Consider the following 270,768-nt stretch of genomic DNA (forward strand, 5'->3'; position numbering starts at 1 on the left):
GACAGCCTGAAGAAGATCCCTTGCAGCAGCAGCTAGTTTGTAAGAGTCAACTCAGGATATAAAAAAATACTCTGGGCCTGAAATCCCCCACTCTGGCTATGATTCTTCATTTCTAGACATCCTTGGTAAAGTCTAGAGTGCGGAAGAGATGAAGCCAAAGTCTCCGATCAGGAGAACTTAGTGTCTGGGTGAGAGCAAGTCATTGGACAGGAGCCGATGGGATTCACAGTAGTAGCAGGGATCACAGGCCTGGCCCTGGTGCTGGGTGGGGCTTTGGGATGGCAGAGAGTGAGGAAGGGGCATGAAGCAGGCCCTTTCCCGCAAGTCGGACGTAATCTCTGACCTCCAGCAGCACTGTATCTGTACTTATTCTCTCTCTCCTACCACGTGTGAGGACCAAAGGTGGTCTGGTTCTGCCTCCTCAACAGTGCCTGGTGGATGTCTTTTGCTGAAGCCGTTATTCAGTAATTAGAGGACTCTGAAGTCAGGCTGGGTACACTGAGATTCTGGGTTTTCCACTGACATTTGTATTTTGCAGATGTTTATCCCATTCCAACAGTGAACAAACTGAGGTACAGTGATTTATTCAACTGTTCATTCACTCACTCAATAAACATGTATCGTGAGCTAAGACGTCGTCCTGAATTCTGGGGACAGGGACAAAAATCATAAAGCTTGCACTCTAGTGTGGGCAGATGAATTAAAACAAATGAATATAAAATACATAGATAGTTATCAATGCAATGGAGAAAAATAAAGCTGGGAAGGGGCTTTTAGAAAGGAAGGGTCAGAAGCAGCCTCCTACACAGCTGATACGTGAACAGAGTTCATATGGAGATAGGGAGTGAGGATTGTGGAATGTGAAATGTGGCCAATGGCCACTGCAGGAAGGGAAAGGACCCAGGAGTCTGGTGACCCGGGAGCAGTAAGGAAGCCACCAACGTCTGTGACTTGTCCAGGTTTCATCGACACAAAGCTTGAGTCACAGTCTAGTGTCAGAACTCCACACCTAAAAACCTTATTTCATGGGCATTGTAAATCTTATGACTCTTAGGTTTTTTCCCTCCTATATATCCTCACTTAAACATATTAACTTATAAGCCAACTCTAAGTCCTCAACATGCCTATTTTTAAAAAACTATTTCAACCATTAAAAAATATATATTTATTTTTGGATGTGCTGGATCTTCTTCTGGCTTTGTGTGGGCTTTCCCTAGTTCCGGAAAACTGGGGCTACTCTTCATTGCAGTGTGCGCGCTTCTCATTGCAGTGGCTTCTCCTGTTGAGGAGCACAGGCTTTACACACACAGGGTTCAGTACTTTGGCACACAGGCTTAGTATTTGCGGCTCACGGGCTCTAGAGTACAGCAGCTGTGGCACACAGGCTTAGTTGTTCCATGGCACGTGGAATCCTCCCAGACCAGGGACCGAATTGGTGTCCCCTGCACTGGCAAGTGGATTCTTATCCACTGCGCCACCAGGGAAGTCCCTATGTCAACCATTTTTAAGTGTACAATTTAGTAGCATTAAATACATGCAGTGTTGTGCAACTATCTCTACTATTCATTTCCAGCACTTTCTCATCATCCCAAACAGAAGATCTGTATCCATTAAACAGTAATTCCCCTTTCCCCCATCCCATGGTTGATGTCTACACATTAGATATGTGGGCCAAGTACAAAAATACTGGTATATGTCTATAAATCTGCTACTGTAGGTACTTTGGATTGGTGGAAATACACTATGTGTCTGGTTTATTTCACTTAGCATTTTTCAAGCCATCCATATTGTAGCATGTATCAGAATTCCATTCCTAGGGTTTTCCCTGGTGGTCCAGTGGTTAGGTGCTTTCACTGCTGGGGCCCAGGTTCAATTCCTAGGTGGGGAACTAAGATCCAGCAAGTCACAAGGTATGGCATGAAAAAAAAAATTATTCCTTATTATAGTTGAATAATAGTCCATTACATGTGTATACCACATTTTATTTACCCACTCATCTGTTGTCATTTGTCATTTCTATCTTCATGCTATTGTGAAAATGATGTTATAAACACTGTTGTACAAGTATGTTTGAGGGCTTATTTTGAATATTTCTCTAGAAGTGGAATTGCTGGATCATATGGTAAGTCCATGTCTAGCTTTCTGAGGAACTGACAAAATTTTCCCACAATGGTTGCACCATTTTACATTTCCAGCAGCAATGGACAAGTGTTCCAATTTTCGCACACCCTTACCAACACTTGTTAGTGTGTGTCTTAATAGCCATCGTAAAGTGTGAAGAGACACCTCACTGTGGTTCAGGTTTTACTTTTCTCACTGGCTACTAGAAACAGCCGGATTTGTTACTCACCTTCAATAGGTGCATATATTTTTAGTTTTGGTCCTAGTGGCTTTTTGTTTTCTGACTCACTTCTAAATATATACCAGAGATTTTTAACCAGGGGTGATTTTCATTCTCAGTCCTCCCAGCTTTTGGCAACTGGAGACATTCTAGGTTATCACGACTGAAGGAGGGGTTGCTGCTGGCCCTTAGTGCATAGAGCTGAGGGGTGCTAACAAACATCTGACGAGGTATTGGAGAGCCACTTGCAACAACTTGGCCCCAACTGTCAACAGTGCCAAGGTAAGAAGCCCTGGATTATAATTATCCTGTCATAGTTTAGGTACCCTTGTGAAGTGCCTTAAATCCTTCTGGGAATAAAGCAGCATACACAATGAAGTACTGCTTCTGAATTAAATGATATTAACATTGTAATGATGCAGAAGGCATAAATTTCTTTTTATAATTACCTCTGTATATATATTCAAATTATATATTTAGATATATTTATTGAACCAGTTACTAATCAAATAACCTAAAACACAATGTGAGATAAAAATACTGCCATTACAATCTTCAAAAAATAACAATGTTTCTGAAGGAAATAACAAATCCTGGTATTTTAGGCCTTTCATTATTGAAAAATATATACCAGGCTCTCTGTTTGGCACTAGTTACACATGGGTGGAGCAGGTGGATATGGTCCCTATACCCAGAGAACACATGCCTCACTCATGAATACCTGATGTTAGCCTATACCTTTTCAGACAGACCTTTGATGCCTACTCCCTTTTCAGTTGAATAGTTTAAGGAAACAGAAATTCTTATAAAATGGAAAACTTTAATTGTTTAAAGCAAAGGCACAAGTAAACATTTCAGGTTATCATACAATGTTACAATAAGAAATTCCAAAGGTAAAATGAAATACATTATAATTTTGCATCTCTATAGTATATTTAACGTATTATTCTATCTTCTCTTCTTTGGAATGAAAAGAAGGTATAGGCGGATCAATGGATATAATGTAAAAACTTGGATTATAAATAGCATTCACCCCATTTTTAATCAGAAAATTTAATTTCAGAATGAATTAAATTAAAAATTAACTAAAAAACATTGTTTCATTAATGACAGAGCAGCAATAACTTTCAGGCTAAAGTTCATTGTTTTAACAAAGTAAATCACTGATTTAATGAAATGTTAGCTTTTGATGCCTGGAACTTATACAAAAATCAAGCTGGCCATGAAAGGGCTTTATTAAAACACAATTCATACACTCATTTTACTTTAAATCTGAACATTATAATGCATTATGTAAAGAAAAAGAAGCATGAGGAACCATGTCATTTCTAATGATGTCAGAAATAAAATACTTAAAAAGGTCTAGACCTTGTTTTCAATCAAAGGCACTATCTGGAGAGTAACAAGCTGCATTCAGAGCCAAGAAAAAGTTTTTTTTTTCCTTCCCCAAATAGCCAGCCACTTTAGGGACTTGATGTCTCAGTTAGTCATCAAACATTGAATGCTTAATACCTATCAACAAAAAGGGTAGAAATCACGTAGTTATATCTTTGACATACATTTCCAGGAAGAAAATTTTTTCCGCTAATTTTTTAATAGGCTATTGAAATATTTTCTTGGTCTGTAAGGTCTCTGTTTAATCACCTCAATGTAATTTCCACTTTATTCAAGTGACTTGTAACCTCTTCTCAGCATTTCAACCCAGGATGACAATGACACCAGAAATAAACTATTCCAAGGGAGCAAGTTATCCTATTACATCCTAAAGGCCAGGAAGATTTTAAACCCTTCTAAGAAGTATCTGAATCAAAGATCTTGAAAGAAAAGATTGTTGTTTCTAGTTTTTCATTATTCAAATTACAACAGTCCCAACAGATTAAGGTTTACTTAACAACTAATTCCTAACCAGAAACAGTACTTGGGAAATTCTCTAAGGATATCTTTCAAAGTTTAGAATTGAAACATGATTCTAAAAGGATGTTCATACTTTTAAAGTCAAATTATAACAATGACTCAATGAAGCATACCCTAAAGGTCAATGATGCATGCTTTAGAGAATGGTGTCAAGATTCTGGAATTCTTTCCCTTTTTCCTCCATTTCCAAAGGCACAGATATCCTTCCGAATTTTCTATGGCTTCAAATACTTCATAATCTAAAATAGCTGGCACCGTCTCCATTTTGAATAGTTTTAAGTATAGGATCCACCAGGAAATTTTAGGTCCAAACCATTAGCTCAATAGCAAAAGCAAATCTTCTACTTGAGACAAACTGAAGACGTAAACCTACATGTTAGAGTATCTAAATTAAAATCAGCAAACTTTCTCTAAAGTGACAGCCAGTAGATATTTTAAGCTAAAGCGTCTGCCTGCAATGTGGGAGACTTGGATTTGATCCCTGGGTTGGGAAGATCCCCTGGAGAAGGAAATGGCAACCCACTCCAGCACTCTTGCCTGGAAAATCCCATGGAGGGAGGAGCCTGGTAGGCTACAGTCCATTGGTTCACAGAGTCGAACAGGAGCGACTCACTTTCACTTTCACTCTGCTACTGTAGCACAAAAGCAGTAACAGACAATATGCAAATGAAGAAGCATGGGTATGCTCTAATAAAACTTTATTGACACTGAAATTTGAAGGTCATATGATTGTCATGTGATTTTTTTTTCCCCTCAACTCTTTAAAAATATAAAAATCACCCTTAGCTTGTGGGTCATGTAAAAACAGGCTGTTGGCTGGAACTAGCTTATGGGCTGGACCAATCAGATTTCTTGATGTGGGGGTCAAAGCTATCTTGTTGCCATAAATCATCTCACTTCACTTGGGCATCAACAGCCTCATGAATGACAGCAATGAACCCAAAAAGTGAATCTCAAAGGCACCAGTCAGACAATTCTAGTAGCACCTACATTCATAAGCTTTATGTAGCTTATGAATGTTGATACTCACATATCTATACATACATATATATATCTGTAATATATCCAGGAAACAGTTTAAATCAAATTTATTTAAATCACATTAACTGCCAGAAAAGCAGGGAATTGATAAATTCATTTAGCTGAGCCTTTTCAAATGCTTTGGTGTCAGAACAATCTGGATTAAAACTTTAGCTCTGATATTTACTAACTTGTGGCCACAGTTAAATTACTTAACCACTAGAATTTAGCCTGGAGCTATGGACACAGGAGGCATGTTTTCAATCTTGTCTCTCAAGAGCTTGCTTACAAAGGGCTTGCTGGGAAAGCCTTGCTTACAATGTACCATAAGGCTTACCTCCTTGTTAGAAAACTAGTTTTGTCTCTTCTATTCCATTTTATCATGTAATTTTTTTTCTGCATGCAACATATTATACAAAATTTACCTCTGTATTTACTGAATTCTGCCCTCCTCTTATTCTTGAGGATTATTTTCTTTTCATAAGCTGCTGAGGAAAATTAGAGTAGAAAGCATCCAGCCACCACATTTCTGGAGTCTTTCCATAGTGGAAATGTAGTTTGGGTGTTTCCTCTAATTTATCAATGACAGACATCAGTTTTCTAGGGAAAAAAAAATCTAGATGATAAAGAACTGGTAGGAACGGATTCTTATGGCTTGCTTCACCTATAGATCAGTAACTAGAGAATCTGAAGATAACATTCATAGATTATTCGCAGATATAATTGTTGTGCATCGTGGACCTCAGTCCATTGCTTAAATTATATTAAGTAGAATATTAACACTAAGTGATGCCTGCTATAACCTCTCTAATCAAGAAAAATTTAGTAGTTACATACACATGAAGTAAAAGATTTCACCAATAGTGTCTTTGAATAAGCATCAGTTATGAATCTGCTAGTGTTGAATGCTAAGCAAAATACTAAAGCTATTGCAATATTAGTGTTTGGTTTATTTTCAATTTTCTTTAACCTATTATTTACATAGGTCCAGTTATAATGCTGAAGGCAGTCATTTTTCAACAAGTACATTCTCCATATAAAATGTTCAATGTTGGGTGGTACAGATTTATAAATATGTACAAAAACCCAATGTATTTGTAGCTAACTAGTACTCTGGTAGGCAACACATGGAAGCATCATATGCACATAAAAATTTGAAATTAAAACAAAACTTAAAATTCTTAAGATAAGCATTAACTTGTGTTTATAAAATTATGTGAAAAAAGGCTTTGTGTTTGGGAATTTTCAATGGCCCACTAATAAAGCAGTAATTTTAGTTAAAAAAAAAAAAAGTTTCCAAACACAAAATACCAAGATAACTCAGATGTATGTCTTGGTTAAAAGTGTGTAGACAGCTGCTCTGAAAACAAACTGATAAATATAAATATACAATTTGTTCACTGAGCATAAAATATTGCACGAGAACAGCTTTGTCTGAAGAAAATTCAATTTTCCATAGTTCTGAACTTCAAAATGGTTCCCCACATATAGATATAATTGCATTTTCTAAACAAGAAATGTTAATATTTAGTAATACTGTTAGAACCTCGTTTTTCCCATTAACCATATTCTATTCTACTTTATGGCAATGGTAAGTCAGTGGTGAAGATTTGGCAAAGATAAAAAGGCAGATAAGACTGTAAAATATATATTTATATATATATATATACACACATATACATATGAAACAGATATGTTCCAAAAACCCTTTGTCATGATAACTGATCCCTTAAAGAAAAATGCACAGTCTAGGTCACAGTGATGGTCAGACAGCGGTTGAGTACGACGCTCTTCTTAGGGGCTGCTCCTTTTGAGCCACTCGACTGCCCTCTCTGGTCTCCAGAGTGCTGTCTTCTGCCTCGCTTTCACTACCATCTGCCAGAGTGGGGTCCAAAGACATTGGACCAGATTTTCTGTGCAAAGGGAAACCAATGCCACTTTCCTGTAAGGAATTATCTATAAACTCTTCATCAGAGGAATGGAATGATTCATCATCTCCTATTAAATGGTTGACGATGTGGATTCCATCAAAAGGGGGTTGGCTGGAGAAGCCTCTCTGGCCTTTTAGGCACCTGAGCTGTCAAAACAAAATCCAAGTTAATATACTCAACTTGGGGAAATACACACACTCCAAGAAAGGAAACATTTCATATTTAACAAGAAGATACCTTGATCTTTTTTCAATTTATGGATATAAATAGTAACTACCAATTTTTTAGTGACTCTTAAATATCATGCAATGGGCACATAATTTATTTTTAGTTAAATCATTACAACAATCCTATGTGGTTGATTTTACTGTCTTCATTTTAGAGATTAGGAAATGAGAGACTCGGGTAGTAAGGCGTGCTGAGGACATACAACAGTCAAGTTTAGATTCAAACTGAACCTCTGCTATATTAGAAATAACATAAAACCCCTGTACCCATCATTAATTTCAACATCTAACACATCATGGACAGTCTTGTTACAATATACCTCTCATATTCCTGATTATTTTGAGGTAAATCTCATCCTATCAGTTCACCTGTAAATATTTCAGAGTATGTCTGTAGAAGAAATGAACTTAATAAAGACAATACTCTGAACTATCACACACCCTGTCTTAGAGCACGTCTCCATAATTTTGTGAATAATGATGATAATGGTTTACAAATCAAAAACATTTGCTGAGTCTCCATCCTGTTAAAACAGCCTAAAGACCACCATACCACTATCACTCAGTAAGAGCAGAGATGCTTTCTTCCCACCATGATATGTTCTTCTGTGTAGAGGGAACGTATAATATTTCTGTCTTCTCTCCCCTATTCTTCCCAGGGAGAGAGTGACTTCTCTCACTAAGGGGTAGTGGAGAGGAATGGCACATACTACTCAGCTCTTTTTCTTCTCTTTCCATCTTTGGGAACCAGGTTCTGCTTCTCCATCCCTGGAGTCTTAGAGGGCCATACCCTTGTGTGGGAAGGGCTATGGAGATCAAATGCTATCTATTACTGGGTGTGCAAGTCAGACAAACTCTAAAGTTCAATACTGAAAAACCCACTGTTGTCACACATCAAAAACCACATTCTCCCAAACCAGTTTTACCAGTACTGAGTGATTTTCTTTTCATCATCTGTCCCTTCTTTGCCTCAGTTCCTTCAAATTCCTACCCCCCCTACCAACAGATACTATCATGTCCACTACCATACAATTAAGACATCAGCCTCTTTTCAAGAATTTGTTTCAAAAATATAAAATTTAATCTTGATATTATCACTTGTTTAATTTCTCTCATTCATCATGAATTTTCTCCTACAAGTTTTTTTTAAAAATCTAAAACAATAAAAACAAATAACTACCCAAATCTACTTTGACTATCAAGAATTTGCTAAAAATACACTTCATATCTCTTGTCCTTATCAGTATTATCAACCTGCAATTTTTGTTCTTTAGGGACAAATTCCTGGTCACTAACTACCTTTCCAATCTTGAGATAAAGGCAATGTGAAATATTCAGGAAATATTACATACACTTTCAAAACTAACGGTTCTGAGAGTAAAGACATTACAGCTTTGCCATAACACCTCCTAGCTTTCCTGATAGACATCCGGGAAGAAGTGAAGAAACCCTAGTAAATCTCTGTTGGTATGTGACAATGGGAAACAAGAAGGATGCTGGGGCTCAACAAAGCGATGTCTGCCTCAGGGAAAGCGTCAGACATTAAGAAATTCTTGTGCCCTAGGCTAAGAGAACATCACTGTGAGTTACTATGTAACTGAAGTAAAACCTTCCTCTTTGGCATAGCACAAAGGAGATAAACTTCAAGTTGAATCTCCAGGGAAAGGGCATAGAGCACCACAGAGACCTCCCCGTGGTTGTGATACCCACTGCATTACTACAACTGCCATGCTCTGATGCAACATCCTATCACCGAATTGCAACACATGATTTATAGCTCCAAATATAAAATTAAGTCAGTTAATCTCTTCCTTTCTCTTGTCCCCAGACCCTTTTGAAGAAATAATACAGAGTGCATGTCCTCCTTCTTCCTGGCTATAAAGGAGGATTGTGGCAGAGGAACTACAACTTCCCGATTGTTGGAAAGCTGTAGCTTTTCTTTAACAAAATTTACTGCAATTAAAACACCACAGCCTCATATCAAATGTAATCACTGACCTCAAATATTATAGGAAATAAAACTATAGATAGAAGGGTCATTTCTTCAACATCAGAGGTGCAATTTAAAAAATGCTTCCTTATTTGATAATTGCTAATACAGAATAGCAAAGGCACATAAAAAGTTTTTGGTGGAGAGAAGAAAAATCTGAAGGGAAGGGACTATTTGATAAAACTGAAGCTATCTAGTTATCCCCTGGACCTAGGAGTGTGCATATTGGTTCTGAGAGGGTAGAGGCCTATGCAGGCCCTGAAAATAAACATCTGGTCAAGGAATTCCAGGGTACTGAGTACCCAGAGTGTGGGCTCAAATGGGTTAGTCTTCAAGGTGGCTCAGATGGTAAAGTATCTGCCTGCAATGCAGGAGACCTGGGTTTGCTCCCTGGGTCAGGAAGATCCTCTGAAGAAGGCAATGGCAACCTACTCCAGTATGCTTGCCTGGAGAATCCATGGACAGAGGAGCCTGACGGGCTATATAGTGGGTCCCCGAGAGCTGGACATGACTGAGCAACTAACATTTTCACTTTCAGGGAGGGATGTCCTCTGGGACTCCACATCCTCTGAAAAGGAGTCTTCCTGGGAGAAGTCCAGAGCTGTGCCTTTTAAAGTGCCATTTTTGCTGTCTGTGTCTAAGAGTTGTACTGCTCAGGCTTTTTACTAGACTTCTAGGAACTAATTATATTTAAAAAAACAACAAAAATGCAGACAAGTAACCTTCTCAACCCAACCCCACTACAAAAACTTTCAAGGATAACACTGGTCGCAAATTTAGATTAGCATATCTCAAAATATGGCTCACTGATCATCAGCATCAGAATAACCGGGGATGCCTACGAAAAATGTAAACTTGCTCCCCAGATTTAATGAACCCAAATCCAGAGCGTGAAAACCCAGAATTTATATATTTTAAAAGTACTTCAGGAGATGTTGATATGCTCAGTTAAAGGATCACTGAGGTAGATCCTCTGTTCAAACCAAATGAGGCTGACTCAGAAAGGAGTTGATTTACCCAAAATGGAACTATCATTTATTCAGGACAAAAGTGCTGCTGAACTATGAACATCTTTCTGCCTGTGTGTGTGTCTGGTATATACAAATGGACACCATCTTTCAGTAGTACAACCAAGCTGTTTTGGGCCGATTCTACCTTCTGGTGGTTGAAACAAGTAGTCTGTTGAAATATCTTTTCCTGAAACCTTTTCCTGGTATAAGTGTAGAATCTAGAAATGTATATGCTCAAAAAAGCTGAATAATTTTGATGTACTTTCAAGGGTAAGGACCACCCTTTACACAATATTTCACTTTTTTTCTTTTGTTTGGTTTTGTTTGACATTTTTTGGGGGGTCAATCACAGGATAAAGAACCTGATAGAAGCTATTGACTCTTGTCTTGAAAAGTACACATATATTCTTGAGTGTACCTTTTTGAGGCCCACCGTCTTCTAATTTTATAAAAACTATAGGAATATCTTCACACTAAAAGCAAAGACAAAAATTTTAAATTGTGAAGTGCCAATAATGCACTCATATCATGGAAAAGAGAAAGTATTATTTTTCTAGGTGAAGTTAGACATAGGTTCTAAAGGCAACGAATGTGCCTCAAAGTACTTCTGAGATTTCACAAGGAAAGAAAGGCACCAGGACTCTCTGGAATTGTATGTTAAGGGATCCTTTCTGGGAAATCTTTGAATTCCTCAGAGAAGGATCTCAGCAGGATCATGATACAATGATGGTTTTAGTCAATGCATCCTACCCAGGCATTCAGACCTTCCTGTCAGGTTTTAAAGTTCTGTAGTCTTAAGTCTGAGCAGAGAGTCAAATATTATCAGACATTTAAGGAAAGCATTTAAAAGAACCATAAAAAAGGCAACAAGAAGTTAACAGACTATTTGGGGAGAAAAAACTTAAAAAAAAAAAAAAAAAAGCATTACTCATTGCTTCTGAAGACACTGCATCCATGTAAAAAGAAAAAGTGATATTCTAAAAAGGGGTCTTAGACTTAAATTTCTCTGACCTGAAAGATATGAGCTTTGATATTGAAAAAGCCTATCAAGTGCCCAAGGCAATGGTTTAAAAGTAAACCTATATCATGGTATATATCACAGTGAAATTTCAGGACACTGGGAACAAAGAAAAGACAAAGTATCCAGCCCAAACCAACAAATTTTACACAGAAGATTAAGAATCAGAACAGTATTAGACAATAGATTAGTGCTTTCAAAATTCTGAAAAAAATTTCTAACTGATATTTTAAAAATTTATAATTATCTTAAAAAAATTTATACTCATACAAACTATCAAGTAAATGTGAGGCTAAAGTATGAGTTAAAAGCATCAAGGACTTAAAATCTGGGGTCAATCATGATAAATCAGATAAATCTTTTCTATAGTTTATCTCCATCTTTTTTTCCCCCCAGAAAGGTAAGTGATATGTCCACCAAAATGAAGTATACCAAGAAAGACATGCTTTTATTTTTGATCCAGGAAAAAGGAAGTCTAATGCATAAGTGAGGCAAAAGGAATCCCTAGGATAACAAAGAAAGTTCCCATGATGACAGCTATGCAGGAGGCCTCCACCTGTACATGGTGACAGCTCTTTGAAGTAGACAAGCAGGCCAGAGGAAAGATTTTTTCAAGAAGGTGAAATCAGGGACTTTCTGGGTGGTCTAGTGGCTAAGACTCCACGCTCCCAATTCAGGGAGCCTGGGTTCGATCCCTGGTCAGGGAACTAGCTCCCCTTTGCCACAACTAAAGATCCCATGCTGCAACTAAAGATCCCGCCCCCACAACAAAGATCCCATGTGCCACAACTAAGACCCAGTGCAGCCAAATAAATAAGTAAATAAATAAAAGGAATAAGCTGTCAAACCATGCAAAGACAAAGATGAATTTTTAAAACAAAGGTAAAATTAATAGTACACCTAAACTGAAAGAAGAGAACTAAAACATAACAGGAGATTTGCACTGTATTAGAGTAGAGTTTGCACTGTATGAGAGTCCCCTGGATAGCAAGGAGATCAAACTAATCAATCCTAAAGGAAATCAACCCTGAATATTCACTGGAAGGAATGATGCTAAAGCTGAAGCTCCAATACTCTGGCCACCTGATGCGAAGAACCAACTCACTGGAAAAGACCTCGATGCTGGGAAAGATTGAAGGCAAAAGGAGAAGAGGGCAGGAGAGGATGAGATAGATAGCATCACTGACTCAATGGACATGAACTTGAGCAAACTCTGGGAGATAGCGGAGGACAGGGAAGTCTGGCGTGCTGCAGTTCATGGGGTAGCAAAGAGTCAGACATGACTTAGCGACTGAACAACAAGAGGAGAGTTAAACATAAGAGAATACATCAATAAAATGAAAAACACTAAGACAATCATTTGAATAAATGTATGCAGGTGAAATAATCACAAGACACTGTTCCGTACAACTGAAAGGCAGTAAAAAGGAATGAAGTACTGATACATGAATGAACCTCAAAAACATTAAGCTGAGTCGAGGCTAAATACAAAGGACAACATATTACGGGATTCTGTTTATACAGAGTCCAGAATAGGCAAGTCCACAGAGACAAAGTAGACTAGTGGCTGCCTATGACCAGGGAAGAGCGGAGGGGAAAGACAACGGTTGAAAGTGGACATGAGGCTTCTTTCTGGGGTGACAGAAATATCCTAAAATTAGACTGTGGTTACTGTCACACAACTCTGTAAATACACTAAAAGCTATTGAATTTTACACTTAAAATGGAAGAACTTTATGATATGTAAGTTTTGCCTCAATAAATCTGCTTAAAATATTAACAACTAGAGCCAGAAAAATAAACAAATCCTACCCAAAGCATTACCAAACTTCCCTGATAAGACTATCTTGGAAACTTGTTAAAAATAAGATTTTTAAGGCCTTTGGTTTCCACTCCGGAGGAGAGGCCTCCAAGGAAACTCAGGAGCTTTAAAACACACACACATGCACACGCACACGCGCACGCGCACACGCACGCACACACACACACACACACACACACACACACACACACACACCACCTTTTGAAAGAGTGGATCCTTTCCAAATCTTTAAGTAGGATCCTGGTTTCTTTCCAAATGATTGAATCTGTACCAATAATTCTTTCTGGTTAAACAGTATCTCATGGTATCACACATTTGAAAGCCTCCATTAAAAAGATGAAGCATGTACTAAAAGTATGCAGGCCAAAGAGAGGTCTTAAGAACTGCTAAGCAGTTTAATATTAGGTTGTTAGGGGTGCTGGGGTTGCAAGAAGATACATGGAAGTATCTTAAGTGCCTACTGCTAAGTCAAACCAGTCAATCTGAAAAAGCTAAACACTATATAATTCCAAATATAACATTTTGGAAAAGGCAAAATTGTAGTGACAGTAAGTAGACCAGTGGTTGTCAGAGGTTAAAAGGGAGAGAGAGAAGAATGAATAGGTGGGGCACAGGAGACTGAGGCAGTGAATTATTCCGTATGACATAGTAACGGCAGTTACAAGTCATCGTAACTAGTACATTTGTAAAAACCCACAGGGTGCACAACACAAAGAGTGCACCCTAATGTAAAGACAGACTTTAGTTAATGTGCCAACATTAGCTTCTGTATGACACTGACACAAGACGTTCACGGGGGGAACTGTGGGAAGGTGCTGAGGGGGTTTACCTCTTCACTTTCTGCTCAATTTTTCTGTAAACCTACGAGTGCTTCCCAAAATAAAGTCTATCAATTAAAAATAACTGAGATGGTCTGTGATATTTGTCTATGTCTATGACCATATTTGTCTATAATGTCAGAATTGCTTGAGCAAATTTTGAGAGTATGTCTGTTTCAAGACAATGTTTAGGCTCATGTTCTTTATAACTGCTGGGTCATTGTATTATTAAGTTGGGTCACTGTATTATTAAGCTCTAATAAACTGCCAAATCATTTCCCAAAGTATTATAACATAACCTCTTTAAATTTTCCAAGAATACTTTTGCCTTGCCTTCTGCCAGATTGATTGTCAAAGCAAATTAATGGTCCTTTAACTGATCATCCTGATTAAATTCACCTAGCCTCTTATTAGAAAATACAACACTGAATTTTCAGTTGTTCAATCACATTAGCAGAGATATGTGATTCTTGTAATTACATGGTAATATGGTAATTCTTGTAAACTGATGGCATAAGTGTAAATCAGTAAAATGATTGAAAATGGTTTGGTAGTATTTTCTAAAGTTGAACACCTACACACCTTACACCTAAAATAACCATAGATTACAGTTTTCTTGGCACAAACTATTTTCATTCTCAAAGTGCCCTGGTTTGAACCATAGATAGTAAGTCACTCAGCAATTCCATTCCTAAGTATATAAACAATAGAAATAAGTATAATATACTGAAAAAGCATTTATAATGGGATTTCATAGCAATTTTATTCATAATAACCCTAAATAGAAGTAACAACAGAATGAGTAAATAAGTTATGGTATATTCATATAATTGATACAATACAGTAATGAAAATGAACTTTTACTGCTACATGGAACAACATGGATAAATCTCACAGTATGAGCAAAAGAAGTGAAGCACAAAATAATTCATTCTGTATGATTCCATTAGTATAAGGTTAAAAACTAGGCAGTAAGTGGAAGAGTGACAAAGAAACCTTTGAAATGATGGCAAGGTTCTAGTTCTTGACTTTGATGGAAGATTAAATACGCATTTTTTTTTGCAATAATTCATCAAGCTGGACCACTTAGGATTCATGAATTTTTCTGTATATAACTGATACTTTAAGAATAAAATGTCTATTATTAAATAAAAATCCAAGAAATAATATCTATGGAAGGTTGCTAGAAAGACATGCAATTGCCATTCATTCTTCTTCTTTTTTTTTTTTTCCTTTCTTCTGCTAGTATTTGTAAACTCTACCTTTGGCTCTAACCAGACAATCACTAGTTATATATCTGGACTCCACTATTTTAGTCCATTATAACAGTGCTCTTACTTAGCCTAACACTTTCCTATTCAGTGTATTTTCCAGTACCATATGTGAATCCATAAAAGAAATCAAAGTTAAGGAGCAGGAAAAGGAATAACTGATTTGGTTTTGTCTTACCAGACAACATGAATCTTTAACATATTATGGTCCATGCTTTACATTGGCCACTTATGCAGACCACTTTGATACTGTAGGCATTTCTGCATGCTAATAATAACTCTGATCCTATTAGATTAGAACTAATTATTTTAACTATTAGATTGACCCATATGATACCACCATATTTGTAAGTGAAAGTTTAAGTATTAGCAATTTCCTTTGGTTTAACTGGGCTTCCCTGATAGCTCAGTTGAAGAAACTGCCTGCAATGAAGGAGACCCCAGTTCAATTCCTAGGTCAGGAAGATCCTCTGGAGAAGGGATAGGCTACCCACTCCAGTGTTCTTGGGCTTCCCTTGTAGCTCAGCTGGTAAAGAATCTGCCTGCAATGCAGGAGACATGGATTTGATCCCTGGGTTGGAAAGATCCCCTGGAGAGGGGAAAGGCTACCCACTCCAGTATTCAGTCCATGGGTCACAAAGAATCAGACATGACTGTGTTGATTTACATATTTATAAATAATTATATTTAATTAACCTAATTTTTGGTTATTTCTGTATTATATACATTCATGCAAACTGCCTCAAAATCTTTAGGGAACAAGGAGGAGTACAAATCTAAAAACAAACATTTCCTATCATGCATATTAAGTTTTTTAGTTTCAATTATTTGTTTAGTTGTATCCCAAGACTAGGTGATCAATAAAACCTCTCAAATATGCTTCCAAATTTATCTGTAACTTGACCATTTTGATAATAAAGTAGTTACATTCACCAGAACAAAATTTCCAAATAATCCAACAATAATAAAGACAAAAAAAAAAAAAACTGCTTCCTTTATTTTAAAAAATATTTTCTTTTGTTTTCCAGTATTTTGCTATTAAGTTTAAAATATTAGCATTTTATAAACCATTTTTATAACTTTTATAGCATTTTAAATAAATCAACAGGCATAAATACTTTAATACTGTAGTGATTCACACATACGTATATGCATATTTGAGCTTTTATTATTATTGGCCATGCTGCACGACATGAGGGATCTTAGCTTCCTGACCAGGGATCGAACATGTGTCCCTTGCAGAGGAAGGATAGAGTCTCTACCACTGGACAGCCAGGGAAGTCCCTGAGTTTTCATTTATAGATTTTTTTTCCAAATTATATGATTTAACACTGGAATTAAATATTTAAAATCAGTCTGGGAAAATATGGAATGATTGGTTGCTGTACATACACTTTACCTCTTCTGTCAGCCCCTAATGATGAGGATTATTTCTTAATCATTTGCGTATCCTAGAACTGAGCTTTCTGGCTTGACCAGAGTAGGCACATAAGAATGTTGATGAACTACACTAAAACAGCAGGATTCTTGAAAAAATCCTCGGGCATTGATTATCCATCCAGTCCCTTTAAATGCTGAAAGAGAAAACTAGTAAGCATATAGATGGAGCTACTAATATACAAGACCCAAATAATGAACTATTTCTTACCTGATGTGGACTGCTTCATCATGTTATGCATTAAGAGACAGAGTAAAAAAAGTAAAAACATACAGAATTTATTTAAATAATACTTAAGACATTCTGATATACACATTACAACTTTAAAAAGTTAACAAAATCTTAAACTCTCACTATCAACAAAGAGATTGGATTTAAGGATTTCTCTGCACATATTAAGCAATGCTTACCAAAGAAGGCATTTAGTAATTAGAAAAGGAAAGTGATAAGTGAAGACATACAACTTATAAAGAATAAAACAAAACGCAGTATAGTTAATAAGAAAACAGGAAACTGTCATGTTCAGTCTGATGAACATAGGTTTTGACAGGAAACAGCAGTGTTTCTAACTGCAAGACAGTAAAAATTCAGACACTAAAAAAAGAGTATTAAAAACTATTACAATTATTTCACATAAAAATCACATTAAAATTTTAAAGCAGGGAGAATCTGCAGGGGTGAATATTCTGAAGCCTCAAAGGACTTCATAATCATGAAGGATATAGAAGTATTTTTTGTAATTTTTCCTTGGTCTACTTCATTTACTAAATAACTAAAGGTTAAGACAGAAGTTTCTTTCATGAAACAGAAAAATGTGATATGTTTTACAGATATACAGCTTTTAATATAACTTAATAAGTAACATGGAAATTTGTTCTAAGAAAACTTGTTCATCTGGGCTGCTGACCATGTAGACAGAGGACACAACATGTTCTCTATGTATTTGCTTTCTTTCTGCACATTACAGAACAGTGGTACCTTGAAAAAGTTAGGGTTAACTTTACAGTTGATTTTAAAGTGACACAACAGGTTAATCTGCCATTTTCAACAGGTAGAGGTAACAGAATTAATAATGAACACTTATATTGATATGATGCTTTAAAGTTAAAGTTCTACAAACATTATTTCAAGTTAAAATTTTTTCCCCATGTGTCTGCTTGGAGGTTGAATTGTACAGGCAACTACTACTTTCTGAGATTCAAAAGAATAAGAAGGACTGCACTGAGTATTTTGAAAGACAATCAATCCACAACAAAGTGGAAAAAAGTCATCCACACACCAAAAAAACCCCTAACCAAATGAACTTTGATCACTACTAGACAGGGTTTAAACCATTGAAGTGAGTCATGTGATACCAAGTGAACTGCAAAACAGTTGCAGTAAGTTTCCAAGACTGAGTCATATCAGATTATAAAAGCTCCTATTTGTATATTTGGGTCTCTATAATCAATCTTTGTAAAACACAGGGCTATAGCTTTTAAAGCTAAATGTAACAATTCTATAAGTGACCTATAATATAAAAAAATAACTATACATTATCTTATATGAGCAGATGTAAAGTCCAATAACATAGATTTGTATTTCTAATTTATAAAGGCTTTACTCTTTTCCCCCAAAGTTTAATCAGTGATTTTGTTGGATTCCTTACAAAATAATTTTAATAGTTTTCAAAATTTTAAATACATGTAAATGAAAAATGATATATTTATTTATATTTATTCTCAATTATCAGCTTTAAAAACTGAACTCACACATGACAAAGATTAAAACTGGTGACAAGCACACAAACGAAAAGATTTCCAGTGAATCAGAACCGGAAACCAATAACAGTGATCAATCAGAGGTCATGACCTGCTGATCACTGCATTATATACATAGACAACAGCCAAAATTCAGACTTACAGTAATTAAAATTCAGATTAAGCTGAGAAAATTCAAGAATTTTATTGACATAATATAAAATAGACAATGCTGACAATGTTTTTGGCATTAATCTATATAAATCTCTTTAAAGCCAGATGAAACTCTTAAAATTAAAAAAATATATAGAGTCTATGTTAAATGTATAAAACGCAACAGTTAAAACTCATACTGTTAGAAGCAAAGAAAAAATATGTATACACATTAATAAGTGAAAAAGAAGGAAAGCAAAGTTTGGAACTTAAGAAACCTATACTGTGCATTTGTTACGAGAGAAGGACAGAGGGGGAAGAAATAAAAGACATTTACAAAGAACTGTTAGTTTTTCTCTAGTGCATACTTAGATTAATCCAGTACACTGAGGCAAACAAAATGAAACTGCCATTGCTCTCTTCCTGGCAGCTGACACATCTTGATAAAATTGAAACCATTAACATTATTTAGAAGGTATTCTAATGTCAATGGTGATGAGGTTAGGAATATATGAGGTTCTATGTAAATTTATGACCAATTACAGGAAATAAATCACTTCACACTTGTTTCACTCTGAACTTTTAAAGCTACATCAAAGTACCACATACATTTCATATGATTTAACCTTTAGCTGGAGCACTGAAAAAAATATTGAAACCTTTAGCAAAACATCCTCATAAAAACAAGGTATTTTTTTCTATCTGGATTGAATTTCTAGGAGGAATTTTTCTTCTCTAAAGCTGAATCATAGGTTTTATCAGCCCATCTAATCAACCAAATTTTAAATCATTTATTTGATAAAGGATTTGTGTCTAGACAATATAAAGAATTCTTACAACTAAATTATAAAAAGATAACCCAATTTGAAATGGGCAAAAGGTCTGAGTAGGTATGTCTCTAAAGATACAAATAGCTAATAAGTATAGGGAAAGATGGTCCATTGTCATTAACTATAGACAGAATACAAATCAAAAAAACAAAATGAGATAACATTTACACTTACTAGGATAGCTCTCGATCCCCCCTCACCCAAAAATAGAGAATGACAAGTACTGCCAAGAATGTGAAGAAACCAGAACCCTCATAAGTAGCTGGTGGGAATATACAACGGTACACCTTCTTTGGAAAACAGTATGGCAGTTCCTCAAATGGTTAAAAGTAGAGTTATCATATAACTCAGCAATATCATTAATAAGTACACATTCAAGACAAATGAAAATGTTCACAGAGAAACCTGTATATAGATGTTTGCAGCAGCATTATTTAAAGTAGCCCCAAAGTGAAAACATCCCAAATGTCTATCATCTGATGCACAGATATATAAATTATGGTATATCCATATGAAGGAATATTATTAGGCATTATGAATGAAGAAGTACTGATACATGCTACTACAAGGATGAACTCTGACAAGATTACACTAAGTACAAGAAACCAATCACAGATGACCACATATTGTATAATTCCATTTAAATGAAATATCCATGGAGAAATCAACAGAGACAGAAAGTATCAACAGATTAGTGTTTGCCTAGAACTATCGGGAACCTTGAGGGGAAATGAGGAGTGACTGCTAATGGGAATGTGACTAACTTTTGAATGATAAAAATGTTCTACAATTTATTGTGATGATGGTTGCACAACTCAGTGAATACACTAAAAACCACTGAATTGCACACTTTAGGTGGGTGAAGTGTATAAGACATGAATTAAAGCTCAATAAAGCTGTTTTATATATACATATACACACACACAAAATATTTCTATTTACATATACATCAGATAGCCATTCTGTGGATATATTTTCAACAGAGATATTGCCAGACTGAAAAGAAATAATCTTCTATTTAGGAAATGAAGAAAACTTAATTGATTAAAAAAAAGTTCACCAACAACGTTAACCTTCAACATTTAGCTTTTTCCTCAACATAAAAAGAAACGATGGCTACCTTCTACAGCTTCATTTTAAACAGGCAGAAAATATTCACAATAAAATGTTTATTTCTATAGACTGAAGTTAAAGGAGATGAATTCATTTATAGTATTCACTTTTTTCAGAAACTAAAACTTCTGATGGAAAAATAATTTTAAAAATATACAATATACACACATAGCCACAAACCCATGCTATTTTATCACTGAACACAAAATAAGCTTTCAAACAGACAAGGTTAGTATCCCCTCTTCCTCATTTGGAGGTACTCACAGGCTGCTTAGTTAAGATTGGGTACTTGCAAACCACATGACCTCATGAATGCTATCTTATCATATCACAGGTTCCTCACACTGACCACAACAACTTAAATCAGACAGTCAGGAAAGTAGCACTGAGTCTTTGACACGTATTATTGGTATGACATTTTCAGCTGTCCAGCTTGTGGGGAGTGAAAATCTGATTATCTCATGTCCAACTGCATCTGCGAGAGATGGCCCATGAAAAGCACATGACTTACTGCACTAAAACTTCCAACCACAATGTAAAAGTTTTAGTTTTTGTAAATCTGAGAGAGCTAGCTATTCCCCTTGTATCAATTTTCCTTTAATTGACAGTAAATTTGCAGAGCACATTTTCTAAGGTTCCTAGTTTGAAACACTATCAATACTATACTATTGTTTCTTTAAAACTGAATTACAAGATGCAAAAAAATACCCCAAAGTTTTAAAATAACTTATTATATTTCCAAATCTTAGTGTAGTTGAAGAAACTGGATTAATATTTAAGAATAGATAGCATTAACAAACAAGTATGAAGTATTGGGTAGCTTGGTAAAAAATAGCACAAGAATATCTAAATTAGACTGAAAATAATCCAAATTGGCTCCGAAATGCATCATTTAAACCAAGGCCTTAATAGGAATATAACTTAGAACATAATTAAGGAAGAAGATTTTATTTAATGCACTTCCTCTTGTTCAAGAAAGCTTTACCCTTAGCCATCAGCTAAATCTCTGTAAGTGCTTTTCTTTACCACCACACACTAAAAACAGACTAACCAGAAGGCACTCTGGTTTTAGAGGTGCCCCTCTTTACTGATTTCTAGTTATTTCTTCTTGAGCTCTTTACACACCTCTGAACCTTTGCATATGATGGTTTCTCTGCCTGAAATAGCTTTCTACTCTCCTTTTCCTGGCTAACTTCTATTCGTCCTTCAATAAAGAGCTTAGGCACCCCCACGCCCAGAAATCTTTTCATATTTCTAGGCTGTGGCACCATATGGTTCTACCACAGCATTGCCCATACTGACTGGCTCTCCCTACCAGTCTGAATTCCTTCACAATTGGGACTATGACTTTTATATACCTAGCATAGGACTGGGATGGAAAGGACTTTATAATGAACATTTAAATAACTGTTTTAGGATGCAGAAATTGAGGCAAGGCCTGAAGTATGCCTGAGAGTTAAAAGATGTCCAAATATTCATTGACTGAATGAATGCATGAATAGGCATCCTAAGGCCACACAGTTAATCAGTGGCAGAACTAGCCCTACAATCCAGGATGACCATTTCTCAACCACCTGCAGTAAGATGGACAGCAAAGACAAAAAATTCAGAAACAAGACTAAACTTATTAAATGAAAACACCCAAAGAACAACAAACAAAATCCAGAATGCTATTAAGAACCTGGTAAGTTGCATGGATATCTATTTTCCCCCTCTTCTTTATTTTATTAATGTGTTTAGCAGTAGTGGCACGACAGTGAAGGAGAAAGTCAGAGTTAGATGAAGAGTCGGGATAATCAGCCTTCAAATAAATGAAATAAATTTTAAAAATGAACACTAAAGTCTTGAAACCTGAGCACACAAATAAATTCCCTGGATTTTAAAATCATAGCTCATTTTGGTTGCCCCATGTAAGGTTGAATGAAAATCTTCAAGCACATCTTATCAGTGTCATTCCAAATGTCAACAAACAATACTGTAATCATGCTAAAACCTTATTGGTATCATACATATGACTGAAATGTCTTTAGGCATTTATATCTTATTTTCCTCATGTCTTAGATCTAAGAGTATACTATTAAATGGCCTCTTCATGAAAGGCTAAAAGGAAGCCTCTTTCACCCTTACTGAAACAATCCATTTCAGTTCAGTTGCTCAGTCGTTGTCTGAATCTTTGTGACCCTATGGACTGCAGCACATCAGGCCTCCCTGTCCATTCACCAACTCCCAGAGTTTACTCAAACTCATGTCCATTGAGTCAGTGATGCCATCCAACCATCTCATCCTTTGTCGATCCCTTCTCCTCCCACCTTCAATCTCAGCATCAGGGTCTTTTCAAATGAGTCAGCTCTTCGCATCAGGTGGCCGGAGTATTGGAGTTTCAGCTTCAACATCAGTCCTTCCAATGAATATTCAGGACTGATTTCCTTTAGGATTGACTAATTTGATCTCCTTGCAGTCCAAGGGACTCTCAAGAGTCTTCTCCAACACCATGGTTCAAAAGCATTAATTCTTCAGCGCTCAACTTTCCTTATAGTCCAACTCTCACATCCATACATGACTACTGGAAAAACCATAGCCTTGACTAGATGGACCTCTGTTGGCAAAGTAACATCTCTGCTTTTTAATATGCTGTCTACAGAGGAGCCTGGTAGGCTGCAGTCCATGGGGTCGCTAGGATTCAGACACGACTGAGCGACTTCACTTTCAATTTTCACTTTCATGCATTGGAGAAGGAAACGGCAACCCACTCCAGTGGTCTTGCCTGGAGAATACCAGGGACGGAGGAGCCTAGTGGGCTGCCATCTCTGGGGTTGCACAGAGTTGGACACGACTGAAGTGACTTAGCAGCAGCAACAGGTTGGTCATAACTTTTCTCCCAAGGAGTACTAACAAGTAACTATACAAACTGTCACTCTAGGCTTTATAGTTAGTTCCATTTCCTTTAAAAATGCTTAGTATTATCTGCCTTTATTTCTTATAACCCAAGTGGCATTTGACCACTCGGGTATATGCAGTTTCTTTGAAGTGGTTTCTTGTAAGGTATGTTTCCAATCTAACAGCCGCAGAGTAATTGCTGGGACCATTTATTTAGCAACTTAAAGATCAGTACAGTTGTCCCTCAGTATCCAAGGGAGACTGGATCAGGACCCTGTGGATACCAAAATCCACAGATGATCAAGTCCTCATATAAGATGGAGTAGTATTTGCATATAACCTGTACACATCCTTCTGTATAATTTAAGCAATAATTCCCTGGTGGCTCAGTGGTAAAGAATCCACCTGCTAATGCAGGAGATGCAGGTTCGATCCCTGGATTTGCAAGATCTCCTGGAGAAAGAAATGGCAACCCGCTCCAATATTCTTGCCTAGAAAAGTATACTTCCTACAATGTCTTGCACAATATCAGAAAAAATTCCATCTGATACAGCTTAATATTCAAGCCTGACTTTACACTTATAACTGGTTCTGTTCCTTGGCCAATGTCATATTATTTCTTGAGGACATTTACTTGGTCCTTTAATTCAGAGTACCAGATCCGAATTCCTAGTTCCAGACTGATTCTTTTTATAATTTAAATTTATTTAATTGGAGGCTAATTACTTTATTGTATTGGTTTTGCCATTCATTAACATGAATCCACCGTGGGTGTACCCGTGTTCCCCATCCTGAACCCCCCTCCCACATCCCTCCCCGTACTATCCCTCTGGGTCCTCCCAGTGCACCAGCCCCAAGCATCCTGTATCCTGCATCGAACCTGGACTGGCGATGCATTTCTTATATGATATTATACATGTTTCAATGCCATTCTCCAATGTTCATCGCAGACTGATTCTTTATTCTGTAAACTGTCAGTTCATCCAGATTTTGTCCTAGAAATTTTGTAAAGAAACCCTTCTAGAGGCATGTCCTACTTTAGTCAATACTTCTAAAAGGCTTCTTTCCTTGGTATCTCATCTTTTCTGGATTCTAGTTCCTTCTCGCCTTGTTTTATAGTTTTTCAGAAACTGATATTGGAGTATAGTTGATTTACAATGTTGTATTAGTTGCAAGTATACAGCTAATTGTTTTATATTTTTCATTTTTCTTTTCTAAGTGATTTAATTATTTCACTTTACCCTCTCCTACCAGAAACTTTTTTCTTCGTATTCTCACAATTCAACTACAATTTCCTAATGAAACTACCATCATTAGAAACATTATTAATCACTAACAAATCAAAATTTTTGTTTTACCTACAGCAACCAGGATACACAGATGTATGTGGTTGAGTAGAAATAGATTTAAGGGCCTAGATCTGATAGATAGAGTGCCTGATGGACTATGGAATGAGGTTCATGACTCATCCTCATGGAAAACAAATGCAAAAAAGCAAACTGGCTGTCTGGGGAGGCCTTACAAATAGCTGTGAAAAGAAGAGAAGCGAAAAGCAAAGGAGAAAAGGAAAGATATAAGCATCTGAATGCAGAGTTCCAAAGAATAGCAAGAAGAGATAAGAAAGCCTTCTTTAGCGATCAATGCAAAGAAATAGAGGAAAACAACAGAATGGGAAAGACTGGAGATCTCTCCTAGAAAATTAGAGATACCAAGGGAACATTTCATGCTAAGATGGGCTCGATAAAGGACAGAAATGGTATGGACCTAACAGAAGCAGAAGATATTAAGACGAGGTGGCAAGAATACACAGAAGAACTGTACAAAAAAGATCTTCATGACCCAGATAATCACGATGGTGTGATCACTCATCTAGAGCCAGACATCCTGGAATGTGAAGTCAACTGGGCCTTAGAAAGCATCACTACAAACAAAGCTAGTGGAAGTGATGGAATTCCAGTTGAGCTATTTCAAATCCTGAAAGATGATGCTGTGAAAGTGCTGCACTCAATATGCCAGCACATTTGGAAAACTCAGCAGTGGCCACAGAACTGGAAAAGGTCAGTTTTCATTCCAATCCCAAAGAAAGGCAATGCCAAAGAATGATCAAATGACCACACAATTGCACTCATCTCACACGCTAGTAAAGTAGTGCTCAAAATTCTCCAAGCCAGGCTTCAGCAATACGTGAACCGTGAACTTCCAGATGTTCAAGCTGGTTTTAGAAAAGGCAGAGGAACCAGAGATCAAATTGCCAACATCCACTGGATCATTGAAAAAGCAAGAGAGTTCCAGGAAAACATCTATTAATGCTTTATTGACTATGTCAAAGCCTTTGACTGTGTGGATCACAATAAACTGTGGAAAATTCTGAGAGAGATGGGAATACCAGACCACCTGACCTGCCTCTTGAGAAATCTGTATGCAGGTCAGGAAGCAACAGTTAGAACTGGACATGGAACAACAGACTGGTTCCAAATAGGAAAAGAAGTACGTCAAGGCTGTATATTGTCACCCTGCTTATTTAACTTATATGCAGAGTACATCATGAGAAACGCTGGACTGGAAGAAACACAAGCTGGAATCAAGATTACTGGGAGAAATATCAATAACCTCAGATATGCAGATGACACCACCCTTATGGCAGAAAGTGAAGAGGAATTAAAAAGCCTCTTGATGAAAGTGAAAGAGGAGAGTGAAAAAGTTGGCTTAAAGCTCAACATTCAAAAAACGAAGATCATGGCATCTAGTCCCATCACTTCATGGGAAATAGATGGGGAAACAGTGAAACAGTGTCAGACTTTATTTTTGGGGGCTCCAAAATCACTGCAGATGGTGATTGCAGCCATGAAATTAAGAGACACTTACTCCTTGGAAGAAAAGTTATGACCAACCTAGATAGTATATTCAAAAGCAGAGACATTACTTTGCCGACTAAGGTCCGTCTAGTTAAGGCTATGGTTTTTCCTGTGGTCATGTATGGATGTGAGAGTTGGACTGTGAAGAAGGCTGAGCGGCGAAGAATTTATGCTTTTGAACTGTGGTGTTGGAGAAGACTCTTGAGAGTCCCTTGGACTGCAAGGAGATCCAACCAGTCCATTCTGAAGGAGATCAACCCTGGGATTTCTTTGGAAGGAATGATGCTGAAGCTCAAACTCCAGTACTTTGGCCACCTCATGCGATTAGCTGACTCATTGGAAAAGACTCTGATGCTGGGAGGGATTGGGGGCAGGAGGAGAAGGGGACGACCGAGGATGAGATGGCTGAATGGCATCACTGACTGGATGGATGTGAGTCTGAGTGAACTCCGGGAGTTGGTGATGGACAGGGAGGCCTAGCGTGCTGCGATTCATGGAGTCGGAAAGAGTCGGACACGACTGAGCGACTGAACTGAACTGAAAAGTCCTGCATTGGATTACTATTGTTTTACTTTATATGAATGTGGTATATTATTCTTTTCAGAGGCAAAGAATGAATGGAAACATATCACTGGAGATTTTAAAAACATCTGGAAACAACTGCTGGAAGTTTGGCCACGGGTTAGATTACTTTTTCATTTAGGTCATTATAAGATATGGAGATAGTTCCCTGTGCTATGCAGTATGTCCTTGTTGCTACCTATTATACATGCAATAGTGTACATATGTTAATTCCAAACTGCTAATTTCTCTCCCCCTCTCCCTTCTTTGGTAACCATAAACTTGTTTTCTATGTCTATGAGTCTATTTTGGTTTTTAAATAAGTTCATTTGTGTAATTTTTAAAATTCCACATACAAGTGATAGCATATGATATTTGACTTTCTATAAACAGATTCTTGAAACAGTATATCAAATAGCTGAGCTAATTTACATAGTTGAATAAGTTTGTATTTCTTAATATGCATATATGAAAATGGGTTGACAATTTTTACTTAATTCTAGGTTTCTAGAAATGTCAGATTTGGCTAAGAAATCTCAGCTGCCTCTGTTTCCAGAAAATCATCTAATATTTAAAAGCTAAGATTTTAGCGGCAACCACTGGAAACTAAAGCAGAATTGAAGGGTCAAGTCAGACCACTTCCCCAGTCTCAGATCATATAGAAGTCTAAAACCTGAAGAAGAAAAGTATAGAATACAAAATGAGGATAGATTTCTCCTACCTAAAAATTGACTCTCCTCTGAGAGAGAGAATTAATTTTAATTCGATTAAACTCCTATGAAACTCTTACTTTGTCTACCATGAGACACCTGAACTGGTCGACAGGATTGGTAAGGCAGTGGATTGGAGTAGATCAGAAGCTACAGTGCCCAGGCAGTAGTTCCATCTCTGCCACTAAATAGCTACGCAACTTTGGGTAAGTCCCTTCAACTCTTGGGTACTCAGGTTCCTCATTTATTAAGTGAAAAACTAGATAAACTTTGAGAACAAGTCTGGTTAAAAAATATATATATGTATATCTGAAATCTGAGTTTTAAGTCTTTTACATACTGCTATTATTCCAGACATAAAATACTGGACACTGTTCAATAAACATTTTTTTAATTTTAATAAGATGAACTGCTTACCTGAGAAAATGGAACATGTTAAGAGTAATAAGTCATTTAAATAAGTCATTAAAGAATCTTTTTTTTATCGATAAGTGGAAATTGTAAGATTAAAAACCAGTGCTACACATTTCATTCAAGAGCCTTAAAGCAATTTTCATAAAGTACAATTATGCTCTATCATAGAAAGAGTGCCTAATGAACTATGGACTGAGGTTCGTGACGTACAGGAGACAGGGATCAAGACCATCCTCATGGAAAAGAAATGTAAAAGAGCAAAATGGCTGTCTGGGGAGGCCTTACAAATAGCTGTGAAAAGAACAGAAGTGAAAAGCACAGGAGAAAAGGAAAGATACAAGCATCTGAATGCAGAGTTCCAAAGAATAGCAAGGAGAGATAAGAAAGTCTTCCTCAGCGATCAATGCAAAGAAATAGAGGAAAACAACAGAATGGGAAAGACTAGAGATCTCTTCAAGAAAATTAGAGATACCAAGGGAACATTTCATGCAAAGATGGGCTCGATAAAGGACAGAAATGGTATGGACCTAACGGAAGCAGAAGATATTAAGAAGAAGTGGCAAGAATACACAGAACTGTACAAAAAAGATCTTCATGACCCAGATAACCACAATGGCGTGATCACTCACACTCACCTAGAGCCAGACATCTCGAATGTAAAGTTAAGTGGGCCTTAGAAAGCATCACTACAAACAAAGCTAGTGGAGGTGATGGAATTCCAGTTGAACTATTTCAAATCCTGAAAGATGATGCTGTGAAAGTGCTGCACTCAATATGCCAGCACGTTTGGAAAACTCAGCAGTGGCCACAGGACTGGAAAAGGTCCATTTTCATTCCAATCCCAAAGAAAGGCAATGCCAAAGAATGATCAAATGACCACACAATTGCACTCATCTCACACGCTAGTAAAGTAATGCTCAAAATTCTCCAAGCCAGGCTTCAGCAATACGTGAACCGTGAACTTCCAGATGTTCAAGCTGGTTTTAGAAAAGGCAGAGGAACCAGAGATCAAATTGCCAACATCCACTGGATTATGGAAAAAGCAAGAGTGTTCCAGAAAAACATCTATTTCTGCTTTATTGACTATGCCAAAGCCTTTGACTGTGTGGATCACAATAAACTGTGGAAAATTCTGAGAGAGATGGGAATACCAGACCACCTGACCTGCCTCTTGAGGAACTTATATGCAGGTCAGGAAGCAACAGTTAGAACTGGACACAGAGCAACAGACTGGTTCCAAATAGGAAAAGGAATAAGTCAAGGCTGTATATTGTCACCCTGCTTATTTAACTTCTATTCAGAGTACATCGTGAGAAATGCTGGGCTGGAAGAAGCACAAGCTGGAATCAAGATTACTGGGAGAAATATCAATAACCTCAGATATGCAGATGACACCACCCTTATGGCAGAAACTGAGAGCGGTAGGTTTGGGCCAATGGAAACAGTAAGAGACTTCATTTTTTGGGGCTCCAAAATCACTGCAGATGGTGACTGCAGCCATGAAATTAAGATGCTTACTCCTTGGAAGGAAAGTTATGACCAACCTAGATAGCATATTCAAAAGCAGAGACATTACTTTGCCAACAAAGGTCCATCTAGTCAAGGCTATGGTTTTTCCAGTGGTCATGTATGGATGTGAGAGTTGGACTGTGAAGAAGGCTGAGCGCCAAAGAATTGATGCTTTTGCATTGTGGTGATGAAGACTCTTGAGAGTCCCTTGGACTGCAAGGAGATCCAATCAGTCCATTCTAAAGGAGATCAGTCCTGTGTGTTCATTGGAAGGACTGATGTTGAAGCTGAAACTCCAATACTTTGGCTACCTTATGCAAAGAGTTGACTCATTGGAAAAGACCCTGATGCTGGGAGGGATTGGGGGCAGGATGAGAAGGGAACGACAGAGGATGAGATGGCTGGATGGAATCACTGTCTGGATGGACATGAGTTTGAGTGAACCCTGGGAGTTGGTGATGGACAGGGAGGCCTGGCGTGCTGTGATTTATGGGGTCGCAAAGAGTCGGTTAAATTTCACTAGCAACTCTGAGCAAAAGAAGCACGGCACAAAAGAAGATGTACCATAAGAAGTCATTTATAGAACATTTAAAAACTTAAACCACCGTATTAGAATTTGAGATCACAGTTATTTCTGAGGAGGAGGGTATGACTGAAGAGAGGTTGGGAGAGAGTATGAATGGAGCTTTGCAGTCTATCTCTTGGACCTGGCTCGTGGTTACATGGATGTGATCTCTGTGATAACTTACTACTACTACTTAGTAAGTCGCTTCAGTCATGTCTGACTCTGTGCGACCCCACAGACGGCAGCCTACTAGGCTCCGCGTCCCTGGGATTCTTCAGGCAAGAATACTGGAGTGGGTTGACATTTCCTTCTCCAATGCATGAACGTGAACAGTGAAAGTGAAGTCGCTCAGTTGTGTCCGACTCTTCGTGACCCCATGGACTGCAGCCTACCAGGCTCCTCCGGCCATTGGATTTTCCAGGCAAGAATACTGGAGTGGGGTGCCCATTGCCTTCTCCGTGTGATAACTTACTGAGCTATAAACTTGTCACCTGCGCACTTTTCTGTAATACTTCTATAGAAAAGTTTTAGAAGTTTGTGTTCTTTAGATTGTTCAATTTTTATGACTATGAACCCATAGGACTGCAGAATGTTAAGGATAATAGCTGGTGGACTCATTCTAGAAGGTCTCCATCATAGAAAGAGCAATGAAGAAACTGTTGCTTGTTCTTAGTGTCAGGAACAGGTGTGGCTCTTCTAACCAACTGGTCTGTTTTATCACAAAGATACTATGAAAAGTTTAAAGTGACCAGATTTCCCCTTTCTGCTGATTGCTGAAAACCTTATTTTTCGAGCCAAGCTTAAGGCCCATGAAAAAAAATGTGTAAGATACTTTTGTGGTATGCTATTCTGTATTGGTATTATTTAAGGGTCCATGTTTCATTCCTAGTCTTCTTGACTTTTTCTCACAAAATTACACTTTGCTTTTTTTTTTTTTTTTAATCATTTGCAAACTTCCTTTATCCTATCTGGAACAAGGCATGGTATTAGTGAATACAAAATGCTCTAATTCTTTTCTTTCTTTTAAAAAATATATGGTTTGGTTTTACTTCAATATGTTTGGTTTTACTTCATTCTTGTTTAATGCACTGTAATCTGACCAGAAGTCCTGACCCTAAATTCCAGCTTCTGCCACTTTCTGGTTATGTAACTTTAGATGAATTATTTAGTCTCACTGAGCCTATAAAGTGGAAATATCAACAATTTTCACAGGATAACTATGAAGATTAAAAGAGTTATCCAAAAGATCTATATCTGGTTTAGCAACTACCACGCAGAAAGTTTAATAAAAACAGGAATATCTTCTTTATATAGAAAAGCTACTAAAAAAATAAAAAAGAAAAGCTACTAAGTGATTAGACTAGAATTACTTTTGTGGGATTTTAAGGATATAAAGTACATTAAAACTATTTTATTAAGACATCATAAAAATTCAGCAAAGCTGTATAATGGGGAAATATTTAATTTTCAGTATAAGCGGACTATCTTCAGTCTGGAATAAATCTACCTAATCCTAGATCTACTAGAACACATCAGCACCAAGAAAAAGTTAAAGCATAAAATTTGTATTTCAAAAACATTTCCAGATCAGCTGTTTGGTGAGCATTTTCACAGGAAACAATACTGTAAATGACAGCAAGGCTTAAAAGAACCCAGAGAAGCTTTGTCAACTGATACTGTGGCTGAACTGTATGATTATACTTCTCAATATGTCAATACCTAAATGACTTCTGAGTACATTTCTTTTGGCTTCTAAATGAGATTAACTTTCTACTTCCTTCTATCTTCCTTTCCAGGCAGTTAGAACATATTCTTCGTTTGTCTTTAATGGTTAGCAGCTATAAGAAGATGGATCAAATGCTGAAGCAGACGGCTCATTCATTTCTGGAACTTATAGCTTTATGTCTTCTGACTTAAATGTTCCTGACGTCCAAACCTCCTGAAAAAGTTTAATTTTTCAAAACCCAGCCCAGATGCTGTTGCCATCTTATCCCACTATGTTTCAAAAGAGGCTATGTAGCATATGGGAATTAAGTGCATTGGTGGATTTAAAGTTATGTAGTCTAATCTCCTACCTCTATCACTGACTAGTATGGTCATGGGGAGTTATTTAATACCCAAGAACCTCAGTTTTATGACATGTAGAAAGTGAAGTCACTCAGTCATGTCTGACTCTTTGTGATCCCATGGACTGTAGCCTACCACACTCCTCCCTCCATGGGATTTTCCAGGCAAGAGTACTGGAGTGGATTGCCATTTCCTTCTCCAGAGGATCTTCCTGACCCAGGGATTGAACCTGGGTCTCCTGCATTGCAGGCAGATGGTTTACCACTGAGCCACCAGGGAAGTCCTTATGACATGTAAAGCATGAATAAGAATCATGCTACCTACTTCAGAAGTTTGCTGTAAAGATTAAAAGAAACAAAGGAAGTTTAATAGTTAGTACAGTGTCTGACACAGAATGACTACTGAACAAATGGTATCTACTATAATGTATACTTTTCATTATGTACTACAATTTCTTTATTTGCATGCCTATTTCCTTACAAATAGCTGAGAAAAGAAGAGAAGCGAAAGGCAAAGGAGAACGGGAAAGATTTACTGATCTGAATGCAGAGTTCCAAAGAATAGCAAGGAGAGATAACTAAGCCTTCTTAGGAGAACAATGCAAAGAAATAGAGGAAAACAACAGAATGGGAAAGACTAGATCTCAAGAAAACTGGAAATACCAAAGGATCATTTCATGTAAAGATGGCCACAATAAAGGACAGAAACGGTAAGGACCTAACAAAAGCAAAAGAGGTTAAGAAGAGGTGGCTAGAATACACAGAAGAATTGTACAAAAAAGGTCTTAATGATCCAGATAACCACATGGTGTGATCACTAGAGTCAGACATTCTGGAGTGTAAAGTCAAGTGGGCCTTAGGAAGCATTACAACAAACAAAGCTAATGGAGGTGATCAAATTCTAGATGAGCTATTTAAAATCCTAAAAAACGGTGCTGTTAATGTGCTGCACTCAACACGTCGGCAAATTTGGAAAACTCAGCAGTGGTCACAGGGCTGGAAAAGGTTAGTTTTCATTCCGATCACAAAGAAAGGCAATGCCAAAGAATGTTCTAAGTACCGTACAATTGTGTTCTATTCACATGCTAACAAGGTAATGCTTAAAACCCTACAAGTTAGGCTTCACCAGTACTTGAACCAAGAACTTCCAGATGTATAAACAGGATTTAGAAAAAGCAGAGGAACCAGAGACCAAATTGCCAACATCTGTTGGATCACAGAAAAAGCAAGAGAATTCCAGGAAAGCATCTACTTCTGCTTCATTGACTATGCTAAAGCCTTTGACTGTGTGGATCACAATAAACTGTGGAAAATTCTTCAAGAGATGGGAATACCAGACCACCTTATCTGCCTCCTGAGAAACCTGTATGTAGGTCAAGAAGCAACAGTTAGAACTCGACATGTAACAATGGACTGGTTCCAAATTGGGAAAGGAGTATGTCAAGGCTGTATATTGTCACTCTGCTTATTTAACTTCTATGCAGAGTACATCATGAGAAATGCTGGGCTGGATGAAGCACAAGCTGGAATCAAGATTGCTGGGAAAAATATCAATAACCTCAGATATGCAGATGAAACCACTCTAATGGCAGAAAGTGAAGAGGAACTAAAGAGTCTCATGATGAAGGCTAAAGAATTCCAAAAACTAAGATAGTGGCATCTGGTCTCATCACTTCGTGGAAAATAGATGGGGAAAAAAATGGAAACAATCACAGACTTTATTTTCTTGGGCTCCAAAATCACTGTGGACAGTGACTGCAGCCATGAAATTAAAAGATGCTTGCTCCTTGGAAGAAAAGCTATATCAAACCCAGAGAGCATATTAAAAAGCAGAGACATCACGTTGCTGACAGAAGTCCGTCTAGTCAAAGCTATGGTTTTACCAGTAGTCATGTATGATGTCATAGCTGGACCATAAAGAAGGCTGATCACAGCAGAATTGATGCTTTCGAACTGCGGTGCTGGAGAAGACTCCTGAGTCTCTTGGACTGCAAGGAGATCAAACCAGTCAATTCTAAAGAAAATCAGTCTGAATATTCATTGAAAGGACTGATGCTGAAGCTCTAATACCTTAGCCATCTGATGCAAAGAGCTGACTCATGGGAAAAGACCCTGATGCCTGGAAAGATTGAGGGCAGGAGGAGAAGGGGGGTGACAAGAGGATGAGATGGTTAGATGGCATCACTGACTCAATGGACATGAGTTTGAGCAAACAATAAGGAGAGAGTGAAGGGAGACAGTAAGGGACAGAGAAGCCTGGCATGGGGTTGCAAAGAGTCAGACAGGACTGAACAACTGAACAACAACAATCTCCTTTGTTAGACTGTGAGTCCCTTGAGGCTATGAATTATATTTCAATCTCCTCTATATTCAGTTCTAAACCCAGTGCCTAGTACAGAGTGGGTGCTGTGATGATGAATGGATCAAAGGACAGAAGGTGGGAAGATAGGGAAAGGAATGCACTTAAATTGGGACCTTGGGTCTTTTCTATGTCTGCCATGAGGACAGAACGTAGGGTTAGGAGAGGATTTAATCACAGCCCCTTCCAGGTCTGGGGCAGCAAGAGCTTCCACAGTGGCTTCTGTGAAGCTCTTGGCAGGGTTCAGTTCAGTTCAGTGCAGTTGCTCAGTCGTGTCTGACTCTTTGCGACCCCATGAATCGCAGCACGCCAGGCCTCCCTGTCCATCACCAACTCCCAGAGTTCACTCAGACTCACATAAGAGGCTTCAAATTAAAGGATTTCTATGGTAGGTAGGCAATACTAGGAGCAAAATTAGTTAGGTGGTAAGGGTAAGAATCACAGGGGTTGGGAGTCAGAGAAGGTGTGTAGATGGATGATAGTAAGCTGCAGAACATGAATATAAATCTCTAATTATAATGCTAACAGAGAGAGATAGGGAGCTCTTGTGACTAGGTCAACTGCAGAATTTACTTACAGGATATATGCAAATTCATGTGTCAAGGACAACACGGTTAAAATATGGCCATTAATGGATATTCTTAAGATTTTAAATATTGTTTTCTAATCTAAACTCTCTGTAAGTAGCACAGAAAAGATAGGCCACTCTGGATTAAATCCTGGCGCAATCGTTTACTATTTGTATCATCTTGGGGAAAGTTACTTAATTATTCTGAGTCTGTTTCCACATCTATTCAACTGAGGATACTACCATCATATGGGATTATTATGAAGATTAGTAATAATAAATATGAAGTGTCTGACACCATGCTTGAGTGACAGACCAATAAACAGTATATATTATTGCTACTTTATAGATTAACAATATATTCAGCCATTCATGAAAAATAACTTCTTTAATCTTCTTTACCATTTCATACAGACAGCTATGCTAAGTGGTCATAGCTGTTAGAACATGTACAACATTGCTATATCTTCAGGAAGATGAATCTGCAAAGCTGTTTCAATATTTCCTTCAACATTTAGAGAAGTACAAAAATCAGCTAACACAGTAACTATTAACAGTCACATGCTCAAATACAACATTAATACTTAAAAGTCAATTTGAAAGTCAAAGATTCTGGCAAATTCTAGCACACAAGCAAAAGTTAAGGTGGAGCAATTAGACTGACTTCAGTTTATCTGTTTTTTTCCCCCCACTGTGAAGTGCTATACACAAGAATGAAGAAAAAAAAAAATCAATAGAATAAAACGGTGAAATTTGTTTAAATCTCTCAAGAAGCTGGCCAATAAATAGTAATTTTTGTACTAAGTCAACTACAGCCAGTATCTCATTTTAAACTTTCACTTGTTTTCCCTTATGCTTTCTTTAGTTATAAAACTTTGAACAGGTGAATACTGTTTAAATTTACTCCAAAAACATAATGAAAATAAGTCTCCAACTGAAGACCTATAGTGGTTTCACAGTATCTAGCAAACTTAATCTCTTCTAGCTTTGAAGATTCACCATAAACTGATTCTATTCAATCTAACTTTATTTCCACAACTCAGTCACATTACTTCTTAATCAAACCTGGCCTCCTCTAAACTCCCAACCCTATACTCACTCTCACCTCTGTGTGCCTGTGTGGTTTCCTGCTGCTGCTGCTGTTTAGTTGCTAAGCTGTGTCCTACTCTTTGCAACCTATGGACCATAGCCTGCCAGTCTTCTCTGTCCATGGGATTTCCCAGGCAAGAATACTGGAGTGGGTTGGGAGTGTGGTCCCAACTATACTCATTCTCCTCTCTACTGTTTTCTAACTGGGACTTGTTTAAGCCCACGACTCTGGCCTATTCTGAATCACCCAATTAGCATCTTATCACAAACTGTTCTAAAATTAAAGATTGTTTTCACAAGCCACACCTAAAAATCTGACATTAAAGTTAAACCTCATGTTAACTATTTTCTGCCATTCCTGATGAGGAGAGAGTATCATTATTTTTAGTTAAGATATATTCCCTTATCACTAGATGTCAAAATTATAAATGGGAGATTTATTTATTTCAGCCGTAATTTTCTTTGAGAAAACCTTTTGAATGTAAGGAATAATCCCTACGGTTCTCAACAAGAATCTCTAGAATATGCTTACTTGTAACTTGTTTTTTCATGTATGACTATCAGATCAGATTATTAAAAAATTCACATAATAAGATTATACATCATCTTGGATCCCTCAAATGCTATCACAGCTGAAAAATCAGTATTTATAGGAAAGACCTACAAAACTTCGAGGCAAATTAAATTAAACCACATCTAAGAGTTATCATTTTTGTTAGCTTTTTTTTTTCTTTTCATTCAGAATTTACTTAGATTGACTGCCTCCAGGAGGTATTACCCAAAATACAGACTTTAACTGAAGAGTGTAATACCAGGAAAGGGTAATGTCCAAACTTTTTCCTTTGAGGTTAAATTAATTTAGTGAAGAAAATGAGTTTCTTTCTTAAGAAGTGAGGTTTATGTTACCCCTTCAAATAACTGTGAAATAAACATTATTGTACAAATAGTTCAATATAAGAAGCATACTTTTCCATTTGTTTAGTTAGATAGTTATCATTAGGAAAAAACCCAAGGAAACTGACCTAGAATCACATTAATTAAAAAGTGTCTCTCTATCAAAACACATTATTTTAAATAATTTAAATTACCTTGGATAATAAAACTATCTAGTAAAAACAACTTGAAAATTTCATGAGTTGACTCTCACAGATTCAAGTTAGTGCCAGTTTAAAAAGTAGTCAGATACTAAGAAATCTGTTAACTGATATTAGGCAAGTATCCTTTTTTGCAATCTCAGTAATACTGCTATGAAGTGAAAAAGAAGACAAGAGTAAAAAAGACTTCCCTTTAGTCACAACGGTAATACCACAAATCTACTATAGAGATAAAAAGAAAATTTTAGTTTAATTGAAGTAACTTTGAAACCCAGGCAAACTATCAAGTGTTTTCTGATCTCAATAAAAAAGTAAAATATTTGCCATACAAACATTAATTGATCATTTCAGATATGATTAAAGAGGTTTAAGGACAACAAATCCTTAATATTAGAACAGAAAAATGTGTGTTAAAAAGAAGATACTCTTCTAAAATACTATTATTAATAATAATCAAAGAGTCACAAAAAATATCTACCATGAAAGAGTCAATCATAAGCAATAATAAAGTGCTGTCACAATACAGAGGAAGGAAGAAAGAAATACGTGACGATCAAAATTTATCACTTACCTCATGATTCAGCTCTGCTATCTGATCTTTCAGTTCCCTAATGTACTGGTTAGAATCAGACTTGTTAAGCTGTCCTTGAAGCTTTCCTTCTTCTTTCTGTTTTGTGACAATATAATAAAGCAAAATCAAGAGACAATTTTCACAGCCTGTACTCAAGTATTTAAAGATACAGGACAGCATAAAGGCATATCCTTTAACTGGCTAAATTCTGAACAAACATATTCTCAAGCTATTTCTGTAAAGTTAATAGAAAACTATACTATTTCTAAATAATGCTGATTAACTGTATTAATATAATTAACACAACTTATAAACTGTATCTTTTGAGAGACTCTTAGAAATCAGTAATTGAAAGGGTCTACTAGTGAAAAAAAATTACCCTAGAATTTGAAAGTCATTCATTTAGTCATTTTGAGAGTAAATGCTTTTCTATCCATTCCATAAGAGATTCAATGCTTAATTGGGAAAGTGGTAAGCCACCTACAATTACAGTAGGAAGTTGCTTTTGCTGGGGAACAGAAAGGGGAAAAAAAAAAGAGAAAAGGTTCTTCAAAACCCTCTTACAAGGGGAAGATGGTTCTGAATAACTTCTGTTTAATTAGCTCAGGAATGTGATTAAAAGGTGTTCCAATCCTGAGAACTAGTTACAGAATCATGCTGAAATCATTTTCCAGGGAGACAGACTGGAAAGAGAAGGAACTGCCTTTTTCTTACACCACCTGAAAACAAATGGAACTTTTAAGGTAAAGGGAAAAAAACAGGATCGTTTTTGGTGTCTTCAGATTATTTGTTTAGGAGGCCATGTCTGATGTTTAAAATGCTAAGAAGCTCTGATCCAGAGACATCTACTGAAAACTACTGAGCAACTCCTGATGCCAGAAAAGTACCAATTTACCTTCAATAGTGACCACTCAGTTTCTTTTCATGGAGACAACCACTGTTAACAGTTTTTTTTCATGTAGTCTTCCCATGGTATTTTGCACAGACATGTGTAAACTCACATGTATAACACGTATTTTTACTCATACTACAGACACCATACAAGCTGTTCTACACTTGCTATTATCTCAAGAATAGTACTTGAAGATCATTCAGTATCAGCAGGCAGCAGAAGGATAATACATTGTGATTTGAGAGAATTCTGGAGTTCCTGTAAAAGTTATCTTAGTGGTATCTAAACATTTATCAGTTACTTAAAAGTAAGTTGTAAAAGGTGCCTTAGGTTCTGTACAATTACCTTGAGTGTAATCGGTTGTAGTGAAGAGCATTTTCCAACATGTAAAATGCATCTTTCCACTCACAGTAAGAAGGGACCTTGGACATAATCTGGTTTGGAACTCTGACTGCAATCACATGCAGCCTCTACTTTGCTTCCACATGCCCTCCGCTAACATCCTTGGCAAAAAGATGAACTAGCCAGAACTGCCTCAGCAACAGGATGGGCAGCTCCTCTGCAGGGTATTGGCAACCACCCCAACAAGACTGCTCTTCTGCGTTACTCTATTCCTGCCACCTTAATTTCATTCTTATGTACCCTTTAGTCTGTTCTGCAATCCTTTCATCAAGTTATTCCTATATGATCCTTCCCTCTCTTTTTTTCTTATGGCAATCTGACTTAAAAACCTTTTATTGGAATGTGGCCTGCTGAAGCAGTTTGATGTAACTAATATTTGTAGAGAGGTAAAAAAACAATTGAATTTCCCTGGTGGCTCAGTGGTTAAGAAGCCGCCTGCAATGCAGGAGATGTGGGTTTGATCCCTGGGTCGGGGAGATACCCTGGAGAAGAAAATGGCAACCCATTCCAGAATTCTTGCCTGGGAAATTCCATGGAAATTTCTTGGCAAGAGGAGCCTGGCAGGCTACAGTCCATGGGGTCACAAAAGAGTTGGAAATGACTTAGCAACTAAACAACAAAAGAACTACTACTGTTTCTGTCTCGTCAGTGTTAACGCTCAGTCGTGTCCGCGCTTTGTGACCCCATGGACTGTAGCCCACCAGGCTCTTCTGTTCATGGAATTCTCCAGGCAAGAATATGGGAGTGGATTGCCATTCTCTACTCCACAGGCTTTAAAACTTTTCTTATACATTTAAACACATGGATATCACATATAATCATCTAAAAAAAGAATTAATTTAACAATTACTATATTTCAAACATACAGCACCTTCAAAATACATAAGACATCTTATGGTTTTTAGCCATATTCCCATATTTAAGATAAAAATTCTTTTGAAAATTTAGTTAGAAATATTAATACGATGGCAAGAGAAATGAGAGCAGAACCAACAGAACAGCAAGGATACCAAAACAAAATCCTAATCAAACCATCTCTGAAGCCTTCCTTACCGATTTTTTCATTTATATAAACCAATAAAATCTCTTGATTATTTAAACCAGTTTGAATATGGATCTGTCACTTACAACCAAAAAAATAAAAGCTAACATATCTTGAGCACTTATTAGGCCTTCACAATTGAGGTTCCCCCACAGGCTTCCCCAATGACTCAGTGGGTAAAGAATCTGCCTGCAATGGAGGAGACACAGGTTCAGTCCTTGGTCAGGAAGATGCCCTTGAGAAGGAAATGGCAACCCACTCCAGTATTCTTGCCTGGAAAATTCCACAGACAGAAGAGCCTGTTGGCCTACATACAGTCCACGGGGCTGCAAAGAGTCAGACATGACTGAGCATATAAACTCATATTACTTATCACAGGAATTAAGCCCTAATGCCTGAAGTATCCTTGTATGTAATGATCCAACTTACCTCCTATACATCTAAAATGGTACTAGCTTTGTATCATCCTTAGAACAACTGAGAAAATAGCTACTCAATTTTCTGTAGAGCTTCTCTATTGGAGGAGTGGTGGTAGAGAAAGACAGGCTTACAATGAGCTAGGAATTGTTCTAAGCCCTTTATATGTAATCATCACAACGTGTATAACTGTTGTTGTTCAGTCCCTCAGTCGTGTAGGATTCTTTGCAACCCTAAGGACTGTGGCACTCCAGGCTTCTCTGTCCTTATCATCTCCTGGAGCTTGCTCAAACTCATGTCCATTGAGTCAGTGATGCCATTTTTATTTCTATTTCCTAGATAAGGACACTTAAATGAAAGACTGAGTGAACTGGATGCTCAAGAGTCACAACAATAGATGACACATTTTCTACCTTAAATTATGGCACTTTGACCATGAGAAATAATGAAACAATATATGGCGATCTATGCAAAGGACTCACAAATTAGCTTTCTTAGATCTGTTACAAAAATACTTATTTTAGCCTCTGCTGATTTAAGGGCTTCCCTGGTGGCTCAGACGGTAAAAAATCTGCCTGCAATGCAGGAGACCTAGGTTTGATCCCTGGGTTGGGAAGGAGGAAATGGCAACCCACTCTAGTACTCTTACCTAGGAAATCCCATGGACAGAGGAGCCTGGTGGGCTACAATCCATGGGGTTGCAAACATGACTAAATGACTAACACTTGCACTTTTCCTGCTGATTTAAACAGGAATTGCAATACCAAAAGAATTTAAAATGCTATAGCTACTTGCATCTATGGCCCTAAGCTAATATGATCCATATTATCAATTTACAGTTGTCCAATACGACTTACATGTTCTTATACAGTGAAGATCGCCCAGTTGTGTCTGACTCTTTGCGACCCCATGGACTGTAGCCTACCAGGCTCCTCTGTCCATGGGATTTTCCAGGCAATAGTACTGGAGTGGATTGCCATTTCCTTCTCCAGGGACCTTCCCGACCCAGGTCTCCCATGTTGTAGACAGATGCTTAACTGTCTGAGCCACCAGAGAAGTCCCACATGTTCTTATGCCTACATCTTATTTTTTTAATCATCCACTTTTTAAATGAAATATTTCAAAGGAAGAATAAGAACAAAAGTGTAATAAAATAAAGACTAATGAACCCACCACCTATATTCAGCATGTTGCATGACTATATCTCATTCTAAGATTTTTCCTTGGCTCTAGACTTACTCCACCTTTAATCCTGTATATCTCAAAGATGGAAAAGATGATGTCAGGTAGAAAGGATTAAGTAGTGAATAAATGAAAGAAGAAGGAAGACAAGGAAGAATATAGAAAAAAATTTTGGAAGGAGAATATTCATTAATATAAATAAAATAAAGCCATTATTCTTACAGAACGTACTTTCTAAATCCTATGTGACATGAGAAAGGGTAGCATATTTTTAGTTCAGTTCAGTCGCTTAGTCGTGTCCGACTCTTTGTGACCCCATGAATCGCAGCACGCCAGGCCTCCCTGTCCATCACCATCTCCCGGAGTTCACTCAGACTCACATCCATCGAGTCCGTGATGCCATCCAGCCATCTCATCCTCGGTCGTCCCCTTCTCCTCCTGCCCCCAATCCCTCCCAGCATCAGAGTCTTTTCCAGTGAGTCAATTCTTCGCACGAGGTGTCCAAAGTCCTGGAGCTTCAGCTTTAGCATCATTCCTTCCAAAGAAATCCCAGGGCTGATCTCCTTCAGAATGGACTGGTTGGATCTCCTTGCAGTCCAAGGGACTCTCAAGAGTCTTCTCCAACACCACAGTTCAAACACATCAATTCTTTGGCACTCAGCCTTCTTCACAGTCCAACTCTCACATCCATACATGACCACAGGAAAAACCATAGCCTTGACTAGACGGACCTTAGTCGGCAAAGTAATGTCTCTGCTTTTGAATATACTATCTAGGTTGGTCATAACTTTTCTTCCAAGGAGTAAATATAGTAAGTAACTATATTTCCAAAGCAAGGAAATGTGATAAGAATTATCCATTTTAATATATGTGTTCAGCTGGCTTTTTTAGTCTAATTTTATTACTATAATAAAATAAAATAAAAAATCTTATTAATTCTCTTGAAATGGGTGATTAAATGGTAAGTGCAATCTACTACTTGGAAGATATCCTTCTGAATGAAATAAGCTAAATGTTTATGGTTTGGAATCATACTTGGATAAAGGTGATTTTTAATTAGGTCCTCAATAAAGTTAAAAGTCTTGAGGATTTTGGTCATCATAGAGCAATGTTATCATGTGGGATAACGCAACATTTTCAGGGTAAATAAAATGGCAAAACCACTCCAGTGTTCTTGCCTAGAAAACCCCATGGAGAGAGGAGCCTGGTAGGCTATAGTCCATGGGGTCACTAAGAGTTGGACACGTCTTAGCAACTAAACAACAACAAAAAACAACAAAGCCCAAGGTAAGTGCTAAAGCTGTAAGAATGCAGAAGTGCTTTAGGTCTGAATGGCTGTAGAATGACCAGTAATAATAATTGAGACCACTGGAAAAAAGGCTTGGCAAGACAGAAATCATTAAGTCTGTTTTACAAAAAATGATCAAATTACTCCAACGATTTGTTTCTTCCAAAGGTGGGTCATTGTAGGGTTTGGCTAAAAAGTTTGCTATAGCACTTTGATTTCTTTAGAGGGAAGGTAGAATTTAATGAAAAAAAAAAAAAACAGAGCAGTTAAGAAATTTTACAATAAAAAATGGAAAGCTTTTAACTTAAAAAAAGACTCCTGAAAGACACTTGTGAAAGTCAAAGAAGTCCTTTTAGATTTTATAGTTAAAAATAAGTGTCCTTTCAATGTCTATTAACTGTAGGAAAAAAGGCAGAATTTCAAAGAGAAACACTATATATTTGATGAACTCTAACTGCATATAGTTGTTCTTTTTAATTTAAATATAAAGATTACTGTTAGTTTTTTTAAAAAACTTTTATAAATAAAAACATTCTGATGCCTATTAAATCACTGTTTCTGTGGACAGATACCCCAGTAAACAACCTGTAAGGCACTGGCAAAACTGAAGAAAGAGGAAGAGTGAATAAGTGGTGCCAGGCTTTAGCAGTGACCCCAGAAGAAGACAATTACCATCCAGGCACACCGTCACACATTAGGAGCACAACAGGGCGACAGATACAAGCGGAAAGCTCCACTGGGGTATTTTGATTCAATAGCCGGCTTTAAGGGAATATAGCTGATATTTCAATAACAGAGATAAAAAGTAAGAGATGTCCTGAATGCTATATAATGAACTGAGATGTATAAAAATGATGCTTTATTTTTAAGTCTATGATTTTATATTCTACAAATAGGGTCTCACTTAAATATGTTAATATAAAGTCTTTCAAAGATTCTTTTTATATGTAAAATTGAATAACTGTATGCTTATAATACCAAAGAACATATATAACTGCTGTAGTCTAATAAGTAGGTATCAATTTAATTTTACTTCTGTGGCAGTTCATTCAATTATCTAATGTTTATGCTAAAGCTGAAACTCCAGTACTTTGGACACCTCATGCGAAGAGTTGACTCATTGGAAAAGACTCTGATGTTGGGAGGGACTGGGGGCAGGAGGAGAAGGGGACAACAAAGGATGAGATGGCTGGATGGCATCACCGACTCGATGGACATGAGTTTGAGTGAACTCCGGGAGTTGGTGATGGACAGGGAGACCTGGCGTGCTGCAATTCATGGGGTTGCAAAGAGTCGGACACGACTGAGCGACTGAACTGAATTGAAGGAGTTTTTTTGAAAGTATTTTTACACTTTTCTATTTTCAAGAAATGTCCACATGGTTCTTTCTGATAAGATGGTGGGAAAATGTCAGCTACAGTGGTAAATTTACCAGGAACCTGAATTTTCTTGAGGTTTTGTTTTGGTCCAGCTGATAACAACAGATTGCCAGTTAACTGGTTTCCTAAGCAAAACAATAAGGTAAGTAACAAACTTAAAGGAAGAGAGATCCAACGTGTCAACAATTTTGGCATTCAGCAATTTCAATGAACAGACCTTAAATATTTTTTGTCACACAGCAAAAGAAACTTTACATCAAGATAGCATAAAGTAACACTAATAAAAGCTTTAAACGTACATTTCACACTTGGATCTACTTTTGAAAAATAATTTTAGTAATTATCATTATGATGTCTAAAATAATCTAATTCATATTAAGGCCTCAAGTCACTGAACTTTATATATGAACCTCTTAGTCAAAAGGTCATTAATAATTCTAGTTAATAATATGCAAGCTTAAGTGACTGGGGTAAAGTATGACAACTTTAACTTACTCTGACATGCACTGAAAAAATAAATTCGCTAGAATGGTGGATAGGTGAGTATCTGATGAAACAAGAGATAAAACAAATATATCAAAATATTAATTTTAGAATGGAGGTGGTGAATTTATGGTATTCACTATACAATTCTTTCAACTTCTGTGTTTTCGAAATTTTTCATAATAAAGTACGGAAAGAAGTCATCAATAACAAACAACTAATTCCCTCTCCCTTCCCAGTCTGCTAAAAAGTAAGCGCTCGGTCCAAACTGTTCTTATCTCCCAAAGTTACTTAATGATTCTTCACTTAAAAATCCATGTTTTGGGACTTTCCTGGCAGTCCAGTGGTTAAGACCCCATGTTTCTGCTGCAGGGAATGTGGGTTCGACTCCTGGTCAGGAAACTAAGATTCCACATGCCAAGTAGTGGGGACAAAAAATAAAACAAGCAAAACAGAAATCCATGTTTTGCTCTAGAACGGACACTGCTTTCTTCACATTTTACTGAAAACTCAAGAAATGAAAAAGGAGTATGATTAAACCATACAATTAGTACTTCATTAAACAGAATATAATTTTGGAGCAGGCTAAGTTATAGCTCATCTCTATAATAACAGGCTCCTCTGTCCACGGGATTTTCCAGGCAATAGTCCTGGAGTGGACTGCCATTTCCTTCTCCAGGGGATATTCCCGACCCAGGGATCGAATCCGGGTCTCCTGCATTGTAGACAGATGCTTTACCGTCTGAGCCACCAGGGAAGTCACAAGTTATAGTTCATCTCTATAATAACATACAGTAGATTTTCTGGTTGTTACCTCAAGATCCATTCTCTCTCCTTCATTATGTAGTGGTAATAGGATTGGAATTATCCTGATCCTCAACTCCATAGGTAGGTCCTGATTGGTGGAATTTAACCCAAACAAGATAAACACATCTATTTTACAGTGATTGGTTCAGGAGTTTCTCAAAGCGTGACACTCAAAACTTCTGCCACAAAGTATGGGGTATAGTTTCTTATTCTGGATATTATGACACGTGGGTATAAAGCTCACTTGTTAGCCATTTTAACACAATAAGGAAAACTTCCAGAAGATAAACATGATCAGGAGGGTAGAGCCTTAAGATTCATGGTTAAATACAAGATGGAGCTCAAACTAAACTTTTCCTAAAGCGTAACTTCTGGACTTTTCAGGCACATAAGCCAATAAATACCATTTAGTATTTATTTAAGCCATATTATTTATGCCATAAACAAAACCAGAAATGGATTTTCTATTACCTGCAATAAAACATCCTACCTAATAAATATTTTAAAAAATATGTCTAAGTAAATGCACATGTGCTACTTCAGTCAAGTCTGACTCTTTGAGACCCTATGGATGGTAGCCCACCAGGCTCCTCTGTCCATGGGATTCTCCAGGCAAGAACACTGGAGTGGGTTGCCGTACCCTCCTCCAGGGATCTTCCTGACCCAGGGATTGAACACAGGTCTCTTGTGTCTCATTGGCAGGCAGGTTCCTTACTACTAGTGTCACCTGGGAAGCCCAAGGAAACAAACACCATAATGTAAACAACATAACCTATGAAATGCTTAAAACAATGATTCCCAAAGATGATTATGAAAAAAAAACATTACTTTGGGAGTTTTGTAAACTTATAGATTAAGAGAATTTATTTCTGATCTACTGAATTCTAAATGTCTGGGAATGGAGCTTGAAATCTCTAAATAACGGGTGATTCTGACATAACCAGTGTGACAAAACTACACTGAAACGCACTGGTTTGAACTGTCTTTGAAAATTATTTCTTAAATAACACAAATCTAAAATTCATGTGCCAAGTATAAAATGTTTATTTATTTCTTAAAAATCTCAATACTTTATGAGTTGATACTCATTACAGAATTTACATAGTGTAATTTTACATATTTTTTAAAAAAGGAGATATTTTTTAAACTACAACAACAGTGAATGTTGTTGTGTAAATGTAAATGACCAAGACTCAAAAACTTATTTACAAATAGTCTCTATGTTTCCAGAACAAATACATTTAAAAACAAAAATAGAAGAGAGCTGTCAAGGGTTCTTTAATTTCTTTCAATTCTGCTATCAGTTTCACTTCATGTTATTTCCGTGATAGTTTCAGCTGGTCAGTTCCCTGTCTACAGAGGTTGGTTCAATTTTGAACTCAAATCCCTTCCTTGGTTAACCTAGCTCTCAAACAGAAAATATAATTTTAAAGTTTGGTAATGTATGATGAGGAACTAAATAAAATGTTTAGGATCTGAGAAAATTCTACACATATGACCTGTAAGACTGAAAACTAATTATTCTAAAGAATGAAAAAAAAAGCCAAAGATATGGGTACCAAGAAAACAATTCTTTTAAAACTTAAAAAAAAAAAACCAGCAATATTTATGAGGAGATACGGCAATAAATAAGAGAAAATGGAATCCAATTCTGTAAATTTTTAATCAGGTAACAGATTGTTAATAGCCCCAGAGTTATGTTCTTTAATATAACCCATGAATGTGTATAGAGAAGTCTTTTACTTAGAGTAGTGATTCTGGTATTCAACCACCTAGATTGTTGATTAACAACCTTAGGCATATGTTTTCACCTGTTTTGTTCCTGCAACTTTTGGGAGCTTTAATCATAGAAAGAATGAGGTAGAGATGGACTGTGGTCAGGATGTGACAATATTCTGTTACAGGAATATTTTCAACCTATTGATTGAAATATCATAAATGCTGTGGTCAGCAGGGAAAAAAATGAATTATGTATTTGTGCAAGCCACAGCAGAAAGTAGACATTTTAATGAGAAATATCTTCACCTATATCTACTATACTCCAACATACTATTTAAAAGGTTGAACAATTAAGTATGGTGATGCCTATCAAGCTAAAAGATAGAAGAGAAAACGTGAAGTGTATGCTCTATAGCTCTAAGGAGCATGATTTTGCATGTTATGCTGCAACAAAACTGAGATAAATATGTTGTTAAGTTGCTTTGAACAAGTGTCTGGAAGAAAAGTGTGGTTTTTACATTAAAAAGTATTGTGGCAGTGAGAAAAGAGGGAGGGGTCTAGGTTTGTTTAAATTTATGAATTAGTCTCATTTTTAAAGAGAAATTGTAATAGCCAAGCCTAAGAGTCCATTCTTGTTTGTTTCTTTATCTATGTTTTTAATGCTGGTTATAACTTACCCTATATTGCCACAGGAAGGACACTTCCTTAGACAGGAAGATAGCAGATTTTAAAAGCTATGTTTCAAGTCATAGGTTTTTTCATACTCTTTACAACCAGATAATTTGCTTAGAAGATTTTGTTGTTTTTTTTTTTAAAGAATTTAACCAGTTAACACCTACTTAATATACCAGATGTGTAGATGAGGTAGTAGAAAGCACCCTAGATCAAATATAAAAGCATGTAGTCTATCATTAACTTCTTGCAAAAATTTTCTCTAGCTTTTTAGTTTTTAAAAGTTTTAAATCTACAGAAGAGCTACAATTACAGTACAATATCCATATACTCCTTAAATTCACCAATTACTGTTTTGCCACATTTGCTTTTGTTCTATTTATATGTATTGTTTGAACCATCTGAATGCTAACTGCAAGTACAACATTTTACTACTATATATTCCAGCATGTACCCTCTAGGAGTTAGTAACTGTCCTACCTAACCTTTAAAAAAAAAGCATAAAACAACCACTCATTAAGCTTTATCTTGCTTACTGAGAGAGTGCTCATTGCTAGAAAACTGTAACTGAAGAAAACGTGATTCATCTTCTGGATAGTTGACACTGTCAGATTTTAATTTTCTTTAAATTTCACGTCATGGGGGTTATCATCTCAGCGAAAGATTTATCTCTGTTTCTTGTTTTTTTTCGTTCTTGATACTGCAAACTTAACTCCAAATACGTACTTTTATGCATAGTAGAGCAGCTTTTGTCTCACTTTTCCCCTATGAGGAAAGGATATATGATGATGTATCCATTTACTAATGATAAACACTGTTATGCTAGGCTGAGTTAATACCGGACAAACCCTTTGGGGAGTACTGTCTAAGAAACCAAGACTTCTGAAGAGTCAGTTACAAAAAGCCTCTCCAGATCTATGCAAACGTCATGTCATCACTGTCATTTTACCATCCATCACTTTTATTCCTCTAGGTTGCCCTTTCCCAGCTTGACGGCAGCTGCGATCTAGATCTACTATTCCCATCCTCTGGATTCTTGTATCAGCACGTCTTTCTCTTAACCAGATTTTCTCCAGACTGACAGACTCATAATATGCGTTCTTTTCTGGCAAGGTGCTTTCCTAGAATACTGTCCTCATAGATGAACTGATCTAAGCACAGCCTGGTGACAACAGCACTAGAAGATTAAACAGTCATAGCTAACTCATCAAGGGTCACATGGCTAGCCAAGAATAGAAGTCACATTTCATTACTAGTACCTTAATTCTAAGACAAATCACAACAGGAAATGTGCTAGAACTGTTGTTTTCCAAAAATGACATTGCTTATGTTACTCGTTTACCTTTTTCTGGACCCTCTGTAAAGAGTATTAGTAAGCCAAAAGTTGTTAGCTGTCAAATTTTCTCATGTACCTTCCTTAGCATCAGATGACCATATATATGATTCCTATATATTCATCTCAAGGATAAGACATGCCTTTCTGTGGCCTGTTTAAAGGATACACGTACAGATAATTTTGCTAAAAAGCATCTTTATCAACCCATTAGATCTTGATAGGGGCACTTCCCTGGCAGTCGGGTGGCTAGGACTCCGCACTTCCACTGTAGGCAGCATGGGTTCAATCCCTGGTTGGGAAACTAAGATCCTGCAAACCACATGGTACAGCACCTCCTCCCCACCCCTGAAAGAACTTGACAGGGAGCCAGACACTTTAAGTATAGAGGGTCAGTGTGAAAAAATTAAAATATTACAAATTCAGTAATCCCATCCCATGTGAAGTCAAGGGAGACCAAGTACAAAAAAACAGATAAACCAAAGACAGCCACATAATGTCAATAATAGTTTATAAATTTCAAATTAGTACTCCTGAGAGTCCCTTGGACAGCAAGGAGATTCAACCAGTCCATCCTAAAGGAAATCAGTCCTGAATATTCATTGGAAGGACTAATGCTAAAGCTGAAACTTCAATACTTTGGCCACATGATGTGAAGAACTGACTCATTTGAAAAGACCCTGATGCTGGGAAAGACTGAAGGTGGGTGGAAAAGGGGACGACAGAAGATGAGATGGTTGGATGGCATTACTGACTCAATGGACACAAGTTTGAGTAAGCTCTGGGAGTTGGTGATGGACAAGGAAGCCTGGCGTGCTGCAGTCCACGGGGTTGCAAAGAATCAGACACGACTGAGCGAGTGAACTGAACTATAAAATTAATTTCCTTTCTCAACAATTTCAGTGAGGTGGTTTGGCTCGGCTGTGAATAATACAGTTACATTTTTCCAGAGTCATTTTTCCTCTGCATATATTCTTCCATCAAACATTAATCACCTTTAGCTTAGTATGTGGAGTTCACCTTTTGTACACTGGAACTTAAATACTTGAGGAGGAAAATGCAGGAAAAAAATTTTAATTAAAGAAACAAAGACAGTAACAATTGTTTCTATTCATACTCCTCAGAATTGATCAATGTTAACATCTTGGAATACGTAATATGTGCACCCAGACTTTAAGAAAAATAATTGTTTCTGTAAAATTTACATGTTCTCTTTAAGCAAGTTAAGAAAAGCTAAAAATACAAAAGTGAAAATTAAACATTAGCTGAAATTAACAGGAAAACAAAATACAGTGAATGCAAAGCGTGTCTTCAGTATGAGAGATAATTTCCTTTTTTAGAAAACCTCAAAACAAAAGAGATTACAAAAATCATTAAGATGTTAGAGTCTACATTTTACTAACATTTTAAATGTGTGTGGTATTGATCGACTATCTTGCTTGGATATGAGTGCATTTATACCTGCTTTCAAGTCCCCTTCCCTTCCACTTTTGGATTTTTATTAGCTATGTTATTTTTACATTGTCAAAGTTTATTAAAAAAATAAAAACTCTCTCACTTGGAACCATTATTCCATATTTTTAAAGTGTTGGTTCTATATTTAAACAGATTCAGTATTTTTCCATTTTCCCAAATAGTGCCTGTATTTCATCATTCTTTAGTTTAACTTGTTTTAAGTTGGATTTCACTATCTAGTAACTTTTTTCCAGATTATGAGAGTAGTAATCTGCCAACCTTTTCACACCAGAAAACGTCAGCCTGTTTGTCTGGTTTACACATTGTTTGACTGTAATATTTCTGGGTCAGCCAAACTCAGAATGTTGTAGACTAGCACTAAGGTAACTTTCTGCAGTGATGGAAATGTTCTCTACCTGCACTGTCTAATATGGTAGCTAGTAGCTACTGTGCAACATGAGGCTACAACCACAAGAGACTGGCTAGTGGCTACCGTACTGAAGACTGCAGCATAGCCATTGCTCTGTCGATTTCTGGCACTGAATATGCTGTGAGCAATCTGGAGGACAAGTCTTTAATCTTCCCATATAACTTTGTACATAATTTGCTTTAAGTGTTTATGGAGCATAGCGTCAAATTTTCCTAGAACATGGGGTATTCTTTTAATTTGCATATTTGAATCTTCATTAATTTCAAGGACCTCTTCTTGCTTATTTTTGCATATATCTTCTTTCCATTTGTGGTGGGATACCAATTATTCTCAGCGTTAGAGTATCTGTCAGATTAACTAATATGCTTTACCTTCTTAACCTCTACATTCACTGTGAATATTTTCTCAAGCTTTTCTTCTATGCCAATAGTCCAATTTTCAGCATGGTCCATTGAATAGGTGATTCTTTTGTGATTTCTGCAATGGTGTTCAGGTCAGTTCAGTTCAGTTCAGTCGCTCAGTCGTGTCTGACTTTTTGCGAACCCATGAATCGCAGCACGCCAGGCCTCCCTGTCCATCACCAACTCCCGGAGTCCACCCAAACCCATGTCCGTTGAGTGGGTGATGACATCCAACAATCATCCTCTGTCATCCCCTTCTCCTCTTGCCCTCACTCTCTCCCAGCATATTCTAAATGCTCTAATGGTGTGAGTTACTCATTAAGTCTTTTTTTTAATCATATTTAAAATCTATTTTCTGTGCCCTCCAAGCTCAAGTTTATTTTCATTTCTCCATGGTCTGAGGGATAGCATGGGGAAAGGGAGAACCTACCTAAACAAGGGCTCTGTTTATTCTTCTGAGATTTTTTTGGATATTTCGTATTACCTAACTGGGGGGATACAGGCCAAAACCTGGGCTTAAGGATTCAGAAAATTCCTGAAATAGAGTGTGTTGTTCCAAGGCCTTCACTTTAATTAAGACTCAGATGTTCACTTTCTAATCTCTTTCACTGGGTTCCTTCTAAAAGTTTCTACAACATCTCAGTCAGACACACTTATTTTCCTTCTGGCCACATTTGGGATATGACTGAATGCTCTGAGGGTTTTGCTGACTTACTTATGCAGCATGGTGACAAAGGAGAGGGGAAGATAGTTGAGGTTAGAACCTGAGCTCTAGTAGGCCTTTTTGCTCTAGAACAGTTTTCTTTCTTTCCTTAGCTTTTCCTTTGAAAGTTTATTTGAAAGACTAAGGTCCTTTTAGTGGGAAAGCATATGCCTTAAAAAAAAAAATACTATTTTGTTAGATGGTTGGGGTAGGAAATTATAAGAGCAGTTTCAGTCCACCTCTGGGGCAGTATTTAAACAAATGAATTTTGTTCAGTATTTACACACCTGAAACTTATACAATACTGTAAAACATCAATTATATTTCAAGAAAAACAGTACTTTGAAACTACCTGCTCCTGTGGCATAAGAATATTAAGTTTTCATACATATGGCTGCTTCCTGCTCCCTAAGATTCATTCAACAATTATTTTTTGATCACCCATTATATGCCAGGCATACAGTATACACCAGTAAATAAGACAAGCAAGGTTCTAATATATTACATGTGTCTGTGAGTTAATTTTTAAAGTGAAGTTAATTTCAGACACTTATAAGAGCTACAAATAATATAAAACACGATGATGAAATAGAGAGCAACAGCATTAGGGATTTACTTGACAAAGGTGGTCAGGAAAAATCTCTATGAGTTGGTGACTTTTAAATTTAGATATAAATGACGAAAAGCAATCAGCCATGGGAAGATCAGGGAGCACAGCATTCCAAATACAGAGAAGAGCAAGAGCAAAAACCTGTAGGAGTGAATGAGCTTGATTCAAGAAACAAAAAGAAAGTTGGTGCTGCTAGAGCATGATGTGAAGGGGAATGTGGTTTATGAGTTGGTCACAGAAGTAGGCAGGAGCCAGACCACTCAAAGACTTTAAAACCAGAGAAGACATCCCAATGTACTTACACACACACACACGGATACTTTTTAACATACACAAATGGAATTATCACACACACTGTTTATAATTTTTCTCATTATGTCTTGCAGAGCTTTCCTTATTCTTTCTTAAAGATACAGACTTTTATAAATATGCATCTACTATGGTTTAACCATTCTCCTTATGATGAGTAGTTAACCATGCTTTTAAATAGTAAAAATGTTAGATTTATGCATCCATCTTAAGAAGTTACATAGAGAATACAAACCAAACCTAAAATAGGAAGTAATAAAAGAGCGGGAATAAAACGGGGTCGGGGGTAGCTTATTGTTTAAATTGCAGTTGTTTGCTAGTACTGTGCTGGCCAGTGGTATTAGAAATATTGGCTACTGTCAGTTCCACTGCTTTCTCCTTTCTTGAATGCCCTACAGATATCTAATATACTACCCAATTCTAAACTGAAACATCATTAGTTTTTAAACATTTATACAGGAACTCTTGAATAGGAAATCAGTACTTGATATACTTTAACATTTTAAGCCTGACAAAGTAAAACTTAAAACATGGTTTACAAATAGACATCACACCCTTAAAGGAAATAACAGAAACAATTAGTAATCTCTCTATGCTCTCTTCATAGAGATTTCAAAATAAATCTAAGGTTATACATAGGATGTGGGTTTTTCGCTCGGAGTAGTATTACAGAAGGTTTGTGGTATTAGAAGGGTCATGACACAATGCAGGTTGCTTAGTTTCAAATGCAAGTGTAAAGCTTACATTAAAAAAATATTTTAAATTATACCCACAGATGAAAAATGTAACAAAAAGAGAGATTATGCTACATAAAGATATATAAGAGCTCTTTTTCTACCCAGTAAAAATTAAACCACTTTAGAGACCATTAAAAGGCACTATCTTGACTGTTTTAAAGGCTAAATAATACTTTTTTTTAAAGGCTATATTATGAAACTATGTTCAACGGTCACAGAGGCAACCATATTAACTTGCAACAAGCAGCGGCACAATTTCTAAGTCCTAATGTGATATTTTTCAGTTAAAGCAAAATATATTAAGTAAATTATAACTACATATGAAATTATGATAGTAGCAGAAAACACAATGATTTGAATAAATCCGTGACAGTTGATAAGCAATCACTGTGATTAATCAACATAACCTTACTGAAACATCAATAGCAACCACTAAGCTTTAGTAGGTTTTTACTGATTTGTACTTTGCCTTAGGAACAATTATTCAGAATAGTAAATGTGGTAAATGGTAGCCTCTCCATGACTTCAAGGTGACTCATTTGAAACATCTAAAAACAAACCATACTCATATCATGCACTATTGGTAAGTTTCTAAAACAATTTCCTGTAATTTCAAGTCACAGACAAAAAGGTTTGAATACTCTTTATGTTTTAGTAACTAGAAAAAAAATACATATAAATTTTTTAAGAAATAATAAAATAAGTTGAAAAGTATGGAAAGGAAAATAAATTTTTTTTTCTCACTATTAAGATTGATTTAATTGCATTTTCTTTTTTTAAGTGGAGGATAATTGCTTTACAATATGGTGTTGGTTTCTGCCATACATCAACATGAATCAGCCACAGGTATACATATGTCCCCTCCCTCTTGGACCCCCTTCCCTTCTCCCACCCCATCCCATCCTTCTAGGTTGTCACGGAACACTGGGTTGTGTGCCCTGTGTCACACAGCAAATTCTCACTTGCTATCTATTTTACTTATGGTAATATATATATTTCTATGCTATTCCCTCAATTCGTTCCACTGTCTCCTTCCCCTACTGACACAAACACATTTTTAAAGTGATGTTTCTTACTAGAGCAGTTAAATATACACATGAAAAAAATAAGCATTTGCACAAGGTCCAAAAGCTAGAAAATATTTCTTATAAATCAATTTAATTAGAAACACATCAATTTTGTGACCTATACTTAAAATTCTATCAAATTTCAGGGGTTCCTAAAAACCATGGAATTTTTATCAAGTACTTTTAATTTTTAAAAAATTGAAACAAAAAAATTTTTTTTCCCACCTGCATTGCATGGCTTGTGGGATCTTAGTTCCCTGATCAGGGATTGAACCCAGGCCCCTTGCAGTGAGAGCACTGAGTCCTGAACACTGGAGCTCCGGGGAATTCCCATAAATTATTGTTTATAATAGACATTGATTCTCAAACAGTTTTAAGTTTACAGAAAACTGAGACGAGCATCATCATATACTCCTCTGCACCGTTTCCCCTATTATTACTATCTTCTGTGTTGTTACAATTAATGAACCAACACTGATACACTGTTAGTAACTAACATTTAAAGTTTATTCAGATTTTCTTAGATGTTTTTGTTTTTTGTTTTAAACCCAAAGTCCTTTCTCTGTTCTAGGATCTATGCAGGATACCACATTACATTTGGTTGTTGTGTCTCCTTAGGTTCCTCTTAGCTGTGGTAGTCTCTCAGATTTTCCACGTTTTTGGTGACCTTGACAGTTTGAGGCATGCTGGTCAGGTGTTTTGTCAGATGCCCCACTACTGAAATTTGTCTGATATTTTTCTCATAGTAAGAATGTGATTATGGGTTACTGGAAGACCACAGAGGTAAGGTGCCATTTCATCACATCCTATTAAGACTATATACTATCAGTGTGATTTACAACTGTTGATGCTGATTTGATTATCTGGGTTAGGCAGTGTTTTGTCAGGTTTCTTTTAAAAAGTGAGTGTTGGGGACTTCCCCGGTGGTCCAGCGGTTAAGAATCTGCCTTCCAATGCAGAGGATGCAGGTTCAGTTCCTGGTCAGGGAACTAAGATCCCAGGTGCTGCAGAGCTACTGAGCCAGAGCACCACAACTAAGATCCAATTCAACCAAATAAATAAATACTAAAAAAAAAAAAAAAAAGTCTTTTTTCCTTACCCTTTCCATTTCAGACTCCATGGAAGGAAGTCACTGTGCACAACCTACATTTAAAGAGTAGAAATTTATGATTCCCCTTTAAAGGCAGAGTATCTACAAAAATTATTTGGAATTCTTCTGCATAGAGATTTATCTCTTCCTCCTCATTTATTAATTTATTAACTCACTGCACCTTGATCTATAATCTACTACTATGTTAATAATTTTTTCCTATTTTAAATATTGTTCCACCTTTGGCCATTGGGAGCTCTTTCCGTTGGCCTCTCTCTGTTCCATTAATGTAGGGTTTTATTTTATTTTGTTTTGCAGCACTTCCTTATTTTCTGACATTGTAAGATATCCAGGCTCATCTTGTATATTTCATGTTCCAGGCCTGGAATCAGCTATTTCTCTGAGGAACCTTGGTTTCTTTTATTGGAGAATGGTATTAGAAATCAAGATCTATGTGCTAAGTGTACATAAACTAATTTTTAAAAAAATTTTATGGCCACACTAAACTACTTATGGCCTCTTAGTTCCCCTAGTAGGGCTTCCCAGGTGGCACAATGGTAAAGAATCCTCCTCCCAATGTGCTGCTGCTGCTGCTAAGTCGCTTCAGTCGTGTCCGACTCTGTGCAACCCCACAGACGGCAGCCCACCAGGCTCCCCCGTCCCTGGGATTCTCCAGGCAAGAACACTGGAGTGGGTTGCCATTTCCTTCTCCAATGCATGAAAGTGAAAAGTGAAAGTGAAGTTGCTCCGTCGTGTCCAACTCCTAGAGACCCCATGGACTGCAGCCTACTAGGCTCCTCTGTCCATGGGATTTGCCAGGCAAGAGGACTGGAGTGGGGTGCCATTGCCTTCTCCATTCCAGCAGACTAGATGGCAAGAAACGCGGATTTGACCCCTGAAGATCCCCTGGAAAAGGAAACGGCAACCTACTCCAGTATTCTTGCTTGGGAAATCCCACAGCCAGAGGAACCTGGCAGGCTACAGTTCATGGGATGGCAGAGTCGGACACAAGCGAGTACACATACACAGGGACTGAACCCTGGTCATGGCATGAAAGCACCAAGTCCTAATCACTGGACCACCATGGAATTCCCTAAACTAATTTTTAATAACACAAGATGATCACTGACAGTGAGGGTCTAATTCTTAATTCTTTCATTAATTCTTCAGATGCTATTAAGAGCTGGTCTCAGGTAGGTGAATGACATCCTTCATTCCTGGATACAGCAATATCTTAAAAACCTCTAGATACTTAATCCCTTTATATTTAATTGCATACTTTATATTTAATTGCATAAAGCTGGAGACCAGAGAACCAGTTCTAAGCACTTTCGTTAAAAAAAATTAATGTAATTTACAATACCTAATGACCAGATAAGATAGCAAGCTGAATAAAACACTCTGTATACATTAACTCCCTTTGTTGAGAACTAGTATTAAGACCAGATAAAATGACAAAATAGCTATTTTCCTAACTTAAAAATGCTTAAAAATTCAAGAAAGATCATGAAAGAAAAATGAAAAACATTTTAATATTTAAATAAGTTGCTCAAAACAGAAACCATTGTACTTAAAAGGGGAAAAAAATCCTCCAAAAAGAAGTCTGTTAGTCAAGAGTTGGCATATAAACTACCACCTGCTGTGAAACTATTAACAAGTTAAATTAGCTCAGAAAACTAGGAAAAACAAACTAATCACAAAGCCTCATGATAAACTCCATCATTTAGTAATGTCATTGTAATTTTACATTATTAAGATATATTTTCTTAAGTTAAATGGTAAAGATTTTTATCACTTCCTCTCTATCTCTGTCAAAACTGCCTACTGATCTGGGCACACTGATTTAAATCTAACTCCCTCATTTTATGTCAGAACAGAATTCTGAGTGGGTGTTTTTAAGCCAAGAGTGGTTGGGGTATTGCCCATATGAGGCATCCCTAGAGGTGATCTGTTGGGCAAACTAACGAAAGTGGGTAAATGTTACTGGGTACCAGGAAAGGAACACAAATTTGGATTTGAATAGAACTGTTTTAAATTTTAAACTTTTCATTATTTATAACAAAGCAGCATTAATTTTATAGATGTGCTTAGCTCACAGAAGCTTTTAATATGGTTATGACAAATTAATATGTTTATCTTTATAAAAATCAAAACACAAACTCAATTCCAGTTAAATATCAGAAGGCTTGGGTTCAATTCTCATCTGTTTTCCTCAACAAACTAAGCAAAAACTTAACTTTTCTGTGTTTTGTTCTACCACTTGGAAAGTGCAGAGAGTATTAATACAAAAATATAGTCCTCAACTAGTAAGTAACATTTGGATCAATAAAATAAAGGTGGAAAATTCCATGAAGAGAAGGAAACAATTTTTAACCACCACTTCCTCCCATCTAAATACTATGAATTCTTACAAGCATATTTTTTTCTGAATGAAGTTCAAATTAATCTTTTTAAAAGGTTAAATGTCATCTAACTGATGACTCCTATGCTCAGAACCCTCCCATGATTTTCTCCCTTACTCAGAGAAGGGCTGAAGTTCCTTGGCCATACATATTTGGCTCTATCTCAGACTTCCTTCTAAGGTCCCCTCTTACTCCACCTGGGGACTGAGATGTGCCCCTGGCATTAGGCCCTTTGTTCTTCTGATTCCCTTAGCAGGGCATTCCTATCACAAATCTGCATTGCAAATCTTTGTTTAAAAAACCCCTTCTAATGAGCCTTTCCTGATCACACTACTTAAAATAGCAATGGTAGCCTACCTAAACACCCGAATACTCTCCTTTTCCTACATTTTTCTATTGTACTCATCATCTTCTGAATTACACACTATAAGATTCATTTGTTTTGTTCATCCTATTTCTTCCTCTCCCAGTAAGCTTGATTGATGAGGAAAGCAATCTTTTCTATGCATTTTGTTCACTAATTCTTGTAAAGTGTTTAGAGTAGTGACTAGTACATAGCAGGTATTCCATAAATATTTGCTGAATGGAAACTAATACTCCACTTAAATAATTTAATCTGTTCTCCACAATCTGGGCTTTTAAATGAGAATGATTAATATAATATAAGATGAAATAACAGAGCTCTATAACGGGGGGGGTGTTATGAGAGCAGAGACACAACAAAATTGGCTGGACTGGCATTGAAATGATAAGCAAGATCAAAGGAGGAGAGAAGAATAACAGAGTGAATCTCAATGACAGATTCAAAGAGTTCTTAACTAGTTTATGGTGGCTCAAGCACAGGTATACACTGGGAAAAGCAGGAAATGAAGTCAGAAAGGGTGGTAAGAATCAGAGTAGGAATGGTCTTGAGAGAATAGCCAGAGTTTGAATTTCATCCTGAAAGCCATGGGAGCTATGGAAAGACGCAGGTCAAGAACAGGGAACTAGCAGTAACAAAGCTGCAGGAGGGAGTCTGTCAAGAGCCTCCATATAATTAACACGACAGTACTTGTAAAACTAAAGAAAAAAAAATACATTTTAGTTCTGGAAGGAATTTAAGTTACAAAGTGGGTTCTTAAACTTACAATAAAACCTCATTTAAAAATCTTTATGCTTCAGTTTCCTCCACTATTAGATGGGAATATTAACAATAACTAACATCATATGACTGTTACAAGGATTAAATAAGTAAATACAAATATATTGCTAATAATAATGCCTGGCAAGTTTTAAGTATTCAATGATGCTAGCTATTTAATACTTGAAATACACAAAAATGAAGACTAACTTACAGCGGACAGAAATAAGTTCACCCCTTCCCCCCAAAAAAGTCAAAGCAATTCTTAATTTGAAGCTACATCTAGTTCTTGGAAAGGGATAAATTCATTATCTGGAGTGGATAAAAATTATCTTAAAGGGAACTCAGAAGACTTTCTGAAATTTGGTTGTAATTTTTGGAAGCCCTTACAATGCTGAGTGTGATCTTTTACATAGGTCATTGATAAGCTGATTTTCTGGAAACTAGTTAGGGAAGAAAGAACACTTGATAACTTGATACATGCTTTCTCATTTAATACCAACTCTAAAGCAGATAACTTTAGGTTTGAGTGAGTAAATTCAAAATCAAGTTAAATAACTTGTCAGACAAGACAGCTAAGAAGTTGTCTTCAAAATCTATACTGTCAACCAATCAAAAAAATCTCTAGCAATTACAAGAAAACAGAAAGACAAAAATTGTGACCACAGAGTTACTTAGTATTCTAAAATTCTCATTTCCAATAAAAACTAAGTTTATTGACCCTTTTAATTCTGATCAAGGTATATCATATTTATTTTTTCAGGCTACTTATAGAAATTCCATTAACCTGAGCCATTCAATTAGCTTGTAAAGTATATGTGCAGATAGCAAGCAAAAAATAAATTTCTCCTTTAAAAGATAACAATGGCATCATCTCACATGTAATTAAAGCCATTAATAATTGCTGTTCTGTCTCTCAGTCATGTCCAACTCTTTTATTATATTGTTACTAATAACATTAGTTAGTTATTACTAATATTATTAGTTAATGAATAATAAACATTTATTAGTAATTAAAACATTATTAATAAAACACTTATTACTAACTAATAAATGTTAGTTATTACTAACACCAATAACGTACATACATTTTCAGAGCTTTAAATTCTACTCAGTGATACTGCAAAGAAGGGACCCAGACTCAATCACTCCTTCTGTCTATTTCATTTTATCTTTCCTAGCCAGTAGTGACCTAATGATCAAAAAATACAAATTCTTACATGTGTGAATATAGTGGTAACTGCTGAATTAAAAAAAATTCTGAATACTCAAATTACAAACAATAAAAACCACTTACTGTAGAAACAACAGGTGAACAAATTATTATGTTAATTTAACTTCTTCAAATATAAATTTTTGAATGATGGTTATATACTAAGCATTATATACCAACACTGAGAAAGACAGTGACTGAATAAAACAGGCAAACATTGCTCTCTTATGGAGCTTCCATTCTAGTGCAGAATGTGGACAACATCAAACATGTATGATTTATGGCAAGAACAATTGTTTTGCAGAAATATAAAACAGCGTAAGAGTACAGTGATTAGGATATGAATATTATTTTAGACAGAAATTTGGCAACAGGAGCTTTATCTAAGAAAACTATAGAGACCTGAATGAAGTGAGATTATATAGTAAAGTTCATAATGATTACTCTGAAAAATATTAAAATGATATACATGATATCATATTTTTTATATTTAATGTCACTTCAGAGTTCACCCCTTAATTCTATAAGGGTATGATCTGCTTCAAACAAGCATTACATAGTGACTAAAATCCATTAATAAGTGCCATTCTGCTTGAGGAGGAGGAAACCTCAGCAATAACTTTTATAAATAGCTCAGGAAAATGGTTCAAATTTGAAAGTTGCCACATTAAAAAAAAATTAAATTCACTATGAGACACTAATGTAAAATAGCTCCTCCAAAGACTGTGGAAAAGGCATTATCATGAAGAACATTAAGCATATTACAAATGTAGTTCACTCAGAATAACATGGCAGGGTAGTGATTATGAACCAGACCTGAAAGTTTCAAGTTGACTATAGACTCTTTGAAAATAAATACAATAAACTTCAACTCATAAGTATATCTTCTATAGAATGCTACAGTATGTACATAAATGAGTATTTCCTCATCTAAATGAGACATTCACAAAAGTACACTTTTCTTAACTACTTTTTAAAAAGGTAGCCTTTATTTTTATCAATAACTAATTACATAGTCATGTAATTTAAGATATGAAGGGTTTGAAAGAATTTGGTTTGTGGGTAAAATTTTTATTTACAAGACAGCAATAGTAACTGGAAGAGTTGGTCTTAAGAGATTTGAAGTATAAAAATATTTGACTAAGTTGAGTTCTCCCCCTAGTGGAACTTGAAAATGATCTATGTTTCCATGATTAAACATAACCTAAAATGTATTGTTTTTGTAATTAAAAAAGGAGTTTAGGATTTTAACAAAAGATCTATTTATGGATCTTAACTTGTATATAATAAATGAATGAAGGTTGAATCATTAAGATGTTTACTGAAAACATATCTATCACATGTAATATCAAACTGGTCAAGGAAAACTCAGTAAGCAGAAAGATGTAAAAAGCAGAGGACTAGGGGATACAGGAAAACAGCAATTTTCTGAAGACATGATAGCTTGTAAATGGTACAAAATTTTAAAAGACTATAAAAACTTTTAAAGAGTGAAAGTGTGTGTGTTTGTATGCAGGTGTTAGGGAGAGAGGATAGGGTGGTAATGGTCAAAGAAGAGGCTGGAGGTGAAAGTTTCAACAATAATGAAAAGGCTAACATTTGTGCTGAGGAGTTTTGATGTGATTTGGTAGGTAAAAGGCAGTCAATAAATTATCTTAGAAAGATAATTTTGGTGGCTCCATGGGAGAGCTCAGGCCAGAGAAAAAGAAGTTGAACAGGAAGTTGTGATGTTCAGGTAGGGGCGAATGCAGAAACATTAGGGAGTAGCAGGGAGAAACAGAAAGGCCCTGAAAGATTTTTTTTTTAAGTTTCTGAAATGAGTAAAATTACCTTTGATTTAGTTTTATATTTACCCCATGACTTTTATCTTTTCAAGAAACTGAAGAGCTGGACATGTTTAATCTATATGAATTATTAAGAACTATCTGAAACCAGTCAATCCTAAAGGAAATCAGTCCTGACTATTCATTCGAAAGACTGATGCTGAGGCTGAAGCTCTAATTCTTTGGCCACCTGATGCAAAGAACAGAGTCACTGGAAAAGACCCTGATGCTGGGAAAGATTGAAGGCAGGAGGAGAAGGGGCGACAGAAGATGAGATGGTTGGATGGCATCACTGACTCGTGGACATGAGCCTGAGTAAGCTCTGGGAGCTGATGAACAGGGAAGCCTGGCGTGCAGATGCAATGAGTCAGACACGACTGAGTGCCTGATCTGAACTGAGCTGACTGCACTGAAGGCAAACCTACACGAGTAGGTGAGCAGTTGAAATGCTAGTAGGAATGTTAACTAGCACAAGCACTTTGTGAAAATAACTTCATATTCTCAAATAAAGTTGAAAATGTACATACTCAGCCTTGATAAATACGGCAGAACATTAAGAAAGGCATGCGAAGTTCCTACTAAGTTTGAGTAATTTGGTAAGAGGTGATACCATCAAACAAGACTTGAGATACGAAAGTATAAAAACAGTTTGGGTGGAATAGAAACACATTTGATCTTAAACATGCTGAATGTGGAGTTCCTGTACAGCTTCCAGGAGGAACTCTCTACTGTCCATTAAAAACATTGGTCTACTGATCAAAAGGCATAATATGTTAAAAACAACAACAAAAGACAAGTTACAAAATGGAAGTAGATATCTATAGAACATATAGATACCTATAGAACATATAGAACATATAGAACAGAAACCATCACAATCTTGTATAGTAATTATCTTCCAATTAAAAATAAAATAAAACTTAAAAGAACTAAATATATGTAAGAAAAAGATAAACAACCCACATGAAAAAATACAGAAGATTGTAATAGGCACTCTATAAAAGATGAAATCCAAGTTGCCAACCTCATTAGTAATACAGCAAATGGAAATTAAAATCATGATGAAATATAACTGCATACCCACTAGAATGGCAAAAATTAAAACATCTGACACCACCAAGTGTTGTGGAACAACAGAACTTTCATATGCTGTGGTTGGAAGTTAAAACTGGCACAAACACTTTGGAAAATAACACTGAAGATCTGCATGCTTATGACCCAGTCATTCCACACCCTGCCATACATGCTAAAGAAACTCTTGTGCACTTGTGGTCAGTATAGTGTATAAAATTGCTTATAATCACAACATTGTTTGTAACAGTCCCAATCTGGAAATTTAAAAATGACCACTAAAATTAAAATGGACATACACATTATGATATATTTATAAAATGGAACTGTTGCAAGGAGAAAAATGATGACTCACTAAAGTAACAGTGAACAAAGAAAGAAGAGACACAAATATTCAACATGACTTTACACGAAATTCAGGATCAGAAAACTAAACTGTATGGATGAGAGATGAATACAAAGATGACACTACTGTAAGGTAAGGCAGAGGAGTCACTGCTATAAAGTTCAGGATAAGGGAGCACGGTGTGATCCCGCAGACTTCTGGAATACAGACAATATTCTATCTTGACCTAAGTAGTAGTGATACAGATACTAGTTTTACATATAATATAGCTTTGTTTTATGAATTTTTCTGTACACTATGTCCATAAATTTTTTAGAAGATAAAGGATTACGGGACTTCCCTGGTAAGACTCCATGCTCCCAATGCAGGGGGGCCTGGGATCAATCTCTGGTCAGGGAAGAGATTCAAAGGGCTGCAACTAAGAGTCGGCATGCCCCAGCTAAAGATCCTACTTGCCCCAGCTAAGACCTGGCACAGCCAAACAAATGAGTAATTTTTTATCAGGGTGTAAGACTGTTAGGAGAAAACATGCTAGGATGGAGATAGATTAGAATTTATTGCTGTAAAGATGGCTCTTGAAGCTATATAAGTGAGGTCCTTCATTGTACACTGAACAGTTTCTAAAACCTAAAAATCTTGGATTCTCAGAGGAATACAAACACACAGAATTGAAAACAACTTCAACAATCAAAGAGTCAAAAGTGGATGGTGCTAGGAAAGCCAAGAGACGAAAAAAGCTAAGTGGACAAAGGGGTCAATGACAAATGAGATAAGCTCCAGCCAGTTAAGTATTGAAAAAATACCAATGAATGAGCAATTAAGATTCACTTATGAGCCATTTGAGGCTGCTGCTGCTGCTAACTCGCTTCAGTCATGTCCGACTCTGTGCGACCCCATAGATGGCAGCCCACTAGGCTCCCCCATCCCTGGGATTCTCCAGGCAAAAACAGTGGAGTGGGTTGCCATTTCCTTCTCCAATGCATGAAAGTGAAAAGTACTCCTATTAACAGTAAAAAAAAAAAAAAAAAATTTATAGTAAAATTTTATGCACTCCTTTTGTTTTTTAAAAAACTGGTGAAATACGTGTTATATTTCATTTTAAACAAAGCATGCAGCATACCAGGTTCTTCACTTAATTTAGCATTTAAGAATCAACAAAAAGAGTAATTCAAATCTTGCTATTTTGTGACTAAGATGTACAGAAATGTGGCAAAATTTTATAATTTTCATGATATAAAAGTAATGACTAAAACTAGAATTGCATATGATACCATGACTTAAATAGCTGATTACAGATATCTTATGCAGTTGGTTCTTGTTTGAAGTTTTTCTTTGAAAGTGAAAGTCACTCAGCCATGTCTGACTCTTTGCGACCCCATCAAATTCTCCAGAGAATACTGGGGTGGGTAGACTTTCCCTTCTCTGGGGGATCTTCCCAACCCAGGGATTGAACCCAGGTCTCGTGCACTGCAGGTGGATTTTTTACCAGCTGAGCCACAGGGGAAGCCCAAGAATACTAGAGTGGGTAGCCTATCCTTTCTCCAGAGGATCTTCCTGACCCAGGAATTGAACCGGGGTCTCCTGAATTGCAGGCAGATTCTTTACCAACTGAGCTACAAGGGAAGACCTTTATTAATCACTAGGGAAATGCATATCAAAGGCACAATGAGATACCACTTCACACTCATTAGGATGATGACTTTAAAAAAAAAAGGACAACAGAGAATTAACAAGTATTGATGAGGATGTGGAAAAACTAGTCTCCTGTGAATTGTTGCTAAGAATGTAAAATGGTGCAGCTGCTGTGGAAAACAGTATAGCAATTCCTCAAAAAATTAAACACAGAATTATCACATGGTTCAGCAATTTCACTTCTGGGTATATACCCCCCACAAATGAAAACATGGGCTCAAATAGTCATTTGTATACTCATAATCATAGCAGCATTACTCACAACAGCCAAAAGGCAGAAGCAATCTAAATCAATGAATAAACAGATAAACAAAAAGTAGTATGCACACAATGGAGTATTATTCAGCCATAAAAAAGGAAGGAAATTCTAATACAACATTACAACATGAATGAACCTTGAGGACATTACCCTTAGTAAAATAAGCCAGTCACAGAAAAACAAATACTCTATGATTTTACTTATGTGAGATTAATTAGAGGAGTCAAATTCAGAGACAGAAAGTACAAGGGTGGTTTCCAGGAGTTGAGGGAAGAGGGAATGTGGAGTTGTTGAACAGGCACAAAGTTTCAGTTTTACAAGGTGAAGAGTTTTGGAAATTGGTTGCACAACAATGAGAATGTACTTAATGAAAGGCTGTATACATTAAAATTATAAATTTCACCACAATAAGTATATTTTTATTGCAATTTAAAAAACTGGACTTGGAAAGGAGTATCGAAAACAGGAACACAGTCATTAGAATGAAGACATAACTCACTATCCAGGTGCAAAGGAAAGGGGAAATAACTGCATTATTATTACATTTACTTTACTATTTTCATATGGTACCTGGATTTCAAGCTCAGCAATGTGCTGCTGTAGTTCAGCAACAGCTGCTATGCTATCTGCTTCCCGGAGTCTCACAGCCATCACTTCTTCCTTGTTCTACGGTGGTAAACAAAACAAACCAAAAATAAACCACACAATAAACCAAACCATTAATAAAACATAAACACTGTAACTTGCCTCAAATTTAGAAAGTAACAAATAGACCCCTGATTATATCAGAGGGGGGAAAAAAGCCATTATAACTAACACAACATTGTAAATCAACTATACTCCAATTAAAAAATCTTTTTAAATGCCATTATATCTTGAACTTGGTATAAAATGAAGAATAAATATATAGAACAGCATTCCATCTTTAAGAGCACCTGTATATAAATATTGCTCAAACTTTTAAATTAAAAGTTAACTTAATTAAAGCTATTAAAATTACTGTTGACTGTGAAAAATTAATTTTTTATCCAAGAATAATTATTGAGAACTTTCAAATATGTAACTAGGACAATAGATTGATAGGGAATATAAATACTGTATATTAGCCGTATAATATTTTTAAAATTACATTTTTTGAGGCAATGAATGTTAATGAATATTTACTTTATACTACAAAGGAGATAATAGAAGAGAAAGATGGGATATACAAAAATATATAATATTGAGGAACTATTAACTTCAGTTGAAATTTAGCAATCAGTATCAAAAATGTGCAGCATGGTGACCATAGGAGAAATTTAGCACCTGACAGTAATATCAAAATTTTTTAAAATTTCAAACCTAGTAAAAATATAATTAAACTTTTAAATTAAAATATATTCCTTCTTTTATCTTTTTAGATATGATCCTGGTACTTCATTTCAAGCAAATATTGCTTTAAATATTTTTGCCAAGTTGTACACGGCCACTAAGTATAGTTTCTGCACCAAATTAATGACCAGCTCTCAAGCAAGTGTGTGTGTGTCCGTGTACAAATATGTCTGTATGTACATTTATAATATATTTTAAATCTAGATTGAAATAGCAGATGTACAGTATATAACAGTTAAGATATGTAGCACTCATTATTATAAATTCTACTTAGTCAATATATTCTCACAGAATACTTTCCCTAATTTTTGCCAAATCTTGTGTCCACAGGTCACCTACCACTGAAAATGAGGAAAAAGTAAAGTGTTGATGTGAACTCTGGTTAATTTTTGTTTGTGTTATTTATTCTGATAATAGAGTTATTATCATTCTGATAACAGTGATCAAATACTGGAGGAAAATTTCCTCAATATTATCGTGCTATTCATAATGTAAAGAGTGAAGACACAACACATTTTGAAGCTTTAACAGTCTAGAGAAGGAGACAAAAACTCTAAAGGGCCAGATAGTAAATAATTTCAGACTTATGGGTCATACAGGCTATTATAACTACTCTATCCACCACCGGAGTGTGACAGTGGTCACAGACGATATACAAATGAATAAGAAATAAATGAATATATTTCAATATACAAATGAATGTATTCCAATAAAACTTTATTTACAGAAACAGGCAAACAGACAGATTTGGAACATTGGCTATAGTTTGCCAACTTCTGGTCTAGATAATCAACAAAACAGGAAGTCAAGCTTTGATTTGTAGTTTGCCAATTCATGTGGTAAAACTACTCCCACCTTTCAACTTGACATAACATTAGGGAACATTAGTGAAGATAACATTAGTGGCACACCATGGTATTTCTACAATACAGATATAATTAGGTATAAATAATCTGAAATGCACAAATGTAAAAATTAGGAAATCATGAAGTTTGAGTATTTACTATCATTTTATCATAATTTGTTGATTATGTTAAATAATTTAATTTTTAATATGGCTGTTTAACAACTGTGTCACAAAATTCCTGAAAATTTAACAATTGGTTCTTACAAGTCTTTACCAGCTAGTTCCAGCACACCATTGTGTCTATGTTTAACAAAACTCAAATCTCTGTCACTCCCTTATTTTAAACCCTTTAATAGTACTCCACAGATCTTGAGATAACAGGTTCTTTTACTGGTGTCTAGGATTCTCCAAGATTTCTTCCCTATCTACTGCTCTAGCTTCATATATTACGAGTATTCCTTATCACACACTCACCTCCAACTCGAATGAACTTTTAGTTCAAGCAAACAACCTTCTCTGTTTTGCTCTTCACATATGTTATTCGCTTCGCCTAGTGAACTCTCTCTTGCCTTTCCTCAACTAACTCCTACATATCCTTAAGGTCTCAGCTGAATCATTCCTTAGTGAGCTTTCCTTGAACCATAAATCTAACACTAAACTCACATTACAGGATCCAATGTACCACCTCAATAATAGCACCACTCATACTGCATTGTAATGGTTTGTTTGTCTGTATCCTTTGCTAAGACAGAGCCCCTTGAGGACAAAGATCTCTTTCCAACAGCCAGCACCACCTTGCAACCACTGAGTGCGCCACTTAAAAAGCCTCATCCTTTAGCTTTAGCTAAGCCTGAGATGACTGTAACCTCATGAGACTCTAAATCAGAATCACTAGATGAAGCTGCTTCTGAATTTCAGATCCACAGAAACTCTGGGGTATTAGTGGTTACTATTATTTTAAGCTACTAAATTTTAGAGGTTATCTGTTAAACAGCAATAGATAACTAATACATATTTACTCTACTAATTTTAACATTGTATAAAAATATTATATCCATCAGGTAAAACACCAAATATTTGTGCACCAACTTTCTCCTACTTTTCCTCCCTCTCCAACCCAATCACTGAGTCTCTATAAAAATACTGGATTGATCTCCTCTACTTTAGTTCCATTGCCAACACCTGAGCCAAAGCTAGCGCCTGTCTTGTTCTATTACCTGATAATCTCATATCGCCTCTCTCCAAAGCCACCTCAAATCCATGTCCACACACAGTGGCATGTGTGCTCTTTTAAAAAATAATTATTGTTACATGCATTATCTCCTAATAAAGTTAACTGCTGAAACCTTAAGCATATTTGCATAAATGCAAAATAGTTCCTCCAGTTCAGTTCAGTCGCTCAGTTGTGTACAACTCTTTGCAACCCCATGAACTGCAGCACGCCAGGCCTCCCTGTCCATCGCCAGCTCCCAGAGTTCACCCAAACTCATGTCCATCGAGTTGGTGATGCCATCCAGCCATTTCATCCTCTGTCGTCACCTTCTCCTCCTGCCCCCAATCTCTCCCAGTATCAGGGTCTTTTCAAATGAGTCAGCTCTTCGCATGAGGTGGCCAAAGTACTGGAGTTTCAGCTTCAGCATCAGTCCTTCCAGTGAACACCCAGGGCTGATCTCCTTTAGGATGGACTGGTTGGATCTCCTTGCAGTCCAAGGGACTCTCAAGAGTCTTCTCCAACACCACAGTTCAAAAGCATCAATTCTTCAGCAGTCAGCTTTCTTCACAGTCCAACTCTCACATCCATACATGACCACTGGAAAAACCATAGCCTTGACCAGATGGACCTTTGTTGGCAAAGTAATGTCTCTGCTTTTTAATATGCAATCTAGGTTGGTCATGAGTAAAGTCGCTCAGTCGTGTCTGACTCTTTGCAACCTCATGGACTGTAGCCTACTGGGGTCCTCCATCCATGGGATTTTCCAGGCAGAATACTGCAGTGGGTTGCCATTTCCTTCTCCAGGAGATCTTCCCAACCTAGGGATTGAACCTGGGTCTCCTGCACTGTAGGCAGACACTCTACCATCTAAGCCACCAGAGAATGATCTCCTTGCAGTCTAAGTTGGTCATAATAGTTACTTCAAATACTTATTAATTATTGTCCTATTGTGGTGGTTGTAGCAAATTCTTTGATACTCTTTCCTTCAGGAGTTGTAACTTAATGCCCTTTCCTCCACTTGGACCATTGTCTAGGCTCAGTAACTTGCCTGTAAGGAACAGAGCAGGAGGGTGGGGGGACTTCTGTAGTGGAGAAAGCTAGCAGATACCAACTTAAGCAAATGACCAAAGTTAATAGGACCAGACGTAAGGCGTATTAATACAGAATGCCCCCTGATGGGCTTCCCAGATGGCTCAGTGGTAAAGAATATGCTGCCATTGCTGGTGACGCAGGTTTGAGCCCTGGGTCAAAGTCCACTGGAGGAAGATGTGGCCACCCACTCCAGTATTCTTGCCTGGGAAATCCCATGGACAGAGAAGCCTGGCGGGGCTATAGACCATGGGGCTGCAAAAGAGCTGGACACGACTTAGCAACTGAACATATACATGACCCTGATATAATATACTAAGAAAGGGCCTAAGACATATAACCTCGGTCTAAGTGTAAGAAAACATCAGACAATCCTAAATTGAAGGATTTCTACAACATACCTCACAGATCAAAGAAGAATGAGACATGATGGGGAAATCTGAATGAAGTCTGTAATTCAGTAATAAAATTATTACTAATGTTCATTTCTTAGTACTAATAAATGTGTCATGTTTATGTAACAGGTTAAAATTAGGAGGAGCTGATTAAAGGGTATATGGGAACTCTCTGTACCATCTTTGCCACTTTACTGTAAACATAAAATTATTTCAAAAGTAAAAGTAAAAAACGGAAGCAAAGGACTTCCCTGGTGGTCCATTGGTTAAGAATCTGCCTGCCAATGCAGGGGATAGGGGTTTAATCCCTAGTCCAGGAAGATTCCACATGCTGCAGGGCAACTAAGCTGTGTGTTACAACTACTGAGCCCAAGTGCTTCTGAAGCCTGCAAGCTCAAAAGCCTGTGCTCTGCAACAAGAGAAGCTACTGCAAAGAGAAGCCCCCATGCCACAACTAGAGAGAAGCCCCCACTCACAACTAGAGAAAAAGCTCTTGTAAAGCAAAGACCCAGCACAAACAAAAATAAAATAATGAATAAAATTTAAATAAAAAACTGAAGCAAATATAGCAAATCAAAAAAATGTACTATGTTTTTTATCTTACCTCTCAGTGGCCTCCCACAGCATTTAAGAGTAAAACTCAAACTTGTTACCATGACCTATAAATATCTACATGGTAAGAAGCTAAGTCCTAGCTTACCTCCCTGGCTTTATCTCATTCAGCTCTGCATTATATATGAGACTCAGCAACCAAGTCCTTTCCTGCTTTCTGGGTCTTGATCTCTGACCTTTTTCATGTAAGGATCTCCCCCCCTACTCTTCATATGGCTGGTTCTTTCTTATTCTTCAGCTCCGATACCATCTCCTGGCACTTGATCTTAATTACCACTTCCTCTAACTTCTCACTCTATAGAACATTATTACTAATGATATTTTCTATTTCTTATTTATTGTTTCAATAAACATTAGGTCTACCTTCTCCATTTCCGTATCCCCAATGCTTACAAGAATAACCTACAAGAAGACACCCAAATATTTGACAAATATGTACGCTGATGTTATCATTCTTTTTAGTCTTATAATTTCACCTCCTCCAATCCCTATTTGAAAATCACTGTCCTAGAACATATAAATTACATCTAATTAAAATGAAAAGATTTTGTTATACAATTTATAAGAAACATGATAAAGAAACAGGTACCATCATGCCCTGCACATCAAAGCACAAAATGGTACAAACCTAAGGAGAGTAATTTGACAAAAACTATGAAAAGTACCAAGGTATTTACTCTCTGACCAAGCAATCAAATTTATAGTAATTTATTCTATAGAAATGTATAGATATATCTCTATACATTTGAGATTATGTATGTACGAAGTTATCACTATACACTGCTTGTAGTAGTAAAACATGGGGAACAAACCATGTATACATCAATACGGACCTAATTAAGGATGCTGTGGATACATGCAATGGAAAATAATGTGTCTTAGAAACTAACGAGGAGACTCTAAGCACTGATGACAGAAAGCTGCACAAAACATATAAACATAAAAAGCAAAAAGCAGAATATACTACTGTTTGCTAACTTTCACAAAAGACTGTGAGAAAAAAAAGTATATACTTTTAATTACTAGTATCTGCCTAAAAGAAACTCTAAAGGAAGTTATCAGAAAATAATAAAAGCCATTATCTGGGGAAAAAATAAAGGGGTGTACGTGGTAGGGTCAGGAAGAGAATAAGATAAAAAGGATTTAAATGTTTTTGTTTATATTTAGCTTTAAAAACATCAAAGCATTATGAAAAATGCACAGTATTAAGCTACTAAAAATTACATATAAGCAACAGGTTTAATTTCTTGTTTTCTTCCTATCATTATTCCATATATGCACAATATTATAATCATAAAATACTTTGCTCAGCTTTCCTCACTTAACATTATTTATTACACAATTTTACAAGTTTGTATATGAATATGTAATACCTTTTCTCCTGGAGATAAAAAATTATATATGTTATTAGAGTATAAAATCTTTCTATAATCTTCAAATTTAGATTTATACAGGAAATCCAACAATCTTATCACTGAAATTCTGGGGGCCAGGTATGTTATGGAATTTCAGATTTTTCAGACTTTAGGAGAGTAATAAGGTGCATAAATGTAACACTATACTATCCAATGGGTTCTGAGGCAGTGTCCAAAATGAAACAGTATGCTCAATGCTCAACAAAAATGAAGCAGTGATGTATAAGTACTCAAACCAAGTGGGATAAATAACAATGATAAATGGCTATGTATTAGTTCAAATCAAGTTCTGCTTCCAAATGAATTTGTGTGAAATTTATGAAAAGATGTAGGTTTCAAAGTGTTTTGGATTTTCATATTGGGGATCTTAGACTTATATTGTTTGAAGTTGGAACACTCAAATTCAATTACAGAGGGAAAATAATGCTAATATTAAAAACAGTATCCCAGACTTCCCCAGTGGTATGGTGGATGAGAATCTGTCTGCCAATGCAGGGAACACAGGTTCAGTCCCCGGTTCTGAAAGATTCCACATGCCATAGCAGCTAAGACTGTGTACCACACCCACTGAAGCGTGAGTGCCAAGAGCCTGTGCTCCCCAATAACAAAAGCCACCACAATGAGAAGTCCGCACACTGCAATGAAGAGTAGCCCCCGCTTGCTGCAACTAGAAAAAGTCCACAAGCAGCAACAAAGACCCAGCGCAGCCAAAAAAAACAAAATGAAATTAAAAACAAGCAAAAACAGCATCCTGCTTTACATCAATGAAAAACAACACGAGCTTTAATAACTACTTATCAACAAACCACAAGCTATAATCACATAAAATGAAATGAAAACTATCAGATTTATATAACTGAAAGACTAGCTCTCTGAAAAAGTTCAGTTTATTGCTGAATTGTTTCAATATGACAAAGTAAAATATTTAACACTTAATCAGAATGTGCCAGATACTAGGGTGACAATTAAAATTGGTCATGCTGGAAATCTGCAAAAGGCATTTAAAAAATTTGAATAAACCAATATACACCTTAAACACAGGGGAGATCTCAGAATCAGCATCTGTATATACTTTACAGAGGTATTAATGAAAAGTTAAAGTTAAATAAGATCTCATATCAGTTCTCAGAATTCTGAATGTGGGCCCATTACTTACACAAATTCAAAGCAAACAATTATTTTCACTGGCAAACTCCCCAAATATTTATTTCCAAATAGCACTTTACTTTGATTAAAAGGTGCTAAGGTATTTGGGGTATAATATTAAATCCAGTACCAATGTTATCAACATGTTTAAAGGAAATCATATCAATAATAAAATAATAAATTTAGTTCTTTATTAAAAATAAGTCAGGACAGACACTGCAAAATAAAAAACTGAAAAAGATATTAGTATAATAAATCAAATTGATGTAATCTCATGTTACATCATCTTATTTTTAAATTAGCCTAGGGAATTTCCTGGCAGTCCAATGGTTAGGACTCAGCACTTTCCCTGCCGTGGCTTGGGTTCAATCCCAGGTCCAAGAATTAAGATCCCACAAAACAGAAAAAAAAAAAGCACACTTAGTCACATACTTCAGGAGGGACTACTCTTACATTAGTACAAATTTCAGTACTGCCGACAGATTTCTGTCAGAGTAAACTGTAACAGTCATCCATATTTATTAGGATGTAATTTCATCTCTGGATTTCAGTGACACTGATAAACCACTCAAGCTTCACTTTTGGTTTTTAATGACACTAGAACAAGTTGATGGAATTACAGCTTTATATCTGCCATTGAAAGTCTTATTTCTTATCATAGAATAAGGCTGGAATCTTTAAAGGGCATTATTCCTACTCTCTCACCATGGAAAGATGAATGTCTAGTTTTTTTAAAAAATCTCATAAACAAAACCAAACTTACCAAAAAACAAACTTGCCCTCGTAATTCATTCTAATGTTTACCACAGTCATCTCTTTAGTTATTTCACAAACACACATACATACAACCCCTCTCCTTCCACCCCATTTTCCAACTTCGCCTTCTCTGTCATCGTTGTATTATGAATATATCTAAGGAAAAAAAATACTTGCAATCAAAAACTTTTCCATGCTTTATGAATCCAAACACTCCATAAAAATTTAAAAGATCGATTAAAATAATAACTTGAAATGCACACAATTTTGCCAACCTTTGGGTACACACACAGCTCTTTTATTCTCTATCCAGAAAACATATATCAATATTGACAGCTCACTAATAAGGTGCCAATCAAAGCAGAGTAGACCCAACTTCTCCAAATTACCTATCTTTCTGGTTGAGACATTAAAAGTTTCAGTTTTAAAGGGCTACAGGTCAAAGAGATACCAACCTTCAATCACTTGGTTAACTTAATTTCCTAACCAAGTGACTGAAAATGAAGTTTCCAGCCTGAAATTTACCCAGAGCATGATGAGGTAACCTGGCCCAAAATCAACTGCCAAACTAAGTTCAGGAAAAGTAGGAAATAAGACCAGTTTCTTTTAGTTTCATGATAATGTACTCAGTGATGAGATAAAAACAAAAACAAAAAACATTATTATATTGACTAAAACATAAACTTGCTAGTTGATATGTTTACCTTGCATTCAATCTCTGCTTGTTTGCGCTTTGCTTCACTCAGTTGGGTAAGCAATCCCTTGTTCTGTGCAGAAAGATATTGCACCTTCTCCTGTAGATTGGTCACCTCTTGCTCTGCTCTTCGAAGATGATTACTATTGATCTGGTTCTAACAATTAAAAATATAAATACAGAATACAGATAAAAATATAAATATGAGAATACAGATAAAAGGCCTGAAAAAACTGGTGGCTCAGAAGGTAAAGAATCTGCCTGCAATGCAGGAGACAGGGTTCAATCCCTGGGTTGGGAAGATTCCCTGGAGATGGGAACGGGAACCCACTTGAGTATTCTTGCCTGAAGAATTCCACGGACCGAGGAACCCGGTGGGCTATAGTCCACAGGGTGGCAAAGAGTTGGACATGACTGAGTGACTATCATAAAACTTATAAATTTCTAGGTGTGTATATTATGTCTCAGCAATATTTTCAATGTTATTGTTAGTTATAGGTCTGTTTTATTCAACAAATAGTTAACTACTTAAAAATATTATAAAACTGCTTTAAAAATCAAGAGAATGCATAAGGGTCACATTAGAAACTTTCATTAAAGATCCATTTACCTTTCATACAATAAATATCTTCTAACTATAAGGATGCTTATACAGAAGTTTTAGGTATAAATTTCTGAAACAGGCAATATGGTATAAACAGATAAGATACAGAGATATGATGTATTTAACTCCCCTTTCCAGTTCACAAAAACAAGCACAGACTGCTGAAAAGATATCACCACCACTTACTGAACTGCAAACTTTTTGATGTCACACCATGTCATGTTAACTACATTCCTACAATGTATAGCACAGTCTGTTTATGGCTTATGGACTAGCTTTGAATTCTGGCTTGCCATTTGGTGATTAAACAAACTAATTAATATCCAATTTCTATTTCCTTATTTGAAAAATGTACACAGGGCTTCCCAGGTGACTCAGTGGTAAAGAATCTCTTGCAATGTAGGAGACTTGGGATGGATCCTTAAGTTGGGAAGATTCTCTGGAGAAGAAAATGGCAACTCACTCCAGTATTCTTGTCTGGGAAATCCCATAGGCAGAGAAGCCAGGCAGGCTACAGTCCATGGGGTTGCAAAACAGCTGGACAAGACGTATTGACTACACAACAATAATACTTTTTTTTTTTTTTAAGAAAACCATATGTAAAATACTATCTATTTTTCATTTAATTCTCTTTACAATTAGTTCATGAACTGTAGCCCCCTAGGCTCCTCTGCCCCTGGGATTCTCCAGGCAAGACTACTGGAGTGGGTTGCCGTTCCCTTCTCGAGGAGATCTTCCTGACACAGGGATTGAACGCAGGTCTCCTGGATTACAGGCAGATTCTTTACTTTTCTGAGCCACCAGAGAAGCCCTTTTAGTTTCTGGGATACAGCAAAATGATTCAATTATGTGTGTGTGTATATATATATATATATTTTTTTTCCCCGTTTTAAATACTTTTCCATTATAGTTTATTATAGGATATTGAATATAGTTCCCTTTGCTATACAATAGGACCTTAACATTATAGATCATGAATTCACTGACATGAGGTAGTTTTCATATTCAGGCTTGACTCAGCTTGAGTTTCTCAATTCTAAATTACTCTATTAGGGGCCTGAAAGAAACAGTAAACATTTTCATAACCAAACACAGGCAAAATTCAGCTCCTCATTTAACAATTTCTCAACCTTGGTGAAGCTATCTAATTCTATCAAGTTTTAGTACACTAATAGAAGTGTAGATATTACTGCTTGACTTTTAAGGCTGTGTTCTGGGAATTACATGAGAAAAGTTTATGAAAGTAGTTCTCTCCTAAGGCTTGAAAGAGAAGACATTTAACAAATACTCGATTATTACTATTACTAAACCTATTCTAACTCATTCTATGAAAATGATCCTGCCTCCAGTTACCATTAAAACAAGTTAACTATACTTCAGAGGGACACACCTTCAACATACACTCCAAAACTCCTCCCTGTACCCCTAAATACCATTCCATGCTCCAAAATTACAAAATACTCACACAAATAATTAAAACCCAAGAATTGACTATGAGTGAGAAATGGCAGACAAAAAATATGCTAGATTCTTAAAAACTTTAGATAATAATCACATGAGGATTTTATACAAAATAGTTTACATATTTACATATTAAACATAAAAAGAAGCATAAACAAAGAACTAGTCACTGTCAAAATACCAGCAAATTTGGAGGATAACCAAATATAATTTCCAAAATTAACAGACACTGATAATAAATTCAATTAAAGGGTTAAATGGGAGATTAAACACGATGAGGGCTTCCCTGCTGGCTCAGTCAGTAAAGAATCTGTCTGCAATGCAGGAGACTCAGGTTCAATCCCTGGGTCAGGAAGATCCCCTGGAGAAGACCATGGGAACCCACTCCAGTATTCCTGCCTGGAGAATTCCATGGACTGAGAAGCCTGGCAGGCTACAGCACCTGGGGTTGCAAAGAGTCGGACTTCCCTGGTAGCTCAGCTTGTGAAGAATCCACTTGCAATGCAGGAGACCCTGGTTTGACTCCTGAGTCATGAAGATCCCCTGAGGAAGGGAAGGGTACCCACTCCAGTATTCTTGGGCTTCCCTGGTGTTTCAGACAGTAAAAAATCTGCCTGCAATGTGGGAGACCTGGGTTCGATCTCTAGATTGGGAAGATCCCCTGGAGGAGGGCATGGCAACCCTCTCCAGTATTCTTGCCTAGAGAATCCCCTTGAGCAGAGGAGCCTGGCAGGCTACAGTCCATGGGGTCAGAAAAAGTCAGATAAAACTAAGCAACTAAGAACTAGACACAATGAAGAAAAAATTAGTGCCCCAGAAGATGTCAAGAGACAGAAAAGAGAATAAAAAGGTATAAAATATACTTTACAGGTGTTGCCCCCCACCAAAAAAAGTGAGCTGTGATGGCTTAAGAAGATGATAATAATTGAGAATTTTTACAACAAAAATCACATATGCATCTATACCGTAGGAAGCACAATTAGTTCCAAATACTATTTGGGATAAATAGAAATAAATCCTTATCAAAATACATTATATCAAAACTTATAGAATGCTAAAGTAAAGCAGAGGCAAATCAAGGGAAAAACAGTATCTGTGAAAGTGGAAAGTGAAATATCTAGCAGACAACTCAACAGGAAAAATTGGTAGTGTTTAAAAAAAAAATTCATCCTATAAAAGTATACTCAGCCAACTATCACAGAAGAGAGAAAAGTACATTTATTTTAAGAAAGTGAGAGAGTTTACAACTCATGATTGAAACTGTGAGGAAACTGTTAAATAAAAGCAAGAATAGAGCAAAAAAACTAGCAAGCAGGTAGACGAAACCACAAGCTTCCCTTGTGGCTCAGCTGGTAAAGAATCTGCCTGCAGTGCAGGAGACCTGAGTTCGATCCCTGGGTTGGGAAGATCCCCTGGAGAAGGGAAAGGCTACCCACTCAAGTATTCTGGCCTGGAGAATCCACGGACTGTATAGAGTCACAAAGAGTTGGACACGACTGAGCGACTTTCACTTTCACTTTTCAGACAAAACCACAGGAATATTGACTCCATAAGACAATAATGTCTAGGAATTTGGAGGTAAAAAAAAGTATAGGAATTTGGAGGTACAATAATAGTAAGATGTAAGACTAGAAGATGAAAGAGCACATGGGAGTTCTTCTAAGGACCTAATACAATTTGGAAAAAAACAGAGATAATTAGTAACTTTAGACTTTGTTCCATCAGGGAAGCATTTTTTTTTCCAGGTAATAAACACTAGTAGAAAAGAAAAGGAATTATAAAAGCCAAATTAATATGGGAATACCTTACCTGCCTTCTGGGAAATCTATATGCAGGTCAAGAAGCAACAGATAGAACTGGACACTGAACAACAGACTGGTTCCCAATTGGGAAAGGAGTACGTTAAGGCTGTATATTGTCACCCTGCTTATTTAACTTATATGCAGAGTATCTCATGTGAAATGCTAGGCTGGATTAAGCACAAGCTGGAATCAAGATTGCCAGGAGAAATATCAATAACCTCAGATATGCAGATGACACCACCCTTATGGCAGAAAGTGAAGAGGAACTAAAAAGCCTCTTGATGAAAGTGAAAGTGGAGAGTGAAAAAGTTGGCTTAAAGCTCAACATTCAGAAAACGAAGATCATGGCATCCAGTCCCACCACTCATGGCAAATAGATGGGGAAACAATGGAAACAGTGTCAGACTTTATTTTTGGGGGCTCCAAAATCACTGCAGATGGTGACTGCAGCCATGAAATTAAAAGACGCTTGCTCCTTGGAAGAAAAGCTATGACAAACCTAGACAGCATATTAAAAAGCAGAGACACTTTGCTAACAAAGGTCCATCTATGGTTTTCCAGTAGTCATGTATGGATGTGAGAGTTGGAACCATTAAGAAAGCTGAGCGCTGAAGAACTGATGCTTTTGAACTGTGGTGTTGAAGACTCTTGAGAGTCCCTTGGATTGCAAGGAGATACAACCAGTCAATCCTAAAGGAAATCAGTCCTGAATATTCATTGGAAGGACTGATGTTAAAGCTGAAACTCCAATACTTTGGCCACTTGATGCAAAGAACTGTCTCACTGGAAAGACCCTGATGCTGGGAAAGACTGAAGGCAGGAGGAGAAGGGGACGACAGAGGATGAGGTGGTTGGACTGCATCATCAATTCGATGGACATGAGTTTGAGCAAGCTTTGGGAGTTCATGATGGACAGGGAAGCCTGGGCGTGCTGCAGTCTATAGGGCCGCAAAGAGTCGGACATGACTGAGCAACTGAACTGAATAGAAGGAAAAAGAAAAACAAATTCAATAAAAAGTGAGAAAGGAGGAAAAAACATAGAAAAAAGGAGGAGATAGAGTATAAAATAAAATAATTTCAAATACATCATAATAAAGACTTTTGATTTCTGATTGAGGATGTAGAGTCAGAAAGAACACTGGTTTTCAATTTAAAAAAAAAGGGCAGCCAAACTCTAAGTTCATGACTACTGTTGAACACACTGAGAGGTCACAGGACAACTAACCAGCCCCAAATCTAAGAAGGGACGTGGCAGATGCTGCTAGAAGCTGTTAAGAATAATTCACCTAGAATAAACATCAAACTGGTGGAGCATAAGTATGGGCTGGTTAGAATGCATGGAGCCACAGGGACAAAAGAGCTCACAAACTCTTGTACATTTTTCTTCAACAGAACAGACCAAAAAGACGGATGAGAGTCTTGAGAAACAGATCTCCACAGTACAGGCCTCAGGGAGGGGGAAAGGGCACTAATCCTTGCTTATCTCCTCTAGGAAACCAAAGGTTAATTTGCTTGGAGCAGAACAACAAACACTGCTGTCCCCTGGGCACTGGGAAAACAGGTGCATCTGGGGAAGGGGCTGCACTATAGCTTGGGAATAGGGTCCCCGATGGTTCAGATGGTAAAGAATCTGCCTGCAGGGTAGGAGACCTGGGTTTGATCCCTGGGTTGGGACAATCCCCTGGAGAAGGGCATAACAAACCACTCCAGTATTCTTGCCTAAAGAATTCCATGGACAGAGGAGCCTGGTAGGCTACAGTTCATGGGGTTTCAAAGAGTCAGACATGACTGAGCGACTAACACACACAGGACAGGAGCACTAATGAGGCCAAATGCCCCAGATACAGGAACACACTAATGCAGCAAAAGACTGTGGCTTTCTCAGAACAACAGGGCAGACGTGTTCTCTGCTCTTCCAGTTTCCTGTGGAACAAAAGTAACAGTGGGACACTGCTGGGGACTGACAACTCCTCAAGTGCTGTGCAAAGAGAAGACCTAAAGATAGGGAGAAAACCTCTGGCAAACCAGCCCCTAACCTAAAAATAAGACATTGCTAGAGGAATTTGTAGCCTGTGGTGCAATGAGGGTAACCACAGAAACAACAAACCTCAAGCCTGCCCAACTCCTGACTGTATTAACTCAAACCCCCCACATTAAAGGCCTAGTAGAAGGAAAGATGTACCCATTTCCAGGCATACAAACCATTTACTTTAGTCTACTCTCCTACACAAGATGCACATCTAGTTTAAAAAAAAAATTACAAAGCATAGGAAAAGGTAAAAAAACCAAACACTTCCAAGAGATAAAGCAATCAACAGAACCAGCCTCATATATAACACAGATATTGAAGTTTTCTGACAGGGAATTTAAATTAAGGGCTCTATGGGAAAGGTGGAAGATATGCAACATCAGATAGGTAATATCAGCAAGGAAATGAAGACTGTAAGAATTAAAAGGAAATAGTAGAAGTAAAAAGCATAGTAACAGATGTAAAGAACGTCTTCAATGGCTCATCAGACAACTCACAAAGTGTAGGAAAGAATCAATGAACTTAGTGATAAATCAAGAGAAATAGGTCAGTCAACAGAAACTGAAATACAATGAGGAAAAATAACGGGAAGGCAAAGAATAACCAAGAATTGCTGGACAACATCAACAATTTAATGTAGGTATGACTGGAATTCCTGAAGAAGAGAGTGTGGGACAATAAGTATGTGATGAAATAATGACTAAGAAATTTCCAAATTTCATGGCAGTCACAAATTCACAGTTCCCAGAAGCTCAAGGAAAAAACAAGCAAAAGTCACAGCAAGTCAAATTGTATTTCCCTAGGAAATTGTCCACTTCATCTAAAGATTCGAATTTCAAATGTATCGGTTAAACATGCCCACTGACAAAAAGACAAGACTGTTTAAAGGAATGAATTCCAGGGACTTCCCCGGTGGTTCAGTGGTCTTTGCTTCCACTGCAGGGGGCAGGGGTTCCATTCACTGGTAGGGGAACTGAGATCCCAACTGCCCCACGACCAAAAAAAAAAAAAAAAGAGTTAAAAGAAAAGGAATGAATTCCAGCAAATATTTAAGTAACAGGTAATTTCAATCTTACAAAAAAACTTCTGAGAATAGAAAAAGTTAAATACAAGCCAACTCATTTATCAAACTTACTATAACCTTGGTGCCAAAACCAGATAAAAGTCTCCCCGCAAAAGAAAATTATAGTACAATCTAATTCAGGTACAAAAAAAATCTAAATTATGAAAAACCTGATTCCTGCAATGGGAATATGTTGTGTATGTTTCTATGTCTGCCCTCATATCACAAACCTGTATTTTGATAACTGTACCTCAATATAACTAGTTTTCTTCGCAACCCTTTATATCTTGTTTTATGCATTAAAAAATGTTATTTTGAAAAGAGGTTCATAGGTTTCAGGCTCCCAAAGGGGTGCATGGCACACAGAAGAGATAAGAACCCCTGTACTAAAGAAACTCCTATTGGAGATATACACAAGGCAACATGCAAGAATGTCCAGGGCAGCAATGTCTGTAACAGCAAATGTCAGTACAAGGAGGAAAGCAGCTCCATAAACTAAGGTATACTTACCAGGTGCACTGTTCTAAAAGTCATTAAAATGAAGGTACTGGAGCTACATGTATCAGCAAGGACCTATTTCTTAATCTGGATGCTGGATACATGGGTGTTTAATGCAATATTCTTTAGATAACCAACACACCACACTATTTTATTTTTCTCACTTTGCAATGAGAAAGCATCATGGATCATCACCAGTACATGCACTGACATTTAGGAACCATATCTATTAGCCAGGTATAGTGCAAAATACAAATTCCTTAGGAAGGTTTTCTCCTTTCCAAATTTCTTCTAGGTTTTCCAAACCACCTAGTTGGAATTAACTGTCCTGTCCTATTCTTCATAGCAATTTGTATTTAATTCTCTAATTACAAATTTATGAATTATATAGTGCTTCCAGTTTTATTGATAAATTAGAGATACCAAGGGAACATTTCATGCAAAGATGGGCTCAATAAAGGACAGAAATGGTATGGACCTAACAGAAGCAGAAGATATTAAGAAGAGGTGGCAAGAATACACAGAAGAACTGCACAAAAAAGAACTTCACAACCCAGATAATCACGCTGGTGTGATCACTCACACTCACCTAGAGCCAGACATCCTGGAATGTGAAGTCAAGTGGGCCTTAGAAAGCATCACTATGAACAAAGCTAGTGGAGGTGATGGAATTCCAGGTGAGCTATTTCAAATCCTAAAAGATGATGCTGTCAAAGTGCTACACTCAATATGCCAGCACATTTGGAAAACTCAGCAGTGGCCACAGGACTGGAAAAGGTCCATTTTCATTCCAATCCCAAAGAAAGGCAATGCCAAAGAATGTTCAAACTACCACACAATTGTACTCATCTCACATGCTAGTAAAGTAATGCTCAAAATTCTCCAAGCCAGGCTTCAGCAATACGTGAACCATGAACTTCCAGATGTTCAAGCTGGTTTTAGAAAAGGCAGAGGAACCAGAGATCAAATTGCCAACATCCGCTGGATCATGGAAAAAGCAAGAGTTCCAGAAAAACATCTATTTCTGCTTGACTATGCCAAAGCCTTTGACTGTGTGGATCACAATAAACTGTGGAAAATTCTGAAAAAGATGGGAATACAAGACCACCTGATGTGCCTCTTGAGAAACCTGTATGCAGGTCAGGAAGCAACAGTTAGAACTGGACATGGAACAACAGACTGGTTCCAAATAGGAAAAGGAGTACGTCAAGGCTGTATATTGTCACCCTGCTTATTTAACTTATATATGCAGAGTACATCATGAGAAATGCTGGGCTGGAAGAAGCACAAGCTGGAATCAAGATTGCCAGGAGAAATATCAATAACCTCAGATATGCAAATGACATCACCCTTATGGCAGAAAGTGAAGAGGAACTAAAAAGCCTCTTGATGAAAGTGAAAGAGGGGAGTGATAAAGTTGGCTTAAAGCTCAACATTCAGAAAACGAAGATCATGGCATCTGGTCCCATCACTTCATGGGAAATAGATGGGGAAACAGTAGAATCAGTGCCAGACTTTATTTTTCTGGGCTCCAAAATCACTGCAGATGGTGACTGCAGCCATGAAATTAAAAGACGCTTACTCCTTGGAAGGAAAGTTATGACCAACCTAGATAGCATATTCAAAAGCAGAGACATTACTTTGTCAATAGAGGTCCGTCTAGTCAAGGCTATGGTTTTTCCTGTGGTCATGTATGGATGTGAGTTGGACTGTGAAGAAGGCTGAGCGCCAAAGAATTGATACTTTTGAACTGTGGTGTTGGAGAAGACTCTTGAGAGTCCCTTGGACTGCAAGGAGATCCAACCAGTCCATCCCATAGGAGATCAGTCCTGGGTGTTCATTGGAAGGACTGATGTTGAAGCTGAAACTCCAATACTTTGGTCACCTGATGTGAAGAGTTGACTCATCTGAAAAGACCCTGATGCTGGGAAAGATTGAAGGCAGGAGGAGAAGGTGACGACAGAGGATGAGAAGGTTGGATGGGACTACCAACTCAATGGACATGGGTTTGGGTGGATTCTGGCAGTTGGTGGTGGAACAGGAGGCCTGGCGTGCTGCGATTCGTGGTGCAAAGAGTCAGACATGACTGAGCAACGGAAGTAAACATACAGCATTGTATAAGTCTAAAGTGTACAGCATAACTTGATTTACATATAATATGAAATGATTACCACAGTAAATTTAGTTAACATTCATCTTATATAGCGAATTTAAATATAGTTTTTGCATGACTGACATCTCAAGTGTAAGATATTTGATGGCTACACACTGCTCTGTATTCATAAGTTCGCAAAACTACATTTGTTGAGTTTGATTCATTTACCTATAGTCACTCTGAAATAAATCCTGAACAATGGCTAAAAAGTTGTGGTTGCATATTTAATATCTATATTGAGATATTGAGGTAAAATCTAATCATAAGAGTAAAACCTCCCATCATAAAGTTGGATTTCTATTTTTTATAATCTTACTGTTATTTTTAACTACAACGAAAAACACATGATAATAACTCTGTGAACAATGTAAAATAAGATATATTTATTCTGAACGATTTACATATCTATGTTATGTAAATCCAAGTTGGGATGATGATTTTACATTTAAGTGTATAGAATGATACATGAGTTAACTATGCCCCCTACTGACTGAAAAAGTATTTTGAAAACCATGAACATTACAGAGAATAGATGTACCACATAAAAACCAAATATCCCAAATGTACTTGTATAATGCAAATAGGTGTCATAAAAAGGACTTTGTAGGTTTTAAGTCAAGAATATATGAGATAATATTTATTAGAGAAACAGGGGACATGAGAAGAAAGAAGTGTTTAACTTTGGAACTGACTGCTCAGTCACCACATTACACAATTTTAGGAAGCATCCTTCACATTACATTCTGTATCAGTGGCTCTCAAGCAGGGGCAATTTTGCCTTCCCGGGGACATTTGACATCTGTGTGGAGATGCTTTCAGCCATCATAGGGAGGTGGGGGTGTGGTGCTTCTGAATAGAGGGTAGGGGATGTGGTAGTAGTTAAGAGGCCATAGATGCTGCTAAACGTACTACAATGCACAGCCCAGTCTCACAGTAAAAAATTATCTGGCCCCAAATGTTAAATTGTGTTAAGAAATTTTGCTCAACCTGAATATTCCCTTTCAGGTTGTGCAATAAGGAAACAAAGTCAAATGGAGTTTTACGACTTGCTTCAACTTTGCTAAAAGACTGAAAGAAGACACTCAATCTCTGCCATCAAGGAATATGGGTTTGGGGACTTTCCTAGTGGTTCAGTGGTCAAAACTGCCCCTGCACTTCCAGTGCAGGGGGCACACGTTCAAACCCTGGTTGGGGAACTAAGATCCTGCATGCCACATGGCATGGCCAAAAATATACATATATATAGTATTATGTTTTAGTTCTTTTCATTTGGGATAGAAAATTGTAGACGAGACAGTTTCATATGCCCACCTTTTAGCTCTATTGTAAGGATGATATAATTTGAGCATAAACTTTTGATGGGTTAACAATAGTTTTTAAAGTTATTGGGCTACCTGTGTTTCCATTTCCATCATCCTCTGTTTTATTTCTTTTATTTCTGCTTGTGTTTCAGCTTCTCTAAGTCGGATGGTCATCAGTTCATCTTGTAACTCAATCACGGCATTTTTCTTAGGTGGGTCTTTCCATCTCCCAGTAGTACGAGCTAAGTGGCGCTAAAATTTTAAAAAAAAAAAATTATATTGCAACAAATATTCCCAGTACTAAAATAAAAGCCAAATTAACTGAGCACTTATTTCAGGCCCAGTACTGTATAACCTACTTTATATGTGTCATTTTATTTAATTCCCAGAAAATCTCAAAAGTTAAACGCTATTATTTTCACTGTACAGAAAAGAAAATGGAAATCGTGATTAAGTAACTCCAGAAAGGTCCCACAGCCAGTAAGTGGCAGATTCGGGATATAAATTCAGATACAGTTCAAATGTTTTTATTCTGTAGATTCAGTTCAGTTCAGTCGCTCAGTCATGTCCGACTCTTTGCGACCCCATGAATTGCAGCAGGCCAGGCCTCCCTGTCCATCACCAGCTCCCGCAGTTCACTCAGACTCACGTATATCGAGTCAGTGATGCCATCCAGCCATCTCATCCTCTGTCGTCCCCTTCTCCTCCTGCCCCCAATCCCTCCCAGCATCAGAGTCTTTTCCAATGAGTCAACTCTTTGCATGAGGTGGCCGAAGTACTGGAGTTTCCAGCTTTAGCATCAGTCCTTCCAAAGAAATCCCAGGAATGATCTCCTTCAGAATGGACTGGTTGGATCTCCTTGCAGTCCAAGGGACTCGCAAGAGTCTTCTCCAACACCACAGTTCAAAAGCATCAATTCTTCGGCACTCAGCCTTCTTCACACTCCAACTCACATCCATACATGACCACAGGAAAAACCATAGCCTTGACTAGACGGACCTTAGTCGGCAAAGTAATGTCTCTGCTTTTGAATGTGCTATCTAGGTTGGTCATAACTTTTCTTCCAAGGAGTAAGCGTCTTTTAATTTCATGGCTGCAGTCACCATCTGCAGTGATTTTGGAGCCCAAGAAAATAAAGTTTGACACTGTTTCCACTGTTTCCCCATCTATTTCCCATGAAGTGATGGGACCGGATGCCATGATCTTCGTTTTCTGAATGCTGAGCTTTAAGCCAACTTTTTCACTCTCCACTTTCACTTTCATCAAGAGGCTTTTTAGTTCTTCTTCACTTCCTGCCATAAGGGTGGTGTCATCTGCATATTTGAGATTAATTATCTGCATATTCTGTAGATTAATTACTGTAATAAATATAATTTTTATCCTCATTTTTCCCTGAGAGATTTTTACATTATTTTTTAATGAAATCCCAGGAAAAGGGGAAAATGGAACCATTCATGAATTAGGGAAACAATAGCAGAAATTAACAGCAGTGTTCTCAAAAAATTCTTTCATTTGTTTTTAATTAATTTCCAGTTTATTGCTGTCTGATATTTCTTCAAAAACAAAAAAAAGCCATGGCAATATAAAGAACTTTTGTTAGATATATTCCCCACCCCAATTCATACCTTCATCACTTTCTGAAATAATATGTAGTTTTTTTTCCCTTTCTGTTCTCCCTTCTTGTCTTATAGATTCTATTTTTCTTTTTTTGCTACTTATCAGTAGTTTCCCTCATATGTGAATAAATTTGTGGCATATAACTAACTAAATGACTATTTTATTTTGTGATAAAACCATTTTGAAAAGAAGTTACAAATTCATAAATTTATGTTGATGCCACGCACCCTTCTGATGTTTCATAATGACCAATGAATTTAACACTAGAAGAAATAAGTACAATACAAAAAGAATTTTCTCTTAGTTCTTTAGAAAAAGTTAACACAAATCACAATGGTATAATAAGACAACAAAAATATGACTTGGTCTCTATTTTACATTTTATTTAATTCTAAAAATCAAAGAGGAAAAAAGCTTAAAAGTGCTTTCAATTTCTAAATGCTCTCAGTTTTGTGCCTAACAGAGTCTTTCTCACTTTAAACTCAAACCCTAGTGTTGGTTGTTAACTACTTCAAATTTACACAAAATGGATTTTCAGGTTTTACATTTTTTAAAAAAAGCACACAAAATATACTCATATACCTGCCAGTGTTCCTCCAAATCCTTGACTTGCTGTCTAAGCTCTTTCAAACCCATAATAGCTTCTGCTTCTCTCAGTTTCACAGCAATGAGTTCTTCCTGAAGTCTTGCAATGTTATTCTCATCAGGAAAGGAGTTGTTTCTCTAAAGCAAGAGAGAATTTAATCGGGGATTTTTTTTTAATTTAAAGAATAAAATATAGCATATACAACAATACAGCAAAATAACAAGAGCTATTTTATCTCACATGTAACTGTGCTTAATTTGATACAATCTTATTGAGATATAATCCACAAACTATAAAACTTATCCTTTTAATGAACACTAGTCAGCAGTTTTTAACAGTATTCACAGGGTTATGCAACCATCATCACAAAGCAATTTCAGCACATTTTAATCACCCCCAAGAAACGCTATACCCATTAGCAGTTACTTTATGTTTTCGACACCCCCGGGCCCTGACAATCACTAATCTATGTCTCTATGAACTTGCCTATTTTGAATATTTCATAAAATGCAATCATACAATTTATGGCCTTTTATGACTAGCTTCTTTCACTCAGCATGTTTTCAAATTTCATCTTTTTAAAAAATTGCCAAATAATAGTTTCAATGTCCAGATATACCACATTTTATTTATACATTCATCAGTTGATGGAAATGTGAGTTGTTTCCACTTTGAGGTTACTATGAGTAACACTGCTATGGACATTTATGTGATTTTGTACAGATGTATGTTTTTAACTCTCTTGAGTATATATGAAACAGCAGAAATGCTAGATCAGATGGTAATTCTACATCTAATTTTTAAGAAACTGGCAAACTTTTCAAAAGCAGTTGCATGTTTTACATCCCCACCAGGAAGGAACTGTCTTTAATTTTAAGGACACAGAGAGTCTAATTCTGTTTTAATAAAATACTAATCAGTATTATGGAGCAACAAGATTAAAAATGTTTTTCAACATGGCAATAAACATACTAACCTCTGATTAGGACTTCAAACAAAGCATGAACATCATTTATATTTTAAAGATTTATGGAAGAGAGCAGTTCAAATTTTATTTTTTCAACATACCAGTTTGGAAAAGGAGTATAAAATATATGTACATTAGTAACTACTGTGACTAATCAATACTCAAGAAATTAGTTCTAAGGTAATCTAAGTATTTCCTTCAAGGATACAAGATGGGTCCTGAAAGACCCATCTTCAGATATAGGGTTGCCATATTAAACTGCTCTCAGGAACGACCAAAGAATTCTAAATTAGGCTCTAATAAAAGTTCCTTAAGTAAACTAAGTTCCAAGTCTTAAAATTTTCTATCTCTGAAATTTTTCATTAACATTTTAGCCCTCAGAGATGGCTGAATAAAGTTATTCTTGCCAACTACACATTTTTTGTGATGGATTTTAAATATTTTCTCAACTGAAAACCAGAAATTTACTGTATATGTATTTTAAGAAAAACCTATCTTGCATGAAGAAATTAACCATAGGATGCATGAATACTAACAAAGCTACTTTAAAAAAATTGGACCCAAGAACATTTCCTTCTTCCAAATATTCAAAACAGAAAGATCCAGACTCTTAACTAAATCATGGGAGCCCAGAATACTCCCCATTAGGCACTTTTTATTCTGGCTTTTTTCTCAACAAATAGGAAAAAAAAGTTTTCCAAGGATAATATAAACATAGCAAGTAGATTTCTAGCACAATTATTCCACTATTAACTGTAGTTATTTTCATTAAGAAACAGTTAAGAATTTGAGGCTCTTTCATGTCCATTGTTTATGAGATTCTGAATCAATGGCTAGATACTACCTAAGGGTAAACGAAAAAAATGCAACACAGAACCCAAATCATCTATGACTTTATAGATGAGAAAACAGAGATTCAGAATTTGTGATTTGGAACACAGACTCTCAAGTCTGAGGTTAAAGAAACCTAAAAGTGTTTCTATTTCCACTACTCATCTGTTCTTTAATAACCTTCAAAAGAGGTAAGTTAACTTCTGTAAGTACATCTCCAGCTAAAATCTTCCTATATAAACTTGATGGTTTTCTGTAGCTTGGAAAGCTATAACAGTTATACTCAGATGAAAATTTCCCTGAAATGCTTACGTATTTAGCTAGTCTATTTCGACACTGTTGCAGATAAAACTATTATAATATTTGAAAACAATGGTTAATTTCTTTCTTTAAACAAATTTACAAGAAAAACAAGACACATTTGCAATGTGTTTCAATCAAAAAATTCACTTCTATATATCAGATCTACATATTTCAAAGTAAAAATGTTCACTTCTCAGCTGAAATTTGATTAAAATGAATATTTGTGTATTTTGTGCTTAGGATGCAAATTTCACAGTGGATTTTTAAAAATTTACCTTGAATTGGGAGAAAAGCAAGTGATATATTTATACACTGTTGGGATAAAAATGGTAATATTCATTTTTAAAAGAACTACAAATGTGGTTATGGTTTTAGTTATTTTTACTGATGTTTAGCACAGGCTTTAAATTAAAAAATACACTGTGGTCTACACTGACCCAAAAGTATTCCATAAATTAATTTAACAAATAAATGGCAAATTTTTCAAAGCTAAATCTAATTCTTCTAGAAGGAAATTGCTGCCTTCTGTTTAATTACATTAACTGAAATGTGCTTAAGAGGAATGTTTTCAGCATATTTTATATACTAAAAACAAAAAGGGTTAGTATTCGGTCAATGGCCAAGATGTAATATTACTACGCTGTAGACTGTTACAGTTCATATCATCCCATTTGCCCCAGGATTTTAAGGGAATGGCAACCCACTCCTGTATTCTTGCCTAGAGAATCCTGTGGACAGAGGAGCCTGGTGGGCTGCTGTCCATGGGGTCGCATAGAGTCAGACACGACCGAAGCGACTTAGCATGCATGCATGCATTGGAGAAGGAAATGGTAACCCACTCCAGTATTTTTGCCTGGACAATCCTATGGACAGAGGAGCCTGGTGGGCTGCCATCTATGGGGTCACATAGAGTCGGACACGACTGAAGTGACTTAGCAGCAGCAGCAGCAATCTGAAAGATACTGTGTCAGCTATTGTTGGGTGACTCTAAAGGCTGTTAAGTACTACTTATCTTGACAACAGTTAATCTGTATTCCTTAAGTTTCTTTTCTCCAATAATTAAATATCATTTATATCAAAATTATCCTGGTTGTTTCCCTCTAAAAGGACGTTAATCTCTATTTTTACCCAAAATATGGGGCTTTGACTAGTATGGTAACAATAAAAATTAAATAGGAAACATGTATTTTTTCCTTTCCTCTCTTATAACATGTAAGATTTTTAATGTGCAAAAAACCAGGCCAAATTTCACCGCTCAATAAGCACTTAAATATCTATCATATGTCCCGTCTAGTTTGGGAATGACAGCCTTTATATTGCTCTTACCTTTTCTATATCCAGAACTTTATCCTGCATTTCCTTCAGCGCACATTGAGACTCAGCTTCACTCAGTCGGGCTTGGACCAATTCCTTCTCTAGCTGTAGCACAAAATCTTCATTGTAGTTGGAACTGCATTTATGCTACAAGTTATAGACATACACTGAAATTTTTCAGAAGTTTGAACATGTATATATAATAAAAATAAGTGCAATTACACAATACAGCTATTGAGGGTAACCAGACTGTAAAAGTTCCATCCACCCAGTATTTCCAGCTTATCTCTTTTCCAGAAAATTAAAAATTCCAGGTTTGATATCTATAATGATGATCACATTATCAGGTGTTTATAATCAAATCCAATTCATAGAAGATAAATATCTTCTTTTATCTGTCCATTCATCCAGATGCTAAGAATTTGTTCCAGCTCTACCGACCTGAACTGAACAACACCGTAACCACCAGTCATATATGGTTACTGAGCACTTGAAATGTGGCTACAAATTAAGAAAGGTTGTAAGTGTAAAACAAATTCTGGATTTTGAAGGCTTAATGTGAAATAAAAAGTCAAAATATCTCATTAATTTTAATACTGACTGTACGTTGAAATAAAATTTCAAATGTACTGAGTTAAAATACTGATTTAATCAAATAAAACTTTATTATTAATTTCATTGTTAGTTACTTCTTTTATTATGGCACTTTAAAAGGCATATGTGGCTCACATTATATTGATATTAGACAGCACTGATATAGACTACAGAAGACAAGTACAAATCTACTGTAAATTCTACTTTAACCTAATAGGAATAAAAATAAGGCATCTATAATAACGTAAACCATCCTAAATCCCAAAAGAACAAAAATCTATTTGCTGTTAGAAATGTACTGATTTCTTTAAATATACTCATGAAAATGATTGCTAGAAGCAACGATGCTGCATAGAGAAATTAACCATGAAAGGATGAAACTCTTCCATCTCCTTTCCTACTTTACACCAATGTAGCTATTTAAGAAATACCACTATAAAAGACTTCCTAAAATAAACTATCACTTCACATTCAATTTACGTAGTAATTACTACGTGATTAAAAAAGAGTGACAACTCATAATTCCAAAATAAGAGTCACAGAGAATAATCTCCTACTGAACTAACATAAGCAAAGAATGGGTATTTTATTTATTATTATTTTTTATATACATTTTAAAATTTTATTTTTACTTTATTTTACTTTACAATACTGTATTGGTTTTGCCATACATTGACATGAATCTGCCACGGGTATATACGAGCACCCAAACCTGAATCCCCCTCCCACCTCCCACCCCAAGGTGGGATCATCTCTCTGGATCATCCCCGTGCATCAGCCGCAAGCATCCTGTATCTTGTATCGAACACAGACTGGTGTTTCATTTTTTACATGATAGTATACATGTTTCAATGCCAAAGAACGGGTATTTTTACTCTTTAATATATTAGGAACAAAACAGATAGCAAATTAAAACTATTTAAAAACTATTAAATACTTAATTAAAATATACAGTACTCCCTTGCCCATTACTCAAAAAGTTATGTTTTAAAAATGCACAGTTCAGCTACTGGGCAAATGAGAACTTTTAAACTCAGTCTTATTTCTCCCAGTAACTTTCTGATACTATTAAAACAATATTTCAGTATAAGAAATAGATTTGCAATAGATGTATCACCTTAGCAAATACTTACCTTACCAAACAGAAAAATGACAGCTTTAGAATGGCTGCAGCCAAAATGCAGGTGTCATGATTTTGTTTAATTAGATCACAGTTATTTTATGAGTAATACTAGAATATTTTGCCTTTAATCTAAAGCTCTGACAAGAGTAATTCAGGCTTACTTGTTAAGACTCTATTAGGAGGGCTCAAGGAATACATCAAACCGAAATGGCCAATATGAGAATGGAACCATTGATCTGGTGTAAACCAACCCATCCAACCAAGTGTTAAAAAAAAAAAAAAAAAAAAGACTAGTAATATTGGGAACAAATTTTTAGCAATAATATTTACCAAACCTCTAATCATCCTCTCTCTGTTGTTCAAGGGATTCTTTCTACATTGTACATGTTATTTCTCTTCTCTTCAGTTTGTTTCTCAATCCACTACAAATTAATTTTAGCCTTCATCCCTTGATGAAACTGCTCTAATCACTAACAGTATTAATATCCAATAACAATATAAAAACTCAATGGAAAGCCCTTTCGTTCAGCTCTTAGCTTCACCAGATAGTCTATGGAATTTAAAACAACTGACCACTCATTAAAAATTTCTCCTCCCCCAGATTCTGAGGTGTTACTCTTTCATGGTTTTACCTCGTATCTTCTCTGTGTACTCTGTCAGTTCTACTACTTCATTATAGATATGTCTATGTGTTTATGTGTGTATATATGTATGTATCAAGCAGCAGGCCTCAGAGTTTCTATATTCTGTGATTTCTCTCAATCTTTCTGTTAATTTTCTTATTTTGTAGATTCCTCCTATGTGATTTCATCCATTGTCTAATACAGTCCATACAAAGACATTATCAGATACAATGTATATCAGATCTTTACTCTAATTCTATATGGACAATGAATAAGATCACCAAGGAAGAAGCTGCAAAATAGTTTAAAAAAAAGCAAAGGCGGTGTCGGGGAGAGGGAGAGGAACATACAATAGTGGAACTCTAAGGACAATAAATATAGATAGAAATCGACAGATATACAGATATATAAAGAGTGATGACTCTCAAGTCTGTATTCTCACCCTGATCTTTCTAATAAACTGCAGATTCATATTTACAACTTCCTACTGGTTTTCTTCGTTTGTTTAGCCTCACACTCACCTCTCATTCAACCTTTCAAAACTGGACTCCTTATCTTTTCCTCCTTATATGCTAAGGATCCCATCATCTAACAACCATCTAAGTAAAAACTTTCCCTATTATTATACTCAACCCATACCAAATCAATCACCACATCTTAGTTTTCCTTCCAGCTACCTCTTGAATTTGCCTGCTCCTTTCTATCTTAACAGTCATTGTTTTTATTTATGCTCTCATCTTTCTTTGAACTACTGCAATAGTCTTACGTATATGACCATCTAACTATTAATTACAGTGCTTAGTGGGTATTATTCAATATAAGCATACCTCATTTTATTGCTCCTCAACTTTATCACACTTTGAAGATACTTTTTGTTTTTGTTTTTTAACAAATTGAAGGTCTGTGGCAACCCTACTTCAAACCAAGTTTATTGGCACTGTTTTTACAACAACATTTGCTCACTTCAAGTCATATTTTGTAGTTCTCATTGTAGTTCACTGTGTCATATTTTGGTAGTTCTCACAATATTTCAAACTTTTTCATTATTATTATTTTTGGCTTGTGATCAGTGAGCTCTGCTGTTTCTACTACAACTGTTTTCAGGTGCCATGAACCACACACCCATTTAAGATGGTGAACTTAACTGATAAATGTTGTGTGCATTCTGACAGCTCCACTGACCAGCCAGCCATTCCCCACATTTCTCTCCTTTTCCTTGCGCCTCCTTATTCCCTGAGATACAACACTGTTGAAATCAGGCCATTTGATAACCCACAATGGCCTCTAAGTGTTCAAGAGAAAGGAAGCATTGCATATCTCTCATTTTAAACTGAAAGCTAGGAATGATCAAGCTTAGTGAGGAAGGCATGTGGAAAGCCAAGATAAGCCAAAAACTAGGGCTCTTGCCCCAAACAGCCAAGCTGTGAATGCAAAGAAAAAGTTCTTGAAGGAAATTGAAAGTGCTACTCCACTGAACACATAAACGGCAAAAATGCGCAACAGCCTTACTGCTGATAATGGCAATAGTTTTAGTGGCCTGGATAGAAGATCAAACCAGCCACAACACTCCTTGAAGCCAAAGTCTTATCCAGAACAAGGACCTAACTTTCTTCAATTTTATGAAGGCCGAAAGAGGTGAAGAAGCTTCAGAAGAAAAGTCTGAAGTGAAAAAGAGATTGATTTACAAGGTTTAAAGAAAGAAGCCATCTCCATAAAATGAATGTGCAATCTGAAGCAGCAAGTTCTAATGTAGAAACTGTAGCAACTTATCCAGAAGATTTTGCTAAGATCATTAATGAAGGTGACTACATTAAACAATAGATTGTTTATGTAGATGAAACAGCCTCTTATTGGAAGTAGGTGCCACCTAAAGCTTTCATAGCTAGAAGAAAAGTCAATGCTTGGGTCACAGTTTCAAAGAATAGGCTGATTTTCTTGTTAGGGGCTAATGAAGCTAGAGGCTTGAAGTCAAAGCCAGTGCTCATTTACCATTCTGAAAATCTTAGGACCCTTCAGAATTAAGCTAAATCTACTGTCTGTGCTCTCTACAAATTAATGACATAGCCTTGATGATAGCACATTTGTTTATGACGTGGCTTACCATTGTAAGCCCCACTGTTGAAACCTAATGCTCAGAAAAAGATTCCTTTCAACATATTACTGTTCACTGACAGTGCACCTGGTCACCCAAAAACTCTGATGGAGATGTACAATGAGATTAATGTTGTTTTCATGCCTCCTAACACAACATCCATTCTGCAGCCCAGGGATCAAGGAATAATCCTGATTTTCAAGTCTTATTATTTAAGGAATACATTTTGTAAGGCTATAGCTGTCAAAAACGAGCCATTCCTCAGATGGATCTGTGAAAAGTAAACTGAAAACCTTCTGGAAAAGATTCACCATTCTAGGTGCCATTAAGAAAATTCATGATTCGTGGGGAAATGTCAAAATATCAACATTAACTGAAGAAGCTGATTCTAACCTTCATGGATGATTTGGAGGTGTTCAAGACCAGTGGAAGAAGCAAGCACAGATGTAACAAAAAGAGCAAGAGAACTAGAGTTGGAAGTGGAGCCTGAAGATATGACTGACGTGCTGCAAACTCATGGTAAAACTTGCAAAGAAAATGCTTTCTTGAGATGGAATCCACTTCTGGTGACAATGCACATGGATTATGGAAATGACAGCAAAGGACTGAGAATATTACACATGCTTACTTAATAAAGCACTGGCAGGGTTTAAGAGTATTGACCCCAACTGTGAAAGAAGTTCTACTGTGGGCAAAATGTTATCAAACAGCACTGCATGGTACAGAGAAATTTTTCATGAAAGGAATCAAAATCATTGTAACAAACTTCACTTTGCCTTTTTAAAAATGTAAATTGTCAATCTTCAGCAACCACCACCCTGATAAGCCAGCAGCCATCAACATCGAGGCAAGACCTTTCACCAACAAAAAGATTACAACTCACTGAAGGCTCAGATGATGGTTAGCATTTTTGGCAATAAATATCTTTTAATTAATGTGTGTACATTGTTTTTCTTTGACATAGTGCTACTGCATACTTCATAGGCTACAATACAGTGTAAACGTAACTTTTATATGCACTGGAAAACCAAATAATTTGTGTGACTCAATTTTTGTGATATTTGCTTTATTGCAGTGGCCTGGAATTGCACCCACAATCTGAGGTATACCTGTATTTTATGTTACAGCTCATACTAAATTGTAGTAGAAGCATTTTTACAATTTTGCCACCCGGCCCACGTAGGTGTTTTCTTTCCCTTTTGTACTGAGACTAAAGAAGTTTTAATTCCATGTTTATTAGTACAAACATGTTAATGAAAATTATACAAGCAGTGATACACTTTAACAGAGTATTCAGAATAAATCTAACTTCACTAAGCCAATTTCATCTCATTATCAATTTTTGTATATAGCAACTAGCTCTATTCAATTACATATATATGCATTATTGAACAAAAAGCTTTTATTGGGATCAGTTCTTAGTACTGATATGGACTCACTGGAGATTCTGCATTTAGTGCTATGACTTGGAGGTTTAGGAAAAAACTAACATTTGTTTGGTTGAAATATGGACCAAAGGGTGGCCCATGGTGAATGAACTGGAAATGCTGGACATGCCTTGGTTCAATGTAAAGAAAGAGAAAACTGGTGACAAAGAAACTAGGGAAGATATATGGAGACATACTTTTCTGAATATGCTAAAACTGTGAAGATGCTGCTTCCCACGTGAATGCTCGCCAAAGGGTGACCTCAGCAGAGGATTTATTTTTTATTTTTTTTTTTTTTCTCAGCAGAGGATTTTAAAAAATCAGTTGAATGTATAAGATTCTGATTTAGGCTCTAAGGAAAGTGTGATCCAAAATTTCTTGTGGCAAGAGCATTCTCATTCTTCCCTTCTGGGCTGGACAAATCACAAAAGCTGCAGTGTTGCCCTACTTAGATGAAAGGAATATAATATCTGCTTCTTCCACTACGCTCTCTGCACTATGAGGTCAGTTCCAGCTCATCTCTGAAAACTGTAATACTATTTGCTATTGAGCACTAAAAAGTTCTGTTTTTTGTTTCTTGCTTTTTACTTTTGGAGTCAAATATTTTTCATTGCTTGATAGAGAAAGGGGAAAATGGTGCTCTCAAGTTAGAGGAATAAAAGATTTTAAGTCATAAAAAGAAAAGAAAAAACCCTCAACTGAATGGGATGACCCATTCCATGGATACCAGTCAGCCTCTATCCTCAGAAAGCCCAATAAACTTATGAACAAAGTAGCTATAGCAGCTGGAACAGAGGTTATACATGGGCTCAGCAACACATTTCTACGCGCCAAGGTGATCTGGCTACTGCCACTGCTAAGTGTCCAATCTGCCAGCAACAGAGATCAACACTACATCCCTGATACAACAGCATTCCTGGGGGTAATCAACCTATTACCCGATAGCAGATTAATCATACTAGACCAGTTCCAAAATGGAAGGGATGTTTTGCTCTTACTGGAATACACACTTACTCTGGATATGAACTTGCTTTCCCAGCATGCAATGCTTCTGTCAAAACTATCATCCGTGGAATTACAGAATGCCTTCTCCACTGTGATGGTATTCTACACAGCACTGCTTCTGATCATAGCAAAATAAGAACAGCAATGGGCCCATGCTCATGGAACTCATCAGTCTTATCAAATTCCCTAATATCAAGAGCTGGACTGACAGAAGGGTGGAATGACCATCTGAAAACTCACTTCCAGTGCCAGCTAGGTGGCAATACCTTACAAGACTGGGACAAGGTTCTCCAGAAGAATGAATATGCTGTGTGTCACTGTGCAACATACAGTGCCATTTTTCTCCCATAATTCACAGATACAGGAATCAAGGGATGTAAACAGGAGTGACACTATTACTGCTACAGACTCATCAACAAAATGGCTGCTTTGCAACATTATGTTCTGCTGGTCTAGATTTCTTAGTTCCTGAGGGAGAAATGGTTCCATGAAGAGACAGTAAACTGGAAGTTAAGGCAAACCACTTTGAGGCCTCACACATCTGAATTAGTGAGTAAAAAAAGAGAATTACGGTGTTGGTTTGGCTGACTGATCACTACCGAGTAGTCCATTACACTACAATGGAGATTTGGAAGAATATATGTGAAATACAGGAAATCCTTTCATGTGTCTCTTAATATTATCATGCCTTGTAGTTAAGGTAAAAAAAAATACAATAATTCAATTCAGGAAGGAATGCTTATGGCCCAGATCCTTCAGGATTCAAGGTTTGGGTCACCCCACCAAGCAAAGAACCATGACCAGCTGAGGCGCTGGTTGAAGGTAAAGGAATACAGAGTGGGTAGTGGAATACTACCACATGATCAGTTACATAAATGAGGACTGTAACTGCCATGAGTGTTTCCTCCCAATTTTGCTACGAATGTTTTCTGTTTTCTTTGAATATGTGTTTTCTTTTCTCTCTTGTTCTCTTATTATGCAATATAATAAGAGACTTTATATTATAGCATTTAAGTATTGTTAATTTTACAGTATATCCTGTAATTAAATTACAAGATATCAAGAAGGGAAAACATTACTCAAGAGCTCCACCACCTCTCCTGGGGAAGGCATTAGTACATTTTTTGTTATGCTCAGGATATAACTGTATGCAGTTATGCAGAATTATGACCTTATTGTTTTCTCTACCTGGAGATTAAGTATAGATTAATAAGATGCACATGGGTGCCAAGTTGACAAAGGCTGGACTTGTGATGGTTAACTTTCATCAACTTGACTAGGACATGGGATGCCCAGATTAGACATTACTTCTGGGTGTTTCTGTGAAGGTGTTTTCAGATGACTTAGTAGACTGCCCTCCCAACGTAAGTGGGGACCAGCCAATCTGTTCAGGGCCTTAATAGAACATGTAGCAGAAAAACGGAGGATTCATTCTGTTCCTGCCTGCTGCCTGAGCTAAGACATTAGTCTTCTCCTACCCTTGGACTGGAATTACTTTGATTACTCTGCAGAACTCTAATACAGGGTAAATTTTATAAGATTAAATTTATTGATTATAGAGGTTTTATTATTCTTGCTTGGTTTTGGTCCGTTTCAATTGGCTCAGAGCTTCTGCAATGGAATTCTCTTATTTGGCATTTATTTCTACATTTCCGATTTTGCTGTTCAAAATTTTGCAGATCTAAATTTGATCAGGAAAATGATATACTTCTGATATTAAAACTTCACCTGTCAGTTTTAGTCTTTTAAGTTTTGGTTATTATTAGCCATTTATGCCACTGACCAAACAAGCTGGTAGAATAATGAAATAATGTTAATATTAATCTTAACAGTAACTACCACTTATTGAGCACTCATTCTATGCCAAGCATTATTCCAGAGGACCAACTCACTTAAATCTCAATATTCCTTTATTATATATAGGATAAAAAATTTTATATTATATGCAGAAGTAATTTGTAAAAGGACAAATAGTGAGTGGCAGAATTGGGATATTGTAAAGTAATTAACCTCCAATTAAAATAATTTTTTTTTTAAAAAAGCCACTGTTAAAAGACATTACTGTGCACTGTAAAACACCTGTTTCAATTTTTAAATTTTTCCCATGGGGTGGGAAGGGGGGAGTGTCATTTATAAAACAAGGAGTTTTGTTTCTCTTGTTTTCATTAAGCTTTTTAACTTAACTACCTCCAGTGGAATGAGAGATGTCAAGAAAGGCTATGGGTGCCACACAGTCTGAAAAAAAACTGCAGCACATGTGGGCATTTCCAGCTGCTTATTAGGAGGATGTGCCATGAAGACAGTGGCTATGAAACAAGTGAACACTGGGGAACAAAAATTCCGAGTAGAAAACTTTTTAACATGGATAGTCCACTTCACTTTATAGTTTTCCCAAACCAAATAGAAAAAAATAATTAAAAAACAATAAAAATCTGGAAACCAAGAACACTGCATTGAAAATTTTAAAACAAATCAACAAAAATTGGTCTTTTATATATGAGGTTGACTTGAGATGAGGAAAAGAATGATAAACTTTTGGGAGAAGAAAGGAATCATCAAGGGGCTTCCACGGTGGCTCACTGGTAAAGAATCTGCCTGCCAACGCAGGAAACATGGGTTCTATCCCTGATCCAGGAAGATCTCACATGTCACAGAGAAACTAAGCCCCTTCGCAACAAGAGAAGTTGCAGCAATGAGAAATCTAGACACTGCAACTAGAGAGTAGCCCCTACTCACCTCAGCGAGAAAACACCATGCAGCAACAAAGACCCGGCACAGCCGAAATAAATAAATATAATTATTTAAAAAAATCATCAACGCCAGAGAAGCTCAAAGTGAGGTTTAATAACAATTAAACTATCATATTGAGCCCAAGCCCTGATCATTTCCAGCGCAGCTGTTTCGTTTTAAGATGTTCCTGTCACACTCACTATAAAACAGATTTTAAAGTTTATGATGATAACAACAATGATGATAGCAGCTAACATCTACTGAGTGCTCATTATATGTCAGGCTATGCTAAGCACTTTGTATTATCACTTAACCTAAGTAAGCTTAAAAGACCCAGCAAGTAAAAAAAAACTGGCAATTCTGTCAATTGGGAATATGGAGTACAGAGCCCATGTCTTAACTTGCAAGCCATATAAAGGATGAAATAATACTTTTTAGAGCTTAATAATATTGTTTTAATATGTGAAAGTATTAGTCCCTCAGTCATGTCTAACTCTTTGCAACCCCATGGATTTTAGCTCCTCTGTCCACGGAATTCTCCAGGCAAGAATACTGGAGTGAGTAGCCATGTCCTTCTCCAGCATATCTTCCTGATCCAAGGATTGAACACTGGTCTCCTGTATTGCAGTGAGATTTTTTACTGTCTGAGCCACCAGGGAAGAATTTCAATACGTACTGTTCTAAGAATTAGAGCTTCCCAGGTGGCTCAGTGGTAAAGAATCTGCCTGCCAATGCAGGAGATGCCAGAGAGTCAGGTTCAATTCCTAAGTAAAGAAGATCCCCAGGAGAAGGGCATATCAATCCACTGAAGTATTCTTATCTGGAGAATACCCACAGACAGAGGTGCTTGGCAGGTTACAGTCCATGGGGTTGCAAACAGTTGGACACAACTGAGTGACTAAGCACAGCACAGCACATGGTACATTCTACTGTTATGGCTAAAGCATCTATACTTTTTACATAGGCAAATAATCCAGAATATGATTCTATGGAAAGCAATATCAGAAGGTAAAAAAATTTAAGTAAAAAGTTGTATCTTGCTCTCCCCACCCAGCATATGATCCCAAAAGATGTTTGTAATCCTCCCTACCACATGCTCCATGTAGTCTTTGTTTAAAAGAAATCCAAACAACATGGATGCCCTATGTAAAGATTTGCCACACTAAACTCTTTTGAAAAAGTGGTATATCATTTTTTAAATGATTTCCAACACCTGAAAACTTACATACATCCTTTAAGGTGGAAGATCATCTCTGATTATTTTTATCCTCAATTGCAAGATATTCTGATGAAAAAAATGCTAAGAAAACAATTATTTCCATTAAAGTGAGCATTCATTTATTATTTGGGCTGAAAAGAAATGATTACATATGAATGTAAAACATTTAATCTTAAACTAAGGCCAAAATTATTTTGGAAGAAAACTTCTGTTCAGATTTCTAGGCATACTGACCAAGAGTGTAAGAATTTACCAAGCTTAAAAAGTTGGCTTAAAGCTCAACATTCAGAAAACTAAGATCATGGCATCTGGTCCCATCACTTCATAGCAAATAGACAGGGAAACAGTGGAAACAGTGCCAGACTTTATTTTTCTGCGCTCCAAAATCACTGTAGATGGTGACTGCAGCCATGAAATTAAAAGACGCTTACTCCTTGGAAGGAAAGTTATGACCAACCTAGACAGCATATTAAAAAGCAGACATTACTTTGTTGACAAAGGTCCGTCTAGTCAAGGCCATGGTTTTTCCAGCGGTCATGTATGGATGCAAGTGTTGGACTATAAAGAAGGCTGAGCGCCAAAGAATAGATGCTTTTGAACTGTGGTGTTGGAGAAGACTCTTGACGGTCCCTTGGACTGCAAGGAGATCCAACCTGGATCTCCATCCTGACAGAGATCAGTCCTGGGTGTTCACTGGTAGGCCTGATTTTAAAGCTGAAACTCCAATACTTTTGTCACCTGATGCGATGAGCTGACTCATTTGAAAAGACCCTGATGCTGGGAAAGATTGAGGGCAAGAGGAGACATGGACGACGGAGGATGAGATGGTTGGATGGCATCACCAACTTGATGCACAGGGGTTTGGGTGGACTCCAGGAGTTGGTGATGGACAGGGAGGCCTGGTGTGCTGCAGTTCATGGGGTCGCAAAGAGTTGGACACGACTGAGCGACTGAACTGAACTGAACTGAATATAGTATATTTTGGATTTCTAGGAAATTTAAATAAATTTACCAATAATTACATGGTTTTTTAAAATTAAATGGCTTTTTCTTGAAATGTCACCAAAGTTTAAGTGTTTATTGTGCAGGAAGAGATGTTAGATATTAACTTCCATATTCATAAAGAAAAACAAACCCACTAGGTAAAAGCAGGTGTTGGGCAATTCTAAATGCTGCTCAATAAACACATTTTCTAAATTATCTAAAAGATTTCACAACTTGCACTAACAGTTTTTAGTCTTTAATGTTTATTCATATGTTTACTCTAAGTATGATTAGTTTTTATTCCTCACACCAAATCCTTGGTTCTTAAAATTATCACATAATTATTTCATATTTTCTTCTAGAATTATAGGAAGAGGAAGGAAGATCAAAAGAAACCTTGCCTAGCCTCCTGTTTAGTACCTCCTGGTACAAAGGTCCCAACCATCTGAAAGGCAGTCACTTCAGCAGTCAACAACGTTAACTGTTACAATCCTTCTTGTATATGCTGATCCTAGCCAATAAACTGAGGGACAAAGATTACTTATTCAGGACACCTGAATGATAGGCAGTCATGTGTAGGATAAAAAGTTTTTAAATATTAATAGATCAAGCTAGACTCAGACAGTAGATCTCCTCAGGAAAAATCATCCAACATAAACACATCTGTGCCTTATCACACTCAAAAGGGACAGTCAGACATGTGACTGTACAAGTATTACAGGATCATTTCTACTTCTAGGGGCTTCCTAGGAAAACTGATGTGTAACATTGTATAACAAACACTTCAAGGGATCATCAGTTCAGTTCAGTTGCTCAGTCGTGTCCGACTCTTTGCAACCCCATGAATTGCAGCACGCCAGGCCTCCCTGTTCATCACCAACTCCCCGAGTCCACCCAAACCCATGTCCATTGTGTCGGGGATGCCATCCAACCATCTCATCCTCCGTCGTCGCCTTCTCCTCCTGCCCTCAATCTTTCCCTGCATCAGGGTCTTTTCAAATGAGTCAACTCTCTGCATCAGGTGACCAAAGTATTGGATTTTCAGCTTCAACATCAGTCCCTCCAATGAACACCCAGGACTGATCTCCTTCAGGATGGACTGGTTGGATCTCCTTGCAGTCCAAGGGATTCTCAAGAGTCGCCTCCAACACCACAGTTCAAAAGCATCAATTCCTCTGCACTCAGCTTTCTTTATAGTCCAACTCTCACATCCATACATGACTACTGGAAAAACCACAGCCTTGACTAGGATAGTTTAATCTAAATGCTTGGTTTTATCTTATGGTTAATGTTTATCATTTGAAATTACTAAATGGAAGTAAATTTTATTTAGTACAGTAAATACTAAGTAATAAATTAACACAGACCACAAGAAAATATAGCCATTACTTCGTGATAACTTTAAATGGAGTAAATATGTTATATACCTGAAACTAATATTGTAAATCAACTACATATTTCAATTAAAAATTATAATAAAATAACATCATTTTTGAAAATGAGCAATATCACGTTCAAAGACCTGGCATGAAATGGAACCACTGACCTGTTAAAGACAATTACTCAATAATTGTGTACTGCACAAATGCTTTTTAAGCAATATCAATATTCAAAATCTATTAAAATTATACAAAAAACTGCCACTTAAAAGTTTAATATATATCATTGTACCAACTGCATTAAAATCATTAAAAATGATATGAAACATCAAAACAAATAAAAGCATGAGCGTCTGGAATGATACAAAAGTATTCAAAGTACATAAAAGAGAGAGATTGAAGGGGAAAAAAAGAAAAAATTCTCTTTTACAGAGAAACATTAGCTAACAGAGTAGGAAAAAATGGGAAAATATGGAAATCACCATCTTGGAAACCCAATCAGAGGATGCTAAAACCATTAGGTAATAGGTGAATGAGGATAAGATATTTATTTGGTACAAAAGTATTTCCCAATATATTAATTATTGCAAAGAAGAAACCATACCTTTACAAGGGAGAGGGTGTGTGGTAATCAAAGTCAGCATGGCAAATGAACTTAGCATCACTAAATAGCGGGAACTTACATTATGGGATTCCTGATTTAAAGCAAAGTTCACAACATCATCTATAATCTAAATGTCAAAAATATTTAACTGAACCCAGTTTACAGAAAATATGATACCACGAAGAAGGAATCAGATAAAATCAGGCTATAAGACAAGACAAATTAGTTACATATGTAAAAAGCCAATGTTATCCCTAAATGGGCTATTATTTTTTCTGTCTTTAGTCAGTCTAGACAGTTTTATCAACTTCATTGATGATTTAAAAGAACCAGGATTTGGTTTCACAGATTTTCTCTATTTTTGTTTTATACTGTTTCCAATTTCATTAATTTCTACTCTCTTTATACTTGTTCCTCTACTTGCTTTAGGTTCAATTTTCTCAGACAAATCTAGTTTCTTAAGGTAGAAGAACAGATTGTTGGTTTGAGACTTATTTCCTTTCCTAATATAAGCATTTGCTGCTACAAATTTTTCACTAGCCAATGCTTTAGGTAGTCATTTTTTTTAAATTTTACTTTATTTTACAATACTGTATTGGTAGTCATTTTTAAGTAATTGACAGGTGATTTTAAAGCTTAATGATGTTGAGGATCTTTTCAAATGTTTGTTGCCTTTTGTATATTTCTTTGGAGAAAGGTCTATTCAAGTCTTCTGCCTACTTAAAAAAAAGTCTTATTGAAATACAATTGACATATAACATTATATTAACTATAGATATACAAAATCATGATTCGGTATTTGTATAAACTGTGAAAGGATCACCACAATGTCTAACATTCATCACCATATGCAGTTACAATTTTTTTGCACTTTCAAAACTTATTCTCAGCAACTTTCAAATATGCAATATAGTACTGTCAACTATAATCTCCATGCTATATATTACATTCCCATGACTTATTTATAACTGGAAATTTCTATCTTTTGATTCCCTTAACTACATTTCACTCATCCTCCCATCTCTTGAAACCACCAATCTGTTGCCTCTATCTATGAGCTTGGTGGACTTTTTGTTTTGGGGTTCACATATAAGTGAGCCATGTGATGTGTGCCTTCACTGACATTTCACTTAGCATTATGCCTTCAACATCCATCCATGTTGTTGCAAATAGCAAGGTTTCATTGTTTTCATGGCTGAATAATATTCTAGCATGCAGGCGTGTATCATGCGTATTTATGTGTATCATTTTCTTCATCCATTCATCCATTGGTGGACAGGTAGGTTGTTTCCATGTCTTGGTTGATGCTGTATAATTCTCTGTTCATTTTAAAACTGAGTAGTCTTTTTGTTCAGAGTTGTCTATATATTCTAGACGCTGAACAATTAAATATGTGATTTGCAAATATTCTCTACCATTTTGTTGGCTGTCTTTTCATTTTCTGGATAATGTTCTTTGATGTTCAAAGGGTTTACTTTTGAAGTTCAGTTTACCTGTTTTTTGGTTGTAGTTGTTGCTCATCCTTTTGGTGACAAAGAATTCATATCTAAGAATCCACTGCCATATCTGAGCTCATGAAGGTGTATCCTTATGTGTTTTTTTTTTAATCCTTATCCGTTTTAAAAGCACAAAGATGGCTGATATCCATTTTGAGTAATTTTTTAATGTGGTGTATGATAGGAGTCCAAGTTTATTTTTTTGCATGGGGGTATCCTGTTTTCCAAGAACCATTTATTAAAGAACCTATTCTTCCTTATCAATTGGTCTTGGTACCCTTTTTTGAAAATCAATTGGCCACAGATGTATTGGCTTATTTCTGAACTCTCAATTTCTACTTCAGTGATCTATATGTCTATCTTCTTGCCAGTACCACACTGTTTTGATTATTCTAGCTTTGTAGTAGGTTTTCAAATTGGGAAATGTGAGTCTGCCAACTCTGTTCTTTTTCAAGATTGTTTTCCCTATTTAGAGCTCTTTGCAATTCCATGTGAACTGCAGGATAAGTTTTCTCATTTCTGTAAAAGACCGAAATGGTTGACGTAATTAAATCTATATGTCGTATTAGATAGCACTGACATCTTAATAATAAGAATCTTCCAATACATGAACATGGGATCTTTCCATTTATTTATACCTTAATTTCTTTCATCAACAGATGACTGGATAAACAATGATTCATAGTCTTCAGTGCACAGTCTTTCATCTTCCTAGTTAAATTTACTCCTATGTACCATAATGAATTATCACTTAACATCTACCACAGGATGGCTATTTTTTTCTTTAAATAAAAAACAGTGAAGAAAAAAAGCAAAGCAAAGAACAAGAGTTGTTGAGGATGTAGAGGAATTAATTGGAACCCTTGTACATTGCTGGAGGGAATGTGAAATGAAGCAGCAGCTGTGGGAAATAGTCTGCTGAATCTACAAAAAGTTAAACATGGGATCACCATTTGGTGCAGCAACTCTGCTTCTAGGAATATACTCAAAAGAATTAAAAGCAGGGACATAAACAGATATTTGTGTGTTAATGATCAATGATCACAGCAGTATTCTTCATGACAGCCAAAAAGTAGAAACAACCAAAATGACCGTAAACAGATGACTGGGTAAACAAAACATATACACATGCAATGGATATTATGCAGCCACAGTAAAAACTAGGGAAATTCTGATATTAATGCAATGCTACAAGGATGAGCCTTGAAAGCATTATGCTAAATGAAATAAGCCAGATACAAAAGGATGAATATTATATGATTCTACTTAAATGATACAATGGAGCTTACCAAGGGTGAAGAGGTGGAGGTGGAAAGGAGAGTTATTTTTTAATGGGCATGAGGTTTCTGTCTGAGATGATGACAAAGCTCTAGAAATACAGTAGTTATTGTCATACAACAGTAAAAGTGTATTTAGTGCCACTGAGCTGAGCACTTAAATGATACATTTTATGTTGTGTCTATTTTACCACAATGAAAAAAATTTTCAAGAAGAAAAAAAGTGAGTGAATATGTTAAGTGAAAGAAGCCAGACACAAAAGCCTCATACCTTACAACTCCATTTATATGAAATTCTAAAAAAGGAAAACCCACAGCGACAGAAAGCAGAAAGGCTGCTGGGAGTGAAAAAGTGAAGTGAAGTAAAGTCGCTCAGTCGTGTCCGACTCTTTGCAACTCCATGGACTGTAGCCTACCAGGCTCCTCTGTCCATGGGATTTTCCAGGCAACAGTACTGGAGTGGATCGCCATTTCCTTCTCCAGGGGATCTTCCCAACCCAGGGATCAAATCCAGGTCTCCCGCATTGCAGACAGACGCTTTACCGTCTGAGCCATCAGGGAAGTCCTGGGAGTGAAAAGGTGAAATGCAAAGGGACATGAAGGAAATTGTGGGGGTGATGGAAATGCTCTATATTCTGACTGTGAAGGTTATACAGCTAATGTCAAAACGCATCAAACCATATATTTTAACTTTAATTTGATGAATTTGATTGCATGTAACTTATACCTCAACAAAGTTCATTTAAAAAATTAAAGAGAAAGACCTGTCACGGTTTAGCCTTATACAATCATTTAGAAAAGAAAAGAAACCCAATCCTTGAGTATCCAAAGTCACAAAGCTAGCAAAACAGGATTAGAATTCAGCTCCCTATATGAAATCCAAAGCTATGTATATCATATAAAATGACACTACTGGCAGTAGAGGGTGGTGGTGGTTGTTGATTATATTGGTAATTCAATATTTCCTGCTGGATAAACTTGAAAACCTTAGAGAATTTTGAAGACTTCATGATGTTATATTGGAAGGCTGTAATCAAGACATTTAGCAATGTTAATTGGTCAGTTTCAAGGAGTGGTATTCTCAGTACTTTGCAAAGAAATTAGTCCATTTGTCAAAATTCCAATAAGATTTTGTACCTTTGGATCTTAAACACATTCTGCCTCTGAAGCAATATCAAAAGAGACTAACTACTTTTCCATAAACTCACCTCGCAAATACTTAAAAATAACTATATCTATGATGATCTTTAAAACCTTCTTTAGTGGAATCTAAAAATATCCAGGGATTCCACATCTTCCTAAACTTGCCATAATACAGTCTGTGAACATTGCATATGAGTTTTGGTATGCAAACTAGATACAACACCACTAAGTTTCTCCAAGATTCTTAGAACTGGATTACTATACTTCTAGAAGACTACACTTGGGATTTGGGGAGTATCATATTATTACTGGTAATTCCTGATTCTCAATCAATTTCAAGGTTTTGTTACATAAAGCATCACTAAGATATATCTTTAAGATTTAAACTTCAAGACAAAACTATAGATTTATTTCTAAGAGACAATCTTTTATTTAGTTTCTTATTCTGAACAGACTGTTTAAATATTTTGAAATCTTGACTCACCATTAGCATATTACCTACATTCCTAAAATATTTCATATATAAACTTTAAATATACCTTATATATGAAGATTTAAATAATATATATTTGAAGCACAGATTTAGGAGACAAAGACCTCTGATATCTCTTCAACACAAATAGCCGTTTTGACACAGTCACTTGTAAAACCACGTGTTTACTAATTCCATCTATATTTTTCTACTTTGTCAAGAATGATATTATGAGAGACTATCAATAACTTCTAAAAATTTTTGTTTATTACAGAAATAAAGTTAGTTTGTTATGACATACAGAGTAAATTAGCATTCAGTTAATGTAGCTATTTTTCTATTTATTCACAAACCACATGCTTCAGGAATTTTTAATGAAGCATTATCAAGGTCACTGATCTTCCTTTGAGATATGCAGCCATTATTACTTAGCTGCAGTTGCCAACCTCAAAGCCTTTAGTATCTCTTATTTTGTAAGATCCTTTTAAAACAGTAATATTCCTGTGATCATCCTGGAAGTTACTAATTACCCAAGGATATACATTTTACTTTGAAATTGAAATTTTAACCAAGGCTCTGATATTTTCACCTATTTTTGTGCATTACTGTTTTATACATCTGCTTTACAGTTTATTTCAGTTTAAGAGAATGCTTGCTTAGATGGTAAAAAAATAGAAGTAGAAACCTGCTTTTTACTTGCTGTATCATAGGCCCTCAGTATGGGTCTGTGTTGGAGAAGTCTCTTGAGAGTCCCTTGGACTGCAAGGAGATCCAACCAGTCCATCCTAAAGGAGATCAGTCCTGGGTGTTCACCGGAGGGACTGATGTTGAAGCTGAAACTCCAATACTTTGGTCACCTGATGCAGAGAGTTGACTCATTTGAAAAGACCCTGATGCAGGGAAAGATTGAGGGCAGGAGAAGGGGATGGCGGAGGATGAGATGGTTGGATGGCATCACTGACTCAATGGACATGGGTTTGGGTGGACTCGGGGAGTTGGTGATGGACAGGGAGGCCTGGCGTGCTGAGGTTCATGGGGTCGCAAAGAGTTGGACACAACTGAGTGACTGAACTGCTCTGAACTGTCCCTGAATTAGAGTACAAATATTCTTTTTGTTACACTTGACTATTTTCAAAAGCTTCAGTTCATTCTGGCTGTTTTTGTCTGCTCACTTAGCTCTTTCATTTTAAACCAGTATTTCTTTTATCTTTGATACACATCTATCCACAGGTTTTATTATTTGAAAAACTATGTAAAAAACTAATAATTCATAATTCTAATGTAGTTTATTAAGACTGTAGCTTATACTAAGTGTAAACATAATATTTATCTTTCCCCATGACAAAATCAGATTACACTGATAACTCAGTTCAGCTTAATTCTCAGCTGCTGCTGCGGCTGCTGCTGCTGCCGCTACTAAGTCACTTCAGTCATGCCCAACTCTGTGTGACCCCATAGACGGCAGCGTACCAGGCTCTGCCATCCCTGGGATTCTCCAGGCAAGAACACTGGAGTGGGCTGCCATTTCCTTCTCCAATGCATGAAAGTGAAAAGTGAAAGTGAAGTCGCTCAGTTGTGTCCGACTCTTCAGGACCCCGTGGACTGCAGCCTACCAGGCTCCTCCATCCATGGGATTTTCCAGGCAAGAGTACTGGAGTGGGCTGCCACTGCCTTCTCCGCATGACCTCTCAATTCTGTTTTTCCTGTTTTTATACTTTGATATTACTGATATTTTATTCAAAGGCAAAATAAAACATCTAAGTTCCCATCTTTTTAGTACAGCTAGCCTTCCACAGCCACAGGTTCTACACTTGCAGATTCAACCAACCGTGGGTTGAAAATATTCAGGAAAAAAAATTCCTGAAAGTGCCAAAAAGCAAAATTTAACTTTGTCATACAAAGGCAACTATTTACATAGCATTTATTGGGTTGGCCAAAGAGCTCATTCAGGTTTGTAAAATGGTACAGACAAACCTGAATGAACTTTTGGCCAACATAATAGATTGTACTAGGCATTATAAGTTACCTGGAGATGATTTAAAGTATATGAGAGGATGCATGCAGATTAAATGCCAATATGATGCCTTTTACAGAAGGGACTTGAGCACACAACAATTTGGTATCCTCAGGTGTCCTGGAACCAGTCTTCTACAGATAATAAGCAGTGATATATTCTTTGACCACTCTTTTGGTAATCATATTCAATTAACATAATAAGAAAAAATCTATGTTTTTTTCAATTAACAATTTCTTCTTTCTGCTTTTAGTTTTTTGATTTTCATGCTCAGAAGAGAATACCATTTCTTAATTTTTCTGAATAAAAACAACATCCAACTTTGAAGTCATTCTTTTTGCTTTACAGAGTTCTAAGTTTAACACTTTAACTCTACCCATTACAGAGTTCTAGGTTTAACACTTTTTCTTCCTATTCTTGTTACAATCCAATTCTTACTTGAAAACAGAAAGCTGAAATAAGAAATAATATTTTCTCAAAGATAAACAGCTGGCTTTTCTTTTTAACTATCATATAGTCGGGTTTTTTTTAACTTCCAAATTTTTGCTTAAGATCACACTGGTCTGAATTTGCCAATGGAAAGTAGTATCTAAGTTACAAAAGATACTTGAGGATAGTTCTATGATCAGTAGCAGTTTACTACTGTAAGTTATGGAGAAGGAAATGGCAACCCACTCCAGTACTCTTGCCTGGAAAAATCCATGGACTGAGGAGTCTGATAGGCTACAGTCCATGGGGTCACAAAGACAGTTAACATAATATTTTTTAAATCCTTTTTTTTTTCATTTTGACAATTTCTCTCTTCTGGAAAAAACTTAAGCATACAACTGAACCCATAATTTAATGTCTCGATGTATGAAGACTACAGTATTTCTGAGACATAAATTGCCATATTATCAAAGATCTAAATGAAATATTTACATATTTTCTATATGCTAGGTAGTATCTTATGTACACAGTTAACAAAAACTGGCAAATGATTTACAAATTAATCTTTTAATTTGTAAAATGAAAAACTACTTTTTATAAAACAGATATCTAAAATCTAAAAAGCAGGTCTGACAAACACCACTTATTTGCTGTGACTTAAAACATAATGTAAGGAAACAAAATAATACCCATTTCTAACAAAACTGTGAAAACAGAAAAAAAAAATGTTAGAACGAGGAGTCTTTAGGCCACAATAAGACCCCTAAGTATTATAAAGCTTAAAATTGATTAAGAATTCAATTACAGTAGAAAACAAAATTGTTAAAAAACTACAGCACAGAAGTTGTGCTTAAAAAAAAAGTTTAAAGGAAGGGGATGAGGAAGGTGAGAAAAAACACTACCGGACTCCTTACCCATTGCTGCTGGTGCTGGAGCTTCCTGATGGTACTTTCAGCTTGCTCCAGTTTAGCACTGGCCTCATCACTCTGCTGTTTGATGGTGGCCAGCTCCCGTTTTATGAGGTAGTTTTCCTCAGCCTCCTGGGCTCTTGTCACTTGTCCCTTAGGACATAATTTTTGTGTGTGTAAAGCAATTTAGGATAGATTCAAGAAAGACTGCCTTTGTGAGGTTTAGTTACTTACTTTGACATATTAAAAAAAAAAAAAATCACCTCAGAAAACAGAATAACCTAAGTAATCATTAGCCAGCAGCTTATTATTGCTCCAGCAAATTTTGGGAGACTCAATGAAAAAATCATCTGATAATCTTAAGAACAATTCCTCTTTCAGTCAATAAAAATTCAATTCATGCAATATTACTGTACATGCAGGACTAATGTTTTCAATGAATAGTGGTTAATTTTGCAGAATCCACTGATTGCCACTTTGAAATAAATACTTTAAAATAAGGTTAGCTCTACAACGTGCAAAAGATGGGCTTATTTTAATAAAAGTAACATATTGTTATCAAAAATTAAGTTTATACCCATAGATACCACCCAAAAATTATTTCCAGAAAAATGCATGTAAAATTGCATGCATTAAAATATGAATTTCTAGGTTTAGGACTTCCCTTAGATGTTAGAGAAAATGCTTTAAAAAAAAAAGCCAAAAAACTATACCTGTATCAATCTATCTGCCAAGGAAGCACTTTCCTACAAAAGGAAAAATTCAGATAGGAATATAAGAGACAGAAATAAAACAAAGGTGCCAAAATTAGGAATAAGAAGAAACAACACATACCCAAATTCCACCTACTTTTCACTGCAATTAAAATCGGCATTTAGATTTTAAAAGAGTTTTTTATTGTATGTATTTCCATTCTTAAAGAAAAATATATCAAAATAAAGATAAATGGGAGAACATCATGTACTTCTAGAAGAAACCAAACACAAATTCCAAGAGGGTTTTTTTTTCATAACTTGGGACAAACCAATATCTTTTTAAAGCATATTTTTAAAGTATTTTTAGCATTATCCATATGGTCAAATCATTTATATGAAAGGGAGAAGGAATTTGAGTAAGCAATTCCACTTATAAAGTGTGACAGCAATTTGTGCAACAGCAACTTCCAAAGAAACAAAGCAAGGAAAACATGACAAATGATATTAATGAGCTCAACCATAATAAACTCCAGCAATAACAGAGTAAGTAAACATTGTGGTTATGGGCTTTAATTGATATCTAAGTATTTATAGGATTCTAAGTGCTAAAGAACACACCTAGGCCAAATAAGCCAGCAAAAAAGTATTTAATTTTCTGAAGCAAAATCCAAACTTAACACTTTCAAACAGCACCTTTATTATTCTCAACGTTCAAGGAAATAAAAATATTTTCTCTGTGAAAATGTCTTACTCCAAAGATAAAAGACCACCTAGAAAGAGGTATAGTTTACTATAAACTGAATATTTAGTTTAAAATATATATATATAAAATTAAAATGACTTAAAGACAATTAAGAGCACAACCGTCTGCAGTTAACAAAAAAGCAGAATTATCTTCAAAGCAACTCTAATAAGATGAAGGCATTATATCCTTAATATAATGTACCTGCAATTATTATACAACAAAAATACATATGTAATAAAGTCCTGTCTTTGTGCTATGCTATTTAATATGAAACCATCAATACTTCCAAAAAAAGAAAAAATGCAAATAATCTGTATCTTCATTCATTTTGTTTCTAAATACTGACCAATCAATTTTCAGGGAAGATTTTATTTGGTAATATCATGAGGAGTATTTTTTAAACAACTAATTCGTATCTTTGGTTAAAAGAAAAAAAACAAAAAACAAAAAACACACCAAGGGTTTGTGAATTAGGACATCTTTAATAAAACAAGTGTCTTAGACTATGCTTTTATTACTCAACATATTCTTACAGCACGAGGAAAAAGACTACAAAAGAAGTTATATCAAAAGCATAATAAAAAAACACAAAATTACAATATCTACCCATTATTTTATATGAAATAGAGAGGAAGAGGTAACAAGTGTTATCAAAATAATTCTAAGACCCAAAAGTTTAGGCACAATTCCTGAATTGAAAATCAACAAACTACATGATGAGTTTTTATGTAAGAAATTAGTCAGTCATTTTGACTAAATTTAAAGCAAGCCTAGGCCTTAAAGAAATTCCTGCCACATTTAATATATGTCTGGACAGTCAGGGCAACTTATTTGAAAGTCATCTTTAAAATACTACACAGAATAGATTCTCAATTAGGTTACCCCTGAAGAACATACTTTTTAGAGATTATATAATGAGAACAAATAATATTAATATGTTACTCTATTAATAACCTTAGTTTTAAACTTTAACCTGAGAGTTCAAGGACTAGTAATGATCAATTTTTATTGACAAGTTATTTAGTTAAGCTATGCAAGCTAAGCAGTCAGTACCACAATTTTGGAGACATGTGCTAGATTTTTGAGCCTTTATTTAAAATAGAAAAGTTATTGTGAATTCAACAGATGTTTAAAGAAGTAGCAATTTACTTACTTTTTCTAATGTTTCAATGCGCTGTTTTAAAAGTCTATTTTCTGTTCGTAACCTCTGCAGAAAAAAAACAAAGGTTTGTTTGCAAACATTCCTGAGAAGGAAAAATGACACCTAAATCATAGTCCATAAAATGTACTACCTTTAATAAACTGGAAAAGAGTCTAAGAAATGGCTACATTATCATCTGTGAAATTCTTAAAGGCTCAGAGTAAGAAATGCATGGAAAAAGAAATGACCATATTTATCATTCTGCCTATGTTTGAATTTTAAATATAAGCTAGAGTACATATAGAAATAATCTTTCCTTTCTGTACCCAGCAAAAAGACTCATAATCAGTATTTACTTTTTTTTTTTGGCCTCACCTTGCAGCTTACAGGATCTTAGTTCCTCGACCAGGGACTGAACCCAGGTCCTCAGCACTGAAAGTACAGAGTCCTAACCACTGGACTGCTGGGTAATTCCCAGTATTTTCTTATATGTCTTAACATCCCCATTAGATAGAAAAGATTCTAACTCATTTATCTCCTACAAAGACAACATAAATAATAGTCAATTGTCTATTATTAAATAAAAAAGAAACCTGAAAATGTATATTAATAGGATAATATCAAATTGTCAGTTTAAAACTAGATCAGCTTCCAATTATAAAGTGCTGTACATGCAAAGTTGCAAATTTCCACTCTGAAAATATAATGAGTTGTTTTCATCAAATGAATTATTTATGATGAGTTGCATCAAACTTAATTACTAGCATTTTCCTACAAAGTAAAACCTGATTTAAAAAAAAACTCTGCACCTAATTATTCAATGCCCAACTCTCAGAACTCTGTCAAATTACTGCTATAAAGTATCAAACCTAACATCCTATAAATTGGTGCAGTCACTATGGAAAACAATATGGAGGTTCTCAAAAAATTAAAAATTGAGTTGCCATTTGATCCTGCAATCCCACTCCTGGGCATACATATCAAGCGTGTGTGCTCAGTTGTTCAGTTATGTCCAATTCTTTGTGACCCCATGGTCTGTAGCCCGCCACATTTCTTTGCCTATGGAATCTTCCAGGCAAGAATACTGAAGTGGGTTACCATTTGCTATCCAGAGGATCTTCCCAACCCAGGAATCAAACCCACATCTCTTGCATCTCCTGCACTGGCAGGTGAATTCTTTATCACTGCACCACCTGGGAATCCCCATATATATCAAGAAAAAACTGTAATTCAAAAAGATATATGCACCACTATGTTCACAGCAGCAGGATTTACAATTGCCAAGACATGGAAACAACCTAGATCTTCACCAATAGATGAATGGATAAAGAAGATGTAATACACATACACAATGGAATATTACTCACTAGGCATAAAAAAGAATGACAATGCCACTTGCAACAACAAGGATGGTCATACTATGTGAAGTAAGGCAGAATGAGAAACACAAATACCATACGATATCACTTATAAGTGGAATCTAAAATACAACACTAATGAACATATCCATGAAACAAAAACAGACACACAGACATAGAGAACAGACTTGTGGTTGCTAAGGGGGAGACTGAGGACGGGGAAGGGATGGACTGGGAGTTTGGGACTAGCAGCTGCAAACTACTATATACAGGATGGATAAACAACAAGGTCCTTCTGTACAGCAGAGAGGACGATAGTTAATATCCTGTGACAATGTAACAGAAAATAATATGAAAAAGAACATATATGCATGTAACTGAATCACTTTGCCATACAGCAAAAATTAACACACCACTGTAAGTCAGATATACAAAAAAAATCACTCTACATTAAAAAAAAATTATCTCCTTTTTGTATAGTCTACCAATATAAGTCATCCCTTCATTTTGCCATCACTGTAATTTCAAACTCCCTCTTACCTTTCTGTACCAGTTTGCTCTAGAGTGCAATCTAACTTTCTTTCAACCCTACTTTTCTCTAACTTTCTGCTAAAAATGTCTTCCTCAGAAAATTTTTCTATGATTCAACCCATTATTTTGTCAGTAAGGACTAAAATGGCACCCCACTCTGGTATTCTTGCCTGGGAAACGCCACGGGCAGCCTATGGTCCACGGGGCCACAAAGAGTAGGACACAACTGAGCGACTGAGCACAGAACATATAAAATCTCGTAAGAAAACAAAAGACTATGAATTATTGTTCTCTTATTAGGTAGACCATAAAGCAGAATATATCTTAGAGTTATTACAAAGAACTTTGCAAATTAAATTTTCTTGCTCTATTCACTAGAATATATTTGGGTGATATGAATAGATATCACCTAATATGTGATCTCAGACTACAAAATAGTTTAAGGAGAATAAAATACTTCTTGGCTACTCATAGTACATATAGTAAAATGGTCTACACAAATAAACAACTATTAAATGCTGCTAAAGTCTGGAAAGCTAAAAAAATAAACAGTCTCATCTTCTCAACATATTTCTTGAAAAAAAAAGTAGCATTTTGTTTATTCTAAAAGACTTAGGATGTAAAGCTCAACCAGACAATTAAGAGAATAGTTAATATTACACTTGAAATGATTAAAAAATAATAAAATTTAAAACTAAAAACACTCACTTTGATTTCCCTTCCCACACCATTTAAATTTTCTGAAATTTTGCTATAAATCCTAAATTCATTTTCCCCATACAAATATGTTCCCCTATAGCAGCTACACAAATATCACTTTTTATCATCAATAAATTATAAATTCCTCATTTGTGTAATATCCACTTCCTGAGGAGATGGAAAATATATAATAGTCTTTTTGAGTTATTAAAGACTGTTTCAGGGTTACCTTGACAGTATTTTAGCAAATACAGCTTTTAAAAGTTTCCCCGGTGGCTCAGTGGTAAAGAATCTGACTGCTAAGCAGGAGACATGGGTTCAATCCCTGGGTAGGGAAGACCCCTTGCAGAAGGAAATGGCAATCCACTTCAGTATTCTTGCCTGGAGAATTCCATGGACAGAGGAGTCTGGTGGGCTACAATCCATGGGATCGCAAAAGAGTCAAACATGATTTAACTACTAAATAACAACAATGGAAATACAAGGTACCACAAAACTTTATATACAAAGATGGAAAGTATATGCATTATTTTTTAATGATGAAAACAACCTAAATATCCCCAAATCAAGGAATATTAGTTTAAAACAACTTACTCTATTCTTTCCAGCTTACTTATTTTATGAAATAACCCAAATACAATAATAATGTGTTTACTTGGGATAATCCATTAATCCTACCAAGTTTTCACTGTCTCTCATTCCCTAATATCCTTTCTTCCCAAAGTTCAATTTCCAATCACTGCAGACTCTCCCCTGCTTTTATTTCCCCTATCCCTTCTCTCCTTTAGTAGTCAGCATACTTACCTGGGAAACCACCACTCTGGATGAAAACACACTAACGATTCTGAGTCTCACGCAGTAAATACAATCGAAGAAAAATAAAATCATGAAGTTTATTTCAATTAACAATCACTAAATTCAGCTGGACTCAATGCATCCTAGCAATAATAATGTGTCCTTAGTCCACTCTTTCTCCTACCCTCTTAGATCACTATTTCATACTTTCTGCTCTTCAAAAGCAACTCTTCACACCCTACTGTCACTATCAGATAATAATCTTGTTTCTGAGTTCCTGAAAAAATTAAAACGATCAAAATAGAACTTCACTACATCCCACAACCACATCTGACACCTTACTACTTTTTTGCCCATATATTTTACATTTTCTCTTCTTTTTGTGGACTAATTATCCACATAGTATCTTACGATTATGCACTGGAAGTGACTAAATAGATTCAAGGGATTAGATCTGATAGACAGAGTGCCTGAAGAACTATGGACAGAGGTTCATGACATTGTACAGGGACAGGGATTAAAACCATCCCCAAGAAAAAGAAAGGCAAAATGGTTGTCTGAGGAGGCCTTACAAGTAGCCATAAAAAGAAGAGAGGTGAAAGGTAAAGGAGAAAAGAAAAGATATACACGCTTGAATGCAGAGTTCCAAAGAAAGCAAGGAGAGATAAGAAAGCCTTCCTCAGCGATCAATGCAAAGAAATAGAGGAAAACAATAGAATGGGAAAGACTAGAGATCTCTTCAAGAAAATCAGAGATACCAAGGGAACATTTCATGCAAAGATGGGCTCGATAAAGGACAGAAATGGCATGGACCGAACAGAAGCAGAAAATAAGAAGAAGAAGTGGCAAAAACAGAAAGAAGAACTGTACAAAAAATATCTTCACAACCCAGATAATCACGATGATGTGATCATTCACCTAGAGCCAGACATCCTGGAATGCGAAGTCAAGTGGGCGATGGGAAGCATCACTACGAACAAAGCTAGTGGAGGTGATGGAATTCTAGTTGAGCTATTTCAAATCCTAAAAGATGATGCTGTGAAAATGTTGCACTCAATATGCCAGCACATTTGGAAAACTCAGCAGTGGCCACAGGACTGGAAAAGGTCAGCTTTCATTCCAATCTCAAAGAAAGGCAATGCCAAAGAATGCCCAAACTACCACACAACTGCACTCATCTCATGTACTAGCAAAATAATGCTCAAAATTCTCCAAGCCAGGCTTCAACAGTATGTGAACCATGAACTTCCAGGTGTTCAAGCTGGATTTAGAAAAGGCAGAGGAACCAGAGAACAAATTGCCAACATCCATTGGATCCCTGAAAAAGCAAGAGAGTTCCAGAAAAACATCTACTTTTGCTTTATTGAACATGCCACTAAGCCTTGACTGCGTGGATCACAACAAACTGTGGGAGATTCTTCAAGAGACTGTAATATCAGACCATCTGACCTGCCTCCTGAGAAATCTGTATGCAGGTCAAGAAGCAACAGTTAGAACTGGACATGGAACAACAGACTGGTTCCAAATTGGAAAAGGAGTACGTCAAGGCTGTATTTTGTCACCCTGCTTATTTAACTTACATGTAGAGTACATCATGCAAAATGCCAGGCTGGATGAAGCACAAGCTGGAATCAAGACCTCCAGGAGAAATATCAATAACCTCAATATGCATATGACACCACCCTTAGGGCAGAAAGTGAAGAACTAAGGAGCCTCTTGATGAAAGTGAAAGAGGAGAGTGAAAAAGTTGGCTTAAAACTCAACATTCAGAAAACTAAGATCATGGCATCTGGTCCCATCACTTCATGGCAAACAGATGAGGAAACAATGTAAACGGTGACAGACTTTATCTTTTTGGGCTCCAAAATCACTGCAGATGGTGACTACAGCCATGAAATTAAAAGATGCTTGCTCCTTGGAAGAAAAGCTATGACCAACCTAGACAGCATGTTAGAAAGCAGAGACGTTACTTTGCCAACAAAGGTCCGTCTAGTCAAAGCTATGGTTTTTGCAGTAGTCATGCATGGATCGGAGAAGGCAATGGCACCCTACTCCAGTACTCTTGCCTGGAAAATCCCATGGACAGAGGAGCCTGGTAGGCTGCAGACCATGGGGTCGCACAGAGTCGGACACAACTGAAGCGACAGCAGTAGCAGCATGTATGGATGTGAGAGTTGGACTATAAAGAAAGCTGAGCGCCAAAGAATTGATGCTTTTGAACTATGGTTTTGGAGAAGACTCTTCAGAGTCCCTTGGACTGCAAGGAAATCCAACCAGTCCATCCTAAAGGAGATCAATCTTGAGTATTCATTGGAAGGCCTGATGCTGAATCTGAAACTCCAATACTTTGGCCACCTGATGCAAAGAACTGACTCATTGGAAAAGACCCTGATGCTGGGAAAAATTGAAGGCAGGAGGAGAAGGGTACAACAGAGGATGACATGGTTGGATGGCATTACCAACTCAATGGACATGAGTTTGAGCAGGCTCCAGGAGTTGGTGATGGACAGGGAGGCCTGGCGTGCTGCAGTCCATGGGGTCGCAAAGAGTCAGACACAACTAAGCGACTGAACTGAACTGATCTATACAGCAGACCAGGAGTCTTCCACCTCAGGCCTAAACCTCATAATCCTGCTCATTCCAGCAATTATCCTGACAATCATACATCATGAATGTTTCCTATTTAATTATGCCATCTTCACAAAAAAGGAAGGAAAAACAAATTTAAAATCTCTTCAAAATCACTACCCTAAGCATCCTGTTCCATTTCTTTCTTCCTTATAGCAAATTCCCTGAAAAATACCTATACTCTCTAACTCCAGTTTTTTCTAGTTCATTCTAGTCAAGCTTTAGTTTCCAACACTTTTACTAATCTATTTCCATGTTGATAAACTCAGTCATTATCTTGTCATCCTCATCGCACAAAATCTTTCTTTAGCATTTGACACAGTAAATGACTCTCGGTGAAACACTTTTGTCTCTCCACTTCTAGGTGTTACATTTCCCTGTGCTTTACTGATTAGTTCTTGGTCTTCCTAGCTTTTAGATGTTGACATGCTCTCAGGCTTAATTCTTGCAGTCTTCTATCTACATCCATTCCCCAGTTAATCTCACCCACTCTCATGGCTTTTAATACTAATGTAATCATGTCAGTAGCTGTCAGATTTGTATTTTCAGCCTGTGCTCTCTCAACTCCAACTCTGAATATTTTAAGGAGCTACCTGAACAGCTCCTAGGTATCTCATACTTAATAGAGCCAAAACTGGAGCTCTTGATATTCCTTCTGTATACTTTCCCGTTGCAGCCACTGGGAACTGCATTTTCCTAATTGCTCAGGACAAAGTCCTTGATTCCTGTCCCTCTGACAACTCCACATCAGTTATACCATCCAATCATTAACACCTCAGTCCAAGCCACCACCTCCTCTTGCCTGCATTACTTTAACAGCTTTCTACTTATTTCTCTTGATTCTGTGCCTACCCTCTGCAATATACTCTCAACACAGCAACTAGAAGACCTACTGAAAACTTAAGTCATACCTTGTCATTCTCTACTGAAAACTCTGACGGCTCACCAGAGGAAAAGCTAAAGTCTTCATATGTTCAGCAACTCCCTATATTATTTGTAACGTGCAGCATCTTATGTCTTATTACTTCCTTCATTTTCATGCTGTCCTATCACTACTCCTCATCAGCACTCTCCTGACCAGACTCAGCTCTCCTTACATATCTAGCTCCCTCACTTCCTTCAGGTCTTTATTCAAAGGAAAGTGGTCAATTACTCTAAATTTTTAATCCAAACACCATCAGTTTATTTGCCCTTCCTTAAGATTTTCCCCCTCTGTTTTACACTTATCACCATCTAAAATACTGTACATTTTACCTATTGTATATTTTCCACACTAGAATGCAAGCATCACGAGGGAAGGAATTGGTCTGTTTCATAAACACATCTCAAATGCCTAGAACAGTGTTAGGGTATGCAGTAGGCACTGTAGATATCTGTTAAATGAATGATTTCTTCAATAAATTATGCTCTTGTCTCCCCACTGGATTTTATTAAGTAGCTATTCATTTTTTAATGAAAAGCTTGTAAAGCCACAGAAAAACTGGCATACAAGTCCTTTTTAGATAACAATACATTAAAGTTTCTCTTGGCAAGCAGCACAATGTATACACTTAAGAACATGTATGAATCTAACACTAACCCAAATCAGAGTTCTAACCCTTGACAATCTTCTATCAACATGTCCTTGCGTGCTTAGTCACTCAGTCATGTCCTACTCTTTGAGACCCCATGGACTGTAGCCCTCCAGGCTCCTCTGTTCATGGGTTTCTCCAGGCAAGAACACTGGAGAGGGTTGCCATTTCCTTCTCCAGGCAATCGTTCCAACCCAGGGATCGAACTCAGGTTTCCTGCATTGCATGTGGATTCTTTACCATCTAAGCCACCAGGGAAGCCCTCTATCAATATAACTACCAGCATATTATATGAGCTTCCTGAATCTTCATTTCTTCACAAAAAGATGAACAACCGTTTCAGAAGGTTACCAAAGATTAAATATAAATTATCGTTTATATATTGTGTTGAATAAATGTGCAAATACTAGTACTTTATATTGATTGTTTAATATAACTCCTGAATGACTTAAATAACACTTGTCATGTTTGTATTATTTATGTCAGGCAGTGAAAACAGATGTTTTATATATGTATAAAAATATATTTTATATATATGCTCTAGTTTTCAGCATATCTGGACTATCTCATAATTTTTGAAGTAAAAAATATCCAAATCTGACTAATAACCAGTCAGAATTTCTAACTCCTCTTCACAGGACTTAAATCTCTATGCCCCAAAGCACAAATTTAAACATAAATTCATGTCTGTCTTAAATAGAGCAGGGGATAAAGGCTCTTCTTTTTTAAAGGTCTGTGGTTTACCCCTAAATAAGCTAGAATTTTAGTATTTCCTACCTCCTCCCCCTCAGGTGGAACATCAAGAGATTGGAAGAAGATACTGACAAAGGTGTTTCTATTTACCAAAAATTTCACACGGTAAAATGTAACATTCACCGTATGAAATTGTTATTAACAAAATCTTCCTGTAACACTTTCAGAGAAAGAATGGAAAATACTTGAAAGTCACTTTCTTGATCAAGAAGCTGACAGATAGAATTCTTAGCATAAGTTATTGACCTGAAGGTCAAACATTAAACACATGTCACAACATCAAAGAATGATCTTTTACTTCTACATCAAAATATCATCACAATTTCTTTATCCATCCATCTGCTGACAGACATCAAAGTTGCTTCCATGTCCTGGCTATTGTAAATAGTGCTGGATGAACACTGGGGTACACGTGTGCTTATGAATTATGGTTTTCTCAGTATATGCCTAGATATGGGTAATACTGTGGTTTCATTCCTAGTTTTTTAAGGACCCTCTACGCTGTCCATAGTGGCTATATCAATTTACATTCCCATCAATGGTGCAAGAGGGTTTCCTTCACTCCACATCCACTTCAGCATTTACTGTTTGCAAATTTTTTGATGATGGCACTTCTGACCAGTGTGGGATGATAACTCATTGTAGTTTTTATTTGCATTTCTCTAATAATGAGCCATGCTGAGCATCTTTTCATGTGTTGTTGGGCCATTTATATGTTTTCTTTGAAGAAATGTCTGTTTAGGTCTGCAGCCTATTTTTTGACTGGATTTTTTTGCTTTTCAAATATTGGGCTGCAACGAGTTGCTTGTGTATTTTGCAGATTAACATTTACAATAGCCAGGATATGGAAGCAACCAATGGGTCCACTGGCAGATGAATGAATAAAAAGAATTGTGGTACATATATACAATGGAATATTACTCGGCCATAAAAAGGAACAAATTTGAGTCAGTTGAACCGATGTGGATGAACCTAGAGCCTTTTATACAGAGTGAAGTCAGAAAGAAAAAAACAAATACCGTATATTAACACATATATATGGCGTCTAGAAAGATGGTACTGATGAACCTATTTGCAGGGCAACAATGGTGACACAGACAGAGAACAGACTTGTGGACAGTGGGGGAAGGAGAGAGTTCAAAGTTCAAAGAGTGGCACGAAACACATATATTACATTGTGTAAAACAGAGAGCTAGTGGGAAGCTGCTGTATTAACACAAGGGAGCTCAACCAAGGGCTCTGTAACAACTTAGAGGGATAGATGAGTGGGGGGAGGGTCACCAGGGAGGAAACATATGGTTACTTATGGCTGATTCATGTTGCTGTACAGCAGAAATCAATACAACCTTGTAAAACAATTATCCTCCAATTTAAAATAAACAAAAAAAAATACAATATCTACAAACTGCAATAAAATGGGGGGAAAAATCACATAATTATGATCATACTATTTGTGAAAAGAACAATATAAAATTATCTCCCGAAGGCTTTTAGAACCAAAGCAAGAAAGTACTAGTTTAACACAATTAATTCCCTTGTAAAAGGGACCTTGTGGGAGGGGAAGGGAATGTGAATAAGGAATGGCTCCAAGAATACATGGCTAATTAACTGTAAATAACGTGGTCTTCTGATTATGACTGAGAGTAATTGCCAGATCCAACTTAAAAATCAGATGTGCAAACAAAGTTTAAAAAGTACAGTTACACAAAAATTGTTTTGGCTTTGCCCTTTAAGGAGCAGGAGGAATGAGGAAAGGAAAGAAAATGGTACAAGAGTAAAAAAGAACTAAGTGGAAACAAGACTTTATAAAAGGACCTATCTTTGAAATCAGCATACTTTATTTACCCAATGCATTCCACTAACTTTTAAAACGTTTTTTCCCCAGATTCTTGTCTATAAACAACTTTATAAGCCATCTGTTTTTGCCTAAAACATGTTTGAAAGTATTTTGTGAGGTATGTCAACTCTTACTTTACCCAAAAATAAAAATTTGAAAAAAACTGCAAATATAGGCTAAAGTCTGCTAGATCTTTTTGAAAAGGTCTTTTGATATTCCTACATATGTGACTTAATCTTAGAAAAAAAACTTCAAGAGCAAGGATTGTTCATAGAACTGAGGGTTTGTTTTTTTTTTTCCAACAACAAAGCATGATGAAATGAACAGGATGGTTTCCCCATCCTCAGATTCTTGATTTGCAGTTCCGAATAACCCATGGTCTCGCCCCAGTCATCAGGATGGCGTACTTTTTACTTTCAGTAGGTTGAAGTGGAGGGTATGATTTAATATTACTCTTACTCATGGAACCTAAAAGAAAAGCAAATAGTAGAGCAGCAGTTGGATGACAGACCTTTTTTTTTTTTTTTTTTTTTTAAAGAAAAAGGGGGAAAAATCCACAGGGGTCTTTTCTTTCTCTCTCTGTCTCTCTGAAAAATTTAGAAGTATCTATTTCCAACAGGTAGTAAGTAGGTGATAGAAATGGAAATGAAAGAGAGACAGAGTTGATGAGGGAACAAATTGTGTTCCAGGAGGCTTTTGAGAAGGATTATGGTAAGAAAGAGTAGCAATTTAGCAGAACTCATTCCCTAGTAAAAAGGGCCTGCCTGTAGGATGTGAGTAATGAAGTCTTATTTTATAGCAAGGCTGAATTAATACATGGCTAGTGAAACTGTAAATAAGATGGTCATCAAAAGTCTTGTTAGGTCCAAGTTAAAAATAAGACACATTCAAACATACAGTTGTGTTTTGTTTTGTTTTTTAAAGTGGAGTCATTTAATAAATTTGTTTTTTCTTTTTCTTTTGCAGGAGTTAGGGAGAAAATAAAAGGTAAGAAATTGGATCAGCCAGTCACCGAGTTCCTTCACTAACTCACATTTCTATCCATTATCCCCATCTTGAAATATCAGCATAAGAGCCAATCTAATTTTCCTTAACACACAGCTTACACAATGCTAAAGGATCCACAACAGTTTCTAGCCTACAGGGATACAAACAGTTTATAAGATGCACATGTGAACTTACATGCCCTTCAGATTGAAAACCTACCTGTTTCTCTCAACAGTAATTAAAATATAACCTTTGCTTAGAGATTGGAAGATTGAATTAGTCAAACCTTTTTGCTTCTCTAAAGCAGCCAAAATTATTTCTAATGCAATAATCTCCTCTATTTGGTCTCCCTTATACTATACTGCTTTTAGTCTCAGCATGTTATAGATTATCTTCTCTGTAACTTTTTAAAACATGCTTAAATGGAATGATAATTATTCTTCCCCCAAAGAAGTATTTTCTCCTGATGACCTGCCAATAAATCCAGAAAAAGGAAAAGCTGCTTTCTTCCATATTAGAATGAAAACCAATTCAGTCACATTATTTTTTGAAATGTCTGTTTTTAACTATAACCTAGTGGGATGGTAAATTTATCAATAAATAAATACAAACACCATCATTAAATCTACAATATATCAACATATGTCACATTACCTAACATATATTGCCAAATAACTGACTTCAATCAAGTTATGTTCAGTACTTTTAAAAGTTCTAAGATACTTACTTTAATTTCAACTTGTTCTTCCATTTCTTTAGTTTTTATTGTAGTATATTCCTTTTCAAGCCTAAGAAAGAGGGGAAAAAGAAAGTTAAAGGTATGCTTTCATTCCAATTTAGTTACAGAAATTATAAAATTTAAAGCCATATATTAACACAAAATATAATTTTGCTATGTTCCCCTTAACTTATGATTTGCAATATTTGAAATCAGAAAAATCATCTCAATAGTTGTATGCGTTTTCACACAAAAAAAATTATTTCAAAAACAAACAAATAAAAAAGAGGCTTCCTTGGTGGTCCAGTGGCTACGATTCTAGGCTCCCATTGCAGGGGGCCGGGGTGCAATCCCTGGTCAGGGAACTAGATCCCGTGTCCCACAACTAAGTTCAATTGCTGCAACTAAAAAAATCCCACATGCCACAACTAAAGATCCTGCATGCCTCAACAAAGATCAACAATCTCACGTGTTACAACTAAGACCTGGTACAGCCAAATAAATAATAGGATAAATATTTTAAAATAATGATAAAAATAAGAACCACAGAAAAGTAAACTTTAAAAAGCAAAATGCTATAAATATAAAGCACAAAACATAGAACTGAGCTTATAGATTCTATTTAGCCCTTTACTTACAGAAGAACCACCTATCCTTCCCCCTCAAATTGGAATACATTGATAAAATTCAACTGGATCTTAACTAAGCTTGACTAAGAAATCTGTAAGGGGAGAAAAGGAACAACTGCTCCTACCAAAAAAAATTCCAGTTAATAAACGTGGAAAGAATGAGGCAAATATAAAAATCACCATTAGAGCTCCACAATAAATAACTGCCATCGGCAAGGAAAATGGATGCTAAAATCAGTGGGTAGAAGTTTAAACGCAATCTCAGAGTATCTCTCCCAAAATGTTTAGTAATTACAAAGGAAAAAAATAGAAAATTTATAGTATAGGATCTTAGCAGACAACATCTGAGCCAAATGATCAAGGTTAACATCACTAGTAATGCATACGAACATCACACACTCCGTGTTAAGATGTACTGAGAAAGGCACCTCACCTCTGTGGTATACTACCCAGTAACGCATATCCTCAATCTAATCAAGAGAAATCATTAAACCCCAACTGAAGGACATTCTAAATAAATTACATTTGGCCAGCTCAATCAGAAGTGTCAAGGTCAGAAAACATAAGAAAAGATTAAGGAACTGTCACAGACTGTAAGACAGTAAGAAATGAGAAACAAATGTAAGGTACTATATTTGAAACTTTACTATTAAAGCATAAAATTATCTTAAAAAATTACTGGCCATCCAAAAATTAGTACTACCAAGTTTCTTTTTTTAAATATTGTTCTCAGTCAAAAATGTTAATAACAAGTTTAACCCTCCAAATAATAACCAAGTTCCACATAACTTATAGCTCCTTTGAAAAATCAAGTTCTCCCTCAAGAGACAAGAACCTATTATTTACTATGTTTAATCTCACTCACTTTTACTTTCTTTTACTTTCAGTCTCACTTAGCTCACAGAACACTTTTGTATTGTGGTAAAATACATATAACAAATTTTACCATCTTCACTATTTTTAAATGTTCGATTCAGTGTCTGTCCCAGCGGCGCTAGTGGTAATCTGCCTGCTAATGCAGGAGATATAAGAGATGGGGCGGTCGATCCCTAGGCCAGGAAGATCCCCTGGAATAGGAAACAGCAACCCATTCCAGTATTCTTGCCTGGAGAAACCCATGTACAGAGGAGCCTGGCCAGCTACAGTCCATGCGATGTCAAAGTCAAGCACTACTGAGTGCATGCATTCGCACATACACACACACAGAGAAGGCTGTGAAGCTGTCACCACCACCACGTCCATAGCTTTTTTCATCTTAAAAAATGAAACTCTATACCTGTGAAAGAATAACATTCCACTGCCCCCTCTCACCAGGTCTTGACAACAACCGTTTTATGCTCTATGTATGTGAGTCTGACAATACTAAATATCTCACAGAAATGGAATTATACAGTATTTGTCCTGTCGTGACTCGTTTATTTCACTCAGTATCATGTCTCCATAGTTTACCCATATTATGCTGTATACTGAGCATCATTTTATGTGCCTACTGACCACTTATATCTCTTTGGAGAAATGTCCATTCAAATCCACTGTCCATTTTTAAATTCAGCTGTTTGGCTTTGGCTGTTGAGTTTTAAGAGTTCTCTATATAGATATTAATATATCTATATATTAATATATAGATAAGAGTAAATAGATAATATATAGGTAAGAGTTCTCTATATAGATATTAACCTTTTATCAGATATGTGATTTGTAATTGTTTTCTCTCATTCTGTGGATTGTCTTTTCTGTAAAGTGTCTTTCTTAGAATACACAAAAATTTTTGAACATATTTTATTTTTAAATTTTAAGAGTCTCTAATGGATAGACCTAACAGAAGCAAAAGATATTAAGAAGAGGTGGCAAGAATGCACAGAAGAACTATACAAAAAAGGATCTTCATGACCAAGATAATCACGATGGTGTGATCACTCACCTAGAGCCAGACATCCTGGAATGTGAAGTCAAGTGGGCCTTAAAAAGCATCACTATGAACAAAGCTAGTGGAGGTGATGGAATTCCAGTTAAGCTATTTCAAATCCTGAAAGATGACTCTGTGACAGTGCTGCACTCAATATGCCAGTACATTTGGAAAACTCAGCAGTGGCCACAGGACTGGAAAAGGTCAGTTTTCATTCCAATTCCAAAGAAAGGCAATGCCAAAGAATGCTCAAACTACCACACAATTGCACTCATCTCACATGCTAGTAAAGTAATGCTCAAAATTCTCCAAGCCAGGCTTCAGCAATACGTGGACCGTGAACTTCCAGATGTTCAAGCTCGTTTTAGAAAAGGCAGAGGAACCAGAGATCAAATTGCCAACATCCGCTGGATCATGGAAAAAGCAAGAGAGTTCCAGAAAAACATCTATTTCTGCTTTATTGACTATGCCAAAGCCTTTGACTGTGTGGATCACAATAAACTGAGGAAAATTCTGAAAGAGATGGGAATACCAGACCACCTGACCTGCCTCTTGAGAAACCTATATGCAGGTCAGGAAGCAACAGTTAGAACTGGACATGGAACAACAGACTGGTTCCAAATAGGAAAAGGACTACGTCAAGGCTGTATACTGTCACCCTGCTTATTTAACTTATATGCAGAATAGATCATGAGAAACACTGGGCTGGAAGAAGCACAAGCTGGAATCAAGATTGCCGGGAGATATCAATAACCTCAGATATGAGGATGACACCACCCTTACGGCAGAAAGTGAAGAGGAGCTAAAAAGCCTCTTGATGAAAGTGAAAGTGGAGAGTGAAAAAGTTGGCTTAAAGCTCAACATTCAGAAAACGAAGATCATGGCATCCGGTCCTATCACTTCATGGGAAATAGATGGGGAAACAGTGGAAACGGTGTCAGACTTTATTTTGGGGGGCTCCAAAATCACTGCAGATGGTGACTGCAGCCATGAAATTAAAACATGCTTACTCCTTGGAATAAAAGTTATGACCAACCTAGACAGAATATTCAAAAGCAGAGACATTACTTTGCCAACAAAGGTCCGTCTAGTCAAGGCTATGGTTTTTCCTGTGGTCATGTATGGATGTGAGAGTTGGACTGTGAAGAAAGCTGAGGGCCAAAGAATTGATACTTTTGAACTGTGGTGTTGGAGAAGACTCTTGAGAGTCCCTTGGACTGCAAGGAGATCCAACCAGTCCATTCTGAAGGAGATCAGTCCTGGGATTTCTTTGGAGGGAATGATGCTGAAGCTGAAACTCCAGTACTTTGGCCACCTCATGCGAAGAGTTGACTCATTGGAAAGACTCTGATGCTGGGAGGGATTGGGGGCAGGAGGAGAAGGGGACGACAGAGGATGAGATGGCTGGATGGCATCACTGACTCGATGGACGCGAGTCTGAGTGAACTCCGGGAGTTGGTGATGGGACAGGGAGGCCTGGTGTGCTGCGACTCATGGGGTCGCAGAGAGTCGGACACGACTGAGCTACTGAACTGAACTGAACTGAACACTTAACTCCATCATCACCATTTTAACTTTCAATTCTAGCTGTAAGCAAGATAAGGCAGTACTGCCAAGCATCTATTAGCTGGATAAGGTAAGAAGCTGCTCCATCTGATTTTTCTTGCTTTGTTCTCTCAGGGCACACTCCTTCTGAAGCAAAATTTTCTGAAATTGCCCCTCTGACTTGGAATCCCGGATATTTTTATATCCCAGAGTAACGTACCACAGTAAGAACTGGAGCATGACAGGTTTGCCTTACGTTCATAAAGTAGTAGAAGGCAGACTGTAAAAGGGAAGGTAGAAAGGAACACAAAGAGACTGCCATGAAGAAGAGACCTGACTCCACATTGGATCTACTCCTTTAGCTCTAACCTTTGTGCTTTGTTACCTGTGCTTAATCATTCTGGCTCTGAACTGTTGTACAAAGATGTTGCCTAGATACATGAACCTGAAATACAAATGAGAGCCCATTCTCAAGGCTCCGCCTCCCAGGCTTGATCATTAAAAGGACAGCACTTTTCTATTCATATGGAGATAAAAAGATGCAAAATGAAGAAAATTTGTCTTGTTGGGCGTTTATAGGAACATTGTGACCAGATCTGTGGACTGCTGCAAAAAAAAGAATTCCAGCACCAAGACATCTGCAACAACCAGCTACCCTCACTCCCCTGTTAGCATTAAACAGGCCTAAATCCTAACTCAGGTAAGACTGTTCATTGGGACACCAGTCCTCCATCTTCTTAGTCTGCTGGCTTTCCAAATAAAGGCACTATTCCTTGACTCTTGATTAACTGGCCTGTCATGTGGTGACTACTCTATGCTTGAACTCAGTAAAAATACCTCTAACTCAGGAATATTATCATGCAGATAAAAGCTAGGAAAGAATATAAATGGAAATATCTATTATTTATGTAAATTTATATAAATATAAATGATATAAATATAAATGTTGACCATGCTCTGAACATTTTCCTGGGCCCCAGTGGACTAGACTGTGTATACAGTTCAAAGACACATAGACTATGCATCTCTTACATGACAAATTAATAACCTGTTATATTGACAAAGACCCTGATGCTGGAAAAGACTGAAGGCAGGAGGAGATGGGGACGACAGAGGATGAGAGTCATGAGTTTGGACATGAGTTTGAGCAAGCTCCGGGAGTTGGTGATGGACAGGGAAGCCTGGCATACTGTAGTCCATAGGGTCGCAAAGACTCAGACAGGACTGAGAGACTAAACTGAACTGAAACTATAACTGTAATAAGCTATTTACTTCCCTGCTCTCCCATCATCCTATGTACAGGAAGTTTGAACCTTTTTTAGAACCAGGTCCAAGTCTAAGTTCATTATATTCTGAGAGTGGTACTTATTAGAAACAGACGAAACTCATCCTTTAATACTGATAAAACATTACTCTCCAGAATATGCATAATAAGCAGTAAGAAGTAGATATTGCAATGGAAAAGGAAGGCAAGTACCAATAAAAGGAAAAAAAAAAGGAAAAAAACAGAAGCATATTTGTTATGGTGATTTGTGATCAGGGATCTTTGGTTACTACTGTAAAAGATTACAACTTACTAAAGGATCAAATGATTAGCATTTTTTAGCAATAAAGTACTTTTAAATTAAGGTTAAGAGGCAGAAACTGAGACGGTTCCTAAGGTTTTATAGAACAGAACAGCTTTTCAGTCTAAAGTCTCAAAATGATACTGTGATGTAATTGGTTATTAGTAATTTCACAGGTAATTTATTAACAATACTGGCTGAACATGATAGATTATCTGTTTTCACAAATTAGAGTTAACTAATTTTAATAACAAAATATTTACTCATATTCTAATATATTTTTGGCATAGGAATCTCTATGGGAGTACATTGTACATGTTAATGTGATTTTATTATGCAGCAGCAAAGATATTAAGAACTGTGAGGCCAGTACTGCTATCATTTTAAAGCATCTCGTACCACGTTAACAAGTGTCAGGAATGCTAACTACGACCTCAGGTTACGGTTTATTTAACTGTTGAAAGCTAGAAGAATAAGAGCTATTGTTCTTAACACTTTTATTATTATTTCAGAAATCAAACTTTACGTGACAAGACTGCTTATCTCAAACTTTAATGAAATACATACAAAACAAAGTTTCACTAGAAAGTAATTCCAGTTGAGCTATTTAAAATCCTGAAAGATGATGCTGTCAAAGTGCTGCATTCAATATGCCAGCACATTTGGAAAACTCAGCAGTGGCCACAGGACTGGAAAAGGTCAATTTTCATTCCAATCCCTAAGAAAGGCAATGCCAAAGAATGCTCAAACTACCGCACAACTGCACTCATCTCACACACTAGTAAAGTAATGCTTAAAATTCTCCAAGCCAGACTTCAGCAATACGTGGACCGTGAACTTCCAGATGTTCAAGCTTGTTTTAGAAAAGGCAGAGGAACCAGAGATCAAATTGCCAACACCCACTGGATCATCGAAAAAGCCAAGAGAGTTCCAGAAAAACATCATTTCTCCTTTATTGACTATGCCAAAGCTTTGACTGTATGGATCACAATAAACTGTGGAAAATTCTAAAAGAGATGGGAATACCAGACCACCTGACCTGCCTCTTGAGAAACCTATATGCAGGTCAGGAAGCAAGTTAGAACTGGACATGGAACAACAGACTGGTTCCAAATAGGAAAAGGACTACGTCAAGGCTGTATATTGTCACCCTACTTATTTAACTTCTGTGCAGAGTACATCATGAGAAACGCTCGGCTGGAAGAAGCACTAGTTGGAATCAAGGTTGCCGGGAGAAATATCAATAACCTCAGATATGCAGATGACACCACCCTTATGGCAGAAAGTGAAGAAGAACTAAAGAGCCTCTTGATGAAAGTGAAAGTGGAGAGTGAAAAAGTTGGCTTAAAGCTCAACATTCAGAAAACTAAGATCGTGGCATCCGGTCCCGTCACTTCATGGCAAATAAATGGGGAAACAGTGGCTGACTTTATTTTTCTGGGCTCCAAAATCACTGCAGATGGTGATTGCTGCCATGAAATTAAAAGATGCTTACTCCTTGGAAGGAAAGTTACGACCAACCTAGACAGCATATTAAAAAGCAGAGACATTACTTTGCCAACAAAGGTCCGTCTAGTCCAGGCTTTGGTTTTTCCAGTGGTCATGTATGGATGTGAGAGTTGGACTATAAAGAAAGCTTAGCACCGAAGAATTGATGCTTTTCAACTGTGGTTTTGGAGAAGACTCTTTAGAGTCCCCTGGACTGCAAGGAGATCCAACCAGTCCATTCTAAAGGAGACCAGCCCTGGGTGTTCACTGGTAGGACTGATGTTGAAGCTGAAACTTCAAAACTTTGGCCACCTGATGCAAAGAACTGACTCATTGGAAAAGACCCTGATGCTGAGGAAGATTGAGGGCAGGAGGAGAAGGGGACGACAGAGGATGAGATGGTTGGATGGCATCACCGACTCGATGGCCATGGGTTTGGGTGGACAGGGATGGACAGGGAGGCCTGGCATGCTGCGGTTCATGGGGTCACAAAGAGTTGGACACGACTGAGAGACTGAACTGAACTGAATACACAATAAACAAAATTTTAACTTAATGCACACCTCATGACTATCTTGCTCGTTACGCTAATCTTGAACTTAAGTGACAGACTGGGGTCAACTGAGAGGAAAAGAATGTTAGGGACCACACCATAAAAGTGGTTCCTAAAACAAGAGCAAACTCTCTTATGTACACTTACCAGGTTCCTAATTCTAGTCACTGTGGAATGGGAAAGGAGTTTTAAAAGTCCCATCAAAAAAACAGTAATACACAATAGTCCTCTGCACCATCAGAGCACTATGAAATTCCAATATTAAATTTATGTCATATTAAAAACTAATACCACCAAAGAAAACATTACAGTTCTATAAAATGAGGGGGAAAATTGTACTCACCACTAGTATGTTTTGCTGCTTCTATTTCATCTCCTAAAATGCACTGACAAACCAATATTAACTAAAAAAACAAAATATAAAATACTTAACTTACTTTTTCATTTTTTTAGAGTTATACTTGACTTGGTAAGCTGCCTGGATTAATTTGTCTGGACCACCATCAAACTGATGTGGAATGACCTTCTGAAAGTGCTAAGATACAACAGAAGAAAAACATAAGAATTACTTAGTGCCATTTATTATTCACCAATACATAGTAAAATCTAAAGACATTTAAGAAATCATGACCTGGCTTACCTGTAACATCCCTTCCATGTCGAGTTGCATCAGTTCTGCCTGATTCATCTGAAGAAGCGCTAATCCTACCCGAAACACTATTTCTAAACCCTGAAGAATCAAATTATAAAGTCAAATTTAACTTACTCTTCCACAACAACTAATCACTCAAAAGAATATTAAGGTAAACACTTAGGTACCTAAACTAGAGGAGAGCACACATTTTCTGTAAAGAGTTGGAAAACAAATGTTTTAGGCTTTAGGCCCTACGTATAAGTGTCACAAATAATCAACCCTGGAATTGCAGCTGAAAAGCAGACACAGACATCATATCAACAAACAGTGATGGCTATGTTCCAAGAAACTTTATTTACAGAAAGGACAGATTTGGCAGGCAAACCAGGATAGATCAGTACACGATTCAGTTTCCTGGCTCCAGACTAACCGAATTAAGCTATGTTATATAAACTGATCTTCCCAAGATGTAATTAATAACAATTAATAACATTCTTAGGTGCTCTCTATCACTGATCACCTATCCTTACCTTCCTACTTTCTCAGTCAAAATACAGAAGACAAAGGGTCACCACTACATGTCAGTGACAGTTAAAAAGACTACCTGCAAGGTGTTCATGGGATAGAAGAAAATTATACTCATTACTTCTTCTTTGGGTAACAGATGCATTGCAACAATATTAACTGTAAAGGAAATTTTAACCCTCACTAATTCTCACTAAATCAAAAAGGAGGTAATTCAGGTCTGATTAAGAGTACAGGCTCCTGATTTTGACTGCCTATGTTTGAATCTTGGTTACTATACCACTTATGTGTTATGTGTCCATAGACAAGCTACTTAATGTTTCTCTAAGTATCAGTTTCTTCACCTGTCATCCATCAAATGAGGAGATGAACAGTACTCATAGGGATGTTATAGGATTAAATGAGATTATCCATGCAAGCAGCTTAGCATGGAACACATGAGTCTCCTTTACTGTTCTCCTCATTGCCTAGCTCTCATTAACCCAGTGATTCCTTTGCTCAGTCTGGTAAGCTGCCCACTAACTTACCTCAGACATAAAGATATCAAATATCCTTGTTGCGATTGGTAGTGGAAAAGTTGTAAGGAAGATAGTCAGAAACCATGATGATGCATACATTGAGGTATGAAAACTCTGAGACTGAAAATGCACAAAGAGCTCTGGAAGGTGCTCCTAAACAGAAGAAAGGAATTAATTAACTAAAACACTATAAAACTGAGTATTTTAAGCCAAACTACTGTACACATACTAAATTAGCCCTTACCAAACATAAACATAAAAATTCAGGAATCACATGGAAGAAATAAGAGGCAGAAATGGACACTTTAGATAGTGGTTACTATTTGGAAAAGGAAGAAGGGAAAAAGGATGTGGAGTTGGAACTTAAAAAGTTGGAACTTTCTAATGATTTCTTAATAAGAAAAATTACAATAAATAAGTAAAATTTTTACAATTTTCTTTACTTTTATATAAACTATAATATTTAAAAAAAAATTTTTTTTAAAGGAAAGATGCTATGTTGAAATACTTTCAGGTGCTATATAACCCTGACTGCCTATCCTAAGCTCCCTTCTCATCCGAGATATTTCAGCAACTCTAGTAATTCAAAACATAAATGACACATTAACTGAAAATAAACCAAGGGAGTTTAAGGTTGATAAAAATAAGCTTACTATTTAAAAGACCAATAAGAATCATCAAGACCTACTTTGTCTTTCTCTTTAAAATGCAAAAACATTTGGTATATCCCTTTCTTCTCATCACACATAGAAAAGGTAAAGGATTTTAAAATTCCTGTGGGTAAGGCTGCCAGGGAAATGGAGACTTTTCTCAGGAAAATGGCTCTTATGCCAGCTGAATTCTTAACTTATATTCTTAAATTTTGCTTACCTAATGGAAATGTAAGTAAATGGAGAATATTTATACCATTACACCACAGGGAAAAATACCAAATCTACTTATATAAATACAAAAATTAAATCCAGAAAGGTGAAATACTTTAAAGGTATTTTTTACTTGGTTTTGATTCTCTCTTTCTTCTTCTCTTTACCCTCAGACAGTCAATAAGAATATGAATCTTAAATTAACAGTATAAAAGGATAGAAACAGTAATTTTTTTAAGATTACAGGTTAGCAGAAAAAGTGAGATGAAAGGCAGTAAAGAAAGGTAGGGGAAAGGCAGGGGAGAGGATTGAAAAGATGAGATCCCATCTCAAAGGAAATGAATTGTATCAGCGTCCAAATATCATGGGCTTCTGTAGGAGAGCATAATCTACATAAAATAATGTGATCAACACGGCATAATAAAGAAACTCATGCACCTAGGTTATGATATATTTGGCACAAATGTTTAAGATTTGAACATAAAAATTGTAGTAAAGTTCCAGATGATCTACCTGGCACAGCACCTAACTGGGAAGTAAAGTCTAAACTGTGGGTTAACGGACCAACAAATAATCATGTAATCCAAACAGTGATTTTTTTTTTCAGTTGCTTTAATGCTTTTGACATTAAATTTGCTTAGTTGTCACTCAAACCAAGATGACAAAAAATATAAAGGCAGTATGTTTTTGGTTAACACCACACTTTTACCTGTATCATGCATTCAAACTGGTACATACAAAGGCCTAATTCTGCCATACTTGGTTTAAAAAGTTCACGAAGTCTATAATCTTGCATTAATTTAACAAATACACAGAAAGCTTCTTCTTCTGGCATCTGCATTAGGAGGAAAAAAAGCAATATCTATTAATGTTCTGTGATAAACAAATAAGCTAAATACATTTAAACTAAGTACTTATCCAGCTATAACCACTGTTTTGAGTGCCAAGTGATATAATATTAAGAGCAATGGACTAGGAATCAGAAGATTCTAACTTCCCATTCTATCACCATCAATGAGAAATTAGGCAAATCTTACAACTGAGACCAGCTGCCTCACTTGCCTAACTCATGAATTCAATCAACAAATATTCTTTTAAAGCCAGATACTTCTCTCTCTCTCATACACCAGTGAACAAAATAGTCTACTTTCAGGGAGTTTGAACCTTCCAGTAGGGGGAGATAAGACAATACATGGTGGTTTAGTCCCTAATAGTGCCCGACTCTTGTGACCCACCCTGTAGCCTGACAGGCTCCTCTGTGTATGGGATTCTCCAGGCAATATATGGAATAAATCAATTAATATATGTCAGATGGTGCAAAGCGCTATGGAAATAAGACAAAGTAAAGCAACAGGGAATCCTGGGGAGATACGTTCTATTTATTTATAGGTAGGTCAGAGAATGTCTCTTGGTAAGGTGACACTGGAGCAGAATACTGAAAGTAAGGGAACAACTGAGGGAAGAACAGTACTGAGAGAATAACACAAATGTCTTGAAATGGAATCACGCGTGGCATGCTCAAGGAACAATAAACGGGGGACTACTAAATTAGGAGTGATGTTACAAATGAAGGTATGGTTATAGAGGAGAAATACAACAAACTAAACCTTAGGATTTTAGAAACCACTGTAAGGACTTGAACTTTTATCTTAAGTGAGATGGGAGGCTTTTCAAGCGTTCTGAGTAGAAATGTAATTAGGGTTTTAAAGGTCAATTTCACATTTTGCGTGTAACTCACTAGATAATTACATCAACTAAGATACTGAATATAAAAGCTCTGTAGAGTTACACAGATATTAAATTTAGATACATAACATACAAATTACTGTGTGATCTTTATTTTTGTGTCATGCAGAGATATGAGTTCTCCAAACCCATGCCCTGGGAGCATACAGTCCTAACCACTGGACTGCCAGGGAATCTTGTGTATTAAGATAAAATTTTCTAATGTTCATTCACTCACACTATACCAGTGTGTTTCAAAAGAGGAAACCTCAAAAGGTCTCTAAGCACTTTTCTTATTGAAGACTACATTTATTAACAATACATTTTCCCTGGCCTCAACACAGGGAATGAACAGGAGCCAAGAACTATTCTTAGCAAAACTCATCCTTCCTTCCTTCCTCCCAACACATACCTTCATTAATCCTATCAAGCTTTATAGCCTCACTGATTTTTATGTCAGTCACTACAAGAAACCCAGTATCCTAGAACGCTCATCCCATGTGCTTCCACTGCTTCCATAATCTACCCCATTTCTAATATGCCCTAAACCTTTTACACAGCACTTTCTGGAACTAATAGCCTGCCATCAATAAAATATCCTATCTATACCCTCAATCTCTTCATCAAATGTTCTTTCACTGTCTTTCTCTAAGTGAAACCTGACTCCCCCTAAGGATACTTCAAAACCGAAATCTGGCTGTCTCCTGAGGAAGCTGTTTTCTCTCCCTCAGCACTGGAAGAGGGCAGGGGTAGAGACGCACATGTCCCTCCTTGGACCTCAATGCCTCATTGCCACTAACTGCCCCTTCTCTCTGATACACATTTTCTCTATGACACCGAGTTAATAAGAATCATGTCTTTTGCAAAGGTCTAGTGGGGACACTATTCGCCCAATTTTAAAGCAGTACTAAGATTACACAAAACATATACCCAGTACTCTTAACTATTTTAACACCATGTCTGACTCCTGGAATGCAAAGTCAAGTGGGCCTTAGGAAGCATCATTATGAACTAGTGGAGGTGATGGAATTTCAGTTGAGCTATTTCAAATCCTAAAAGAGGATGCTGTGAAAGTGCTACACTCAATATGCCAGCAAATTTGGAAAACTCAGCAGTGGCCACAGGACTGAAAAAGGTCAGTTTTCATTTCAATCCCAAAGAAAGGCAATGCCAAAGAATGTTCAAACTACCGCACAATTATACTCATCTCACATGCTAGTAACGTAATGCTGAAAATTCTCCACTTCAACAGCATGAGAACCGAGAACTTCCAGATGTTCAAGCTGGATTTAGAAAAGGCAGGGGAACCAGAGATCAAATTGCCAACATCCGTTGGATTATAGAAAAAGCAAGAGAATTTCAGAAAAACATCAACTTCTGCTTCATTGACTATGCTAAAGCCTTTGACCGTGTGGATCACAACAAACTGTGGAAAATTCTTCAAGGGATGGGAATACCAGACCACCTTATCTGCCTCCTGAGAAACCTGTATGCAGTTAAGAAGCAACAGTTAGAACCGGACATGGCACAATGGACTGGTTCAAAATTGTGAAAGGATATATACTGTCACCCTGCTTATTTAACTTATATGCAGAGTACATCACGCGAAATGCCAGGGTGGATGAAGCACAAGCTGAAATCAAGATTACCAGGAAAAATATCAACAACCTCAGATATGCAGATGCCACCACCCTTATGCAGAAAGTGAAGAGGAACTAAAGAGACTCTTGATGAAGGTGAAAGAGGAGAGTGAAAAAGCTGACTTAAAACTCAACATTCCAAAAATGAAGATAGCGGCATCTGGTCCCATCACATCATGGCAAATAGATGGGGAAACAGTGGCAGACTTTATTTTCTTGGGCTCCAAAATCACTGCAGATGGTGACTGCAGCCATGAAATTAAAGATGCTTGCTCCTTGGAAGAAAAGTTATAACAAACTTAGACAGCATATTAAAAAGCAGCGACCTTACTTTGGCAACGAAGGTCCATCTAGTCGAAGCTATGGTTTTTCCAGTAGTTATGTATGGATGTGAAAGTCGGACTACAAAGAAAGCTGAGTGCCAAGGAATTGATGCTTTTGAACTATGGTGCTGGAGAAGACTCTTGAGAGTCCCTTGGACAGCCAGTCCATCCTAAAGGAAATCAGTCCTGAATATTCATTGGAAGGACTGATGCTGAAGCTGAAACTCCAAAACTTTGGCCACCTGATGTGAAGAACTGACTCATTAGAAAAGACCCTGATGCTGGGAAAGATTGAAGGCAGGAGAAGGGGACAACAGAGCATGAGATGGTTGGATGGCATCACCGACTCAATGGACATGAGTTTGAGCAAGCTCCGGAAGTTGGTGAAGGACAGGGAAGCCTGGCATGCTGCACACCATGTAGTCACAAAGAGTGTGACACTACTGAGCGACTGAACAACAGTAACAGTGGAGAAACAGTTTCTGATTCCTACACTGCTCTTATCTACCAAGATATGTGACCTTGGGCAAGTCACTGAACTTCTACTGCATGTCTACCATGTGTCAAACACCATGCTAGCCTATTACATATATTATATAACCCTCATAATGAATCTAAAAGTAGAAGTAGTACCTAATTAAGGCTAAGAAAAAGATGTTAAAATAATCTAGCCCAAGGTTACAGAACTCAGTGTAAAACTGAGTTGCAAAAACAAGCCTAAATGACCCAAAGTTTTCTCCAAGATTTCTTTTCAAGTTATATTTCAGTCTGAGACTTAATACAAGAGTAAGATAGACTTTTAAAAAATTTTCAATACTGCTAAATAGATAACATCACATGCTATTTCCTGTCAAAGCTATGACTTACTGCCCTGTCCCTGACTTCCAAAAACACCCCACCCAATACAAGCCACTGCCAATGGAAACATGTTTATCCCTAAGGCAGCAGAAGTGACTGAGTACCACTATTTTTAAGCCTATAATAAGACAGGTGTAACAAGCCCTCAGTTCTGTGACAAATAAAAGTACTGTATAAACTTCCAAAGACACTGTATATCATAACTATGACTTGTGTGTGAATGTAGCCTTGCCACACAATATGGGGGATCTTAGTTCAATAAGGGGTCAAACCCACCAGAGAAGTCCCATAAAGTAAGATTTCTATAGAAACAATTTAATCAGTCCTCCTTAGCTGGGAAAAGATTATTCCTCATTAAATACAGACATATAAGATTCCAAATGTAGATAAGATGAAATTTGATTTAGTGGCAGGATATTTACCATGTGTTATTTTCAACATGTTTAATATTTTAAAATGCAAACTAAATGTTCCTATTTAGATTATGCTTAGGAGAAAAACACCCAAAATCCACTTACTAAAAACAAGGATGATTTTTAAATTCTCCAACTTTAATACTTATATAACTTACCTGCATAAGCAGCAATCCAACTATAAAAGCACTTCCTTGACAGTAACCAACCTCACGATCCACTAAAGAATAAGCCTAAAAAGCAAAAAAATGTTGTTCAAAATACTTTATCATGATATAGCATACCTTCCTTCTCTACAAGCCTAAAAATGGTGAGAATGTGGGTTAAAGACCATTTATTTTTTAGAGAAGCTCTTGCTTGCTTTGCTGTAGATGCTATCCTACCTTATATGATTTACTACATAAAATTTTCTTTTGATGATTTACAAATTAGGAATTGTCCGCTCTTAAGAAATTTGTACTCAGGGAAGTGGCAAAGCTTAAAAATCATTAAAAATAATGTAGCTGATAGAGTAAAATTTGAGTAGGATGATGGTAAAGCACTGACAAAATTGATATGGTTTAACAAGAAATCATAATTTCACAGGGGTAGCTAAAAGGGAAAGGAATTATGCAAAGAGAAAAGACAATATTGAAGAAAAAATTACAGTGCCACAGACTTTCAAGGGTGAGGAGCTCTTAGTGACGCTGGCCACGGCAAACAGAAAATTTGCTCCCAGATTGTGAAACTCATAGAAGGTGAATTACTCATTTTCATGAAGGGTCTTCTCTATGGAATGTATAGGTTATTTGACTTCAACTAATACCAAGCAATGTAAGGAATTCTCCAAGAGTTCTCCAAATCAGACAGCAACTTAAACATCAGAATTAAAGTCAAAATTATGCTAAAATCAAATTGATTGCCGAAGCAACTGATTACTAGGATGAGTTCATACTTCATTATGAGAAATGTTTAATTTCAACATAAGAATTTATTTCACCCCCCCAAAAAAATGAATAAATAGAACTTACCTTCATTACATTAAACAAAACTTCCTGTCCAAGGCTATCTTTTTCCTTAAAAAAATTGTGTTCAGGATAAGTTCTAGCAATGTCCCTTCGGATCAACTTTTCACAAGGTGAGGTCATTTTCAGGAGTTCTGAATACTGATCCTTAATTGGCATACTTTGTGCACTGCACAAAAGTTGCCAAACTATTGCTCTAAAATGATGGGGTATCCCTTTACGAACAAGTTCCTAAAAAATAAAAATAAAAATGTTTAAATGACTTATTTAGGCTTCCTACCTTGAAAACCACAGGGATTGGAAGCTGGAGTGGAGTAGATGACGTTTTCAAAAAAAATTTTTTTCTTTTTACTTTCTCAAATTTTAATTCACAAAGCTACTTTTATAATAAGACTAGGGAACTTTTTAACCAAAGCTAAGATTTGGCTAAGATACTGATGTATTATGTTCTGATCAGATGAACAACAATGCTGTGGATAAATTCCTGTCATTTCACTCAGAGTATGGCCTCTCAAGGTATTAAGAAACTGATAATCTGCAGAGCTGTGAATAACAGATAGCATGGTAACCATGATCTTTCAAAGGGCTGTTTTATGCTTTAAAAAAAAAAAAGTAAAATAATGATAACTAAAGGATTTTGGATGTCACCACTTCATTTCTGAATCTATATTTCTACAGCTAGGAGACTTTAATAATAGCTGATAGCTGCAAATCAAAACTTCTATTGGCACAATTGAAGAAAACATATAAAGCAAACCTCTTCATCATAGCACCTGGGAGTACTAGAATCCAATTTTTCTTTTTAATCCTCTATCAATCTCTGCCTGATGGGATAAGAGGAAGAACTTCAGCAAAGAATATGAATACCTTTACTTGTTTCTCCTTCTTCTTGCGCACATCTTCCCATTCATTAACAACTCTTCCCCAAAGAATCCAAGAGTCTTCTTCAAGGTGACTGAGGTTGCTAGAGGCTGATGAACTTGATACCAGGGAGGAGCCACTGTTCCTTCTTGATCCATTTACAGATCTTAAAGACTTACTATCTGTCTCTAACAATCTAAAATATAATTAAAAATTGTTCAAGATCTCACAGTGACACTAGATGACAATATTAGAGGAAACACTGACTAAAACCACCCACCCAGGCCAGGCACCACAGTAACTATTTGCATGAGTATTTTACCACAGGAGGTCTCAGTAAGGAACATGGAACTAATAAGCTACCACCAAATGGAAGAGTTCAGGAAAGGCCAAAAGGAGACACCACCTGTCCTATCACCTCCCAGGATCCTGAAATCCATCTTGCCTGAGCAATAGGTATGCCACCAGGAAGGACTCTTTAGAGAGTGATTGGCCAGAAACAATCCAGAAACTAATCTCATCAATGCAAAACCTGAGACAGCAAGCCACATAGCGGAGCAGTCCTCCTGGGTTCCCTTACCCTCCTGTTCTCTGACCAGGTGCCCCTTCCCAATAAAGTATCTTGCTTTGTCACCATATGTACCTCCCTGGACAATCCATTTCCGAGTGTTAGACAAGAGCGAGCCCACTCTCAGGCCCTGGAAAAGGTTCCCCTTCCTGCAATAACATGATGATACTTAAGGGCTTCACTATAGCAATTTAGCCCTATTTTTAAAATATATGTAATTTTAAAAACATTTGGTTGACATCTACAAAATTGATTGCTATATATTTTTTTCCACTAAGAATAGCAATTTAAAAATTTGATAAAGTAAATTATGTTCAATATTTTAGTGCTATTAGTCTCATCATAATTTCCCTTTATCTTCACTAAAAATTCAAATTAGAAGAAACCTTCTGGGGAGAAATTCATTGGGAAGGCTTCAGGGAAAAAGAAACTATACTTGGAAGAGGTATTAACTAATTTTATGGAAGAACTAATCCTAACATGTTTAAAATGTGTCTAGGACTAAAAAAGTAAGGCAGACACACAAATTACTCAAATCTTTTGTCTCTTTCAATTTTGCTTCACCCAGGTATAACTGATCTGCCCAAAGAGTGTTTTGTCTGGCTCATGCAATGTTTGTGTAAAAAAAAAAAAAAAGAACAATTATTAAAACTAAAATTAGAAGGTTTCATTTGTTTATATACACATACATTTGTGTGTGTGTGTGTGTGTGTGTGTGTGTGTGTGTGTGTGTGTGTTAGTTGCTCAGTCATGTCCAACTCTTTGCAACCTGATGGACTGCAACTCACCAGGCTTCTCTAGGCATGGGATTTTCCAGGCAAAAATATCAGAGTGGGTTGCCATTTCCTTCTCCAACATATATTTGTATTTACAATCCTGGATCTCTTCAAAAACAAAAAGGGCAAAACTAGCCTATATTCCAGAAAAACAGGGTATAGCAGGGTAGAAGCTTCTCCCTTTAAATGAGAAAGGACTTTAATCCACTAACTCTCCATAAACCCTACTATCTCCCAGAAACTCAGGCCAGCTAACAACTGTCATTTATCACTGGACTTGCACTTTTAAATTGAGACCTCTTCACTGTTAAGGCCCTGTTTAAGGCCTCTTCCTTATCTGTAGAAAGACAGGTGAAGATAATTTCAGAGATCCATTCCATAACTCAATACAACATCAAATCCATTACTTCTTTCACATGTAAACAGGCTATCAAAAAAAAAGGCTGGAAAATGTGGCTCTATCATTCTTAAGATGTAAATTACATGCCATGGGGTCCTAAAACATCTATTTAACATGGATACTATTTACTTCCAGTAACTCCTTCAGAAAATCATCTGCTTAGACAAAAAATGCTCCCAATATTAACTTATGATGTATAAAAACTAATAAAGAAACATGAGTCAAATTATATTTAGAAGATTATAAAAAATCCCTTGCAAGCCACATTTATATCTTACTCATCTGTATAGCCCTTTATATTGTCTTTGTATTTAGCTCAAAACAAAATACACTAAAAACTGACAGAATGGAAATAAAACTCAAATCCCCATATTAAAGGAAAAAAAAACTTCAAATACGAGATGATCAAACTCAATAACACAATAATATAAACTAAAAAACTTTCCTTATTCATGGCAAAATTTAATGCATTTTTTTCATGGCAACAGTAAATGAAATAAAATGTCCCAAATATTGCCAGAAATAGAAAAATTTATGAAACAGCTAAATTCAGGGTCAATTATTTGCTATAAATAGTCTTTATCAGAAAAAAACTAATTAATGATAAAGTTTTGCTTTAAATACTATTTTTCCATAGATATTATTTTAGTAAGTCCACAATATAACTTATAAAAAAATAAGTGTATGTATAAAGTAATTTTATGTATGATTCTAAACCTCAAGATTTATAAATGGAATACAAAAACAAACTTTACAGAAATAACCTGAATCCAAGTTTATTTCACTTAATTATTCATTGAATGCTTGCTAACTTCCCTTATGGCTCAGCTGGTAAAGAATCCTCCTGCAATGGGGGTGACCTGGGTTCGATTCCTGGGTTGGGAAGATCCCCTGGAGAAGGAAAGGCTACCCACTCCAGTATTCTGACCTGGAGAATTCCATGGACTGTATAGTCCATGGGGTCACAACGAGTCTGACACAACTGAGTGACTTTCACTTTTTTAGGATTCCCTGAGGGTTCGGACAGTAAAGTGTCTGCCTATAATGCAGGAGACCCGGCTTTGATCCCTGGTTCGGGAAGATCCCATGGAGAAGGAAATGGCAACCCACTCCAGCACTCTTGCCTAGAAAATTCCATGGATGGAGAAGCCTGGTGGGCTACATTCCATGGGGTCACAAAGAGTCGGACATGACTGAGTGACTTCACTATATGACAAATAATTAAATTGCACCACTACCATTAATAAAGACATGCAGTTAAAAAGGAAATACTGGTGTTTCCTAAGCTAAACAGAAATCTGAGATATAATGAAAGCATAAATGAAAAAGTACCTAAAACGAAGGGTGTTTTGTTTGTTTTCTAACAGTCAGAAAGGTCTCAGAGATCTCCATGTTATAACTTTTAGGATAAGCAGGAAAACCAAATGAATTCATGGTAGATTAGAGAAGAGAGTTAAGCAGTTCATCTTCAGAGGACAATGCAATAAGTACTACAAATATACAAAACTTTGAAAACCATTACAAATGAAATATTCCAAGTACAGACTTTATATTATTTAAAGATACTGTCCCTGCCTTAATTCACATAATACCAAAAAAAAAAAAAAAGACTCAAAATGGACAACAGAGTTGAATATAAAAACTATAAAACGTCTTAAAAAAAACAGGAAAAAGTCTTCACAACCTTGGAAAAGGCAAAATTTGTTAATGGGACACAAACAAACATTAACCATAAAAGAAAAAATTGACTAAAAAATACTAAATTGCATTTCAAATTTTAAAAGCTCTACTTTTAAGAAAATGAAAAGGTAAGCCACAAACTGAAGAAAAAAAAAAAAAAACAGAATATCCTCAACATATGCATCTAACAGAAGACTGGTATCCAGAATACAGGTAGAACACTTACAATTGATAATTCAGAAGGCAAACAACACATTTTTTAAAATGAGTAAGAGATTTAAACTGACACCTTCCAAAACAAAATAGTCAAGTAGCTGATAAACAACTGAAAAACATTCAACATCCTTAGTCACCAAAGAAACCCAAGTTAAAACCACACCATGTACACAATCAGCATGGTTACAACTTTAAAGACTGGCCATACTAAGTGCTGCCAAAGATGAGACCAGTTGTGACTTTAATACATCCATGTCAGTAGTATGTAAGAGTTCAACCACTATGAAGACTATTTGGCAATTCTTCATAAAGTTGAATACATTTTTATATGACAGCAAGAAAAATGAAAACCTACATCCACAAAAAGACTTACAATTTAAAGTTCAGAAAAGCGTTATTCATAATAGTCAAAGTCCAAAAACAACCCCGATATCCAGAAAGATAAATGATCAAATTGTGATACATTCATTCACTGCAACATCACTCAGATACAAACTGCTGCTGATACATAACATTAATCTTATAAACATTAGGTGAGAGAAGTGAAGTATAGTGTTACTTGCTCAGTCCTTTCCAACTCTTTGCAACCCCATGGACTGTATGGAGCCCACCAGGTGAAAGAACCCTGATGCAAAAGAGTACATACTGCTTGATTCCACTTACAAGAAGTTCCAGAACACATACACTACAGAAGAAAAGCCTTTCTAAATATGACACCAAAGGCACAAGTAAAATAAAGAATATATTTAAACTGGACTCATCAAAATTTTAGATGTTCTGTACCTCAGTGGATGACATTAAGAAAGTGAAAAGAAAACCCACAGAATGGGAAAAAATATGCACAACCCATAAGACTTCTATCTAGAATACATAAATAACCCTTACAACTCAATACTAAAAAGCCAATTAAAAAACGGGCACAGAATAAGAATAGATAATTATCCACAAATATATATAATTGGCCAATAAACTCACACAAAGATGATCTACATCACTAGTGATTAGGAAATGCCAGTCAAAACATAACAACACACTCCTTCACAGTATGGCATTAAAATACGGCTATAATGAAAAAGACAAATAACAACAAGTATTGGTGAAGATATGGAGACACAGGAACCCTCAGACACACTGATGGGAATATAAAATGGTAAAATCACTTTGGAAAAAAAGTCTGGCAATTTTTTAAATGGTTAAACATAGAATTATCACACAAACCAGCCATTCCACTCCCAGGTATACATTCAAGAGAAATGAAAATCTATGTCCACACAAAACCTACATAAGAAGTGTTCATGGCAATATTATTCATAATAACCAGAGTGGAAACAATCCAAATATCCATCAAGCACTGGATGGATAAAAACACTGGTATATCCATAAGGTGTAGTATCATTCAGTCTTGAAAAAAAAATGAAGCAGAGATACAGGTTACAACATGGATGCTGGAACATGGAACCTTGAAAACATGCTAAGTGAAAGAAGCCAGTCACAAAAGGAAACATGATATGACTCAATTTATATTCAATACCTAGAGTTCAGAAAGTAGATTAGTTGTTGCTGAAGACTGGAGTGGGAGTAAGGGGAACAAGGAGGGATGGACAGTTGCTGCTAATGGATATAGTTTCTTTAGGGGGTGATGAAAATGTTCTAAAAATGATTGTGGTGATGACTGCAAAACTCTGTAAATACATAAAAAAAAACACGGAATTACACACTTCATATGGGTGAGCTGCATAGTATATGAATTATAGCCTCACCAAAAAGAATAGCAAAATATATCCATGGCAATAAAAATCAGAAGAAAATTTTCTGGTGGAGCAGTTGATAAAAAGGGCACAAATGAATTTTCTAAAATGAAAAAACTGTCTACATATTAATGGGCGTGGGGGTTATACACAGGTGTATATATCTATTAGGTGTTTATATCTGTTAAAGCTCAAACTGTACACTTAAGAACTATGCATTTCTCTCTTGCAAATTATACATCAACCAACCTAGAGCCAGACATTCTGGATATGCGAAGTCAAGTGGGCCTTAGGAAGTATCACTACAAACAAAGCTAGTGGACATGATGGAATTCCAGTTGAGCTATTTCAAATCCTAAGAGATGATGCTGTCAAAGTGCTGCACTTTGGAAATTTGGAAAACTAAGCAATGGCGACAGGACTGGAAAAGGTCAGTTTTCATTCTAATCCCAAAGAAAGGCAATGCCAAAGAATGCTCAAACTACCACACAATTGTACTCATCTCACATGCTAGCAAAGTAATGCTCAAAATTCTCCAAGGTGGGCTTCAACAATATGTTAACCATGAACTTCCAGATGTTCAAGCTGGATTTAGAAAAGGCAGAGGAATCAGAGATCAAATTGCCAACATCTGTTGGATCATCAAAAAAGCAAGGGAGTTCCAGAAAAATATCTACTGCTTTACTGACTATGCCAAAGCCTTTGACTGTGTGACCACAACAAACTGTGGAAAATTCTTCAAGAGATGGGAATACCAGACCACCTGACCTGCCTCTTGAGAAATCTGTATGGAGATTAAGAAACAACAGTTAGAACTGGACATGGAACAACAGACTGGTTCCAAATAGGAAAAGGAGTACATCAAGGCTGTATGTTGTCACCCTGCTTATTTAACTTATATGCAGAATACATCATGAGAAATGCTGGGCTGGATGAAGCACAAGCTGAAATCAAGATTGCCGGGGGAAATATCAATAACCTCAGATATGCAAATGACACCACCCTTATGGAAGAAAGTGAAGAACTAAAGAGCCTCTTGATGAAAGTGAAAGAGGAGAGTGGAAAAGTTGGTTAACAATTCAACATTCAGAAAACTAAGATCATGGCATGCAGTCCCATCACTTCATGGCAAATAGATGGGGAAACAGTGGAAACAGTGGCAGACTTTATTTTCTTGGGCTCCAAAATCACTGCAGATCGTGACTGCAGCCATGAAATTAAAAGATGCTTGCTCCTTGGAAGAAAATCTATGACCAATCTAGACAGCATATTAAAAGGAAGAGACATTACTTTGCCAACAAAGGTCCATCTAGTCGAAGCTACGGTTTTTCCAGTAGTGATGTATGGATGTGAGAGTTGGACTATAAAGAAAGCTGAGCGCCAAAGAATTGATGCTTTTGAACTGCGGTGTTGGAGAAGACTCTTGAGTGTCCCTTGGACAGCAAGGAGATCCAACCAGTCCATCCTAAAAGAAAGCAGTCCTGAATATTCATTGAAAGGACAGATGCTGATGCTGAAACTCCAATACTTTGGCCACCTGATGTGAAGAACTGACTCATTAGAAAAGACCCTGATGCTGGGAAAGGTTGAAGGTAGGAGGAGAAGGGGATGACAGAGGATGAGACAGTTGGATGGCATCACCAATTTGATGGACATGAGTTTGAGTAAACTCTGGAAATTGGTGATGGACAGGGAGGCCTGGCGTGCTGCAGTCCATGGGGTCCCACACAACTGAGTGACTGAACTGAACTGAATGGTGGCTCAGAAGGTAAAGAATCCACCTGCAGTGCAGGAGACCTGGGTTAGATCCCTGAGTTGGGAAGATCCCCTGGAGAAGGGAATGGCTACTCACTCCAGTATTCTTTTCCAGAAAATTTCATGGACAGAGGAGCCTGGCAGGCTACAGTCCTTGGGGATGCAAAGAAATCAGACCGCACTGAGCGACTAAACACTTTCACTTTTCACTTTCATAAAAATTTATTAAAAATACTATCTCTGGTTAATGACATTAGGGATAGTAAGAATTAGAGGAGAAACTACTGCTTTATATTACTGAAAGCCCTTCAAAACTTTTTTTAAAACCATGATTATAATATGATCACAAAAACAGTGATAATTTTTGATATATTAAGTGTATCTATTTTATAAACAAAGGAAGGTATAAACACTACTTTCTCTTTTTTCAAATTTGTTGGTCATTCTATCAAAATTTAGAATTTTCCATTAAAAACTTTAGAATTTTTTTTCAGTGCTATGGATATAATGAAGTCCTTCTGTCTGAGAGAATGAGAACATTTTCCAGAAGTAATACTTGAGCTGATACTATCAAGTCTCTCTCTACTAGCTACTTAATCATGGTATGTAGGAAAAGACTTTACATACTCATTAAGAATACGCAGACTTTACAGAATGTGTAGTTAGAATCATACATTTCTATTTATTTTTGCTAAAAGCAGTGACTTTTTTTTTAATCACCTCAAGAAGACTCCTAGACAGGTTGCAACCTAGTTTCAATTAAAATACTCTTGACATGGTAGTAAACACATACTGCCTGAAAATGTGAGCAGTTTTCAAAGACTATGTAGCTGGGCACCTGAGAAAGTGGCAATACAGCATTACTCAGAGGTCTGTGGGCTAGTGAGAAGTCTATTCAAAAGTTACTCATTTACCTTCCTTTCCCCAGGGCAGATGGGTTCACTGCCTTGCAAGGATTTACCGCAAGAAAAAAAAAAAAAAAGGAAGCTACCTTCCCATCCCATCATAATTTTCTTATGACTAAAACAAGAAGAACTGCATTAAAGGAAAAGTATTCTGGCCTGATAGGAACATTGTAGGTGATAATCAAAGGCATTCTCCATAGGTAGGTGTGGCCTGCGGCTATACAATAACTGAGAGACCTAAGTTTATTCATCCTCCTAGAATGCCACAAGACTAAGGCATCAGAGCTTGGATCTCTACTGACTGGGGAATAAATATATAATCTGCAGTCTTCCAACAACTCCAACTTTCTGTACCTCCAGCTCTAAGGGTAGCATTCAAAGCAGCTACCGTTCCACATTATCTGAGGTGGGGTTGCTAAAGCCCATTGTCAGCTGGACTTCCAATAGTATTAGGGATGGAAAATGTCTAAGATTCTTTGACTGCAGAAGCTTAGGATACTGGCAGAGAGAAAGCATTTCCAATTCCAGTTCTCTAAAGTGAGAACAATACTTTGTTGGTATACGCCAACAAAGAGAGTAACTGGGTCTTTAGGTCTTATTTTAGACATTATCTTCACCATATTCTTGCTACTGAGAACTGAACCTTCATCTCACCAAGGGGCCACCTATCTGAGGAAAATGGTACATTGTGCACTTCATGACGGGCATATGAGAAAAAAAAGTAATTTATGTACAATGCATATATTTGATAAACATGAAAGAAAATAATTCTCTACAATACTACAAAAAATACAAAGGAAGAGGAAAAAAAGGGTTTTCTTTTGGGTTTTTGGAGTTTGAAATACTTGGGAGACATATCCATGTAGATAAACAATACAGCAGCTGAAAAGTCTACAAATGGAAATTTGGCAATTATTTGACAAACTTTTTTAATATCCTGCTGTACTCAGTATAATGCTTTCCCATGGATACCAGAAATAAGACAGAAGGATACAAAAATAACAGGTCAACATGCCAGCTGCGAATGTGTAAACTGTTAAGATAATTTATGAAGAGCTAAGGAAGGAGCTAAGAAAGCTAAGGAAAAATACTGCTATGTGAGAAAAACACTTGAAAAGCTAAATATACTGGCACTTCATTGCAGAGGGAGCAACTTTTCAAACATAGAGTTCAAATACTCTTGTAACCTTACACCAAACAAACAGGATATTAAAGTACAGGGAGAAAGACAGCAGCCTGCTGTCTAAAACCAGGCTGTTGCAAATCAATAGCAACAGAATACATATCTGACTCACAGAGGAGTCACACCCATTCCCATCTACATCATCAAGCATATACATGTCTCAGAAGAAAGAAGGGAGAATTAAGAAAAAAGACAAGGAATTAGCACGGGAAGCAACAACTCAGAGATAACTCAGAAGGGAGGAGCCTAAATGACAAGAATCTCTCCAGTTCTGAAAGCACAGGGGGTTTTTCTTTGGCTTTTGTTTCTTTAAGATAAGGTCTCAGAGAAGGTGAATGCATGAGTCTTGCAGGCCACTCTCAAATATTCTGATCAGAAACTGACGGGTTAGTGACTGATTTATACAGATATTCCACACTGAAGCTAAGTCGCAACAGAAAGAGTAGTACAATAAATTCTTTTAATTAATCCCATCATCAAATTCCTCAGGAAACCAGACAACTGATTAAAAATTTAAAACAATTCTTCTATGAAAAGAAAAAGAATAAGAGGTTAGAGTGACACTCTAAAGAACTCTATGATTAAAAATATATGTTTTTAACACAAAGACTTGAAAATACTTCTTTTGTTCAGAAGCTTTTTACCACTTCCTTAAATGCACATGGCTGTGTTACAGAGAGTACCCTTAGATAACTGAGGTAATACTGTGGTGGTAAAATTATAAATGTAAAAGTTAGATCACCGAGATCAGCACTGTTCAACAGAAATACAATGCCAGCCCCTTGCATAAGTTCAAATGTTCTAATAGCCAAGTTTAAAGTATAAAACATAGTTGCAATTTAATTCTAATAATTTACTTTATCAAACACAGTCAAAACATTAGATATTTTTACTACACAATCAAAAAATTTTTAATTGATGACCTCCTTTTTTTTTTTTCAAATCAGCTCTTCAAAATCTGGAGTATGTTTTACTTTTACAGCTCATCACAATTCAGACCAGTCACATTTCAGGTGCTCAACTGTCACATACGGCTAATGGCTTCCATATTTGACAGTGTAGACTTAGATGTTACATAAAATATATTTACTTTAATTTAGAAGAACTCTTTCCATTTTCTTGTCCTCATATTTCACCCCCCCCCCAAATCTGCTAAAAAGTAAAATCTGATTCTAAGTAACAGGATGTAAAAGGAAGCAAACATGGTTGCAATGCCAAACTTTTAAACCAGACAAATAATGGCCCGTTCAAAATTTAAATTAGCATTATTCCCCTCCTGAATTAAAATGCACTGCTATTATACTTGAACCTTACCTTCTTGAATCCATCTCTGCCAAAAAGTCTTTGTAATTTTAAAATGAAAAACACATTTAACATAGAAAAAAAAATAGCTATCCCATTTCAACCTCAAGGCTATCAATAATTAACTTTCATCAAACAGATCTTTGATATTGTATTGAACCATTTCTTCACATCTTACTGGGATTGCCACATGCACTGATTTTAAAAAGTGACTACTGTAGTAAAACCATGGGAGGGGAAAATAGCTTCGTTATAGGACTTGATATTTTTATGTTTCTTCAATTTTAACTTTCTAAAATACTCTTTTTTATACTTTCTAAATCAAAAGTAGTTAAACAACCTAAGAGTTTCATCTACATGTTGGGAAGAGAAGAAAAAATCCTAAATAAAACCATCTTCCCTGTTACAAGTTCTAGCTACATCTCCTAATTTTTACTTTAAATACATAACTTACATATCTATGTTACAAACCACAGAAGTGGTCATAGAGAATTTAAGCTATTATTCTTGCAATTTCTCCTTAGACATAATACATTGGTGGAAAGAAGAGCGGAAGGGAGGAAGAAGAGTTAGATTTTAATGTTTGTCATTTTATTTTTTATTAAAGCCAGAAAGATGTGTTTTTCCACCAGAATTGTTTTCCTAAGGCAAAACAAAAGAGAGAGTGCTGCATTCACCCAGTCTCTACTCGAAAATCCTTCTCGTGGATTCTGAGTTTTACCAATTTTTTTTTAAAGAGATTCAAAATGTGAACTCAAAAAAGTAAAAGATTTGAGCAATTTTACACAAGAACAAATGGTGAAAATCTTGTGCTCCCTTTATTTCTTCAAAGTCTTATTTGTCAAAAATCTCTTTCCTAGACATCTTTAAACAACTCACAATTATCATTTGTTAACACATATGCCAAGTGCATCTAGAACTCTGGAATAAATTATTAATTACTTGGGGAAAAGTTCATCTATACACACACATCACTTGCAATAATTTTTAAATTTTATTTATTTATAACTGTGTTAGGTCTTCGTTGCTGCACCTGGGCTTTCCCTGGTTGCTGGGAGCGGGTGTTGCTCTCTAGTTGCAGTGCATGGGTTTCTCACTGTAATGGATTTAACTTATATGCAGAATATATCATGAGAAATGCTGGACAGGATGAAGCACAAGCTGGAATCAAGACTGCCAGGAGAAATATCAATAACCTCAGATGTGCAGATGACACTACCCTTATGGCAGAAAGTGAAGAGGAACTAAAGAGCCTCTTGATGAAAGTGAAAGAGGAGTGAAAAAGTTGGCATAAAGCTCAACATTCAGAAAACTAAGATCATGGCATCTGGTCCCATCACATCATGGCAAATAGACGGGGAAGCAATGGAAACAGTGTCAGACCTTATTTTGGGGGGCTCCCAAATCACTGCAGATGGTGACTGCAGCCATGAAATTAAAAGTTGCTTGCTCCTCGGAAGAAAATCAATGACCAACCTAGACCAACCTATTAAAAAGCAAAGGCATTATTTTGTTGACAAAGGTCAGTCTAGTCAAAGGTATGGTTTTTCCAGTAGTGATGTATGGATGTGAGAGTTGGACTATAAGGAAAGCTGAGTGCCGAAGAATTGATGTTTTTGAACTGTGGTGTTGGAGAAGACTCTTGAGAGTCCCTTGGACAGCAAGGAGATCCAACCAGTCCATCCTAAAGGAGATCAGTCCTGAATATTCATTGGAAGGACTGATGCTGAAGCTGAAACTCCAATACTTTGGCCAACTGATGCAAAGAACTGATTTACTGGAAAAGATCCTGATGCTGGGAAAGATTGAAGGCAGGAAGAGAAGGGTACAACAGAGGATGAGATGGTTGGATGGCATCGCTGACTTGATGGACATGAGTCTGAGTAAACTCCGGGAGTTGGTGATGGACAGGGAGGCCTGGCGTGCTGCAGTCCATGGGGTCACAGAGTGGGATATGACTGAGTAACTGAGCTGAACTGAACTGTTGAGGAGAACAGGCTCTACAGTGCTCAGGCTTCAGTAGTTGTGGCACATGGGCTTAGTTGCCCCATGTGGAATCTGCCAGACCAGGGATCAACAATTTTTAATATAGTATTTTCTATACTGGTGGTGGTGCAGTTGCTCAGCTGTGTCTGACTCTTGCAATCCTGTGGACTGTATGTAGTCTGCCATGCTCCTCTGTCCATAGGATTTTCCAAGCAAGAATATTGGAGTGGTTTGCCATTTCCTCCAGAGGATCTTCCCGATCCAAGATCAAACCCTCATCTGGAGCACTGCAGAAGAATTCTTTACCCCTGAGCCACCAGAAAAGCCCTGCTCATTTATGACCCTCTTCCAAATTCATCTTATCCAAGAAACTCTGCCAAACCACATATTAAAACTCTCTCTTTCTGAAACCTCAACCAAAACTCTCTGCTTTAAATCTTTCAAATATAATAAGCAAAGGGGCACAAAGTTAAAATCAACACACACATAAAACCGACATGAAGTTATTATCATGTGGCACACCAAGCTTTCCATCTTACCAAATGCTGACAGCCAAAGAAATCCCTTTTAAAAGCACTTTCTAGGAAATGATCATCAGAAGAGGGCAATTTCTATTGCCAGGTTTGTATGAGCTAACATTAGGTCTTCTTTTTGTGGTTCACATGGACCAGGTTCAAAATCTCTAGCTCATAAATTCTCTTTCCAGGAAATTGCTCTCATGCCTCTATTTTCTATCTCCATACCAACAGAAAGAGACCAAACCTAAGGACAAGTCATTTTAAAGCAAAAATATCAATAACTATCTCAGCAATTACATATAGTATTAACTTCTAAATCTAACTATCTAATAATATGTCTATTTTTCTACTCTTATTCAAGCTTCTTCCAGCCAAAGGAAAATACAAAACTCTCTTAAAGAAAAAAAAAATTACTTCATTATGGCCATGATAGAGTAACAGTTAAGAGATTTACTCCCTCCCAAGAAACAACCAAAAAATACTGGACAAGATATATGAACTATATGAGAACACTGTTTCTCTTTTTTGAAAGACTCCGGACAACAGGCAACAATGAACAGCTATTACTGAAACTCAGGAGATAAGTGAAGTCCTAAGATTGCCATCTTACCTGTCTTGAGAGAGTTTCCAGATCCTGGCTTGGGCAGGGAAAATCAACAGAACCTAGTGAACTTTCTCAACTGAATGGATAGAGCTGAGGGCATGAGGACACCAAGATAGCTAGAGTCCAAGGAACAGAATACCAGAAAGGTAAGTATACAAACAAGATCTTCAGAGATTGACAGAGGGCACCCATTAAGTATTCAGCTGTGTACTGATCAGATACGTATGTAAGTAAAGCACCCAAGGCTAGCGATAAAAGCCACTATTCACACAGGGCCAGGAATAGTAACTGTCCCCATGGGTGAGACTGAAGAATCTGTTTCAAGGCATACTGTGTAGAGTACACAAAAAGGTCACGCCTCGGGAGGAGGGAATAACAGCCCTAAGCTGTGTACTTCTGCGTGTTCATCGTGCTCAGTCACTCAGGTGTGTCCAATTCTTAGCAACTCTATGGGCTGTAGCTCATCAGGCTCTTCTCTCCAAGGGATTTCCCAGGCAAGAATACTGGAGTGGGTTGTTATTTCCTTCTCCAGTGGATCTTCCCAACCCAAGGATTGAACCAGCATCTCCCTCAATAGCAGGTGGATTCTCTTACCACTGAACCACCTACCAACTCACTCAAGAACAAATTCTTTCCAAGTAACTTAACTGCATTCTTGGGCAAAGCTCAAGAATCTTTATAGGAAAACAGCCAAACCAAATAAGGTAAAATTCACAATGTGAGACATCCAATCAAATATTATCAGGCACACAAAGAAGCAGAAAAATGTAACTAATGAGAAGAAAAAACAATTAATCAAAAGCAAACTGAGGATGAGATGGTTGGATGGCATCACCGACTCAATGGACATGAATTTGGCTACTCCGGGAGTTGGTGATGGACAGACCTGGCATGCTGCAGTCCATGGGGTTGCAAAGAGTCGGACACGACTGAGTGACTAAACTGAACTGAACTGAAAATGATTTTGATAGAAATGTTAGAACTACCAGATAAGGCCATTAAAAGGTATTAACTCTGTATTTCTGTATGTTCAAAACTTAAGTAGAGACATACAAACACCACTCAGCTCCACCTTCTAGAGATGAAAAATGGGAGAGATGAAAAACACACTGGATAGGATGAATGGCAAATCAGACATGGCAAATCACAATGTATAGAACCTGAATACAAAGCAATAAAAATTTTCCCAAAAATGAACACAATGTTAATGAGCTATGGAACAATTTCAAGTGGCCTAATATCTGTGTAATTAGTCACTTTTAGGAGGAGGAAAGAAAAGAATTGTAAAAATTTGAAGAAATGATCAAAAAGTTTTAAAATTTGAGGAAAACTGTAAGTCTACAAGAAATTCAACAAAACTCACAAGTAAGAAACAGGAAGAAAACTACAATTAGGCACTTTAGAATCAACTTACTTAAAACCAGGAATAAAGAAAAAATCTTAAAGAGACAGAAAGGAAAAAAGACACATTATCCACACAGAAACAAAGATAAGGATTGCATCCGATTTCCTGATGTAAACACTGCAAAAGTGAAGTCAATGACACATTATTATAGTACTGAAGGAAAAAAAACAAACAAACAAAAAAACCCTGTCAACCTAGAGTCTTTTACTCAGAGAAAATATTTTTAAAAATCAAAGGCAAAATGAAGACTCAGACATATAGGAGCAGCCCACACTACATGAAACATTCAAGGAAGTCCTCTGTGCAGAAGGAAAATTCTATCAGTTTGAAATCCGGAGCTAAAAAGATAGAACCAAAAAACACCAGAAATGGAAGCTATATAGGCAAACATAAATTTATATAGAAAAATATAAATTTTTTCCTTATTTCCTTATTTTTTCCTTATCAATCTCATTAAAAGGTAAGTGACTGTTGAAGCAAAAATAACAATGTAGCATGGGGTTTAAAATATACACGAAAGTGGCTTTCCCTGGTGGTCCAGTGGTTAAGAATCTGCCCTGCAACAGAAGGGACACCAATTCAAACCCTGGTCTAGGAAGATACCACATGCTTCAGGGCAACTAAGCCTGTGCCTCACAACTACTGAGCCTGCACTCTATAGCCTGCACACTCCAGTCATTAAACACGCATGCCCTAGAGCCTGTGCTCCAAAACAAGAGTGAGTGAGTGTGAGTGATAGTTGCTCAGTCATGTCCAACTCTTTCCAACCCCATGGACTATATATAGCCTGCCAGGCTCCTCTGTCCATGGAATTCTCCAGGCAAGAATACTGGAGTGGGTTATCACTTCCTTCACCAAAACAAGAGAAACCACTGCAATGAGAAGCCCACGCACCAAAAAAGAGTACCCTCTACTTCCACAACTAGAGAAAGCTTGCATGCAACAATGAAGACCCAGTGCAGTCAAAAGTTTAAAAGAACAAAAAAAATATATACGAAAGCAAAATGCATGACAAAACTAGCACAAAGGACCAGAGAGGAGAAATGGAAATGTACTATTCTCAGTTTTTATACTACATATGAAGTGGTATGAGATCTCTTGATGATAGAATATGTAAGTTAGTTAAGGATATACACTATGACTCCAGCAAAATAACAGTTATAAATAACAAATTAACAAAAGATAAAATAGAATCATAATATTTCATTCAGTCAAAAGGCAGAAATACTAAGATAAAGAACAGAAATATAACCATATCAATAATTACATTAAATGTAAACGGTCTATTTTACTCAAAATCTGGAAAACACTGTGTTCAGTAAAAGAAGCTAGTCACAAAAGACTACCAATGAAATGGCCAGAATAAGCAAATCCATGGAGACAGTGGTTACCAGGAAGAAGGGTGAAAAGCGGAGACTAATGGATACAAGGTTTCTTTTGGGAGTCATAAAAACATTCTGAAATTGGATAATGGTAATATTTACACAACTCCGTGAGTATACTAAAAACTACTAAACTGTACACTTTAAAAGGGTGGATTTTTATGGTAAGTGAATAATTAAAAGCACAAGAGCAATACAATAAGAATATTGGCAAAGGGTTCTAAAACAATAATAAGCATAAATTTTCCTAGACCCAGCCCTGCAAGATTCTAATCCCAATTTCACTGCATAAGGAGTAAGTATATGATTTGCTCTGGCCAATAAAATGTAAGTTGAAGTTATGTATATCACTCCCCAGTAGATGTTTTAAGATGTATTTCCTCTATATCCATTTCCCATTTAACATGAGCCTGGTTTTTCCTGCAGAGTCTGGTCACTGGTCCAGAAATTAAGAAGTGTGCAATAAATATGTACTCAGCCTAAAGTTTGAGATGAACATAAATGTAAGCAAGAAATAAAATTATGTCACAGTTGTTTTAAAAGTAATCTAACTACCACAATTAAAAGGTAAAGACTGTCAGACTATTTCAAAAAGCAAGAGCCACTATATATTGTCTAACTGACAAACTGTAAAGATAAAAACAGAAAAAAAGTAAAAACAGAAAAGTATATTAACTACTAACACTATTCAAAAGTTACAATGACTATATGAGATAAAGTAGATTTCTAAAGCAAACAATATTACTAGGAATAATGAAGGCATTTTGACAACAGGATGTAAAAATTCTAAATATTTATATATACAACAATTTAACTTCATATTATATGAAACAAAGACTGATAAAATTTAACGAGAAATAAATTACAATTATAGTTGGAGGTTTTAATACCCTTCTCTCAATATCTGATACAACAAGTAAACAGAAAATCAGAAAAGATACGGTAGACTTGAACGACACCATCAATCAATTTGCACCAATTAACATTTATAGAATATGCTGCCAAATAACAAATGAGTATACAATCTTCCCAAGTGCACATGAAACATGTATCAAAAGACTATACTCAGAACTATAAAACAAAGGGATCCTGCAAAAGCAGAGCTTCAGGAGAAATGTATAGCATTAACCACTTAAATGAGAAAAGAGGAAAGATCACAAAAATATTACAAGGGCATAAGACATTACAAACAAAACCCAAAGACATTAGATAACAACTACAGACTGAGCTTCCTCCTGAACACACATGCAAAAATTCCAAACATTATTTTAGCTCATCAAATCCAACAATATCCTATAAAGACAATATGACTAAGTGGGGTTTAACTTTTAAAAAAAAAGTAATCTGTCAAATTAAAAGAAGAAAACAATTGATCATTCCCATAGATTCAGGAAAAGCATTTGACAGCAACATCTATTTCTTATAAATTCTTAACAAATGAGAAACAGGAACTTCTTCAACCTGATAAAAAGTCGTCTATAGAAACCTACAATTTACTCATTTTTAATGCTTTCCCCTTCAGTTCAGTTCAGCCGCTCAGTCGTGTCCGATTCTTTGCAACCCCATGAATCGCAGCACGCCAGGCCTCCCTGTCCATCACCAACTCCCAGAGCTTGCTCAAACTCACATCCATCGAGTCGGTGATGCCATCCAAACATCACATCCTCTGTTGTCCCCTTCTCCTCCTGCCCTCAATCTTTCCCAGCATCAGGGTCTTTTCCAATGAGTCAGTTCTTCACATAGGTGGCCAAACTACTGGAGCATCAGCCCTTCCAATGAATATTCAAGATTGATTTCCTTTAGGATAGACAGATTGGATCTCCTTGCTGTCCAAAGGACTCTCAAGAGTCTTCTAACACCACAGTTCAAAAGCATCAATTCTTCGGTGCTCAGCTTTCTTTATAGTCCAACTCTCACATCCATACATGACTAATGGAAAAACCATACCTTTGACTAAATGGATCTTTGTCGGCAAAGTAATGTCTCTGCTTTTTAATATGCTGTCTAGGTTGGTCATAGCTTTTCTGCCAAGGAGCAAGCGTCTTTTAATTTTTAATTAAAATAATTTTAATTTTAAACTTTCCCATCAAGATTGAGAAAATGACAAGGCTATCTGTTCATTATGTGTATTCAAATTTGTACTGGAAGTACTAACCAGTTGCAATAAGGCAAGAAATAGCTATAAAAGGTATCCATATTATAAAGATGCAAATGTGCTTTTATTCATGGACCACATGCTCATCTATATAGAAAATCTAATGGAATCTAAAAAAAAAAAAAAAAACAACACCCTACCAGAACAAGTGAATTTATCAAGGCAACAGAATACATGAATGATAAAAGAAAAAAGATTGTATTTCTATATGCTGACAATGAACAATCAGAAATTAAATTTACAAAAACAATACCATGGACAAATAACAAGTAAAAGAAAAATATAATGTGTTCATGGGTGGAAAGCACCATTGTTAGGAATTCAACACTATTCTGATCAAAATCTCAGCAAGTGTTTTTGTACAAATTGCTTGATGTAAAATTCACAAAGGTATGATAAGGAGCAATAACAGTCAAAAGAACAAAGACAATTAACACTATCTGATTTCAAGACATTATAAAGCTATAATATTCAATAGTGCAGTATTAGCATTAAAGTAGAAAAATTAATTAATGGAACAGAAAAAGAGCCAAGAAACATACATACACAGACAACTGATTTTTGACAAAAATGCAAAAGTAATTAAGAGGAAAAAGGACAGTCTTTTCAACAGATACAAAAACAAACACGCATACTCAAAAACAACTTTGATTTATCCTTTGTTTCATACAAAAAAAAAATTAACTCAAAGTGGACTATGGTAAATGTAAAACTTAAAACTTAACACAGAATTCTATCTGTGTGACTCTGAGTTATCAAAAGCACAGTCTATAAAAGAACAATTTCAAATTGGACTTAATCACAATCTAAAACTTTAGCTCTTCAAAAGATACTGCTAAGAGAATAAGCCACAGATTGTGAAAAAATATTTGAAAAGCATATACACAGAAAAAGGACTTGTACCCAAACTATATAAAAAACTCTTAAAACACAGTGAGAAAGCAAACAACCTAATTTTTTTTAATGGGCAAAATTTGGAACAGACATTTAATCAAAGACGATTTATCAATGGCAAATTAGCACATACAAAAATTGCTCAACACCAACAGGGAAATGCAATTAAAACCATAAGATATAAATACCTGTAAGAACAGCTAAAATTAAAAAGACTGACTATTCCAAATGTTGGTAAGGCTGCAGAAGAGCAGCAATGTTCATACACTGATGATGACAATGTGAAAAACTATAGGCCCTTTGGAAAACAATTTGACAATTAAATATAGTTCTACCATATAAACCAGCCATTCCATTCCTAAGTATTTACTCAGGAGAAATGAAAGCATAAATTGATACAAAGGTTTGTACACAAAAGTTTATAGCATTTCACCACAGGTAAGTAGGTAAGCTGTGATATATCCATACAATGGAATACTGCTGCTGCTGCTGCTAAGTCACTTCAGTCATGTCTGACTCTGTGCGACCCCATAGACGGCAGGCCACCAGGCTCCCCCGTCCCTGGGATTCTCTAGGCAAGAACACTGGAGTGGGTTGCCATTTCCTTCAATGCATGAAAGTGAAAAGTGAAAGTGAAGATGCTTAGTTGTGTCCAACTCTTAGCAACCCCATGGACCGCAGCCTACTAGGCTCCTCTGTTCATGGGATTTTCCAGGCAAGAGTAAATACTACTAAGCAATAAAAAGAAATGAACCATTCATATGTATTAAATACACATGAATCTCAAAACAATTCATCTGGAGAATAATGAAATAACCCATTAAAAAAGAGTATATACTGTATGATTCGATTTCTATAAAACTGTAGAAAATGCAAACCAATCTACAATGACCAAAAGCAGATCTGTGGCTATCTGGAGATACAAAAGGAGGTAACAGATATGTTCATTTTCCTGATTTTGGTGATAATTCCACAGGTATATACTTATGTCTAAACTTATCAAATTGTATACCTTAAGTATGTGTACTTTATTATGTCAATCACATATCAAAAGAGCTGTTAGAAATTATCTCTGCAATTATCCTTATTTTGACTGAACATAAAAAGGTGCTCTTTCAGTAACTCTTTTTGTAGCTGATGCCCTAAAGAACCATTCAGGAAGAATTTAGATAATTTGCTGCATTAAGTAAACAAGTCTACAGCTATCCAAGTCTGAAGAAAATTTTAGTCTGATTTTAGTTTTAAGACCAACTCCTCCAAAAAAATACTTGAAAACTTCTGTTAATTTACTCTGATTTTTAAAAAACTCAACTTTTTTTGGCCCCTCAACATGGCTTGCAGGATTTCAGTTTCCTGATCAGGGAATGAACCAAGGCCATGGCAGTAAAACCCCAGAATCCTAACCCTAGGCTATCAGGGAACTCCCCTAAACATTCTTAATATGGACAAATATTTAAAATTTTGATTATGACACGCATACATATATGAATGGTTAAGTGCATATGACAATTAAAGAATGACAACCCAAGCAACCTCACTTACCTATTTTGTTCCTCCAGTTTAGCCAGGAGTTCTAAGTCGTCTGGACTCAACTGTGATGGTGAAGATGGTGAAAGGGCTGGTGTTGACAGTGTGGTAGACGAGGATGTAGTGTGTAAGGAAGCAGATGGACTTGCCACCTGACTGGCCATCTGGCTGACTGTATGTGACACTGTGTTCTTCACCCATGAGAGAGTAGAACTCAACTTTTCTGCAACCTTGTCTGTCGCCACCTAAGTATAAAAATAAAAGTTACATATATTTCAGTTTTATTTTATGCATTACCAAGAACTTGATAATCCTCATTAGTTTTATTTGAAAACCAGCAATCAGAATATTCTCTTTGAGTTAATAAAGGTAACACCTGCTTTAGCAATGACTGTTCTAACATACAGCTTTTGGAAACTCCATATTTCAGTTCTGTAGCATGCATAAATTAAAACAGTGATTCCCACACTACAGGCTGAAATCCATCAGGGAGTGATAAAATAAATTTAACAGGTAACACCAGCATTTTTAAAAAATGAAAAGGAGCAGAAAGTATCAGTGTAAAGATACATTGTCACAAAATTTCTGCCTCAGTTACATATATGTATTTAAACTACATACTTCATGTATGTATATGTGGATAAGTTGAGTTGGAATATGAAATACATTCTTCATTTGGGTTGTAGTCAAAAACAGTTGAAAGCCAAGGAGTCAAAACATGTCCATTAGGTGATCAGGATAGGGAAATCCTATAACATGACCAACAATTCAACAAAAACTAGGCTTAGCATAAATAAGATTAAATGAGATTCATAATAAACCTTCAAACTACTGAGTGTTTTCGTAGAAGAGGATTTAGTTCTAGAAGAACAAAATTATGATAAATGTTTTGAGTTAACAGAGTAAGAGAGTTTCAGGGTACAATTTTCAAACAGAACTAGTCAAAAATAGAATAGGATGCCTAGAAAGAGTAGACATTGTCTGCCAATGGCTACAATTAAGAATCAATTATAAGAGTCAAAAGTTAACAGTTGACTGAAGATGAATTTCTGCTTTAGGTGGGCAACCAGGACCAGAAAATCCTTTCAAATCCTAAATCCTTTCCATCTGCAAGATTCAATGAACTATACAACCATGTAACTGATATATGCTTCATAAATCATGCCAGTGTCTTAAGCAGATGTGCATACAAATCTGAAATTTTACACAAAAGGTAAATGACCAAAACACTACAAATTATATTCTATGTAGACGTTCTCAGCTAACCTTGGTTTCATATAGCAATTTATACACACACAAATTAAAACATCAACATATATATATATATATATATAAATAAAAAGGCCACCCAGACTATCTTAGCAGATACTACTCTCTCCTCATAGGTTGCCCCAGTCTTGCCTTCTCACCTCATCAACAGATACATGACCTACCTCTAATTTTCATTTCCAATAACTTTTCTATTTTAGAACTTACTTCCCCTGGAATGGGATGAGGGAGTTCTTGTTGTTGAGGGAAGAACCCCCAAGAAAGACAAGCATGATGAAGTAGGGGAATCAAGGAAAAGAAGTATGGAGCAGATCTTAGGGCTTCCAGGCAAACAAACAGTCCTCACCAATGAACAGACTTGCAACACAGTTTATTAGGGTAAAAGATCATATAGGAACCAAATAATTTAGCCAGAACTTCCTCTGTACCAGGAAATGGTAAGAGCTGTGGCAGTCCAACAAAACAGCCTCTTGTGGTTTGTTATCCTATTGATCTTTTCTACATAGTTACAAATACAAATTCAATTGTGAGGATAGCACTATTTTGCATCCTCAAAGCACACTATATTGTAAAACAGAAAACCTAACATGTAAAATTTACAGAAAAATGTTATCCTTTACTATTAATTTCAAATATAATTAACAACTTTCAAGAATTAATACTTACAACACAGACCTACTGTACAGCAGCATAATGAACTATATTCAATATCTTATAATAACCTATTATGGAAAAGAATCTGAAAAAGAATATATATATATATATAACTGGATCACTTTTATATGTACCTGAAATACTGTAAATCAGCTATACTTCAATTTTAAAATACACATGGAAATAATTTTTAAAGAAAGAAAGCTTTACACTTCCCTTATATAAAGTTCTCTACTCCAGCTAACTGTAGCAAAGGCAAAAGACATGTATTATTTGCTTTATTTTAAAAAATAAATTTATCATACCCCTTCTACATACTGTAGCAACAGGCTTCCATTTAAAGAGTTTGGAATAACCAAGAACACAATCCTGATATCCTTTCAACCTTGATGAAATGAAATTCAGTCTATAACTACTGAAGGTTCAACAACCCATCTTTAGCATTTTAAATTCTTAACTCTAACTGTAGTATTAATTGCAGTTCCACTTTAATAATGTTTAATACTCATGGTTGTAGAAATCCCACAGGACTGAGTTATTTTTCATATATCATCATGTCCTATTTTTTCTTTAACTCTACTTTTTCAAATCTCTACCCTGCCACTTCTAAACCTCTTTCCTTCATCTTATGTGAAACTGTGTCATGAAGACACAATAAATCTGACAATGCAATTATGTCACAAAGTTTGTCACAAAGTTCCTGTCTACCTCACAGAGGTGTTATGCATTTATTTTTAAACATGAACATACTTTGAAAAGATTAAAGCCATCATTAAAAAGGCTTAGTAATCAGGCACAGAAGGCCACATAGCATATGATTCCACTTACATAAATGAAGCAAACCTAGAGAGAGAAAGTAGTTTAGTGACCTGGAGAGATTGGAGGAGGGGGTATGGAAAATGACTACTAATGGGTACAGTTCTTCCCAGAGCGATGAATATGCTCTGAGATTGGACTGCAGTGAGTTATACAGCTTGGGAATACACTAAATGCCTCTGAACACTTTAAAAGAGAGAATTCTATGGTATGTGAATTATATCTCAATTTTAAAAGGGCTTAGTCGATCCGAAAAGTTTTACATAACGTATAATTCCAACTATATAACATTCTGGAAAAGACAAACTGTGGAGACAATAAAAAGATCAGGAGTTGGGCAAGAGAAGGGACAAACAGCCAGAGAACAGAGGACTTTCATGGCAGTGAAAATTGTTTGCTTGTTTGCTCAGTTGCTAAGTCATGTCTGACTCTCTGCGCCCCACTAGGCTCTTTCGTCCACGGAATTCTCCAGGCAAGAATACTAGAGTGGGTTGCCATGTCCTCCTCCATGGTATATTCCCAGCCCAGAGATCAAACTTACATCTCCTGTGTGTCCTGCATCGGTAGGCAGGTTCTTTACCACAGTCACCTGGGATGCCCAGAAACGAGTATGATGATTCCTCAAAAATGTGAACATAGAATTATTATATAATACAGCAATTTCACTTCTGGGAATGTACCCAAAAGGATTAAAAGCAGGGACTAAATGAGGTATTTATACACCCAAGTTCACAGCAGCATTATTCACAATATTCAAATGGCAGAAGCAACTCAAATGTTCATTAATGGAGGAATGGATTTTTTAAATGGCAATGAAATATTATTCAGCCTTAAAAAAAAACCTCTGACATATGAATGAACCCTGAAGATATTATTTCAAGTGAAATAGTTCTATCACTCAGTCATGTCCAACTCTTCAACCCCGTGGACTGCAGCCTACCAGGATCCTCCATCTATGGGATTTTCCAGGCAAGAGTACTAGAGTGAGTTGCCATTTCCTTCTCCAGGGGATCCTCCAGACCCAGGAATCAAACCCGGGTTTCCCGCATTGTAGGCAGACGCTTTACCATCTGAGCTACCAAGTGAAATAAGCAAGTCACAAAATCACAAAAATTTTATGATTCCACTTATAGTGGTACGAAAGAGCAGTCAGATTCATAGAGGCAGAACGCAGAATGGTGGCTGCCAGGGAAGTGGGAAATGGGAAGTTAATGGTTTCTCTAGAAGAGGATAGTGATGATGGTTGCATAACAAAATGAATGTACTTACAGCCACTGAACTGTACACTTAAAAATGCTTAAAATGGTAAACTTTCGTCATGTACAGCTGGCCCCTGAACAATGCGAGTTTGCACTGTGTCTATGTGTTAGTTGCTCAGGCATGTCTGACTCTGCGACCCCATGGACTCTGGCCCACCAGGTTCTTCTGTCCATGAAATTCTCCAGGCAAGAATACTGGAGTGGGTTGACATTTCCTTCTCTAGGGAATCTTCCCGACTCAGGGATTAAACTCCAGTCTCCTGCACTGCAGGCAGATTCTTTACCATCTGAGCCACCAGGGAGTGGGTCCACTTATATGCAGGTTTTTTGCAGCAAGTATGTACTACCCAGTACCACAAGATCTGTGGTGGTCTGAATCCAAGGATGCAGAAGCATGAACACAGAGGTTGATTGGTAGCAACACATGGATTTTCAACTGTATGTGGGTCAGTGCCCTTAACTACCATGTTGTTCAAGGGTCAGCAGGTTATCACAATTAAATTTAAAAATGAAATTTACATCTTTCATTTTCATCCTTTTATTAGTAATTTGTGTCTTTCTCTCTTTTGGTCTTTGTTAGCCTGGCTAGAAGTTTATCAATCTTTTCAAAGAACCAACTTTTATTAATAGTTTTGTTGATTTTTCTGTCTTCTTGTTTTCAGTTTTACTTACTCATACTCTAATTTTAATTTCTTTTCTTCTACTTGCTTAAGGTTTATATCCCTCTTTTTCTCTGGTTCTCTAAGCTGGAAGATTAGAATACTCATTTTGTGTCTCTCTTCTGTTTTAAAATATATTCAAATGCTCTAAACTAACCTCTAATACTGCTTCTGCTACTTTTCATTTTGCTTTAGTTGAAAATATTAAAAATTTTTCTTTGGACATTTTTTTGGATCCAAAAATATTTTCATTTTCCAGCTATCTTTCTATTATTTCTAGCTTAATTTCATTGTGGTCTGAGAGCACATGTTCAGGTGTGCTGAACCATATGACCCAGAATATAGTGCATCCTGATGACTGATACATGGATGCCAGAAAAGAACGTATACTCAGTGGTTATCAGATAAACATCATAAAATACAGTTGACTTATGGTATTGTTCACCTGTATCCTTACTGACTTTCTACCTGCTGTATCTAAATTACTGAAAAACAGGTGCTGAAGACTCCAACCATAATGGTGAATTTGTCTATTTCTCCTTGACATTCTACCAGCTTTTGCCTCATGAACTATGCCTTTTTGGGGACTTGACCCTTTATCAATACATAATGTCTGAAAACTTTCCTTCTCAAGTCTGCTTTGTCTGAAATTAACATAGCTACTCCAGCTTTTTATTGATTATTCAAAAAAGTAAATAATTTATACAATACATAGGTAGGTTAGAAGGCCATCTGGTTTCCAGTTTCTGACTGTTTTTCATCTGGAGTATTTCCCTTACCTTCTTTGAAATACAATTTTGCATTTTAAAAGATTTTTGTATTTCTAGATGCATTATCTAGGAAGAGATTTTCCAAGCTATGTGGTGAACCATGTTGCTTAAAGCAGTCCTACAGATTAGGTGACTTTTTTTTTTATTATTCAACTTCTCAGAGACTGAACTGTATTACTGTACAGGTAGGAATTATACTACTATATTACTGTCAAGATAGAAGGTAAAGGAATGTACTTTCCCATCTTAACTGCCCATAAATCCTTTTTTTCACCATTATAGGCAAACATATTTTGAGAAATGCTATTTCCAAACAGTATTCATTCTTTAAGGTGCTTGTAACTGTGTTCTTACTTTTCTCTCCATTTCTATGGTACTTTTCATCCTTAGGGTCAGTCCTCTGTAAATGCTGGTCCCACTTCCACCAATTCAACCAACCAAGGATAGAAAATATAGACGGGAAAAAAAAATTCCAAAAAAGTTACAAAAAGCAAAAAACTGAATTTGCATTCATTGATAACTATATGTACGCTCCATTTACATTTTATTAGGTATTATAAGTTACCTAGATATGATTTAAAGTACTCAGAGATATGTGTAGGTTATATGCAAATACTGTGTCACTGATAACCCAAATTTTGGTATCCACGAGGTCCTGGAATCAATCCCCTGCAGATACTGAGAGACAACTTAATTGAATACTTTAGCATTCATTAGTAAAGTAATAAGTTAATATTTACTAAGCACTTAGCAAATTATACTCAGACATTTGATATCACGTAATTTAACCTCCAACCCTGTGGTACCCGTGCCATATTATCTTTATATTGTTGTATTATTAACCATTTAGACGTTAAAGGTTCCTTAAGAAATAAAAGTAATATTTCATATATATTCATATTGTCACCAAAAAGAATGTAATAGGTCAACGAGACTGCTCTTCATGAGTTGTCTTGATGAGCAAGAACAAAGCTATATGTACGGTAATCAAAACAGAGTGGTACTGACACAAACGCAGACACAAAGATCAATGGAACAGAAGAGAGAGCCCAGAAATAAACCCACACACCTATGGTCAATTAATTCAGGACAAAGTATACACAAGTATACACAATGGAGAAAAGACAGTCTCTTCAACAGTGGTCCTGGGAAAACTGGGCAGCTATATGCCAAACAGTGAGGTTAGAACATTCCTTCACACCATACACAAAAATAAACACAAAATGCTTTAGAGACTTAAATAGAAGACTTGAAACCATAAAACTACAAGAAACAAAGGCAGAACACTTTTTGACATAAATTGTAGCAATATTTTCTTGAGGCAGTCTCCTAAGGCAAAAGAAATAAAAGCGAAAATAAAGTCACTGAGAAAAAAAAAAAAAGCCAACCTATGGAATGGGAGAAAATATTTGCAACTGATGCAACCAACAACAGGTTAATATCCAAAATACACAAATAACTCATACAACCCCATGCCTGCCCACCAAAAACAAATCCAACCAGTCAAAAAATGGGCCAAAAATCTGACTAGACATTTCTCCAAAGAAGTCAGCCACAGCTCGCTAACAAGCACATAAGATGATCAGCATCATTAATTACTAGGGAAATGCAAATCAAAACCTCAATGAGACATATCATCAAAAAGTCTACAAGCAGGGGCTTCCCCGGCAGTCCAACAGTTAAGATTCCCCATGCCCACTGCAGGGGTGCAGGTTCAATCCCTGAATGGGGAACAAAGAGCCCACATGCCACGCAGCATGGCCAAAATTTTTTTTAAATATTTAGATAATTGAGTTAATTTTTTTTTAAGTCCACAAATAATAATTGCTGGAGAGGTTGTGGAGGAAAAGAAACCCTAGTACACTGTTGGTCAGAATGTAAATTGGTGCAACCACTTGGAAAGTGCTGTGGGGAGAAAGCAAATTGGCCAAGATGCCATGCTCAGGCTCTCTGGCCCCACATTCTGTGAACAGGCTATGGAACAGCCGAGATCATTTGTAGCACTACGCACGCACATCACGAGGTACTCACTTGGTCACAGGCTGCTTTGTACAGTATGCCTGTATGAGCTTCCCCAGAAAGCCATGGCTGCTGTTGCACTGGGGCTACATCAGAGCAGCCTCATGGTTATGTTATATGAGATTATGTTATGGCTATGTCATGGCTACTATATGGTTATATTGTGACTGCTGCTATGGCTGCTGTGTCAGCCAGGAGAGAGATTGTGTTATGGCTACCGTGGCAGTCAGGAGAGAATAAACGTGTCTGCAGTTCCTACAGCTCCTTGAGTCTCCTTCCAGCCTCTCAGTTTGTGCCATGCCTACCCTGGGTTCAGCAAACAGTAGGAACAGCACAACAACTGGCGTCACGAACAGGATCAGTGATACAATTGGCACAGTCGGCAGGATATCCAGCAGGCAGAAGACCCTGAGGCTCCCAGAAGGTCAGCAGGATACCAGCAGGTAAGGGAGCCTAAGGCGCCACTGGATGGAGGAAGCCAGTGGCCACCATATAGCATGTGGTACCATGTGGCGGCGACTCTCTCAGCATGGGGTCTGGTGGAAGAATGGGAGGCAATGTATGGTTCACCAATAGCACTGAAAAGGCATTACAGGCAGTGAGCTCCCGTTTGCCAAACAATGCGGCATGGACTGCCACTGGCACCGTGGGTATTAGATTTTCCTGACTGCCCTGAAGGCAAATATGGATAACGCCCTCATTGTTGCTATGCTAGTGCATAATGTGCAGAGATGCTTAGAAGAACTAGAGCAACACATATTGGCATTAGAGCAAGAACCCCGTGGCCCTGAAGAACCCAGCATCTCTGACGACGAGGCGGTAAGTGACGGTGATGATGAACATGAGACTAAGGATAATGATGATGAACATTGTGAGACTGCAGGTCCTCACTTGGCAGCGAGGCCTGCTGTGCAGCAGAAACTGAAGCATGAGCAGCCTGTGGCTCAGGGGGACATCTTCAACGGCCCCCAATGTGACTGAGTTCACAACGTTACCAACCATATACTCAGGCGGAGTTGGTCGACTTGGGTATGCAGTTTCAGCAAAAGCAAGGGAAACCATGGCAACTTGGCTCCTGCAACTCTGAGACACAGGGGTGGATGGTATCCTGTGTTCTGGGGACAAAATAGAATGGCTGGCATCTATAACCACTCACCCCCTCATTGAAACAAAGGTTTCATTCTGCGTAGCAGAATGCTAGGCAATAATGCAAGGGACGCCTAAACAAACGCACACCCTCATGGACTGGATTAACGCCGTCATCTACACTGTGTGGTCAAACGCAGGAGAGCTCCCAGATACTGTGAGTAAATGGCATACCTATGCCACGTTGACCCAAGTAGTGAGGGAACTGGGCATGAAGCAGTCAATATTCAACCCAATACCCGAGGCCAAATGACGAGCATTTTACTGGCGGCATTCAAGAAGCCATTTTGAACAAGGCCCCATCTACCTATTTTGGACCCCTGACTGCTATCCTAGCACCCTATGTGGGGAACCCCATCTATGAGGTGACCTTGATGGCGGCTAGTTTGGGAGAAAATTGAGGGGCGGCAGCAGGCCAAAGGGGATTAGACGTGAAGACCCTGAAGGGGATCCAAGCTGGTAAAGGCCCCATCCTGGCGAAGAGAATGCAAGTGTGGGCTGATCTTCTGGCAGCAGGAGTTGACAGAAATAAAATTGATAAACAGCCCAAAGCTCTGCTCCTAGAGCTATGGAGGTAACTGAGACCAGAGCAGCAGTTTACCATGTTTGGAAAGAACCCAGAGCAAGAAATGGGCAGCTCAGCTAAAAGATTACATGGCGCCCTAGGACATTCCTTTAGTTCAGTTCAGTTCAGTTCAGTCGCTCAGTCATGTCCGACTCTTTGCGACCCCACGAATCGCAGCACGCCAGGCCTCCCTGTCCATCACCATCTCCCAGAGTTCACTCAGACTCACGTCCATCGAGTCCGTGATGCCATCCAGCCATCTCATTCTCGGTCGTCCCCTTCTCCTCCTGGCCCCAATCCCTCCCAGCATCAGAGTCTTTTCCAATGAGTCAACTCTTCTCATCAGGTGGCCAAAGTACTGGAGTTTCAGCTTTAGCATCATTCCTTCCAAAGAAATCCCAGGGTGGATCTCCTTCAGAATGGACTGGTTGGATCTCCTTGCAGTCCAAGGGACTCTCAAGAGTCTTCTCCAACACCACAGTTCGAAAGCATCAATTCTTCGGCACTCAGCCTTCTTCACAGTCCAACTCTCACATCCATACACGACCACAGGAAAAACCATAGCCTTGACTAGATGGACCTTTGTTGGCAAAGTAATGTCTCTGCTTTTGAATATACTATCTAGGTTGGTCATAACTTTTCTTCCAAGGAGTAAGCGTCTTTTAATTTCATGGCTGCAGTCATCATCTGCAGTGATTTTGAAGCCCCCAAAAATGAAGTCTGACACTGTTTCCACATCTATTTCCCATGAAGTGATGGGACCAGATGCCATGATCTTCGTTTTCTGAATGTTGAGCTTTAAGCCAACTTTTTCGCTCTCCTCTTGCACTTTCATCAAGAGGCTTTTTAGTTCCTCTTCACTTTCTGCCATAAGGGTGGTATCATCTGCACATCTGAGGTTATTGATATTTCTCCCGGCAATCTTGATTCCAGCTTGTGTTTCTTCCAGTCCAGCGTTTCTCATGATGTACTCTGCATGTAAGTTAAACAAGCAGGGTGACAATATACAGCCTTGACGTAGTCCTTTTCCTATTTGGAACCAGTCTGTTGTTCCATGTCCAGTTCTAACTGTTGCTTCCTGACCTGCATGCAGATTTCTCAAGAGGACAATGCCCTTTTCCGGCTCTGAATATGGCTCAGACCAGGGTGCCCTCCTGAAGAACCCAAGCAAGGACAGGCGGCCCCATGTAGAACTTGCAGGTCACTGGTTGCTAGCCAATGTGCAGAGAGTAATGGCCCTGGTTGACACTGGTGCTGAATGCAGCCTTGTTTGTGAAAAGCCAGAGGAGTTTCCCGGTCCTAGTGCATACACTGATGGTGATGCGGCCAAATAATACAGATTTAGTCTGTAGAGACTTGGGCTGTGTTCTAGATTTAGGACACTGCACTGTAAAAGGCTGTGTCGTATGATGTGCTACTACCCACTGATTCTCTTGCAGATTTAGAAGAGTGTGAGAGCATTTGGAATCATGTAGGGTGGCCTGGGAATGCCTCAACCTTGAAGGGGTGGGCCCCAGCACCTGCAGGAGGTTTTCAGGGTCCTTAATAATAAACCTGGCAGGGGTGGAGCTTCCCCTGTGGAAGCTCTCCTACAATCTCACAAGGTCAGATGGTGGACTGGACTTGGCCATGGAAGATAAAAGCACTCCACCATGGAGGGTGGCTCTTCTAGCCCCCAGAGGGCAAGGACTGGAACATGAGTTCCAGGTGATACCTGGCATTGGGTTTTGCTATGTACTGGGTATGAAACTGCTGTTGTAGCCACTGCTGTTGCAAGATGTAAATCCAAGCGTCAGTGATACTCACCAAGGAAATATCGCTAAAGATGCACTGCGCACAGAATGTGAGGTGAAAGATCCTACAGAGGAGGAAAGTGGGGAGAGTGCAAATTGGCCATGAGGGCATGTTCAGGCTTTCTCACCCCATGTTTTGTGAACAGACCATGTAACAGCTGAGATCATTTGTAGACTGCGCGTGTGCATCACAAGGTACTTACCTGGTCATGAGCTACTTTACGCAGTACACCTGTATGAGCTTCACCATGAGAGCCATGGCTGCTGTACTGCACTGAGGTTACATTCAAGCGGCATCATGGTTATGTTATATGAGATTATCTTACGGCTATGTCATGGCTACGCTATGGCTGTATTGTGACTGCTGCTACAGCTACTGCGTCAGCCAGGAGAGAGGCTGTATTACGGCTGCCGTGGTAGCCAGGAGAGAATAAATGTGTCTGCAGTTCCTACAGCTCCTCGAGTCTCCTTTCAGTCTCTTAGCTCAAGCCTTGCCTATCCTGGGTTCAGCAAACAGTGCAAACAGTGTGAACAGCAAGACAGCAGGCATGATGAACAGAATCAGTGATACAAGTCAGTTCAGTTCAGTTGCTCAGTTGTGTCTGACTCTTTACAACCCCAGGGACCGCAGCATGCCAGGATTCCCTGTCCATCACCAACTCCCGGAGCTTGCTCAAACTCATGTCCATTGAGTCAGTGATGCCATCCAACCATCTCATCCTCTGTTATCCCCTTTTCCTCCTGCCCTCAACCTTTCCCAGCATCAGCGTCTTTTCTAATGAGTCAGCTCTTGTGAGTTAACTCTAATGAGTCACATCAGGTGGTCAAAGTATTAGAGCTTCAGCTTCAGCATCAGTCCTTCCAATGAATATTCAGGACTAATTTCTTTTAGGATTGACTGGTTTGATTTCCTTGTAGTCCAAGGGACTCTCAAGAGTCTTCCCCAACACCAGAGTTCACAAGCATCAATTCTTCAGCACTCAGCTTTCTTTATGGTCCAACTCTCACATCCATACATGACTACTGGAAAAACCATAGCTTTGACTATGCTGGCATAGTAATGTCTCTGCATTACTTTGTCGGCTAAGTAATGTCTCTGCTTTTTAATACGCTGTCTAGGTTAGTCATAGCTTTTCTTCCAAGGAGCAAGTGTCTTTTAATTTCAACATGTACAGTGATTTTGGAGCCCAAGGAAATAACTTGTCACTGTTTCCACTGTTTTCCCATCTGTTTGCCATGAAGTGATGGGACTGGACACCAAGGTCTTACTTTTTTGAATGTTTGAGTTGTTGAATGTTGAACTACCATATGATCCAGCAATTCCACTCCTGGGAATATACTGAATTGGTCAAAAAGTTCTTTTGGGTTTTTCTATAAGATGTTATGGAAAAACCTGACTCAATTTTTTTGCCAACTCAGTATCTTAAAAAAAACAAAAACACATAATTCAAAAAGATACATCAACCCAGGATTCACAGCAGCACTATTTACAACAGCAAACAGGTGGAAGCAACCCAAGTGCCCATCAACAGATAACTGGATTAAGAAGATGTGTGGGGGTGTGGGGGAGGAAGGGGTGAAGGAAATGGACTAAGGATTAAAAACAAATGAAATACTGCCATTTGCAGCGGATGGACATACAGAATATTATGCTTAATGAAATCAGTCAGAGAAAGACAAATACTATATTTATCCTTTATATGTGGAATCTAAGAAATAATACAAATGAATATATTTGCAAAACTGAAACAGACTCACAGATATAGAAAACAAACTTGTAGTCACTAAAAGGGAGAAAGAAGGGGAGGACAAATTAAGGGTACCAGACTAACATCCAATATACAAACTATCAACACTACATATAAAATAGATAAGCAACAAGGATATACTGTATAGGACAGGTAATTATACCTATTATCTTGTAATAACCTATAATGGAGTATAATCTACAAAAATATTGAATCACTATGCTGTACATGTAAAACAATATATATACAGTAAATCAACTATACTTCAAAAACAAAAAAGGAACAAAATTATGTGAATAGTAGGCACTCAAAATTAATATTCCCTTAATAAATTTTTATTAACATTACATTTCAATGAATCTAAGTCCCATTCCAACTTCTTTTTGCAGCTATATACATTGACAATCTTTTATGTTTAGTACTCATTCAACAAAAAATGTTAGCAGATAAACTAGGCTGATGACTATTAAAATAGCCCCTCCTGTTAAGTTTTCATTGGATATATTAACATCAAAGTATAGATGGGCAAAACCACTGCCACTGCAAAACCAGTGCTAAAGAATTGATGCTTTTGAACTGTGGTGTTGGGGAAGACTCTTGAGAGTCCCTTGGACTGCAAGGAAATCAAACCAGTCAACCCTAAAAGAAATTAGTCCTGAATATTCATTGGAGAGAAAAAAAGCTATCTTACAACATTGTAGCAAACTGTATTTTTTAAAGATGTCCTGTATTAGTTTTCTAGGGCTTCCTTAACAAAGTACCACAACCTGGGTGGCTTAAAGCAACAGATATTTGTTGTCTCACTGTTCTGAAGGCTAAAAATCCAAAATCGAGGCATCAGGAAGGTTGTTCTCCCTCTAAAATCTACAGAGAGAACCCTTCCATGTCCCTTCCTAGCTTCCGGTGCTTTGGCAACAATCCTTGTCATTTCCTGGCTTGTAGCTGCAGCGCTTCAAGCACTTCAATTTAGCCTCCAGTACTCTATGGCATTCTCCCCTAATTACATATGCAACAAACCTATTTCCAAACAAGACTGCATTCTGAGTTAATGGGGCTTAGGGCTTCAACATATCCACTGGGGTGGAGGCGGAGGAGGGAGAGGCACAATTCAAGCCACATTGATTATCCCGTATCTTCCCATTGAGTGGGAGAGTCTCTGTCTTGTGCTCTTTAACCTGAGCAGACCTGTCTGACTACCTCAACCAATGATGTACATCGAACGTCGTTACTGAGGCTCACTCTTGGAACCCAGGCACCATGCTCTTAAGAAGCCTAAACTAGTCCACACAAAGACCACATGGGAAGGCCAAGTGTAGGTACGTATTCTGGCTAACAGCTTCTCTGAGGTCCCATCAGCAACCACCAGACATGAGTGTAGATACACTCTCAAATAACTCAAGGCCTTAGATGAAAGGTCTCCATTTCTCAGCTTCAAAAGCATTATGAATATGAAGCAGAGACAAGCTCTCCTCATAAAGCTCTGTCCAAATTTCTGATTCAAAGAATCTACAGATATACTAAGATGATTATTTTAAGTCACTAAGTTTTATGGTGGCTTGATACACAGCTATAAATCACAAAATAAAAGTAAAATATTTAACAAAAAAAAATAAAGCCAGGAAGTTACATTAGTAGAGACATCATACTGCACTTGTTTTTGCTTTTGAGAGGATGGAGGACACATGTAATTGAGAAAAAACAAAGCTAGTATACTAGGAAAATATAAGTAAACAGCAGAACCAGAAAATAAAATTAATGTTCCAAAGGCCTAAAAGAACAGCATTTAATTAAATTAGAAAATGTATCACTTGACTTGCAGCTCAGAGTCAAATGCTTTTAAATCATGTTATTATTTTTTCACTGCTATTAAAATAGCATTTTGATCGTATGTTAAAGCAATGCCAAGAAGTAAGATATTCAAAGAAGCCTTTTGTTTAACAAGTAGGCTATTCTCTTAAAATAGAAATCTTGTGTTTTGAGTAATACAGGATATAATTAAGTTGAAGATATAGTTGTAAATATTTATATTTTAACTAAGACAAGTGACTAAAATAGAAACCTATTCTATTTTACTGAAAGAAATAAAAATATCCAAAAAAGCTTAGTTCAATGGTATAAGCAGTTTTAATTAAATTTGCATTTTAAAAAATAGGTCACAGCTAAAAACAGAATGAACTAGCTATAGTCTATACTAAGTAAAAGAAACTCGCCACAAAATACCACATATAATGATCCCATTTACAAGAGATGTCTAGAATAGGCATTACTTAGAGACAAAAAGCTGATTAATGATTACGTAGGACTGGGGAGGATGTAGGAACAGGATGTGATGGCGGCTAAAGGGCACTAGGTTTCTTTCTGCAGTGATGAAAATGTTCTAAAATTGTCTATGATGATGGTTGCACATGCCTGTGAATATACTAAAAACCATTCAATTATATATTTTATATGGGTGAATTGTATAGGAGGTAAATTATGTCTGAAAAAAAGTTATTTTAAAAATTCAGGTTAGGACTTCCTTGATGATCCAGTGGTTAAGAATCCACTGACCAGTGCAGGGACACAGGTTCGATCCCTGGTCCGAGAGATTCCACATTTCATAGAGCAACTAAGTCCGTGTGCCACAACTACTAAGCTCTCACCCTCTGGACCCTGTGATCCTCAACAAGAGAAGCCACTACAATGAGAAACCCATGCATCACAACTAAAGAGTATCCTCCCCTCACCACAACTAAAGAAAGCCAGTGTGTAGCAATGAAGATCCAGTAGAGTCAAAAAAATAGAATAAACTTTAAAAATTTTCAGGTTCAGGTCAGAGAATTCCAGGTGGTCCAGTGGTTAGAACTCAGTGCCTCACTGCCAAGGGCCCAGATTCAATCCCTGGAATTAAGATTCCACAAGCCTCAAAGCACAGCCACAAAAAAAAAAAAAAAAAAATTCCAGATCAGTACCATTAATATTGGATATATTTTCTTCCATACTTTATGTGTTTTAAATAAAATTAGCATTATATTGTATATAAAACAACATAAAATTTAGGTTAGAACAAATTTCTCCATAAAATAACAAAGACCAGTTTATGATGCAGATAATGCTTGACAACTCTCCTCACCTCTAATCAAATCTCCTAACTTAAAAAAAAAAAAAGACTTTCCGTGTGGTCCAGGGGCCAAGACTGTGCTCCCAATGCAGGGGGCCCAGGTTCTATGCCTGCTCAGGGAACTAGATCTCAATTGCCACAACTAAGGAGAGCTGTCAAGCACTGTCTGCATCATAAACTGGTCTTTGTTATTTTATGGAGAAATTTGTAAGTTCTCAAGAAGGTTTTTCTCAGTTTCAACTGCTACTTGACTTCCCCAAAAGAAGATACTGTGTCTTGTATCTTAGTACAAGATACAAGTACCAAAGACTATGTATATATCCCTAGTACCAAAGACTGTGTCTGCCATAAAGCAGATACTCAACAGATGTCTGTGCAATGAAGAGTAAGTTACATATAAAATAAATGAGAGAGTAATAACCAGTAAATACAATATGTATTCAATTAGCCAAATCATGCTGACATCAAGACAGCTAGGGGAAAACTCCCTCCCTATTTAGAGCACATGAAGGCATTAAAAAATAAAGCAGTTTGCTAAGTACTCAAATGATCTTTAAAATGCAGATTCTATCTTATCATACGCAATATACGTCCTGCTAAAACTGGGCCCACAACCTCAAATTTCCAAATGTCCACACTAACTCATGTTCGCGTAACTGCTCTTAAAATCTCTCTAATTAAAAATGCTCAATCAAACCACCAAAGTAGACACAGATGGAAAAAAGCTCACAATTTAAAAATACAATGCACAAAGGAAACAAAGCTCAAAGAACAACTGAAGACTTCTCTACCAGTCCAGTGGTTAAGACTTCACACTTCAACTGGGGAAAGGACCCCTGATCAGGGAACTAAGATCTTGCAGTGGTCAAAAATAATAATAATATTAATAATAATGACAAATTAAATAAACACAGAATTAGATCAAGAAGCACTTCGACTACTAGAGTTACCAAATACAGAATATAAATTAAGCACGTCTAAAATGCTGAAAGCAATAAAAGAAAGTATCTTAAATGAGCAAGGAAAAAACCAGGAATGAGAAGGATGGGGGAGATAGAGAGTTAAACAGGTTACAACCACCCATAAAGAGGAAATCGGTGAACTAGAAGAACTGAATATATTAACTTATAAAGCAGCACAAAGATACAAAGCAATACTCCGGAGATTTATCTTGATAAAGGACCAGAAACAAAATGGTAGTTAGTTTCCCAATGTCATTTTTCATATGCTGCTGCTGCTAAGTCGCTTCAGTCGTGTCGGACTCTGTGCGACCCCACGGACGGCTGACCACCAGGCTCCGCCACCCCTGGGATTCTCCAGGCAAGAACACTGGAGTGGGTTGCCATTGCCTTCTCTGATTTTTTTTTTTCATATAAGATGATTAAATAATACATAAAGAAAAACATGAATTAAGAATCAACACCAGGGGACTTGCCTGGCAGTCCAGTGGTTAAGACTCTGTACTTTCAATGCAGGGGGCAGGGTTCAATCCCTGGTCAGGAATCTAAAATCCTACATGCCATGGAGCCAAAAAACTTTTAAAAAATAAATTGAAAAAAAAGAACACCAAAACAACCTCAGCTGTCAAGCATGCTGAAAACCACCATCACTATCATCATACCACCCCTTACACCTCTCCTATAAGACAGAAGTCTGGACATTTTTTAAGGTCACTCTGAAAACTTCAGGAACATATAAACAAAATTTTGCAAATAGCTTTCAAAGGTTCACATAACACACAGACACAGGAATAAGAAAACCAGGCCTTCCTTCAGCTAATGTCTGATCCATCACTGTTACTTCCCCTTACTCCCACTATCTTTATCAGCTATATGAGGTCTATGACCAAAAAGAGTTTTAAATAATTTATCTACTGACCTCTCCCTATGGAACAGGACAATTTAGTTCTCTTCCCCATCACCCACACCATCCATGCCTTGCCTACCATAACATGCACGCATCTCTTACATTTCGCCACTCCTACCTAATTAAAACATACTTTTGGTCACATCAAGATTCAGTATATACATTAACATGACTATGTAACTTAAGTCACAGCGGTTCTATACACTGGCTGTGTTTACTTTTACTCCCTTCAGTTCAGTTCAGTCACTCAGTCGTGTCTAACTCTTTGCGACCCCATGAATTGCAGCACGCCAGGCCTCCCTGCCCATCACCAACTCCCGGAGTTCACTCAAACTCACGTCCATCGAGTCAGTGATGCCATCCAGCCATCTCATCCTCTGTCATCCCCTTCTCCTCCTGCCCCCAATCCCTCCCAGCATCAGAGTCTTTTCCAATGAGTCAACTCTGCACGAGGTGGCCAAGAGTTTTAGCATCATTCCTTCCAAAGAACACCCAGGACCGATCTCCTTTAGAATGGACTGGTTGGATCTCCTTGCAGTCCAAGGGACTCTCAAGAGTCTTCTCCAACACCACAGTTCAAAAGCATCAATTCTTTGGTGCTCTGCTTTCTTCACAATCCCTTAGCCCAACATTTTACATTGTTGCTGTTGTTATTCAGGTCCTCTGTCTTCCACTATCGCCTGAAGTGTGCTCAAATTCATGCCCATTGAGTCACTGATGCTGTCAAACCATTTAACTAAAGCCCTCTGCACTGGCCTTCCATCTGGCCCAGCAACAGTCTTTTCCAATGAAACAGCTCTTCACATCAGATGGCCAAAGTATTGGAGCTTCACTTCAGCATCAGTTCTTCCAATGAATACTCAGGGTTGATCTCGTTAAGGATTGACTGGTTTAAACTCCTTCCTTGCTGCCCAAGGTACTCTCAAGAGCCTTCAATAGCAGAATTCAAAAGCATCAATTCTTCAACACACAGTCCTGTTTATGATCCATGATCCAACTCTCACATTAGTACATGACTACTGAAAAGCCATAGATTTGAGTATATGGATCTTTGTCAGCAAAGTGATATCTCTGGTTTGGTTTGTTTTTTTTTTTTTATCTCTGGTTTTTAATACACTGCCTAGGTTTGTCACAGCTTTCCTTCCAAAAAGCAAGAGTATTTTAATTTCATGGCTGCAGTCACTGTCCAGCGATTTTGGAGCCCAAAAATGTAAAATGTTTTACTTTTTTACATTTTACTTTTACTTTCAGTTCAGTTTAGTTCAGTAGTGTAAAATTCTTTGCAACTCCATGGACTGCAGCACACCAGGACTCCCTGTCCATCACCAATTCTCAGAGCTTACTCAAACTCATGTCCATTGAGTCGGTGATGACATCCAACCATCTCATCCTCTGTCATCCCCTTCTCCTCCCACCTTCAATCATTAGGGTCTTTTGAAAGGAGTCAGTTCTTCACACCAGGTGGCCACAGTACTAGAGTTGCAGGTTCAGCATCAATCCTTCCAATGAATATTCAGGACTGATTCCCTTTAGGATGGACTGGTTGGATCTCCTTGAAGTCCAAAGGACTCTCAAGAGTCTTCTCTAACACCACAGTTCAAAAGCATCAATTCTTTGGCGCTCAGCTTTCTTTACACTACAACTCTCACATCCATGCATGGCTACTGGAAAAACCATGGCTTTGACTAGACAGACCTTTGCTGGCAAAGTAATGTCTCTGCTTTTGAATATGCTGTCTAGGTTGGTCATAACTTTTCTTCCAAGGAGCATGTGTCTTTTCATTTCCTGACTGCAATCACCATCTGCAGTGATTCTGGAGCCTCAAAAAATAGTCTCTCATGTTTCCATTGTTTCCCCATCTATTTGCCATGAAGTTATGGGACCAGATACCAGGAGCTTAGTTTCCTGAATGTTGATTTTTAAGCCAACTTTTTCACTCTCCTCTTTCACTTTCATCAAGAGGCTCTTTAGTTCTTCTTCACTTTCTGCCATAGGGTGGTGTCATCTGCATATCTGAGGTTATTGATATTTCTCCCAGCAATCTTGATTCCAAGATTCCATGATGTACTCTGCATATAAGTTAAATAAGCAGGGTGACAACATACAGCTTTGACGTACTCCTTTTCCTATTTGGAACCAGTCTGTTGTTCCATGTTCAGTTCTAACTGTTGCTTCTTGACCTGCATACATATTTCTCAGGAGGCAGGTCAGGTAGTCTGGTATTCCAATCTCTTGAATTTTCCACAGTCTGTTGTGCACCACACAGTCAAAGGTTTTGGCATACTCAATGAAGCAGAAATAGATGTTTTTCTGGAACTCTCTTGCTTTTTCAATGATCCACCACACGTTGGCAATTTGATCTCTGGTTCCTCTGCCTTTTCTAAATCCAGCTTGAACATCTGGAAGTTCATGGTTCACACAGTATTGAAGCCTGGCTTGGAGAATTTTGAGCATTACTTAAGGAAATGGCAATCCACTCCAGTACCACTGCCTGGAAAATCCCATGGACAGAGGAGCCTGGTAGGCTACAGTCCATGGGGTTGCAGAGTCGGACACGACTGAGCGACTTCACTTCACTTTACTAGCATGTGAGATGAGTGCAATTGTGTGGTAGTTTGAGCATTCTTTGGCATTGCCTCTCTTTGGGATTGGAATGAAAACTGACCTTTTCCAGTCCTGTGGCCACTGCTGAGTTTTACAAATTTGCTGGCATATTGAGTGTAGCACTTTCACAGCATCATCTTTTAGGATTTGAAATAGCTCAACTGGAATTCCATCACCTCCACTAGCTTTGTTCACAGTGATGCTTCCCAAGGCCCACTTGACCTTGCATTCGAGAATGTCTGACTCTAGGTGAGGGATGATACCATCATGGTTATCTGGATCATAAAGATCTTTTTTGTATAGTTCTTCTGTGTATTCTTCCACTTCTTAATATCTCCTGCTTCTGTTAGGTCCATACCATTTCTCTCCTTTATTGTGCCCAACTTTGCATGAAAAGTTCCCTTGGTATCTCTGATTTTCTTGAAGAGATCTCCAGTCTTTCCCATTCTATTGTCTTGCTCTAGTTCTTTGCGTTGCTCATTGAAGAAGGCTTTTTTATCTCTCCTAGCTATTCTCTGGAACTCTGCATTCAGTTGTGTCTATCTTTCCCTTTCTCCTTTGCCTTTCACTTCTCTCCTTTTCTCAGCTATTGGTAAGGCTTCCTCAGCCAACCACTTTGCCTTCTTTCATTTTTTTTTTTTCCTTTGGGATGGTTTTGGGTACTGCTTGCTGTACAATGTTATGAACCTCCATCCATAGTTCTTCAGGCATTCTGTCTACCAAATCTAATCCTTTAAATTTATTTGTCACTTCCACTGTATAATCATAAGAGATTTGATTTAGGTCATATCTGAATGGTCTAGTGGTTTTCTCTACTTTCTTCAATTTAAGCCTGAATTTTGCAATAGGGAGCTCATAATCTGAGCCAGTCAGCTCCAGGTCTTGTTTTTGCTGACTGTATAGAGCTTCTCTACCTCTGGCTGCAAACATAATCAATCTGATTTTGGTACTGACCATCTGGTGATGTCCATGTGTAGAGTCATCTCATGGGTTGTTGGAAAAGGGTGTTTGTTATCACCAGCATGTTCTCTGTTAGTCTTTGCCCTGCTTCATATTGAACTTCAAGGCCAAACTTGCCAGTTATTCCAGGTATCTCTTGACTTCTTACTTTTGCACTCCAATCTCCTCTGATGAAAAGGTTATCTTTTTTGGAATTAGTTTTAAAAGATGTTCTAAGTCTTCACAGAACCAGTCAACTTCAGCTTCTCTGGCATCAGTGGTTGGGAGATAAACTTAGATTACTGTAATGTTGAATGGTTTGCCTTGGAAATGAACTGAGATCATCCTGTCGTTTTTGAGGTTGCACCCAAGTACTGCATTCATACTCTTCTGTTGGCTATGAGGGCTACTCCATTTCTTCTAAAGGATTCTTGCCCACAGTAGTAGATATAATGGTCATCTGAATTAAATTCACCTATTCCCATCTATTTTAGTTCACTGATTCATAAGATGTTAATGTTCAATCTTGCCATCTCCTGTTTGACCATGTCTAATTTACTTTGATACACGGACCTAACATCTCAGGTTCCTATGCAATATTGTTCTTTACAGCACTGGACTTTACTTTCACCACCAGACACATCCACAACTAAGCACTGTTTCCACTTTGGCTCAGCAGCTTCATTCTTTCTGGAGCTGTTAGTAATAGTCCTCTGCTCTTACCCAGTAGCACACTGGATACCTTCCAACCTAGGGGTCCATTTCCAGTGTCATATCTTTTTGCCTTTTCATACTGTCCATGGGGTTCTCATGGCAAGAATACTGGAATGGGTTGCCACTTCCTCCTGCAGTGGACCCAGAAAACTCTTCACTAAGACCCTTCAGAACTCTGCCCTGTGACCCATCCATCCTGGGTGGCCCTAAACGACATGGCTCAGCTTCACTGAGTAATGCAAGCCCCTTTACCATGACAAGGGTGTGGTGCATGAAGAGGCACTTTTCACATACCCTTAAGAAACATCTTCATTTTATTTAATATGTATGCATTATTAATTCATGCCCAATTATTTCCCAGTTCATCCAATTTTATAAATCTCCACAACATATTTATCACACGAGTAACCAATTTTTGACCATGTCCATTCTGAAAACTGACCTGCTCCATTCTGGACTGATTGCTCTCTACACCTGGTATACAACTGTCCTCCAGGGACTTCCCTTCACTGTTATCCATTCCTCACTTGGCTTGGGTAATTTATTTCCTAAACCCTGTGTCTTTCTATTTGTTGGTACATTCTCTCATTCTGGTGGGTTAACACCTTCAAAAGCCTCTGAGAAGGGCTGAATGAGAGGTAAATTTGAGACACTGCATACATGAAAAGATCTATATTCTATTCTCACACTTCAAAATTTGGCTGCATTACAAACTAGATTAGAAATAATTTTCCCTGAGATTTTGTAGATATAGCACTCAATTGTCTTTTACCTTTCACTGTTCTTACTGAAAAATCTGAAACCACTCTAATTTTATTAATTAACCCATTTTCCCTTCATCTCTGGGAAGTTCTCCAACTCTTTGGTTTCTTAAGTTGTAAAAGTTTGCAATGAAATGCTTTGATACAAATCTTTTTCTCCTCCATTGTGCTCAGCACTCTGATGGGCTCTTTTAACTTGGAAATTCATGTCCTTCAGTCCTGGGAAGTTTTCCTGATTTGTTTCTTTGACGATATTTTTTTCCAAAGTCTTATTATTCAGTTACTGTACTTCTTGGGCTAGATTCCTACATTTACTGTTCCTCCCAATTTGATCACTATTTGCCACAAACTCTCATATTGTTAGGATTGAGCACTTGGTCTTTGAAATTAGAGACCGAGGTTCATTACTTACAAAATAGAATCAGACTCACAGACTTAGAGAACGAACTTACTGTTGCTGGGGGGATGGGATAGTTTGGGAGTTTGGGGTTGAGAGGTAAACACAGCTAGATTTAAAATGGATAATCAACAAGGAAATACTGTATGGCATGGGGAACTCTGCTCAATGTTATGTGGCAGCCTGGAGAGGAGGAAAGTTTGGGGAAAATGAATACATGTATATGTATGCCTGAGTCTCCTTCACTGTTCATGTGAAACTATCACAACATTGTTAACTGGCTATACCCCAGTAAAAAAGGGAAAAGACCTGGGTGCAACACCAGCTCCTCTCCTTACTACTGATAATAATAAGTCTCAGTTTCTTATCTATAAAACAGGATCAAAAATAAAAGATAAAATGTAATCAAAGCATTTGGCATATGTAGAGCACTCAATAAACGCAGCTATTTTCATCCTAACATATCTTTCTTCTTCTCTCTCTTCCAGGAGCCTTTATGATGACAAGCTCTTAGGTTTTTCCTTCTACTTCTTAGGTTTCTTTCTTGCTAGATCCTTTCTATGCTTTATCAGATGTCCATCTTTGGCCACTTCTCTTTTTACTCCGTGCTGAATCAAACACAAACTCTGTACCCAGATGTTGCCGTGTGACCCTGGGCAATTTGTTTCATCACTTGATGCCTCTAACCCCCAAATGGGAAAAAAAAAAAAAGTGAGTTGATAACATATATCCTATGACTGTCATGAAAACTATGTTTTTCTGACACTTGGAAGGCCACGTGGCACTGCAGGCATTCAAACTCCTGCCACGACTGCTGTATCAGTGCTACCTCTACTGCCTATGCTGCTGCATATTTGTTAATTAATAACAGACTCATGATGTGCTCCCCACTATCCCCTAAGCTTTTGTGTTTGTGCGTGTGTGCTGTCATTCATTTGTGCTGGGCTCTACTAACCCATAGGCTGCAGCCTGCAGGCACCTCCGTCCATGGGGCTCTCCAGGCATGAACACTGGAGGGCGCTGCCATGTCCTGCCCCAGGGGATCTTCCCGACCCAGGGATCGAACCCACCACTCCTGCACTGTCAGGCAGATGCTTTACAACTGAGCTACCTGGGAAGCCCCTAAGCTTTTATAAGAGGCTTAAACTAATTATATCTGGACCCTTGCTTGTCCCCTCTCCCAATCTTTAATAGTTCATAAAGTTAAGAATTATTGCTCTCCACAGTGTGGAGATTCCTTAAAAAACTGGAAATAGAACTGCCTTATGACCCAGCAATCCCACTGCTGGGCATACACACCGAGGAAACCAGAATTGAAAGAGACATGTGTACCCCAGCGTTCATCGCAGCACTGTTTATAATAGCCAGGACATGGAAACAACCTAGATGTCCATCAGCAGCTGAATGGATAAGAAAGCTGTGGTACATATACACAATGGAGTATTACTCAGCCATTAAAAAGAATACATTTGAATCAGTTCTAATGAGGTGGATGAAACGAGCCGATTACACAGAGTGAAGTAAGCCAGAAAGAAAAACACCAATACAGTATACTAACGCATATATATGGAATTTAGAAAGATGGTAATGATAACCCTGTATGTGAGACAGCAAAAGAGACACGGGTGTATAGAACAGAATTTTGGACTCTGTGGGAGAGGGAGAGGATGGGATCATTTGGGAGAATGGCATTGAAACATGTACACTATCATGTAAGAAATGAATCGCCAGTCTAGGTTTCATACAGGATACAGGATGCTTGGTGCTGGTGCTCTGGGATACCCAGAGAGATGGATGGGGAGGGTGGTGGGAGGGGGGTTCAGGATTGGGAACTCATGTACACCCGTGGTGGATTCATGTCAATGTATGGCAAAACCAATACAGTATTGTAAAGTAAAAAAAATAATAAATTTAAAAAAAAAAGAATTATTGTTCTCCAGATCTCTGCTGCTATTGATGGGTTTATAATCAGTATGTCACAAACTATGTGACTTAACCTTTATTTTCTAAAATACAAATATATATCTGTGAAATCACTGAATAAAAAATCAAATTTTCTTTTTGACAAGAATTCTTCCTATGGAGATAATTTCTTAAAGAATGTCATCTTAACTTAGCATGAGTGATACCTGAATATTGACTAGAATACTAAGTTTTATTCTGATAATCTCAACATATTTAAGGAATGGCCAAGAAAAAGACATAGTCAAAACTGAAGGTAACAATACACCTACAAGTATTCCATCACCTATTCTGAGATCTGGTACTATTTTAAATGAATACCCTAACTACCCTACAAAGAAAATAAAAGCTATAAAAATAACTACTGGAGAAAAGAAACAGAGGTAAAAAAAAAAAAACCTTCCAAAAAACCATTTTTAAAACATGACAATCCTCCAAAGTTCTAGGTCACATAATACATGTACTGTTGTGTCAAACTATCAGAGGCAAAGGTTGAAGGACACACCAAACTGCAGGCTAAATTCAGACTGCTCCATCTACCTGATTTTTAATTTCCCAGGAGGCACATAACCAATTTCTCCAGCAAATAACATTGCTACTGGCCTTTACAAAATATTTTCATATATTTAATTCTTACAACAGATCTGAGAAGAAGAATATGGGAGTCATTTAAGATGTTAACCATGTGTAGAAGAATAATATGGTCTTTTCTATTAAAAAAAAAAAAGTACCCTCCTTTATAAACAGATTATAGGGGAGTAAGAGAAGAAGTAGGGAGACTAGGTGGGAAACTGTTACAGAAATCTGGGCAAGAAACAAGATTTAAGCTATTACAGGGCAGCACAGACTAAGAAAATAGATGTAATATTTACCCCCGAAATAATACTGTGGAGGTGGAAACCAAATGACTTTCTGATGAAGCAGATGTAGATAATGAGGGTGAAAGAGTACAATCTATTCTGACTTGAGCAACTGATGGCTCCATTTACTAAAACCAGAGAAATTGGCATTTTGTTATTTGGCAAGGAGTGCTACAGTTCATGAACATGAAATCTTTTCCAAATAAGAAAACAGGTTCTGAGAGGCTCACACTTAAAAATAAAAACTAAAAGTGAGACTCAAACCTTGATATTCTAAAATTAGGTATATTACTCTCTACAGAAATACACTCTCTCCAAAATCTATAAATAAAAATAACACATTAGGATGTAGCTGAAGCTAAGCACGGCCTCCTGAGGACACCATCAGCAAAATCCTCAACTGAAAGGCCTTTAAGTCTTTTATTACACTTTCATATTTTGAAAAATGAAAAGAAAAAATGTTTACCTTCAATTAATATGCCCTGAAGGAGCTTGCAATTAAAATCTTTTACAGAAGACATTTTCTCCTAAACCAAGCCCCAGAGAACAATAACAAAATAGAAGCCAAATGCCAAGACTTCAAAATCAGTGCCAAACTCCTACAGCCAAAGTGGCATTAGTAGTTCAGAAGCTTACTGTTACCACTCTTCAGAAGAAACAGGGTGGTCTACACACGTTAACAATGACTCAAAAACCTGCCTATCTCAGCTTCAGGAATTTAACATTTCTTCTAACTTATTTACTTCCACAAAACCCCTATAATTTCACTCAACAGATATTTACTAAGCACAGCATTGAGTGGGAAGAAGAATATATTTGGTTCCTGTCTTGCCCTGTCCTCAAGTAGCACCACTGATGGAAGTGTAAGCAGACAAACATAAAAACAATTAACACATAAAGTAACAAAAGCTGAAGAACCATATAAAAGATAACACAGAAATAAACAAATAATTCTGCATCTTTGGCTAGAAGTAAAGGAAATGGCGACCCACTCCAGTGTTCATGCCTGGAGAATCCCAGGGACAGGGGAGCCTGGTTGGCTGCCGTCCATGGGGTCCCACAGAGTTGGACATGACTGAAGCGACTTAGCAGCAGCAGCAGCAAAGGGTTCAAAGGTATTATTGAATGGCTTTGGTCACACTGACAAAAGATCCTAGCTGATTCATATTCCTCCCACTCCATTATTCCCATTCTGTCATTCCATTATTTAAATTACGGCACATTCTGTGGGTTTAGACAAATGCGTAAAGGTATGTATTCATCATTACAGTGCAGTCACCCTTCAGTATCCACAGTGGATTGATTTCAGGAACCCCTGTGGACACCAAAATCTGTGGATGTTCAACTCCCTTATAGACAATAGTGTAGTACTTGGATATGACCTGTATACATCCTCCTATACTTTACCATCTTTAGATTACTCATAATTCTAGTTGCTGAAGTGTGGCAAATTCGAGTTGTGCTTTTTGGAACTTTCTGGAATTTTTAAAAAATATGTATTTTTGGCTGCACTGGGCTTTCATTGCAGTGCGTGGGCTCATTGCAGTGGCTTCTCTAGTGGAGCACGGGCTCTAGGGCGTGTGGGCTCAGTAGTTGTGGCACATGGGTTTAAGTTGTTCCACGGCATGCAGAATCTTCCTGGACCGCGGATCAAATCCATGTCCCCTGCACTGGCACCCAGATTCTTAATTAACCACTGGAGTGCCAAAGAAGTCCCTGGAATTTCTTAAAATATTTTTATCTGTAGTTGGTTGAATCCATGAATGAGAAACCCAAGAATAAGGAAGTCCAATTGCATTATACATAGTGGCTGCACTGCCCAAAAAATTCTCTGTGCTCTGCCTTTTCATCTCATCTTTCCTCCCAATGCCTGGCAACAACTTACCCATTTACTGTCTCCATGGTTTTGCCTTTTCCAGAATATCATGGAGTTGGACTCTTACTATGTAAAGCCTTTTCAGACTGGCTTCTTTTCCTTAGTAACAGGCATTTAAGTTTCCTGGATGTCTTGGCAGGGCTTAATAGCTCATTTCTTTTTAGTGCTAAATAATATTCCACTGTCTGGATGTACCACAGTTTACTTACCCATTATCCTTACTGAAGGATATCTTGGTTGTTTCCAAGTTTTAGCAATTGTGAGTAAAGATGCTATAAACATCTATACGTAGGTTTTGTATTGATGTAACTTTTCAAATCCTTTCAGTAAACACCAAGGAGTATAACTTCTGGACTGTGTGGTAAAAGTATGTTCACTTTTGTAAAAACTGGACAAACTGTTCCAAAGTGGCTGTACCATTTTGCACTGCAACAAGTAATGAATGATAGCTCCTGTTGCTCCATAGCCTTGTCAGCATTTGTTGTTGTCAGTGTTCTAGACTGTGGCTCTTCCAATAAGAATATGGTAGTATTTTACAGTTATCTTAATTTGCATTTCCTGGATGACATATGTTGTGGGGTTTTCTTTTCATATGCTTTTTCCTTCTATATATCTTTGGTGAGGTGTCTGATAAGGTCTTTGGTCCATTTTTTAATTGTGTTGAGCTCTTACTGTTGAGTTTTAAGAATTCTCTATTTTTGGCTAACAGTCCATTACTGATAGGGATATCAGAAAAAGTCCATTACTGATAGGCTATCAGTAGGGATATCAGATAAAGTAGGAAAATTAAAAGGTTAGTTTAAAAATTCCACTAGGGGATTCAAGACAGAGACAGAATTTTAAGAGTCTTGGGAAACTGATATAAGTCAATGACCATTCAAGGAAAGAATCCAGGAACCCAGCAACAATCTACACGTTGAAGGAAGACCAGGCACACTCAAGTCATAAATCCTGATAACTAAAACACAAGATAATAGACATGGGGTCTGACTCCTGTTATCTGAAGTCAGGGAGCTAACGGTCCTTGAAAAGCAGCATCTCTGCATGTAGCTAAAACAGGAATGTAAGTGAAAGGGTACCTTATAAGGAAAGCTGAGGTGAATTATCATATATTAATATATGTTACTCAGTTCAGTTCAGTCGCTCAGCCATGTCCGACTCTTTGCGACCCCATGAATTGCAGCACGCCAGGCCTCCCTGTCCATCACCATCTCCCGGAGTTCACTCACACTCACATCCATCAAGTCAGTGATGCCATCCAGCCATCTCATCCTCTGTCATCCCCTTCTCCTCCTGCCCCTAATCCCTCCCAGCATCAGAGTTTTTTCCAATGAGTCAACTATTTGCACGAGGTGGCCAAAGTACTGGAGTTTCAGCTTTAGCATCATTCCTTCCAAAGAACACCCAGGACTGATCTCCTTTAGAATGGACTGGTTGGATCTCCTTGCAGTCCAAGGGACCCTCAAGAGTCTTCTCCAATACCACACTTCAAAAGCATGAATTCTTCGGCGCTCAGCTTTCTTCATAGTCCAACTCTTACATCCATACATGACCACTGGAAAAACCATAGCCTTGACTAAACTACTCGTATGCTAATATACATATGATTTAAATAGCATCATGACAGTCTCAGATCATAAAGGGTCAAAAGAGGAACTAATGATGAAAGCCCTGATTGACATCTATCCAAGAATGAGGAAGAAGGTGGTCTTATTCCCTCCCTACTTTTTCTTTGATCATAAAAATCAAGCCCTCTTTGTTTTCAGAGCTGTGCTCTCTTGCCTACAAAAGTGTCCAATGCTAATAAACTCACTTTTTACCAATTGCTTTGCCTCAGGCCACATTTTCCATATCAGAGAAAAAAGAACGTTACTGAGCTTCAGTAGGGGATTTTAATTAAAAGACAGTGGCTTCAAGTCCTAGCCCATGGGTTCAACCTTAGTTTTAGCTGAGTTCAAATCCTATGTGAATAGGAGTGTGGTTTCACTATCACATACGTCTTTAGAAAATACTCTCATTTTTTGGCTTGCCTTTTCATTCTCATTACAGTGTCTTACACAAAGTAGAAATTTTTAATTTTAATGAAATTCAAGCATGAATTCTTTTTTCATGGATTGTGCCTTTGGTGTTGTGTCTAAAAAGTCATTGCCAAATCCAAGGTCACTTAGATTTTCTACTATGTTATCCTCTAGGGATTTTACAGTTTTGCCTTTCACATTTAGGTTTGTGATCCATTTTGAATTAATTTTTGTGAAGGATGTACGGTCTGTACCTAGAACCCTTTTTTTTTTTTTAATGTAGATACCTAGTTACTCCAGTTATCTTTTGTTGAAATGACTATCTTCTCTCTGAGATCTTCCCTGGTAGCTCAGATGGTAAAGAATCTGCCTGCAATGCAGGAGACCTGGGTTCGATCCCTGGGTCAGGAAGATCCTCTGGAGAAGGGAATGGCAATCCACTCCAGTATTCTTGCCTGGAGAATCTCATGGATAGAGGAGCCTGATGGGCTACAGTTTGTGGGGATGCAAAGAGTCGCACACGACTGAGCAACTAACCCACACACATCTTCTCTCCATCTCATTGCCTTTGTTCCTTTGTCAAAAATCAGTTTACTCTATTTATGTGTGACTATTTCTAGGCTATTTCATTCCATTGTTTTATATATTCTTTCATCAATACTATACTTTTTAATTGAAATATAGTTGATTTACAGTGTTAATTTCTAGGGTACAGCAAAGTGATTCAATTATATATACATATATAACTTTTTCACATTCTTTTCCCATTATTGTTTATCACAGGATACTGAGTATAGTTCCCCATGTTATACAATAGGACCTTGTTATTTATCCATCATACTGCCTTTTTTTTTTCTCCCAATCAACGTGGAGTTTGTCCATCTGTCTGTCACCATCAACTCATTCCTTTTTCCTCCCTCCCTTTAGAAAAAATTTTCATTTTTATTAAAGTATAGTTGATTTACAATGTATGTTAGCTTCTGCTATACAGCAAAGTGAGTCAGTTGTACATATACCCACTCTTTTTTAGATTCTTTACCCATATAGGTCATTACAGAGCGCTGAGTAAAGTTCCCTGTGCTATACAGTAGGTCTTATTAGTCATCTATTTATATACAGTAGTGTGTATATGCCAATCCCAATCTCCCAATTTATCCCTTCCTCTCCACCATACTGTCTTGATTACTGTAGCTTTACAGTATATCTTAAAATCGAATTGTGTCAGTCTTCTAGCTTTCTTCTTCACCTTGAACAGTGTTGGCTGTTCTGGATCTTTTGCTTCTCCTTATAAACTTTAGAGTCAGTCTGCCAAAATCAACAAGATAATTTTCTGGGGGTTTTACAGGGATTGCATTGAATCTACAGATTTAAGTTGGGAAGAACGGACCTTCTTACAAACTGAGTGTTTCAATCTATGAATACGGAATATCTATTTATTTAGTAGCTTTTTTCATTCAGAGTTTTATAGTTTTCCTCAAATAGACCCTGCACATACTGTTAGATTTATACCTTAAGAATTCATTTTTCAAGGTGTTACTGTAAATGGCATTGTGCTTTTCAATTCAAATTCCACCTATTCATTGCTGATATATACAGTAAACCAATTGACTATGTTTTTTTTCCTGTAACCCTCCTATAATTGCTTATTACTTCCATGAAGTTTTTGTGGTGGAAACCTTTCAGAGTTTCTAAGTCATGTCATCTGTGAACAGTTTTCATTGTTGTTGCTCCCAGTCTGTATACCTTTAACTTCCCTTTTTTAAAAAGAAAGAATCTTACTGCATTAACTAGGACTTCCAGTACGGTGTTGAAATGCAGTGGGATAGGGAACATCCTTGCTTTGTTCCTGATCTTAGTGGGAAAGCTACAGGTTTCTCACTATTAAGTACAATAGCTGTATAATTTTGCATACATTCTTTATCAAGTTCAAAGAGAGTTTGCTAGGTGTTTTCATCATAAATGGGTGATGGATTTTGTCAAATGCTTTTCTGCATCTATTGATACAATTTTTCTACTTTAGCCTGTTGATGTGGTAGATTATATTAACTGATTTTCAAAACTTACACCAGTGCTTCATAACTGAGATGAATCCCGTTTCATCACAATGTTATTCTTTTTCTACATTGTTGGATTCAATTTGCTAATATTTTGTTGAGAATTTTTCCATCTACGTTCATGAAATATTTGGGTCTGCATGCTATCTTTTAATGTCTTTGTCCAGTTTTGGTATTAGGGTAATGCTGGCCTCACAGAATGTAGTTAGGAAGTACTTCCTCTGCTTCTATCTTCCTAAAGAGACTGTAGAGAATTGATATTTTATCCTTAACTGTTCAGTAGAATTCACCAGTGAATTCACAGGGGTCTAGTGCTTTCTGTTCTGGAATGTTATTAAATTTGATTGAATTACTTTAATAGAAATTGTCAATTCTTGGGACTTCCCGGGCAGATCACTGATTATGACTCCATGTTTCTACTACAAGGAGCAGGGGTTGCATCTTTGGTCAGAGAACTAAGCTAAGATCTCACATGCTGCATGGTGTGGCCAAAAAAATCTTATTACTTTTTAATTAAAAAACCTGCCTGTTCTTCTGTGAGTTGGGGCAGATGGTGTCTCTCAAGAAATTGGTAGAATGTCATCTGTCTTGACGAATCTTCCATGTAAGCTTTAGTAGTCTGTACATTCTACTGTTGTTGGATGAAGTAGTCTATATTAACAAACTTTTGTTATATTTAGTTGATGGATGGTGCTATTGAACTCAACTGTGCCCTCACTGTCCACTGAATGTGTCCATTTCTTCAGTTCAGTTCGGTCACTCAGTCATGTCCGACTCTTTGCGACCCCATGAATCGTAGCACACCAGGCCTCCCTGTTCATCACCATCTCCCGAAGTTCACTCAGACTCACGTCCGTCGAGTCAGTGACGCCATCCAGCCATCTCATCCTCTGTCGGCCCCTTCTCCTCCTGCCCCCAATCCCTCCCAGCATCAGAGTCTTTTCCAGTGAGTCAACTCTTCTCATCAGGTGGCCAAAGTACTGGAGTTTCAGCTTTAGCATCATTCTTTCCAAAGAAATCCCAGGGCTGATCTCCTTCAGGATGGACTGGTTGGATCTCCTTGCAGTTCAAGGGACTCTCAAGAGTCTTCTCCAGCACCACAGTTCAAAAGCATCAATTCTTTGGTGCTCAGCCTTCTTCACAGTCCAACTCTCACATCCATACATGACCACAGGAAAAACCATAGCCTTGACTAGACGGACCTTAGTCAGCAAAGTAATGTCTCTGCTTTTGAATATACTATCTAGGTTGGTTATAACTTTTCTTCCAAAGAGTAAGCGTCTTTTAATTTCATGGCTGCAGTCACCATCTGCAGTGATTTTGGAGCCCCCAAAAATAAAGTCTGACACTGTTTTTACTGTTTCCCCATCTATTTCCCATGAAGTGATGGGACTGGATGCCATGATCTTCGTTTTCTGAATGTTGAGCTTTAAGCCAACTTTTTCGCTCTCCTCTTGCACTTTCATCAAGAGGCTTTTTAGTTCCTCTTCACTTTCTGCCATAAGGGTGGTGTCATCTGCATATCTGAGGATATTGATATTTCTCCCAGCAATCTTGATTCCAGCTTGTGTTTCTTCCAGTCCAGCATTTCTCATGATGTACTCTGCATGTAAGTTAAATAAGCAGGGAGAAAATATACAGCCTTGACATAGTCCTTTTCCTATTTGGAACCAGTCTGTTGTTCCATGTCCAGTTCTAACTGTTGCTTCCTGACCTGCATATAGGCTTCTCAAGAGGCAGGTCAGGTGCTCTGGTATTCCCATCTCTTTCAGAATTTTCCACAGTCTGTTGTGATCCACACAGTCAAAGGCTTTAGCATAGTCAATAAAGCAGAAATAGATGTTTTTCTGGAACTCTCTTGCTTTTTCCATGATCCAGCAGATGTTGGCAATTTGATCTCTGGTTCCTCTGCCTTTTCTAAAACCAGCTTGAACATCAGGGAGTTCACGGTTCACGTATTGCTGAAGCCTGGCTTGGAGAATTTCAGGCATTACTTTACTAGCGTGTGAGATGAGTGCAATTGTGCGGTAGTTTGAGTATTCTTTGGCATTGCCTTTCTTTGGGATTGGAATGAAAACCTTTTCCAGTCCTGTGGCCACTGCTGAGTTTTCCAAATTTGCTGGCATACTGAGTGCAGCACTTTCACAGCATCATCTTTCAGGATTTTAAATAGCTCAACTGGAATTTCATTACCTGCACTAGCTTTGTTCATCCATTTCTTAGAGGGGTATTAAAGTCTCCAGCTGTGAAAATGGATTCATTTATTTCTCCTTGCAATTCTTCAGTTTTTGTCTCAGTTTGGTGTCCTGGTTTAGATGTATACATATCAAGGATTGTTATGTCTTCTTGATGAACTGATCCCCTTATCATTATATATCCCCTTCTCTGCTCATTCCTGAAAAATTTCCTTGGTCTGAAATCTGCTGTCTGAGATTAATACAGCTGTTCTGTCTTAATTAGTGTTAGCAACTGTGTATCTTTTATATCTTTCTCCATTCTTTCACTTTTAATCTATGTGGGTTTTTTTTTTTTGAGGTATAGTTGATTTACAATATTATATAAGTTTCAGGTGTCTAACAGTGATTCACAATTTTTAAAGGTTATACTCTACTTTTGGTTATTATAAAATATTGGCTATATCATTTCCTGTACTATCTATCCCTATAGCTTATTTACTGTATATATAGTAGTCTGAACCTCTTAATCCCATCTGTATGGGTCTTTATATTTAAAGAGGATTTCCTATAGACAACATAGCTGAATCTTATTTTTTATCTGCTCTAACAATCTCTATCTTTTAATTTGTGCATTTATACTACTGATATTCAAAGGGATTACTGATACAGTTGGACTAATACCTACCAAATTTGTTATTGTTTGCTTCCTTGTTCTTTGTTGCTATTTTTGTCTTCTATTCTTTTTCTGACTTTCATGGTTTTAAGAAAAACTTTATATGATTCTATTTTCTCTCCTTTCTTAGTATATTGGTTATATTTTTTCCTTTATACATTTTTTAGTGGTTACCCAATTACAGAACCTTATGATATGGAAATAATCCTAAATCCTCCCCTCCCCCCATGCCCATGTTTCATTGGTATTATTCATTGCACTTATGCATAGCATCTGGTGATCTCCATGTGCAGAGTCTTCTCTTGTGTTGTTGGAAGAGGGTGTGTGCTATGACCAGTGCATTTTCTTGGCAAAACTCTACTAGTCTTTGCCCTGCTTCATTCCACATTCCAAGGCCAAATTTGCCTGTTACTCCAGGTGTTTCTTGACTTCCTACTTTTGCATTCCAGTCCCCTATAATGAAAAGGACATCTTTTTTGGGTGTTAGTTCTAAAAGGTCGTGTAGGTCTTCATAGAACCGTTCAAATTCAGTTTCTTCAGCGTTACTGGCTGGGGCATAGACTTGGATAACTGTGATATTGAATGGTTTGCCTTGGAGACGAACAGAGATCATTCTGTCATTTCTGAGATTGCATCCAAGTACTGCATTTCAGACACTCTTGTTGACCATGATGGCTACTCCATTTCTTCTGAGGGATTCCTGCCCGCAATAGTAGATATAATGGTCATCTGAGTTAAATTCACCCATTCCAGTCCATTTTAGTTCGCTGATTCCTAGAATGTCGACGTTCACCCTTGCCATCTCTTGTTTGACCACTTCCAATTTGCCTTGATTCATGGACCTGACATTCCAGGTTCCTATGCAATATTGCTCTTTACAGCATCGGACCTTGCTTCTATCACCAGTCACATCCACAACTGGGTATTGTTTTTGCTTTGGCTTCATCCCTTCATTCTTTCTGGAGTTATTTCTCCACTGATCTCCAGTAGCATATCGGGCCCCTAATGATCTGGGGAGTTCCTCTTTCTGTATCCTATCATTTTGCCTTTTCATACTGTTCATGGGGTTCTCAAGGCAAGAATACTGAAGTGGCTTGCCATTCCCTTCTCCAGTGGACCACGCTCTGTCAGTGGACCACGCTTCTATGCAGCCAAAGATGGAGAAGCTCTGTACAGTCAACAAGAACAAGACCAGGAGCTGACTGTGGCTCCGATCATGAACTCCTTATTGCCAAATTCAGACTTAAATTGAGGAAAGTAGGGAAAACCACTAGACCATTCAGGTATGACTTAAATCAAATCCCTTATGATTATACAGTAGAAGTAAGAAATAGATTTAAGGGCCTAGATCTGATAGATAGAGTGCCTGATGAACTATGGAATGAGGTTCGTGACATTGTACAGGAGACAGGGATCAAGACCATCCCCACGGAAAAGAAATGCCAAAAAGCAAAATGGCTGTCTGGGGAGGCCTTACAAATAGCTGTGAAAAGAAGAGAGGCGAAAAGCAAAGGAGAAAAGGAAAGATACACCCATTTGAATGCAGAGTTCCAAAGAATAGCAAGGAGAGATAAGAAAGCGTTCTTCAGCGATCAATGTAAAAAATAGAGGAAAACAACAGAATGGGAAAGACTAGAGATCTCTTCAAGAAAATTAGAGACACCAAGAGAACATTTCATGCAAAGATGGGCTCGATAAAGGACAGAAATGGGATGGACCTAACAGAAGCAGAAGATATTAAGAAGAGGTGGCAAGAATACACAGAAGAACTGTACAAAAAAGATCTTCACAACCCAGATAATCATGATGATGTGATCACTAATCTAGAGCCAGACATCTTGGAAAGTGAAGTCAAGTGGGCCTTAGAAAGCATCACTACGAACAAAGCTAGTGGAGGTGATGGAATTCCACTTGAGCTGTTTCAAATCCTGAAAGATGATGCTGTGAAAATGTTGCACTCAATATGCCAGCACATTTGGAAAACTCAGCAGTGGCCACAGGACTGGAAAAGGTCAGTTTTCATTCCAGTCCCAAAGAAAGGCAATGCCAAAGAATACTCAAACTATCGCACAATTGCACTCATCTCACATGCTAGTAAAGTAATGCTCGAAATTCTCCAAGCCAGGCTTCAGCAATACGTGAACCATGAACTCCCTGATGTTCAAGCTGGTTTTAGAAAAGGCAGAGGAACCAGAGATCAAATTGCCAACATCCCCACTGGATCATGGAAAAAGCAAGAGAGTTCCAGAAAAACATCTATTTCTGCTTTACTGACTATGCTAAAGCCTTTGACTGTGTGGATCACAACAGACTGTGGAAAATTCTGAAAGAGATGGGAATACCAGAGCACCTGACCTGCCTCTTAAGAAATCTGTATGCAGGTCAGGAAGCAACAGTTAGAACTGGACATGGAACAACAGACTGGTTCCAAATAGGGAAAGGAGTATGTCAAGGCTGTATATTGTCACCCTGCTTATTTAACTTACATGCAGAGTACATCATGAGAAATGCTGGACTGGAAGAAACACAAGCTGGAATCAAGATTGCCGGGAGAAATTTTAATAACCTCAGATATGCAGATGACACCACACTTATGGCAGAAAGTGAAGAGAAACTAAAAAGCCTCTTGATGAAAGTGCAAGAGGAGAGCGAAAAAGTTGGCTTAAAGCTCAACATTCAGAAAACGAAGATCATGGCATCCAGTCCCATCACTTCATGGGAAATAGATGGGGAAACAGTAAAAACAGTGTCAGACTTTATTTTTGGGGGCTCCAAAATCACTGCAGATGGTGACTGCAGCCATGAAATTAAAAGACGCTTACTCTTTGGAAGAAAAGTTATAACCAACCTAGATAGTATATTCAAAAGCAGAGACATTACTTTGCTGACTAAGGTCCGTCTAGTCAAGGCTATGGTTTTTCCTGTGGTCATGTATGGATGTGAGAGTTGGACTGTGAAGAAGGCTGAGCACCAAAGAATTGATGCTTTTGAACTGTGGTGCTGGAGAAGACTCTTGAGAGTCCCTTGGACTGCAAAGAGGTCCAACCAGTCCATTCTGAAGGAGATCCACCCTGGGATTTCTTTGGAAGGAATGATGCTGAAGCTGAAACTCCAGTACTTTGGCCACCTGATGAGAAGAGTTGACTCACTAGAAAAGACTCTGATGCTGGGAGGGATTGGGGGCAGGAGGAGAAGGGGACGACCGAGGATGAGATGGCTGGATGGTATCACTGACTCGACGGACGTGAGTCTGAGTGAACTCCGGGAGTCTGAGTGAACTCCGGGAGATGGTGATATACAGGGAGGTCTGGCGTGCTGCGATTCATGGGGTCGCAGAGTTGGACACGACTGAGCGACTGAACTGATGCATAGCATACATGTGTGTGTGTATATATATATATATGTAAGAATATATAATGAAACACACTACTGACATTATCTTGAACAAACTTATCTATTAGGTCAATGATAACAAAAAAATTAAAGTTTTTATTTTACCTTCACTTATTCCTTTTTCATGACCCTTCTTTGCTTTATGTAAGGAAGTAAGGTCTGAGGTTCTGATCTACATTACTTTCCTTCTCTGTAAAGAACTTATTTTTAACATTTCTTGCAAGGCAGCTCTACTGGCAACAAATACCCTTAATTTTTGTTTGACTGAGAAAATCTTTATTTTTCCCCCACTTTTGAAGAATAATACTGCAAAGCACAGAATTCTTCTCAGCACTTTTAAGTATTTCGCTCTGTTCCCTTCTTGATCATGTGATTCCTGAGAAGTTGGATCTAACTCTTAAAATTGCTTCTCTATAGGTAAGGTGTTTTTTTGCTCTGGCTTCTTTCAGGATTTCTTTTTTCTTAATCTTTGATTTTCTGTAGTTTGAAAATGATATGCCTATGTAGTTTTCTGGGCACCTATCCTGCTTCATTTTGAGTTTCCTGGATCTATGATTTGGTATGCAACATTAATCTAGGGCGATTCTCAGTCATTATTGCTTCAATTATTTCTTCTGTTCTTTTCTCTTTCCTTTCCTTCTGGAATTCCCATTACACATGTGTTATACCTTTTGCAGTTATCCCACAATTACTGGATATTCTATTTTTTTAGTCACTTTTCCTCTTTGCCTTTCAGTTTTGGTGGTTTCTACCTAGCTATTCTTAAACTCAGAGATTCTTTCCTGAGGCATATCCAGTCTAATATAAGCTGAACCAAATACATTCTTCATTTCTGTTACAGTGTTTTTGATCTCTACCATTTATTTTTGGTTTCCTTCTTATAATTTCCACCCTCTCCTAATATTGCCCATCTATCGTGTCAGCTATGTACTTTACCCATTAGAGGCCTTAGCATCTTAATCACAGTTGCTTTAAAATCTTTTGTCTGATAATTCCAACATCCTTACCATATCTGAGTCTGGTTCTAATGCTTGCACTGTCTCTTCAAATTGTTTTTCATCTTTAGTGTCTTATAACTGCTTTATAGATATGATGTACTAGGTAAAAGGAACTACTGTAAATAGGCCTTTATTAACAATGTGGTAGTACAGTGTGGAGGGAAGGGAAGCATTTTATAGTCCTATGATTAGATCTTAGTCTCTCAGTGAGCCTGTATCTCTGAACTCTGAACTTTGAACTTTACATGTGCCACTCAGTCATCTCCCTCTCCCATCACTTCCCTCCCTTTATGTGAGACAAAATGGCCAGACAAGGCCAGAGCTGTTTATTTCCCCCAGGTCAGTTAGGCCCTGATCAAACTCCAGGAGATGAGGCTCTGGTTAAACACTTTCTCCTGAGGGCAGATGTTGTTAAGAAAAGAATATTCTGGTATATTTCTAAACATTTCCTTTTCTTTTCCTCCAGCTGGAAGCAAGAGGGGATTTTTTTCTCATATTCACTATGAAAACCTGGCTAAGCTCCTGGAGGCAAAATTCACAAAAGTGTTGGGGCACCAAAGACTGGGTCCCCTTGGAGTTTTTATCTCTCAGACCTGTTCACACTGAGCCTGCAGCAATTCATCAGTTTTAGTTCAGGCTTCCCTTCCCTACCACCAGTTCCCACAGAGGTTCAAACTCACAGGTTTCTCTCCAGTAAGTTGTAATTCTCCGTATCTACCTCTGTGTTTCTCCAACTTCGCGGGCAGTGCTCTGTCTTGTGGCCTCACTTTTTGTGAATTTAAGAATCACTGATTTTTCACTTTGTTTAGTTTTTCACCTGTTGTTAAGGGGAAGTGGCAATTTCCATGCTGAACCAGAAACTGGAAATTAGCGGGGTACAGCTCAGGGGTGGAGCATTTGACTGCAGAAACTGGAAGTTGTAACTTTATTTTAAAAAGATGGTTAGGGGAAAAAAAGATGGTTAGGAAGACAAGGCAGACCACATGCAGAATGCTAATGTAGCAAAAAGTGAAAAAGGAACTCAAATTATACATAAATTTTCATAAGGACAAAGACATAAGCAAAGAAGAGAATAGAAGAAAATATATTAAAATTAAAACCAAGAAACTCAATGATATAGTAGTGAATTGTGGGGATGTGAAGAATCCTTTCCTTTTCCAATTATCTCCAATTTAGTTATACTAAAAACTATAAAATTACAGAATGATACATACATCCAAAAACAGTGAAGAAGTGAAAGTGAAATGATCAAGAAGAAATAAAGGTTAAAAGAAAGAATACTATGTAATAAGACAAAGAAGATAAATATTTTCTGATTTTTTTATTTGTTTTTAAAATAAGTCTCGTTTATGAATATTTTCATTTGTGATCCATATTTACAAAAAAATGAAAAAACCATGAAGAAAAATTATCCATAATATCACCACTCAATCAGTGCTAGTCTTTTTTTTCAAAAACGATGGAGCATGAAGAAGGGAAGCATGAAGAAGCATGAATGAGACCCTAGCCTTACTAAGAAGTAAAACTGTGAACTAGCCACAAGGCTCTCACAGTTTCCAAACAGACTGTTTCCTAACTAGGGTAAAATATACAGGACATAAAAACCCACCGTTGTAACAATTTTTAAGTGTGCAATTCACTGGAATTAATTATATGCACAATGAGGTACAACTATCACCACTGTCTATTTCCAAAACATTTTCTTTACCAAACAGAAACTACCATTCCTCTTTCTCCATAGCCTCAGGTAACCTCTAATCTACTGTCTGACTTTGTGAATTTAACTATTCTAGAAATACAAATAGAATCATATTGATACATACAATCTGGAGGAGGAAATGACAACCCACTCCAGTATTCTTGCCTGGAAAATCCCATGGACAGAGGAGCCTGGTAGGCTACAGTCCATAGGATCACAAAGAGTCAGATATGACTTAGTGACTAAACAACAGTAAACAATACATATAATATTTGTCCTTTTGTGTCTTGGCTTATTTCATTCAGCATAAAGTTTTCAAGGTTCATCCACACGGCAGCATGTATCAGAACTTCATTTCTTTTTATGACTGAACAATATTCTATTATATATACTTTTCTCATTCTTCATGGTGCTAGAATAGAAACTCAGGGCATGAAAAACTGGAGAGAGAAAGGAAGGTATGGAAGGAGGAAGGGTTGTGGGGAGGTGGAAGGAGAGAGAAGGGAGGGAGAGAGGAAGGAAAGAACTCTACTCATCTAATGTTTATCCCTTCTTCTATTGATGGACATGTGGGTTGTTGCCAACTTTGTGTTATTGTGAATAATGCTGCTATGAACATGGCATACAAATGCCAAACAGACCTTTAATAGTCTGCTCTGGCTAAAGGAAAACAGCAACAGAAGCTGCCAACAGCAATTACCACAACAGAATTGAACAGAATATAAGACATTAACTTCACGGATATTTTTTTCAGCTGCACCACATGGCATGCAGGATCTTGGTTCCCTGACCAGGCAGAGAATCCCTGCAGTGCAAGTGCAGAGTCTTAACCACTGGACCACTGAGGAAGTCCCAACTTTATGGTTTCAAAATTATCTATACTTCTGATTTTTCCAAATTTTCCTAAACAGATATGTATTATTTGCATTATTGAGGGGAAATCATTTTTTAGACTCCTCTATCATGACAGACTACTGCTGCTGCTAAGTCACTTCAGTCTTGTCCGACTCTGTGTGACCCCATAGACGGAAGCCCACCAGGCTTCCCCGTCCCTGGGATTCTCCAGGCAAGAACACTGGAGTGGGTTGCCATTTCCTTCTCCAATGCATGAAAGTGAAAAGTGAAAGGGAAGTTGCTCAGTTGTGTCCGACTTTTCACGACCCCATGGACTGCAGCCCACCAGGCCCCTCCGCCGATGGGATTTTCCAGGCAAGGGTCCTGGAGTGGGTTGCCATTGCCTTCTCCAATCATGACAACTATATATGTTCTAATCTGAAAAATATATTTGCAAGAAGGAAACAAAAGAGAGAGAGCAACAATACTGAAATAACATATTAAGAAATCATTACTGAGGTCAGGATTGAGGTTAGGAGCACTATTGAGAAGGCATCTCCTTTTTGTTCTGACCAAAGTATTACTTGCCCTCTGTAATGCCTAGCACAGCACCTGGTACATATCAGAAACTCAACAACAAAAATTGGTTAAAAAATAGATGACAAATTCTATAGCTCTCTGAGCTCCTCCAACTACACCATATTTTTTAAAGTATTCATACTCAAGTCTGAAATGGACTATTAGAAACATCTCAAGTTTCAGTAAGTTTTATATGAACTTATGGAGAAATTGGCCAGTACCTGAATGATAGGCAATTGGACCTCTAGGACTATTATTTAAACTACAACTCTGACTGCTTAACAAGATTGCAAACCCAGAGTTCACTAACTTATAGTATCATACTTTTTAAGTGGGTATTTGTCTGTGTGTATTGCCAAATGGGTCCAGAGTGGTCTTTTCATCTTTGCTTCCAAAATAAACAGCAATGTATCAAACTTAGAAATACACCTAAAATATATGCTCAAATTTCAAAATGGTCTATGCCAATGTAAATATAAAAAATAATCAATTTGTGATCTGTACACATCATTATTCTTCAAAGTACTAGAAATTCTGAACCCATAAAAGAACTTGATATACAACTGAAAAACATGTAGAAAGCAAAATATATATATATTTATACTCAGTATTATTCCAATAGGATTTAAAGTTGACACAAATATAATATCTATCTTCAGTCTTTAAGCAGGTCCTAAGGAAGTATTATTCCAGCTCTGTAAATGTGGGAATAAACAACATTATAAACAGCAATGTTTTGCATGTTTTGAGTATTATCAATAAATATGGAGTACAGATCTTAAAAAATCTATAAATATCTTCAAAGAATAATTTCAAATTATGTCTTTCACTTATTTAACAGTTGTCAGATGGAAGAAGAGAAAGATAAAAAACACTGACTTCAATAAGAATAGAAAAAAATAGCAAACAGAAATTACACTGAAAGGGGCAAAAAACAGAAAAAAGGGTAACACTGCTGACAAGTCTTCTTCCTTTAGATGTCTATATGACAAATTTCTCTTGAGTTAATTTATTTTCAATATGCATACAGCATATATTCATCTCTCTCTGGTCCTTCCTACCTCTAGGGCAAAGTTTCAGAAAAGAAAACTTGCAACTAACATGACATTGTAAATCAACTATAATTTTAAAAAAAGAAACAGAAAATTTGCACACAGTGATATATTATCGCTGCTGTATATTTTACTACGTTACCAGGCACTATGACAAGACTTACATTCATTATCTTATTTAATCCTCACGATAATCCAGATACAGATTTTACTGAAGTTTACAGAAGTTAAACTTTATTTTGGGGGGCTCCAAAATCACTGCAGATGGTGACTGCAGCCATGAAATTAAAAGACGCTTGTTCCTTGGAAGAAAAGTTATGATCAACTTAGACAGCAGATTAAAAAGCAGAGACACTACTTTGCCAACAAAGGTCCATCCAGTCAAAGCTATGGTTTTTCCAGCAGTCATGTATGGATGTGAGAGTTGGACCATAAGGAAAGCTGTGCACCGAAGAACTGATGCTTTTGAACTGCGGTGTTGGAGAAGACTCTTAAGAGTCCCCTGGACTGCAAGGAGATCCAACCAGTCCAACCTAAAGGAAATCAGTCCTGAATATTGATTGGAAGGATTGATGTTAAAGCTGAAACTCCAATACTTTGGCCATCTGATACGAACTACTGACTCATTTGAAAAGACCCTGATACTGTGAAAGATTGAAGGCAAGAGGAGAAGGGGATGACAGAGGATGAGATGGTTGGATGGCATCACTGACTCAATGGACATGAGTTTGAGTAAACTCCAAGAGCTGGTGATGGACAGGGAGGCCTGGCGTGCAGCAGTCCATGGTGTCACAGTTGGACACGACTGAGAAACTGAACTGAACTGACTGATAGAGATTAAACAACTGGCCCAAGAAGCCATTAGCTAATAAGTGATGGAGCCAGGATACTAAACATTCAGCCCTAAAAACCAAAACGTCTTCACAAGTGTAAATCATTGAACAGAAGGTGAGCTAAACTAACAGAAGAGCATAAAAGTAAAAACACAGCACATCAGAACATGTCATGACTCTAAGGATTTTGCCAGACAGACAGGACCTGCCCCAAACCAATCTGATTACTTATAAGAGATTCAATTAACTAAAATATCGAGATGGAAACTATATTTGAAAATAAACTGTCAATGTATCACAAAACTCCTACTTCCTTTGACAAGAGCGTATTATTGACTGTATTTTATCTTTTATATCAATGTATAATACTAGTGTAAAAAAAGTCTCAAGAATATCAACAAAAACCTTTTATAATTTTTATAGTAAGTGTAAACAGATCTGCATAACTGCAGAAATATTTGACATTTTCCTGACTTTAACATTTTGCACAAAAGAAAACCATCCCACTTTGTAAGCTACAGCAGTAATTTCTAAAGAAAAAGAAGGAAAGAAAGAAAAGAAAATGAACAGTGAAAAGCAACCATCGGCAACCACATCACAATTACATGCCTGAAACAGATAAAAGGAAATTTAAGGGGAACAGAAACATTCAACTGCAACTAATCTAACTTGTTTATAAATTATAAGTTTTCTAAAAATCTTCTAAACATAAAATGTCAGTATTGTTGGATGCTCTGAAAGTATAAGCTCATGGTTTAATAGCTGCAAATCTGTATCTATACTCAGCTTTAAAGAACTGCATGCACTATTCTCTAGCTAACCAAATGCCCTTAACTCTATGGACTGCCACAGCTCAGAAATGCCTTAAACTACATACAAGGTTCACACACTTTTCCAACCATTCAAAACACCTGAGTACTGCCGATATTTAGAGACTATCTGATTGAAGCATTACACGTGAATAAGGTCCTAAGTTTAGCATTTTAAATGTTTTAAACATACAAAACTGTACCAGACATAGTACTTAGTTATCTTAAGGAATTAGCATTTGTTTAAGTCTTTGAAACCTAAGAGCTATTCAAGTTCAATTTTATTCAAAGATTTAATGAAATCTTTTAACTGGACATTTCACCTACTACCTAGTATTAAGAGTTTTCATACATTCAGGATAGTCATTGCTAGGTTTTTTAAGAAAAAATAGTGGCCTTTTAAATCACCTTGATCATAAAACAAAAATTACCATGAGCTATGGATCTGAATTAAATTTTGTTCATGCTTAAAAATGACTTATTTAATGCTATATACTTCGGCAGACACAACCTATTTTAAAAAGTATATAAAACTAGAATCTTGCCTGCTACAGGCAAAACCATTCAAATAAGATAATCAGTATTTTTAAGTATATACAATGCATCAAACAACTTTATGAGGTACAGCATTAATTCCTCAGACTGACAGGAAAAAACTAACTCACAGGTAGTTCTGGCAATCCACTTGAGACATTCTGGTAATTCAAAACTGAACACAAAACTGAAACCAACCCTGCTATCAGAAGGGTCTTCCTTATATTTTACAGTCAATTCCATTCATGCTTTCTGCATTCTTTTAAACTTCCTTTATGAAACTGATAATCACAAAATCATAACAGCTATTTATATTGAGCACAAAACACAGGCCAAGCACTGTTCCAGATACTTTACATTTATTATTTCCATTCCTCATGAACAATATTGCATGGTAAATACGAAAACACACATTCTTCTGATAAAGAAACAGACCCAGACAGGTTAAAAGAAGAAGGAAAATGACAAAGCAAAACGCTTGCTCTTTTTACTCAGATGGTAAAGAATCTGCCTGCAATGCAGAAGACCCAGGTTCGATCCCTGGGTTGGAAAGATGCCCTGGAGAAGAGAATGGCAGCCCACTCCAGTATCCTTGCCTGGAGAATTCCATGGACAGACCCTGGAGTTGCAAAGAGTCAGACATGACTGAGCGACTAACACACACTTTCTACATTATGCCACTTTGTTCCCCTCTGGCCATCAATTCATATCATAACGAAATTCTTCCTGAAACAGAACTTCACTTGCTTCAATAAAAACTACTGCTGCTTTCCTCCAAAGAAAAGGCAATTGCTATTATGTGAAATATTTTTACTGTATTACCAAACTACTGATATAATTTCTCCATCAATACTTTTGCACTAAAACTGGAAGAGAGTGCTATGTAAAATACACTGATAAGAATACTAGATAACTAAAATTTGGCCATTGTGAGCTGAACCTAAAATTTCTATAGCCAAGGTGTTCAAGTTCATGAGTAAAGAGCTAATAAGCCTGTTCCCAACCTCGACCTTCTATTGTTACAAACACAAAATTGTTTTTTAAAAAAAAGCATATCCGCACACACAATTTTTTCCTGGCAGCAGCAAGAGTACTAAAATATCTTTTTTCTTATGCTTCCATCTAGTATGAAAAAAGCACAAATTCAGAGCAAGTATCTCTTAAACTATATCACACATTACATGAATCTTTTATTTAATGTACACAATATGTCAAGAAGTGTGAAAAAAAAAGTGTGTTAAGCACTATCACTCCATACCGAGGGTGAAATAAAAAATGAATTACCACTGTTTTGAAAAATCCTAAAATGTCAATAAAAATCTGTAACATAATTCTCCAAAACAGGCAAATAATGCACAGATCATGGCAAGGCCTAAAAAATATTTTAAATTGCCATTTAAATTAATTTAATTACACTGATACTGGTTTAAAAAAACTGATTGAAATAAGAAGTGGAAAATGTATGTTAATTGAAATTGGATAGAAGGACACATGAAAACTCAAGAAATCCTTGCAGAAATAAGGTAACAATGAAATGATTTTTTGAAAGGTCCTCAGCATTTCAGCAAGGTAAAAGCACCACATTTTACTGACAAAGTGCATAGGGCCTTCTAAGCATGCAAGCAACCAAAGCCACAGGGCCTTCACAAGTTAAAGTGTTTTTAATCCTTGTTTCCTTGTCACAACTTAAAAAAAAAAAAGGTTGGGGTGAATGGTATCTCCAATGCCTTTCTGTTCAGACATTGTAGAGCCAAAAGAAAATCGATCAGCTCATACCAGCAGATTTTTGTGTATTATTAGTTTCAATAACAAAGGGGTAAGGGAGTAGGGGGAATCCCCAAAACACTGCACTAGAAAACCTAGGTCTCATTCCCTGAACCTCATATACACTATGAGGCTACAGAAACAATCAGAAGTTCTAGGACAAACCAACAAAGTGGGAGTACATTAGCAAGTACTCGAGTAAATTAACCCAGGTACACAATAACTTGAGACTTTAACAAGATGCCAGAGGAACATTTAGGACTACGAGAGATTTTTTTTTTTTAATCTGATAATGTTAAAGAAAACAAAAATGTTATAAACTTAACTACTACCATATCCATACCTCTCTAGTCTCACAAGCCACAGAGATGTAGGGTTTCTGTCTAAAGTCAGAAGACAGGCCTCCTGTTCTCGTCCTGGAACTCAGGAGGCAGTCTGTCTCTTCTTCCAGTTTCTGCTCTCATCTTTTACAGAGGCTGCTCTGCCATATTGAGAACTCTCACTGGATCTTACATCCCACTAAATACCCCCTGTCTCACAGTACTGTCCCTCCCCCACAGCTAAGCAACTGGACACACGTTTAATTTTCATTCTTCCCTACTTCATCTCCCACTTTTTCACTGCAATGTGGTTTCCACCATACCATTTTACTAAAACCACACTTATCAAAGTCACTCACCAACAGCCTCTTTGCGCTAAATTCAGTACATGATTTACAATCTTCATCTTACTTGCAGATCTCTCTGTAACATGTGACCCACACAATACTCTTTCCTTTTGTTTTTTATTTTTCTCATCAGTAAATACATGCTCATTAAGAACTGAAATTATCATAGAAAAAAACAGAAAAGTTTGAGTACTCTGTAATCCCACTCTCAAAAACAGCCACTGTTAGCAGTACAGTATATATTCATTAAGATTGCTATACATATGCTACTATATGGGTATATGTATTAAGTTAACAAAAAATTAGATCATACTTGGGGACTTTCCTGGTGGACCAGTGGTTAAGACTCCAAGCTATTACTGTAGGGAACATGGGTTCAATCCCTGGTCTGGGAACTAAGATCCCATATGCTGCTCAGCCCAGCCAAAAAAAAAAAAATACTATATATTTTTGAGAAATTTTTACATAATGTGCCTGATTTTCTTTGTTAGTATTATGTGACAGCATAATTAACAGCCTCCTAAAGAACTCAGGGTTCCCTGGTGGCTCAGGTGGTAAAGAATGCACCTGCAATGCAGGAGGTCTGGATTCGATCCCTCAGTCAGGAAGATCCCCAGCAGAAGGGCATGGCAACCCACCCCAGTATTCTTGCCTAGAAGCTCAGTGGTAAAGAATTCACCTGCCAACGCAGGAGATGCAGGTTCAATCCCTAAGTCAGGAAGAAGGAAATGTGAACCCACTCAAATACTTTTGCCTGGAAACTCCATGGACCGAGGAGTCCGGCAGGCTCCAGTTCATGGGGTTGCAAAAGAGTCAAGACACAATTTAGCAACTAAACAACAACAAAAGAGCTCATCATAAAACCCAGAACCTGGGCATGTTATCTTAAATTGCAAAAGGGACTTAAATTGCAGAGGTAATTAAGAGAAAGGTTTTGTGATGAAGAGATTATCCTGAATTATCTGAGTTGGGCCCACATGAAGATGCAATGCAGTTGACTTTGAAGATGCAGGAAGAGGTCAAGGAATGCAATGCAAGGAATACACAAAATGCAACTCTAACAGCTGGAAAAGGGAAGGAAATGGATTCTACCTCAGTAACCAGCAAGAGTCAATACCTTGACTTTAGCCCAGTAAAACACTTGAGACTTCTGGCCTCCATAACTGTAAGATACTACATTTCTGTTTTAAGCCACTAAGTTTGTACTAATTTGTTTCAGCAGCGATAGAAAACTAATACAATGTGTGTGTATGTGAGCATATACTATAAAATGCTATATAGCTGATGGAATATGGTGTGTATGTATAACATATCCCATCAGCTGCATAGCATTTTATCATATGAATGCACCATATTTTATTTACCCAATCCTTTATTAATGGATTCTCGGGTTGTTTTCAGTTTTTCATTACTATACACTTTACTAGGTGCCTAGAGGTTTAGAATATCTCTAAACCGTATATTGTCACCCTGCTTATTTAACTTATATGCAGAGTACATCATGAGAAATGCTAAGCTGAAAGAAGCACAGATGGAATCAAGATTGCCGGGAGAAATATCAATAACCTCAGATATGCAGATGACACCACCCTAATGGCAGAAAGTGAAGAGGAACTAAAAAGCCTCTTGATGAAAGTGCAAGAGTGAAAAAGTTGGCTTAAAGCTCAACATTCATAAAACGAAGATCATGGCATCCGGTCCCGTCACTTCATGGCAAATAGATGGGGAAACAGTGGCAGACTTTATTTTGGGGGGCTCCAAAATCACTGCAGATGGTGACTGCAACCATAGAAATTAAAAGACGCTTACTCTTTGGAATGAAAGTTATGACCAACCTAGATAGTATATTCAAAAGCAGAGACATTACTTTGCCAACAAAGGTCCGTCTAGTCAAGGCTATGGTTTTTCCAGTGGTCATGTATGGATGTGAAAGTCGGACTGTGAAGAAAGCTGAGTGCCAAAGAATTGATGCTTTTGAACTGTGGTGTTGGAGAAGACTCTTGAGAGTCCCTTGGACTGCAAGGAGATCCAACCAGTCCATTCTAAAGGAGATCAGCCCTGGGTGTTCTTTGGAAGGACTGATGCTAAAGCTGAAACTCCAATACTTTGGCCACCTCATGTGAAAAGTTGCCTCATTGGAAAAGACTCTGATGCTGGGAGGGATTGGGGGCAGGAGGAGAAGGGGACAACAGGGGATGAGATGGCTGGATGGCATCACTGACTCGATAGACATGAGTTTGGGTGAACTCCAGGATTTGGTGATGGACAGGGAGGCCTGGCATGCCGCGATTCATGGGGTCGCAGAGTTGGACACGACTGAGCGAATGAACTGAACTGAAACACATCTTTATATATTTGTCTGTTTCTCTAGAAGTTATTCCATAAAGTGCAACTATTTGGTCAAATAACATTATATTTTAAGTTTTAATGGATTTTTAAGTTAATCTCCAAAAAGGCTATTATCACTTTTTATTCACATTAACAACATTCAAGCCTCTCCCCCCTTCTTCAAAGTTCAACTCTTTCAGTTTGTTAAAATTGCTTCCGGTGTCCCTTCTGTAGTAGTTACTGAATTCCTCCTGCTCCTTTCCAGACTTCTCTTCATCAGCTTATTTCTTACATGTCAGTGGTCCCCAAAATTCCAATTCCATCCTGGGCTTTCTCCTCTTTATACACAGCTATCTCATCTACTTCCTTTTACCCCAATTACTACTTACAAACAGATTTCTCCCTCTTCCCTCTAAAATGTACTCCTCCATTTTATTAATGACCGGTGCACCAATATCCAACAGCCTATGGCAGATATGCACTTCCCTGGTGGCTTAAATGGTAAAGAATCTGCCTGCAAAGCAGGAGACCTGGATTGGAAAGATCCCCTAGAGAAAAGAATGGCTACCCACTCCAGTATTCTTGTCCGGAGAATCTCGTGGACAGAGGAGCCTGGCGGGCTACAGTCCATGGGGTCCCAAAGGGTTGGACACCACTGAATGACTAACACATGGGCAGACATGTGGGGATCACCTGACCCCTGCTTTATGTTCCCCCCACACACCATAGGCTCTAGAGTCCATAAGATTCTCTCCTGACCTATCGGTTCCTTAGAACAGGAATACACCAATTTCCAGCTGTGGCGCTTCACTGTGCATGCTCCCTATCTCAAGTCTCACACCCCACGGTGCCAGAAAAGGCTTTCTGAAACTCAGTTCTGATGTGTCATTCAAGTAGATCTTTCATAGGCTGCTGGTTGCGATGTAAAATGATATACCCCCTTGGGAAAATTGTTTGGCAATGTCTTCTAAAGTTAAACATACAGCTGCCCTATGAGCCAGTAAGTTCATCATTAGTTATTTATACAAGAGAAATGAAAATGTATGTCTACAAGAAGACTAGCAGTTATGTGTTCATAACAGTTATATTCACAATAGCCTAAAGGGAGAATAAATAAACTGTTATAGTTATATAATGTATTGTGCTGTCCTTAGTTGCTCAGCTGTACCTGACTCTTTGTGACCCCACTGACTGTAGCCCACCAAGTTCCTCTGTCCACTGGGATTCTCCTAGCAAGAATACTGGAGTGGGATGCCATGCCCTCCTCCAGGGGATCTTCCTGACCCAGAAATTGAATTGGGGTCTCCTGCATTTCAGGCGGATTCTTTACCAGCAGAGCTACCAGGGAAGCCCATATGTTTTACTACACATCAATTATAAAGAACTACTGAAGCAACTATCCTTCAATAAAAAAAAAAATAAATTTTTTTTAAAAAAGGAAGACGACAGATATACCCCAACGAGCAACAGGAAAAAAAAAAGAACTACTGATAAGAGCAACAGTGGATGAATTTCAAAGACATTACACTGAACTAAAGAAGCCAGCCTGAAAAGAATACACGCTTATTCTACTTTTCTATTAGGTGACGTTCAAGACCTAGAAAAACTAAACTGGTAGTATCAGAACAGGAATTGATTACAGGAACTACGTGGGATTATTGGGAAGGCAGAGAGTCACACAAGAGCACATATTTATTGAAACTCATTCACTAGAAAAAATGAAACTGATAAACAAACCTATCTGCAAAGCAAGAAGAGAGACGCAGACGCAGAGAATGGACTTGTGGGCACAGCAGGGGAAAGAGAGGGCAAGTGAGCCAAACTGAGAGAGGGACACTGACATCTATCCACTGCCTCGCATAAAACAGACAGCTGGTGTGAAGCTGCCGTACAGAACACAGGGAGCTCAGCTCCGTGCTCTGTGATGACCTAGGAGGCTGAAATGGGAGGGAGGCTCAAGAGAGGGGGTATATGTATACTTACAGCTGATTCACATTGCTGTACAGCAAAAACACAACACTGTAAAACAATTACACATCAATTTTTAAAAAACTCATTCAGCTTTATAGTTAAGTTCTGAGCATTTCGCTACACATAAACTTCACCTCAAATATTTCTAAAGCAAATATTAAGATTTAAAACTTTTAAAACTCAGCATTTTTCCATATAAAAGCCTCATAGCTGTCAGAATAGCCATCACCAAAGTCTACAAATAACAAACACTGGAGAGGCTGTGGGAAAAAAGAGAACCCTCCTGTATTGTTGGTGGGAATGTAAATTGGTGCAGCCACTATGGAAACAGTTTGGATGTTCCTTATAAAAACTAAAGGAGAGTCACCATCTGATCCAACAATCCCACTCCTGAACATATATTCAAACAAGACAAAAATTCTAACTTGAAAAGATACATGCACTCCAATATTTAGAGCAGCGCTACTGAAAATAACCAAGACATGGAAACAACCTAAATGTCCATCCAGAAATGAATGGATAAAGATGTGGTATATATACATGCACACTGGAATATTATTCAGTCACATAAAAAAGAATAAAATAATTCCATTTGCAGCAACACAGACAGACCTGTGATTATCATACCAAGTGAAGTAAATCAGACAGAGAAAAACAAATATATGATATCACTTATATGTGGAATCAAAAAAAAGAAAAGATACAAATGATCTTATTTACAAAACAGAAATAGACTCACAGACATAGAAAGTAAATTTATGGTTACCAAAGCAAAAAGGTGGGGGAAAGGAGGGATAAATAGGAGACTGGGATTAACAGATATATACTACTATATATACAATGAAGACCTACTATATAGCATAGGGGCCTATATTTAACATCTTATAATAACCTATAAAGAAAAAGAATCTGAAAAAGGATATATGTACAACTGAATCACTTTGCTGTATACCTGAAACACATCATTGAAAATCAATTATACTTCATTTTTTTAAAAGGCTCAAGATTTAAAACAAACCAATCACTAAATCACCCCCCTTCTTTATTTATCGCCTCACTCAGAAACAAGACTACACCAGAAATTACCCGGCAGTCCAGTGGTTACGACTTGGCATTCTCAGTGCCATATGCCCAGGTTCGATCACTGGTTGGGGAACTATCTAAGATCCCACAAGCTGAGCAGTGTGGCCAAACACAAAGAAAGTAAAGAAGCAAGACTGTAGCCACTGTGTGTTCCTCTGGTTTATAAATTCCGTGAAAGCAAAGATTCTGTCTATGGAGAATTGATCACAATTACCCCAACATCCATCCTTATACTTGACACATTTGGGATGCTATATATATGCTATCTTTGCTGATTCTTAATGACTTACTGACAATGTTTATAACTCCATTAAATTTTTAGATCATCTACTGATTCATTTTTCTGATCTTGTGTGTTAAATGTCAATATACCACGCTTGACAACATTTATAACCTTGTTCATCCAGCAGTGGCAAAGAAGCTTCTCCCCAGTTTCAAAAAGGCAGCCAAGTTCAGTCTTTAACATTGTGCTCCTATCTTACATGCATTTCAATTAAATATTTAAAGCCACTACACTTGGTGCATGAGCTAGGATTCATTTTCAATTTACTTATATCTTCTCGCCACCAAATTCTGGCTCAGTCTTCTAAACTATCATGATTTCTAGTATACCCAAATATATTAAATTTTTCTTTCTCTCATGTATCTCATTCAAATATCATATAACACAATTGTTCATTAAAGTGAAACTTTTATCCATATCTGTTAACATTGTTCTAACAAACTTACTAGCATAATTTATAAGAAAGCTCCATTCATTTTCTAAAAGATTTATTTATTTTTGGCTGCATCGGGTCTTTCGTTGCAGCACAAAGGCTCTCTAGTTGTGATACTCAGGGTCAGCAGAAGCTGTGCGTGGGCTTAGTTGCCCCATGGCCTGTGGGATCTTAGTTCCCCGACCAGGCATAAAATCCGTGCCTCCTGCACTGGAGGATGGATTCTTAACCACTAGACCACCAGGGAAGTCCCTGGATTCATTTTTAACATGGCAAAAGAACTGTACCAAGCCGAATACAGCAACTAATCATTTGAGCACCAATTCAAAGGTAAGACAAAATGCCCATGGTCACTTCCCTGTCAGTGCTTACACTTTCTTGTGAAAAACAAGAAGGGCAATGATCCATAAGAAAACCATTCTGTTCCTATCTCTTTCAAGGTTCCTTTCAAGAACACAGGAGCCAGCAGTTCCTTAAAGATAGAGCCCTAATCATAAATTCATAAGACACTGAATACCAAAACCTACAATGAAAATCCAGATTAAAAGCCAGTTTAACCAGCTTTAGGGAACATTTTTCAAAGTACAACTGTGAGGGTTGGATTAGTACAAAGTACAATAAACAAGCACTAAAGCCATATTGTCTTTGGCTACTTAATAAACTACAAACATCACAGGCAGGGAACCCTCTCATGAAGCACAGAGACAGTACTCTTGAGACAGACTCTTCAGAGTCCCTTGGACAGCAAAGAGCTCAAACCAGTCAATCCTAAAGGAAATCAACCCTGAAATTCCCTGGAAGGATTGATGCTGAAGCTCCAATACTCTGGCCACCTGATGAAAAGAGCTGATTCACTGGAAAAGACCTTAATGCTGAGAAAGCCTGAAGGCAGGAAGAGAAGGGGGTGACAGAGGATGAGACTGGTTGGATGTCATCATGGACTCAATGGATATGAGTCTGAGCAAACTCCAGGAGATGGTGAAGGACAGGGAAGCCTGGTGTGCTGCAGTCCATGGGGTTGCAAAGAGTCGGATACAACCGAGCGACTGAACAAGAGCAACAACAAAAAAAGACACTGAAACCCAGAAACATGGATACAACTGAAGGGTAAACAAATAAAATTTTATAAATTTAGCCTAACAGAAAGCAAGTAACATTGAGAATAATATTTTCATATCATGAACTCTATGATAAAAACTTTTATTTCAAAAAGCATTTGGAAACCTACTTAGTGTTTTAAAGAAAAAAAAAGAGTGCAAAGCATAACAAAGTTATTAAAGGAGTAACAGAGGTTTTAATGGGTAGTTCTAATTAACTTACCAGTTTAAGTTAACTATCAAGATTTCAACAACTTTAGCAATTTATCAACTTTTTCTAGTACAGAATCTTGTATTTCAAAACAAAAAATTCTGGGTGGTGGAATGGTCAGTCTCCTGGCCACATCTGGGGAGGGTCAGCGTAAGGCCACAGTCTGTGGGTTCCAGGAACAGCCAAGGCACCCATACCACCTGCAACGCACTGTGGGCGCCTCGGGGTGAAGCTGAGGCTCAGGAAGGCCCTGCTGAGCACATGAGGCTGCTGCCACACACAGACCACGTCTGGCACACCTGACTCCCAGCTGCTCAGGGATGTACCCTGGGGCAGGCTGCAGTGAGCCCTGGCCTGTCTCAGGGGTGCTGGGCAGGCAAGACTGCCAGTCTCACTACAGCATGCAACCAGCAGGCCCACATGGGGCTGCCTCCCTTCCTGGCCAGCAGGTCCACCCAGAGTTTGAGGGGATGCTGGTCCCCAGGAAGATATCCATCAGCCCCTGGAGAACTGGCTGACCGTTTGCTACCTCCTGCCCAGAATGGACGCTGGGGCCTCAGGGACTGTGTCCACCCCAACTCTGAGCGTCCGCCCAGCCAGGCTGGGGAAGGGGTTAGGCAGGAGGGGGTGAGGAGGTCTGAGATGTACTGCAAAGATGTGCTCAAGATGTGCCAACATCACCTCAAGCACTGCAAGTTGGTCAAGAGGACCTGATTCCTGCGGTGGAAAGTCAGCCTGGAAGTGAAGCAGATCAAGTTCAAGACAGACCTGAGGCACATCTGGCAGAAGGCAGGCCTGAAGGAAACCCCCCGTAGGCTGGCAGACCTCCAAGAGCTACCTAAAGGGTAAAGGAGTCTCCTGTCTCTCCCTCACCCCTGCTACTGCTGTGACCTATGTGATAAATATTCAGAGAACTCAGTCAAAAGCAAAAAACAAAAAATTGCAAGTAGTACCCCCATGACCATAGCTAGATTTAAGAATTATTGATTAAAATAACAAAACCAACATGACTTTTTAATAACTTTTATATGTTACAAATATGCAAGATCTATTTGTTCACTCACTATTAAATGTTTAATGCACATATGGATTTCCAGACCCAGTGCAGAGATCCACAGCCCACTCCATTTCTCCAGTCATTCATCTCTTCTATGTGAGTCCCCACTACAGAAAGTATCAAATAGCTCACTAAGCTGTCTTATCTTTAAAATCACTTCCAATCCTGAGATTATAAAACTCTGGGACAAAGGATACGTCTCAAAAGAATTTAGGGATTTCTACGGAAATGACAGTTTGATCCAGTATTTAGATGCTCTCCCTCCTACCATTCTATGTAGATAACAGTAAAGAAACTTTAAAAGCTATAACCCCACAGAGAGGAGACAACAGTGATGGACAGATGGCAACACATTTTTGTATGACGAAAGATGAGGGACTTCCAGGTTAAGATGGCAGATGGATCACACACATCTAATTCTCTCTCCCAGAATCCTAATAGGGCTGCCTTGGTGGCTCGGTGGTAAAGAATGTGTCTCCCAATGCAGGAGACGTGGGTTCGATCCCTGGGTTGGGAAGATCCTTTGGAGGAGGAAATGGCAACCCACTCCAGTACTCTTATTTGGGAAATCCTATGAACAGAGGAGCCTGGCGGCTACAGCTCATGGGACCGCAGAAGAGTTAGACAGTACTGTGACTAAACAACAACTAAACTCTAATAAAACAAGGATAAAGAAAACTTTGCAGTTGTTTTTAGGACAGTAACCATAAGGATCAAGAGAATGGAACAAACAACAGCAACAACCCCTTGAAGGCTGGAGAGATGGATGAGTGGTAACTGATTTGGTCAGAGACAAGTAGTGTTTGCAAAGATAGCAGTGCGCTGACCACCAAGAACAAACCCAGTTGACAGTACAGAATCCTCAAGGGTTCCGGAGCTGCCAGAGCAAAGAAGTAGCGGACTGAAGAAGGAAAGATCGGGTGAAAACTGTTCGAATAGTTAGAAACCTAGACCTGCATTCCTCTTTCAAGCCACTGAGTGATCTAATTTCAGTAAGGCAGCAGATTAGGGATTCAGTCTCTAAAACGGGTAAAACCATACATCGTGAAAGATGAAGCCAATATGTGTCCCTTCACATTACATGCTCTATGGCTGATTACCTGACTCTCCTTTCCTGAGTTCCCAGACCACTGGCAACTAGACCTCTGGCCTCCAAGCAGAAAACTTCCACACTCTCTGGGAAATAGAATCAGGCCAAAAGGAAAGACAGACACTGGAGAGAGGCTCAAACAGCCCACCCAAACCAACGGCTTCAATCCTGACCATACATTTGAATCACCTGGGCAACTTTAGAAAATACTGATGCTAATCTATGCAGAGAGAAATCAGAATAGGGGTTGCCTCTGGGCAGGGAGTGGGGAAGACAGGAGAAAGGAATATGAAGGAATTGTCTGGGTTTTTCACTATGCTCTGTATTGTGTGTTAATTACACAGGAGAAGGAAATGGCAACCCCCTCCAGTACTCTTGCCTGGAGAATCCCATGGACGGAGGAGCCTGGTGGGCTACAGTCCATGGGGTCGCAAAGAGTTGGGCACGACTGAGCACACACACACAAAGTCTGTATATGGACCTGCAGTTTCCCTTCTCCCCCATTCACGTCCTCTCATAAATTTATTCTCTGGAAACACAGACTTGGAGAGACTCCAGACTCAAGAAGAGTGGAGAGAGGCTCAAGGCTGAAAGCCAAGGAATAAAGCAGAAGCATGTATAGTGAATAGCAGCCCCCACCCACAGCCCACTTCCTTTGCCCAGCTCTCAGAACACTGGGAGCCAGGCATATTACCTCCCCCACAGTTTGATTTAAATGTCCCTTTTGCATGCAGCCAAACCAATTTTCATCATAGCAAGATAAAGGTCTTTTCTTGAATTTCTCCAACTCCTCCTAGACTCTAAACTCCTTAAAAGCAGGGGCAGCATCTTAATCAGCTTTGTATCCCCAGAGCCTAACACATTCACACGGTATATTAAACACTGTACAAACCTTTGTCTCAAACCCTGGAGATAACATGCAAATAGAAAAAGGTTAGAAAACCTTGGAAAATTAGAACATACAAGGTGTAATCCGGACTAGGTCTTGAAGAGAGATTAAAAATTTAGGATTTATTAATGAAATGATGTCTGGGATTTGTTTTAAAATAATTTCTGAGCCACTCCCCTCACTCCCAAAATCAGTTGTATTTCTGTATACTGGCCACAAATGCTTTAAAATATCATTTACAATAACATTAAAAATATAAAATACCTACAAATAAATAACAAATGGTATGCAAGACTTTAATACAGAAAACTACAAAACATTAGAGAAATTTTAAAAGATATAAGTGGAAGAACATACCATGTTCATAAACTGGAAAACTCAGTTCTGTTAAGAACTGAATTCTCTCCAAATAAATAGATTCAATTCAAATCTCCAAAATCTGTATGAATGGACAAGATTCTGAAATTTATGTGGAAACATTGAGAGCCAAGAACTGCCCAGACCATCTTAAAGAACAAAATAGGAATGACCCATATCAAGGCTTATTATAAAGTTATATCAATTAATACAGTGATATTGGTGCAAGGGTAACAAATAGACCAATGAAACAGAATAGTGTTCAGAAACAGATCCACACTTCCACGTTCACCTAACTTACAAAAAAGTGTCACACAGTGCAGAGGGGCAGGGATGATATATATTCAGTGAATGGTGCTGGGTCAAATATATACCCATATGGTAAAAAGTGAATCTTGACCCCTACAATCCACCTACAACTCACTGTAAATCGTACAACTTAAATGTAAAAAGTAAAAATAAAACTTCTGTATGGTAACATGGGTGGAGCAGGCAAAGGCAACCCACTCCAGTATTCTTGCCTGGAAAATCCCATGGACGGAGGAGCCAAATCGGCTAAGGTCCATAGGCTAAGGTCACAAAGAGCCGGACACAACTGAAGCAACTGAGCACACATACTTGGTAACATGAGAAATCATCTCCACATTCTTAGGCGAAGCAAAGATTTCTTTAATAGGTCACAAACAACAGTAATCATAAAGACAAGGATTAAGTATATTTCATTAAAATTAGCAATTTTCATTCTTCAAAAAAAAAAAAGGCCATCAAGATTGAAAAGACAAGATACAAAGTGGACAATGATTAAGTCCAGAAAGGACTCACGGGAAATAGATGTGTATATACATACACACACACAAACAGAACTTATATTCTGAATAAAGAATTACAAACCAATTTAAAAAATAATAAGACTTAACAGGCACTTCACAAAAGACAACATATAAATGGCCAACAAAAGGTACTCAACCACAATCACCAGAAAAATGTAAAATAAAGCTACATATATATTACTGCACTTCAACCAAAATAGCAACATTTTTTAAAACTGAGAAGCATTAGCAAGGATATGAGGTAAATGGAATACCATTCCCTGCTAATTCCCAAAGTAAAACTACTTTGGGAAAATGTTCAACTGGATCTAATGCTAACATTTTATTATTCACATACCTCATAAATCAACAGTTCTACTCCTGGATATATACCCCAATCCTGCAATGTTCTGTTTCTTGACCTGTAATAGTACACTTAGTAAAAAGTCTTTACCTGCATACTCAAGATTGGCACTTTTGAAAAACACGTTATATTACAATAAGTTTTCTAAGACCTCTTTAACACAAATTTCTCAGAGACCTTAAGGCTAGCATTTTAGAATAGGAGTGTCTGGTAAACTGCAGAAACTTTATTAATAACATTTTTGAAAAACAAAACAAAAAAGCTACTAATACATTTCAGTCCAGAACAAAGGTAAAAACTACGAACAGATAACTTCTTGATTTTCATGAAGCACCAGATTGCTTTCACCAATGGAAGAATTCTGTTATTCTACACTGAAACCCACAGAAGAGATATCTCTGCAAGAAAATGCTGCCTTTTGAAACCACTTCTAACAACGACAGACAGGAGTAAAGTGAAGGAACCATTCCAAAAGTTTTGGTTAACTCTTCAGTGAAAGGATGGCAACTGAGCTGATGATGCCCAAAAGACAGAACGAAAAACACAAAGAAATCACAGCAACTCTAAATCAGACACTACCACAATCCAACCTACCGGAAATTCTGTGGTTAATTTGAGGCTTGCCCCTCTAGTCATAAAGTGATTATAGTGATGGCTACAAACGCTCCCAACTGCATCCTTGGGCGTCATTTAACACACCTGGCTCGCCCATCACCTGCCTGGAGACACGGCCTTACGCAGAACCCCGAGGCCAAGCGAAGACGCCAACTTCGCAAGAGGCGCAGACAGTCTCGCCCCATCTGGTCTCCCAGGAGGGAACAGACTCCTGGCCTCGAGGGCGGGGGTGAAGAGTCAGTATGCCCCACAGGATATCGAGGGAGCGCCCCCGAAGCAGCCTCGTCCCTTCACCTCCCTGGGAATCTACTGGAAGTCCCGCTGGCGAGTTTCTTCCGCAGCAACCGCGGTGGGGAGGGTCCCGGTGGCCACAGGGAACTTAGGCCCCAGTAGGGCCGGAGGCGCCCGCCCGGCTCGCGCCGCAAGTTTAGCGGCGGCCCCGACTCGCCGCGCCTCGGCCCGGCTGTGCGTCCCGCGGAACTCGGGCTCGCGGCCCGCCCGGCCTCCCGGCCCGCCCGGCCTGGCGCGGCGCCCCTCACCTTGGAAACGTTGGGTGGACTCCGTCGTAAACATTAACTTCCCATCCAGCCGGCAGCCGAGCCGCCGCGTCTCAGCGCCTCGGCCTCGCTCCCGGCTTCGCGGGCCGCCCTCTGCGCCTCCTCTCGAGCGCCGCGCTCACTCAGGAGCTCGGGGCCGCCTCCGACCCTGACCCCACTCTTGCCGAGCCGCCGCGGTTTCAGCTACAACCCGACCCCCAGCGTGCCCGCCGCCGGCTCCTCCCGGGTCCGGCCCGGCCGCGTCAGGAAGGCTTAAGGCGCAGGCGCGGCAAGGGCCTTAAAGAGACCCGGCCGTCTCTACCGCATAATGGGTTCGAGCAGGTTAGGGGTCGGGCCGGCCAGCCGAGAATAGGAGAAGCCGAAGGGATTGGACAGTGGGGACCGGGGGTGGAGAGCTCTCGCTTGTTCCTCCGCCTCTCTTTCAAAGCTCCAGCCATCGGACGCACAAACCGCGGACTTCCCCAGTCTCTAGAACCGCCCCTTGCCTGTAAGAGCTGCACCAAACGTTCCCGCTCCCGGCCCGAAGCGACCCCAGCATTAAGGCTGCCGGCTTGGCATTGCCGCACCGCCCACGCGCAGGGGTCCCAGGCTGGGGCCACGCGATGCAGACGCGCAAGCTTCCAGCGGCCGCCAGAGCGTCCTCGAGAGGCAACCAGATCACTCTGAAAAAAACAACGTGTAAATGGCACTTGTGATTGCAAATCCCTCGACCATCAGTCGTCTCGACACATTGGTATGCAGAGTCCGGCAGTGGGCAGAACATGGGCACAAATATGTGATGTCCAGTCGGGCAGTCATCCAATATCAACGAAGACATTCTTAGAAGGAAAGTACTTAGGAACAGAAACAAGCTACTAATCCCAGTCAAATCCCAGAAAAACAGGCAAAAAATAATAATAACAAAAGCAATATAAATGACTTTCATTAGACATTTAGAAGTGACAAAAGGATAGTAATTAGCACCCAAAAAAGAACCTAGAAATTAGATAGCCCTGGTTATTATCTAATTGAAAACCATAATTTCCAGATAGGGTTCCACTGTAATAAGCATTTAAAAAAAAAAAAAAAAAAACCTCTCCATTTAAAAAAAAAAAAAGAAAGATTAGGAAGTTCAAAAAATAGGAAGTAGAGCCATGTCCTTCCACGCAGATAAAAACTTGAAATTTTATCTGAGGCAAAATTTTGCATAACTTTAGATTATGACGTTATTTAAAGTAATTTCAACCAAGTTTCATCACAGCTGAATCTATCTTGTATAAGAAAGCTGAGACACCATGTTAATCTACCTTTCCTTCCTAAATTCCATTTATCAGAAAATCCTGTAGATTTTTACCTACCAAATTTTCCTTGAATCTGGCCTCTTCTATGTCTTCCATCACCACCCTAGTCCAAACTACCTTTGCCTAGGAGGACCAAGGGCCTGGGTGATGGTGGTTTAGTCACTAAATTGTGTCCAACTCTTGCGACCCCATGGACTGTACCCCGCCAGGCTCCTCTGTCCCTAAGATTTTCCAGGCAAGAATACTGGAGTGGATTGCTATTTCCTGCTCCAGGGGAATCTTCCTCACCCAGGGATGGAACCTGGTCTCCTGTACTGCAGGCGGATTCTTTACCGACTGAGCTACCAGGGAAGCCCTGGGCTACTAACTTAGTCTCTGATTGGTTTACTTTCATGCCCTCTGCTGCTGCTGCTGCTAAGTCGCTTCAGTCGTTTCCAACTCTGTGCGACCCTATAGATGGCAGCCCACCAAGCTCCTCTGTCCCTGGGATTCTCCAGGCAAGAACACTGGAGTGGGTTGCCATTTCCTTCTCCAATGCATGAAAGTGAAAAGTGAAAGTGAAGTCGCTCAGTCGTCTCCGACTCTTCGCGACCCCATGGACTGCAGCCTACCAGGCTCCTCCGTCCATGGGATTTGCCAGGCAAGAGCACTGGAGTGGGGTGCCATTACCCCACTCTAATCCTGTCTCCACACAAATGGCTCTGTGTACCACAGCACTACCACTTCAATGGCTTCCCACTTCCTTAGACAAAACCTCTTAACTAATCTGCATGGTCAGGCGGCCTCTTCTCCACCTCTCCACCTCTTCTCACTGCTCAAACCACATTCTGTCCTATCTCTGTTCCAGCCACACTGACCTCTTCCAGTTCCTCAGTTTTCTCCCTCCAGACACTTTTCGTGTGTGCTTTGCTCTGTGCCTGGAAACCTTTTCCAGTGCTCATCCTTCTGACCACACCTCTAGTCTCTACCTCTGAGAAGTACCTTCAGACTCCCCTGCCTTGGTCCTTTCATATCACATGGCACTGAAACTGTAATTATGTGGGTTTTTTTGGTGAATTTTTGTTTCCCTCACTCAACTAATTACACCAGTGAGGCCGGCCAGAAGCTTGGTTTTCTTTGGTTCATGGTTCTATTTATATATTTGTTCAATGTATGTTTTGTTAATTCAATAAATGAGAAGTAATTAATAATTAATTATTCTAATACTAGAACTTGAACTAGATATGGTTTGAAGGTTACCTAAGTCATAGATAGGTAAAATGTCACAATCTGACATTTGGAATCAGAGTCTAAAAAGAACTCCAGTAATTTTTAAAATTGATTTTATTTTGGTTAGCTGAGTTGTCTGAAGATCCTTTGGGTAACCTTTAAAACTGAATTCTCAAAGTACCTGTATAAAGAAAGCCCTGAATTAATAATGATTGCTATGGGATGGTCCCACGTAAACCTAATAATAATCGTTGCTTCAAGGGAGGAAGACTGAATGATTGGGAGTCAAGGCTGGGAGGAAGATTTTTGACTGCCTGCCCTTTTGTACCTTCTTAATTTCAAGCCATGTGAATATATTACCTATTTGAAAATAAAAACACAAAAGAGTTCATACTCTGATTCTATTTATTTGAAATTCCAGAAAAGGCAAAACTAGTTTGTGGTGAAAAAATCATAACGGATTGCCTCTGGCAGGAAATTGGGAAGGTACATGAGAGAAATTTCAGGGTCTTAAAACTGTCCCGCTTGGGCTAGGCTGGGACCTGGGACTCTTTACCGGAGTGCTTTCACATGCACAAATATTTCCTTAAGCAACAGAACACAAAGGAGCTATAAGGGACTAAAAATACTTGCACACATGGGCAGATACAAAAAGATCAGAAACCAACTGCCATTTCCAAGGTGTCAGGAGCAAAAGCAGGGTACTACGTATGACTCCTGCACACAGCACCACCAGTTGGGTGGACGGACCATGCTTTTTCTCCCAAAGTACCATAGGATATTTTTAGGAAGCTATGCTTCCTGCCCAATCCACCAACTTGCCCATCCCCTCAGTCCATTTAGGAAACCATCTTGCCTCCCACCACCCCTTGGAGCCAGTAAGGGCATCTGTTACTCATTTTGCTTCCCTTGTGCTGCAGCATGAGATCCAATAACTTGCCTGGATTTCTCATCTGGCCTTTTATCAATTTCTACTGATTAGAGAGTTCAAGTACTCAAAACAGTAACACATTATTGGTGCAACCATTGTAGAAAATGGTATGGAAATTCCTCAAAAAATTGAAAATAAAACTACCATACAATCCAGCAATTTCACTTCTGAATATTTATCTGAAGAAAATGAAAACACTAATTTAAAAAGATATGTGCAGAGAATACCCTGGTGGTCCAGTGGTTAGGACTCAGTGCTTCTCCTACATGGGGCTCAAGTTCGATTCCTGGTTGGGAAACTAAGAGCCCACAAGCCTCTCAGTGTGGCGAAAAAAACAAAAGATACGTGCACCCAAAGTTCACGGCAGGATTATTTACAATAGCCAAGATATGGAAGCAACTTAAGTGTCCATCAGTAGATGAATGAATAAAGATATGGTGTATATAACACAGTGAAATGTTAGTCATAAAAAAGAATGAAATCTTGCCATTTGCAACAACATAGATGTACCTAGAGGGAATATGCTATATAAAAAAAGTCAGGCAGAGAAAAACAAATATGTTTTCACTGATAGGTGGGCTCTAAAAAACAAAACAAACATAACAAAATGGAAACACTCAGAGAACAAACCAAATGGGGAATTGAGTGAAATAGGCTATGGGAATTAAGAAGTACAAATGTCCAGTAATAAAATAAGTCATGGGAATGTAATATACAGTGTAATATAGAGAATATAGTCAATAATGTTGTGATAACTTTGGTGACAGTATATTAGGTTGGTGCAAAAATAATTGCAGGTTTATGTTGTTGACATTTGCTGTTTGATATTGGAATACATTCTTAAATAAATGTGGTTATGTTATACATCATTTTAATGCACATTTCTCCTTTTGTTTTGTTTGCTTATTACTTGCTGTGTATTTATATTTATTTTAGACTGGGAAAATGATGTTAGACAAAAAGCAAATTCAAGCAATTTTCTTTTTTCTAAAGTCTTTATTGAGTTTTTTACAATATTATTTATGTTTTATGTTTTTGGCTTTTTGGCCATGAGGCACGTGGGATCTTAGCTCTCCGACTAGGGATCGAACCTGCACCCCCTGCATTGGAAAGGAAAGTCTAGACTGCCAGGGAAGTCCCCTAAGCAGTTTTCTTATTCAAGTTCAAAATGGGTCATAAAGTAGCAGAGACAACTCGCAACATCAACAACGCATTTGGAATTGCTAACAAATGTACAGAGCAGTGCTGGTTCAAGAAGTTTTGCAGTGGAGATGAGAGCCTTGAGACGAGATGAGGAGCACAGTGGCGGGCCACCAGAAGTTAACAACAACCAATTGAGAGGATCATCGAAGCTGATCCTCTTACAAACTACACAAGAAGTGGCCAAAGAACTCAACATCAACCATGCTAAGGTCGTTCAGCATTTGAAGCAAATTGGAAAGGTGAAAAAGTTCTACAAGTGAATTCCTCATGAGCTGACTGAAAATCAAAAAAATTGTCATTTTCAAGTGTTGTCTTCTCTTATTCTACAGAACAACGAATCATCTCTCGATCGAATTGTGATGTGCGATGAAAAGTGGACAACTGGAAACGACCAGCTCAGTGGACCAGCCCAGTGCTTTGGAAGAAGCTCCAAAGCACTTCCCAAAGCCAAAGTTGCACCCAAAAAACAAGTCGTGGTCACTGGTGGTCTGCTGCCAGTCTGCTCCACGACAGCTTTCTGAGTCCTGGTAAAACCATTACATCTGAGAAGCAAGCTCAGCAAGTCAATGAGATGCACCAGAAACTGCAGCCCCTGCAGCCGGCACTGGCCAACAGGAAAGGCCCAGTTCTTCTCTACAACAATGCATGACCGCATGTCCCACAACCAATGCTACAAAAATTAGGCCCCAAAATTTTGCCTCATCTGCCATATTCACTTGACCTCTCACCAACTGACTACCACTTCTTCAAGCATCTCAACAACTTTTTGAAGGGAAAATGTTTTCACAACCAACAGGAGACAGAAAATGCTTTCCAAGAGTTCATCAAATCCGGAAGCATGGATTTTTATACTACATTAATGAACAAACATTTCTCATTGGCAAAAATGTGTTGATTGTAATGGTTTCCTATTTTGATTAATAAAGATGTGTTTGAGCCTAGTTATAATGATTTAAAATTCACAGTCCAAAACCACGATTACATTTGCACCAATCCAATAACTAGCCATACTGTTACGATCATTTTGTAATGTATAAAAACATCAAATCACTATGTCGTACATCTGAAACTAATATATCATGAGTCAATTCAATTTAAAAAATAAGCTAACATACAGTTGTGCACTCTCTGTAAGTATTGGCTAAGGACTGTATATATTAATACAATTTTTCTTTTAATCCTCATGCTATGTTCATGAGGCTGGTATCAGTATAACCCCCTTGCAGATAAGAAAACTAAGACTTAGTAAATACCATGTAACTTGCCCCTATCTATAAAAATAGAAAATGATGGGGGTTGAACCCAGAAAGTCTAATGTCAGAAGTGGTTTATATTACTTACCCACTAGATAAAGAGCTTTGCAAAGACTGAAATCATATTTTGTCTTAGACTATTCAGTTGCCCCAGCACTTTGCTTAGTAGCTGCTTAACATATTTCAAATGAATGATAAAGAACAAGCTTGGTGTTGATTTTATTGGTACAAATTATGTATTTTTAATTGGTACAAATTCAGGAGCCACAGGGGACGCAGTTTTGATCCCTGGGTCAGAAAGATCCCCTGGAGGAGGGCATGGCAACCCACTCCAGTATTCTTGCCTGAGGATTCCCATGGACAGAGGAGCCTGACAGGCTACAGCCCATAGAGCCTCAGAGAGTCCAACATGACTAAAGTGACTGAGCACACGTGTGCGCTTGCATGTATGTGTGTTTGTGTGTGTGTGTGTGTGTGTAATATTCTAAACAGTCTAAATAATCCGTACCATTGTGTTAAGTGCCTGAGATGTACTATCTCTAATGAGATCATAGGCCTGAGGAGAGAAGCTTCTCCCATTAGCTCTAACCATCCAATTCATTTGATGAAAGAGTTTACACTTTAGTTTTTCACTGGAAAATTAATTTTTTCTTTTAAAATTTAAAAAATCTGTATAAATAAATAATAAGATTAAAGTTAAAGCTAAATCTAACTAGAGAAATAGCTAATTCTAACTTCTCCCAAGTGCTTAAACACTTGCATAAGGGAAATTGCACCGTGTGAATCTCACACCAACACCACCTCTGCTTCAGCCCTCTGCCACCTGGCTGTTCACACTTTGAATGAAACTAGAATAGAAGATAGAGGAAGTGTGGGTGCAGTGAGCAGGGGTCCCCTCCTCAGAGACAGTTGAATCTGAGGCAAATTCAGTTAGCGATTCAAGATTCCCTGTGTTCTAATACCACACACCTCTGATATTGATTTGGGTCACTATCAAAGAAGGGAGGGCTGCTCTGGTGGCTCAGTTGTAAAGAATCTGCCTGCAATTCAGGAGCCACAGGGGACGCAATTTCGATCCCTGGGTCAGGAAGATCCCCTGGAGGAGGGCATGGCAACCCACTCCAGTATTCTTGCCTGAAGATTCCCATGGACAGAGGAGCCTGACAGGCTACAGTCCACAGGTTTGCAGAGAGTCAGATATGACTGAAGCAACTTAGCATGCACACACTAGGAGGGGAACAGAAGGAGCGTCTGAGTTCTAGTCCCCTCTAAACCAAGTAAGGGTTAAACATCAGAGCATTGTGCTCTCAGTCACCAACAGTGTTTTATGAGTCAGCCATGTGAGCCTCATTGCTCACAGAAAGGAAAGGCAAGGGAGGCACTCTTATAACCTCAGTACATTCCCATGAAAGGCAAAAACTACTCAGAGTCCAGAAAAGGAACTAACTAGTGTTAAACTCACTGCCCATTTTCACTTTGGGCATCTCAGTTACATTCTAGGACTGCACTGTCCAATACATCAGCCACTAGCCCCATGTGACTATTTCCATTGAAACTTAAAATTTCAGTTTCTCAATAGCAGTCACACCTTTCAAGTGTTTAATAATAGCCTACATGTGGCAGCTAGTCACTAAGTTGGGCAGCACACATACACCATTTCTATCCATTAGAAAGTTCTCTTGGCAGCACTATTCCAGAAAAAGGAGGAACAACACTCCATTTTGACCTTCAGCCCAAAGGCTCACAATGAAATAGTGAAATGAAAGCCTATTTCACTTGGTTCAGTGCTTTCCATAGCGCAAACCAAAAGGCACTCAAGCACAAAAGCTGTGGCCTCTCCTTGTACTGAGGTGATAAAAATGGCTTTAACCTCACCACTTCACCTCCGCCACATTCTGTGGTTTGCAAGACACATTATCTTAGGAAAGAACATTGTTAAGAGGCACACAATTCTATTACCATCTCTTGGCACTTGTGCACGAGTAGGGACTAGATCTGCCATAGTTGTAAAGAACCAGGTCTTGGGCTCCAGTGATTGGGCATCATTTCTACTTGTGATATCAGACATTCATGCTATCAATCCAACAACAGCTTTTAAAACTCTGCCACCAAATTGGGACATCAGTTGAATGCCAGTTTTCACCTCACCCACCAAGGGAGAAGTCCATTCTTTTCTTGACAGTCTAAAATATCTGTTTTAGAGCAAGACAAAACTTACTGCAATTAGAGTAGCAATTCCAATCTATCCAATTATCTGGGAACTACTAACTTCCAAATTAATGCACGTTGTAACCTAAAATTTCACATGTGTTTGCCAAAAGTGTGTTTAACCTCTTTGAGCTCCTGTCTTCTCATTATAAACTGGAAAGAATAAAATGATCTACTTACGCATTGAAGTGACAATTAAGTGAAATAATATACCCAAGGCACAAAATAAGCATTCAGTGAATGGTAATTGCTGTTATCCAAAGTTACAAAACATCAATATGAAAAAAATTTAAATAGATTTCTAAAAGACTCCGCAACAGAAAAATCCTGACTCTACCACCTGCTAATAATTGTTTGGCCTCTGTAAGCTTGTTTCATCAGATAAGTAAGAATAAGAGTTGCCAACAACAGAAGTGTTATTTGTGTGAGAAATGTCTAAAAACAGTAAAGTACAGTATCAGCTAATGTTAATTAAATTTGTCTCAACCTCTACCAAAAATGAAACTAAGTAACTACATACAGTTCAGTTCAGTTCAGTCGCTCAGTCATGTCCGACTCCTTGCGACCCCATGAATCACAGCACGCCAGGCCTCCCTGTCCATCACCAGCTCCCAGAGTTCACTCAGACTCACGTCCATCGAGTCAGTGATGCCATCCAGCCATCTCATCCTCTGTCGTCCCCTTCTCCTCCTGCTCCCAACCCCTCCCAGCATCAGAGTCTTTTCCAATGAGTCAACTCTTCGCATGAGGTGGCCAAAGTACTGGAGTTTCAGCTTCAGCATCATTCCTTCCAAAGAACATCCAGGACTGATCTCCTTTAGAAGGGATTGGTTGGATCTCCTTGCAGTCCAAGGGACTCTCAAGAGTCTTCTCCAACACCACAGTTCAAAAGCATCAATTCTTCAGTGCTCAGCCTTCTTCACAGTCCAACTCTCACATCCATACATGACCACAGGAAAAACCATAGCCTTGACTAGACGGACCTTAGTCGGCAAAGTGATGTCTCTGCTTTTGAATATGCTATCTAGGTTGGTCAATTAGGAAGGTAAAATTTTACTTTACAATAAAATTAATTTAGCATCAAAACACGACTTGGTAGCAACCACCGTTGAAGTCATCACTGAAAGGCCATACAACGATCAACATTGCCGCCAAACAGAATTTGTCAGCAAAGTCTGTGGTAACCAGGTTTTTCCCCAGTTAATCATTTTCTCCACATGAGAAATTTGAAACACATGCAGCCACATTGTCTCCTCTGAAAAAGAACTTTCAGAAAAGATAACCAGCAGCCAATTACAGCAAGGAGAGAAACAGTATTGAATTACAGAAGTCAGTTATTAAAATAACCTTTCTTACAGGTGTGGAATTAAACCTAACACTTCATAAATTTTTGTCTGACACTCAAATGGCCACAGAATAAGGAGATAACAGTCTCAAAATAAAGCTGATATGTTAATAAGCTGTTCCTGTGACTTGAAGATCAAGCAAGGTATATTAATCCTAACTCAATCACAAAATATCTTGTTAGAGTAATAACATTTTCAAAAGTTTTAATGAAAAATCAAACATTGTTTTAGACATTTACCTGTTTCCTATCAGGCCTTCTAAAGGCAGAAATCATTTTGGTGGTAACCATGATAAGCAAAGACAGGGAGACCGGGGATTTGAATTGAATTTATAGTTGACTCATAGGGAGTGTTTACAAGACATTGCCACTGGGATCCACCCATTCAACACCCTTTCAGTTCCACCCTATACCTTTGTTTAGGTAGCACCCCTGGGGGAAGCTGGGAACGTGGAGGACTAGGAATGTAATAAACAAAGCTTTTGGGGCATAAGCGTGCTAATTTTTTTCCCAGCTTTCCTTCCTTTCTTCCTCCATCTCTCCCTTTTCTTTCTTTCATTTTCCTTCCTTCTTTCCTCCTTTCAATGATTTGATTTGTCTCAGAATGACAATTACAATACTAACTGTTATTGTGTTTGGGGTGCCAAGTCTGAGCCACTGGTTAGAAGCTTCTTTATATTGGCTGATTTCAGTATCTAAATTTGACTCTAGACAAAATTATTAGTTTGTTAAGTTCTATTTTTTGTTTTTTTCTACTCTTTAATTGAGGTTTTGGAATACTGCAGGCTATTGTGTTAATGGATATTGCATTTGTGTTATTCAGGATTATTCATTGACAGTTTTTATGAAATACAGAGGCAAGTTATATACCTTATGAAAGATATCTAAATAGAGATAAGCCACTCTCCATGAGTTGGGCTATGGAAGCACTTTTTATTTAAGAGGAACTTCCCTGGTGGCTCAGACAGTTAAGCATCTGTCAACAATGTGGAGACCCAGATTTGATCCCTGGGTTGGGATGGTCCCTGGAGAAGGAAATGGCAGTCCACTCCAGTACTATTGCCTGGAAAATCCCATGGACAGAGGAGCCTGGTAGGCTACAGTCCATGGAGTCGCAAAGAGTCGGACACGACTGGGCGATCTTCACCATAACCCTATTATTATCCTCATTTATAAGTGAACCACAATAAACTGTGGAAAATTCTGAGAGAGCTGGGAATACCAGACCACCTGACCTGCCTCTTGAGAAATCTGTATGCAGGTCAGGAAGCAACAGTTAGAACTGGACATGGAACAACAGACTGGTTCCAAATAGGAAAAGGACTACGTCAAGGCTGTATATTGTCACCCTGCTTATTTAACTCATATACAGAGTACATCATGAGAAATGCTGGGCTGGAAGAAACACAAGCTGGAATCAAGATTGCCGGGAGAAATATCAATAACCTCAGATATGCAGATGACACCACCCTTATGGCAGAAAGTGAAGAAGAACTAAAGAGCCTCTTGATGAAAGTAAAAGAGGAGAGTGAAAAAGTTGACTTAAAGCTCAACATTCAGAAAACGAAGATCATGGCATCCAGTCCCATCACTTCATGGCAAATAGATGGGGAAACAGTGGAAACAGTGTCAGACTTCATTTTTTGGGGTTCCAAAATCACTGCAGATGGTGATTGCAGCCATGAAATTAAAAGACACTTGCTCCTTGGAAGAAAAGTTATGAGCAACCTAGATAGTATATTCAAAAGCAGAGACATTACTTTGCCGATTAAGGTCCGTCTAGTCAAGGTTATGGTTTTTCCTGCGGTCATGTATGAATGTGAGAGTTGGATTGTGAAGAAGGCTGAGCGCCAAAGAATTGATGCTTTTGAACTGTGGTGCTGGAGAAGACTCTTGAGAGTCCCTTGGACTGCAAGGAGATCCAACCAGTCCATTCTGAAGGAGATCAGTCCTGGGATTTCCCTGGAGGAAATGATGCTGAAGCTGAAACTCCAGTACTTTGGCCACCTCATGTGAAGAGTTGACTCATTGGAAAAGACTCTGATGCTGGGAGGGATTGGCGGCAGGAGGAGAAGGGGACGACAGAGGATGAGATGGCTGGATGGCATCACTGACTCGATGGATGTGAGTCTGAGTGAACTCCTGGAGTTGGTGATGGACAGGGAGGCCTGGCGTGCTGCGATTCACGGGGTCGCAAAGAGTCGGACACGACTGAGTGACTGAACTGAACTGAACTGAACTGAACTGATAAGTGAACCCAAGCAAATCACTAAGAATGCTTCATTTATTTACTCATTCAATCATTCACTTACAAACCTATCAAGAACATAGAATTGTGTCAGGCACTTTTATACCTCCAGCATTGGCAAGTGGGTTCTTTACCACTGGTACCACCTGGAAAGCCCACAGCTATCATTTGGCCCATATAAAAGACGAGGACACTATGGCTGGCCCAAAACCACAATGACAGAAAAACAGAAAGCAAAAATGCAACCATAGTTCTCTCTTCACTGTGTTGTTTGGAGTTACAAAAATGTAGTACCTGTGTTGAGACTCTAGTTTAAGAACGTATGGTTTCCTGTACAAGACAGACATGTGAACAAATAAATGGACAATAATGATATGTTCTATTATTTGGAGATATACTATGATGGGAACATACAGAATGGGGATCTTCTTAATCTGGCCAAGGAGTTGTACTATTTTTATCTGCCCACATCCCCTTCCATCTTCTAATAACAGGTGTAGACACCTGACCTCAAGCTAAACCAATCATGTTACCTTGATCCCCTGACCACAATAACTGGCTCAAGGAGGTAGGCTTGGGAGAAACCTCCCCGAGGATTTTTCAGGCCAAAGCTGCCCTTTGCCTTCTCATTATGAAGCTCAGGGATTTGAATCCAGAGATCCTGGCTATTCTCAAAGAAGTAAAAAATGAAACAGAGAGCATCCTGAAGATATAGAATCCTCAGTTCCAGTCAATCCTGCCTTTCCTAAGCCTCTGTTGCTCTGATTTTTCTTTAATGCTGTGGCCTCACCAAGAACCTCCAAGCGACTCATTCACTCATCAAGTATTTTCTGAACATTTGCATATATATGCTGCCTAAATAATGTATGGCTTATTATACCAGATTATTATTCTAGGTACTCTTCTAGGCACTGGGGATAGATACAAGTGGTAGCCAGCCTCTATTTGGGCCCCCAATGATCCTTGCTGCCTATTCTTCTATCCTTGTATAGTCCCTCCCACATTGATAAGGGCTAGACTGTGTGACCTATAAAATACAGGAAAAGCATAGGTTATAACCTCTGAGACAATGTCGTTAGGGCACTGTAGTTTTTCCCTGTTCTCTTAGATTGCCTGCTTTGGGGGAAGTCAGCAGCTATGTGTGAGCAACTCTGTTAAGAACAAAACTACGGCCTCCCATCAGCATCTAGAACCAATTTGAAACCCATGTCAATGAACCACCTTGGAAATAGACCCTTTACTCCCAGTCAAGTTTTCAGATAACTTCAGTCCTAGCCCACACGTGACTGAATCCCGCAAGAAACCCTAAACCAGGGCCATTCAGCAAGCTGCTCCCAAATTCCTGACATGCCAAAACTGTAAGGGATAATAAACATTTATTAGGGCTTCCCTGGTGGTCCAGGGGTTGAGAATCCGCCCACCAAGGCAGGGGACACGGGTCTGGTTCCTGGTCCGAGATAATCAGCCTCTGCACCACAACTACTGAGCCCGCCCTCTGGAGCCTGAGTTCTGCAACAGGAGAAGCCAACGCAGTGAGAAACCCGCACACACAACGGAGTAACCCGCACGCACCACGGCTAGGCGAACCTGCGCACAGCAGCGAAGACCCAGTGCAGCCAAAAACCCTAAATCATAATAAATGCTTATTGCTGTTCTCAGGCACTAAATTTTAAAGTAATTTTTTTTTACCATAAATGGCAATAGTAATAAAAATTAATACAATATGTCAATGACAGGAATAGGCAGAAACCATGCCTTCACGGAGCTCAAATTCTTGTGGGAGAAAACAGACAATAAACAGATATATACTATAAGCAAAAAAATACTAGGAAAGCTGAATATCCACATGTAAAAGAATGAAGTTGGACCCTTGTCTTCTACCACATAAAAAAATTAATTCAAAGTGGATCAAAGACTTCAGCTTAAGAATCAAAGCTATAAATTCATTTAAAAAATAGGGGGAAATTTTTATAACATTGGATTTCTTAAATGTGACACCAAAAACACAGGCAACAAAAAGAAAAATACATAAATTGGATTTCATCAAAATTAAAAATGTGCATCCAAAGACACTATCAAAAGAGTTAAAAAATAACTCATGGAATGGGAGAAAATATTTTCAAATCATATATTTGATAAGGAATTAATACCTAAGCTATATAAAGGAATGCTACAGTTGAATAACAAAAAGCAAATAAGCCAATTAAAAAATGGGGAAAAAACATGAACAGACATTTCACCCAAAAAAGATATAAAACAGCACCTGAGAGGATGCACAATATTATTAGTCATTAGAAAAATGCAAATGAAAACCACAATGAAATACCATTTGACACTCAGTATGGTGGCTATTAGGAAAAAAAAATCAGAAAATTACAAATATTTCAGAGTACATGGAGAAATTAGAACCCTTACACATTGCTGATGGACATGTAAACTGATGAAGCCACTGTGGAAAACAGTTGGCAGTTCCTCAAACAGTTAAACAAAATCACCATTTGACCCTGCAATTATCCTTCAAGCTGCTTAAAGGAATTTAAACCAGAAACTTAAACAGATACACCAGTGTTTATAGCAGCACTATCTATAATAGCCAAAAGGAGAAACAACCCAAGAATCTATCAACAAATGAATGGATAAAAAAGATATGGTATATCCATACAATGGAATATTATTCAGCTGTAAAAGGCAACGAAGTTCTGATACATACTACAAATGAATAAAGCTCAAATATGTTAAGTGAAATAAACCAGACACAAAAGAGCAAATATTATATGATTCCGCATTTATGAGCTATCTAGGTATTCACAGAGACAGAAGGTAAAATAGGGGTTACTAGGGTCCAGGGGAAGGGAACATGGGGAGTTAGAAAGTAAAATAGGGGTTACTAGGGTCCAGGGGAAGGGAACATGGGGAGTTAGTCTTAAATGGGCAGAGAGTTTCTGATTGAGGAGATGAACATATTTTGAAACTAGATAATGGTGATGGTTATACAATATTGTGAATGTACTTAATGTCACTGAATTGTAGATCTAAAAACAGTTAAAATAGCAAACGTCATGATATATATGTATATATTTCCACAATAGGAAGAGAAAAGAAAGCCTCCTAAAAATAAGAAAGAGAATCTTGAGTTGACTTAGTTGAAATAGTGAGTTGAATATATAAACAACCTTCCAGAAATATATGGTATATACAATGGTGTAAGTACAAGGAGAAAATTAAAACACAGAAAGGAAGGAGTATGGGGAAGGGTTATTAAATTTTTAAATAAAATAGTCAGAGGAAGATCTCACAAACAAGGTAGTAAGAGAGCAAGTCATCCAGCAAAGAGTATTTCAGGCAGAGAGAAAAGCCAAGTACAAAGGCTCCGAGGCAGGAACATACCTAGTGTAATCAAGGAACAACAAAGAGGCTAGTGCTATGGTTAGAATGGCACGAGCAACATAGAAAATGCTAGGATATGAAATCAGACAGAAAACAGGACCAGGATACAAAGTGTGCCTTGCAGGCCATCTTCAGGCCTTTGGCTTTTACTCCAAGTGGGATGGATAAGCAGAGTGACATGCTCTGATCTGTTTTATGTTTAAAAGCATCAGGCTGCTGTGCAGCGAATTGATTCTAGCTGCTGGGGCTGCTAAGTCGCTTCAGTCGTGTCCGACTCTGTGCGACCCCGTAGACGGCAGCCCACTGGGCTCCTCTGTCCCTGGGATTCTCCAGGCAAGAACACTAGAGTGGGTTGCCATTTCCTTTTTCAATGCATAAATGCATTTTAAGTCGATTCAGTCGTGTCCGACTCTATGTGACCCTATGGAGAGCAGCCCACCAGGCTCCTCTGTCCACAGGATTCTCTAGGCAAGAATACTGGAGTGGGTTGCCATTTCCTTCTCAAAATTGATTCTAGGGAAAGGTAGAAACAGGGAAGCTAATGAGAAAATGACTGTTTGGGCCAGAGTAGGAAGTTCAAGTAGGTGAGAGGTGATCAATGTATTTTCAGTCAACATGATTTGTCTTCAGGTTGGCTATGGGTTAACAGAGAGAAATCAGAGATGACTCCAACATTTGGGGATTGGGCAAATAGAAGGATGGAGTTTCCATTTACAAGAAAGGAAAGACTGATATCTGTTAGTGGTTTCCTTGCCCCAATACTACTCATTCTGTAATAATTGTGGGGAAAGTGAAAGAGAACATTTTATCTTTGTTTGTAATTAAGAGAAAGTTATGGGCAACACACAATTTACTAGTCCTGGATCCTAGCCTGTGCTCATTTCATTATTCAAGTTTTTTTAATTGAAATATAGTGATTTACAACGTTGTGTTAGTTTCAAGTGTACAACAAAGTGATTCGGTTTTACTTGGATTGTTTTACATATTAGATTATTACAAGATATCTTTCTATAGTTCACTGTGCTAAACAGTAAATATTGTTGCTTATCTAGTTGTTAATCCCACATTCCTAATTTATCTCTCTCCTGTTGCCTTTCCTCTTTGGTAACCATAAGTGTGTTTTTTACATTTGTGAGTCTGTTTCTGTTTTATATATAGATTCATTTGTATTACTTTTTAGATTCTACATCTAAGTAATGTTATATACTATATATCTTTCTCTGTCTGACTTACTTTCTTAGAATGAAACTCTCTAGGTCCATCCACGTTGCTGCAAATGGCAATATTTCATCCTTTTTCTATGGATGAGTTCCATAGAAAGACTGTAATCTTTTGATGTAGACCTGAAACAATGGTACAGAATTCTATTATCTCTGGCCTATCAGAATTTAAAGGGCTTAACTCCTATCTAGTTATGATCCATACGGTTTCCCTAATAATTAAGTATCAGTCAGTTCAGTTCAGTTCAGTCGCTCAGTCGTGTCCGACTCTTTGCGACTCCATGAATTGCAGCACGCCAGGCCTCCCTGACAATCACCAACTCCCGGAGTTCACTCAAACTCACATCCATTGAGTCAGTGATGCCATCCAGCCATCTCATCCTCTGTCGTCCCCTTCTCCTCCTACCTCCAATCCCTCCCAGCATCAGAGTCTTTTCCTATGAGTCAACTCTTCGCATGAGGTGGCCAAAGTACTGGAGTTTCAGCTTCAGCATCATTCCTTCCAAAGAAATCCCAGGGTTGATCTCCTTCAAAGTGGACTGGTTGGATCTCCTTGCAGTCCAAGGGACTCTCAAGGGTCTTCTCCAACACCACAGTTCAAAAACATCAATTCTTCGGCACTCAGCTTTCTTCACAGTCCAACTCTCACATCCATACATGACCACTGGAAAAACCATAGCCTTATCTAGATGGACCTTTGTTGGCAAAGTAATGTCTCTGCTTTTGAATATGCTATCTAGGTTGGTCATAACTTTCCTTCCAAGGAGTAAGTGTCTTTTAATTTCATGGCTGCAGTCACCATCTGCAGTGATTCTGGAGCCCAAAAAAATAAAGTCTGACACTGTTTCCACTGTTGCCCCATCTATTTGGCACAAAATGATGGGACCAGATGCCATGATCTTAGTTTTCTGATACTTAAGTATAAAAAAGGCAAAACTATAGTTTTGTGAGTCTCAGTTCAATTCACCCAGTCATGTCCAACTCTTTGGGACCTCATGGACTGCAGCACGCCAGGCTTCCCTGTCCATCATCAACTCCTGGAGTTTACTCAAACTCATGTACATCGAGTTGGCGATGTCATCCAACCATCTCATCCTCTGTCGTCCCCTTCTCCTCCTGCCTTCAAGCTTTCCCAGTATCAGGGTCTTTTCCAATGAGTCAATTCTTCCCATCAGGTGGCCAAAGTACTGGAGCTTCAGCTTCAGCATCTGTCCTCTCAGTGAATATTCAGGACTGATTTCCATTAGGATTGGCTTGTTGGATCTCCCTGCAGTCCAAGGGACTCTCAAGAGTCTTCTCCAACACCACAGTTCAAAAGCATCAATTCTTTGGCGCTCAGCTTTCTTTATGGTCTAACTCTCACATCCTTACATGACCACTGGAAAAACCATAGTCTTGACTAGATGGACTTTTGTTGGTCAGGTATTATCTCTGCTTTTTAAAATGTTGTCTAGATTTGTCATAACTTTTCTTTCAAGGAATAAGCGTCTTTTAATTTCATGACTGTGATTTTGGAGCCCAAGAAAATTAAGTCTGTCACTGTTTCCACTATTTCCCCATCTATTTGCCATGAAGTGATGGGACTGGATGCCATGATCTTGGTTTTTTGAATGTTGAGTTTTAAGCCAACTTTCTCACTCTCCTCTTTCACTTTCATCAAGAGGCTATTTAGTTCCTCTTTGCTTTCCGGCATAAGAGTGGTGTCATCTGCATATCTGAGGTTATTGATATTTCTCCCGGCAATCGTGATTCCAGCTTGTGCTTTATCCAGCCTGGCATTTCACATGATGTACTCTGCCTAGAAGTTAAATCAGCAAGGTGACGACATGCAGCCTTGACGTATACCTTTTTCAATTTGGAATCAGTCTGTTGTTCCATGTCCAGTCCTAACTGTTGCTTCTTGACCTGCGTATAGATTTCTCAGGAGGCAGGTAAGGTGGTCTGGGATTCCCATCTCTTTCAGAATTTTCCAGTTTGTTGTGACCCACATAGTCAAAGGCTTTGGCATGGTCAATAAAGCAGAAGTAGATGTTTTTCTGGAACTCTGTTGCTTTTTCAATGATCCAGTCGATGTTGACAATTTGATCTCTGGTTCCTCTGCATTTTCTAAATCCAGCTTGAACATCTGGAATTTCATGATTCATGTACTGTTGAAGCCTGGTTTGGAGAATTTTGAGCATTATTTTGCTAGTACATGAGATGAGTGTAATTGTGTGGTAGGTTGAGCATTCTTTGGCATTGCCTTTCTTTGGGATTGGAGTGACAGCTGACCTTTTCCAGTCCTGTGGCCACTGCTGAGTTTTCCAAATTTCCTGGCATATTCAGTGCAGCACTTTGTGAGTCTCAAATAACATCTAATTCAGCTCACAATTAACGTCTAACAATGATTCTGAAAAACGTTGTGTATGTAATCCACTTATATATTTTGCCTGAATGATAATCAAGTCTGACTTATTGCTATCTGTATGTAGCCAAGAAATTATCAATCAGTTGTAAACTATCACCTAAGACTCCATGAGCTTTATTTATTTTTTAATATAAATATTCATTCTAGATTTTATCTTCAGTTCAGTTCAGTTCAGTCGCTCAGTCATGTCAGACTCTTTTAGACCCCATGAATCGTAGCACGCCAAGCCTCCCTGTCCATCACCAACTCCCAGAGTTCACTCAGACTCACGTCCATCGAGTCAGTGATGCCATCCAGCCATCTCATCCTCTGTCGTCCCCTTTTCCTCCTGCCCCCAATCCCTCCCAGCATCAGAGTCTTTTCCAATGAGTCAACTCTTCTCATGAGATGGCCAAAGTACTGGAGTTTCAGCTTTAGCATCATTCCTTCCAAAGAAATCCCAGGACTGATCTCCTTCAGAATGGACTGGTTGTATCTCCTTGCAGTCCAAGGGACTCTCCAGAGTCTTCTCCAACACCACAGTTCAAAAGCATCAGTTCTTCGGCACTCAGCCCAAATCTATACCACAAGGAAAACTCCTGTCTAAAGCTGAAAAAACTGTAATAAAACAGAATAGTGTCAAAAGAAAATATCTCAGTGGCAGTAAGAGAGAAATAGCAACTAGGTAAACAAAAAATTTAAGAGCGAATAATTTAGAAGATAGAGAAATGATGTCATTAAAAATGTTAAGAGAAAATAGCTGCTAATGAAGAATTGGGCACCCCTTCAAGCAGAGTGGTAAAAATAAGATCTTTTTGGATAAATAGGAACTGAGAATGTTTGCCACTAGAAATTTGCACAGGCCAGAATTCTGAAAGGGAATACTTTGGGGCAATGCTTCTTAGACTTCAATATGTATACCTTTAAAGTGTATACATATCACCCAGGGATTATATTAAATACAGATACTGTTTCAGTAGAGCTTGAGGAAGAGCCCATGAGTCTGCATTTCTCATAATTGCGCATGTGATGCCAATGTTGTTGATCTCAGACCAGAAGCAGGAAAAGAAAGAAGAAAAATAATTCTAGCTAAAAGGTGGGAAATGAACTACTAAGCAAAGATGCAAGTAAGCAGGTAGTCAAATCTAAACAAATATATATATAACAATAAATATTGCTCATTTGGAAGTTTTTCTTTTAAGATAAAACAAAAGAATCGGAAACTTATTTATTTATTTATTTGCAAATTCTGTGTTTTATTTATCATTGAAAAAAAACACAGCAGCAAGTTTTGTGTTGGCTTCAATAAGACCAAATAGTTCATCTTTAACATAGCTACTACATTCTAAAATTGAAGTCAACACAGTCATTACTACAAATTACTTATTGAAAGAATCTATTCTGAAGAGAAAGGAAATTAGGAAAAAGAATTTAAACGATTCCTCCAAACCACACATTTATAAATATTGTCATATTTAAAATGCTTGAAAGCCATGAATTCTCCATAAATGGAAAAGCAGTTTGCTATTGGCAACAGAAAAAACTCAGCCACAGTTTACCAAATGCTTTAAAATTTAAAAGCTATATCTGAAAAAACTGGACATTTAGGTTGGGAAGGTGGCAAGTGGAATCTTCCCAGGAATCGTATCAGGAACTGAACGCATGCGCCAAAAATACTGAGCCCACTCTCTAGAGCCCATGCTCCAAAACAAGACAAGCTGCTGCGATGAGAAGCCTGCACCCTGCCCCCTGCCTGCCCCCCAACACCCCCCCCCCCCGCCCCGCCACACACACACACTCACTGCAACGAGATAAAGCCCTCGCTCAGCAACAAAGATCCAGTGCAGGCTAAAAATTAAAAAAGAAAAAATAAATAAAACCCAACTATTTACAAGAGACATACCTAAAATATAAGAATATGGAAAGGTTTAAAGAAGTAGAAAAAAGGCCAGTCATCAGTGTCAGTAGACGTGATGATATGCCATAATTTTGCAAAATCTTAGCCTTGGGAGAAACTGGGCAAAGTATATGAACGATTTCCCAGTAGTATTTCTTACAACTGTGTATAAATGTACTATTACCTTAATAGAATTTCAGTTAGAAAAAAGCCAGGCAAACACCAACAAAAAGATAGCTGTGATAAAATGTCAGTGTACATAAGAATCACCTGGAGAGTATGTAAAAACAGATCACTGGGTCCAGTTTCTAAATCAGTAGGTCAAGGTTGGGACTCATTTCTAGTAGGTCCCCAGGTAGTGTTGCTGCTGCTAGTTGGAAAACCTCACTTCAAGGGTCCCTGGTTTGATGTAAGGAACCTCTAAGTACTGACGTGTTTTGGCAATCTTTTTTTTATTTTGGCTGCCCTACATGGCTTGCCAGAGCCACAGCAGTGAAAGTGCTGGGTCTTAATCACTAGGTTGCCAGGGAATTCCCATTTTGACAACCTTATTTAGGGCTGGGCTCCCCAACCTCCAGGGTCTAATGCCTGATGATCTGAGGTGGAGCTGATATAATAATAATAGATGTAAAAGTGAGTGAAAGTGAAGTCGCTCAGTCGTGTCCGACTCTTTGCGACCCCATGGACTGTAGCCTACCAGGCTCCTCTGTCCATGGGATTCTCCAGGCAATAGTACTGGAGTGGATTGCCATTCCATTCTCCAGGGGATCTTCCGGACCTGGGGATCGAACCCAGGTTTCCCACATTGTAGACAGGCGCTTTACCGGCTGAGCCACCATCATACCCAAACTATCCCCTACCCCCACCCACCCACCACAAGCCCCAGCCAACCCCACCCCTGCTCCCCTGGCCCCGTCTGTGGGAAACTCGTCTTCCATGAAACTGGTCATTAGTGTCAAAAATTTGACTGCTGGTTTAAAATATTTCTGCAATTTTTTTTTTTCTGAGTGATTTAGAAGAACTGGAGTAGTAGTAGTGCTCTATTGCTCAGTCATGTCTTAGCAACCTCATGTACTGTAGCCTGCCAGGCTCCTCTGGGACTTCCCAGGCAAGAATATTGGAGTGGGTTTCCATTTACTCCTCCAGGGGCTCTTCCAGATCCAGGGATTAGAACCCACGTCTCCTGCATCGCAGGCAGAGTATTCCCACTGAGCCTTGGGGAAAAGCCCAAGAGGAACTGGAGTATTTTAAAGCAAATTCTTACATCTGTAAACATTGTTTTAAAAGTTTTTTTAAAAATAATTAACAACTTTGATTTTTTTATGGAAAAATAGGAACCAGTTTCCAACAATTTGAGAATACTTATTTGTCTCAAGCATACACTGGACATTTCTAAACATTACCCACTTTTCAGACAATAAAGCAAGTCTCAACAAATTTTAAATAACTGGCATTATATGGAATACTTTCTCTGACCAAAACGCAATGAAATTAGAAGTCAACAGCAAAAATTTTATCTATTTACATTTCTCTCTTTAAGGTAAAAAAATAGATAAATCAATTTTAATCCCCAGAGGTCTCAATATTTGAAAATATGCTCTTTTTTTTTTCTTCTTTTTTTGGTGTTCTGGGTCTTTGTTGCTGTGTGCAGGCTTTTCTCTAGCTGTGCTGTGTGGTCTTCTCATTGCAGTGACTTCTCTTGTTGGGGAGGTACGGGCTCTAGGGCACTTGAATTTCAGTAGTTGTGGCGCAAGGGCTTAGTTGCACCTTGGCATGTGGAATCTTCCTGGACCAGGAATTGAACTCATGTCCTCTGCATTGGCAGGCAGATTCTTAACCACTGGACTGCCAAGGGAGTCCCGAAAATATACTTCTAAATAACTTCTGCTTTCCAGCAATAACTCTATGCTATGAAAGTAAATGAACAGCACACCATTTGTGCTATATAGGCGTACTGAATTGTAGAGTAAGATTTACCTATTACTTGCGTTGCAGTGGGAAACAAGCATGGAAACTATTGGCCTAGAAAAACTCTTACACACGTTTATTTCAAGAAAGTTCATAACAGCATTATTAGTAGTAGAAAAAAAAACAAAACCAAATATCCATTGACAGGTGAATGTACATGGAATATTAACACAATGGATATTATATAACAGGGCAAATGAATGAACTACAGCTCTACACAAAATGTAGATGAAACCTAGAAACATAGTGATGGTAGTGGTTTAGTAGCTAAGTCATGTCCGACTCTGCGACCTCATGGACTGTAGCCCACCAGGCTCCTCTGTACATGGGATTTCCCAGGCAAGAGTACTGGAGTGGGTTGCCATTTCCCCCTCCAAGGGATCTTTCCAACCCAGGGATCAATCCTGTATCTCCTGCATTGCAAGGAGATTCTTTACCACTGAGCCACCAGGGAAGCCGTAGAAACATAATATTGAGTTGCAAAAGAAACTTGCAGAAAGCCTCATAAGATATGACACTATTTTTAAGAAGTTCTAAACAGAACTAAATAATACATTGTTTAAGAAAGTATACATAATGTACTCAACAAAACTGTTAAAATAGATATGAAAATGCTAACATTAGTGTTTTTTTTCCTCTGGGGAGACAGGCAAGCCCATAGGATAGGAAAGGAGTGGCCCAGGTACATGCAAATGTATTGGTGAGGTATTGGGACCAGGCAAAGTTTGGGGTTGTTTAAGGCCATCTATTTTATTATTGAATTTCATTACATACAGATATTCTCTCTCTCTCTCTCTCTTTTTTTTTTTTGAGCAAATATTACATGCCAAAAATTTTTTTAAGAGGAAAATTCTGATTTAGGAAACAAGAAGTACTACTACTAAAATTCAATTATTAGGGAACAAAAATATTCAGTGAATTTTTATTCTACATCAAAGAAAATTGTGGAGCCTAAGGACTCATGGGCTGGGATCCTCTAACCTTCAGACTTTCCCATTGTTCTTCCTCAGGAGAATGACCCTCAATCTCAGTCATTCAGAGCCTGGGAAATATAAACAGGTCCCATCCTGGACAATGCAAGCAAATTGGCATAGATTTTGTTGACCAAGTCTTCTTTTTTCCCACCAGTGAAGTATTGCTTCAAATCTGCATGTCTCTCATTATTTCCAAAGCTTCTGATTCTTAGAGTGGGAAAAGAAAGTTTTAGAGTTTATTAGGTAAATTTCTCTGCATCCCTCCAGCCATGTATACTTCTTTTTAAAAAAAAAAAAAAATCAGATTATAGAAACATTACCTGTTAATTGTATGTGATCACAAAGATTAAAATCGCTTATAATCTCATCACCGAATGATAATCACCATTGACATTTTTGGTCTCTTTTCTTTCTTGTTCATTTCTATAGTTTGTTTATTTATAAAAATGGGATCATACTTACTGACGCACATAAAGCCATGATACTGAGCTGAGTGAGTATAGATGAAGAAGAGAATAGGCTTAAAGACTGAGTCTTAGCTAGAGCACAACTAGAGAGGCTGGAGAGAGGAAGAACTAACAAAAGAGACTGAGAAAGAGCAATCAAGTGAAATGAATGGGAACCAGGAGACTGTGTAGAGTCTGGGCAGCGAAGAGAAGAAAAAAAGTATTTCAAGAATACTGAGTTAATTGCTATTGATGAGTAAAGAATGACCACTGGATTTAGCAAAATGGACATTATTGCTGCTGTTTCCACTGAACAGTGTAGGCAAAAGACTGACTGGAGTGGGTCCAAGAGAAAATAAGAGGAAAGAATGTGGAATCATAGACAAATGTTTGCTATAGTTTTGCTGTAACGGAAAGGTGAAAAGTGGAGGATGGTTGTAAGAAAGTGTTTTTTGTTCGTTTGTTTTTTAAAGTGAGATAAATAACATCTTGTTTGGATGCTAATTGAGAAGATCTGTTAGAAGGAGGAAACTGAGGGTGCAGGAGAGAAGGGAGAGAATCACTGGAGAGACATCACAGAACAAGGTGCTGGCGTGGAAGAGTTAGCCTCAGATGGAATCATGGGCAATTCATCCACTGTTACAAGAGGAAAGGCAAGGTGTCTATACACGAAAGTGTTTAGCGGGGTAGAGATGGTGGGAATTTGTAGACATTCTTTTCTGATTGTGCTTATAATTTCTCAGTGAAACAAGAAGAAACGCCATCAGAGAGTGAGGATGTAGACAGTACTGACGATTTCAGAAGCTAAAAGAATGCTTGTTTTGGCAGCACATATACTAAAATGGGAATAATAGAGAGAATTAGCATAACCCCTGAACAAGGGAATATGAAAATTTGTGAAACATAATTGTCTGGGACAGTGAAACAAATTCAATAGAGAAATACAATATGATGGATTGCCAGGCATCATCAATGGCCCACTTAAAGTTCATAGTCAAAAATTCAAAATGAGAGCAGTCAGCATGGTTGTGCTTTTACCCCAAACACACTGGATGTAGACCCAGAGTCAGCAGAGATACAAATGAGATCAAAACTCAGATTCTGGTAAAACGAACAACTTTTCTTCTATGATTTTACAGCTTCATTCTTCCTCAAATTATTTCTTTCATGGAAAATAGGAGGAAACGTATTTCTACCAATTCAAAGTTTTTTCAGTATCTACTCAATACTTGCCTTCTCATTCTGGTCTTTCAGTTTCACGGTCGTCAGTATCACTATCTGCCCAGTCATCTTGACCCTTGATTCCTCAGTTACTCGCCCAAATTTTATCAATATTTTTCACACATTGCTGCATTTCTCCTTCCCTAATACCTCCTTTTTGGCTATTTTGGCTTGATGAATTCTTGGATATCCTAGGATCCCTACTGAATCTTGTCCACAAACCCATTTTCCCTACCCTTGGGTAGAATCGAGGAAACATATGAACGCTTGATGGGACATAATTAGTTCCTTACTCAGCTCAAATTTTTTCAGGGGTAATTTGTCCAAACAATGACATAAATTCCAGTAAGTATCCACTGATATTATAATGATCTTGATTTACCTTTGGAAACACTTTTTACTTGGGTAGAAAGATTTATAGGGTTTTAATTTAAAAATATAAATAGATACTACTGTTTTAGGTACTCAGATTTAATCAGAGGAAGCTCATTATTAATTTGATCTGATAAAACTGGAATTTCAGAAAGGTGAAACTTAACAGAAGTATGGAGAATAGACAGAGGTAGAAAATGCTGATTGGAAAGTCACCCATGGTGCAAGAAACTTAAGTGAGACAAAAAGGTGTGTTTGATTGGCAATGTTTAATCATCTAGGCATTTAATATTTGTAATGCAAAACAAAGTTTTTCACTAAGACTATCCATACAGGTATTACTCCTGTTAGGTTTTCCTTTTATTGATATAATCTTCAAAGCATAGTAATACCTTGATTTTTAAGTAATTTTAAGTAGTGTGTGAAGTGAGTGGTTTTTAAGTCATTTGACAAGTTTAATTTTAACATCTGAATCTGAATATTATCTAAACAAATTCTGCTTAATTAACTGCTTTATTGTCTAGATGCAGTGTTTAGTTTCTCTGAGCTTTAATTAAGAGCTGGGTGCCCTCTGGGACTCTAAAAGAGCAACTTCCAACCCTGATTCCAATCACCATGCTGTATCTATAGTATTTTGGGGAACATGTACCAGTCAGTAAGTGACACAAAGCAGGAAATAGCCCATCCTTGAAATCCTCAGGGGTTGGAGGAGATTTTTGTTCCCATTTGACTTTTCTCCAGACCCTCTAAGGAGTAGGAGGCTGAGAGGGCCAGTTTCTGCACTGATGGGGGTACAGCATCTTTCAGTCCTCAGTCCAAGTCAGGAGGAAAGAAGCGCCTCTAACCCATGGTCCCATGAATCCCAGAGGATCACAGAGGAAGTGGTGTGTTCAAGCAGGCAACTCACAGGAGAAGATGCTCAGTGATAGGGAGCAAAAATTCCTCTGGGGGAACCAGGCCCACTTTTGTGTAGCCAGTTTGGGTAGCCCACCAGTTGAGGGACTCGCACTTCCTGTAGAAATTCTAATTGGGTCTCAGTTCAGTTCAGTTCAGTCGCTCAGTCGTGTCTGACTCTTTGTGATTCCATGAATCGCAGCACGCCAGGCCTCCCTGTCCATCACCAACTCCCAGAGTTCACTCAAACTCACGTCCATCGAGTCGGTGATGCCATTCAGCCATCTCATCCTCTGTCGTCCCCTTCTCCTCCTGCCCCCAGTTCCTCCCAGCATCAGGGTCTTTTCCAATGAGTCAACTCTTCGCATGAGGTGGCCAGAGTACTCGAGTTTCAGCTTTAGCATCATTCTTTCCATAGAACACCCAGGACCGATCTCCTTTAGAATGGACAGGTTGGATCTCCTTACAATCCAAGGGACTCTCAAGAGTCTTCTCCAACACCACAGTTCAAAAGCATCAACTCTTCAGCGCTCAGCTTTCTTCACAATCCAACTCTCACATCCATACATGACCACTGGAAAAACCATGGCCTTGACTAGACGGACCTTTGTTGGCAAAGTAATGTCTCTGCTTTTCAATATGCTGTCTAGGTTGGTCATAACTTTCCTTCCAAGGAGTAAGCGTCTCTTAATTTCATGGCTGCAATCACCATCTGCAGTGATTTTGGAGCCCCCAAAAGTAAAGTCTGACACTGTTTCCACTGTTTCCCCATCTATTTCCCATGAAGTGATGGGACTGGATGCCACGATCTTAAGTTTTCTGAATGTTGAGCTTTAAGCCAACTTTTTCACTCTCCTCTTTCACTTTCATCAAGAGGCTTTTTAGTTCCTCTTCACTTTCTGCCTTAAGGGTGGTGTCATCTGCCTATCTAAGGTTATTGATATCTCTCCCAGCAATCTTGATTTCAGCTTGTGTTTCTTCCAGCCCAGCATTTCTCATGATGTACTCTGCATAGAAGTTAAATAAGCAGGGTGACAATATACAGCCTTGACGTACTCCTTTCCCTACTTGGAACCAGTCTGTTGTTCCATGTCCAGTTCTAACTGTTGCTTCCTGACCTGCATATAGGTTTCTCAAGAGGCAGGTCAGGTGGTCTGGTATTCCCATCTCTCTCAGAATTTTCCACAGTTTATTGTGATCCAATTGGGTCTAGTGAGCTGTTTAAAGGATCCTATTTTTTTTTCTTAAAACCTCTCTTGCCCCTTCTCCCTCTTTCCACAGTCTCAATTGGATTTTCTGAACCTGTTGTGCCGACTTATACCCAAAGTGTAATCCATATATCAGTCAGTGTTCTCCAGAGAAACAGAAACCATAGAATACACACATGCATACACAGACACACACACACACACACATGCAATTCCTTTATTTTAAGGCATTGGCTCATGGTGATGGTGGGGATTGGTTAATCTGAAATCTTGCAGGGCAAACTGGCAGGCTGGAAACTCAGGCAGGAGCTGATGGTCCAGTCCTGAGTCCAAAATTTGTAGGGCAGGCCAGCAGACTAAAAACTCAAGCATGATTTTATGCTGCATACTTGAGAAAGAATTTCTTCTCCAAGAAATCTGTTTTTGTTCTTAATTTCTTCAACTGATTAGATGAGGCCTACTCACATTATCAAGGTCATCTCTTTTACTTAAAGCCAACTGGTTATAGATGTTAACCACATCTATAAAATACCACTGCAGCAATACCTACATTCATTTTTAAATATATATATTAAATTAATTTATTTACTGAACACATGAGCTCAGTAGTTATAGCACATGGACTTAGTTTCTCCATGGTCTGTGGGATCTTAGTTCCCTGACCAAGGATCAAACCCACGTCCCCTGAATTGCAAGACGGATTCTTAACCATTGAATCACCAGGGCCGTCCCTACATTAATGTCTGATTGAATAAGTAAGTACCATAGCCTAGCCAAGTTGACACATAAGACAAACCATCAAACCTCCATATAAAAAAAAACACACACACTGTACTTTGTTGGGCAGTTACTATGTACTAGATATAATGCTAGGTACTTCACATGAACTGTATTATTTACTACAACCTCACGAGGTATAATTAATTTTGTTTTACAGATGATGAAACTAAGGTTTAGAGTAGCTAGGTAATTTGCTTCAAGTGAAACAATGAGGAAGCCATTGAGTCAGGATGCAGACCTAAGCTTGTCTGACTCCTGACAAGTCCATGTTCTAGAGAATCTTTCTGGTCTTGAAGAGATCTCCTGTGCATGCTTTGTCCACGAGTCTCTGGTGACATCACAGGAACTGCCTCAGTCATGCATTGGAGAAGGAAATGGCAACCTACTCCAGTATCCTTGCCTAGAGAATCCCAGGGATGGGGGAGCCTGGTGGGCTGCTGTCTATGGGGTCGCACAGAGTCAGACATGACTGGAGCGACTTAGCAGCAGCCTCAGTCCAAGTCTGAGCATGGCCAGTGCACTCACTGTGATCCTCAGTTCTAGCTCTCAGTTTCCAAGACCGCATGAATTTCCAGAGAAATCAGCCCACATAAATTTCAGCAGTATGGTTAAGCAAGTTAAGAGTGAGAGACAGGAAGGCAAACCTAACTTCTCACTCTGGTTTGAAAGACAACACCCTTAGACTGAAATCTCCACTCTCTGAGTTGGCTTGTCTAACATTGTCCACATTGATAATCTGCTACGGTATCAGGATATTGCAAACAGATTCTATTAACTACTAACATTTTTATCACTAAATCCTTCCTTTGTCTTTGAGACACATCTCTTCTCAATTTTCTAATTTTTTCTCTCTTTTTAGGATTATCAGAAGTCTGTTCATTGCCCCCTTATTTTCTCCTTCATTAGCTCATTTGAAACCTCTTCTTAGGAAAGGAATGTTTAAAATTATTCACTCCACCAACATCATGTGTATTTACATTTGAATAAAATGTTTACTTAAATGGCTAGATTTCTGATTCATGGAATGTTAGTCAACAGCTGAGAAGTCATGTGATAGCTATAGAGGCTTCAGGTTGTGGTTCTCAATAATCCCTTGTTATCATTTGCTTGCCTTGTTTATGTCTAGCCCTATTCAGGAGAAATTCCTTTTGTGTTCAGGTTCACTGACACTTTTCTGTATCCATTTCAAGAGATAAACCTGAAAACTAAGAAGATTAAAAAACACCAGCATAGAAATTGGGTTTATATGCATCTCCATTAATATTCTCATCAGTATTACTAGTAAGAATAAACATTGAGTATTTAATTCTCAAAGTAACCTGAAAGGGAGGTACTATTATTATTGCCATTTCTCAGGTAAAGAATTTAGGGCTCAGAGAGATGATAAGTGGCAGAGCCATGTGGAAATTTAAAAGACACTCACCCTAACCCCAGGCTCTTCACAGGTAGAATTTAACATTCATCCCAGAGAGACAGGTGCAGAGGAATAGAGCATGAAAGCAATGTAAGTCAGTTCTGGGGACATTTATCAAAGTTGATACTTGGGTTATCAGAATTCCAGTCTGAAATCCCAGTTCACTACTGAAAACTGAGATATGTTTCTGAAAATTTCAGAGTTAGAAGAAGGAGTTTTAAAAAATATAATCAGTAGACTCTTCACTGTAATACAAAAAGGCCAATCCTTATGATATGGGTTTAAATTTCCAAATGATGAAGTTAGGCAGTAGTTACCCTCCCTTTTAACACATACTGTCAGTCCTCTCTCTTCTGCAGAAAATTCTCTCTGAAGATTATTTCAGGTTCAGCTGGCAGAGAACTCAACCTCTCAGTTTCTGAGATTTATAAAATCCAGTGTCCTAATCCAGGTTTCTACTCATTCACAGCGGCTTCTGATTTCATGACCATCTCTGCCTGTGGCTCATATTCAGGGCTCGTTTGTTCCTCTTTCATTAACGCCTTCCCAGAACTCAGCCCTTCATGAGTTTTCACAAGAAATTCACTTCCACCACCATTCTGTGAATTTTAGTAGACTTTGCTGAAGATATGTGGGATCATGGAGAAAGGTCAATTCATAGATTCACTCTTCTCTCTTTGCTTTCCCTTCTCTCTCATCCACCTTCATCCTTTCCAGAAGCAAAGTAAATTCTTCACTTGGCTTTCTGCATAGCAATTTAGCAAGCATGGTGCTTGAGCATGTCGGGGTCTCATCCTTTGTACTAGCACCTTATCCAAGTATTTTCTCCAACAAATATTGTGCTCTCCTTGAGAAGAAATCTGGTAGAAAAAAAAAAGTCATCTACCCTATTATAGCGTGAGTGAAGCAGCTCAGTCGTGTCCAACTCTTTGTGACCCCCATGGACTGTAGCCTACCAGGCTTCTCCGTCCATGAGATTTTCCAGGCAAGAGTACTGGAGTGGGTTGCCATTTCCTTTTCCAGGGGATCTTCCCGAACCAGGGATCAAACCTGGGTCGCCTGCATTGTAGGCAGACACTTTACCCTCTGAGCCACCAGGGAAGCCCTCTCCCTATTATAGAGATAAAACTCACTTGGTTCTGAGAAAAAGGACTGGTGAGTCATTAATAAATGTGTTAAGTAATGATAACAAAATTTTCAAATTCTCCTGTCCAGAAGGTCATGTTAATTTTATACTTTTGTCAAATGAAAAATTATACTTTTATGTGTGGTTTTAAGGCAAAGAGTCATTTTATACATCTGAAACTAACACAATATTATTAATCAACTACACTCTAATATTAAAAATTAAAAAAATCAAAGCAAGCCTTTTTTTTTTGGACAGGGCCTTTTACTTAACCAGTGATTAGATGACACCATGTTTTAATGATTACTTCCAGGATTAAGTGGCCAAAGTTCACACAGTGAACTAAAAGCAAAGAAGTTAAAACTACACCTAAAGTACCCAAACTAATGCCAATCAAAACTGTTATTCCAATGTAAATATTATAACTACATTGGTTATATGAGACAAAGTTGGGCAAAGTTCAAAGACTCAAAAACTGAAGATAAGGCTGTAATCATCAAGCCAAGTCAGGAAACCAAATGTTGTGGGTGACGGCAGATAAGGAGCTAGTGATGGTTTCAGGCTACCTTAATAGCAGGGGTCTGGGACAGGCAGCTTTCTAGATGGGAAGGTAGGGTGAGGGATCAGATCTTGAAGCTGCAGTTATATATAGCACTTCACAGAAACTGAGAAAACGTTAATTGTCTGTATCAATGACTATGGTGCTAATGAGATTGTGCAGATACTAAAGCCCATTCTCTGTCTTTGACACCACCCTGGCCCTGCAGTCCACAATGGTCTGAAGTCTTTCTGGTTTGTTGGTTTCAAATTTGAAGTCATCCCAGAATTGATTCAGTCACTTAAAGTCTTTAGAATATATGAAGTCACTGCTACTGAACTTCAGGTGTTCTTGAAAAGGTGTCCCACCCTGAGCTTGTCTTTGTCTCAACTGAAGACTGGCAGCAGGTATTAGTGAGTTAAGGAAAGAGGGCAAAAATTAGAAGACAATGAGCCCAGGCGATGCATTCAATTCCACGATGAAGGCACAATGTCCGTCAGCGTATTTTAGTAGATTGAGATACAAAGGGCAGTTGTGGTGCACATACAGGCCGTCTCATATTTTAGGACCAAACACAGAAGTATGCATGAATATGAACTGCATAATGTCCGTGCAGCCCTCTGCTTACTTCCGGTTTCTCGTTTGTTTTGTGAAGTCATGTACTGACACCTATTGACTCTGTCATTGCCAGTCTTCTCTTTCTGAGGATTCCTCCCTACCCCCTCACTGCGCCTGAAACACAAGCACAGACACTTACACTGACCTGCTGCTGCTCCTCCGTTAGTGGGAGAAGAGGAAGCTTTAAAAGCTCCCCCCAGCTTTTCACTTGCATCCTCCTTTCCTGCTTCCCACATGTCAGGACAGCAGCCAAGAGCCGTGCCCTTCCTCAGGGACGCTTGGACGGAGAAGAGCAGGTCACTTGTTCATTTCCCTATTTGCCTTTTGTCTCTTGAAACACAGCTCTATCTGGCAGCCTTCTGAGTGCAGTCCTTCTGGTGCACCGAGGCACTGCAAGCAGTGTCAAACTACCCATTGGGGGTGTGTGTGCACGTGTGCGCGTGTGCACACTCAATCAGTTGTGTCTAACTCTTTGAGACCCCATGGACTATAGCCCACCAGGCTCCTCTGTCTATGGGATTCTACAGGCAAGAAAACTGGAGCAGGTTGCCAAAACTACCCATAATTAACTGTAAATTTATACACTTCGAAAAATACCTCACGGGACACGTGTGACCTGAGGCCTGAGGGCCGTGGCCCGGGGCCACAGTGACCTCTGGGCAAAGAGCAAGAGCAGTGGCCCAGAGGCGGGAATATGCTCAGTGTGTCAGAGGCAGAGGGAGGCCCCCTGTGTGAGGGGAGAGACAGCCTGGGGGGTGTTCAGAGGCTGCTGTTCCACGGGGCTACAGCCTCAGTTTCCTCGCCTGCAGGACCACCGCACTGGTTGCTCTCAGAAGCCTCTTCCAGCTCTAACCCTCCATTACTGAGAAGGTTCTGGGGTATACTCCACTTGAAACTCTCTTTCTAGAAGAAAATGAGGTTTGAACAAGGCCTGACACCTCCAGCATTTATGTTGAGTCTGTCCTGACAGGGGAAAGTGCTATCAGAATTGTCTGTGACTCAGTTAACAAGCCCTTGTGCAGCGTTCTCTGCGTGCCAGGTCCTGCTCTAAGGTGCGGCCCTGTACTGGCTCAGACCATCCTCCTGATACGCCTCTAGCTGACAGATGCTCTGACTGCCCGCATGTTACTCCTGGGAGGCACAGAGACATTGACTAACTCACCCATGTCAGCAGAGCCAGTCTGCTCTTCACCACATCACTGGAGAAGAAAAACATGGCTTCCTCTCACAATAAAGAGGGTGTGTATCGGTAATCTAATAATCATGAATTTTGACACTCTTTAAGAAACAAAAATTCGGAGTAAACTCTAGCACTGCAACTCGTTTCATTTAACAAAATAATATGAAGAACTTGTGAGGAGCAGTCCTGTGATCGTGAGAATGTAACACCAGGTTTCAGAACCTTTCCTGCTAAAAAACCTTCCGAAGCTCATGGTTAGACACCAGAGGGAAGCCAGACGCAGTAGTCTGAGCTTTCTCCCTGTCCAGATCCTGCCCAGCTTCCCCCATTTCTTCCCACCACTCCCGGGAAGTGTGGAAGACCTGTGCCCCACCGGGTCCTTCACTCCACCTGTGCCCAAGTCTACCCCAACTGCCACCTTCACATTGATCCCTGCATTCCACCTTTAAAACAACGGTTTGCTTATTTCTGGCTGTGCTGGGTTGTCATCCCTGGGTGGGCTTTTCCTGTAGCTGCAGTGAGCAGCGGGGTGTCCTCTAGTGGTGGCGCGCGGGGTGCTCAGTGGGGTGCTCAGTGTGGTGGCTTCCCTTGCTGCAGAGCGTGGCTTCTAGGGTGCGTGGCTTCCGTAGTTGCAGCATGTGGACCATTAGTTGCGGCTCCCAGGCTCTAGAGCACAGTCTTAATAGCTGTGGTGCGTGGGCTTAGTGGCTCCGTGGCATGTTGGATATTCCCAGACCATGGATCAAACCCGTGTCTCCTGCATTAGTAGGCAGATTCTTTATACCACTGAGCTACCAGGGAAGCCCCAGCATTCCACCTTTGTTCATCAGCAGCCTGCACCCAGCACCCTCCCCCACCTATCCAATTCCCTCTTTTTGCACAAAGTATTCCAGGGCTCTAGAGTTGCTCTCTGCTAGGCGCTCTAGGGCGCCACACTTCCTAACTTGTGTGTTCTGTGACACTTAATAACACACTGTCCCCCTTGCATTGTTACTCACTTTCTGTACTGTTACTTTTAGTGAGTTTGTGGTGTGTGTCTTGTCTCACTGACTCTTATTACTGCAGACCTTGAGTTGTAGCCTGTCTCACTCACCCTCAGTGCACAGCCACCTCAGAAAATCAGGCTGCTTCATCCATCTGACTGGACTGCCAGGCACTACTTTCAACTCTGTCCTTGGCTGTGGATACTCTGTCCATTTTGACAAGACCAAACAGTACTTCAAATTGCATGGGAAAAAAAGTACTCTACAGAGAGACTTCCCCGGTGGCTCAGCAGGTAGAGAATCTGCCTGCAATGCAGGAGATGCAGGTTCAGTCCCTGGGTCGGGAAGATCCCCTGGAGGAGGAAATGGCAATGCACTCCAGTATACTTGCCTGGGAAATCCCATGGACAGAGGAGCCTGGTGGGCTACAGTCCATGGAGCCCCAAAGAGTCGAACATGACTGAGCATGCACCAGCACAGAGAGGAAACAAATATTCTTGTTTTGGCCAAGCTTTCAGAGGAAATATAAGATATGTTCATTAAAATATGGCCCTGCTAGTAATCAGCACAGGAAATTCAAAAGGCATTACCTTGAATAAATGATATTTTTCACGTTTCTTGTTCTCTTCTTTATAGAAAATATAAATACTGTGGAGTAACTAAGTCATATTATGATGACTTTTTGCTGCTCAGTATTCTGAGATGAATGAAATGTTCTATTTGATCAAATATCCTCGGCTCTGAGGCAGGAATATAACTGTTCCTAATTCCTACTTCAACATCACAGTACCAGGCAAGTAGTAGGTATTTTATATGCTTTTCAAGCCATGGAGCTGAACTGAGGTCCACTTGATAAAGAAATCCAAATTTATCATATGATGATATAACTTATATGTAGAATCTAAAATATGACACAAATAACTTATCTACAAAACAGAAACAGTCACAGATATAGAGAACAGACTTGGAGAGAGAGGATGTGAAGGGAAGGATTGGGAGTTTGGGGTTAGCAGATGCAAACTATTATATATATAAAATGGATAAACAACAAAGTCCCAAGAGCCTGGGGAACTATATTCAATATCCTGTGATAAACCATAATGAAAAAGAATAAGAAAAACAAGGTATATATGTATAATTGAATTGCTTTGCTATATAGCAGAAATTAACATAATATTGTAAATCAACTATACTTCCATAAAATTAGTTTTAAAAAACCGAACATAAAATTCAAAGATGAATAATCATGCATATCCAACTCCATGAAAGAAAGAATATTTGAAAATGAAGACAGCTAAGAGAACATTTGAGATGTGCGGTTAGAATATGTGTATTGACTTTTTAATTGATATTTAATTTTTTTCTATAATTTTTTAATAGTAGAAGAAAAGAAAAGATCAAGAATTCAGTTCTCATTGAAACCCCTTTTAAAGGGGCGGTTATAGGACTTCCTTGGTGAAACAATGGATAAGAACCCCCCTGCCAATGCAGGGTACATGAGTTTGATTCCCAGTCCAGGAAGATTCTGCAAAACTCATGTGCTGCAGCTACTGAGCCTGACCACCTAGAGCCTGTGCTCCATGACTAGTGAAGCCACCACAGTGAGAAGCCCATGCACCACAATGAAGGGTAGCCCCCACCTGCTGCAACTAGAGAAGACCCTCACTCAGCAATGAAGATCCCAGGCAACCAAAAATAAAACAAATAAATAAAAGAAGAGGTAGTTATAGAAGCCAGAAACAAGCCACTGGAAGTAGGACTGGAGACAATGTCCAGAAAGAATTGAATATATTTTCTTCTGAGATACTTTAAGCATAACTTTTTAACATGAGCTCAAAAAAAGTACAGTTATTACATAGCACATTTCCATACAAATCAATATATTTGTTGTTATAATGATTTTACACAATCAAAAATTGGTTTAATTAGCATAAGAGATTTTTTTTGAGGGGGTCACATGGCTTCCCAAACCAAGGATTGAATCCATGCAGTAGAAGCATGGAGTTCTAACCACCAGATCACCAGGCAATTCCTTGAAGACTTTATATATATATATATATATGTATTTTTTGGGGGCCTGCTCAATGCTAGCATGCAGAATGCTAACTCCCCAGCCAGGGACCAAACCCATGTTCTCTACAGTGGATAGTCAGAGTCTTAACCTCTGGACTACCAGGGAATCCCTAGAATACTGTGTTTGTTTTCTTTGTTTTTCTTTTTTAAAGCTGTAACAATCTCTCCTATTCTACATGTGCTTCTAGAACCATGCCACTCCCCCTGTAAGAGGTGAAGTCCATGCCTCTCCTCCAGGTGGGCCTTTGTGACTGCCTTGTCCCGCAGAGTACTATAGAAGTCACACTCTGCCATGCACTTCTCTCCTGTTCTCTTGGAACTCTCTTTCTGGGAGTCTGGTCATCATTCAGAGAGGCCCACATGGAGAGGAACCAAGCTCCTAGCCAACAGCAACCCCAAACTATCAGCCTTGTGAATGGGCCATTTAGAATATGGGTCCTTCTGGCTCCAGCTGAGCCACTTTAGTTGATGCCAAATGGAGCAGAGCTAAGCCATCTAAGCTGAGTCCTACCCAAACTACAGATTCACAGCAAAACAAATGAATGACAGTATCATTTTAAGCTTCTATGTTTTGAGGTAGATTGTTACATAACAGTTGATAAATGGGATGATCAGAATACATGATTAGAGATTACAGTGTGCCTATCATGATATTATTTTCATTTCATTTATCATTCAGTTAACTTCATACCAAGCTCTGTTTCATGCTGGTGCTACAGCAGTGATTGCAACAGATAATGTTCCTCCCTTTCTTAAGGGAGTGTTTGTAGCATGGAGGGCAGACAATTTAAAAATTAACAAATAAATTGACAATTGCTGGGTGGTAATAAATGCTTTGGAGGAAAAGCAGGCTATGAGGAATAGAGTGATGGAGAATTCTATATCAGATGGAGTGGCTAAGAAAGGCCTTTCTGAAAGGAAGATGACTGAATAGAGATTTGAAAGAAGTAAGGCAGCACATCCCATGGATACCTGGGGGATGGGTGATAAAGACAGAGGGAATATTTAGTGCAAATGCTAAAACTCAAGAGGAGTGGGTCAAGGCCAGCTGGGACAGAATGAGGAAGGGATAGGAAGAGAGGAGATGAAGTTAGAAGAACATAGGGGCAGGAACAGACCGTGCAGGGCTTCATAGGCCCTGGAAGGAACTCTGGGCACTGGAGGGTTTTGAGGACAGAAGTGACATATATTTTGAAAGATCAGTCTGACTGTGTGGAGAATAGATTGTAGAAGTGCAAGGTTTGAAACAGAGAGACCTGTAAGTTAATGCAATGATCTGGGTAGCAGATGATGGTAGCTTAGATCAGGGCATGAGAGATAGGAGTGGTCAGATATTATATATACATATTAAAAGTGCAGCTACCACGGGAGTTCCTTGGGGGCCTAGTGGTTAGGGTTCAGGTGTTTCACTGCCATGGCCTGGGTTCAATCCCTGGTCTGGTAACCAAGATTCCACAAGCTGTATTGCACGGCCAAAGAAAAAAAACAAGTACATACAGCCACCAGGATATGCACGTGGAACTTGATTAGAAGACAGGTATCAGGTATGACTAGAAGGCTTTTGGTGTTATTGCTGTATCGCAAGTATATTTCATGTACTTGTCCTGCCCTCCATTGCTATTATACTAGAGTCGTTCTGTGTATTGACTCATCTAATAGCCATGATGCCTGAGTTAAATGCCATTCAAGACACTGTGCCTTTAAGCACAGACTCTCCAAGATGCTGTCCCCACATAGAAATGCAGGGATGACTCAGAACATCATGACCATAACTTTGAAGTTGTCTGTAACAGATCTAATTACACCTTTTTTTTTGCTTGCAACATTTCCTTGAAGAAGTTGACTCAGGAAACAGGGAGACTCTAGAAGCCGGTTTTATCGTCGTGGGCTAAGGGGCGAATCAACCACAGTAATTTACGTTGTTTCTCCCAAAGAACTTGGTGGGCTTTCTTGTGTGTATCTTGGGTCCTCCCTACATTCCCAAAGTAACTGAAGAGGGAGACAGATATTATTGGTGTCATTTAACAAGTACAATCTCAAAAAGATTTATGGAGTTTGTTATGAGTCATATATTTTAAGCCTTGAAGAACTGGTAAGATAAGACTATCTTATCTCGGATGATTCCAGGAAAGATGAAGACATACTTTTAACTCCCAGGTGAGTTCCTTACCACCTAACACAGGCCTAGCCAGCTGCTTCTTTCCTCTCATTTCAATTTTTTTGTTTTGCTTTTTTTTGGCCACACAGTAAGGTTTGCAGGACTTTATTTCCCCAACCAGGGATCATACCTGTGCTTCCCACCTCAATAGTGGAAGCACACAGTCCTAACCACTGGACAGATAGGGATTTCTCCTTATTTTATATCCCCATGGATTTTGTGGCAATAATAGATTTTTAACTTGAGCATAATAGATGATAATTGCCCTGAAGACAGCGCTGACCTTTAAAGTTTAGCAGTCTCTAGACGTTCAAACTTTTTCTTAAGGACTTGCTATAAATTTAGTCTCCAGGAAAACTCCTAAATATTACTGAATCATTTAAGCTTTCTGACTTTCATATATTAACTGACCATCTAATAAAATGGATGGACTTCCCAGATTTGTCCTGAGACTGCCTTCTTTAGCTTCAAGGGCTTCTCTCCTGCTTCTAATACTATGGGTTTCATCTAGTCAACAAGCTATGTCTCTTAGTTCGGACTGATCGGAGTTTTGTTAAGTCTTCATTCTCTGGAAGTTTGTAAAACTTTAGTTTCATTTTGATGACTTAGAAGATGACAAGCAGTTCACTAGCTACAGTCTCACCTTAATTTATTTGTTGACTACATGGCTTGCAGGATCTTAGTTTCCTAACCAGGGACCAAACCCATGCTCCCTGCAGAAGAAGCGCAGAGTCCTGGCCACTGGACAGCCAGGGAATTCCTTCTTTATTTTCAAAAGTTAGAATTAGTTACACTTTCAAACTAATTGTAGTTAGTCTAAGCCAACCAATGTTTCAGCTGCTGGTGGCTCAGACAGTAAAGAATCTTTAATTTATTTCTTTATTGAAAGATAATTGCTTTACAGAGTTTTGTTGTTTTCTGTCAAACCTTAACATGAATCAGCCATAGGTATACATATATCCCACTCTAGTATTCTTGCCTGGAAAATTCCATAGACAGAGGAGCCTGGCAGGCTACAGTGTATGGGACTGCAAAAAGTCGGACACAACTGAGAGACTAACACTTTCACACAAACAATGTTAACATCTTAGTCAAACAAAAATACATCATGGAATATACTCCAAAGTCAAATACACACATTAATGAACTTTTTATAGAACAAGGTCCTTCCTTTAGTACAGTTTTAAGACAGGCTCAGATTTGAAAAGTCCTTCTGTGTTCCACAGTGATTGGCTGTGGCATGCTTTTCTTCATCTGTAAAGTGAGGATAATGAACTATTGCTGGATCAGTTTTGAGATTAAAATGAGATAATGTAATAAATACTCAGCATAGACTTTGGCACACAGTAAGTTCTCAGTAGATGTCTGTTATTTCTGATCCATGTGTAGAAATCCTGCCACCCCCTCTCTGTTCCCCACTCACTATCCCCCCTAACCAAGTCTGAGTCATTGAGATAAGTCTGGAAGAACAGCCCAACAGGGAGGAGTACAAACATTTCAAGTCAGATGATCTTCAGGGGTTGTGATGCTTCTAGAAAATACCTTCCCAAGACCCAGGCAAGAGGGGCCCTTGCCAGGTCCCTTACCCTAGGTCTGTACTTTATAAAACCTCACATCTCTCAAACGCACAGAAAAGTAGATTTATTATGGAATGCACGGCCATGGCTGCCTCTGTCACTTGGAACTCAGCATTCAGCTCTTACCAGAAACTCTAAGCCTCTGCCCTGGCAATGAACACCTTCAGGCCCCAGGGAAATGCTGTTTCACATTTCTTGTGCTGTGTCCTCAACACAAAAGGCATCTGTGCCTGAATGTCATGAGGTTTTAGGTTGTGCTGCTCTTTGAAACAGATAACTGCTTTGGAGTGCAAAAGAATTTGAGTAATGGAAATTTTTTATTAGGAAAGTAAAAAAAAAAACCAAAAACTAACTCATCAAATCCTTTCTTTGTGATAAAAGGAACACAAAAGATTCTAGAATAATGAAGTTTTATGACTGAGTAAAGCCAAGCCTCCAATTTCCTGCTTATCTTTATGTTCCAGTTTTAGAGGTATTTTAGGTTTAGAGGTATTCATCCTGCTAAAAGTTAGATTTGATTTAAACAAGATATGAGATGCTGTGGAAGAGTCAAGTGAAACAGGGAAAGGTGCTCAGACAGAGAGCAAATCAGTCTTTGGCAAAACAAATAAAAAATTTTTTTGAATTTGTGCTATTTTTAAAATATTACTTGCTTTTAATAATATACAAGTGTTCAAACAGATCTAATTTTTTAAACCATAAAAATTGTAGATACATTTTTTCTATGTTGAATGAAATTGCATGAGAGATATTCAACAAATTGACATTAGAATGAAATATAAGGAAATTAGAACAAGGAAATGGAAAAGTTTGCATGACTGTGAAGAAGTAAACTCAAGCACAAATAAACCTAAAACTAATTTCTATAGAGATTGTTTTCTGACCCTGAAAGGTCAGTGTGGATAGTCTGATGGAAAAGACATTTGAACAAATCAAGCAACATGCTACTATTTTGTTTTCTTTTATCATACCCCATCATTGAAATACTGTAAGAAGAATAATAAAACCTGGGTAATTGTGGATACTATTCCGAGACAAAGAAATCTGGGGGAAAAAATGCAGTGGTTTATATGATGATATAAAAATATCTGGTAATAGTTTCTGTTGTATTCTATTGAAAGTAATAATTGATCATATATTACACCATTTGTTTGACTGTGATATGGGAAATATCAAGGTTCATATCCAAGTCTAAGTATTGCTTTATGAACTTTATTTAAAATTCATTTCTCTTGCTTCAGCACAACAAAATTTCTCCTAACTGAAATTAATAAAAATTATTTAAGAACCACAATGACTCAAGAAAATTTGTTCAATTTGGCCTTACTATCTGTAGATCACAAATGATGTGCTATCTTGGTGATAGCAACATAGAAATTTTGTTGAAGAGATAAAAAAGGAAGTTTTATGGAATAAATTTATCATAATTTATGAATTTTTTATGTCTTTATCTTATTAGTCTTTCAATATATAAGTAACCTACCAGCAGAACACCCAGACATACTCAATCATAACTAAGTTTCATTGTCCTTGATGTTTTCCAGACTTTCAGTCCCACAGAATCATGGCTTTACACATTTTCCTTTTAAGAAATAAAGTGTATTCTTTCATTGAAGACTAATTATTTTTTCCTACACAAAAGGGCAGTTTTAAAAGGTTTCTAATATGTTGATATAAAAAAAAAAGGATCCAACCTTTTTTTGTTTTTTTGCTACCCTTCAGTGTACAACCATAAAATCACATAAGGTAAAAACCAATTACAAACGGGAAAAAACATTTTCAGATAATTAGATGTTTTTTGATCATCAGTTCAGTTCAGTCGCTCAGTCGTGTCCAACTCTTTGCAACCCCATGCATCGCAGCACGCCAGGCCTCCCTGTCCATCACCAATTCCCCGAGTTCACTCAGACTCACGTCCATTGAGTCAGTGATGCCATCCAGCCATCTCATCCTCTGTCGTCCCCTTCTCCTCCTGCCCCCAATCCCTCCCAGCATCAGAGTCTTTGCCAATGAGTCAACTCTTCGCATGAGGTGGCCAAAGTACTGGAGTTTCAGCTTTCGCATCATTCTTTCCAAAGAAATCCCAGGGCTGATCTCCTTTAGAATGGACTGATTGGATCTCTTTGCAGTCCAAGGGACTCTCAAGAGTCTTCTCCAACACCACAGTTTAAAAGCATCAATTCTTTGGCATTACCAGAACTAAAAATTGCTGATTTATTTTCTATTTGTTTTAAATATTTGACATATTTGATAAAACTGAGTTTGTTTTCACTTCAAATAATAAGAGAAATATCTCCTATTTTAAGAGGAATCAATGTTTTATTTTTAATTATTTTTCCTTTGACCACATTGAGCTGCTTATGGGGTCTCAATTCCTCAACCAGGGATTTCCTAACCACTGATCTGGCAGGGAATTCCTAATGTCTCTCTCTCTCTCTTTTATTTTTTTGGCTCCTCCAGGTCTTAGTTGCAGCAAGCAGGATTTTCAATCCCCGTTGTTGCATTTGAGATTTTTTATTAATAGTTTCAGCATGGAGAAGGCAATGGCATCCCACTCCAGTACTCTTGCCTGGAAAATCCCAAGGATGGAGGAGCCTGGTGGGCTATAGTCCATGGGGTCGCTAAAAGTCGGACATGACTGTGTGACTTCACTTTCACTTTTCACTTCCATGCATTGGAGAAGGAAATGGCAACCCACTCCAGTGTTCTTGCCTGGAGATTCCCAGAGATGGGGGAGCCTGGTGGGCTGTCGTCTATGGGGTCACACAGAGTTGGACACGACTGATGCGACTTAGCAGCAGCAGCAGCAGCATGAGGAGTTTTTAGTTGAGGCATGTAGGATCTAATTCTTTGACCAGGGGTTGAATCCGGGCCTGCTGCATTGGGGACAGTCTTAGCCACTGGACCACCAGGAAAGTCCTCACCATGTTTTATTTTTCATTCTGAAATAATTTCAAAATCACAAATTGGTTGTAAGAACAGTAGTACAAAAAATTTCCATATACCCTTCTTCCAGGTTCCCTATTGTTAACATTTTAATACATTTGCTTTTTCATTTTCCTTCTCTTTACATGTATATGTGTACACATGCAAATATAATTATTTTTTGTAATTTTTTGAGAGTAAATTGTGTAATAATGCCTATTTTGAACTCCAAAATAGTTCAAAGTATATTTCCTGAAAAACAAGAACATTCTCATACATAACCATAGTGTGGTTATCAGAATGAAATTGACATTGATCTATTACCACCATCTAATCCACAGATTTCATTCAAATTTCACTGAGTATTCTGAGAATATTCTTCGTAGAAAAGCAAAAAAAAAAAAGCTCTTCCTTTTTCTTTTTT

At 37.9% G+C, this 270,768-nt stretch overlaps 1 protein-coding gene across 10 annotated transcripts; it reads right to left on the bottom strand.

Annotated features, from left to right (window-relative positions):
- Nucleotides 3,142–227,871, bottom strand: EVI5 (ecotropic viral integration site 5). Of its 10 annotated transcripts, XM_013962630.2 has the most exons (21): nucleotides 226,745–226,820; nucleotides 166,333–166,562; nucleotides 145,320–145,509; nucleotides 144,459–144,683; nucleotides 143,607–143,681; nucleotides 139,199–139,324; nucleotides 137,636–137,779; nucleotides 136,590–136,679; nucleotides 136,387–136,484; nucleotides 128,273–128,333; nucleotides 116,399–116,452; nucleotides 114,519–114,551; nucleotides 113,812–113,958; nucleotides 92,299–92,433; nucleotides 88,868–89,008; nucleotides 86,762–86,920; nucleotides 75,766–75,912; nucleotides 66,788–66,883; nucleotides 37,874–37,969; nucleotides 17,011–17,020; nucleotides 7,192–7,352 (listed from the first exon to the last, which is right to left on the bottom strand). In XM_013962630.2, exons 1-21 carry the CDS (start codon nucleotides 226,784–226,786, stop codon nucleotides 7,303–7,305), a joined length of 2,349 nt encoding a protein of 782 aa, XP_013818084.2. In that variant the 5' UTR covers nucleotides 226,787–226,820; the 3' UTR covers nucleotides 7,192–7,302. The 10 variants fall into 10 exon arrangements, with proteins under 10 accessions (XP_017901251.1, XP_013818080.2, XP_013818079.2 ...); XM_018045762.1 differs by lacking the exons at nucleotides 17,011–17,020; nucleotides 226,745–226,820 and adding an exon at nucleotides 227,305–227,871 and having other exon boundaries at nucleotides 3,142–7,352; XM_013962626.2 differs by lacking the exons at nucleotides 17,011–17,020; nucleotides 226,745–226,820 and adding an exon at nucleotides 226,850–227,255 and having other exon boundaries at nucleotides 3,142–7,352.

This window comes from Capra hircus, chromosome 3 (assembly GCF_001704415.2).
Source record: "Capra hircus breed San Clemente chromosome 3, ASM170441v1, whole genome shotgun sequence".
Classification (NCBI taxonomy): Eukaryota; Metazoa; Chordata; class Mammalia; order Artiodactyla; family Bovidae; genus Capra; species Capra hircus.

Excerpts from the sequence above, each read along its gene's own strand:
- EVI5 (XM_013962624.2), bottom strand. The coding sequence starts at position 226,786 with ATGACTAGAGGGGCAAGCCTCAAATTAACCACAGAATTTCCG. Across the intron at positions 128,334-136,386 it reads AACTCTAAAAAAATGAAAAA|GCTTGAAAAGGAATATACTA; the intron begins GTAAGTTAAGTA and ends CCTCTTTCTTAG. Across the intron at positions 66,884-75,765 it reads AAGCAGAGATTGAATGCAAG|AACAAGGAAGAAGTGATGGC; the intron begins GTAAACATATCA and ends TTACCACCGTAG.